This window comes from Stegodyphus dumicola, chromosome 6 (genome assembly GCF_044657685.1).
Source record: "Stegodyphus dumicola isolate Sdum_Otavi_A_Nest chromosome 6, ASM4465768v1".
NCBI lineage: Eukaryota > Metazoa > Arthropoda > Arachnida > Araneae > Eresidae > Stegodyphus > Stegodyphus dumicola.
In genome coordinates, this window is record NC_140773.1 from 194,015,340 (window position 1) to 194,245,211 (window position 229,872).

A 229,872-nucleotide genomic window follows, 5' to 3' on the forward strand; every position below is an offset into this window, starting at 1 on the left:
GCACGGCAATTTTTAAATGATATATTAATTCAATTCAGGCTTGAAATTATATTATATACATATAATTTTTAACTGTAATTGTGCATTGCATGCATGTTCAACGATGCATTACATACATTAGTATACATTATCTCTTACACATTATTACAGATCTAAAAATAGTTCTTTTATCCATTTGCTTAAATTTCATTGTAGGCATATCCATCTAAAATCATCTTTCTTTTGTCATGTTTAGATCGTAAAATGTTTACTCCTTCGTTGTTTTGATTTAGCATAAGGGTGAAAAAATTTCAAAAAATCTGCTGAAACGATGACGTGTAATAACGTTTCTTGTTTAGCAACAACATGCATTTCTTAATTATCAATGGTGCATTACGTATGTGCTAAGGGAACGTTTCACTGTAGTTTAATTTGTTATGTATTTTTGCCATTGATGTTTTTTAGTAAAGGGTTCAAAAAAAAAAAAAAGAATGTGTACATTTAACGAAGACCTGCAGAAGGAATATCCATTTATCGAAAAAACTATAATCAATTCCGATGTATGGTGCAATGCATTTTCTTCAAAATTTTCATTAAGCCATGGGAGATGTATAGATATTAAACTTCTTATACATAGTAATAAACACAAAATGTCAAACTCTACTGCTACATCTAGCTCTTCATTAAATAGTTTCTTCAAACAGAAGAAAATGGGTGATAAGAAAGAAGAATTAGCTACAGTAAAAGGTACTTTGGTATAACATACTACATTGAATGAAGGATAGACATGGTTATGTAAATTTTGTAGCGCTGGGCCGCACTTATGCTCACGCGAGGCTGTTGTGGTAACTGCATGTATAGCTAGTACTATGATTGCTGTTAATCAGTTGTTTCAATTACCAGTACAAGTAAAACTTCTGATTTAGACAGCTTATATCGCAGACAGATAGTAGGCTCTCGACGCATGGGCCATTCAATTTCCGAAATCGTCAGAGGGTTAGGAATTTCAAGTTCGAGAATGTCTAAAGTACACTAAGAATACACGGATGGTGGAAAAAAAAAACTAGAGATGGGGCAGATTGTAAAGAACAATTGGCTTCGAATGAGTGGAGTATGAGAAGGCTCAGCCTATTGTACCCAGTCACCGAAGCCAAACATTAGCTAAAATTACCACTCAGCTGCATCAGGGCAACAGTCGTATAGTCAGTAAACGGATCATGCAAAACTCGCTTCACCATAAGGGCTTCAGAAACCGTAGGCCCACGAAAGTACCCCTGCTGAATGCATTCCATCGAGCTTCACTTCTTGCCTGGGTAAAGAGAATAGACTCCAGAGGATTGGAAACGAGTAGCATGGAGTGATGAGGCTTGATTCCGAGTAGTTAATACCGATGTCAGGCTGAGAACATGGCGTCAGGCTAATGAAGCCATAGATCCTGCATGCCAGGTTGGAACTGTAAAGACCATGGCGGCTCAGTCATGGTCTAAAGTGTTTTCTCTTGGCAGTATTTGGAATCTTTGATACTTGTACCAACCTCAATATGATACAGTACATAGAGTTGCTGAGCGTTATCTCCATCCATTTATGCTTTCCCTCCATTCACATGGAAAAGAGAATCCCAGCAAGATAACTGCACCTTTCACAGGTCCCATTGTCTGCTGCTTGGTTGGATGAGCATTCTTTTGATTTCTCGGTCATAAATTGACTATCTAGAAGCCCTGACTTAAATTCTATTGAGCACCTTTTTGATGTTTTGGAGAAAGGTGTGAAACCACATCACACAACACTGCCAACACTTTCTAAATTATGGACAGCTCTATCCGATGTTTGGCAAGCCATTTCCGTAGAATACTTCCACAAACTAACTGTATCTTTGCCTCTTCGTGTGCCAACCATTGTCAAGAAGGAGACACAACTCGTTATTAACTAGTTATTCCTAATTCAATTGCACTTCACTGTATTTGCCACAACCATAGCTTTAGGTCAATAGTCTATGGATTGGACGTTCAAGTGGCATTTGAGCCTAAATTTGCATGTATGCGAATTAAAAGCCAAGCAATAGTGCTAAATGTTTTCATGCCTTACGCTTTATGAGCTTTACTCAGGTTTTTGTGAAAATGTTCATTTCTTTCAGTCTTAACTGATGCGTCCAAACGCAAGGAAATAAAACTTCTTCCAATATCTATTAGATTTATAGATTGGAGTTACGGAGTTAGAATAAAACTTTTAGAATTTAAATCCTTACCTGGTTGAAACAACCGATATTGTCAGCAGTTATTAACTACCTGTTTTCAGTAAAATAATTTAAAAGGAAAGGTTATTGGCCGAATTCTATCTTTGCAGGAATATATAGACGTGGAGAAAGTAATGTTTTGTTGAATTGAAACGAAACCTTAACCATGGTTTAATTGGAGTCTGATGTGCAGGCATATTATCCATAATACTATAAGGTTAGGTTAGGTTATTCAATTGCAGCAAAGCCTCGAGGGCTATCTGTCTAAAGGGGGGATGCCTTCATGGAGGACTTTCTAAGGGAAAGTGGCTCATATACACGTTACACATGGGGAAAACCACGAAAACACCCATAGAGCCAGCCCGTTCGCAGGATTCGAACCTCGGACCGAACTACCAGTGTTCAGCGACTTTACCGCTCGGCCGCTAGTGGGCCAATACTATAAGGACATCAGCTGATGTTTTGTCAGTTGATGTAGAAACGATTATGCCTAAGATATACTTTAAATCTTATACTATTAGAGTGGAAACAGTTAAAAATTTCTGCAACTTCGTAGAAACCGATTTTTTAATACTAGGGTATTCACAAACAAGATGGTTAGCATTACTTCTTGCCTTTGAATAGGTACTCCAGTCGTTTTTACCACTTAAGGTTTATTTTCAATCTCAAGAAAAGTAGGCCATGCTTATTTTAAAATTCTTTGAAAATCCAGTGGACGATGCTTGGCTACATTCAATTAACACTCAGGCTTCAATATTTCATAAAGTTATTACAATAATTAAAAATCAAACTGCATCTGTATTTGATGTAATTCCTTTAATGGATACTCTGAAAGCTCCAGTATTGAGCAAGATAGAGACCAAAAAGTATTTCAGGAAATGGAAATGTACAGGTGGATCATATTAAATAAAATCATTTCTTGCAGTCAAGTTGAAATAGCCTTTTTGTTAATTAATAAAAGGAAACAAAATCATAAATTATTGGAAATTGATATATATGAGAAATATGTTTACTTTTAAACAATATATTACGGAAAAAAATATTGGAATACTAAAAATAAAATTAGATGCACCCAATTCAGAGATGGATAGATATATAACTGCATACTTTAATAAGAACCAGGTTCCTTGTCAAATATTTTTAAATTGCCAGAGTTTCTCTTTGTTCTTCCTGGCACTAATGCTGCAATGGAGCGAGTATTTAGCATTATGAACAATTTTTCTACTAGCGATAAGATACAGCTTAAATGGACACGTATCACCAAAATTAATTTCGATGAAAATGGCACGTACTTTTATAAGAAGATCAAAAAAGAAAAATAGTTATGCTTCAGAGAAATATCAGGATACTTTCATCAAAATAATTTAGAAGGGTTACAAATTTACTTTTTTTATTTAAAAAGGAATACTGCATTTTGATTTATTCTTTATTTATTAAAAATAGAATAAATCGCTATTAAAAACTAAAAAATTTTTTGATTAGTATATATTTATATTTTGACCTATGTACCACCTCCAACACACTAAGAAAAATAATCAAATGACTTAGTTGTAAAAAAAAAATATATTTAAAAAATTAGGTACTATTCCGTTTTGAGGACCATAAAAATCGGCAAACTATTGTTGATGACAGTGCTGCCAAAACTAATTCCGGTCACCCTAACGCAAGAAAGGAAGTATAATAGTAAATAACTATCTAAGATTATTGTTTTAAGGGTATCATTCATTATAGAAAATTATGTTTGAACAACCAACGAGATGAAATTATGCTTTGGTGATAACTCGATAGCGAATTAGCAATGCAGGAATCCATTCAGTTATGTTTAGCCTTTTTTTTATATATAAATTATAATAATGATCTGAAATAGTTATTTACTCTTATGCTTCCATTTAGTTATGTTTAACCTTCTTTTATATAAATTATAATATTACAAAAGTATTACATGAAATTAACCTTTCATCTAACTTTTCTTTGAAAAATTCTATTGCAGACTTTTCGTCATGAACAATTCCCAAATTGTTAAATCCATAGGATATCAAAAAAGGATTTAACAGTTAAACTAGTATTTCAATGGCGTCTTAAGAAATATAGAAATATCTAAACTTACGCAATTTGAAATCAGCGCGTATGCTAGATTTGGCACGCTGTTAAGTGGGTGCGTTTGCTAGATTTGGCGCTTTTGCGCATACAATTTTGCTGCAATTTTTTTACGGTCCTCAACACGGAATAGTACCAAAAATTATATATATATAGTGTCCCGAATTTTGAACTTCGGAATCTGGTCACCAATAAACAAAATTTGTACAAATTGCAGTAAGATGAAAAGTTTCCAAGGAAAGATGTCACTCTGATAAACCAGCAGCAAGCTATAGTATAAGAATTTTTAATGAGAATGCCATGTCTCACTTTAGAAACATTTCAAAATGTATTTAACAACAAATCACATTGGAAAAATTTTAAGTGAAACAAAGATTCGCTGTTTCTGAAGCAGAGTTGAATGGCGCTTAGATACAAAGAAAAGAAAAACGAAGATAGCCTCTAAAAATTATGTGATGATTTTTTAGAAAGGGGCAACCATCACATCTTCCTCGTCAGTTCCTAATTACGCCATTCACTATTCTTCGTACGGATACAATAAAATTAAATGAAGTTTTTGTCTATTTTTGTCTGCTTGATATTATGTTCATCTTTCTACTTCCTTGTACGAAGTAAAAAGGAAGTATTGTAATCGCGAAGAGTTTCAGGCAGCATATTTCAAGGAAAATATCCATTTTGACCGCTATCGAATGCAATTTAACGATGTTGCTGCTTGATTTCTGTACATAGGGACAGAATAAAATACTCTTTTTCTTCAAAAAATTTATAAAACTGCTTTAAAATGAATTTTGAAGAGAATTTTTCGTGGCGTCTGTACGAACGTATGTACGTACGTATCTCGCATAACTCAGAAACGAGTAGCCTCAGAACGTTGAAATTTTGTATATAGGACTGCTATAACATGTAGATGTGCACCTCGTATTTTGGTTGCAATCGGCCGCACCGAACGTATATAAATATATTTATATATATATCCACTCTGTTACCCAGCTGAGTAATCTCAGTTTCTTTACTCTTATATGTTCGTAAATTGTACATTTTTTGCTTTAAAAATGATTGAATTATGTAGACTGCCTCATGATATACGAATTTAATGATGATAAAGTCAGCAACCTTGGTACCGGGCAAAGTCCATAATAAGATGAAAATGATGATAAAGATGAAACAAAATTTAGATTAAATAGTTGAAAATAATAAAATAATGAATTCAGCTTTTACGTGGATCACGTGCACAGATGCATAACGTCTTTGTATTCTTTTCTGTTTTATAAAAAGTTGCTTTTAAAAATTTATAGAACAAGAAATGGGATGAAAAGTAAATGTCGTCTTTTTAAAAAGTGTCTTCTCAGGTTTATGGACTGGTAATATTTTCTTAAGCAAGACCGTCTTTTTTAGATTAAGAAATGAAGCTACAGAGGATTTTCCTTTTTATGCATAAAGTCAATTAATAAACCCTCTGCGTTTGTTCATAACTCCGTGGTCCGAAGCTTTGTCGCAGCTGCGTTTGTTCATCTAAGGGAAGAATTAACTAACTAAATTTTAACTCGCGAGGATGCATGCTTACTTTACGAGCATGAAGATGTACTAAGCGAACATACATTTCTAATCCAACTTAAAACTCCTACGCAAGTTTGTAAATATGAGAACTTGAAGTATGAAAGATTTCTTAATAGGTTATTACCTAATTAAGAAATCTTTCATATTATGGAAAGACATTCCATTATTATGGAAATTATTATGTTTCATTATTATGGAAAGACCAACTATGCAACATCGGTAATAAATAAGAACTAACCATATTCGGCCTTTCATTGCCATCTAATTATTTAAACTCAGGTTAAGGTTATTTTACTCTTTTTATTAATCCTATTCTGGAATTAATCTTTTAATGAATGCGATAACATAAATATTTCAAATTCTTAATCTTAGTATGAAAGTTGCTCTTTGAACACCCTTTAACAGAAATGTCCAGCACTATTTTCAAGATGTTGCCCTTCGTTTTTTTTGGGGGGGGCAGATGTCGTCACATATCCCAATGGATTACATAGATACTGCAGTATAAGATTACTGCTTCTAAAGAAATAAATAAATAAAGGCTCCTGTCCAGAAATAAAAACTGTTTATTAGAGTAGTTTTTGAAATAAGGCATCTAGTGACAAGCCGTATTCTATTTTCCCGTGATGATACCCTATGCGAAGAAGAGTCACGAGGAGGAAAATTTCTTCATTCTGCGCATGCGTTAGCGGCGTTGTTGTTGTTGGTTTTCATCGTCTGCATCGCTTCTTCAACTTTTGATAAGCATTGCTGAAGTGAGCATCGCTCTGTGTGAATGAAGTACCGAAGACAAGCGTTTTGTTTGAGTTATGACGTTTTGTATTTTTAAGATGAGGATGTACAGTTTTCTATTTTTTATTTTATGAGGATTTTGGATTAATATCTTACCCTATCTGTGAGAAAAATATATATTCATTCAAAATGATGAAACAATTTCTTCGCGTGAAGCAGATTGCTGATCAAAAATTTCAACGGTAAGTGTTATTTTATGCTTTGATGATTGGAGCTCAATAATTTTACTTTAATGCCCATTTAGCTGACTACTAGCTTATGATTGTATTGTAGACTACTTGCTTATGGCTGTAAATATTTCGTTAAAGAATACACTATTCCAGGGAGGAAATAATATACCGTGCATTATTATATATATATGAGTATTTTAAATCTCCTCTAAATTGTGGGAGATTTGAATCAGTCAGATTTATTTCAGAATCTAAATTCAGTCGGAATGTGTGTAGATTTTTGATATTTTTAAATACTTGTTTGATATAGTATAGTTTTGAAAGGTATAATAGTTGATGCTAATAATCTTTTACGAATAATTACATTCTGTGAATAAAATTTAAATGCTTTACTTTAAATATTGTCAGTTTGAATACTTGAAACTTATCACTGTAAATATTAGCATTTATTAATTTTGTAAGTTTGTTTTTCAAAATTTATGTTTCGTAGAAAAAGGAAATTTCTGCAATCGATTTTATAAATATGATTCACAGCAGTAAGCTGTATTGACACACAGTATGTGTATTTAGAAATCAGCGAAATATTGCATGTTTTAAATTTCAGTATTTTGCGTGTTAAATACATTTATGCCATAGTGTATTTTAGAAACTTAATAAGCTTTCAAGCGCTTTTCATGTTGATAAAGAAATTTAAATCACTTGCAGTATATTGCTTGTATTTTGAGCTGATAAGACATTTTAAATGTACAACATTATTTTCTTTTTGAGTAAAATAAAGTGCATGAACTTGCATTTTGTAATCTTTCACAGTCGATGGAAAAATACATTTAAGTTTCGAGAAATTTTATGATATGCTTACTTTCGTACATAGTGGTGAAAATTCTTATCGGTTTATTTTTAATAGCCAGGTACAGATTTAGAATATTTTTTTTTCTGCTTTTCAGATTTAATTTTAAAATTCCATAGTGTGTGTTCCCGAATCGCGATACTTTTAATTTCTTAAAGCCCTAAATTTCTTAAATTATATAAGTTTTATCATTAATTTTACATGATTAAATTACTTAAACATAAATATTTTCTTTTACTTTCATATGTAAACTGTAGGGAAAAACATATCGTTTAGCGTAATCATTAATTTTCTTGCCATTTCGTATTATTCACCGACAGTTTTCTTTTTTAAGTATTGCTTTTACCAATATACTATATTGGTAAAAGCAATACTTAAAAAAGATAAAATAATATATTGGAGAGAGAATTACTATATTGGTAAAAGCAATACTTAAAAAAGATAAAATAATATATTGGAGAGAGAATTAATTTAAGTTTAAACGGTATCGTCATAATATATTTATATGCAACCAGCGCGTAATTATTCTCAATAAAAAATGCATGCCGATAGTAGATTTATAGATTTAGCATGATTTCTGCGAGAAGAATCAGTATAAATTGCGTATTTTATAAATAAAAATGATGTTCTTTCGCTCCCGATAAAACGAGAACTTGTTATACGGTTGCAGTGGGAATTTGTTCTGCAATTTTGGTTTGGATATCATTTATTTTGCTTCGTTTCCTATTGCATATGTTTTGCCATTTTAACAGAAACTGCACCAAGAATAAATATATTTTGCTATAACGAAATTTCGTTAAAGAATATATATATTAAAAAAAAACCTAAACAATTTCTGATTTTATATTACGCCTAAAAGGATGTTTTTTTATAACGTTTTGAGTGTTACCTTTATTGATTAAATATCATGTTCTTCCACCTTAAAATACATAAAATCACAAATATTTTAATACGGCAATATCACAAAATATTTAAAAACAACAATCAGCATATCTCTAGAATTTAGAATACACAGTGTTGGGGCGCGACGGAGATAAAAATGTTTTTTCCAGTGTTGCCACTGCTCGCTTTGAAATCGCTGAGTTTGTTAATAAAAATTCGTTAAAAGTTTTACCGAATTTTAAATAGATAAAACAAATTCAAAATTCTAGCTTCCAAGTGCCCATGTTCGTTTGGAGGACTAGTAATTGAAAATTTGATGGCACCTTTGTTTCTTCACAATACGAGAAACATGCAGATTCTTCATTTAGTTTTTTTTTTTTTTTTAAATATAATAAATACATGGCAATAATATTTGGTGGCAAAAGTTTGAAAAGTGAAACGACGCAAAATGCCGTTTTGAAATCAATAGCCCTTCTGGACTAACGCCCTTTGAGTTTATAAATCTCGGAAGACAATCTTGTGACTTTTTTTTCGGGGGGGGGGCATCGGATAGACATGTCACGAAACATTTTAGATACGGATATTTTCGGTGTAAGCTGCCCGACGCATGGATTCTAGTAAATCTAACATAATTATTATATCAGTTTTATTTAAAAAAATATTGCAAGCAGTTAAATTATTAGATTAACACGTGACAGTGCAAGATAAGGCAAATTGCTAAACATGCGCATTTGGGTCAAAATTTCAAATTTGGAATATCTTATTATTTGTTGAACTAATTATTGTTATTATTTTAAACGTAACTTATTTCTTTATTCTGTGAGTCAGAAATAAATTTAATAAACTAATTAAATAAACTTGTCTTAAATTCAGTGGATATTACTTTTTAGCACTGGGGAGGGTAATGTTTAAATAAATAAACATCTGCGTGTTCGTTTATAACGTCCATAGATTATATTTATTGTTCTTTTAAATATTGGGCATTTTTAATAAGAATGCATACTTGATTATGGTTTCTTAGTTTGGGGGAAAGCGAAGGGGGCACTTGTATTTCGCCTATAAATATTGTGGAATTTATTATTAATATTGTAAATGCCCATCTACTAAATGCCTATAAAATTACTGACGTGTTTCATCTATAGAAAAGATGCTTATCGTGTTATTATTTTCTACGTATATTAATCGAATTTCATCATAAGTTAAATGTTTCATTTGTGTTACACTGAAGACTTTTTTTTTTTTTTTTTTTACTTTTAAATTCTGATTCAAAGAATATTGAAAATTTTCATCGGGAATTATTATTTTAAAAAATATTTTTATGTCCATTTATTAATGTATTTTAATGCAAGAGTGTACGTTAAGGTTTATCTAAATTATTTTATTGCAAATTTGCTGCCACTCACTCAATTGCATTGACAAAAAATTTGACAGCCTTTATCCTTTAAAACGTATTTTGGAGAATCTTATGGTAAGAAAGAAAGAGTTCACATTTGCTCAAGCCGGGTGGGGCGAGATATGCCGTTTTATTTGTATTGGAATATAATTTTTCTTTAAACTACTGAATGAGCAACATTTTCTTTTAAAGGATCCTTGCAGAAGACATCTAAATTTCTGTCAATAGAATTTTCAGTACTCTTCTGTTATCGGGACCAGATTCAGAAATGTGTGTATGTATGTGTGTATGTTTATGTACACACAAACATACATACATACATACATGAACACATACATCTTTACATATATTCATTTTTGAATCTGGTCCCGATAACAGAAGAGTACCGAATTTTGGTAAAGCTGCTGTTTGAAAACTTCGAATATATTTTAACCCCAAAACGAGAGTTTTCTCTTGTATAATAAATATTTAAATTGCTTTTTACATCGCCTTTTCAGATCAATCGTTGTATTACAGGTTAAAATATCTGACGACATTTTTATAGCAATTCTGGAATATATAAAATTAGGATTTAATTCAAACATATGAATCATCTATAAGAACCAATGAAAATTAAATTACTTTTTTTTCGGCCGTTATTGACGTTATTAAATAATCTAAAATTAAACTTCTTGCAGTTTGTTTACATTCCCCTTGCATTACTGCCAGAAGAGTTCTGGGTCACCCTACCCGTCTTTTGTATTCCTGTTACTCATCGTTACTTGATGATTGCGATTCCAGTTAATCCAGCAAAAATCGTTAAAACCCATAAGCGCACTTTTCCTGTTATTTTAAATCGAAAGAATAGATTCAGTGCTCTGTGAAGATGCGCAACAAAGCCGCAGGGTCTCGAAATGTTTACACTCCGGAAATCTGACAATAATGCATGTTTTCGACGAGAGGAAGTTCAGTTATGCACTAATGGCAACAGCAGCACCCGATACTGTTACCTTGCTGCCCCCCCCCACATTCTTTGAACACTTTTTTTATAGACGGCATTTTTATTTTGCTCTTAACTTTTCCGCTCCAGGCACTATTTATATTTTATCATTTAGGGGGAGGAACAAACAGCTTCCCAAATGGGTACTATGTTATTACTTTTGTTGCTGTGTTGACAAATACGTAATTCAGAGGTTGTTATTAAAATTATAAACTTATAATAATTTCCTCACGAAGAGGTTATTTCAACATCTTCCCAAATGGTTAATATTTGATTTTAAAATTTCTTATTTCTGTTGCTTTTATGCAGACAAATACGCAATCGCGGGTGTTTATTGAATATAAAAATTTCATTATAATTAAGTCAAATAAATTATAAAAATGATAATAATTCTTAACATTCACTATCGGAATTCTTCATTATTATCCGAAGAGGTAATTATTTAAACTGTCCGTGAAATCTTTCGAAAAGTGACTCAAATATTTCTGTTATTTTAAAATACGGAACAGTTTTATTGAGTTGAACAATGCAAATACTAAACAACCTAAGCGACTCTTTACGGTAACAACAGAAAAAGAGGGAAAAGAAGTCTTAAATTTGAATTGTAATTATATTTATATTTAAATTTCGTGTTTATAAATGATGCTATATTGACAAACAGTGTATAAGATATAGTCAGCTCGGAAAGGAGGAATCATAATAAAAGCTTATTATAATATTATGATTAATAATTTTAGGCTTTAAAACAATAGGCATTATAAGCATTTAATAACGTTAAATAGTATCAGTCAAACTGTAATTATGTGCTTCTGAATCCCAAAACCGAGATGGTTAGGAAAATCTGCATGAAATTTCAGAGCAATTTTTTTTTTTTCGATTCATCGCTTAAAAAAATATATATGTTTTAGCCTTGTACCAAATAAGAATTAAATCATTAAAGCTTGTGCGGGAGAAGGACAAAACAACATGAAAAGCGAAACACTCTGAAAGCTTTCAGATTTTATATTACGTCCAAAAGACCGTTATTTTCACAGGGGATCCAAAACGGGATTTGAAAAGTGATTGACATTCGAAGGTCAATGAAAGTGAACACATTCAAAGTCTTTCGACGCAAAATACCGTTAGACATTGTAACGTCTTTGGGTTACCAACATAATACCGGTAAGAAAATGTAAAGAAACTTATGACATAAAATATCCATGCTTGAAGATGCACGCAAAGTTAATGTTAATGGAACGCTTTAAAATCGTTGAGTTTGTTAATAAAAAATTCGTTAAAGTTTTACAAAATATGAAATAGATAATAAAACAAATTCCAAATTTGAGCTTCCAGATGCCTATATTCGAGTGGAGAACTACGATATTCAAAATTTGACGTGTCTATGTACCGTTGTTTTTCACAGTGCAAGAAACATACATACATTCATGCAGATTCTTCATTATTTAATTTCTTTAAATATAATGCAGGACTGTAATATTTGGTGGCAACAGTTTAAAAAGTGATTCAGACGTTTATAGTGAACCAAGGCAAAATGTCAAAATGAACTTAATAGCCCTTCTGGGCTAACGCCCATTTGGGCTAAAAAACAAAAACTTGTATATAACAATTATACCCTACCACTTTCCGATGTTGCCGCTTATGTAGTATTCGAACTGTATCCTATCCTCGAAAATTTAAGGTGGTGGTTTTATTTTGCAAAATATACCTTTTCTCACCAGGAGTTACCTATAACAAAATATTATCAAGTCATCACCTTGAAATGGCAGATCAGTGTACTTCATTTCCTGGATTTTTCAAATCTTTCGTAGAAATCGATTTTTTTCCCTGTTTAACATTTGTTAAATAGGGAAATTAAACATTTGTTAAAATTTAATTTGGGAAATGTTAACATTTGTTTAACATCCTATAACATTTGTGACTGTTATATTTCGATCATCATACGGCTTTTTAGAAATTTTAATTTAAAATATTTATTTGGGTAATATTTCAAAGAATCAAATTTGATCTTTTGGTACTTTTCCGTTTCGCCGGCGCAAATCTCGCCAAGCAGACTTTGTTGGTGACAACATACAGTATAAACAGAAAAAATGTTAACAAATGTTAGTTCTAATAATTTTTGATTTTGAAGGCATAAAAATTTTAATATGGTTTCATCATTTAAATTGATCTCATCTCGCGTAAACTACGCTACAAAAATCTAATTCTCTCAGTAATTATTTACATTAATTTCAAGTTAAATCTTAATTTGGAATAAAAGTTTATATGCAAGAATTATTTCAATTCGTACTAATAGCTTACTCAGAAATTATATAAAACCGTAGTGCTTTACTTCGCTAGTGCATTCTCATTAGAATGAATGAATTTAACTCTTGATTTTGTTTCTATATTTTCGCCTTCGGTTGAGCGATGTGATTGCATCCAATTGACTTAATTACCGCGAATTGTCTTAGGTCATAAAATTTAATTATCTTTGTAAATATTCTCTGTAATTGTATGCCAGTATTGAAAAGAGCAATCAATCTGGTACGAAATGGGTATTTGTGTTTTAAAAAGGAGGCGTAAAAGGTTACCAGCGAAGATATTCCGTTTGACATCAGTTGTACCATTATTGGCGACTTTATCGTTTGCGCCGGCAAAACGGAAAAGTACCGATCTTTTAACTGCAAATATATGAGTTTATGAGACATTTTTAATGGATGTCATTTGTCCTCAACCTTTCTGTTCCGACTATCATATGCATGGTAAATCGATTGCACGGCGGTCATACTCTTTCCTAGGAATAAATTTACTCTTCCGTTTAGTAAATACATTGGAAATTAACTGAAAGTTAGCACTCAATAGCGGACGAGCGGTAAAATCGCTGAATACTGGTAGTTCGGTCCTTGGTTCGAATCCTGCGGTTGCATGAGCCTTTTCGTGGTTTTCCCTGTGTGTAACGTGTATACGAGCCAGTTCCTTTAGAAAGTCCTCCACGAAGGCATCCCTTCCCTTAGGCGAGCTAGCCCTCGAGGCTTTACCGCAATCACATAAACCAAACCGAGAGGTAACAGGAATTAATTTCACAAAAAAAGAAGGATTTGTCAGTTTTATTTTTTACTCTGTGTTTCAACAGGACATCATAATTTGAGATACAGGATAATGTTTTCTGCTTGCAAACTTGAACTGTAATTCAAGATCTGTGCTTTGATTTTAAAAAGCTTACTGGTAAAAATAATGTTTACACAAATAGGTTGAATTAATAATAATAATAATAATATTTTGTACTTTTTAAGACTTTTTTTTAATAATTTTTTCGGGGGAGGGGAAGAGGATCAACCGAATTTCAGATTTTTATCTGTTATGTTTTAAAAACAATAACATTCTGCATGACATGCGCAAAAAATGTCGGCGGACTTCGAGTTTAAGGCAGTCCTTACTTCGAGTTAAGGACTTCGAGTTTAAGGCAGGCTTTTGTAACTGAAGCAGATTACTACTTCGAACGCATGTGTGGGTAAAATTGTGATAAATCAATAACTATGCAATCCGGTCAAGATATCAACTAAAATTAAATCTCCTTGTGAGAACTACTTTCTCTCAAGACTCAATTAACCCTTTGCGTCACCTATAAATTTCCTTTTGTACGCACAGAAAAATTGAATGAAATAAGATTTATGGGTTACTCTGAACCTTCTTTATTTATAGCAGATGGCAGTTCAACACAAACCGGTCCATATATTTTAGCCATGTTTAGTTTTTTAAGACCCTCATTTTTCAAAGAAATCTTCCAGATTTTTTTTAGAGTATTGTTTAAAATGAAATTTCTATGGTTTTTTTTTTTTTTTTTTTTTTTTTTTTTTTTTTTTTTTTGCTAATCTCCTTATTCTATATTAGTTTTAAATTTTTACCTTGAAATCTTGCCTAAAATCAAACGGCGAACCCTAGGTGTGCCCAGACAGAGCTCACCGATAATCGAGGACAACTGAGAGTCTGTATTCTTTGTTTCTCCTCATCTCATCAGTCAGTTCATTGACAACAATGCTCGTTTCAGCACTCTTTTCGAAGCTCTATTCAATCAGTGTGCCGCTTTGGGCACACCTGCAGAATTAAAAAGATAAGTGCTATCTTCACAAAATTTTACTTGTGTACTCCTCTAGGCCTAATTAGATTGCCTACTTTTTTTATTTTTTATTTATTATTATTTATTTATTTTTTTTTTTTTTAATTTTAAATCAAAACTCCGACTTTAAAAGGTAGCGTGCCGGAAAGGGTTAAGCCTGCTGCAGGAACAACGTTCCTTCAGAGGCCCAGTATTTCTTTATACTTTTTTTTTTTTTTTTTTTTCATGTGAGGAATTATTCGATAATTTTACAGCACTCTTAAATTCTATGGGCCTTGGTAGTATTTAGGCCTTTTGTATTTCTGTGTATACATGAGATACATATTTACTTATATTATTAGGGTAAAGAAGTAATTTTGCTATCTTAAACGTATAGCAGAAGTTTATTTTAAAAAGTGTTTTATGACATCCGGATACACGCTGTGTTTAACTGGCCACCTGCGGTCTTGACTCCTGAAAGATCTCTTTATCTGTTTTATATGACAGCATTAATTTAATTCTTTCATTTAAATGTTTTAAAGTTGTACCTGTTCTTTGGAACTTTATTTTAAAATGTATTTAAAAAGAGGGCTTGCAGATTAGAGCAACTGTTTAGTAGGTCAATAAGGCTATATTTATACCCTGAAGCTAGACTAAGTCTGTGCTTTTTGCTTCTGCCAGCGGAAATCTGTATGCGAGCAGTTTAGTAATTCTAATTCTAGAGGTTGTTCATAAAAGTTTCACGACCTTGTGTTTTAACAGTGAGCCTTTACTTTTTCTGCCGGCTTTTTTCCGACAACCTGATTTGTTTTCCCATGTTTCCTGCATAAAGAAAAGTTTTCCTCACCACAGCTAACTGTGCCTGGACATTAAGCCTGATAATGTGTTTTTGCGTGTTTTTTTTTTCCTATTACTTATAGTCGCAGTGCTGTGTCCTTGTTCATAAAAGTGATTTTCCAAGTTAAATAAAAAATAACCGAGATTTAACTTTTCTTATTATTACGGTATCTGTTACCTTTATTATATTATGATTTCAAAAATCATCATTTCATTAGCAATAAGAAATAATTAGTTGTTATTCAGCTGAGTTGATTCTTTAGCATCTTATATAATTTTTCTTTGTGTGAAAGTTGTGTATGTTATTCGTCAGTGTTTCTTATACTTAATTAAAGGGACTTTAAAATGCAGGAAAAAAACAAATCTTCGGCATTTTATTAGTGATATATATATGTTTTACTCATTCCTAAATTACGAACTAATTTATCTTCCTCCACCACTTCTTCCTTTTACTTAAACGCTTGCCTATCATCTAGTTGTGTTATATTACGGAATTATTCGGAATTTATTTAAAAATTGTGATAGTATTTAACATCGGAGGCCATTGTGTTTTCAAACCGTGAATTTTAGTTTTGATTGATTAACGAATTTATTTAGGATAAACTTTAAAGAAATTCTGTCATTTTGCTCTCTGACAGGCCGAAAATAAAGGCTATTGCTGCTTTTTAGATGGGCGGAGATCACCATTTTCTTACAGCTAGCTTATCTGAAATGTACACCTTGCACACACACACACACACACACACACACACTTAAAAAAAAAAAAAAAAAAAAAAAAAAAAAAAAAAAAAAATGTGGGGGCCAGTTGTATATTTCCTATTTTACTGGTCCAATTGACGAAATTTAACTTGCATTTTTCATGTCTCGAAAGCGCGACTTAGGATATATATTGCATTAATATCTACCATTGTTCTAACGTAGGTATTCTGACACAAAATCGGACTTTATGTCCAGCAGTGTCAAATATCGCACCAACATTTAATTTGTTATGCAGTAGGAAACGAGCACATCTGTCTCGTTAGAATTTTCTTTAATTTTTGTTTGCTTAAAATAAATCCTAAAATACTTCTTTTTTATATGTGTATTGTTTACCAAAGTAGTAAATCATTTACGGAAGGATATTTATTTTTATATCTATATTTTATTTTTAATATTTGGAGTCGCGAAAAAAATCGCAGTGATAAAAAAAGGTTATGACTTAAAAAAGTTTAAAGCGTTTTTCTTCCTTCAACCCCTTTCAAAAGAATGGTTTTCTTCATCGACCTTGTATACTTCTCGATAATATAAAGCCTACAACATTCGTAATGGCGGGAGGAAACAGCAGATAACTTATAATGTTCTGATCAAATGCATAAAAGGTACGCTAATATACTGACGACGTAATTGCCATTTGAGCATAATTTCTGTTAAGTTTCAGCCTTTGGTATTTGGGTGAAAGAATAGCTGCGTATTTTGCAGTGGTTCATTAGTTTTGCTTTCTTTATACTTTTTTATTACGTTTTCTTGTGTTCCTGAATTTTGCTCTTTTCTACTGCACTTAAAGCATAAAAAATTCCTATGTTTAAGAAAATATGATTGATTTTTAAAATATGTTAATTTTGGTATGTTTTTTCAGTATGCTTTCTTCCATACTTTATGATATACCTTTACACAAGTAAGCAATTGTTTATCAGTTTTATTACTAAATATTTATAATGAATGAGATCTTGATTATCTCGATCAGTGGTCAATACATGTTCGGCTGTCTATCTTTAAGTCATCATCGACACCGTTGGGAACCCCTGCTTTAAAAGTATGCTTTCGTTACTTAAGATTGTTTTTTGATTTATCAGTTCGTCGAGCATGAATTTTAGTATAACATCAGCTACTTACAAATTAGTTTTCACAACAAAGTGCTTCAGTATCGCGTTTTATTAGCTACTGGTAACGCTAATATTGTATCTGAGAATTATACAACTTCATTATCTGAAAAATGTATACGAAATTTTATTTTCTGACACACCAGTGGCGAACTTATAAAGACATATATGGAACAGACTGATTTTGTTTTTTACCGATAATTCGGTAACGTAAGGCTAATTTACCGGTAAAAGTTAATTATTTTTCACTGTTTACTGGAAACAGAAATCTGTAAACTAGTTATTACGATCCGTAGTGTTAACATGAGAACGAATGCCCAGTCATTTTGAAAACAATAATAATAACCCCTAGTAACACTCTTATATTTTTGTATGTTTCTACACTTGACAAATATCTTCGTATTATTTATTTTAAAAATCAGCTGAAGAACTGTAGCGGAGAAAATCATATGTCTTTATCTGCTTCTTTTGAAACTACAGAGCAGCATTTAAGTAAGCATTCCTAGTATTCATTTGCGATAACAATACACAGATCATGTGTTCTAATGATAAGTCTTTTATCAAGCTTTGTTGTGGAGCAATAATGATTGCTTATCTGAAGTTATTCTCCCTGTCTGCCGCTATGGTGCTGTTTCGATATTTCAATAAAAAATAAGTAACTGCTTTCGAAATTGCATAATATTTTTCCGAAGGCAGTTAATGTTTGATAGTTTCTGTTGATGCAAAATAACATTCATACCAGTGAGAGAAGTTACCTGTGACTTGATAATTAATGAAATAGTTATTACTGTAAGTATATAGACTGAATGAACGAGTGCAAAAACAATTTCCTTTCCAATTTAATTTTTTTTTTTTTTTTTTTTTTGAATTCATTTTATTTCATTTTTTCTCTGTTTAAAGGTAAGTATTAATTTATAATAGAACTAAGTATCTCTCTCTCTTTTTTAATTGTATGCCGAAATAATGAGAAAACTGTTCATGTTCCGGAGACATTAATTGATCGATTAAAACTTCCTTGTGGGAAAAGTTTGTCTTGAAGGAAAAACGGGAGCATTTTCATGAAAACTTTCCTAAATTGTTTAAAAAGTTTTTAAATCTTTCCTCTGCATTTCATGCAAATTTTTACCTTTCCATAGGGAAATTAATGTATAGTCTGTATCCTGATTATATGATAGTATACTAGAATAAGATTTTCAAAACTGAAAACGTGGTTAATTAAGAGAGCTTTTTAAATATTTTATCTCTCATTTTCACAAGTTTCATTTCTTCGTAAATACTTATGTGTTTAAACTAAAGTTGTAAGGACTTTTCTCCATACTTACCACGCGCCTTCGTGATGTAATTGGAAGCTTTCTTTTCTTTCTTTTTTTATTTTTTTTAATACTGATTAAAAGGGATGTTCGGAGTTTGAATCCCGATGACAGTACTGATTATTTTTCACATTTCCTGCTTCATAATCCTAATGACTCTACAACTGGCTCTGGATAAGTGAAATGTGGTGAATGATAATTCGTCACCAGGTAGATCTCACATTGGATCTGTGTTCCCCAGTCGCAATTTAAGTTTCGGAGAATGTTAAGATTTTTCTCCTTCCTTACCACGTGCCTTCATGGTGTAATTTGAAGCACGTGTTTGAAAGGAGGAAGGGACCTCTAACAGAGGGAAAGTATAAGGAATTTTCTTCTTACCGCGTACCTTCGTGGTGTAATTGGAAAGTACGTCCCGTTAACATCGGAATGTACGGAGTTCGTATCCCAGCGATGGTATCATAGTTTTTTCATGTTTCCTGTTTTGAAAGACCTAAGGGTTTTATCTACTAGTTTGTATTATATATTTTTGTCGCTTCTACCATAAGATACTTGCTGCCAAGTTAGAATACAGTAAACTACCGATTAACGTGGTTGTGGATCAACTAGACTGTGTCAAAAATACAATCAAGTTTGTCTATCGGAATGATGGGAAAATTACTATCAGGAACCATCACTGGGAGGGGGAAGGGAACTGTCTACGGAAAATATAAGGAGAAGAAAGAGAAAATTGTTCTTTAATGCTGTTTATAACTTAGTTTCTTCATTTCTAATGATATTTATTCTTCGTATTTCAATTTTGTTTTCAATGGTTTGAATACCTATATAGTTTACGTAACCAAATGAAATTATTCCACAGATTAATACAGGTAAATTATCATATTTTTCTGTTAATTAAAATATGAGTTATTAATCTTCCCTGTGTTTTTTTTCATAACCGCTGTCGGAGTAGTCGGGATTAAGAGTTGACCTTGGTCATCGTCTCCGGTATTACGCTGGTAAATATTAATTAACATATATATCAAATTTTAAGGAAACTAGAGATAAGTATTGCTTCGTTCATGTAAATTAAGTGAAAATAAAAAGTTGGAAAACCTCCTTCCTCTGACTAATTTTATTCTAGCTAAGCACATTTAACAGGATTAATCCGAAAGCGATGGATTTGTTTTGCGTCAGTTTCAATTTTATGCGTCAACCGCTGTTAAATCTCCCCGTTTCCAATTATTACAAATCTTCATCGAATCGTGTGTTATCAGATAACTCTCTAGTCTGCGTCCTCTTTGTACTTCCTGTAGACAATGTTTTTCAACGTGTTAACGTGATCTATTTTAAATTATTTATCATCTATTCCATAGATGATATGCCTGCTTTTTCCATTTCGCCAAATACGAAATGCTGTATGAATAGAATTTCAAAACTTCTTTTCACAGCATTCTTCACATGGACTGCGTGATTTATGTAAATACATGCTTCGAGAGTTCATGTTTATATGATTTGGACACAACAAACCACATAAAATATTTTTGAACTTTGTGGGATATTTAATTGTGGCGCACTAAAGCTGTCTGTCTAATTAGACATGTCTTTATTGCGGCGGTACGTCGGTCAAAAATATGTCAAGGAGTACTCGGAGTTTTAATATTTACTAACCGCCAAATTATAACCTGTATTATCATTAACTATTATCGCGTCTGATGAAATTTCATCAAAATTTATTTATCTTGAAAAAAATATGGCCGTGATATTTTTAACATTAACATCAAGTGTGATTTTTTTAAAACTGTTGTGTTAATTACATATAATATAATATACGTGGTATTAATTCTTAAGTGTGTACTTAAATATTCATCTGAAATTTTCGTTATTTTATTCTTGTGCCTTTCGCGTTGGGAAAAACAATAGAGACAAATGTACAAGTTTTCAATAAGAGACTTATGAGTAGGACTTTTCAAGAAACGATAGAGGTTTTCAAACCGGTAAAACTTATTTGAAGCGTACTTAAATTTTCTTTACGTTGCGTATCTGATATTAGCAAATGTATCGAAATGCAACTGTAGTTATCTGAAATTTTTTCTCAAAAGTCTTTTATTAAAATGGCAGTTGATGTATATTTTTTTTACCCCTGTGTATGTTATTTTCTCCAGACAGAGTTCTCAGAGTAAATTAAATTTTTGTCGTTGATGTAAGGCAATTTTAATTTAATCTTTATTGTTGTTATTTGATACCTTATTTATTAATTATTTTTCCCCTTAAAGATGCAAGTGTATTTCTTTAGAATAAACAGTCATAATTACTGAAAGACATTTAATCAGTTGTCATTTTTAAACTCAATTTCACTTACAGGGTGGGAGTCGGATAAACGGACTCTGAGATCCACGGATTGGGTAACCTGATGTTACAGGCTAGTACGTCGTGTCTGGTTGCTATGAGTCTGGCGTAGAATTTTTTTTTTTAACTAGTTATGATTGTTATTTTCTATGAGGAAGCAATAATAAATTTATCATCTTTGTTTTTCTTTCAGCTTGCGATCCATAAAGCGTGCTTTGAGAATATGTTGTAACATTTTAAAGATTTGTTCGTCTTTTTTTTTTTAAACATATTAATTTAAACAGATAGTTTGTTATCGATTAAATAGAAAATAATTTACTAAGATTTTTTTCCATGAATATGCACAAGAAAACTAGCTTTTATCATTTTAGAAAAAATGTAGAGGAATTATTTACAAGTTGCAGTCTAGAAATATTAACAATTATTAGAGTTTGATATATATCAGAAATGCAGCTGCTTTTGATAATAACATTTGCAGGATTTCCCTTAGTTCAATTAACCAATTATTTAAACTTTTATTACCTTTTCTGAACTCCTCAACTTCTTGTCGCATTTCCTCGCCAGGATGGATGCAAATTTAAAGTTGAGTGAAGTGAGTATTTAAACGGATGAATCTTGTAGTTTATTAAGAGCATGACTTCGCTAGCCAGCGCACGTTATTAGTTTGTACTTGCTGTTACGCGGAGTTTCTGATACGCCTTTTGGCCATTTAATAAGTACATGGCTGGATAGTTTGCTCAGTCAGTCTCGTTAGTCTTAAATTAAATTGTTAGTCTCGCACTCTTCTTTATCTGAATTTATTGTGAACTATTCTGAAGTTTCACCGCAAGTCGTCGGTGTTTTTGTAAGCACGAAGTACGTGCATTTTATGTTAAGAGTTTAACGAATAATAAAGGGTTATCGTATACTTCTTCTGTGCTGGTATACGCCTGTGTGAGAAGTCGCCAGGTTATCTCGTAAGATCATTTTAACTTTATGATAGCTAAGAAGGTACGTACACACTTTAAACGATTTGATTAGTTGACGATGTCAAAGCACTCAATTACCCGCATTAGGCGAGATGCCTTCATGTAAGAGTTTTCTTAGGCTACCTGGTATGCATTCGTGATGTACATGAAGAAAATCACAAAAGCACCGTGTAGCCAGTCCGTTCAGTTAGAGTTCAATGTCATTTGAACTGCCAATATTCTTATCGACTCGCTCGGTCGTTACCGAAGAAAGTGTGTTGGATATGGTGGAGAGTAATCCAAGGACCAGCATACGTGCCACTGCCTCTCAATTAAGAATATCTCGTACCAGTGTCCAGCGTGCCTTCAACGCCGAGTCTTGCCACGTCTTTCGCCTCCAAAGGGTTCAGTTACTGCTCCGCGATGACCATCTTGAACGTGTGCGTTTCGCGCACAGGTTTCCGTGGTATAGATTTCCCAGCTTTTGTGTTACTCACGAATAAGGCCACATTTAACAGGGATGGCGTATTCAATCAGCATTTGTGGGCTCAAGAAAAGCCCCACGGTGTGCGGCACAACAACACTTCAAAGTTAATGTGTGGGCGGCTTTGGTCGGCGCCTGCTTAGTCGGGCCGTACCTTTTACCATCCAGGTTGAATGCCGCGATTTATCTGATCTTTCTGGAGCAGATTCTTCCCGGCTTGCTTAACGATGTTCCACCAAATACGAGACGCAACATGTGGTTTCAACATGATGGAACGCTTGCTCATTTTGGATTGGATGTTCGTAGCCATTTTGTCGGATCATTTCGGCACATCGATGGATTCGGCGGGGTGGATCGGTTCTTTGGTTTCCTCGCGCTCACCGGTTTATCGAGCCTTGATCTTTTTTGTGTGTGTGTGCGTGGTGTGTGTGTATGGAACCATCAAAAGTGTCATGTATCACGATCCTGTTGTGTCTGAAATGGATCTCGTTGCAAGACTTGCCAGCGCAGCTGCTACTATCAAAGAAATTCCCGGTGTGTTTGAACATGTCCAGCAATTAATGGTCCATCTGTGTCAGGCATGTTTGGCGTCTGATGGTGTAAACTTCGAGCAGCATCTGTTGTAACATTCAAGCTGTCGTACACCATTTTGTATTCATGTGCAATAAGGGTTTCAAATTAATCACTATCTTGTTGCCTTTTCCATCTTCTACCTCTGCTACCACTTACCCCTGATATTTCCGGGGACTATACCATTCTTAATCCTTATGATGTGTCCTACCTCCCTCAGAAGTTTGTCGCAACATTTACGGACACCCTGTATACTGACGGTAAATTTTATTAGGGTATTCGGCCTTAAATTTTGGCCGTCGTGAAAGTGAGTCGTTGTAAGTCAAGGACTACCTATAAATTAGTATTTAAAGACATAAAAGCTAGGACCTTTTCCGAATGCTTTAATGAGTAATGGAAATATGTGCATTCAATACATCTTTAATGCTTTAATTTCTGATTTCTTTTTTTAATTCCTTATTTTTATTTCTCTCTCTTTTAAAAAGGTATCAGCTTCTCGTACAATTTTTGCCCAACTGTCGAATTATTATTACGTAAATATACGTAAGCTCATAAGAAGGTTTCGTGTTTAGAAAACTTACAGAAAAGATTTTAAAAGTGTCTGTATTCTACTTTTGTTAAGTGGCTTTTTATTTTGAATATTTTAACCAGAAACTAAGAAGAAATATCGTAATTGATTTTCATTTTTCTCCCAGGCTAAAAAAGTTAAAAATTTTTACTGATTAAATTTCGCTGTGTTTTATAATATGAATGTGTTTGTTCATGAAACATTCATGTATGAGAATGTTTTCCTTACTGAATGGGGCCCACCAGCGGCCGAGCGGTAAAGTCGCTGAACACTGGTAGTTCGGTCCGAGGTTCGAATCCCGCGAACGGGCTGGCTGCATGGGCGTTTTCGTGGTTTTCCCCATGTGTAACGTGTATACGAGCCAGTTTCCCTTAGAAAGTCCTCCACGAAAGGCATCCCTCCCCTTAGGCAGATAGCCCTTGTGTGCTTTGCCATAATTAAATACACCAATCCTTACTGAATGATAGATAATGAAAATTCACGATTTTTTGCATGTTACGCTTTTATCGCTTTCGAGGCATCAGAGGTTATGTATGCAATATAAATAACAGAGAGTTTAGTTACTGGAACGGAAAACCTGAACATAAATTTTGATTTATTCGTGGCCAAAATTGATGGCTTCGCGCGGATTGCTTCGAGCTTATTTTCCTTCCTTGTTCGATATTCTATCTTTTCTCGATCTAGTAATCCTCTTTATAGCTTGTTCAAGCATTGCTGTTGTCAGGTGTTATCACATGATGATGAAATATCTTCGTAAATATAGTACTTTGAAATACATTATTGTCTAAGCAGTTGAATTAGGTATAAATAAATGCAATTAATCTGCACATTTCAAGACTTCTGAAATGCTTTGGGAAATCTTTAATAAAAAGACATTGAAAACTGATTAATTGTATGCTTAAATTTAACATTCCGCTAATAATAATAAAAAATTATAAACAAAAATTTTCTGAAAACTTTCAGATTTTATATTACACCCATAGGGATGTTTTTTCAATTACACACACATACACGTTTCGAGAGCATTTGAGCTTTGGTCTAAAAATATTTAAAAACAGCATATCTGTAGAATTTTCAAAAGACAGTCGCGCGCTGGAGGTAAAAACGTTTTATTCCGTACAATGTTGCCAGTGCTTCCTTTGAAATCGTTGAATTCTTTAATAAAACATTTGGTAAAGTTTTACAAAATATGAAATAGACAATTAAGCAAATTCGAAATTCAAAATTCGGCCTCCCAGGTGCCCATATTCGAGTGGAGGACTACGCCATTCAAAACTGAATGGCTCCAGGCACCGTTATTTTTTTACAGTGCGAGAAACGTGCATACATCCATGCAGATTCATCATTATTTAAATACAGTTTAGGGTGACAATATTTATTTATAACAATTTGAAAAGTTATTCAACGCTTTTAGCGATTCGACCCAAAATGCCGTTTCGAGACTAATATCCGTTCTGAGCTATCGCCCCTTTGGGCTAAATAAGTTTTTTGGACTGAGTGTATATAAATGTTTTCGCAATGAATTAACAAAAATTAAGGTTACTTAATAATTTATTTTCATGTCTTTTTTTATTGTAAATTAAAATTTGAAATTTTTGTCGTAAAATTCTCTTTCAGCATTTGATCATAGAGGCAGTTTAATAATGAAATGAATATTCGTGATTATGATAACGCAGTTGAATAATAAAGACTGACATAACTTTCCGAACATGTGAGTTTTTATGTTTGTCGCATTGTTTCTAATAATCCAACTTTCGTTGATATTTGGTTTATTTAAGGAATCTGATTTCATTTCAGATAGCTCATATTTTAGCAGTATAAACGAAATAGCGAATCTTATTTATTAACCGATCGTTATAATAATGCAAATACAATGTTAATTTACCATGTAGTTAATTATAGTATTTTAAACTGAGAGAGAGATGTTATTTACATTCAGAAATTGATTTAAACTTCGTATCCCCCCCCCTCTTTTTCAACATTGTTTTCGTGGTGTTTTAAAACATGTATTGAAGTAGTTGAACATTTGTACGTAATCACCTACGGAATTCTACATTTAGATCTCTTAAAAGGGAAAATCTATTTATTTACTGTCTAAAATCTGCCAAATACGAAAATTTATATCAAATGTAAGCTTCTTTTTTTTTTAAAAGAAAATTTAGTATTGAAATTTTGAAATTCTTTTCATGTGTTTCCTAGAGATGATCATTATATCGGTTCTCTGTAATTAGTGTTACCGTTAGAATTATATTATTCTTTCAGTTAATTTTCATGGCATTTCAAAAGATTTAAGTTTAAACAAAATAATAAAATAGCTAAACGTAAAATACCTTTTTATATAAAATATTTTTAAAAAATATGTTGTGATTGAAAGTTTGATGGAAAAATTTTAACATATAAAGCTATTCAAAATTGTCAACCTGATTTTAAAAGGATCTGTTTTTTAAACTTTCAAAATACAGGGGGGACAAATAGTATATGACATGAAAAACAAACTGAAAAAGTTTTAATGATAAGATAATAAGGTTTCCGCCTTCTTATCATGCTTTCGTAGTGTAGTGGTCAGCACTTTCGGCGCGTATTAAGCGCTCGGTCGCCCTTTAAAAATTAACTTTTCATGCTTTCGTGTTGTAGTGGTCAGCATGCTCGCCGCGTATTCGAAAGGTCCGTGGTTCGAGTCCCGGCGAAGGCATTGATAATTTTACATCTCTCCTGTTAAAAAAAAAAAAATCCTAATGTGTCTACAAGTTTTATACATGATTTCCATGGTCACATAACAACTTCAAAGCAATAAGGCAAATTCTTAATAATTTGCATAACTTCTTGCGTTTTTTTTTTTTTTTTTTTTTACTTTACATTTCCGCCGCTAACAAGATAGCAAGTCTACATATGCGCAAGCTTTTTGCAGTTTGCACTACTTGCAGAATAGCGAATCTATAAATGTGCATGTTCTCTCTCTCTCTCTCTCTCTCTTTTTTTTTTTTTTTTACGGAGCGCTACAGTACGTCACTGGGAGGGCAGCAACCTATATAGTGCTTTCAGCTTTTATGATGTGGCAGCAGAAAAAAGGTCTATAGTTTGCCTGACCACAGGCAAAAGCTAGGATAGCAGGTCAAGTGGCAGAGTATGTACGTAAAAGTTCTACATCAGCGGGTTTTGAAATCATTTAGGTTTGGAAGCATATACACTGAAGTGACAAAAGCCATGGGATATCTCCTAATATTTTGTCGGTCCTCCTTTTGCCCGGCGAAGTGCAGCAACTCGACGTGGCATGGACTCAACAAGTCGTTGGAAGTCCCCTGCAGGAATATTGAGGCATGCTGCCTCTATAGACATCCATAATTGTGAAAGTGTTGACGGTGCAGGGTTTTGGGCACGAACTGGCCTCTCGATGATGTCCCATAAATGTTCGATGGGATTCATGTCGGGCGATCTAGGTGGCCAGATCATTCGCTGGAATTGTCCAGAATGTACTTCTAACCAATCGCGAACAATTGTGGCCCGGTGACATGGCGCATTGTCATCCATAAAAATCCCATCGTTGTTTGAGTACGTGAAGTCCATGAATGGCTGTAAGTGATCTCCAAGTAGCTGAAGGTATCCATTTCCAGTCAATGATCGATTCAGTTGCACCAGAAGACCGAGTCCATGCCATGTAAAAACAGCCCAGACCATTATGGAACCACCACCAGCTTGAACAGTGCCTTGTTGACAACTTGGGTCCATGGCTTCGTGGTGTCTGCGCCACACTCGAACCCTACCATCAGCTCTTACCAACTGAAATCGTGACTCATCTGACCAAGCCACGGTTTTCCATTCGTTTAGGGACCAACCGATATGCTCACGAGCCCACGAGAGTCGCTGCAGGCGATGTCGTGCTGTCAGTAAAGACACTCGAGTCGGTCTTCTGCTGGCATAGCCCAAGGAAGACAAATTTCGCCGCACTGTCCTATCGGACACGTCCCTCGTACGTCCCACACTGATTTCTGCGGTTATTTGACGCAGTGTTGCTTGTCTGTGAACGTTGACAACTCTACGCAGGCGTCGCTGGTCTCGGTCGTTAAATGCAGGTGGTCGGCCACTGCGCTGTCCATGGTGGGATGTTATGCCTGAAATTAGATACTCTCGGCACACTCTTGACACTGTGGATCTCGGAATGTTGAATTCCCTAACGATATCCGAAGTGGAATGACATGTGTCTAGCTCCAACTACCATTCCGCGTTCAAAGTCTGTTAATTCTCGTCATGCGGCCATAATCACGTCAAAGCCTCTTCACATGAATAACTTGAACACAAATGAAAGCCCTGCCAAAGCACTTCGCATTTATACATTTTCTACGCGATACTACTGCCATCTGTACATTTGCATATTGCTATCCCATGACTTTTGTCACTTCAGTGTACACCACCAATGCTTCCTCTTCAATTTACTGCTGAATAAATATATTAGATGAATCCTGCAATAACAATATCTACAGCAAGTCGTGGAACAAATATATGGATGATTCCACCGAGACTAATGCAATGTGAATGAAGTATTTTTTTTTTTTTTTTTTTTGTGTGTGTTTGTGTGTGTGTGTGTGTGTAAAGAAAGTAAGGCATTCTGCATCAGCACTTTGATGATATTCAAAAATCTGGAGATTTCCCCTTCATCTGATGCATGTTGAATCATATCGTGGCAGTAGGTTAATAATACAGTACCGTAGCAGTAGGTACCGAGTTATGCTCGTATGAGATCAGATCGACCATTTTGAATAACTCTATACACAAAACTACTTTCAGGTGCTTTTCTAAGGAATCTGTCGAATGATTTGAAAATTGCATTGTGTCAAATAAAGCATCTGAATAATAGGTCAAATCCTGTTTGATTTTTAGGTAATTTTATCCCACTTCCATGAATATTTGTAACTGCCTCATCTTCTCGTTTCGTGATTAAAAGCTGGCGATTACGGAAGGTGGAGTCCTGTGAAGAAAAACCTAAACAAGCCTTTGCTATTCTTTCATGTTGATAAGATTATCAACGTGAACATCTTTTTCTGTATGTAATTCTTTCGCGATTTCTGTTTCATTGAATCGAAACAATTTCAGATGAGAAAGCGCTTCGCTTCACCGCTTCTCTATCTTTCGTACGAAAAAAAACAAACATATTCTGATGTTTGACTGACTGCTGAGGTTAGAAGTAAATCACCGCGGCCTTAAAAGTACAATAGCTTTTCACCGTATCGTCTAGTGCTGTTCGGCGAACCGTAATACTTTGTAATAAAATTGCGTCTCTACCAGTATTGGGGCTTGTCGATGTGTGAACAGATCTGGGATCATCTGCTCCGATTTTCTCTGCATCGTTGTTTTACTTAACTCGAAGCGACGTAACTAACTGTACAAAGAGGAAACAGAGCGGTGTGCCATCCGTTTCTTAGTGTTCGAATCATGACTGAGGGTATTAGTAATTTGAGAAGTCTAAAATGGAACTCGTGCGCATTACTTGAAAAGTTTCCAACTGTGGCAACACTGCTGGTACATTTGCAATGATTTGTTAGATACTGTTTGTTTGGAATGAATAAAATACTGGTTATGTCACTACTGTGATTTCGACTTTGGATTGAAGATACGCAATCCCGTATTTTTGGGATAACGTTTGAATTAGTGCTTTAAATTATATGATTAGCATCAATTCGAGTTTGAAACGAACTATAATTTATTTTCTAATACTCGATTTTATAGTTTATCGGTTTACAGCTGATTATAAAAATTATTTCTAACATTTTCTAGAATAGGGAGCCCTGATGGGAAAGTGGTTAGCGACTCTGACTACTGTACCGAAGGGTCCGGCTCCGAATGCCGGAGAAGGGCAGGGATGTAAATTGTCTCTTCCTTCATAGAATGCAGTGGGGGTTCACCTGTTAGGTGCCTCCATAGTAATGTGATCACCGCTTCCGGCCTTAGTAGTAGCCAATGCCTATAATGTCTAGTGCCCGCCATTGAAAATAGCTTATAGAATAGTGCGGGAACTCTCAAGTCTTTTGACGTTTGCATTCATATTTATGCAAAGGAAGTCCACATATGCGCAAGATTTTTTACAATTTGCGTTGGGATATTACCTGCTTAGAAATATCATAAGAATATTATATAGAGTATTTGCTTCTTAAAAAGGCTCTGTTAGTTATGAATTTCCATGATTAGATACTTCTTGTAAGTGGAGAGGGAATATTTTAAGGTTAATTAGAGTTAACTGATGGAAGGCTATTGCGCTGAATGGGGTCAGGTAGAGGAAACTTGGAGAGCCAGCCTTGGCCTGTAAAAGGCTGTGGAGCTTATGAAGAAGAAGAAGAAGGAAAGGGAATATAAATGTTATGAAAGGAATTTATATATATACTAGAGGTTATGATGCTGACAATATTTTGTTAATGAAGTAAAATATACTAGAGGTTTTCAAACTAGAGGTAGCGAAAACGTTTTTGGGGGATCACAAGATTGTTGAAAAATGCATAACAATAGGTCCAAACATGTAGCAAAATATTTCTGAGAATTTGGGGTCTCAATACGACCGGAACTTCTAAAATGAGTCGCGATTCTAAAACGTTTAGGAATCACTGATGCAAAGAGAAAATCAAAATTTTCTGTTTTATACTAAATATTTAGAACCTCCCTTAACTTCTTGATTGACTTAAGAACAAACCAAGATTGTGAAACTCGACCATCTCGAAGGTTATGTAAAAAATTTTATAACAAATTTTTCTTACAAAGAAATCATTTGAAGCTGTCTTAAGTCATCCAGTATTTTGAAAGTATCTCAAAAATATTTCAGTTATATGTAATGCTATTTTAAACTGCATTAAAAAAACTGTATAATTTGATAGATACTCCCATATTTAAAATTTCTTGCCAAGGCCTTTTTAGGATAGTTCAGTTTGAAATGTAAAAGATTATTGTCCAGTTACATTTGAAGTAAGTGCACATGACTGGACGTCGTGTTTTTTTTTAATTATCTGATAATACTGAGGCATACAACCATCTTGAGAGAACAACGGGGACTAAGAAATCTGGCCGATTTTATTGAATACATGGTGCTCGGATGCGATCGTACTTATTTTCAAAATTATTTATTTGCATACAATGCGATCTGTACACGATGCTTGACACAAGTAATTACAGAGCATTTTGTTAAATGTAATTCTTTAACGGGCTTTTCCGGTCGTGAACTTAATCAGTCATAAATCATTTAAAAATAAATTGCAAAATTTTCTAAAAACACTCATGTACACTGAAGATTTTAAACTGTTTTGAAAAATAAAATGCGGCCATTTTATATGGTTACCTTAAAAAGGAAAACACAGTTGTATTGTTAGTAAAATACTTAAAAATTCCTGCCTGTACTTTCATTGTAGAAATATCTAAGAGCAAATAAATTTGAATAGAACATGTTAATTATTTCTTTTATCGACTTAGTTCAAGCCGTTTTTGGAACGCATTGAAAACAAAGTTGCTGTTTTGAGCTACTGAGGGAATCTACGCGAATTTTTCATGTAAAACTAAAGAGCATTTTTATGTTTTATGTAGTGAAGCCTATCCTTCCTATAGGATCAATAAATACATTAATGCTTTATTTCGATGTGACAGATGACATCTTGCCTTTTTAGATTACTATTCTTTCCATTTCATACATTTTTAAAGCATCCAGTTTTCGTCACTGATGGTTATTAGATTGAAAAATTGTTCATTTTCTAACCTGGAGAGATAAAAATTGGGAGTTTACATATATTAGTTCACATTCATGTCCAACAGTTCATGCGATACACATCGACCCAGTTTAAAAACTTTTCTTATAGCTTTTAAATGCCAGCGGACCATTGAATGAATTGATCGGAGCTTCTCTGGTATTTCTTCTATCTTTGAATGCGATTTTGTTCTATCTGTGTGTGTAAGCGGGAAGGGAGAGGGGGGAACAAAAATTAAACTATATTATATTGGGTACGTAATGTATAGTGTGTATTATATCAATTCAGTAATGTTATGTCAGTAGTCTGTAAAGTTAATTCAGTAAAAGATAATAGTTTTCGTCACCATCTGAGATTGCAACTTTATCAAAAGAAAAGAATTCGTTAGAAAATTTAATTAAGAAATCAAAGCATGTCTTTTGCCTAAGAAAACTTTTTGGAAAGAAGGAAAAGTCTACAAGTTCATGGCGATCTTTTCAATAACTACGCCAGATAAAGCGGGAAGAAATTGACATTTATTGCTGCAAAATAAACACGAATAAATACACTCTTAGACGACGCACCGAGAAGATATAAAGCAAATTGGACACAAATTGATATGCATACAGGTGAACCATGGCTGCACACGGCGTGAAGAAGGAAGCGGTAGGCCTAGAGAAACGACAGAACGTGAAGACCGAGCAATTGTCAGAGCGGCCCTCACAGCCCCAAATGCATCATTATCATCGATTGTACGTACAACTAGTGCTTCAGTGACCGCAAGGACCATTCATAGACAGCTGACAGAAAGGGGGCTGAGGTCACGGCGCCCCTTGCGCCGACTACCATTAACCTCTGTACAACGTCAAGCCCTTTTGCAATGGTGTCGGGCTCATTCGCACTGGAATGTCACTGACTGGAGTAGAATAGTCTTCATTGATGAGTCCCGCTTTGAATTGAGCCTCGATGACCAGCGAAGGCGAGTCTGGAGACGCCCCAGACAGCGGCGTGATACCAACCTGACTATCTTCCGGCAGACAGGCCGACAACCAGGAGTGATGGCCTGGGGTGCCATTTTATTTCATAGTAGGACGCCTTTGGTTGTCATCCGTCACAACCTTACAGCACAGCGGTACGTCGATGAAGTTCTAAGGCCCGTTGTATTGCCCTTCATGTCACGCCACCCTGGGCTTACATTTCAGCAAGATAATGCCCACCCCCACACTGCACATGTTTCTACTGCTTGCCGAACATTACCTTGGCCAGCAAGGTCGCCTGATATCTCTCCTATTGAGCACGTTTGGAGCAGCCATCTAACCAGCTCGGGATGTTGACGATCTAACGCGCCAGTTGGACAGAATTTGGCACGATATCCCTCAGGAGGACATCCGCAACCTCTATCAATCGATGCCAAGCCGAATAACTGCTTGCATAAGGGCCAGAGGTAGACAAATGCGTTACTGACTTTTTCATTTTGTGAAGCTCTGTCACTTCAATAAATCATCCAGTGTTTCTTAAACTGTAATCATTTGTTTTTCTGTACATGTACATCACTTCTACCGATTTTCGTCCCATTCGGATAACCCCTTCTTGGTGCGTCTTTTTTTTTTTTTTTTGGTCTAAGAGTGTAGTTGAAGGAGAATGCAAGAGGTAAGGCGGATTCTCCTTAAAAAACAAGAAATGTCACAACAAATATCCAACAAGGAGTATCGTAGATTAGTGAGTGCTCACAGAGTAAACTCTATTTCTCAAAATTACTGAAAGGCTTATGAGAGCTGGATACGGTTACAGGTTACAGAGAGGGATCAATTAGAGTTATTCAATCCGAGTACCAACCAAAATGGCGCCAAGTTTGATGACTTTTGGTTACAAAAATTAGTTTCCAAAACCATCGCCAGCTTGTCGATGGCTCGCCGATAGCGAGATAACCATTTACACAGTGAAGGATTTACGTACAAGCTACACAAGTTATAGCTTAGGCCCCCTGATTTCTTGGAGGCCCCCCCCAAACTCTCTAGGTATCCGAAAATCATATTTGCCTCTGACATATAATAAACTTGTAAAGGACCCCATATCTCAAATAACTTAGGGCCTTATCAAGTCTAATTCCGGCTCTGCATAATGTTAAATAGACATGTCAATATAATCTTATTTTCCAGTGAAGCTTCGGCCTCTTCAGAACTTTCATGCTACATTATTCGAAAGATACTACAATTTAAACATAACTTCACTAAAAATTTTACATATCTCCTAAATTCATTACACTTTTTGTTATAATCTTAGAGTCAAGAATTTATTCACAAAATCAATATTTACATACACAATACGTAACCACAAATACCATTAAACAAAACTATACGCTACAGGAAGTGAGTGCAATAAATAAAAATAATACAAAACATTATAACGGTACATAATAACTAAAATAAAATAAACTCAGATATTTACAAAACTATGGAAATAGAGAGTCAATAAAAACAAGGTCATGCATTGAAAATTAAGATAGCTTTACAACCATTCGTTTATTCGCTAATATTTATTATTAAAATTCGTTTATTCGCTAATAATTCGAGATAGTTTATTCGCTAATAATTATTCCATCAAATGCGAAAACAAAAAATATTTTATACGGTAGTAACATGGATGATATTTCAGAACTGCCATCAAATTTTCTGCAGTTATACCACATCGCATTCCGAGATCAAATATTAAGCTGTTCCGGCATGTAAATTTAAGTACCGTAGCATTCTAGTGTACACTTTTCGTGCCCGTTCCTTAATTCTTTCACAGTCGTTTCACTTCATCGCTTTTCGCGTTGAGCTGAAATTGTTTCTAGTAGAATCACTCTTTCTTCCCAGAAAAAACTTCTCTTCGACGTTAAGTGTCGCCTTCCGCTATTCGTGCGGCCTTTTCAGATCACACGCTCGAGCTGATTCACTTCACCTTCACTTTAGGTTTTTCTGATTATCTTCGCACCATATCTACACTTCCCATTTCGTGTGCTCTACGCTGATGGATTTCTGTGAGAGTTTTTATCTTAACAGTTATCTTCAATTGCTTATTTTTCAGCGCGTTTCCTAAGGACACTGATGGAGTAAATATTATGGTTCAAGTTTGTGAAAAACAAGCCTTTGTTCTTTTGTTATTATTGCGGATGATGTGACCAAGTTCTTTTTTATAATTCAGAAACAGTTTTGTTCTGGAAAAAAAGCAAAAAGTTAATTGTAATTTGAAAGCTAAGGTACTGTTTTTCATCCGTGCTTTTACAAAATTGTAGAATTCCGTGAGCGGTCGTGGTTTGTAGTAAATAAGTAAATAAAATAAATTCTGTTGGACCTATTTCAGGGCGAAAATTTTGTATTCCGTATCAATCTTAATCACTTATGTGTAAAAGAATTTCCCTCCTTTTTCTTTTTGGCCCACCAGCGGCCGAGCGGTAAAGTCGCTGAACACTGGTAGTTCGGTCCGAGGTTCGAATCCCGCGAACGAGCTGGCTGCATGGGTGTTTTCGTGGTTTTCCCCATGTGTAACGTGTATACGAGCCAGTTTCCCTTAGAAAGTCCTCCACGAAAGGCATCCCTCCTCTTAGGCAGATAGCCCTAGTGTGCTTTGCCATAATTAAATACACCAAACACCTTTTTCTTTTTGAGTTCTTTAAAATGTTTTAATCAGCAGATCGTTTTACTTAGGAAAGTAAATTGCGCTTCATTTTTGTTCTGAAAAGTGTTATCTAGAAAGTTATTTTTAATTTTAAATAGGGAAAAAAAGTCGCTTTTGCATATTCCATAGCTGGGTAATGCGTTGTTGATGCAGTATAATACGATGCCTTACATTATAAGATTTTCACATTATACGCTTAATTGATTATTGAACTAAAAGTAATCTTAACTTGTTTAATCTTTAATCTTTCACTGATTCAAAAAAATTCTTGTCTTTTACTTATTTAGGGAACTAAACTCCACAGGCAAAAAGTAAAACTGACCTAAAATGTTTATTAAAAGCTATGTCTTCTAAATTAAATTTAACGAAAGCTAGCCACTGGAATACGCGAGGTTTCAGTATTTAATCAAATATTTAAATACGTACAACACAGCAGGTAACTTTTCAAACATCTAACCATCTTATCTGCAGCTACCACAGCTTCTAGCCTTACGCGCTAACAATTATAAAACTCATTTACCAAATTTAGATCAATATGTCTTACGGTTTCAAAAACAGTTTCTGTCGAGCTCTTTATCTTTGAACTACAAATTCGCTCTCTATTTAAACTCCATCGAATTCACATTCGAACGATAGCTGATGATAGAAATAGAAAGTACAGGAAAGAATTAAGATAAAAATAACGTGTTAGCTAAACCGAAACTTTTTAGAGCAACTTAATAATAAAACCAAATGTGATGAATTGTATAATGCAGATTAAATCATGTTTACAAAGAGACACGCTTATTTGAAATTTTATTTTATGCGATGTCTGTTGGTAGCGAGTAGTAGTAAAGTTTTTCGTTACAGGCGATGAAACTGCGCAACAAATTTGAAGGCCATGAAGCCTTAATAGGGTAAAATGGCTTTCGTTTGTATGAGTTGCTTTCTGGTGGGTAATCATTTAGTGATCTTCATTGTTTGACAGGAAGAGTAATTCGCAAGAAATTTGATGTGAAGATCAACAGAAACTCTATGATCTGCAAAGAAATATGAACATTGGTAAAGTCACTGAACACTGATAGTTCGGCCGGGGATCAAGCCCCGGCGATCGGGTTGACGGCATGGAAGTTTTTCTGGTGTATGTTCCGTCGTTTAGTAATAGTGGACTGTAAATTGACTTGATATTCCCTCAGTGTAGAACTCAAGAAATTGAAGAGACATCATGTCGATCGAACTTCTTTATTGACCTTCAAACATTAAGTTGGCGGAGGAACGGCGGAGAACACATTGAAACCTCTGATTTGTGCCGCGGATCTCAAAAGCAACTCAGAAGAACCTCTGCCTAGTTGAAATTCCTGTAAATTCACAGCAATCTAAAAGCTCTAAACGCGAGCTTTAAAATCCTAACAAATTTGCGTCTGCGCCGCTCCTCGGTGCAAAGAAAGAAATACAATTTGCATAACATCGAACATAGGCTTCCTCATGCATAATGTGGATACGAGCCAACATAAACATTTCCCCAAATAAGCCCTTCCTGAAGACGTTCTTTTCCACAGGTAGCTTAACCTAATCAGTCGAAGGCTTATGGCTATCTTTCAATTACCTGTTATTTTGCAAACCATACTTACTCGCCTTATGTAACTTTCTAATAATTTTTAAATAGTTCAAGCATGTTCATTATTTTATATTTAAAATTAGAGTAGATCAGTAGTAGTCAGCATTGTCGTCCTATGTCCATAATTGGAAATAGTTGGGGGGGGGGAAAAACATCTGTTATGGAGACCCTTATCTAACTTTTCTAGCATTGTTGATATCATCGATGCTTATTATTAAAATTAAAGTACAATTCATATGAAGTATCTTGGGAAATATATTTGTAATCCAATATTTTTCTTTTTAGTCGTTTTAAAAGAAAATCTCTTGTTTTAGAACATTTTTTGTTTTCATAATTTCAATTTAGCATGTGTTATAAAAAAGTATAAACCTACACATTTTAAGTAATTCGTATATATTTTACTACAAGCTTTATAACTTAAAGATGTAACGAAATTAATGTAATTAAATGTCATTCAATAATGAAGCATATAAATAAAATATGTAATTAAAAATTTCACTTTTTACTTCCTTGTACGAAGTAAAAAATAAGTATTGTAATCGCGAAAATTTTCAGGCAACATATTTCAACGAAAATATCCATTTTGACCGCTATCGAATGCAATTTAACGATGTTTTTGCGTGATATCTGTACGTAAGAACAGAATAAAAGACTCCTTTCCTCCAAAAAAATGATAAAACTGCTTTAAAATTAATTCTGAAGAGAATTTCTGTGGCGTCTGTACGAACGTATGTACGTACGTACGTATCTCGCATAACTCAAAAACGAGTAGCCTCAGAACGTTGAAATTTTGTATATAGGACTGCTATAACATGTAGATGTGCACCTCGTATTTTGGTTGCAATCGGCCGCACCAAACGTATATAAATATATTTATATATATATATATCCACTCTGTTACCCGGCTCAGTGATCTCAGTTTCTTTACTCTTATATGTTTGTAAATTGTACATTTTTTTGCTTTAAAAATGATTGAATTATGTTGTTTTTATCTTCCGGTTAAGGCTTTTATGCCTTTCGTAATTCTGGAAGCAATATTTGTACAATTATCAACAATTTAAAAGCTGTTTAAATGCGGTTAAGTTTTAAATAACATGGCGGACATATTTGTTTACATTTGAAGCAGCAGAATTGTAGATTTGTTGCCAATCTAGAGAGACTAAGCTTCGCAGCACAAAAATAACGCGTTCATTTATTATTGCGAATTAAATCATGCTTAATCCTTTCTGGAATTTTTTCGAGGAAATAAGTGTTTAAGATTTACTTCGTAATTTTTAATGCAGATATTTTGAGTTTTTATGTATTTTTGCCTTGTCGCGAAGTGAGAACTGAATTAATTGAATGAGAAATACTAAATCGTCCGTGAAAAACTGTTTCTTTTCTGTTTTGTTTGCTTAATTTCTTTCATACATTGTTTTAGCTTTATTATAGTATTTGAATAGAACATGTGGCAACGATAATTCTTCAAATGATATAAATTTTGTGCATTCAGAGTGTCGTTATAGTAAACAAATGTAGTGAATTTTAAAGAGTGCATTTATTCTATTTAATGTGGTTTAATGTGGTATTTAATGTGGTTTATGCGTTGACAACGAAGTAGATTTAATTCAATCCAATCAATTTAAATGAAATTTAAAAAAATGCGTATAATTTAAAATTCTGTACAAGGAAGTCATGTGGTGTACACATCAGATTTTTTTAAAAGGTGAAAGAAATCATTTCTTCTGATAAATCAATCACTCTGTCATATTTAGATCTTGAGTAATTTAAAAATTAATTTTGGAATTAAAAAATTTGTCATCTCTCTCATCGTAAATCATACTTTAATAATAGAAAATTTTAAATGAAAAAGATTGTAATTATTTTTTATGGGTTATTCTAAATAATTTCAAAGGCTAGGTGTCTGACTTTTAAAGAAAACTATGAAAAACTATAATACGAAGTTTAACATACATATACAGCGTGTATATAGACAGAGATTTCTTGGGAAACAAAACGCTCATGCTATTCATTTTATTGTGATATTCCCTTTACTTCTGTGGCTTGAAATTCAACCGTGTTATACTGAGATTTATAGGGGATATGTAGGTAAAAACTTGATCAACTAACTAATAGATTTCCTTTGATGATCGTGTTTGATAATGCGACATCTTCAAGCAATTTAATGCTGCTCTTAACCGTAACTGCTCTTAATCATTACTCTTGCTCATCAGATTTAGCTATTTCTGTTCTTTAAGTGAACTATCACTTCAAAGTTCCTATTTTAAAAGTATTTTAGAAGTGCAGAGAAACTTTGATGAACTCAGAAGTTGATTTCTACTAAGTATTACTACTACATGTATTCAGAAGCTGTATGAATAGAACATGAAAATAGGTATATGTAATTGTAGAAGAAATAAATTTATACAGATTCCTAAGTATTTTAATTGTTCAGAATTCAGTTTTTCCCTTTAGAGAATTCACTACTAAATCTTTATTTATCTATCTCTCTTTCTATATATATTGTCTATAGTCTGCACAAAAATAAAGCTAAAATCATTAAGTACTTCGTAGTCTTTTATCGCTATCTTAATTAATCAGATTAAAGATTTCCTTTGAAACTTTATACGTAATAATTCAGATAAAATGTTTCAATGTCTGTTAAAATTTTTTAAAAATCAAGCATCAACATAATCAAAGCTACATTGCCCTAAATTTAAATATCAGTTTTATTTCTGCTTTCCAAAAATAATAGTGAATATTTAGTGCTATATTAGTGCACTTCCCAGTTTGGATTATTACGTTACTGGATGATTACAGTTCATGTTCTTATCATTCCTTTTTTGAATAGAATGGAGCAAATGGATAAGTGGCATTCATGAGCAATATCCAGTTTGCTAAGCTACTTATTGTTTGCGTATCATTCTCATTTTATTAAATTAATTTTATTATTTGAATTCTTTAATAACAGCTTTGCTTGCATGCTTCCAGCAAAGAAAACGAGGAACAAAAATCGCAAGTAGATGAAATTAGCTTTCGAAAGAATTCCAGAGTACCTTTAGGAGAGGAAGCCGGCGCCGTTAGAACCATAGTTTTAGAGGGAGTTTTACCATAGTTTTATCATTTGAACTTTGGCGATTCACAAGCAATTTATCATAAGTGGTTTCTTCGAAATCTTTCGAGGCTGACGCTCAGCATTGGCCGAAACTTGCCATGTCACTATTTAAGATCAGAATTCATTTCTGAGAAAACGAGCTCTTTAACCAAAGAATATGAATAGGGAACCCTTCATCTTATTTGCTTTAACAATGCTTTTCTTTGCAAGCAATTTCTTTGCTGTTTGTTCAGTCCTTCTTATACTAGCGAGACAGCCTTTTCTGCTGCGAGGAATTCATTTAATTCGCATCTAGAAATCAACTAATTGATACGACGTCGTCAACTATTCTAAAGATTAGAACATCAGAAGTGAACGTAAATGAAAGTGGACTTCTGTAATTTTTACAAACTCTACTGTTCGCATCAAAGAAATATATCAAATTTTGATGATTTTATTACAGACTATAAATATGTGTGTATATTCATGGACAGGTTGGGTTAAGTTATTTGAATATGGCAAAGCAACATAGGCTATTTGACAAGGAGAGAGATGCTTTCGTGGATGACTTTCTGAGGAAATTGACTCGTATTTACCTTACACATAAGAAAAACCACAGGAACGAACCATGTAGCTAGCCCATTCGCCTAGAATCGAACCCAAACTAAGTCGAACTATTAGTATTCATCGGTCTTAACCACTCAACCACTAGCCGAGCCAATTCATCAGCTCTTTAAAAAAAATAGTACTGCAGGTTTCTTGTTTTTGAGATTAAGGTTATAATCTACTGATAATGATTGTATTCTTCGTATTAATTTATTAATTCTGAAAACTAATTAAAAAATTGTATCCTAGCCTTTTAATAAACTTTATTAAAAATCTTTATCATTTCTAATTAGTTATAAATTGGTGTAAATGAAAGACTGTTTGTTCCTTAACTTTTGAAGTACTCTGTAGTTGACAACTGTTCTTGAGAAAAAGGATTTTTTTTGGGGGGGAAAGGGTATTGCTTCATATTTCAAGAGGTTGTAACCGAGATACAGTGACTTCTGATTAACCAAGGGTGAATTAACGGGTTGCTGATTAACCGGTTCCTATTTCAGAAATAACAGTTATTTATTGCGGAATGGTGGCAAACTGATCATAAACGATCAGTGTAAAATGAAACTGTCTACGGAAAACACAAAAACTTAAAGACAAATTCGTGGGATAACAGCAGTAATAGCAAATGATCTCATAGTATTTTGGTTGTTGATTTTATCCACAATATTATATAATATATTAACATTGTACAATAAAAACAAAGCGCTCCAGTCAACTTTTTATGTGAGTCTGATGTCCGACATTGTTCAAGCTGTGTTGTAAATACTGTTTGTTAATACTATTTATAACTTAATTTCTTCATTTCTAATAATGTTCATTCAGTGTGTTCTTTTTTAATACTGATTTCTGATTTAATCTGCGTATCTGATAAGGTTATTTTATTGATTAAAATGCTTAAAAATGCTGGTAAATTGCTAATAATATTTTTCTGGGAATTATAATTCGTCCTCTTTCGTGTGCTTTTTTAACTGCCCCCCCCCCGATTAACCACGATTTTGAGCTAGTCGTGGACCCACTGTATTTCCTCAGTACATCGGGAATTGACTATAATATTCTATAAAGAAAACATTATCTTTTTAGGAAAAATATTTAACAAATTAGTTAAAAGATGATACTATACTTCCAATCGTAAAATTTTCATATCCAGATTTATAACACTGGGAAAAAGCAATTTCATTGTCTTAGATCTGCCCCATGTTTTTAACTAACTTTTGGTCTCTGAATCCAAAAACAGCCTCAATTTTTGTTTATCACGTCAACTTTTTAAACTACAGAAACCCTCTCTTGAAAATCATACAAAATATGCATATAAAGGAAACAAAAAACGAAAATTTACCAAATATGTTATTCACAAAAAATAGCTTTATTTATACAAAGGTTATATATAGTTACTGCAAGTTAAATTTTGTTCATTCAAATAATTGTTTTTTTACCAAACGATAAACGTACATATCAAAGTAAAAATTTTCGCTTATGGCTTTTTCTGAAGTGTTTAATCCGTTGTCATTCTTGCTTGATACTCCAACAATAGCCAGCCATAATATGTGAGTCCCATCCAATCTACTATCATGCTTCCCATTGCACCAAGCATTTTAAAGCTCTCCGAAAGCTGCTGGACAATTTCGCTGTAATTCTGTGTTCATGCATTTCCAAAAGTATTTGACAATGTTTTTAAGTGCCTATCACGTCTTCTTTTGAAGTTCTGTCATTGTTCCGATGAAATGTTCATCTTTAAGAAGCTGCGGAGACCATCGAGCACATTGGCCTTTACCTTTTCAAATGACAGGCTAGGCAATGCCTAAATGAGATCTTGAAACTATCTCTTTCAATTTCAAAGTTTTCGCAAATTGCTTCATGAGACCCAGTTTTATATGCAGAGGTGGAAATCTAATGTTCTCTCTCACGACAACTTCCGTCTGTCGTTTTTCTGGCTGTTCTTTCTGTGACAATGTTTGGATCATCAGGTTGCAGGTCATATCTTGTCGGCCAGTTCGACTGCACCCAATGCTTCTCACGAGCTATGCTATCCCACATGCACATAAAACAGGGATACTTGGTACATCCGCGTTGCTGGCCTGGGACGAAGAACACCGCTTTAAGGGTCGGCACAAATGTTCCATTGGTGCATGTGATATTGCAATAAATCAGTGACTCTTTATGTCTTCATATTCTTCATACAAACAAACTGAATGGCATATTGGGATTGCACTAAATAAATTTCCATTTTGAAGGAGGACATACTTTAAGCTCGGCTTTGAGCTATCGATGAACAGTCGCCATTGAGTTGCATCATTAAACCATGTACGTTATGGCAACACACAAATCCATCATCACTTCTAAAGTATTGTGGAAGCATACTATCTCTTGCGAACTTCTCTTTAGAAAGCAATATGATCCACACTCGATGCAGCGAATAGTGGTCACATTCACATGAGGTATAGAGAAAAACTTGACGCGGTGAAAGAAAACTTAACTCCAGTTTTGAAAATAAGCATGCCTGTTTCAGTTTTGGAAATCAGCATGCATTTAACAGCTCAAAAATCGAACTCAACAGAAATTGTGTTATATAATAAATTGTTCCCGTGTGTAATTCTTTTTTATACGTATTTATATATAAATATATATATTGTTTTATATTTATATAAATATCTATATACATTTATTTATTAATATATATATATATATATGCAGTGGTGGCCAAAATTGTGGACACTTTTGGAAATGTTTATGTTTTTGAACTTTGTATGCTTATAGAAAACGTTACGTTTCACAAAATGCAAACTTGTATATATCATTTTAAAGAGAATTTATTACTGAATTCAATACAAAACACAAAATTCAATTATTTGCTATACAAAAAAAAGTTAAAAACGATAATAGTTATCGATATACATTAGATAGTGATGATTGCAGTGAGTTATCGGTACTTAATAGGGTACCTTTTATTTTTGATTACAGCTTCACATCGACGTTTCATTGAGCTGACAAGAGTTTTAAGCTCTTCTTTCGTTATTACGTGATGCCAGGAAACAATTCTAGCCTCAATTAGTTCCTTTTTATTTGATGGGCGCCTCATTCGGACAAGAGTTTTCAAACGGTGCCGCAAATTTTCGATAGGATTGAGGTCAGGACTGGCCATGACAACAATTTAATGCTCTTTGTACGAAACCACTCTTTCGATATTTTGGCCGTGTGGCAAGGAGCAGAATCCTGCTGAAAAATAAACGAAGCATTGTTGGGAAAGAGATCTCTGATGGAAGGAAGAAGTTTTGGTTCTAGAATAGTGTCAATGTATTTTCTGGCATTCAGTGTCCCATCGATGACATGAAGGCGACCAATACCATCTGCTGACATGCATGACCAAATCATAACACTAACTGGGTTCTTCACAGGTGCTTAAATGCAGTCAGGATGTAGCTCCTTCTCCTATTCTACTATTTTCGCCCATCACTACCAAATAACGATATCTTAGTTTCATCTCTCCATATAACTTGTGATCATCTGTCCAATTAATGTGTTGCTTTGCCCACTGTAGTCTTTTTTTCGTTGCTGAAAATTAAGGTAAGGCTTTTTTCGCGGAATTCTACCTCTCAGTCCAACATCTGTTAATCTTCTCCTGATTGTTCTTGAACTGACAGAAACACCAGTATCATTCAGATCACTTCTGATGGCCGCTGATGACATTTTTCTATCTTGGAGACATAGTCTTTTTATTCTTCTGTCATCAATAGATGTGGTGCACCTTTTTCGGCCTTTTCCTTCCCTTTTTTTTTTTTTTATTGAATTTGTCTCCTGATATCGTAAACAAAACTTTCGGACTCCAGATGTAGTCACTGAACCACCCACCTGTCTTGCAATTTGAGCATAGGAAAGACCACTTTCTCGTAACACAATAATATTACATCTCTTTCTAGGTGTCCAATCTACTCTTTTATTTGATGTCATTGCTTCTTCACTAAATATTAGAAATTTTTACAAAACTTCCTACTTGTAATTGCAGTGTATGAGAAACAGGGCTCCTTCTACAGAACAAAGCAAAATAATGAATTGTTTCAAGTGTAAACATGATGTCAGCTTCTGCTGGCAGTTACTAACATTTGATTGGTTCTCAGAACAAGAACAGTGATTGGTCAGGAAAGCTAGACATTACAAACCACTTCATAACTGTGTTTTTTATTTATATAACATTTTTTGTATTGCAAATAATTGAATTTTGTGTTTTGTATTGAATTCAGTAATAAATTCTCTTTAAAATGATACATACAAGTTTGCATTTTGCGAAACATAACTTTTTCTATAAGCTTACAAAGTTCAAAAACATAAAAATTTCCAAAAGTGTCCACAATTTTGGCCACCACTGTATATATACATGTAATATATATATTATGTATATGTAAGATATGAAAAAATACGATAGCTGCTTTAAAAATAAAAATAATGGGCGACCTCAAAATCAATATTCTAGATTTGGTGCTCTTCCCCAAAATTCATCTATTCCCCCAAATTCGAGATCCTTCCATGATTATATAGCAACCTCAAATTAACTAGTACTTTTTGCATGTACTTAGTGTAAATACCGCTCGCAAATAAACTGCGCCAACTTCTCCTAGCTTCCACCGCGCCAAGATCCACGCTTCTTTGCTTGTCCATCTAAAATGATATCGCCCCGTTAATCTGTGTATATAAAAAAATATTAGAATTGTTTATGATTAAAAAATATATTGTCTAAGAATGTGCTAATGTGCCTGAAAATTATCTGAGCTTGGTTTGGTATCAACATCTTCGTCTCGTCTTGTCGCCCTGCTATAATGACTTCGCGTATTATCTGCTACTGTTTCCATATTTCTAAACAGGCAGAGAACCGAAAAGTATTTGCTAAAAAAACATCTTGAATTGAAACATGATACAAATAAAATAAAACGAAAAATAATTCACAGCCTTGATCTGTAATGAGGCCACCACGATGCTATCAATTTTCTTTCCTCTCAGCCAGCATCGTAGCAATCTTCTTCTTCCCTCCTCTCCTTCTTAACGGAAGCTATGGATTTTTTAATTATTTCTTTCAAGATTAATGTCATGTAATGAAAATTAGATCACTGCATGAAATGTGTATTTATCTCATTGTTAGGGTTTTATTTTTAAATGGTAGGAATTATTCTTTCGTTTAAGTTGGTTGTGAAACAGTAATTTTAATTATTTTTGATAATTCTATTAATTTTGCTAAGTATTTAAGATTTGAGTAACATCTAGAAATTTGCAAATAATTTCACAAAATTATATTCGGTTTTAACCATCTGGTGGCAATGGGGCAGAAGCTGTTTGTGTCGAAATTTGCTCCAGTTTCGAATTTCAAGACAGAAGAAGTTGGTTAAATGGAAATTTTGTGAGTGTCTTCGCACATAAGTTCAAACAATTTTTTTTTTATTTTTAAATTTGCTGAGCACCGGGTATATATTGAGCATGTTTCTGGAGGCCCCGAAATCCGTGTTCAGCGGAAAATCAAGCAAATCAAAAAATTAATGTAATAAGAATTTGCAGAATTTTTTACTGGTTGATTATTCTAACCCCATAATTTCATTTTTAATTCGCACTGCAGACAATATATCCGGAAACACTTGATAAAAAGCAGTAAGACGAATATGTGTTCTTTTTTATTAAAAAGTATGTTTATTCTAATTTAACAAAATTCTAGGACCTTTTGTGGTAACTTGTGATCGCCCCGTTAATCTGTGTATATAAAAAATTATTATAATTGTTTATGATTACAAAATATATTGTCTAAGAAGAAGTATTCTAATGCGCCTGAAAATTATCTGAGCTTGGTTTGGTATCAACATCTTCATCCCGTCTTGTCGCCCTGCTATCATGACTACACTTAGGTTATCCCATTTATTAGGTTATCTCGATGCTGGAACGTGAAAAACATGCAAAGCCCTCGCCAGGATTCAAATTCTAGACCTGGCGAATACGCCTCAAATTTGCTTCCAGTTACACCACAAAGGCATGCGGAAAAGAGGGAGAAAATACCTTATAAATTAAACTAGAATTTTCTGTCCTACTGTCCTTAAAATGATACGGCTTTTAAACTGTTTTAAAGAATATAGGCTAGTGTCCGCCAGTCCCCCCTTCCCCGGAAAAATTTCTGTGGAGCATATGTATGTATTTTTATGCGTTCTTACTATAAAGATTTCTTAAAATCATCTGTCAACTCATAAAAGTAAACTATTCTATACTGAGATATATGGCGCTAAAAATCTCTTTTATAAATTAAAATATTCATAAAAATTATCAGTTGGATATAATATAAATTAAATGGGTTTTAAGTTATGTTGTCTTGATGTCACCCATGTCTTGATAATGTTGTCGTATCTGTATCAAAATGTTTAAGTTATGTTGCTATTTACAAAGCAACATAACTTAAACATTTATGTTATGTTTATTATCTTCATATTTCAGATAAATAGATTACTGAAACATGCTGTTATTGCTAAGTAGTTATTAATTAAAACTGAAAATAAATTAAAGATCTAACGTTTTGCCGAATGACAGTATTTTGAGAACTGGATGTTTGCGATTCCGCATGGAAGATAAATGAAAGGTCTTATGTTTTGCATTACAGCAACTTGTGCTAAGTTGCGTGTTTGATAAATGTATGTTAGCATAATGTAACGTAACAGTCCAAAAATTATGGAACGATTACGTTAAAATCGTTTCTATCTTCCAAAATCTCACCCATGAGTTGATGATGACGCTGTTGTTGTATTTGGATTAAAATGTTTAAGTTATTTTGCTATTTACAAAGCACATATCTTCATATTTTGTGCTTAAATTTAAATATATATAAACTCTTCCAGAAAGGTCTAAAATAATTTTGAAGTACCTGAAATATATTTAGAATACGTGAAATATAATTTATTAAAAAAGTACGTGAAATATACTTAGAATATGCTAAGTGTATCTGGTAGAATTCTGTATCCGGAACACTGATTTGTCTGATTTGTAAGTAATATGCCATCGATCATGCTTAGAATGTCCTGTTAGTGTTGCATAAAAAACATACTATTTATTATACGTAAATTAATACTATTTATTATACGGAAATGGAGCTATTTATAAAGTAACTCTTCACGACTTACTGTTTTTTACATCTTTTCATTCATTATTCATGTATTTTCAATTAATATATATTAATTAATACATGAACTTTTCGATTGAGAGCAGGAAGAGAATATGAGTGTGTAGTCATTTGTGATGAATTAAAATCATATATTAAATGGCAGATTTATGAAGGTGGGAAACCTCTCATTTGAATTTATGGGAGCCTCATCCTCTTACGATATAAATTATTTTTCTTTTTATAAAATGACTTAATGGTTTGGGGGTGCCTTTAAATGCGAGGTTTCTAGAGATTGCGACATACCCGATCCAATAATCTGCCTCTGCATGTGCATAAACTACAAATATTTAATCGAGAAAATAAAAAGATGATATTAAAAATTAAATGTTATGTTTGGCAATTTATTATGAAAAGAAATGCAGTAAAATCTCCCTAAAACGAAAAAAAAAAAAAAAAAAAAAAAATCATATTTCCAGTTCATTTTAAGTTTTATAAAAATGCTTGTCTTAGAGAAGATAATTATAGATAATGAATATTATTGATTGCTGAAAAGTACAGTAGTAAGCGTTGTAATATGTGGGAAAATTACGAATTAAGTACAGAAGTAAATAACGAATGTTTTGCAGTAAACTGGAATTTTGGAAGGGAACAACCTTTTTTTAGTTCAGACGCCACTGCAGAGACACAGGATTTTTGATGCTGAGAGACGTGAAAAATGAGCAATGCTTTCGCCGGGACTCGAATCTCGGACCTCTCGAATACTCCATTATACCAATGGCTTGCTAAGAAGACGGGAGAAATACCTTATATTGTAAGTCGATTGTTCTTTAAAACACGAAAAGCAAATCTTATTCGTTAAGGAAAAGAATCTGTAATTTTTTTTTTACTACCTTCATAAAAATCTACTACTTACTATAATATTCATCTAGTAAAATCATGCATCGGTGCATTACCAGTTGAACCATACCAGTTTCACTGGGTTCCAGGCTAGCTTTTATGACTGTTTTCATTTGTTCACTTCATGTGTAACGTGAATAGAAGTCAATTTCTTATATGCAGTTCATAACGAAGGTATTCTTTTCCTTAGGGAGATAAGCCATTGCATATTTGACATCATTCACGAAACAAAATAAGCATCCGAAGAAATTCATCCTACTTGGATTTCTTTTCATTTAAGGTTTCTTTATCTAAAAGTTGAATGGCCTTCACCAGTGGTTGAGCTATTAATACTGGTTGTTCGCCTTGGGTCTGAACCTATGAGAACGGGCGGTCTGTATAGTTGGTTTTTGTAATTTTCCCGTGTCTTACGTGCTAGAAGTCAGTTTCCTTAAAATGTTCTCCACGAAGGCATCCCTCTTCTTTGACAAATAGCTTTGTGTGCTTTGCCGCATTCAAACAACCTAATCTAATCTAATTTAAAGTTGAATTTCCTGAAATGAGTGAAGATTCTGATTAACTATCAGATTACTGTCTAATTATTTTAGCTTGTTTGCAGAAATTAGATCATCTGTTAAAAGGAAAGTTATGGTATCTGTTAATATCTGTTATGATATCTGTTATGATCCTGTTAAAAGGAAAGTTATGATACCTTTACCTTCTTTCTTCTGTTTCTTAGAAACTAGACCAGGGGTTCTCAACCGGTGGTACGCAAGATAAAAATGGGTGGTACGCAAAGAAAAAGTATTTTTAACTATTAAATTCAAAATTCTTGTGAAGAAAAAGAAAAATTGATAGAAATTTCCTGTGATCGAACTCGAACAGAAGATTTCAAAAATAATACACTTGTTAACTTTTGTCTGAACCGAAAAATAACTTTAAAGGCATTTCAAATAAAGCAATTACATTTTTATTGCCTTTTTGCACAATCGATTAGTGTGAACAAGGATTTTCTTGGACTTTCTTGGAACAATGTTATGCTTAAAAATTAAATTCAGAACAAAATTAAAAGTGGATCCTAATTTCCTGTTAAAACTAAGTGAAATAAGACCAGACACAAGGAAATTTGTCTCACGTAAACAGGCCCAAATTTCGCACTAAATTTTAGAATTAAAGTATTATAACTTAAACTTTGATAATAAAAATGGTAACCCATTTTTAATATAAAATATTTTTATGTATGCATATTCAATACAAATAGCCAATCGGTCGTCTGCTTATGTAATACAATGATTAATGACTCTTATAATTGCTACTGAGTTTACTCATGTCTACGATCGCGCCTTCGGGTGTGGTGTATTTAATCTATACACCTCTTATTTAGAAATATTTTATTAATGGCCTGCAGCGGTTCTCATCCTTTTGATTAACGCGTACCATAGCAAAAATTGAAAACCTTTAGTACCACCACTACAAATTACTAGCACCACCACCACCACCACTCTTGAACAAAGCTTCAGATCGCATAAAATTACGAGTGTTAGAGAAAAAGCTCAATCAGGATGTTGGGGTTTTAATTTTTGAATTTAATATTTAAAAATGCTTTGCTTCTTTGCGTACCACCGGTTGAGAACCCCTGGCCTATGAATTATGATTAACTTACTGGTAAAAACTCTTAGTAGTTGAAGTCAGACGCATGGATAAGATCCAAGATAGCAAATAGATTGTGCAAATGGCAAAATATATTTTTAATATTTCTATTGAGAAATTGAAACATAATCGTTGTAAAATGTAGCGGTACTTCAGTTTTTATTTAGATGGTACGCGTTAGTCGAAAGGTCGCATTAGCAGGCATTTTGCTCTTAGTTGGTCTTTAATCTGTATACATATGTTAAACTGACAACGAAAAAATAAATACGATCGAGTTCATTTTGCTGCCAGGTTGAAAAATTCATTTTGATATGCTACCAGCTGCACAGAGAGGAAATTGATGAAAAAAATTATTATAAGCAGTTCAGAATGTAATAAATGAATTTAAACGTTGTGTATTATAACCACCAAATAAATTACTTATGTAATCACTGCACCGTGTTGAGGGAGGAGAAAATTATAGTTTAGAAGTAGTTTTGAGTGAAGATATTTTTGCTGTATAGTAAGACTTGCCATTGCAAATGTAATTTTTAGATTTAATTCATAGCATATTTTAGTTTGATAGCGAAACTGGACGTATTTGTGATTATTTTTATACCTGTGCATATTTGATTGTCTAGTTAGAGTTAGGAAATGCTCATCTGAGAGAATAATATTGTAAGATCAATACCGATGACCACTTTCTGTGGTGATCGCCGTGACAGGATTGATTTATTGTCATTTATAACGATCATGATACTAATTTTGCCATTAAGAATTGCAGCTTAGTTCAGTAAGTAATTTTGTAGGTTAATTCTGGCTGTACCATAGTCCCTCAGTAAAATGACCCTGAACCAAATATGCTGAAAATATTTCTGTTCTGGTTCGTAATAAAACCTGATAGGTTTACATTGGCGTCTTTAACTCAGCAGAAAGAATAGCATTCATTTAGATGCATCACTAGCATGTTATATAAAACTGAAAATGTGTTTACTATTTTATCTAGAAAAACTCGAAGGTGTGACTTTTTACAAGTTCTGAATTTTGTGGAAGATAATTATTTTGCTTAAGAACTAGTTATATACAAGTATTTTTTAGTCTGTATGTGAAGAAATCTACTAATTTAACACTGGTTATAAATAGTGTTACGTGTCAACTAACTGAAGCGGTATGCGGTATGCCTCGAAAATTATTAATAAGTTATCAAAATGAATTTTTCGATGGGATTGTAATCCTCCATTGTACTTTTATACTGCAACCTACTGTAGAATTTACATATTGATGGAAGAATTGTTTTTGATTGTATAATAACTCAATTTTAATACAAGACTGCAGTAGTATACTATAATCTGCTGTAAAGGAAATAAATTGGGAGAGGAGAATTATGGAATAATCGACATGTATATGAATGGGAAGTAGAAAATAAACAGCTGAAAAAACAAATTTATGTTATGATGTTTTAAATGGGGTAAATTAGAGTGTGATGATGGAGCTGGTGCATAAGTATATAGCCGGTTGGATATTTCTTTATTCTAGATAAAACAAACTTGATTATAAAAAAGGCTCGGTATATTTCAACTGGCAGGGGCTGCCTATCTGGTATAGTGGTTAGTGACGCTGACTGTAGTACCGATTGACTCGGGCTAGCATCCTGGAAAAAGCATGGATGTTGCATAGTATACAGTATATAGTGTCTTTGCGGCAAGGGGACACTCAAAATATGCAGCAAGCTGAAAGACCTCTCGAGAAGTTGGTTGTAAGAGAAGAGGGTAGTGAGGAGACCCTCGAAACGACCCCCGGAATGTTCTCCCTCAAAATTGGTGCTGAGCTGTACATTTAGTGCGGCGGGATTACATAGGTCTTTCAGCCATTGCCTTGTTGTGGTGGCTGCTTGTTGTTTTTTCCACTGATCAGGCATCATTCCGTTTGGTTATACCTTAGGTCGGAAGCCTGGTCAGTGGCGCATAACCATAATCTGTGTACTGCCGAAGTAAAATTCTCATGTAGTGTTAAGCTAGCATAAAACGCACACCCGTTCTTTAGGAATTACATTCTTCCTTTTCATAACTTTATAACAATATTGTTACTTGCGTTCGAGTTACCAAGTATAGTTATATAGGGACTAGACAAAAGTGTCGCCAAATAGTCGCTAAGTTTGGCGATTTCTCGCCAAAAAAATGTCTTGCTAATTTACCGAGATAACCTTTTGCCTCTGTAATCTTATTTTTCTGTCAGAGCTTCGTCTATTCAGACTTTTCATATTACATTATACAAGAGATACTACAATTTCACATATAATTTCACTCAAATTATTTAAATATGTACAAAATTCGATACGATATATTTAAAGTATGAAAGAGAAACGGCAGACTTCAGGTTACAGAACAGAGAATACATAGATTACAATATGGCTGTTAGGTGAAGAATAGAATTACGTTGATTCTATTAGTTAATTAAGGTTTTGATTTGCAAAAACCTTTTGCCGTTACGTGAATATGCATCATGAGCGTTGTAAAAAGAATTCGTGCTGCAGAGATTAATTTTGAAATAAGTTTGCAGTTAAGAAAGATTTACTGTTATTACCATTTTACTATTTTTTGGATTGAAAGAAGAAACAACCAAATTTTAAAAAATGAGGCATTATAAATTAAATTTATAATTTTACCTTATATATATATTTCTCCCAAAATTCTAAGTATGGAAAGTGTTTCCAAAAGGTGTTTTGGTGTGTCTTTCGGTGTGTATGTCATAAGTATGTTATAATGCATTTAGTGCTTGAAAACGTTTGTAACTTTTTAACCAGTGGCAGAACAATTTTTTGTTGCGAAGTGCGAAGTCGTATGTATGTAAACAATCAACAGGTTCTAGAAAAATTGCAATTGTTAACTTTTGAAATTTTATAACAATGTAAAATTGTACTTTGGTGATGATTTATCACAGCTATATTGCATTATTCTTGTGTGATTTTATGATCTTTCCCCATTCGTTTTAATATTTGGTTGGATATATTGGCTGATAATTCAAAAAAGACTAGCTGACATATTTATGAGTTCCAAATGTATATTATCAGTTGCTTTTTAACATTATGGGCGCATTAGAATTTATTAAATTTATTATACATATTTCTAAATGCTAAGAAAGGGGGATGGGGAAAAAATTATTTTTAATGTAGAAAGAAAGCGGAAAATTGCTTCTATCTTTATGATAGCATCTAGCGAAATAGCCGAGCACTCTGATTCTCTCACCATTTGAAGTGATTATGTTGTTACCCTGATATGATAGAAGTTAATTCATCTTTCGAGGTTACGTCTGTAGCTAATATCCATTGTGAAAGGCCTAAACCTTAACCCCGAAAATGCCGCTTATACGTTCAGCTTTTCCAGTGTTAAGAATCCACTTTATGTCTAAAAATAATTCTCAACTGCATACTTTTCTTATCGAGCCGCTCAAGAGTTAAGCTTCTCAATTCTCTAGAACTTAGTTGGTGGCGGTGTTAAGCACACACAGCTTTGTACATACTGCGTTTGATAATATTGACTCTTGGATGAATTTTTTGGCATTCACTAAACGAAAGAAGGTTTTTCTTCCATTTTATTGTTTTATTTAGTGTCTTTAATTTTTTAAGGACAAAAACAAAGTATTGGGTCTGAGTTTAAATTTAGCTAATAATTAAGATGCATATTTAGATGCTAAAAATAAAAATAAAATTTAAAGAAAGTACAATTGCTAATTCATTGTTTGTTTTAGGTTTTATTGTAAATAGGAATGTAGTTTAAATTCTTTATGCATTATCTAAGAAAATATGCAGTAAATTAATCCCCAATTTAAACTTTTAACAAAAATCTTTTGAATGGTCTTTTTAAAATTTGATTTGTAAATTTTTATTAGTATATCTGTATTTTCTCAGTCTTTAAGCCTTGAAGTTGTTTCAGATGTTATAAGGAAGTAATGATCTAGCTGTCATTTTCATGATCAAATCTACATACGTGATAAAATTGATTATTTGCCTATATACAAATCATTATCATCATGTGAACTATCGTGTTTCTTCATATGCAGATCATGATTATAATGGGATCGTGTGATGTATGGATGTCATGTGAACCATCATATGATGTGTGGTATAATGTGAACCGTTATGTGATGTGTGGTTCATCATGGGAACCATCATCAGAATCATCATGAACGATGTTTTTAAATTAGTCTGAAAATTATTAAAGAAAGCGTTGTAAGCTGAGTATCTGATATCGTCTTTTTTTGGAAAGGGGCAGAGGAATCAATGTATAGGATGCAAACAAGTGGGGGTTTTGGAACGACTTAAAAGCATTTTTTAACGTCAACTCCAAAATACGTCATTATTTCCCTACAAAAGTAAAAAGAGTTTGGCTTTAAAAAAATTTCTTTTTTGTTCGTGTAGGAAGTTCTTTCCATATAGAAAGTATTTGAGATTTTAATGAGCAAAAATAATTAAGTGAAGAAAATGTAATTACCTAACGTTCTTGTCGATGAAAAAAATATTTGAGATGTTTTCTTGCTTGAATTATTTGTTGCGTTCAGTGTGATAAACCTAAACATTAGATAATTGTATTTCAGTTTTGATTTTAATAATAATGATAACAACAAATCACAACAAAAACCTGATACTTGACACATTAATGTATAAATTAATTAATAAATTACTGGTTCGTTTCAAAGTAAGCCGATCATTCCGATATTACTTATAGCATCATCACTTAGCAAAAGCGGCATTTTGCTGTCTTTCACACAAAGAAAAATTTTAATGTTTTTGATGGGCATCCAACTACTTATTATTACACTTGACTCTCGCTACCTGCAAGAGTAGATGGGGCTACTTCCCGGAACTTCAGAATCTCCGCGAGGGTCCAACGGGCAGGATTACCTTTGTCACGAGTTTTTGAGGTTCTAGTGAACAGGTTCATCTTAGTCATGAATGTTATGAGCAATGTATTCATCTTCTGAAGAGATGTATATCAGAAGCAGTTATTTATGTTGAGGGATGGGGGGATTTATATTAAACAGGCTTCTGAACCTCTCCATATATATGGTGGAAATATGTATGATGGCTGATTTTTGCTATGAAATAAGTTAGGAAAATGATAATTATACACAAAATACATAATTTTCTATACTATATCGTGCATTTAGAAATCGTGAAACTTTCTGGAACGTAACTCTTTAGTGAGTTGACTGCTTTTATATATGTCGGCAGCGAAATACATATTCATATTCAAATTAACGTTTCCAGGATATCTTCACAATAATTAGCAATGTTATTTAAATGAAACATTTACAGGAAGTGCACTCTTCCTTTGCAGCGTCATGTCCTACTGTGCTTTTATTGTAAGTTAATTATTGCGGATATGGAAAACTACTAAAATGGTAGCAAAATGAATACATTTCCGATGACGCAAATGTGAGCGATGTTTTTGTACCGTTGCTAATCTGAAACCGTGACATTCAGTGGGAGTTTCCATTTACTTTTGTATAAGATTAAAAAAATCGCTTCTTGTTGATGAAACAACCATTGAAGGTTCTTTCACGTGATTTACAATTTTTTTTTAATCTTTTGCTTTCAGTAATTCAGGCTATAGAAGTGGTGTTTCTTTTAAGCTCAAGTTACTTTTAATACGTGTAAACAATTGTGATTAATGTGCTATAGCTAAACTGAGTTTCATAAATTATCCCTTCTAGCATGCTTATTGAAAACCTCTCTTCTTAATTTTCTGCTTTCATTTTGTGTAAGGGTACTAATTCAGTCTTGGGTTGCAGAGGATGTTACTATGGTAGTATTATCGCAATATATTTAGTACAATTTGGATTAAAAAGATCAGTATTCGTAGTTTTCTGGAACATTTCATGCAGTATCACAATCGGTATCGGCGATCAGTATTTCGTATTAGAAATTAGATGGCATTTCAATATGAAATGTAATTTGAGAATCATTTTACTTAAATGAACACAGCCATTGCATATCATGTAACTTTCTATCCTAGTATATATTTAAACATTATTTCATCATTAAGTATTATTTGAAACAGTTTAAGGAAACTTTTCTCTCCTATGTCCGCTTCAAAATTTTATCACATGTAGTAAGGCGGGCACACAAACATCATTATTAAAACAGATGAATCTCATTTACACACGCGATCAAAGCGTGTTTGTTAAAATTTCCATGTAGAAGCTTATAAGCATATCATAGCATACCTTCGTGGTGTAGTGGTCAGCACACTTGGCGCATATTCGAGAGGTCCGTGGTTCGAGTCTCGGCGAAGGTGTTGCTGATTTTTCATGTATCCTGCTTCGAAATAACCTAATGATTCTACAGTGGCACCCGAACTAAAAATGGAGGTGGATGCTGATTCTCCACAACCAGGTTTGGCGAGTGGGTCTCCTAATCCCCAGTCGCCCTTTAAAAGGGGGAGTATATAAGGTATTTCTCCCACCTTCTTAGCATGCCTTCGTGGTGTAGTGGTCAGCACACTCGGCGCGTATTCGAGAGATCCGTAGTTCGAGTCCTGGTGAAGGCGTAGCTAATTTTTCATGTCTCCTGCTTCCAAATAACCTAATGTCTCTACAAGATCAACAATATTCATTAACGTTCTTGCTGTACAAGTAACAAATAAAAATAAATGTGTAGGAAATGCATCATATATCAATTATTGTTAAGTAATGCATAGAACTGGGCCTTGCTCTTTCGAAAATGTGTAAAATTTGTTTTCCTTTATTAGTGAATAAATTCTATTGTATGAAAAATCTTATCTTAATTCTCTCAAAATGTAGAGAAAATGTGAATTTTCCTCTAATGGTTGAGAGAGCCCACCAGCGGCCGAGCGGTAAAGTCGCTGAACACTGGTAGTTCGGTCCGAGGTTCGAATCCCGCGAACGGGCTGGCTGCATGGGTGTTTTCGTGGTTTTCCCCATGTGTAACGTGTATACGAGCCAGTTTCCCTTAGAAAGTCCTCCACGAAAGGCATCCCTCCTCTTAGGCAGATAGCCCTAGTGTGCTTTGCCATAATTAAATACACCAACTCTAATGGTTGAGACATTAAAGTAACTTTCGAAATAATACTTAACTTAGAACGATGGGAAAATAGCAGCATTTTAGCTGACAGGAAGCTCATACTTTTTAACGCTGCACGGTTACGCTATTAAAATAAAGTACCAACAAATTACTCAGTAACCGTAAAAGACTATTGGGCGAATATTCGTACCGTCTAATTTCTTAAGTAGATTTATCACAACTAAAATAAGATAAATTATTTATTAACACATCAGTCTGTCTTTTCAGTCACTTCTGACTGATTTTTAAGTATGTCCTCAGAAATGTATGCCATTCTCAAAGGCGATCTCTCTTTAGGGAGATAATTGCCACGAGAGAATTTGTATAGTGCATTAGAAATTTTTTCCGCAATGTCTTTCATCAGATTTTAACTCCGAATCTTCCAATTGCGAGCAGCATGTACTTTCCGATTATACTTCGAAGGCACTTGATAAAGAGGGATAAATTTCTCCCACTTAAAGGACGACTGAAAAAGGAGAGAATCCAATCGCCAAATCCTGGATGGGGACGAATTCCCCCCCCCTCCCCCAGTTCATATTTTAGTTTGGGTCCTACTTGTAAAATCCATTAGAGCTATTTTTCGAAGCCAGGAAACCAAAAATCCGCGGGACTTTTGCGGGGATTTGAACTAAAGATTTCCCAACTGCTAGCCGCGATATGCTGTCCAATTACACCACGAAGGCATGTGATAAAAGGGGATAAAATACCTTTTAAATTTATTGCATTAATTGTGAATATTTTGGAGAAGTTTCCTCCTTGGCGTTATTTCACATTACTTAGCATCAAATTTTGTTACTAAGGTCGACGAGTTACAAGAATGTAATACCTATGTTTCTGTTAAAGTTGTTGAAAGCGGTAACATCCACATTATTTTCTGTTTATCAATACGGCAGAGTAGTAATAAACATGAAATAAATATTTATATAAATTTATAGCATTACATATTGTGTTAAACGCGAATTAAAATATGACATTAAAGAAAATGTAGCCTAATACAAGCATGTCCAATAATTAGTTTGTATTCAATTGTTTTAAATGGTGGTTGATTTGGAAAAGATCATACTTATGTAGGGGTAGTGCTAAATCTTTAAATAATTCGAAGAAAAGAATGCCTTTGGAGCTTAAGTTAAAGAAAATTTAGAATTAAGTGAAGTAGTTGACCTGTTTTCTTTTCAATACAATTGTAGCTAGTGTTTGAGAAGTGCAGTTTAAGTCGAATTTATCTCTGCGGATATTTAAAACTCTGATATTGAACCCATTGTAAGAGAATGAGATAAAGAATTTATCTGATCTTTTTAAGATATCTTGTTTTATTTGAAGTGGATTGAGTAGGTATTCATTATCCGTTTGCTTTCGTTGTATAGAGTTTCTAGGGAGATTTATTTGTCTAGGATGTAACAGACGTACGAATATAATGTATTTCTTCAATTTTAAGGTGCATTATCTTCCTTTGATAAAACTTCCCCAAAATGGAGTGCCTTTTTAGAATATATTTCATTTTATGTTCATAATATATGGTCGTAAGCAATAGCTGATGAAAAAATTAAAAACTACTGTTTTATAGAAACGACGTCTTGTGAATTTTCGTAAACAGCCTGCATGTTAATAGTTAATCCATTTCTTGAGCATATATCCAAATATAAAATCCAAATAAAATTTCGTGGATTGATTAGTGACATTGTAATCAACAAATTGCTTGAGTAGTACATTAGAAAGGGTGATGAATCCTGGCCTTTTTCTGACATTCCTTTTCAGTCGCTCTAAATAATTAAAGAAACCTCTTGCATCAAAAATTGGCAGAATAATTGTCAACAATTTTGAAGCTAATCCAAAAAGAACAGTACCCTGGGGCATAGAAAACAGTACATTATGGAATAATGAGGCTAAATATCAATTACAAGAGTCTATTTCTAAATGTGGAGTGGACTCCGATTTTGATTAAAATGCAAATAATCGACAACTCAGAAATTCAGAATTCCGATTTTAGATAAAAAAAAGTGATGAATGAACAAACTGACACGTGAACTGTACTGTTTTCGTTCGATTCTAAAACGACGTCTATTTTAAGGTGGACTTCTGAATTTTAGTACACGTGCAGGGGGAGATGAAATATTCAAAGGGAAAGGGGGAAAAGCAGTGTAAAATAATTAAAAACTTAACTAATTAAAGTAGGAAAAAGATTTCTATCTCAAAAAAATATTAGAAAATTTGTATTGATATGAAATATAAAATGCCTGTCGCATATTTCGTGAATATGGTAATTAAACATTTTTGGAACAATAAAATACTTAAATTAACAGGTTACAGTGAATGTGTTTAAAAATACGTGAACATTTTGAAAGGCTGTAATTGAATTATATTTTGGATATTTTTCTCAATTAAATTTAGAGGGTTCTTACTTTAAGATTGCAAATAGAGAGTGATTTTTCAGCGCCCCTAATAATATGCTAACACTATTAAAAAATGTCTGCAATATTATTGTTAAAACGTAGTAATACAACTTGCTTCCCTGTAGTTATCGATTCTGATGCATTCTGCCAAAGATTTAGTGGAAGAATAGAATAGTCTATTGTTTTATGTAGATACTGTTTCTAGCTAAATTTTTCAGTTTCTTTTTTTTTTTTTTTTTTTTTTTTTTTTGAGAGAGAGAGAGAGGGAGACTAGGCTGTGACAAAAAATTCGATGAAATTTGATCAACATAAAAATATTTCATCGTGATAAAACAATGCAGTGTAGAGATGGAGATGAATAAATAAAAATTAATCTTATTTTTATTAATGATATGTACTGTATATTGTTCACTTATTTTAATTAAACCGTCATGTTCTTTAATATATCTGCCACTATTACTGGAATCCTTCAAATAATGATTCTTTTCGCTTCAAATACTTCATTCTTGTCATGGACACAAGAATTATTCCGTGTTTATTGATCAAGATATTTCATATCGAACAGGAAACTGAAAATTCCAAATGTCAAGGAATAATCTCTCTCACTTGTTTGGCTTACAGCCAGGAAATCTAAAGAACTGACATGCAGCCAGCTGTTTCTCTTATTTTCAACCTTCTATGGTCAGTTTCAAATGTCACGTAGTGCATTTTAAATGTTTGTCGATTTTTTAATAGATTGCTTAATTGATATTTACATTCAGATTTAACATTCAGGGCTCTTGCATATATGGATATTTATAATAAAAATTTAAAGGTATCAGAACATAGCATTTTTATGCACTTGACCCTGAATTATGTAGGAGTTTGGAGTAAAAATCCCGCGCAATTGTAAGTATGTGTAATTTTTTTGCTTTCCTGTTAACTTTTAATAGCCTACTATTGATTTAGAAGTCAAACGACAAAAATCAGCGTTATATTTGCAAATTTTCACATTTCCACTTTAGCAGCTGAGGATGATGGTTCGGTAAAACCATCGAACCTAGTCCTGTGAAAATGTGCAAATTTAACGCTGATTTTTGTTGTTTGACTTCTAAATTAATATTGGTTCGGCCTGCTATTTTACTACTATTGATCTATTGATCAAGCCTACTATTGATCAGAAAGTAAACTGATAACATAAAAATTAGGTTAACAATTATTTTGTGTAGTGAATCTCCAAATATCCGAATTAACTGCAACCACGAATTATCTGGATGATTAAAAAACTCTCTTAGTTTGATTCCCCTCTGTGCATAATGGCTACAATGAATGTGAGAAAATTTGACTTTTCTTTTTTATGTATTTTATTTCAAAGCTTACATAAGAAACTTCTCCGATATATAAACCCCTAGTGACCTATCTTCTCAACCATTTGAAATGAAATTTCAGATATTATTATTTGAAGGTATGCGCTCGAGATTTAGATAATTTAAAACAATAGAGCCCTCACGGTTATGGTTACAGTGAAAGAATTTTGAAATTTTCGAATGGCAACACTCACTTTTTTTTTTTTTTTTTTTTTTTCCTGCGCAAATCGATCATTGCATTCGAAAACTATGAATGGCGTTGGAACGATACACGTATGACGAAGATAGCTGGAGTAAAACATTTGCAAAGAAGAGCATTGTAAGCAACCAGTGACAACACAAAAAAGGAGGGAGCGAGGAAAATTTTTTTGTTGGAATTACAAGTTTTCAACGTGCCCATAGTCGCAGACAATAACACATTAAATGCGGGGATTGTTGACAATGACGAACGTAAAATCGCAGGAAGAATCTGTATAACTTCGCGTTTTATGGCATCTTTCAGTTCTGACAAATTTCGTGTATTTGACGTGTATACCCTAGATTTCATACAAGAAGTCTATTGGAGTAAGATCCAGGGGATAGCGGTGGCCACGAAACTGCAAAGTTATTCAAGATGACTTTATCTCCAAAATGCTGTTGCAACATCTGCCGAACACATGTGGCGACGTGTGGAGGACCATCATCTTGCATGCATATGATTTCATTAACATATCTGCTGTACTTCTGGAATTTCGTAATTCTGCAGCATTGTTGTATACCGAACACCTGAGATGGAGCACGTTTACATACCTATGAAAGTCACCTCTTCGAAGATGTACTTGTAAATTCCAGTAAAAGTTTTTTCCCTTTCCTCTCACGTAGTCATTGGTCCTTTTCAATGCTCTTGTTTTACCTCGGCTGTTTTCGTCATACGTGTATCGTTTATCGCTTTTCAGTGCGCTGATCAGTTTGCGCAAGAAAAAATGTGGGTACTGCCATTCGAAAATTTCAAAAATTTTTTAACTGTAACAGTAGCGTGAGAACTCTATTGTATAAAATTATTATATTCTCGAGCATATACCTTCAAATAACAATTTCGATTGGTTGATCGGATAGGCCGCTAAGGGTTCATATGTCGGAGAAATTTTTATACAACCATCTTGTATCTAGCAGTAAGCAGAGCCAGATTGAGAATTTAACAGACCTTAAATACTTAAAATATTTTGATAACTCTCTCCCCCCCCCAAAAAAAAAACATATGTTTACTCCAGTTTTTTCTTCATTCCTTCTCTGTCGATTTGGTTTAAATGCATCGTATATTCCATTGTAAAAACCAACAATAGGAAACTTTTTGATGACCCCTTTCCTCAATATAAGAACTTTTTGTGGTGCCCCCATTCTGTGATGTCCTAAGCACGTGCTTATAATTCCTTAATGGTTAATGCAGTTCTGGTTATAAGCCAGGAAGAAAATTAAAGAGTGAAATTACTTTGCATTTGTGTTAGCATTCAGCCCATTCTGCTTCAGTTAAAATTTAAAACAGAATTTCTTAAACCTTTTGGTGTGAGGCCCCCCTAATATTAACGAAAATTTTGTGAGACCCCATAAGCATTACGCAAATCCGACACACGCATGGGTGAAACTATCAGTTTCTTCACTTGTACTGTAATATACTATTCCAGTTTTAGGTCGTCGACTTTAATTTTTAAAGCAAAATGAGCCTTTCCATTATTAAACACACACACACACACACACACACAAAACAACAACAACAACAACAACAAAAAAAAAAAAAAATTCAACTTCGAAATTCTCTCTCTCTCTCTCTTTTTTTTTCCCTCTGTATTGTCTTTTCTTTATATATTTTCATATATATTATGTAAAAATATTCGGTAATTATAAACTTATTATAATAAGTTAAAGAAATATCAAAATTGCGAAATTTTTGGCGTCCCCCTACTGCAACTCCCGCGACCCACAGTTTAAGAAACTCTGATTTAAAAAAAGTAAATAAAATGTATTCATTCCGTAGGCCTTAAAACTGAGCCCATAATTTTGTTTTTATTTTTGCTATACTGAAAAGTAAGCAACAGTGATTTTTCATAAATGTATACTAGGCTAATATATTTTTGGAGTGTTTGTGTAACAATCTTCATGTCTTACACATTTACCTAAATTAGCAATAATAAGATGTGAAAAAAAATCGTGTGTTCGTGATCATCGTGTGTTTCTTAGAAGTCTTGGAAGAATGCTATCCCAAATTTGTGTAATGGCTCAAGGCGTAGAGCGGTCGCTGAATTCCGCCTTGCCACCAGACATGACTGTCTACAATATCACCTTCATAGATTCAAAATTTTTCCTTCTCCGACATGCACTCTATGCAGCTCTAGAGAGGTGTTGGATGCCGCACATCTACCCCACTGTCCTGCTCTGCGCGTCTTTTCTCGCCAAGCGTTACTGGGAGGCAAGAGATATGTTAGATTAATGGACTGTGTTACAGCTTTTTTATTTTTATTTTTTTTTTCATTGTGTTGCTGTATTCTAAGTTCTTTGTTCTTGTTTTTCGCTGTAACTGTTCATAATCTACCATTGGGGGGGGGGGAAGATATAAAAAAATTTATAGCATGCTGCATTATCCCTTCGTATTATATGAGCTGAACGAAAAAATTAAAACTCGTAAGCAAATTCACAATTACGTGGCCTAGGAAGAAATAAGTGGTTCACATAATCGGACTTCTGCTGTGTAATGCAATCTTTATATGTATTATTTTATATGTATGAATTTATATGTATATACGCTTGTCCGAGTTTTTGCAACAAAATTCACACCTCGATTTACTTCATTTTTTCCCCCCTCAATTCCCTTTCTCTTCTTATTTTGGGGTTCTACTCAGGATCAATTAATCCCAGCTGCACTTGTCTATTATTTGCGGTGCACAAGAAAATAATTATCGTATAATTTAATGAAAAGATTTTTCTTACAATTTTTTAACAATTTTAGTGTCAGTTTGTGTCTTTTTGTTCTTTCGAAATCTAGCTCCAAATCCTGTACAGAATGTTTGAAGCCTAATGCGGCTGAAAAAAATTAAGAAATAATTCGAGGAACTTTCTTTTCTTTCGGGGTTATTATTTTTTTTTGAGGGACTTTGAAAGCATTAAAAGTCACACGTGTCTGGCTTCAGAGTAAAGTATGAAGAGTCCCAGGTAAGCAACTCGCCCTATATTATATTTAAAGAAATTAAATAATAAAGAATCTGCATAAATATATGTTTCTCGCATTGTGATAAAACAACGGTACCTATAGCCATCAAATTTTGAATAACGTAATCCTGCACCCGAATATGGGCATCTGGAAGTCCAAATTTGTAATTTGTTTTATTGTCTGCTTCATATTTTGTAAAACTTTAATAAATTTGTGTTTAACATACTCAACGATTTCAAAGCCAACAATGACAACACTGTACGGAAAAAAAAAAAAAAAAATTCTTTTTATATAGAGTGCGTGAGACAGTGTATCGGAAATTCTAAAGATGTGCTCTTTTTAAATTATTTTGTGATATTGCTGTTGAATTTAATTTTATGGTATAAGTGCGAAGAACAAGATATTTAATTAATAAAGATAACTCACAAAACGTTAAAAAAAGCCCCTTTAAGCGTAATATAAAATCTGAAAACATACAGTTTTTTTTGTTGTTTTGTTTTAAAATAAATATCATTCATTCTAATACACAGATAGTTGCTTTGTTGCGTAAGTTTGAATGCGAGGTAAATGTTTTAAATTTTAAGTATAGCCATCTGAAGCTTAATTTGGACTGAAGAAGTTAGAAGATTTATCGCTTTAAAGAGTTACTTAAAATCCTACGAAAAGACCATACGTATTGTTTCCGTTTAGTCATATGTTTTCTGCACTCATGGACCTTATAAGAAATAGACTAACCCAAACGGGTTTTCTCCCTTGTCTGAGGAGTTGCCGGCTGTCACCTTGATCACATCCGGAGGAGTAGGGACGACTTGCAGAAATTTAACATTGGTTGCCTATTGCAGCGCGTATAATTGTCAAGAAAAAGCTGGTTGTAGGGCCTCATTTCACAAATTAGAATTTCTCCATATTTTTATTTTTGAAATTGAGATCGATTTTTAAAAATGTAGCATTATTTATCAAGCATAATTAACTTTCCAAATAATTATAAAGCTATTGCATACTTTCAAGACTGGATTTTTTTTTAGCTTTTCCTATGCTGTAAGGAAATTTGTAACTACTTCTTTTATAAAATAATATTTCAATCTGAACTAATAGAAAATTTCAAACAAGCAATTTTCTCTTGCAATTTTTATGCTTTTTATTGGTGTAAATAAGTTAAAAATACTGAAATATTTAAAAACGAATTTTTGAAAGTTTTGTTTAAAATTCTAAATTGTGCTGCTTTTTTAAAATTATAGATGAGAATTATAGCAATATTTCTATAAAGGAATTTTATTTCAATTATATTTCATAATACATCATAGTGATAAAGACTTTTGACTCCTTAAAAATTTTTATACATTTAATTCTAATATTAAAATTGTGTTTAACCGTAATAATTAATTTTGCTTGTATTTAATAGTGATTATTTTTTTAAATTTATTTTTAGTTCTGTATAAGATTTTTTTTATTTACTGTTAATTTAATTCATTAGCCCAAAGGGGCAGTAGCCTAGAAAGGCTGTTAGTTTCGAAGCGGCATTTTGCGCTGTTTTACTATAAATGTCCGTGTCTCCTTGCAAATTGATGTTACCAAATATTATCGCCCTGTATTATATGTAAAGAAATTAAATAATGAAGAATCTGCATGAATACTTGTATGTTTCTCGCACTGTGACAAAAACGACAGTATCTAGAGCCATCAAATTTTGAATAATGTAATCCTCCACCCGAACATAGGCATCTGGACGGCCGAATTTCGAATTTGTTTTAATCTATTTCATATTTTGTAACTGAGTTTGTTAATAAAAAATTTTAACGAATTTTTTATTAAGAAACTCAGCGAGTTCAGAGCGAGCACTGTACGGAAAATAACAGTTTTATCTCCAGTGCAGAAATTCTAAAGATATGCTGTTTTCAAATGTATGTGGTTTACTGGCGAAGAACATGATATTCAATAAATATAGGTAACACACAAAACTTAAAAAATAAGAGTGCTTCTAGATTTTATTTTATCTTTTTTTTTTCCTTTTTTTTCATTACTCTCAGAAAATTTTATGCTCCGAATTTTATGAATTATTAAAATAAGTAATCCACTTTAATGTTAATAATTTAATGATCATATAATCAAATAAATATGATCGTTTTGTAATGTTATTATGGTTTAGAAAATCACTGCCTGAAAATGTTCATTAAATTAAAAAAAAAAAAAAAATTATCAGATCTTGTTTCATTTTACCTTATTTGTTTCAAAGCATCGCGTACTATCAACCTTATTTAGTTTTACTTTATTTTTACGCAAAATTAAGTTCCTAAATTTTGTGCTTAAAGTTTCTACCGTTTTACCAAAGTAAAGATATTTTTACAAGAATTATGCGTGAAAAAAAAAAAAAAAAAAAAAAATACGCGAAATGCAGTAAAATGTGCTTTAATGAGATATATTAAATCCTATTTGGAAAAAACTGTGGCTTTCATAATCTCATCACTATACAACGTATCACATTTAATAATTAAAAAGGGTTATGTGATGCAAACGCCATAGGTTTCAGTGTTAAAGAAAACCAGATCGTCCCTACTCTTTCTTGCCGACATGTCGGTGACGCGCGCCCCGCCCACTGGGTTAGTCTATTTCTTATAAGGTCCATGTCTGCACTACGTTTGTTACTCTAACCTTGGATTTTGTAACAGTAAATGGATATTCTTCCAGACAGCAAAATAGTTTCTTCTGCAGTTATTAGCATGCATACTCCCGCATTTGCCTAAGACTTGCAGCTGTTTAAATTAAAGATTTCTCGGCGCAGTGCATGTTCAGCTTGCACGCATTGTTTGCGAGTTTTACATCGCCTGCAGGTCGGTTTCTGTTACGTCTCTGTTGCCTGAGCCGACCTTCACAATCGGGTCGAGGTTCATAACCCAAATACACTCACCTGCTATTACAATATATCAGCTTCTATATCCCATCTACCACTTGACAGGTGTTAGGATATCGCGAGAAAAGGAGATTTTCAGGTGAATGGATATGCAGAGTTCGTGATGATTAACGGTAAATTTTCTGTCTAAAAAAAGATGAATGGTTAGTTTATCTAGTTCAGCGTATATTTTAGATACCCTCCACCTCCCCTTCCATTTAAAAATACAGTGTAGTTTGTTTTTTGATCATGTTGAACTAGATCTTTAAAACATGAATGAATTAGAGTACTAAAATTGCATTTCCTCAGGGTTATTTTGGTTTATTTTTTCCTACCTGCTATTTTCTTTTCTTTATTTAATCTTACTGAAAAGGGACTGCATATAAAATAGTATGTAGTTTTCATTAATTAACATCGGAGTCTTTCATAAGAAATTCGGATGTATGTAATTTTTGGTTGTAAGATCAAAAAATTAAATTCCGGTTGAAACAGTGTTAAAATACAGATCCATTTTTTACATTTATAATTCAAATTTCGTATAAAAGCAAGTCAAAACTTGTCCATCGAAATATATTCGTACATGCATTCATATAGTGGATTCTGTCGTGGCGACCATATCCTTAAAACGACCACCTGTGAAAATTACTACTATTTTTGAAAACTTAAATAAACGCTGTTATTAAATGTCACCTTTTTAAGGCGACTACCTCCACTAAAGACGAAAATTGTCTGGAACAAATGGTGGTCCTCTTAAAGAGGGCTCACTCTGTACTTGTGTATGAACTAGAGTTAGAAGTGGTTAAAAGCAACTAACATTAACATATAACTGTTTTACATTCAACATATAACTGAAAATATCGAATAAATAATTATCAAAAAAAAGTATACCTAATTCTGTTTTTTTTTTTTTTTTTTTTTTCCCTTCCCTGTAGTTTTAGATAATTTGATTTAACACAGTTTAGAGCAAAAAATACGATTATATCTTTAGGTATGAATAATTTATTTTAATGAAGCATGAGATGACGCATTTAGAAAACAATTAAATTTAATTCTAGAAAAAATATTTCTACTCGAGAATTTTTTTTAAACTTTTACATTTATAATAAAGATTTCTGTTATGGTTGTGTTTTTCAAATTAGTTTTGACCTTTAAAAATAGAATCCCTAAAATAAATCTAGTACACATAAATACGCCATTAACAGATTTTCTATATTTTATACTTCAAATTAGCTAGAATTTTTCGTTTCCTTTATTAAACTCTTGCTATAACATGTTAGAACTATGAAAATTTAGAAAAGTAAATTCATGACTTATGAATGATTATGTTTTACGAAAATAAATGTGTATGGAAACATAATACAAAAGCAGCTTCATTCGTGATATAATACTCATTTATTGATAATTTCTTTTAGTGTCATTTCCAATATGTTAGCAGTAGATTTCCTATCTAATTTCCTACTTCTAAAGAGCTATGTATACCTTCGAAACTGAGAAACATGAAAAGTCAGCTGTAACGTCACTATTTTCGAACACTGCTAGCTAGAAATTTTAACCGGTAATACTGTGGAAACACGGGCCAATGTGACAATTATTTAGAGTCTCTCCCCCCCCTTCCTTACTTAAAGGTCTACTATGAAGGACAGGAGACCCAGGCGATAAAATCTAGATGTTAGCGATTTACTATCCTCAACATTTACTGCGAAAGCTGCTGTAGCGGATTAAACTACATTATTTAATTATGGCATAACGCATCGGGATCGGATGCCTAAGGGGGGATTTCTTCGTGGAGTATTTTCCACAGAAAAATGGCTAGTATTCACTTCACACATGGAGAAATTCTAGAAAGACTATTAAGCTATTTGTAAAGACTATTAGGCTATCGGAGACGAGAAACGGGAACTCTTCGAGATCCCAACCACGTATTTTTCCATTTTCTAGCTAGATGCGCTAAAAACTTACACTACGAAAGCACGTATGGGAGAATGCGATAATTCCTTAGAAAATTCTTTAGATGTTTAAAAACGTAAAGTTTAATGAATAAATTAATAATTAAATAAAATTATTAAAAACAGGGCTTTAATTTTTTAATTCTGATATAATTTGGTTGGAAACTTCTTATTTCTACTCCTTTAATTTTGGGTTTGGAACCAATAGTATTTTTAATGCGATTTTTTTTTTTTTTCCAAACCCTATTTATCGCTCGAACAGGAAACTAGGTTTCTTTAAAATATTTCATTTAAAAAACTATTTCTGAAAATACTAGGAAGTTATGACACCCTTTCTGCAATAGTTGTTACACCCTGTAGTCTTATCGCTTCCTCGAAGTGCTGTTATATGATTAACATTTTATTCCGTTATTGAAATTAGTATCGTTTGAAGTTACTTATTTTTAAAAGGACCAAATGTAGCTTCTATTAATATTAATTGTTTTTGCGTTTTCAGAACTCTTCAACATTATTTAGAACAGCAGAACATTGACATGGATTTTGAGAGCTGAGAAACCTTCCAAAAAATAGCAGAAAGAACTCTAGATATTGTGTAATTCACTCACATGTAATTTCCCTGACGTTGGAATGTCGATTCGCCTGTCATTAGAGGTTGATGCGTCGTAGCCTTATTGTGGTAAATGAAGTGACAGTGTTATCCATTTATATAAAAGACAGTTAGAATTATACTTGCTCATAAACTCTTAAACAATCATGGCGTGAAGCATCGGCAGTTTCTGCCTAATTGACTGGAAAGCTGCCCTAATAGAGTTTCAAGGATGAATAAATTTTGAGATGAGTCAAGGAAGATTAGATCTGTCAAAGACCTTTGCAGTCTTGTGGGCGTGATATATTGTATTCAGCAATGGGCGTCATGTGACTCTTTTGTTCTGTAGATTGGTATCTCTTAATTTCATGAATGTAGACATCTGGTTTTCTTGTTTACGATTACCTTTTTTCATGTCCTGCCTTAGCTGAGCTGCTGTCCATCAAAAATGCACGCATTTGTACAAATAGAAATTTGTTCACTTTCTGGTTGCAGAATCTGTATTCTGTATAGAATCTGCCGGTTTGCTATTTCTTCATGAATGATGGATGATGTTTTTTTAAATTTTGTTTTCATGTTGCTGTCAAAACTGTAATCGTTTCGAGTTTTATATACAGTAAAATCCGTAATAGTATCCACCTTTGAAAAGGACCAATATATTTTAAAATATGAACAAAAATTGAAATTGAACTTCATTTTTTAAGGTGACAACTTCCAGTGAAGACCAAAATCGTTACCATGATAGCCTTAAGAAGGTATCCTATGATTTCTTTGTATTCTTTGCGAGATTTAACTGACATTTTAAGAATTACTGGAATTCTGGAAAGGGCTTCATATAAGGAAGCGCCTCAATTGCGGCGCTTAACTCAAAGCAATTATTGTCATTATATCTTCAGTTGAAATACTAATTAATGCCCAGTCTCTCCTTTTGTGAGAATATTTGAGGAAAGGTTTTCGTTTGAAATATACTTAATCCTCTCAAGGCGACTGTTTCTCGCAGAAGACTTCTTCTGAAAGCTACCAGTACTTTTGAGAACTTAAATAAATATCTATAAAGTATCAAATCTATAAGACAGCCACTTCACAGAAGACCCAAATCATCTACAGCATACATTTTGTTGTGGAGTCATTATTATTATTATTTTAATGCAGGAGGCGTAAAAAATGTGCAGTGCTCTCGCCGGGATTCAAACTCCGAACCTCCCGAATACGTGTTGAACGTGCCTCTAGTTACAAATTTCGAATTTTAATCTTATCGAGTTAGCAGTATGTGGTACAATTTAATACGTGAAGTGCTTATAGACAAGAATACTGACAGTCAGATTAAAAAAAAAAAAATGCTTGTTTGTCAATTATAATTCTTATATCTTGATTATCTTCTTCAAAGATCTTCCCACTTACACTCATGTTAAATGTCAATGTCTTGCCAAATGAGAGACAAATGAATGACTTTTTTACTTACAACATCCATATCAACTGGCAATTAACTTGAGTTCAATGCTTGAGACGGTTTCTATGCTTAATTTATATTTTGGCTGTATATGTCAACGATGATTATCCGTACAGCCAATTCAGTCTGTTGAATGAATGAAATTAAATATTTAATCCTTTATTATAAAACCGGGTTTGCTTTCGATGATTCTGTCCGATTCTAAAGTGATGGAAGTTTACCATGTATTCTGTATATTTAAATTACACTAAGTGTTATCTTAACTTTCACAGCCTTTTTGTTATATTAGTATTACTTTTATGTAGATTTTATTTTAAACTGAAATAGTATGGGAATATTATAGTACTTTATACCAGCAATTTTTTGCCAAGAAGTAATAATTCTTAAATGAATCGATCATTTTTAGTGTAATTAGTTATTAGTTAATGAAATATTATATTAATTAAATGCTATAAGTAACATTAATTAAATTGCATACTTAAGCAAAGGGTAAGAAACATTGTAAAAATAATTCAAATAATAATGGATGCCTAAAAATTATTTGAGTCACACTTATTCAGATTATTACATCCTTTCTTACTGGATGCTTTAATCTTTCTGTATATCGAATGTTGAAGTGTTTCCTTAAATTTTTCATCTTTAAATTTTATTTTCCTGCCTATGAAATTTTGCGTCTAACCTAACACATTTGAAAAATAATCATGGATGAATTTATAGAATTTAATTAAATGTTAACTGTTTTCAAGCCATTAATGTAATACTTTACCAGCAAGAGACATTAGTTCCTTTGCTGCTCACGGGTTCAACTTTTGTACCAGCTTGACAAAACTGTGTCGAGCAAATAGCAGGCCTTGTTGTTTTCAAGCCGGTAACAGCCTGGTTCGAATAATAAAAATGACACTTTTCACTTGCAGAGCCTGAAGGGACAACTAAATACTGTTTATTTTCCCTCAACTTATGCCTGCTCTGTCACGGTACGTAAGGATTTGATACGGCTATAGTTTGAGAAATGTTGAGTGAGAAGCCACTTTTGCTGAAGAATGATTTCTATAGAAATTAAGCTACACTTTATATTCTTTGAAGGATTTTCTGTAGGAAAAAAGGCTACTCTTGCATCAAATTGAGGACATCCTATCCTCGGAAGTATTCATGTTCTTGTGATAAGTATCCTGAGTCATACTGTTTTCAAATAAATTCTGTATTTAGCTCTTTTCTTCCTTATTCGCACACAATAAAAAAGCTACTTATCATACAAGCGGTGCATATACATTTGGCTCCTTTATACTGATTACATCACAAGTTCAAGGAAGTTTTCGTCGGCAACCTTGAGTGGAGTTCCGTGTTTCTTTGACGAAGAATCATAAATCCCAGATTCGCATTCACTTCAACGCGTGATCCTGTTTTCATATAAAACGACCTTTAAGAAGAAAATAAATCGGTTTTTTTCTCTCGGCATCATTCGCCGGAATGTAACCGAGTGACCAAAATGACCCAAAAGCAAAATTTCCACTGGGTTCGACCTCGGCCTCGTGAGGACGTCTGACGAGCTAGTGTGAGTGATCCCTGGAGCAAACAGAGACTACTTTTTTTAAGCAGCTTTTGTAAAACGTTTCAATTCTATTCTGTCTCAATTAAATAAAGTGTTTCAACGTCAGGCCGTCATTGCCTGTAATAGTACTACTAATAAACTGAGAAAACTTATTTACATGTAGATGACGGCAATTTTTTTTATTATTATTTATTAGAAACAGAAAATAGTATTTTCAAAATTATTAAATTTAATTAATTAAATGTAAAGAAATCAATGTAATGATAGCAATTTAATACTTAATATGCAAACATTTTGCATATTAATGTTACCTTATTATATTGATATTTTGATGCATTTTGGACCCAATTAAGGATCTGCAATTATTATATTCGTGCCCATAGTGCCGTATTTGAGTAAGGTTTAGAGGGGCGTCATACTCTTGATTATTTTTTTTACTTCAGTTTTCGTTTCATAGCCTAGGGATTATTTATATATTAATATTAGTTAAAAATTATAAATAATTTTCATTTTGTGACATGGTGTATCATCATTTCCCAGCCCAAGAATATCACTCATATCCGGTTATGTATAAATGTGGTAACTACCCATTAATACTTTCTTTTCTAATGTTGATTTAGTAATTATATAATGCTGTATAATTTTATAATTGACTATTTTCCTCTGTCTCGCAAATTTTCTGTCTGCAAAGTTAGGCTCTGCCAGGAAACTTCTCTCTGCAAAGTTTGGTTATTCCTCCGATTTTCCTGTAGAAGGTATTACATTTTTTTTTTTTTTTTTTTTTTATGCAATCGAACATGTTTGCAACTAGAGGTAGACCTAATGCGTTATTCCTTTCCATCCTGTGTATAAAAATGTCATTAAAAATCGTAATTAGACGGTCGTTTTCATGTTATATTTAGTCACTGAATAATGTAGCTCCCTTCATTTATATGTTTAGTAGCATAATAGAAAATTTGATATTTAACATCTATAGCATAGCGCATTCAAAATAATGAATGCGCAGCAACCGAACGTTTTTCTTGGTTGAATGTGAAATACTTTTATGTTGAAAAGTACGTTTTTCGAGAAGAAAGGCAAATACTCTTTATAAACCCTTTCTTATTGCATAAATACACTCGTGTGCAAATTAAGATAATTTGTAAATTATGTCTATTTTTACGAGCGAAGAAGAGTATTGAGTATTTCAGAAGAGTATTGAACCGAAGGTATTAATTATGTCGCCGGAGAATTATGCAGATATTCTGAGTCGAAATATGTTTAGCGTACACGTTGGTGTCTAGGGAGTTGTGATTGTGGACGGGAATATAAGTAGCACGAAGGGATTTCGGAGATTTGTGTGCTCGCACTCCTTCACGACATTCGCAGAGATTTTTGCAAGATTTGAATAAATTTTATAAGGTGTCAGATGAAATTAGTAGACACGAACGTACGGATGATGGAAAAAAAATCGAAAATTGTCTGTAGAATGGAAGCAGTTTAATCACAATTGCATTTGGTTTCAAAGCTCAGTGAAATACCCTGTGCCGTCTGCAGTTTGTGGAAAAAGTTTCAGGAGATGGACCCATAGTGATAAGACGTAGGCGAGGTCGATCAAAATCCACAACGACGAATGAGGATCGTTGTTTAGCACTTTCAGGGGCGTGGTGAGACAGAACTGCTACAGCTTTGCAGCTCCCACGTGAGCTTTATGCTGCCATTGGGAACCGAGTTTCACGATCTACAGTTGTTCAAAAGCTATATGAGACAGGGCTGTATGCTAGAAGACCCGCTGTTTGCGTCCTTCTCATGCAGCACACAAGAGAGCACGTTTAGCATGGTGCAGACAACATGCGTCTTGAACCAGACCAGACTTCCTACATTCAGCCTGGAGCACCTTGCTTTTTACTGATAAGTCGAGATTCAGCCTGAACACTGGTTCTCGGCGTACCTATAATCTGAAGAGAACCTGGAATACTATATCATTACTCCCTCATCAAGAACAATAATCATTATGGTGGTGGAGGTATAATGGTTTGGACAAGCATTGTGTTAGACGGCCGCACCCCATGCATGTGTTTGACAAAGGCTTCTTGACTGCTATTAGATATAGAGAGGCGATCTTAGAGCCCTATGTTGACTTTTCAAAGCGCAGTTTGCTCTGATTTAAGTGCCTGTTCTAGAACTTTTTTACTTTTGAAGACGAAGGAAAGCAGCGACTAGCTAGAAAGAGAAGCAGAGATGAAATCTAAATTCAGATGGCGTTAGTTTTGGTTCAGATGTTTATTGATTATTTAATTTTAAACGTCTAAAACTATTATTGTCTGAAGATCTTTGTAAGTATCTGCATCGTTACAGTTATGTAAGAATCATATGACATACATTAATTTTGAAGCGGTTTTGTTATAAGCAGTTACTATTTTTAAGACAAAAAGGGAAACTACCCGAATTAAAGACGTGTTAAGGACTATTCTAAATTAAAGTTACTATTTGGATTGACATACTTTTTATCCTAGTTTAGTAACTTTGTATAATTTATATCTTTAGTTTTGTTAAGGACTATTCTAAATTAAAGTTACTATTTGGATTGACATACTTTTTATCCTAGTTTAGTAACTTTGTATAATTTATATCTTTAGTTTTCAAGTAAAACGTATGAGTAGAATTTTTTTTTTTTAATAAATGAATCCAAACAAATACTATTTTGTGAAAAACGTCTGCTGGAATGACGTTACCTGAAATTATTTCTAGCCTAAGAAGGAAAAATCAATTACAGTCTTAGCGCATAGTTTCCTGTTTTTGAATAAGTAGTTCGGTAGTATTTACTTATATAACACGTCAGTGAAATACAGATTTTAGGTTATTAGTATAAAGCCAGTTTAGTAAGTAGACTGTATAGTAAACGTAACCTGTTTCAAATAATAGCAGGTGCAAACTTACCTATAGTTATGATTAATTTTTAATAGGAGAAAAAGAATATAAATACTTTTTTCTCTCTTCCCACTCCGTAGAATTATTAATTTTAATTCACCGAATCGTAAGTTTCCGCATAGGACTATTTATAAAACTCTGGGCTATACCAAATTTTTGGCGTTAGGATCATTTTACATCAATTATATTGTAAACGTGCGTACTAGGTCCTTTTTTTTTTTTTTTTTTTTTTTTTTTATGTGTCTAGGCGTTTTTCTTGTGAAATAGGTCGAGTGGGTAAGACCACTGGTGATGGCTAAATTAGATTCCTAGCGAAGACTGCGTAAGGCTTTTATGGATTCTCCATGTGTAGTCTAATAACAAGCCCATTTCTTTTAGATAGTCTTCCACGAAAGCATGAACACGAATTAGTTTCTGCAAGAGTGCTCATCCCTTATGCAGAGGCAAAATAGCTTTGGTGTTCTTTCCTTAATCAATTCCAGTCCATCAACTTCTATAGGAACATCTTTGTTAAAACAGAAAACCCTCGCGATATCAACCAGTTTTGTCTAGTGAGTGCAGAAGAAGACCTTAGTTTGTGTGATTCGTCTAATTTTTCTTTGGTTTATCATTCAAAAAGTTTATGATAATCTTCTTAAGCTTTTTAGAAATTGTGATTCTAATTTCTTCACTATATTTTTCTTTCGTATCAGAATTCGTTTATAATTATGGGGTATTAAAGTTTTTATTCACTGCCTTTTTTTTGGGGGGGGTGGAACTCATTTTGATCATAAAAACGTTTTTAACAAAGTCGTTCCAAAATTTTTGGGCCATTATTTTACGTTACTATTTACAAATTACCCTTTGCCCTTGCCACTGTGCAAAAACTAAAGGTATTTCAATTTATTTTACATGCGGGCTCCATCATAGTTCTTAAGGCTACCATTTAGTGAAACATATGATTTTTTAAATTTATTATTCAAATTTCATCAGCCTGTATCTGCCTAAAAAACGGTGCGATTTAAAAACAATGAAAGCATCTTTTAATAACGGTAATATTACTTTTCTAATTTTTTAATTATTTAATTAATGTTATATTTTTCTGAATATTTTTTTGATTTTGAATTCATTTAATATAGTTTATATCCAACAGATAATTTTTATGAACATCTGAACTATATATTATTTTAATTCAAAATGGTATTCTAATGCCATTACACACCTGGTATAAAACCGTTTAAATTTTTTTTAAGTAAATATAATTGTGCAGAATATAATGATATAATATATATATCTGAATTATACATATGCTGATAAATTTTGAGATGAATAAACTAATAAACTTTTTAGATGAAAAAAATAAATAGATAAACTTTTATTTATTTATTTTTTTTTTACAGTGTTTTGACCAGCATAGTAATAATATTGTTTAATTATTCGAGTCATTAGTTCTATGAACTTGAAAGAATAAGGAGCTGTTTTCAAGGTTGCAACTCGATTTTAGAATCCGTGCTTAGCATCGCAATCTAACTATGCTATGTTGAGTTTGTTTAATTTTTTTCCAACGCACGTATTTTTGTGGATTCTCTTATCTAAAGCATCCGGTTTCTGTCTTGTTTGTTTAGAACCCACTGGCATTCTCGTTTCTGATAATCATAATGTACATTGTCCTCAATATTAGGTACTCAGTAGTGTTATTGTTATTCAGGATAATAACCTGATGAGTATGGTAAGTTATTTTGTACCTAAAGGGAAGTAGAAAGAAAGAAAAAAAAAAAAAAAAAAAAAAAAACTTGTTTAAAATTATTTTATTGATAAATGTAAGTTAAAATGTAAGTTTCTGTAAAGTTTAAATTCGAGTAAAATTTTCGCTAAATTTGTTTAATTAGCTTCAAAAGGAAGTAGTTATTTACATAAGTTAAACAATGACAAAAATACAGAATTTTCTGAATGCTGAGCAGTTCTTGTCCGGGTATAATAAACTCATTGCACAAGGCGTTTGCAACGTAAGTCCACGAATGCAACTGAATAGCTAAATCCGCTAGACACTGGTATTTTGTTCCGGGCTTCGATTGCGCCCTAATGAAGTGAATCGACAGGTTGCAAGGGTTTTCGTGGATATCCTAAGCCATTTTAAGTTAGGCCTGGGATAGCTACGAGATGGAATTTCTAAGCGCTGACCCATAGTTTATGAATCAGTTTTTTCTTAGAAATCTCTTCATGGAGGCATGCCTTTCCATATGTAGATAGCGGAATGTTTTGTTGTAATTCATTATCGAATCTACCAATCAAATTTCTCTTGCAAAACTATCACTTTAGTTTGTTACTTTAAAATGGGCACTTCAAGGCTGTTTTCCCGCCTCCTATTTGCAACTGTTACTCGTGTCGTCATCGCTGCACACCATTTATTTTCTCCACGTCATTTGAGGGTGTAGTTCATGTCAGGCATCATTCGCATGTTTTGTCATATTTCTTCGTGTGCAGTAATTTAAAAAATTGCTGATTTAAAAATCTATAAAATTGTTATAAACATTTATTAACATATAAAATCTCAATTTTCTTATTTATTTTCTTTCGGCTTATTTTCTTTATCTTTCCTTTTATATATTAACTAATAAATGTTTTTATATACGGAAAAGAATAAGATTGTGGGTTAATCTTTTTCTTGGAGAATCATCTGATGATGATGCCTTGAACTTAGTTTTAGTTACCAAATAATTCAGCATTCTACTGCGTGATTTTGATTTAATGCAGAATTTAAAGGTGCTAAACGAAAATGGAGTCGTTAAAAAAAATTAAGCCGCTCAACCTTTTTTCCGCAGTTGTTGCTCCCATGGTTACGAGTCAAATCGGGAATCGTAAAATAACCTCGAAGTTCCTATTTTAAAGCAACAGACTGCAATAGGAAAGCGATTAAAGTTCCTTAATACTAGTTCCATGGATTCTGAATTTCGGGTAAGACATGCACGTCTGTGACTGTAGTGTCGTTGTAGAATTTCGGTGCGTATCATTCACTAGAACGTCCTCTGGGGAAGTTACTGATAATGAAGTTAAATCAGGCATTAGGATTCGATTTCCTAAGGTGCTACCAGTCAAGATTGGAATGAAGTTTAGCCTTGCCGTAGTAGAATAACTCGATCCACCCAAGGCAGATGCCGCAGCTAATTGATCCACTCCAATTCTGTAGTCAAGCATTTCTTACGCGATCTACGTTTCCGCACATTTTCTGTATATGAATTAATAATGAAATGTAAAGCCGAGAAATACACCATGGAACAAAAAAAATCGACGCACGAAGAAGGAATCATCCGATTGCTTTGAAATTTCGTATGCATAAATGTTTTGACCAGATATGTAAATGGTTAAAATTTGGTGTCTAATAAATGAATAGTGCGATCTCCAACGCATCGGAACTGCGCATCCATCAGATGTATATAAGAAGCTCTCTTTGAACTGTTGTTAAAAATTTCTGTTGCATTGCGATTTAGGATACCTTTCAAAGACTGAAAAAATGTCTCGCTGCTGGATTCGAGCTTATTACGAACAACTGTCAGAGTTTGAAAGAGGTCGTATTGAATTGAAAAAGGCAGGTTGAGCAAATCGGTCGTCATATGAGTCAAATGAGTCAAAGCGATGCGGCGATTAGAAGATGCTGGCAAGAATGGGTGGATAAGGGCAGATTTCAGCGTCATGATGGTAGCGATCAACTTAGGGCCACAACAGATCGGGAGGACAGAGTGATTGTCAGATCAGTTGTCAGAGCACCTGATTCATCGCTATCAACCACCAGACATGCGACCCGCACACGAGTGTCCACCATGGCCATTCACAGACGGCTGATAGAGCAAAATCTACTCTCGTACCGATCGTTACGCCACCTGCCACTCATGCCTGCACACTGTCGAGCAAGATTATAATGGTGCTTGACTCGATCAGGTTCGAATGATGCTGACTGAGGACGTATACTCTTTAGCGACGAATCCCGCTTCCAACTGTGCCGTGACGATCATCGAAGACATGTCTGGAGACGCCTAGAGCAGCGTGCTTTCAGTAATGCAGGAGTTATGGTCTAGGGTGCCATTTCCCTTGATAGCCGGACTCCTTTGGTCGTCATTAGGGGCACACTTACAGCACAGCGGTACGTCGACGATATTCTGAGACCTATTATGCTACCATTTTTTTTTGCAGTACCCTGGCCTTATTTTTCAGCAAGATAATGCCAGACCACATACGGCACGTGTTGCTATGAACTGTCGTACAGCTTGTCAAGCCAGATCTCTCTCTCCCATTGAGCATATCTAATACATGATGGGAAGGTTACTGTATCTACCAGGGAACGTTGATGACCTAGCACGACAACTGGGGCAAATTTGGCAAGAAATACCGCAGGAGACCACCTGGGAGCTTTATCAGTCTATGTCATGCCGTGTGGCAGCTTGTATCCAGGCTAGAGGTGGGTCACCCCCTTATTGAGCTCGTTAATTTGTAACTATGTAACTCTGAAATAAATCATTCAATCTCTCTGAAATTTTAATAATTTTCTATTCTCTACATAATCTTCGTATCCACCAATTTTCGTCACCATCCCACAACCACCTTCTTGGTGAGTCGATTTTTTTTTATTTATTTATTATTATTATTATTTTATATATATATATAGAGTGTAGTTAAACCGCGTTTCTTGGTTACAGAGAAAATATTTCAAATTCTATTGTTAACTCTTCCAACAGAACTGTTTTTTTTTTTTTTTTTTTTGTGGTAATTATTAATATTTTACAACACTAGATATGAAAGGAATTACGTTTCATGTCACATATAACCGATTGATATCCGTGTTAACTGGTAGGGAATGTTTAGTTTTGGGGGAAATAAAGCATGGAAAATCATCCGTTCCATTTGACCGGATCATTTGAACCATGAATCTTTCAACTACTAGCTAAATGTATTAACCCACTACGAACACTGTCGGGAGAATAAAGTAATTTCTTTACAAGCTTAAAATAACTGCTCAGAAAAAACTAAAATTTAAATTTTGAAATTAAAATGTAAATTCAACTTTCCAAACTTTTTTTGTGGAACTTTCCCAGCTTTTATTAAACTGACGTATAGATGCTAAATATTATGTGTATACTGACGTATAGATGCTAAATATTATGTATATACTGAAGTATAGATGCTTATTGAGCTTATATTTTGTTTTCTATTACTAATGGAAAACTTTAGATTTAAATAAGCCAACGTTGGTTATTTGAAAGAAAAAGGATTTTTTGGAAGAAGGAAGATCCAGGCTATACAACCAAAAGATTTTTGTTAAATAAATGCATTTCCGTTTTCTTCATTTTACATATCGCTGATTTTATGATTCAATACATCCTTATTGCTTATATTTTAATTCTATGTAAATAGGATCACTGATTTCTTTTGTATAGTGTAATAAAGCGATATGCTAAGTTACAATATGTGAGTGGTGGGTGATTTACAGAAATTTAAGTTCTCTGGTTTGCGAGTTCGTTTATAATGAGATGTTCTGAGATGTAACAATTGTTTGACAATCGTAATGACTTCGTTTTCTCTGGCTTTTGAATTTTATTATTGTATGAGAGGTAATTTCGCATTTTTATTTCGTTTTGAATAAATTGTGTATACCTTAAAACATCTCTTAATATTTTGAAAGGTCAGTTAAAATTGTTGCAATATTTTCAGCTATTTTGATATTGACGTAATGAATTATAAAATGATAATACTTAAACTGTGAGGTATTTAATTAAAATATTAAAACTGAAGAAAATGTGTAAAACTTTGATACTGAAGTAAGTGTAACTTGCTCTCTATTTCTAAGGGATTCGTCCTAATATGCCACTCTACAATTTACATATTGAATTTATATTCGTTAGTTGTGATAACATATAAGGCATTTTCTCCCTCCTTTCTGCATACCTTCGTGGTGTAAGGTAGCACACTCGGCACGTTCTCGAGAAGTCCGGGTTCGAGTCCCGACGAGGGTATTGCTCATTTTTCATGTCTCCAGCGTCAAAATAACCTAATAGCTCTACGAACATACGAGCAAAAGTGATGTATCATTTGATGTCAAGTATAATGTTGGCATGTGATTAAAAGTAATCACTGAATATTGTCCTCATTTAAAGGAAAACTAAATTTTTATATCTTCAGCGTCAGAATGAATATTTCTAATGTTTTTGTTATCATTTTGCTAAGAAAAATCCCATCACGAAAAAAATAGGAGGCTGTTGCCAACATACGCACATAATATTTTTAATTTATAGTAGTGCTTTGCTTATCTTTATAACAAACTAGCCGCTACGCGGCCAGCCTTCGTCTGGCTTTTAAATGTACCAGAAAAATGCCTGAAGGGAACTCCAAACATTAAATTTAAAAACTGCTGGTTTCTGCCAGGAAGATAACACACTGTGAGGCTAAGGCCAGGTCAGTGGTCTTCCTTGGTGGCACTCACTCACTCACTCACTCTGCAGAGTATTATATACGAGGGCTATCCAGAAAGTAGATTACGTTTTGGAATAAAAAAATAAACAAAGTATAGGAAACAAATTTTATTATATACAGATGAAAGCCACACTCAAATACTACTTTTCTACATAGTCACCATACAAATTAAGGCATTTATCGTAGCGATGTACGAGCTTGGAAATTCCTTCGTCGAAAAATTCGGCCGCCTGCGCCTTCAACCACTTCGTTACCTCTTCTTGCAGCTGTGCGTCGTCATCAAAACGCTGCATAGCCAGCCACTTCTTCATTGCTGGGAATAGGTGGAAGTCGCTCGGTGCCAGGTCGGGACTGTACGGCGGATGAGGAAACAACTCCCACTTAAAAGATTCAAGAACTTTACGAGTGACATTTGCCGTGTGGGGCCGGGCGTTGTCGTGAATCAACAAGATCTTAGAGCTCAACATTCCTCTGCGCTTGTTTTGAATTGCTCTTCTGAGTTTTTGGAGAGTTTGGCAATACCTTTGAGAGTTTATTGTAGTGCCTCTTTCCAGGAAGTCCACCAAAATTACACCTTTTCTGTCCCAAAAAACAGTCGCCATCATCTTCCTTGCCGACATTGTTTGCATGCATTTCTTGGGTTTTTGGGGAGAACTTGTGTGCCCCCACTGCATTGATTGCAATTTCGTTTCACAGTTCACATGTTTCACCCATGTTTCGTCACCAGTAACGATGCGATCGAGTAAAGAGTCACCATCCTTATGGTAAGCGTCCAAAAAGTTCAACGCTGCAGCCATTCGCTGATTTTTGTGGTCCTCTGTCAAGATTTTTGGAATCCATCTTGCACAAAACTTGTGGTAACCAAGCTTTTCGCTGATGATTTCATGCAACAAACTTCGCGAAATTTGTGGAAAACTCAAAGAAAGTTCCGTTATTGTGAAATTTCGATTTTCACGGACTTTAGCATCGACTTTTTCGAGAAATTCGGCGGTCACTATGCTGGGTCTCCCACTTCGATCTTCGTCGTGAACATTGGTTCGGCCATTTTGAAATCTTATGACCCACTGACGCACTCCACCTTCAGTGATAATGTTGTCCCCATACACTTCACGAAGCTGCCGATAGATTTCTATCGGTTTACAGTTTTTTGCAGTCAGAAACCTTATTACTGAGCGCACCTCGCAGCTCGCGGGATTTTCAATTAACGCAGACATTTCAAACCGTCACAGTATCTGAACGGAGCACAGCACGAACCTCTCACTAGCACGGCTAGATGCAGACTGAGCTGCGCAACGCTCTGACCCCAAGATGGCCGCGCTAGCCCCGCCCCTAGCGGACACAGACGGAAACGTAATCTACTTCCTGGATGGCCCTCGTATATATATATATATAAATGACAATGAAATATGCCAATCTCTTAAAAACAGTGACATAAGAAACACGATGAAAAATTGTTGCCAAACCCATATTTCTAAAAGAATGAAACTATTCAAAATGGTGCTATTTCATCAAAAATCTATCAACAACAATAAGAAAGGAAAATTGTTGCCAAAATGACATTTTTAAAGATGTGAGAAGTGTACTCGGAAGCTTCATTTAAATTTTTTTTTAAAAAATACAAAATATTATCATTTTTTCCTAAATTCTTTTTGTAAAAGCAGTCACAAGGATAAAAGTTTAACGTGTCCAAAAATCAATGAAAATAAATGTGCATTTTTAAAAATAAACTTTTTAATCCCGTTGAAAAGGTGTTAAGTTCACTTTGTAAAATTAATTTGTATTTAATCGATTTATTGAAACACGAAATTTATTTTAAGTTCGTAAAATAGCTAAGTGCCTACGTTTCATGACGATGTGAAAATGGAGTGCGTAGAGTAAAATCTCGCTTTCCTATAGCCCATTATGTCTCAAAATGACGCGATTTCGTCACAAAACATAAAATAAAAAAAATTCGAATTTCGAAAAAATCGCGTCGAGGTGGCTCTTGTCTAGATGCACATATATACCAAATTTCGCAGCCGTGAGTCTATTAGCTTACGCGCAGCGCGAACGAAAGACACACACACAGACAGACTCTTTCTTTTATTATATGTATAAGATAAGCTGTTTAAAAGCAAAGTGTACTGTGTGCTATTTAGTAATATTTTCATGCTTTTGCAGGAGTAGGAAGTTTTATTAATATTTATATCGCTAGCATTATTAGTGCAAAATGTTTTGAATATCTTGGCTGCAGAATTTCAGTTTGTATCTACCATATATTCATATTCATAAAACTGTATCGATTATATGATAAAAGTTTGGTTTGCTTAGATGACAACAGTTTATGTTATTTTTATCTAAAGAGATATAGAAAAATGTTTGCGTAATTTTTTTTGCTGGTTTTTATTCAGTAAAAGTCGGTTTATTATATTTAGACAGCATTAAAAATATTATTTCGTGTACAGCCAGTTTCCGATTAACTGGGAGCAGATATTTTGGTCGTGTCCAAAATAAAAATAAAAATAATTATTAAAATAAAAAATAAGAAAGAAAATACAAAATAGAAATAAAGGTTAAATTTGTTTATTGTGGAACGATAAACAAATTTAACTTTGTTATCAAACATGGGAAGATTGCTTTCACAAAACAAAACACGAAATATTTTAACTGATTTTAATTAAAATTTTTTTACGCTGTTTTGAATTGGATGACATTGTTTTTAACTTCTCTTGTGTAATAATAAATGTTCTTTAAAGCCATTTGTAATTTAGTTTCTTTCTTTGCACTAATGGGCATTCTTTTGTTATTTACAGTTTTTTTATTGATTTACTTTATGTTATCGACTGAATTTATTTAAGTTAAACTGCTTAAAATAACAGGTAAATTGTTAGCAATTTTGTTTTTCCAGTCTATTCTAATCTGGGTTAACCTTTCTGTTGCATCTTTTTAACTGTCTTCGAATTAACTGTGATTATGAATTTACAGTGGCTGTCGTCTCCGGTTAATCGAGGATTACCTGTATATATCATGAACATATAAGAGTATGTATTTATGTCGGTTAGAAAAAGAAGTTCTATTTATTTTTTTATTTACATATCATATTCAATAAGAAGCAGTCAACGATGCAAGAAGTATTGACCAGGTATGGAGTTTCAAAACACTTTTCCCCTTGACAATTATTATGTGTCTCCAAACACGGCAGATCAGTCTTACAATTTTACTTTTTTAATTTTTAGGTTTTGCACTTAAGATCAGTATAAGTCTTTGTATCTTAGATTTTTTACCTTGATTTTTTCATGTATTACAAAACTTGGTGAAATTCATGTTTCTTGCTGATGAGTTGGATACACACCTAACTTTTATACTTTGATATTCAATAACATATACTATTAGAATTTGAAAAGTAATTAATTGACATATAGATATTTTAACGCATTGGTATATCTCATATTGCAAAAATTATAAACCAGTATTCCAGCTCGAAAATGCACAGGACCAAATTATTTTTTTACTTAAGATCAACAGTGAAAGTTCTGATTTTATTGGGATCATATGTGTAAAAGAAAAAAGTGTAAAAACAAAAGTGATCAGTAATTTTTACACTAAAAATAGGCCTGGCTAAATTAAATTTGACTTAACGAGGAGTAAAGTAAGATTAAAATTTAGAATGTAAACATTTTTCCCCTGTCAAATTTAGATGATTTTTAAAGTTTCTTTTTATAAACACGGCGCTTTTCGTGTGAGAACGGATACGTCATTTCCTAGCTAATAGTTTACGCATTTTATATTAATTAGATGTGCAAGTCATGAGGTCAGTGCTTCTGTTTAATGGTAGAACCAATAAACTTTGCAGTTGTTATCTAATATATTGCAGTTATCTTAAACAGATGTATCTTAAACACATTTACACAGAGAAAACTATCTCTTTAAGATAAACTGCTATTAAACGAAAAGAAAAGCACAGAAATTGAAAGCATACATTTTCAGAACTTCCTTTGTACATTAATTGTTTGAAACAACAAGGAAGTAGCTCTTTTAGCAGGTGTTTCATTTCGTGAACTGAAGTAATGAATTTTAGCAGACATTTTATGACATAGAAAAAAAAATTATTTTCGAGTTCCCGGTTTTCGTACACAAGCAAAGATTAGGCAGACGTATAATGCCTGTATATAATTTTTTTTTAAGTCTAAAGCTGACACAATCTCGGCTTGTTGAGCCCATTCCGAGTAGCTCGATTATTCTTTGATACTGGACGTTTTCCCACCAATACACAGATTGAAAAAGTAAATAAATTAACTCTATTTACAAAAAGGCCTAGGTATAAACCTTCCCATGACATACAGTGCCCACCTATGCTCAAGTGGCTGAGGCCACTGGACACTGGTAGTTCGGCGATTTATTATCATTTTTGGATTTTTCGCCTACGGGTGCGGTGTTAATATTAATACATTTCTTATCTTACTACCGTGAAAGGTCTTTGGTAACCGATTTGATCCAACTAGTCAAGACTCTTAGAAGTCGATACTAGTCGCCGATGAAGTCGACACACAGTCAAATCTGGGTAAAAAGACTGGTTGCATGGACGTTTTCGTGATTTTTGTTATATATGTTGTTGTGACTTAATCTCGCTTATTTTACAGGAATACAGGATTGCATCTCTCGCTGGCATGGACCTTAAGCACTTTATACAGTACGATTTTACCCAGTTCTGTCTCATTTTGAAGAAGAATCCTCTGAAAACGAGTTCAAGACTCTCCCGCCCCTCATTCCTTTCCACCAAGTAGTTCGAGTTGAAGACTTTTGACTCGCTGTATGCTTAAAGTGTCCCCATGTCGCAAAGACGTATATACTTACAAATGTTTTAATCGTCTCCGGTATTCGAACTGTAATCCATCAATGCGGCAATCAACATGTACTGATTGCAGTATCAAGACAGCTTTCCATGTGTAACGTGACTATGAACCAGTTTCCTTTCAAAATTCCTCCTCTGGGTCATCCTTTCGTTAAGATAGATCACCTTCATATTGCTTTACCTTAATTTATTAACCAATAAATCAAGTGTATGTAATAAAAGGTCAACAAATATTGTCTCCAATCCACTAAACTCGATATCTTCTGAATGAGTGGGCCATAAACCTGAATTATAGTTCTTGATCTCGAATTCGACTTCTGGTTTCTGAACGTGCTAGTGGCACAAATGTTTGTGTTTTTTTAAAGTTTTAACATAGAAATTTTATTTAGAAGAAATTTTATTTAGAATTAATTTTTATTATTTATTATTAAAGTCCTACATGAAAGTTCAGAGCCCAGGACAGGAATAAGCATAACGGGACACTAGGACTTTATGTTGATACAGGTACTGTCCCGTGATGCTGCTAATCAAGTAAAGCATCCTCCAGAGGCACCGTGCTAACTTTCCAAAACATCTTCATGAATTTATTATGTAAAATTGTATCCCCCTTAAAATAAAGACTGTTATGTAACAATTATTGCTTACAAATATCTTGGCGTTGTTCCGAAAGGTATTTGAAGGTATAATTGATTTTGTGTTGAAATTTTAGATTATTTAGAATATAGCTTCGCCGTAATATGCTTGTGTTAGTGGGCATGAGAAAATGTATAGCTCTAGTGATCCTTTTTCCCGCAAGCATAATTGTCTGAGGAGCAAATATTTCTCTCTTAGTAACAAGTAGGGAAGCCGCTGTGTCTAAATATGAATTGATTTAAACGGAGGTTATTGAGACATCTTCTTCATTACTTTGATTAGTTAGTAGCGTATTCTTCTACCTTGGGAGAAGACAACCACAACATTCAAAGGCGGGACCAAAATATTGAAAAGTTGGATGTGCAGTCTACATCTGTATGAAAAAAAACTTAAACAATTGTATAAAATCGCAAAGATATCTAAAAAAACAATAATAGCTTTCATTAGGCATTCGATAGGCAGTACATTCAGCAATAAGGGCAGCACTGAAATAACCAAAGACCATAGAATCTCCCATATTCTAATTAAATTAGACATCAGCCGGCAATATTATCACTCCGTAACCAATCAACAAGTCTAAAATTGCGTTCGAAATTAATCAATACTAAAAAACATAAAATACAAAAATTACACTTATGTGGATAAAACCTATAGTGGGAATTCACGTAATGACGCTGCAGATGTACTTGCAGAGAAGGCAGCACAGAAGAATATAGAAAAAATCTGATCTGTACACCACATGACTTCCTTGTACGGAATATTAAATTATACGCATTTTTTCTTGCATTTCATTTAAACTTATTGGATTGAATTAAATCTACTTTGCCGACAGCGAATAAACCACAATAAAATAAATGCATTCTTTAAAATCCGCTCTAGTATTTGTTTACCATAGCGACACTCTAGCGCTAGATTCACTTAACAGTATTATATTTCGTTCATATTATAAACCATAATGCACAAAATTTATGATGTATAAAAGAAATTAAGCAAACAAAACAAAAAAGAAACAGTTTTTCACAGACGATTGAGTATTTCTCATTCAATTAATTCAGTTCTCACTTCGAGAGAAGGTAAAAATACATAAAAACTCAAAATATCTATATTAAAAATTACGAAGTAAATTTTAATATAGATATTTATAAATTTTAATCTGGATAATCCAGAAAGGATTAAGCATGATTTAGATGGAAATAATAAATGAAGGCGTTATCTTTGTTGTTGCGAAGCTAAGTTTCTCTAGATTGGCAACAAATCCACTAGTCTGCTGTTTCAAATGTAAACAAACAATGGCCGCCATCAAGAAAAGGATTAGGCTTAGCGGCACTTAAACAACTTTAAAATTGTTGGTAATTCTGAAAATATTGCACACAGATTTACTAAAGGCATAAAAACCTTAACCGGAAGATAAAAACAACATAATTCAATCATTTTTAAAGCGAAAAAATGTACAATTTACAAACATATAAAACTAAAGAAACTGAGATCACTGAGCCGGGTAACAGAGTGGATATATATATAAATATATTTATATACGTTTGGTGCGGCCGATTGCAATCAAAATAAGTGCACATCTACATGTTATAGCAGTCCTATATACAAAATTTCAACGTTCTAAGGCTACTCGTTTTACGTATGTACGTACATACGTTCGTACAGACGCCACGAAAAATTCTCTTCAGAATTAATTTTAAAGCAGTTTTATAATTTTTTGGGAGGAAACGAGTCTTTTATTCTGTCCTTACGTACAGATATCACGCAAAAACATCGTTAATTTGCATTCGATATCGGTCAAAATGGATATTTTCGTTGAAATATGCTGCCTGAAACTTTTCGCGATTACAATACTTCCTTTTTACTTCGTGCAAGGAAGTAAAAATCCTTGATGTGCCATTTAACGAAACCGATCTAAGCAGTGTACTAAATATGCACACACAAAAGATCTGGCGACAAGAGTAGGACGAAGCGACAATGAGTCGTCGCACACACGAATTCTTCCCAAAAGTGGACTGCAGTACCAAAAGTGCACAAGGTTGCCTAGCGCCATATTTGTCGGACCATGGCCTATTCCCGAATTACTTCTGCAAGAGGACCCTGGCAAATACATCATATGCTCATGCGGAGCATATGCTTCATCTGGTTGATGAAGATTATTACGTTTTCAAATGTCCGCTCACTAGATATTTCCTCTTGAAAGGACTCTCCAAAAATTACATATCATTTAGACGTCTAATAATAACATAACACATCCTGCCGAAACTCGGGAAAAAAATGTGAAAAAATTAAGCCATTACGGACTTGAAATCTGCCAGGTAGAATAACTCAAGACAAGCTGAATGTAATTAGCATCCACAATGTACTGAATAAAACAATAGGCTGTACGATCAATAAAACACAAATTGTCCAGATGAACATGTACTACAGAACACATAGTATGGCAAGTACCAACTTTGTTATACCTTACTTTTCAATTGTATTTTTAAGTGCATGTAACTTTACTTATTGCTGTCATATTGTCGTAGTAATATTTTTTAAAATTATATCTTTGAGTGTCACACTTATGGACTCCTGAACTCTCCGGCAATACTGGTGTTTACTTTTTTGTACGGAATACTCCCCACTGCCTCACATCTTCGTCTTACGTCGTTCAACCACGGTCGTAGTTGCTTGTCAGTTTCTCGGTCACACTTTATTTTGTACCATCAACTTTTTCGTTCAACAGTGTTTGAATTATTTAATAATATAGATGATATGCCAAAATCACTTTAGAAACGACATGCATTTGAAAATCGTCCACAGTTCGACAAGGGTAAGCGCTTCGCGCGCGGGAACCTTTCTACAAACGCATATTTGCCTGAACCGAAGTAACAGAGTCTCATCCCCAACAATAGCCCACCATTTCTTCCATTCAAACTCAGCAATGTGTGGGGATTAATTCTAAAGATAAGATAGTTCAGAGTGCTGGGGCGTTAGCTGTGCGATCTATGGTAAAGTCTGTGGTGCTCCACTCACTTTTAATACCTACCTACCTCGGGGAAAAAATTTCATTCGTTCTGCCAAGTTTGATTTATATTTTTGTGTGTTTCCTTTTTTAGATATGACTTTCGGCATTTTGAATTCATATCTTCGGATTCAGGAGTAGTAGCTGCATCTTTAGCAAGGAAATCTGCGTCTTTGTTCTCTTCATTCCCTAAATTCACATGACTGAGCAAGGAACGACTGTGTATCCATTTATAGAGCTTATAAGAAATATTTACAAAAATCTTCCTTTCGTATATATTTCGACTAAAGAATTTTTCTAAGGCTTTCACCTTTTACTATGCATATGCATGTTATTCCAGTTAAAGAATATGAGATGTAATTTTTTACAGAATTTTTCATTGATATATTATGCTTAGAAAATGCAAGCTGAATAGTTTATTTTAATATAAGAAACTTATTATTCGAAGTAAGGCAAAAACATAATCAGATTAGTAAAATTAAAAAAATTAATTAATACGGTTTATAATTGTTTATTTATATGATATATGATTTATATGTGTATACATCAGAATTTGAAGGGAAACTAAGTAATTAACCATGCATGCTAGTTCCAAATTTAAATAAAATGAGTTGTTTCTCATTGGAATGGTAAAATTTTGCACCCTCATTTTACTTCTTGTAAATTCTATTCATATTTGTTGCATTTCATTTCTCTTACTCAAAACTTTTTTAATAAGATATTAGGATAGCTAATTAAACTCAGCAGAATAATAAGACCTTTTTAAATAAGGTATTTTCCCTCTCCTTTGGGGGGGGGGTTGTTATTTTTCGATATTTTTGAATACAACTTTAAATTTTAACTATTGTTTATAAATTGTTTCGCTTGCTCTATTTAACAACCAGAATCGATAGGAGTTTTCGAGTATTAGTGAGTTTAAGTATGATAGTATGTAATTTCTGATGTATGTTTTTTTTTTTAAGTCAAACTAGAAGTATTATTAACGAGTCTTTCCTGCCAATTGCTTAGTGAAAAGGCACCGTTGCATAAACATTGTTTAAATTATACATCTTGGATGAAATGAAGCTCGATTCGGGAGTAATGTACACAGAGACCTTTCAATAGATCAGAGAGAGTTGAAGGTCACGTGGCCTTTGACCACCCTGGGAATACAACTGGTAGAACAAAGCATTGTCCTCAGTGAAATAATGCACGTGTGGTAGTTTTGAGTACAACCACTTTCTATTTGGTATGCAAGTCGTATTAATTATATTACTTCCTCTGACTCATTCTGTGGATGATTTTCTAATCTGATAAGACTGTTTCTGCACGAAAATGAACTCAAATCAATATCCATCCTTTTAATTTGCATAATCGAATAACGGGATTCACATTTTCAGTCTAGAGAGGTAACCAAAAAAATCTGCATGAACAATATATTATTAAATTAATTACCACAAAATTGCTGTTTTTTCGGGATAATTTAAGACTCTTGAATTTGAATAAAGTTTTTCATTTCGTAAATATATGTAGCTTACCTCGTATTCGTTTCGCCTTAGAAAAAAATCAATGATATTAATGATTTTGGAGCTATTACCTATGTAGCATTAGGTCTTTGAATAATGATATGTATGTACGGTGAAACGAAATATTGTCAGCTAATTGCTTTTTTAAAACAAGAGGAAGCGTTTAGCAAAAAAGTAATTTCAGAGATATATAAATACTTTATAATGTAAGCAACACTGGGACTAGTCTTTAATGTACAAAGATCATTAGATAAGAATTTGGTATTAATTAATTATTAGATAATGATTGTTATTTGTTAGCATGTTTCAGATTTCAAAAGACAGACATGTCATAGGCACTACATTCAGTAGCCACAGCTCATTTATGAGTACTGATAGTTAACTTGCAAATTTTGTTTTAAAAAACAAAAGGGAACCTTCAGATGACCACCTCTATAAGATGACAAGATGAGCTTTCATCCAAAAATCATTCAGAAACTTTATTGCTCGTATTAGGTTTACGGTACTTATAATCCATTTTATTATTTCATATCAAGAGCAAAGTTCTGAAATATATTTTAATTTGCTGGTTACACCCACCCACACACATGCACACAAAAAGGTGAATTAAAATAGAGTTGGGAAAGGTTAGATTATTTTATTTTGATTTTAACAAAGAGAGCAAGCGCTGTTTTCACTTCGGAAAATATACTTTGGTAGACAGAGGCCAAAAGTGACTTACTAGTGATACCAGTAAGGCTGAAAAATACTTGCTATTCAGTCCCGAGCTCTGTTACCAGCGGCTAAACATGTTGGCCATATATAATTTTCATGATTTCCTTTATGTGTACTTGAATATAAGCCAATGTTAACAAGTTCTTCGCAGAAGCATCCTTTTTTAGGCAGATAACATTTAAAAAGTACTCTGCCATTGTAATCTATATGTTTTTTTTTTTTTTTTTTTTTTTTTTTTATTTTTTTATTTTTATTTTTTTATTTTTTTTTAGACAGATAATCCTTATATGCTTTCCCAAAATCGATTGAACAGACAGCGAAAAGCAAATAATTTATCTAAATTTGCTTTTTTGGACATTTTCCTAAAATAAAGTGGTTAGTTGGGAAGAGTACTGGCGACCAACCATTTCTTCTGACTGTTATCGGATCTGGCATGCATCCCTAATAATTTTTTTGCCTGCGGCAGATGGCCCAGTCTTAGAGAATGGACTGGCTGCTTGTATTCTTTCGGGGCTTTCCCATGTAATAACATGAATACAAGTCTCAGCTTTCCTAAGAAAATACTCCTTGAATGTATCCTTAGTCGTAGGCAGATAGCCTCATTCGCTTTGTTGTATTCAAATAAACATTGGTGCTCCAATAAGCATGGGTGTTTCAAAGGTGTAAAAACAAAAATGGGTAAAAATGTTGAATAAAAATTGCTTACATGCGTGTGAATATATGCTTCTTAATATACACTGCCAGAAAGGGTAAAATGGAAAGTAACTAAACTGCTATATTTATACAGATGGTGGGCTCTAAAAATAAATGTGCGGCATGATGTTTGGACAAAGAAGATAATGTAATATTATATTCATGCATATAATGCACTTTGAGTAATGCACTTTTGTATTTTTGTTTCTATTTCACTGTTCAATGGGTGAAATTTGTGTTCATAAATTAAAAATAATAATAATAATTTCGAGTGAAACAACGAATGGCTCTTAAAAAGGGGTAATTAAATTGCTAATACGATTGCCTTCAGCGAATGGTTTGCATCTTTCATACATTAAATTTCTAATTTAATCTTGATTCATTGTATACAGTTAAAGAGGTTGAATATGCGTTTGCAACTGATAACAGTATTCACTATGCTGGGTAACAAAACCTAACAAAATATGGCGGTCATCTGACCTTCGCTTTAATAAGCGGGTTACAGATTAAGCCTTCGTCAAAATAGGGCAGCTCGATTATCAAAAATAATGTCACCATCTTATTGTTTATTATTTAAGGACCTTGTAAAAGGGTGAATGGATGCGAATAATTTAAATAAAGGATTTAAAATCAGTGCCCCCAAACTGCACAAATGACTTCAAGCTAGACATGTAAGATCACGTGGATGTTCTGTTCCGTACTGTGAAGCAGTAAGAGCATTTTTTTTTTTTTTTTTCTTTTTAATCCATTTTAAGGTTATTATATCGTTCTGTATGGATCAGAAGGTCACAAATATATGCAGTGAAATTTAGAACATTTTGCCATTAGTGTTAATGTTTGTAATCCGAAGGATTTAACTTTATTGCTGATTATTTTGTTCTTCAAGTGACTGCTTTTGTCTGTAAGGGAATTTCGAAGTTGCATTTTATTATTTTAAAAGCATTTTTTGGAAACATAATGTAATTATAATTCATTGCGCTTTATTTTTATTTCTTTTAATTTTAAAGATTTTATTTCTTGAAATAGTTTTATTGTCTTATGAAACAGTATGCATGACACCTGCAACAAGGCAGAAGTGCTCATGTCTGAGATAGCCTTTCAACTTTTATAAATAACATCAAAAACAAACTATATCTCGCTCCTTTTTAATAAAACATTTGTTTTAAAATATGCAAAGTTAATTAATTAATTAATTAATGAAAAATAACTAATAAAGGAAGTAAAAAAAGTACCTGTTGTTTCTGTTGTATTAGATCAGCGTTTGGTAAGAAATATTATACTGATACGAAGCGAATATGAATCGAGTTCAAAATGCCGAGTTAACTTCTATAATTGATTTGGTAGCAAACTTGCGTTATGCATATTACGAAGTATTTTTATTTATACCTCTGTTTTTGTGTTTTACAATGGCAAATTATTATGTTATTGCTATTTAACATTAAATACATTATATATTTTTTGTTTATAAAACAAGATTTCGAGAGAGAGACTAAGGCATTTATTTAAATACTGTTTGGACATTCTAAAATATAGTGTAGTGAAAAAAAAACTTACAACATTAAAGAATATTCATTCTTGAGGTTTTTTACTGATAATACTTAACAAATAACAAAAATTTCACAGTACTTTAGTATAAATTTGGAGAGACATTAGGATTTTTGATCTTGAGAGACGTGAAAAATGAGCAATGCCCTCACCGGGACTCGAACCTCGGACCTCTAGAATACGCGCCGCGTGTGCTGGCCATTACACCACAAAGTTAGACTAAGAAGGCGGGAGACATATCTTATATACTCCCCCTTTTAAAGGATGACTGAGGATTAGGGAACCCAATCGCCAAATCTTGGTGGAGAATCATCATCCACCATCTGTTTTAGTTCGGGCCCCACTGTAGAGACATTAGGATTTTTTGGATACGGGAGACGTGAAAAATGTGCAGTGCCCTCGCCGGGATTCGAACGTCGGACCTCTCGAATTCGCTCCGCGTGTGCTGCCATTACACCACGAAGGCATGCTAAGAAGGCGGGAGAAATACTTTATAAAGTTTATTTTCGAAAGGGAAGGTAGAGGAGTTTTGCAATTTTTAATAATTAGTTTTAATTTTCTTCTATTAATATCAGTGTACAATTCCGATTAAATACGTCTAATTAAAAATTATTCCTTTCATTTAGAATCTGAACTGAACAAAGATTCCAAGCGCAGTTGTCTTTCTAGTGGTAGCTGAACACTGGTAGTTCGACTCGGGGTCAGATCTTCCTTTTTAACGGCTATGTAGAGTTGGTTGTAGGGGCGTTTTCTTGATTTTTCCAAGGTAATGCGAAGCAGTTTTCCTTAAAAGCCATCCACGAAGGCTTATCTTTTCTCGGGAAGATAGCATTCGCTGGATTTGCCTTAGTCAATCAGTCAAGTACGCAAGTTCAGTTTCATATCATAAATGAGAAATCTGGGGCAAAGATCTGGTTGTGTTATTCATTAGATCTTTTTTTAAACAATCCTAAATTATAAATGAAGTATTGACATTTAACATGATGTTAACTTATAATATTAATTAAATGAATAAAATTAAGAACTGTTAAGATAAGGCAGTGAATGGGGAGAGAAGGATAGTCTCTTTAATTCAGCCGTAAGCCGAGTTTCTTTCCAACTGTAATAATAATAAAAAAAAAAAGTTGGGATTCATCGAGGTCGAATATCAGAGTGAATCCCCAGTCCGAGTACTTGAACTTCAAAAACGTTTTATATTGTATAAGCAATGGAAAGTTAATATCTTCATTCTGCAAGTAAAATTCTGCTTTCTGTGAAGGGCAGTGCATTAATTTTTTCTTTAGTGCTTTCATGCTTCTAATTAAGAGTTCTTATTAGCATTTCTGTAAACTAAATAATAGTTCTAATTCGAATTGTAAACAAATCATTGTAAATTTTGCATTAATATCATATTGAGGTAATTAAGTAATTACGCAAAGTCTGTTGTAATAATGTCAGGATTATCTGATCGGAGGGCTACTGAGTTGAGTTCGGATAATTGATGCAATTGAATCCATATCATTTTTTTAAAAAGTAAAAAATAGTTCTGTTACTTAAACCATTTAGCTAAATATAAATTTACTTTTAAGCGTTAAATATTATATTTTTCAGTAACATGAACATATATACTCACCCCCCCCCAAAAAAAAAGACGGTGTAATGCAGGTAACAAATAGTAATTGTTGATTTCTCGCTGCTTTATAATCTGATCTCGCAGCTTTATAATATAGTTTTAAAAAGCTTGCTGTTACACGCCATTTTTTAATAACCGGTGGTTCTTCATTAAACTTTAACCCACATATTTTGTGTTTAGATGCCATAATTAAAAGTAAAACATTCGCAAAATAAATTTTTTTACTGAGCGATTAGAATTGTAATAGAGAAAAAGATATTTTAACGTATTATGTGTTTAGATGCCGTAATTAAAACATTCGCAAAATAAATTTCTTTATTAAAGACTGGGATCGAAACAGATTGAATACAATAAGTTGAAACAGTAAGCTGACTTTGGGCAGAATCAATGAAGTAGAAGTAAAAATTACAAAAAATCGTACAGAGATTCAAGAACTAAAATATTGGGCTGTAAGGGCGCAATTCTCACATATGTACCTTATTTCATATTTTTCGAGAAATCTTCGCTGACGTCTTGACTCGCAAATTTTAACCAGTTCGGATAATTGATCGTTTAGATAATCGATGCTTCTTTGTATTTACTTTTGCACAAACTAATTGCGTATTAAGGCATACTATTAATATATTTCTATGCTCTTTTTTATGTTAATAACTCTATCTGCAGTCTCGTACATTTCAGAATTCTCTGTTCGACCTTGCCACAGATTTCCTTTAATTACTTATTTTATTGTTAACTGAGTGCTTTTATGACACAATAGATGTAATTACATGGTTATAAGACTTTGCATGGCTGTATTTATCTCATTATGAAGTAGCCACAAATAATTAACTGTTCTGCTTTCCTTATATCGTATTGAAAAATATTATTTTCTTGCGTTTTGATTTCGAAATTATGAATGGCGTGCGTATATATTGTAAGCTTACCATAAGTATGATGTTATCGGCCGAGGAGTGGGGAGGGGTGGGGTAAGTGTTATTTTGTAAACTTTTCTCAGTCGAGTGATCTTTTCATTTTACTCGTTATATGTTTATATGAAAGGGTCGCCCACTTTACACGTGCCTGTGTCTAACTACGCTCAGTCGCACGGAACGTGCTCGATTTTTTATTTCCTTTTATCGTATGGCTGATATCTTTTATTGGACATGCTCTTCTTGATGTTGATTGAAATGAACAGTTTTCCTTTGAAGTTATTCTTTTATAAAAATTACAGAGAACTAGTTTCGTGAGCTGATCATTACTTTTTCCGTTCTAAAAGAACTGTTTAGAATTTCCTTTTTGTTCTGGAAGAAAATGAACCAAATAGAAAAGGAGTGGAAACTAAAACAAATTACAAAGCTGCAAATGATAGACTATTGATATTTAAATTATTATGAGTAAAAAAATATTTCGTGTAATTGCAACCGTCTGTCTTATAATTAAGTGGATGAGTTTCACAAAATAGCGAAAAGCAAGCTTCAAAGACTGTTTTAGATAACAGCAAAGCATTCGAGTGTTAGCTTTCTAAACGGATGAATGCTTTCGTGGACGACCTTTTTAAGGATAATTGTCTTGTATACATGTTACACATGGGGAAAACAGCAAAAACGCCTATGCAAGTCCTTTACATGACTTCATGAAGGCCTGCACTCCTTCTTTTAGGCAGAGAACCCCCGTGAGCTTTTCATAATCAAACTAAACAAAAGCATGCAGTTGATATGTTTTATTTAAGCTAGAAATCATTAAAGGAAATGTTGTTACAGCTTTTAATTTTTTTATGATATTTTAGTTATAGCTATCTTTGCTTTAATGAGATATGTATAAAAAACTAACCCGAACAACCATTTATGCAACTGTGAAATTTCCTTTTGTAGAGCGACCTTTGGAATTTTAAATTAAAATCAGGTTGAGTCAAATTTTTTTAGGGGGGGCCTACAAATAAGTATTAGAGTGTGAATAAACACACAGAATCAGTCAGTTGATTAAACCGAAGTATGTATGCAATGAAATTTTTGATTTGGATGACCGTCGGTCATGATTTAGTTGATGCATGAAGACGTATTTGCAAGTTTGTAGCTGATTAAACACTTCTGTATTCTTGAAAAAAACGTTCTTGACAAACTCAGCTAAACTGGCGCAATCTTTGCTCTCGTTCTTGAGTAATTACATTTGTACTTTTCACATTTTCATAATCTAGTTGAATCATTAAAGATAAGCAATGAATCCCACAGAAAAAAAAAAAAAAAAAAAAAAAAAAAAAAAAATGCATAGATTACAATAAGAAAGTTAGGCTAAAAATAATACAGTTATGGTTTTGTTTTATTTCCATTGATTAATTAAAGTTTTGGTTTTGCAAACTTTATTAAGCATATTACTGGTTGAAAGTTTTTTTGAATTATGTATATTGCAAGCATCATGAGCTTTATATAAGAACCACATAAGGCAAATTAATATTGAAATGACACAATTCAAAGTGATAGAATTACCATTTTTAGAACAGAAAGAGGAAATAATCAAATTAAACAAGAGACTTAAGTGTCTATTACAAAATCACTTGATCAAACCGACTTAATTTTAATGTTTTAAAGTAAATGATTATATTAGTCTGTTGTCTTCCTACAAGTCTTTGTTACAAGTCTAAAAAAAGGGGGGGCGAATTTGAGTTAAATAGATGGATAGATCTCAAGACCTTAATAATTGAATAAAATGTTGAGTATGGAGAATTATTTCAATGATGCCATTTTTTATGTAAAATGTATTTGTTTCCAGGCTATTTGTTAAATATAATGTATTTATGAAATCAGAATTGTCGGAAGGAAGGTTATCTGGAAAGTCTAACAAAAAGAAATAAATTAAAATTAAATAAAGTGTATGGAGATAACTAAAAATTAATAAACTTAATTCAACGAATGATAAATAATTAAACACTAAATTAAAATATCGAAATTTATCTTATTTGGTCATTAGTAAGGCTTATTAGTTACTTACATTATTAATCTAGCTGCTTTGTAAACTTTGCAATAAAAATAAAATCAGTTAATTAATTGAAATTAAATAAAATGTACGGAAATAGTAAAAAAATTTAATTAATAACAAACAATTAAATGGTAAATTAAAATATCAAAACTCATCTTATGTAGGGCTCCAGATGGAATTGAAATTTCTCTCAAAAACTGAGAAGTACTGAAGTTATGCTCCATTGGACTCTAGCTTAATTTAAGTCCTGTTTGTTTCTATTAATTGTTAGACACTAGTTAGATTCTTATTTATTCCACACATGTTAAGGATTCTTATTCTTGTTTGTATATATGGTATTATAATATTCTGTTGCCTCCCTCACAAAACGCTTGCGAGATATTCGTAAGTTTCTAATATTCAAATCATCTTCACGACAATTTGTTTTCAGATTCGTCCGTTAATGTATATCAGAGCCTATACCGTAATATCTATTTGGGAACAAATGTTGTCTGAATAAATGCTTCCTGTATGCAAGACGAGAGCCAATAGGGGGCTAAAGATATTTTTCACATTCCGCATATTTGCTCTTTCCTTCCGACGTGTTAGCAAAAATAGCTGTCGTTTCTAGAATGAACTTCGCAGTCTCGACGCCTCAGGAAGGGCATTTCCATCACAGTTGCTGAACTCGCGCTTTACTGGCAAAAAAAGAATTTATTGGCAATATAGCAAAATTGCGTTTCGTCAAATGACGTCACTCTCACGTATTCGCCATAATAACGGCTTTCAAGGAGGAATCAAACAAATGTGCAAATTTTATTCTCAAGAAAACCCATGATAAAAGTACAGAGCATGTGAATAACAAAAGATTGGTTACAGACGAGAAAACGTGCTCGAAATAATAAATTGTTTCGAATAAATCACATCCGAATCATTAATTATATTTTTTACGGTTTCCCCCCCTCTTAACTTTATCGTATTTTTGATTTACATATCTTTACAAAATAATTATCTGTACTTCGAAACCGGAATTTTGAATTTCGATTTTTTTTAATTGTTGCAAATATTTTGCAGCTTTAAGGAACTTTTGATTAAAAATTCAGCGATTTTAATTTTGTCATTCTGCAAAGCGTAAGATATTTATTTCAAACTTAATGGGAAAATTCAGCGATATTTAAAAAAAAAAAAAAAAAAAAAAAAAAAAAAAGTGTGTTGCTATTCGTCAAAATACAAAATAGTTAGTTGTCTTTCGAATTTAATCATCATATCAAAACTCCGAGATTTTAAAAGAAATGTGTTATCGTAAGATATTATTTAATTTTTTCTTTGAAATTTATTCTTTTATTAATTAGCAGATTAAGCAATTTAAAATCAATAAACGCAGATTCATTTCACTTACTATTAATTACTAGTAGAACCCCAAAATTACATTAGCTGGATTGATTAAAACTCTTATATATATATATATATATTTCTTACAATAACCATTTTAGGGGGCTGACAGCATAAGCATGACTATTTAAAGGCATTGAAATTCCGTGGCATTAAAAAAAAATTTTCTCACTAAATGAAAATTTCGTTGGGAAGTTTTTAATCGATACGAAAACAGTTCGAAATCTGATGATATTACAAATAAAGCTTCGAAATATGATGATTGAAAAATAAAGATGACATTATTTCATTTTACATTCTAAACTTTATTCCGTTGTGTTATTTGGATACTATATTCATCTCTAAACTTTTTATTATTACTGCAAAGATATTTTTCTAAGACACGGACGTCTTTTTTTTTTTTTTTTTTTTTTTTTTTTTTGACGGTTTCTTTTTGCTTTTTGCATGCAGAAACTGCGTAACAAATTTTTTACTATTATTTTTTCCTCACAAGCGATCCCACTAATTTCCTACGGGAGCAAATATATGAATAGAACCTCCCGACCGAAATAACCACCGGCACTTCTATAGATAGATAGTACGCGAATGAGAGAGAGGTGTGTTTACCATGGGAAAAAACACCTAGATGAAATCTGCCGTTGACCCTTCTTTCACCTTTCAAGGACAGTCCCATAACCCCTTCCAACCACACTGAACCCTTCCACAGTAATTCGCTTGCAAAGAGTGAGCAAGAGATTTCAACTTGTTACCTAAGAAGCGGTAATGCTTTCCACTTCTGTAAAGTTGTTAAAAGTATCTGCAGTAGAATCTATAGATTATTCGAAATAAACGAGGCCAGGATTAGTTTGAGATTTTTGTATTAAAAAAATTCTATTTCATGGTACACTTGAACGTTATATGATTTAATTTACTAATAGAAATTAATTTTCAGATATTAAACTTTTGATTTCAACATTAAATTATATATTTCAAGCAAATAAAAGATCTCCCTCCTTTCATTCTTTTTTCCTGCAGTAGTTGCTGGTATAAAATTATTCAGTAAAGTGTTGAAATACAGGTATTAAAAATGTACGAAATATAATTTTAAAAGCATACAAAATTTTAAACAAATATTTTGATACAAAAAAAAAAAAAAGTAATAACACACTTTAAAAACATCCAACTAAAATTAGAAGCAGTTCAAAATTATCAACTAGCCTGTTAAAGGGTTGAAATTATCTCATTGTCTTGATAGTACCTATCAAAAGTGTTTCGCACTAACATGAAAAAAAAAGGAGGTATATTCTTAATTCTTGAATTTTCTGCGTTATGATACAGGGTTTACTCATTTGCTGTTTCGGCCTTTTTTAAAAAATATATACCTGCCGAGATGTCTCTAATAAAAATACTGTTCTTTTGCGTTTCGACAAAATAGAATTTTTCGTCCGGGCTGAAGATTGAGGTGGACTGATTAAAGAAACAAATCTGGAGCAATTAACGAATAAAGGCGGTCAGAAGATTTTGTTCATCACATTCTATCTTATTTCGCTGTTTTCTGGAAATCAACATCTACTCTGGAAATCAACATCTTCTACGACATCCATCGAAATAAATATTCACGAGTTCATGTAAACAAAACTGTATCGAAACAAATAATCCCTTTTCTTTTGAAAGAGTTCTGCACTATTGGCGCACTCTTTCAGTGCTACAAAATGTCGCCGTACAGAAGTTAATTAAGAGTTTAATTTAAAACTTCCAAAAATGTTATACGAAGTAGGTCGCTTCTGCGTTCCATCATTATTTAATCGAGATGAATTCAATGAAATAAATTGCTCTGGTGATTTAGAACGTAATTTGCTGCTCCAGAAGCAAAGGGAAAAAATAAATGGATAAATTGTCTTCGTGAACTTTTATATGATTCTTCGTTAAAACGTAAATGGTTGGTGCCATAATTTAACCACGCGTTAGAAATGAAGGCTTCTGCAATTTTATAGAAACTGAATGTATAGCGTGATTAAAAAATATCTGGCAGAATTGTAAAGGCAGATAGTGACCAAAATAAACTGATTTTGTAATGAAATTGCTAAAACAGAGCAGATACTCAAAGTAGGTACAGTGAACTATTCCAGATTATTTCTTTTCAGCAGTCGACAGTTTATGATAATCAAGAATACAAGAACTTATAATCTGTGTAGGAATACATTAACGGAATATTCGAAACCACGTCATATCGAGGAATACCATAATATGGAAAATATTTTATAGCCATATTTACAGAGGTATTGTCTAAACTCACATTTTACCTTTCTGGTAAAATAATATTTCTTCAAAATCTAGATGGAGTAAAATATTTTTTACATTGAATTGAAAGGCAATTAATCAAATGAAGTTTCTGTAGTTTGTGTTTTTATATGAATTTGCATATTTCATACAAAGTAGCAAAACTTAGATGCAAGTTTCAGCAAAACTTAGCTATTGTATGTTTTATTTCTTTCTTTCTCTTCACTCTTAAGGATTAAACCTGAGGCGTACTAAAAAGGGAAATTCTAATTGATAAATCGATATAAACCCTGAATATGGTTCAAATATTTTGAATTTAGAAAATTATCGATTGTTTTCTACTAAATTATAAATTTCCTTATTAAAAAAGGTACTTTACAGCTTATTTGCTAAAAAATTCTGCCCAGTGATTTCCTTCATTAAGAGAAATATGGGAACTTTTCTTTTTACAAAGTTTGAAAAATATTTCGAAAGATTTAAGAATCAACGAGCTGTTAATAGCATCAAAAATGCTTTCTGTTGTATATAATCTGCCCTATATATCATTCGTTCCGTGTTGTTGTGTATAGTCAACTGCAAAGGCTTTGTCAAAAGAAAGTGGAATTCTCTTATTCTTTTTAAGTAAATCATGAAAGTCATTGACCTTGGATGTCTCACGCTTTTTTTTTTTTTTTTTTTTTTAAATCCCGACAGCTCATCTAGTGCTTTCGCCTACTGCTATTGTCACTGGTTGCGCCGACGTGAATTTAGCCTTTTTTTTAGAAATAAAAATTTCTTTCGCGGAAGTAAAGAGTTATTTTCACTTTCGAAGAATTTTGCGCTTATAAAGATATCTTCTTTATTTGTTCTTTTCTCATTTCAGCTTTTATCGCCTGTTTGACTGTTCTCATTTATATCAACTAATCGATGATTTTGGATTCTGTCCTTTCTTTGTCTTTCTCCATCTTGTTATAATTGTGTTCTGTTGGTATGGTACATATTTGAAATGGGCTCCATAAATTTTGACTGAAAGCTTTATCTTCCGATTTTTCTTTTTAATTTATTATTTTAGAGAAAAGTTTTTTAACCATTTGTCACATTCTTCATGAATTCCAGAACGTATATAAATTTTAATGTTAGACATTAAAAAGATATGCATATTTCTGGCGTTTTAGTTGTGAACATCTTAACTGTTTAATCCCTGAAGCGCCGTTATTAACTTTATTTCCTTTGTTCTTCAGAGGCCAATTCTGCATGACTCATCCTGATTTCTTTATCTCCCAAAGGGATTTTAATAAGAATTGGTACGAATTCTAAATTTTCTCGAATCCTTCATATAATAATAAAAAGAATATTTATTTAACTTTTTTTTTCTTGACGAAATGGCTGGATACTTGCAAGTTAATGCATTTGTAGAAATGGCCAAATGGTTGATCGTTGAGCGTCTCACTTCCGATAGTATTATCCAGGGTGCACCAGAAGGGGTAGACCGTTATTACACTCGCAATAAGGGAGAGGTCACATACAACGTAGACAACTAAGCCTTACACGAGATTCGAATCCATAGCTTGGAATTCGGACTATTGCTGTTGGTTGATGTATGACTTTTGTTTTACGTGCTCCGCCCTTAGACACTACACGGAAGGGAGGAATGCCTTCGGGGAGGACTTTTGAAGGCAAACTGCCTCGTATACATGTTACGCATGGCGAAAACCACGGAAACGCCCATGCAGTTCGGTACGAGGTTCGATTCGCGGGAATCGAACCTCGTACTGAACTACCAGTGTTCAGCAACTTTACCGCTCAGTCGCTGGTGGGCCTGATGTATGACTCGACTTTCTTCCGCAGCGCCGTTATCACAGTTACCAGGCAAGCCACCTGATCTGGGAGAAAATGACCTGGAAATGCCTATTCTAAAGCAGCAGATTATCATAACTGATCATTGTTTAGAATGATCATGTCGGCTATGAGTCTGGAGGATACGATTTTAATGCGGTATATTTTCCTTCGACTACGGAAAAATTGAAAAAAAAAAAAAAAAGACTGCTTTGGCTGGAAGTATACAGAAAAGAAAATCTTCTTTAAGGACTCGAGTAGCACTGATGCATTAGATATCGGTAAGGCTTGGAGTCGAGCAATTCTAAGCTATGAAGTAAATCTGGTTCCCTTTTTTCCTCCTTTTAGTTTAAAGAATTGACTTTCTAATGATACTATGATACTATCTCATTTCCCATTGCTATAATAATGACACCATAAAATGTGATCTAACATATAGCCATATTTCTGGCTTGATTTTTGTTGTTTGGTTCAATTTCTGTTCCCCGCAGATGGACTTACTGAGAGGGTTTTCTTTGTCTTTCCGTGTGCATAACTTTAAGTGCGAGGTATTATTTCTTAATAAGTCCTCTACAAAGTCATCTTTTCTCAAGAAGAAAGTGGTTATACCAAATTATAGTATTGAAGTCGGTAGAAGAATTATTTTATACAAAAATGGTGGATATAAAAGTCGGTTCTAACCACCATAAGTATTTACTACCCTATTCAACCGTTAGCGATCAATGAATAAAATCGATGAACGTGTTAGTTGTGTATTTAATTACATAAATGACGTTGATGTAGCCCATATCTATATGTTGTGGCAAACAATTAATATATATAAAACTAAGCTATTTACTTTCTGCATTTGTGCGAATATGCCTATTCCTATTCTACCGAATGTTCAAAATAGCTTTGTTTTTGTTCTGAAGGAAATCTAATTCCATACGTATGTTCTGAAAACTGAATAAGGTATCCGCAAATTTTCTCAGTTCAGTCAGCTCTCAATCCTCTTTTCCGATTCGACCATTTAAAGAAGAAAATGAGATAACTTCCAACGACTTGAGTATGCCTTACCAGGCAAATGAAATTCCGTCATCTTGTATTCAATGATGAGTTCCTGTTTTGTGTAGCTGCATCATATACAGAAAAAATGTGGGCTGTATCTAGAGAGAATGTTTTTCAGCCAGTAGTATACCAGTTTTTGGGTTATTTCGTAGGTGATGCTTGATAATGGAATAAAAACACTGGTTTTTACTTAGTATTTGTTAAACTGGAATGCAGTTTAAGGCATGGATAATTTTAGCAATTTGGAGTCTACAATTTTAAGTAACATTCTAGTCATTAAAGAAGAACGACAATTGGTTCTGAAAGTGATAGTTACAGTATGTTAAATAAATACTGGGGAGGAGAGTAGAGTCTCAAGGCTTTAAAAGAAAATGAATGCTTTTATGCTTAAGTAGAAATCTGAAAGCTTAATTATAAATTAATGTCATGCTCCTGTTTTAAAAATCTTATTATAAAAATCGTGTTATGCGAGACTCGTATTTCTTAAAATAGCTGTCTATGTTTCAAGATCGATAATTAAACTATAAGGTTATATTTACCTTTTGACGTAATGTAAAATCTAAAAGCTTTCAGTTTTTTTTTTTTTTTTTTTTTTTTTAAACAGGCCTGCCTAGTCTACTTTTGGCTAATCGGGAATTAACTATATCATAAAGATCAAACAGAAATCCTGCTATTGGCAAGTTACCGGAGGTCAATTTCTTACTAGCAATTTTACAAAACAAAGAAGCAGTATCAAAATTAGATAATGAATTTATGAAAAAAATTATTATATTGAAATCGTTTTGTGAAGATATCCTATTATATGAGGACCTTCTATATCCATATTAAACTATTTTTTACATCACTTTGTTCTGCGCAACTTATTTCTGTTCCATTCTCTTCTGACGTGATAATTGTGAAAGAACGCCTACCGCTATGAACGCTTAACGTGCGTTATTACCTTCGTCACGATTCAGCTTTTATGTCAGAAGCGAAACATATCTACCAAATCAACGAGGAGAAGCAGGCATCCACAATTAAGGAAAATCCGGGATGAATCTTTGAAGGAAACCTGGCACATTAGTGACGGATGGTCAACTGGCTTTCGTATCTTGTCGGAAATCCTAACCAGCATTCGCGCTTTTTTTAATGTCTTCGTTCCGGAACCTGCAAAAAAGCGAAAATACTTACTTGTCTAATCGGAAATGCTACTTAAGTTTTAGAAATTTTGAAGACAGTTTGAAGGGTACTCATTTTCTAGGCGTGAAAGTTTCTTTTTTGCAGTGTTCGTTTGATTTTTTCTTAAATCCCAAAAGAGGCTGTTAGCCTCGAAATGTGATTTTACGTTGGTTCACTATAAACCGCGTATCACTTTTCAAATTGTTGCCACTATTATATATCGTATTATTATAATATATGAGTTTTTAAGAAATTAAATAATGAAGAATCTGTATGTATCTATGCTTGTTCCGCACTTTGTGAAAAAAAGACTGTACCTAGAGCCATCAAATTTTGAATAACGTAGTACTCCATTGAAACTTGTGCACCTGGTAGCTCGAATTTTGAATTTCGAAGTTGTTTTATTTCTTATATCATATTTTATAACACTTTAAGGGATTTCTGATGAACAAACAGAATGATTTGAAAGAAAGCAGTGGCGACGCTGTTCGAAATAAAACATTTTTATCTTCTGCGTGCGAGATTGTATATCGGAAGTTTTAAACAAACGCTGATTTTAAATATTTTGGGATTTTGCTACTGAATTGAATTTTATGCCGCGTAAGTGCGAAGAACGTGATATTTAATAAATAAAGTTTACATTTAAAAAGTTAGTAATAAAAAGGCAAAAAAGTTTCTTGTTAGCTCATCTTACTAAGAAAACTGAATATTATTGATATGAACTGAGAAAAGACTGGAATAAATAATTATGAAACTGTATGCCAACATTTAACAATTCATCGGAAATTCTAAACGTATGCTGTGCAATTTTTAAAAACTTTGTGATTTTGTTGTTGATGTGTATGTAGCGTAAGTGCGAAGGGAACGATGCTGAGTAATATATGGGGGAGGAGGGAGTTATGTTACCAGGAGTGAGTGCAAAAGAAGACTGGTAGACTGCGAGCTGAGCAAGAGTATTAAAAAAAAAAAAAAAAAAAAAAAAAACTAACATCTCATTTTTTTGGGGGGGAAGACCATTAAAATCTAAAATTTTTCATATTCCCCCCCTCCCTGATTTCGGCGGTTATGCTTTGGCTAAAAGTAAATTTGCATTCTGGTGTAGAATACGCAAAGAAGAAGCTATAGTAAGGAATACGTTATAATAGGAAAAGGAATACGGAAAGGAGAAATCATAAAGTTACAAACGAAATAGTGCAGAATACGGGAGATAGCATATAAAATATAAATACAGGAGACTGGACCCGGATTTGTGTATGAATATACGAAACAATATTTTTTATAAAATTATTTTTTAAGAAATATTTCTGAAATTTTCACTTTCTTTAAGTCATACATCATGACATAAAATCTGATTTTTCTATGTATGTAATAACTTTAAAAAGTATTGTGGCATAGGAAACTTTCAAACAATAACTATTATTCAAAAAGTCGCCCAGACATGAAAGGGGTTAGTGAACTGTCACTGACGTACCGAAGGGCCCGGGTTCGAATCCTGCAGAAGACATGGCTGTAATTTGTCCGTTCCCAGCACAGGAGACAATGTTGATCCACCTATTATGTGCCTCCATTTAAAGTGATCACCATAGTGATCATCCATTTAAAGTGATATAGTGGCCAACGCCTATAAACGGCTAGAGCCCACCATTAGGGGGAGGAACTATAGTTCAAAAATTAAAAATTTTGCATAATTTGCTTTGTCTTATTTTATACTAGATCTATTATGATGAATAGTATTAAATAAAACTAGTAAATAAGCGAGTTATTTTAAATAGCTCTTTATACAAAATTAAGATTAAAAAAGAATTCAGGCAATGAAGCAGCAAGCAAGTTAAAATGGCTATTCCGGGAAATTTTTTTTTGTCTGAAAGAAGGAAAACAATTTTTTATCAGACTTTGAGAAAATCTGAGAAAAAAAAGTCGGTGACATACTGAATGCAAGCATATCATAATATACCATATTTACTTGTGTAATAGTCGCACTATTTTTGCCGATTTTTCATTATAAAAGTCTAGATATGACTGGAAATCTACTACACAAATTTTGTATACTTTTGACGATTTTTTCCTGCTTCAAAATGAGGTGCGATTATTACGCGAGTAAATACGGTAATTTCGAAATACCGTAAATCATAGCGTTTCAAAGAACGCGAAGAAAGAAGCATCATTACGAAATGCTGTTAAAAGTCCTAAAACCAGAGCAATCAAATTACCTTTGGAAACTCAACTAAAGCTTAGCAGTAAACTGTGTTGATTAAGAAACTCTAAGGAAATATAACTTTCGCGGTCGAATAGCTAGAAGAAAATAAATGTCTTTGCAAAGCGAATGGGAGGACACGATTGCAATTCTGTAAGACCCGTATTAAAAAGGCTCAGATTTGAGGAATTCGATTATATCTCTAAATTTAGTAGTTTTTGGGAGTAATGGAAAGCAAATGCTGTATCGAAAAGCTAGTACTAAACTTCAAATAAAGCATCTTACTACTATAATACTCGTAAAACTAATACAACATGCTGGAAGAAGCCAGATAGACGGTCTAAGTTGAATGAATGCATACGGCATTGGAAATCTACATTTTCTTGATGACAAAATGGATAAATTTGTGTAATTAAGTATTTTAACCAGAACATGGAACAAAGCTCTAAAAAATGGACATATTATCGCATAACGAACTTTATCAGGATAATGATCCTTTACATAATGCTCATATTATAGAACAGTGAGCTTTATTTATCTGCCCACATTTAATTAAAATGCCTATCCAGAGTCCGAAATAGTCTTTTTCAGCTTAATTAAGATCATTTTTGCAAGGCAGAATTAATAAATTAGAAAATGAGTATCGAGAAAAATTCACCGCACAGTGAAAAAAAGCAAAAGCAAATCTGTGTCGGAAGTCTTGTGAAATCAATGCCTGTAAGTCATAAAATGAAAATGAGGCCCAACATTATTACATTATTAACAACGCTATTAAAAGCACTTTTTTAGATTTAGAAAAAAAAAATGTGTTTGCATGTTCAGTATTTTTCTGATCATTACTTTCTCTCTTGTTTAACATTATTTTTGATTAATTTTGAGATTTTTCGATTTTATTTAGCTTAAAATGGGGCATATAAGGAAAGTATTTCGTTTTATTTACTTATTTTTTTCAAAAATGTTTGAAAACTGGTTGTACCCAATACTTCTTTAACTCACTGTATGCATTTCAAATCGCATTTTGCACTTCGCTTTTTTTTGGGGGGGGGAGGTTAATTAGTTTGGTCATCTGAATGTCGGAACGTGCACGAAGGTTGTGCCAAAGAAAAGAATGATTTCCTGGAAGAATTTTTAAAGACTTTTTATTAATTTCATTAAGGCAAATGCAAGAGCTATCTGCCTGTTGGTGAGATACTTCCTGAACAACTTTCTAGAAGGTTACGTAAGGTTCGGTTATTTCAGTACACCAAAACATACGGGAATTATCTGCCTTCGTGAAGAACTTTCTAAGGAAACAAGCTTGTATTTCCTTTACAGATGGATCGTGGTTTTCCCCATGTGTAACGTGTATACGAGCCAGTTCCCCTTAGAAAGTCCTCCACGAAGGCATCCCTCCCCTTAGGCAGATAGCTCTAGTGTGCTTTTCCGTAATCTCAATAAACCAAACCAATTCCTTTACGGATGGAGGATAACATGAAAAATCCCATAATAGCCCAGACCATTCGCGGTGTCTCGAACCCATGTCGAACTACCAGTGTCTAACGGTTTTTACCATTCGCTGCTGGTGGGCGATTTTCGAAGAGTAACTGACTTAAACAAGTCATATAATAATGATGCTTTTTGCCTTTGAAAATGAAGTCAGCAATAATCGAGGTTCTTATAAGTGATAAAATTGTTTAAAAAAAGGTATGCTTTAAAATACCTTCTTAAAATTCTATTAAAAACCTGTGTTCTGTGGGAATATTAAAACTGTTAATGGAACTAGTTGCGAAAAAAACAGTAAATCATGAAGTCAGGACTGAGTCACTGTTTTGTACGAGTGGTTGAAATTCAAATCGTGGAATTTGTTTAACTTATTTTCTTTGGCCACCCTTCAAAGGAAATATTTGACTCGCTTGCCGAAATTTCGTTTGACCGTTGTTAGAACCTTGAATCTAAGAATAATTACTGTAAGTATAGAAACCTCTTTAACCGAATTCAATTTCCCGTTACTTTTATGTGTTTGTGGCTTTTCCTTTTTGTAGCAGAAATACCCGCCTTTTTAGTCCAAAGGGGCAATTTGCCCAGAAGGACTATTAATTTCGTTTTGGCATTTTGCGTTGGTTCACTATAAATGTCGGTTCATTTTTCAAATTGTTGCCACCAAATATTAGAGCTCTGTATTATATTTAAAGAAATTAAATAATGAAGAATCTGCATAAATGTATGTATGTTTCTCACATTGTGATAAAACAACGGTACCTAGAGCCATCAAATTTTGAATAAGTTATGTTTCCACCCGAACATGGGCATCTCGAAACCCAAATTTTGAATTTTGGATTTGTTTTATTATCTGTTTCATATTTTGTAAAACTTTAACGAATTTTTGATTAACAAACTCAATGATTTTAAAGTGAGCAACGGCAACACTGTACGGGGGGGGGGGGGGGATATCTCCAACGCGCGAGACATTGGAAATCCTAAAGGTTTGCTAATTTTAAAATTATTTTGTTGAACTGAATTTTGTGGCTCTCTGAAGCTCCTTTTAAAAGATTTATTAATTATAAATATTTATATTTAAAATTGCAAAGAGAATAGCATATATGTATTTGCAATTACGAGAATACGTATTTCTTATGTATAATAGGGCTTGAAAATATATTTAAATAGGATACTTAAATATTTTTTCTTCAAATAAATATTAGAATTTACTAACTACTAGCTTCTCATCGACTGACGATATCTATTCTCATCAACAAATAACATTCTGGGTACATGCGTACATACGTCTACATACACACGCATACATGTAACACACACATTTATTCATAAGATCCGAATTAAAGCTAATTAAATGTTTACATGGCATTAGAAAACCAGAAAGCAACCAAACGCAATGTGTTTGTAATTTTGAAAAAAAGGTCCTGAGACATGAAAAAGGTGGGAAGCCATTTTAGTAAAGACTATTTCTCAGATATTTAGATGCTTCGTATTCATATAACATGGCATTTCGAAGTACAAAATTTAATATTTACGATCATATTCATTGATATAACAAATATGTGTCTTTCTACCACTGTGCCTTTAAAATAGATTTATTTGAGTGATAGTTATCATTTAATAATCCATTTTCATAGTATAAAAATGCATACAAATTACAAATACATACAAAAAAATTACAAACAAAATTACATTCAAAGAATTCAGTTTTTCTATATTTTCCTGTCTGTAAAACCGAATGCACAGAAGTTAAGTGTTTAACCCTCCCCCCACATTTTTGCATAGCTCCGATCCGGCAGACCCCTCTGTTTCTAGCACCTCGTGTTTTCCTTTCTTTGTAATTTACGACTTGAATGCAAATGATCAGCATTCGTTTCTGCATATATAACGAGACAGTTTCTCTTAAACAGCCTTCCACGAAAGTACTCCGCGTCCAAGGCGGACAAATGCCTTTTTCTTTGCTCTTTGCTGTAATCCAGTCCTCTGCGAAAGCAGAGCAGCTATTCTAAAACAAAGAGACAAACAATCTGTATGTGTCCTTAAATTATTTAATGATAAAACTCAGTTTTGACATTAATATGAGAAATCCATAGAAACTGTAATATTCTGCTCAATTTGAGGGATAGCAGCACGAATTTCTTTTCGTCAGAATAAATTATTAGTTGCAAATACTTAAACAACTTCAACCCCTTAAACATAGCGCAAAAGAAATACACTTAAGTTTGTTTCTTGGATGCATAGCTGTTTTCATCTTTTTCCTTCTTCTTAATATGAGCTAGTTTCTCTAAAATAAATCATTCACGAAGATAAATCTTCTTTTGGGCAGATAGCACTCATATGTTTTGACATTACTGATTAAATAAATACATTTTGGAATGAAGACAACGAGCACAGTGGGAAGCTGAGAGGTTGTGGGGATAGGGGAGACTTGCGTATAGAAGGCAAAGGAAGATCATTATCTAATTAACATTCTTAACGTCATTTGAATCCATCGAGACAAAGTTTCATTAAGGTCTACGACTCCTGATCTGTCTGTCTAGATTGTAATGTCATGGTTTATTGTCTGCTGTAGAAGGCTTGAAATATGACAATAAGTTTGATTGCTTAGACTCATGCATATTTATGTCATGCACTCTATTCCAGGTACTTCGAACATCCTGCAAGTTTGCCCTAATTTTATTTTTTTATTCTCCCTTTCCCGTTTTATAAAACTACTTTAAACACAGTTTCGAATTTTCGCTTTATTGCGTTTCTCCCCCCCCCAAAAAAAACTCGATTAGCTAAAACAGGTGCTTAGGGAAGCGAGGTGGCTTGAAGCCAACTTTCCCAAAGCAGAGGTAATACAAAGTGAGGCTATTAATTTCCAGTACTGCTCTAATAACACCAGAACAGATGATGTGAAAAACGTAACCTTTTAATATGTTTCGAAGTAATCGCCATCTGCCGTAATACATTTCTATGCTCGGCTGTATAAGTTGTGAAAACAACTTTTAAAGTCATCTTTCGGAAGGCTCTTCAATGTTGACGTCACGTTCTTCTTGATGTCTTCAACATCCACAAAGCGTGTTCCTACGAAAAGTCTGCGGGCCAAGTCAGGAGAGTATGGCGGATGATCCAGTTCCACGATCTCATGCTTGGCCAAAAACCTCTTCACTGGAAACGCAATGTGGGGACGGACGTTGTCATGCAACGTATTTTAAAAACTTCTGGTGCGATTTTTGCAAAACTTGGCACTGTGGCATAATTTTAGTCGTAGAATCGAAATGTAGAAAACCAAATCTATATGTCATTTGAGAAAAAAGTCCAGTTTTGTGTCAGAATACCTATGTTAGAACAGTGCTTTATATTAATGCAATATATATCCTAAATCGCATTTTCGAGACATGAAAAGCACAAAAATTTTGTCAATAAGCCTAGCAGAACAGGTGATATAGAACTGTCTCTCCCCCCCCCATTTGTGTGTGTGTGCGCGCGCGCCACTGCCTTTTAATTCCCATGTATAGTTTATCCAATCAAAAAGCCTGTTAACTTTTATAAATGATAAAATATATCTAATCAATAAGGTTGTAAACATTTTTAATTCCTAAATTATATTCAATCAATAAGCCTGTAAACTATAAATGTAAAAATGATGTGGTTAAAATTTTTAGTTTTACTTCAGTTACTAATTGAGCAGCTTCTAAATTCTTAACTGAAAGCAAAGTTTCGAAATTTCAATTAGTGTGCACAGTTGACAGGAATCTACATTGATAAGCTGTTACTAAAAAATAAAAGAGAATTGTAAATCGTCACTTCTGTATACGAGAGAAGTTAGGTGGCTTTGCCAATGAAAGAGCGCCAAAGGAAATATTTAAGTTACTATTTCTTCTAAAGGAAAAGAACCTTAAACACGAAATTCGAAGAATTAGTAAATTGTTGTCATTGTGTGAATAGCAGTGTTATCAGATTCGAAGTTCATTGAGTAGATCTTCGAAATTCATGTATTTCTCAGCTCTTTTTATTTCCTTCGCTTAAAATAGAAGTACGGGGGAGGCAGTGAAGTTTCGCATGTGGCATTTGCCCGAAACAAACCCGTTGGTTATCCTGTATCCCATTAGACCAGTTTTACAATATGTATGTGTTCTGCATTTTATGTTGGTCAACTCCTTAGCTGCGTATAAAAATAGCAATTGAATTTTAATACGGTATTATGCTCCATCATACTTTGCTTAATACTCATAAAAATAGATAAGGGTGAAATTCCTTAGGTTCGGGCCTATGTGGGCGCTTATTTTTTACATTTCATTTCAGTACCTTGTATCGGTGATGAAGCTGGACACTAGTAGTGCGATTGGGTTCGATTCCAGGCGAACGGGTTGGCTGCATGGTCGTTTTCGTGTGAGTTTTGCCATAATCAAATAAACCAAGATATACTGATAATCTCTTCTTAATTGTAAATTTATTTTTTATAGCGTGGTTGGAATTAGTCACCGCAAGTAATGGTCCCCGATTTCATCTCCTGAAGATAAACAAATGCTTATATATATGATTATCGGAAAAGCTGGACCTGGCTTTAAATCACTATCTTTTGCATTATCCTAAATAAATGTTCTCAGTTCTAATTCCAAAATAATTAGAAATTGTTCAAGATTTCACTGTATACAGGTGACTGTAGGACGAGATACTGGATATATAGACTGTGGGACCTTGATATGCACAGAAACTTTGTCAGTAGCAATGATGTGGCCTGCCAGCTGCCGAGTGCTAAAGCCGCTGAACACTGACGGTTCGGTCCGGAGTTCGAATCCCAGCGAACGGATTGGCTGCTTGGGCGTTTTCGCAGTTTTCTCCTTGTGTAATGGGGATACGAGCCAGTCTCCCATGATAGTCCTCTACTGGGATTCATTCCTTCGACGGATACCATTTTATGTGCCTCGCCACAATTTAAAAAAAAAAAAAAAAAAAAAAAAAAAGCAAGCTCTTAGATTTTATATTACGTCCAAAAGGGGCGTTTTTTTAACGTTTTGTATGTTATCTTTATTTACCAACTATCATGTTCTTCGCACTTAAACCATAAAATTCAGTTCAACAGCAATATCACAAAATACTGAAAAAGAGCACAACTTTAGAATTTCCGAGACATAGTCTCGCGCGCTTTGGTGGCTTCCAAGTGAATGGATTATGGAGAAGAAGATCTAATTTAGAACTCTATAAAATTTACAAACAACCTAATATTTTAAAATTCGTCAAATTACAGACTTAAATGGGTTGGCCATCTGGCTAGAATGAATGAAGATCGTTGCTGCAAGAAAATCTTTCTGTCAGAGCCCATGGGAAGCAGACTTCGGGGCAGAACCCCGCTCTATGGATTGATTGTGTCGAAAAAGATCTTAATATTTTAAAGGTTAAAAAATGGAAACAGTTGCCAAAAGTAGAGATGCCTAGAGAAAACTTCTGGAGAAGGCCAGGGCCCAACCAGGGCTGTCGAGCCATTGAAGAAGTCTCGCGTACTGGAGGTAATTAATTTTTTTTTTCCCGTACAGTTCCGCCATTGCTCACTTTGAAATCGTTGAGTTTGTTAATCAAAAATTCGGTAAGTTTTACAAAATATGCAATAGATAATAAAACAAACTCAAAATTTCAAATTTCGGCTTCCAGATGCCCATATTCGAGTGGAGGACTACGTTATTGAAAATTTGATGTCTTTAGGTACCGTCGTTTTTTCCCATTGCGAGAAACATGCATTCATGCAGATTCTTGATTATTTAATTTCTTTAAATATAATGCAGGGCTCTAATATTTGATGGCAACAATTTGAAAGGTGAAATGCCGTTTTATAGTGGACGACGCAAAAAATTAATAGCTGTTCTGGCCAAATTGCCCCTTTGGGCTAAAAAGAGTGGTTTTGGTTTTATTAGATTACGGCAAAGCACTCGAGTGCTATCTGCCTTAAGGGAGGGATGCCTTCGTGGAGGACTTTCTAAGGAAAACTGGCTCGTATACACGTTACACATCTAAAAAGAGTAAGAGAAAGAAAAGGAGAAAAAATGCAATGATACTACCATCTTTCAATCAACCCGTTCGCATGAAGATATTGATTATGCTACTAAGTACGCAGTACGAGTTGCAGTAAGCAATGTTCCATTACAATTGTTACGAGTTGCAGTTACAATTGTTCAAACCAAGTTTTTGATCATAGCTACTTGTTACAAATGTAATGGATCACAGTTATTTGTTACTTACATGTGATCATTTGTATCACACTAGACATGATCAAGCATACGTCAATGGAAAGAAAAATGCCATTTCTATATTTGTACAGCGACTAATAAAACTTCTGCTCAAATTTATTAATTATAGGGTAAAAAATTGGAACTTTATTTTGCAATATGAATTGTTAACATATCTCAAATAGTTTTTCTAATAAAACTGCTAAAAGCTACTTCCATTCTCTTCGATGACCTTGTATATTAAATTACGTTTGTAAGTAAACATCCAAATACATGTATACGGTGCTTTTTCATAACCCGAAAAATGTTGAATCATCATTAATAATGATATCTTTCACTTGATAGCATATTTCTTACCGATGATCCTCGACTTGTGATGAGGTCACATTTCCTGAAACAATCAAGAACTAAAAATTAAGTCTAAATTGCTTTGCGTATTTTAAATATCTTCGGAAAACCTAAGTTAGCGTGTGGAAATTTGAGTAAAATCATTTAATGTGAAGGCATTCCCCCACGAAGGCATTTCCCTTAAAATAACTAACCATGGCATTCTTTGCCATATCATTCAACCAATCAATAATATCATTTAACTAGGCTTGCAAAAGATTAAGATTTAAAAATTCGACGTGCTGTTTCTACTAAATGCGTAGCTTACTTCCTCGAATTTAATTAGAGATGTATTTCTAATTCAGTCAATTCAGTTCTCGCTTCGCGGCAAGACGAAAGTACACCAAAAACTCAATCTTCATTAAAAATTATAAAATACAGAAAAACCTAAAACACCAGATACTGTTAAAAACAGTTAAAAAAACAATTTTTACAATTAAAATTAGTCTCTACGCCAAAAGAAGTATTTCGGCCAATGGTTAGAAAGACAATATTTTCGGTGCTCACAAGTTTAAAGTTCTGGTCTCGCAAGGCAAAAAAGCTCTGAATGTGGTGCACTGAATAGACTGAATAGACTTAATTCACTATACTATTAAGAGCTTCAAATGTTATCAAATAGCAGCCTAGCGCCACTTACACTTTTTAATTGTTGATAATTCTACAATTATTGCATGCAGATTAACTGAAGGCATAAATAGCTTAACTGGAATATAAGAACAAAATATTCGGTTATTTTTAAAGTAAAATTTGCACAATTTACCAACATTAAAAAAAAAAAAAAAAAAAAAAAAAAAAACACCGAACCGTGTAAGAGGTTGAGTGTGTGTGTATATATTCCTAATAGATTATTTAGTATATTATTCTCTTTAACACAAGTAGTTAGAGTTCTATTGTAATTAAGTAACTCATTAGCATATTTAAAAATTGAATCTTGAATAAATATGCAACAAAAAGGGAGTTGCGCATACAACTAGATGCAGTCCCATTTATAAAATTTTAACGTTTTACGGCTAATCGTTTTTGAGTTTTGCGAGATACATACATTCGAACGTACATTTGTACAGATGTTACGAAAAATTCCTTCTTGAAACCATCTTAAATCCATTTTACATCAGCCTAAAAGGAGGGCTGCCTTCATGGACGACGTTTTAAGGGAAAGTGGTTCGTATTCACTTGAGAAAAATCATGAACACTCGTATGCTGCTAGCCCATTCGCAGGAATACAAAATCGGGCCGATCTTTCAGTGTTCAGCCATTTTAGTGCTCGACCGTTAGTGGGCCATCCTTAAAGGCAGATGATCCTTGTGTATTTTTTCGTATTTAAAAAGAAATAAATAATTGTGTTCATGTATATGCTTACAATTCATGCAAACATTTATTTAGTTAATACACTTGTAACATAAATATTCATTATTAATAAAAATTATTAAGAAACTCTTTTTTTTCCCCAAGATTTTCAGCTGTTGTTTGGTCATTATATATTTTCTATATATATATTTTTTTTATTTTTATTTTTTTTTTATCCTGGAAAATTATACAGTAGTTGTTTTCAACCTTTTTTTGCCCCAGGCACCCTTTTCATCGTTGCTACCCAATCATTTCTCTCCTCCTTCCCCAAATTTGAAAAAATACATGTACTTTTATTTAAATTTAGATTCTTTTTTAATGTGTTTCGTAAAATTGATAACTACCAAAACTTGAGTAAAAATAGTTTTTTCTTTTCTTTTTTTTTTGTTTTGTTATATATATATATATATATGTATTCATAAACTAAAATTACAGGTAAATATAGAAGACTGATTCCGCCTCCATGAAAAATCCAATTCTTCTTAGGTTGAGAATTACTGTTGTACAGCGAGTAGCGTTGTTCTAGGGAAGAACTGTACATTTTTTTTTTTTTTTTTTCCTGAAACTGTACAGAGCATGTAAAGCGTTATTATTATTATTTATATGCGTTTGAAATTGCATCACAAATGCTCTTTTCTATTAAAAAAGGAATTCACCTTTTCTGGATTTGTGGGAATGCTGTTATCATTCATCGCTTATATGTGGAACATTCACTCTTCCGTGCCATTTTAATATGAAAATTATTGATATGAAATCAACAAGTTATATTCACCAATTTCCGTTTTTTCGGGCCTGCAATGATCAAGTCTATACAGAACAGTTTCTTTCCTTTCCCACACGCTAAGCTAGCAGTGACATCATTTCATATTTGCGTAAAAACAATATAACAAATACCAAACCCTCTTTGTATTCAACTATAGGCCTTCCCACCTCTTTAATAACACAACACCGCTATTGCTCAGTGGTATGGAAAATAACCGTATCCGTCTGTCTCTTGAATATATATCCAATTAGATTGTGGAGTCGTATTTTGTCATCCTTGGCATGCATAGTGTTCCCTGTTACAGACGTCGCTCATCCGAGGACCAAGTTGAAGTCATACGGCCAAATTTTTCGGTGCAGTTATATTCCTCATTCTTGTGTAAGACGGTCAGTGACTCCCAGAAATGCTTGCGCTACTTTAACAATTTTATGCTTTTCGGTTATGATTTTCTGCGTATTTAGAATTCTAGTGTGTCTTCAAATTACAAATTACGAAGGAAATTTCGAGAATTTCTGAAATTTGGTCATTGTGTCGTGTTTGTTCTTAAGAACTGTGCTGAATTTGATATGAACTAAAACCGTGTATTTAGCTGTTTATGTAAGGTTTTTGAAAATTCCCAGTACCGTATCTGTGTATTATATGCTTTTAATATGATGTGTACTGTTTGTTTACGTTATGGCAATAATTCGATTATGGTTCGAACAATGCACAAAAGTTGCTACTTGTTTTTGATTTCTATTTCCGTTATTTATCTTTCTGCAAATCCAGCTTGAAACGTTTCGTTTTTCAAGATTTTGACAATAATAATTCCTTTTTAATTCCTTCTACGAAGTAAAAGAAGTATTGTAATCGCGAAAATTTTCGAGCATCATGTTTCAACGAAAATATCCATTCTGACCGCTGTCGAATGCAATTTAACGATATTTTTGCGTGATATCTGTACTTAAGGACAGAATAAAAGACTCTTTCGCTCCAAAAAAATTATAAAACTGCTTTAAAATGAATTCTGAAGAAATTTTTTCTTGACGTCTGTATGTACGTATGTATGTATCTCGTATAACTCAAAAACGAGTAGTCTCAGAACGTTGAAATTTCGTAAGTAGAACTGCTATAACATGTAGTTGTGCACCTCTCTTTTGGGTTGCAATCGGTGGCGCCGAAAGTACATATATATATATATATATATATCCACTCTGTTACTCGGCTCCGTGAGTTCAGTTTTTTTAGTCTTATATGTTGGTAAATTGTGCATTTTTTGCACATATATTGTGCAGATGAGAATTCGCTATGAGCAAAAATGGTATGGGCAATACCATTTTGCGATGATATGGTGGCCCCTGTACTTGTTCCTATCCTAGGTATTTTGTGCTTTAAAAATGATAGAATTATGTTGTTCTTATCTTCCGGTTAAGGTTTTTATGCCTTTAAGTAATCTACATATAATAGTTGTAGAATTATCAACAATTTAAAAGCTGTGGCAAGTGCGGCTAAGCCTAATTTTTTTTTTTTTTTTTTTTTTTTTTTCTATAGCAGCCATATTTGTTTACATTTGAAACTTAGCAGAATAGTGAAGTAAGTCCCTTTTTGCACCTTCAGTTTCTTTTTGCCAAGTGGGGACAAAAATAAATTTTCAGTTTTATACACCGAAAAATTTGCCTCCTTGTTCGCTGGCTTAATTGCTTGTTTTTGAAGTAGAAACTCTAATTTTAATAGTAAAAATTGTTTTAACTGTATTTGATTTTATCATTTTACTATATTTTTCAATTTTTAACGACGATATTTTGAGGTTTTATGTATATTTGCCTTGCCGCGAAGTGAGAACTGAATTAACTGAATGAGAAATATATCTAATGAAATTCGAGGAAATAAGTTAAATGAAATGCTGCAGAAACATGCGTTTACAGATATTCCACACAAAGGAATCATGTGGTGTCCACATTAGATTTTTTTCATGATGAAAAACATCATCGATATGTTTTGAGATAGAATGAATGGATAGGATTTAAGCACTAGCTGTATCTAATTTTTCTAACAGATAACATTTTTCAACCGAGTACATTTAATGTACGTGAATATTATAAAAATATGTTTTGATTCAAATTCGGTACAAAAAAGTATAACATCAGTTCTGTTAAAATAGCTTCTGATGTCTTATAACATTTTATAATATCTGGTTTTCTCTTCCCTGGGTTTCTTTTACTGCGTTATCTGAATCAGTTTTCCACGCTTTAGCTTTTTTTTAAGTTAAAAAATTTGCGTCTTTACCCTCTCGGTCTTTTAACCAAAACTTAATTGTATTTGCCATGTTTTACAGAGCTTTTAATCGTGCCATTTTACTACAATTTGCAGCACTTCGCATTGTTGTTTCAAAAATAAAATATTTCTAAAAGCTATTCATGTTAAAATATCCTGATTTTAGAAGTACATTATTTTTGTAATTTAATATAAAGATGATTAGTAAAAGATGTTTTTAAACAAGAAATTATTTCATAATATTAATGAAAATACATTTTCTTTAATTTTTTTTCTTCCCAATTCCACAGTGACTGATGAATCTTTCGCATCTTAAACCGTACGAATTCGAGAGAAAGTAGTAAATTACTGAGACAACAGAACAAAATAAATCAGCATATATTTCCTTTTTTCTCATCCGATATGCAGATGTTTTTGGTCATCTTGCGCTTTATCAGAACTAATGTAATTTTTAATAACTTTAGGAAAATAGGTCCAGCTGTAACATAATCTTCCAGCAACTGAAAGACCATGAATAATTCTAAATTTTTACTTGAATCTTTTAAAGTTCAGGTATGTTTTTGTTTTGTTTTGCATGCTTATTGACTTCTGAATCTTGATATTCTGGTAGTAGTAAATATAAATATTCCCGAGACTGGTTGCATTATGCATGGTATTTGGCATTAAAATGTAATTAGAATATCTCATACCAACATTTAAAATTAGAGCTCAAACAATCTTATATTCTTTTAAAACTTGGATATTTAAAAACGTCTTTGAAACTAGATATCGTGGCGTAAAAAGAACTAGAAATATACCCGTGCGAAGAACTTTGTTTTTCCTTCAATTCATTTTCTTGCGAAAATTGTTAGGAAATTTCATAAATATATTGAGGGAAAATGTTATAATGAAAAATAGTAAAAATTTACGTAAAATAATTTACGTTGAAAAATTCAATAAATACTTTTATAACTTATAGCAATATCTTTCATTATATGTCATTATAAGGTTTTATTCCCCCACCTCTCCACGTACCATGGTGGTGTAACTGGATGCACTCCCGACGCGTATTCGGGATGTCCGGAGTTCGACTCTCGGCGAGGGTACTGCGGATTTTTTCAGTTTCCCGACATCGAAAAATTTTAAAAGACTCTCACTACAAGTGGCATCCGAACTAAAAGGTGGTGGACGACAATTCGTCACCACCAGGATTTGTCGATTGGTCCCCTAATCTCCAGACACCCCTTAAAGGGAGCAGTATGCTAAGTATTTTCTACCTCTCTTCTGCATGCCTTCGTGGTGTAACTGGAAGCATGCTCGACGCGTAATCGGGAGTTCGAATCCCGGCGAAAGGATTTCTTCAATTCTATCATGCTGCAAAGTTCTAAAAATAAATCTACATGATTAAAAATGAAATCTTAGAGCTTCTTGATCATTTTGTTATATTTCAAGTTCCAATGGCTTACGTGATATTTTTTGTTTTCAGTTCAATTTTAAAATATTCGTTTTGGGGATTTTCGTGCATTGAAATAAACTGTATAAAGAATAGCATTCAAATCAAGTTTATAGCATTTTGAAATATGTGTTTACTTACTTTGGATTCATTGAAAGCTTTCAACTTGAACTTACTTCGGGCATTTTTCCCGACTGTATTGAATTTTTCACCTTGTCAACCGATTCACTAATCCTATATCGTTGATAGATGGTATTTCTTTTATTTATACGTTTCAAATTTGTTTCTGCTGTAACATAATGTTTCTGCTGTCTTCTTTCCAGTGAAGCATGAAATTCCAGGAGTTTAAACTGTCATTAACTTTACTTTATGGTTTGATTGTTCCACGTTTTAAAAACGCGTTCATTTTTTAGATATAAGAACTTTAAACGTATATTTATATACTTTTTAGTATCCTACAGAGAAACCTACTTAAAATAACCACACACGGGTCCAAGGGTTTTGATCTTTTTTGGAAACTTTTCTTTTAAAGATTTATGAACATTGGTGATCTCCAGTGTTATAATTTAGTTACATTCTCAGTTACATTACTCGTCAAATTCATAGGTGCCCATCTTAATAAGAAAGAGATTACAATGTATCTGAAACTACATGTGCTTCCAGCTTCAGTTTTTCAAAAATAACGTTTTTCTATTACAATATGTCTAGTAGTGATTTTGTAATTCCTCGAAATAAATATGCATATTAAATTTGTACCTTGTTACAAAACGAACCACTTTCGAAAAGTATGGATTTGAAATTTCTGCACCAGTAGCATCAAAATCATGCATTTCATTATAGGAGAAAGGCCCAATATATTTCATTGTTATATTTTAATCTAGAACCCATTCTCAATCTAATACGATGTTTTCATTCAGGGAAAAACTTAGGATAATAATATTTTAGCGACGTGCATTAAACTAAAAACTTAGGGCATGCTTTTTTGAGCTGAAGGTTTTGGTTTGTTTGATTATGAAAAAGCATGCAACGGCTATCTACTTTTAAGATCAGGGATTTTTTTTATTGCCTTGAGGCCTTTCTAAAGGAAGCTGGCTTGTATCCACAATACGCATGAGGAAAACCACGGAAATAGCCATGCAGCTAGCCCATTTGCCTGGAATTGAACTCAAATTAAACTACCAGTGTTCAGCGACTTTACTGCTTGGCTACTAATGGGCTTCAAGCAGAAGGAAAGCATTAACTTTTGAAGAAGCATTTATTTGAATTCTATACATGATTTAGAAACTGTTCGGAAGCTTTTGTTCAAAATTTTTAGATTAAATGTTGTTATTTTTATACTAAGTTGCGTCGATAGAGTCAAAAACTAACCTTAACATTACAGTAAATAGTAGGAAGAAGTGTGCTATATATTAAATCCTACAGCTTTCGGTATTATATATGCATAATCTTGTCGGCCTTTGGATGTATGATTTCAGCAATCTACGTCCAAAATAACTTCCCTCTTGGAAGCATGTAGGAAAAGAAGTGCGCACGTTATATTCGTTTTTGGATGTGTTGAAGTTGAGAAAGCAGCATACATTTATCGGAAGATGAAGAGGCAATGTTGAGGATGTCTACTTATTGCTTCAGTACGGTTTTAAGTGCATACTAAAGATGGGACTCGATAGCAAAAGGTTTAATAAATGACAATGCAAGGCTAATTTCTAAAGTCAGAATGCTGGAGCCTTATGGGAAATTATCTGGGCGGGAAAAGAAATAAATAAATAAAATAATATTATTAAATAATTACAAATTATTTATGTTAAAAACATAAATAATTTGTAATTATAATTAACTAAGATGTAAAAAGATAGTGATAATATTTATAAATTAACATAAATTGCTGAAAATTAAAGGAATAATAAATTAAATTAAGCTAATGCATTCTAACAATGAAATTAATTTCAAAAGCAATGAAAAATTTAACAAATTATTTATAAAAAGACATGGTACACTGAGGATAAAAGTATTTTTCGTGGTAAGGTTCCTTTCATATTTTGGCTTCCAGTTCATTTAAAGTCTTGATTGAATGGATGGAATCATCCTGAAGGACTTCGAAATATAGCTTTGTTCCACAGATGATGAAGTTTGTATCGTATTTTGCTCTTCCCAGAAAAAACTAGGCATGATTCAGTATCAGCCACCAGTATGAGTTTTACTAACTACTAAGAGAAATATTGCATTGGTAACACAATTTTCCGCTTTTATTATAATTCATTTACACTACAGGGCTTCGGAAGTTATCTTATTTGTTGTTCTGGAACTCTCCGGCTGAAATTACGATTTTGCTGAATTTAAGTCCTGAAACAATGAGATAAAAAAAGTCCTGCTTCATTAATTGCGCAATCAATGCAGAAAATTTTCCATTTCTTTTGCCTTGGGGGTTAAATTTAGCCGAAGCTAAAAATTCAGGTAAGATTGATAAGATCGCATTGGAAGACTGAGTTATAAAAGGAAGAAATGCTTTCCAGTCCTTTTTCTGTATATTCAATTAATAAAATATATCATACTTAATTTTCCGAATATTCCTCATATATTCAGAATCGGCACTTAATCTAAGTTTAATCCTCTATTTTCAAATATGTAATCCTGAAGAGTAAAGTGGTATTACTATATTGTTCATTTTGTGACTCTTAATTATTTGAAGTTATTGTATTAGTAAAAGAGAATTAGGATTATGTCGAACAATTAATTTATACTTAACTGAGACAGGAAATGTTTTTTATCGTGTTAATATTAATGTATTTCCATAGAAAATGCTCTAATATTGCATCCCTTCCCTTAGATAGACAGCCGTCGTATGTTTTACTGTATTCAATTAAAAAACAAAAGAAAAAATAAACAATTTTTGGAGTTCTTTTTAATATATATTCTTATGAAGAATTTGCCTATTTTACCCTTTCTCTGAGTTTACTTGCTTTATCTCTTTATCAATAATTAATTCTAAATGTATTATTTTATTATGCATTTCTGGCAGTTGTTTGAAATTAGAATCATTTTTGGTTTTGCAGGAGTGATAAGAACGGAGTTCTAACAGAAGAACTAAATGCAGCTGAAAGACGAGTAGATTTGATCAAAGAAAGTTGTTATGCTAGTGGGAAAAAGCTTTCAACATGCATGCAGAGGCTCGTGCAAGATTCCTCCGATCGGAAGTTTTCGGTTAGTATTTATTTAGTTTAAAGTATTTTTATTTATTTATTATGTGACTGAATGTTGACAATACTGTATAAACCTTGTGTTGGAAAGTGGAATTTTATTCGTTTTTTATATATAAAAAAAGTAAATCTGTGGATTTGGCCTTCAGTTCTACCAATGTGAAACACGCGGAGTTCCAAGTGTAAACGTCCTACTTCTGTTCCTCTCCCGCAAGTATATCCTTTGTCAGAAAGGTTCCAGGACAAAGGTCGTAAAAAATGGAAAATTGCATTTACCGAGTAATGATTCTAGCTGCTACCAAAGTAGTTCCCTGAGCTATCTATACGCAACTGCTAACATTTCTGGAGGTCTTGAGAAATCTTCAAATGCGATGCTTGAAAAGCTTATTTTTCACAGCCCGTTGGATGTCTGCAATAATATTGATGAAGTTTTTCTTTCTGTCACCTTTTCACTCACAGAAATAAGAAAAAATCACAATAATCTTTGACACATATGTGGGATCAAGTCTTGCTTAGTCGAATGGTTTAGCAGATATTATACGTCTTTCCTCTTTCTGTTCATCTGTTAGCGAGTGAAAGACGATTTTTGCATTAAGTTTCCGTTTCTCAAAATCTTCGCGTAAAATCTTATGACACCCGTCACGATTCAAATACATGCGCACAGTTACACGACGGTCTTCTTGCAATAACTGTCTTATACGGTCCACGTTTGCATCGGTATGTGCCTATAGATGGGTGACCGATCAGCTCTGAGTTCGTTTTGCCCTGAATCTCTGCTTTCACGAAACCTTTTGTGCCACTTCGAAACACTTCTTGAAAGTGCCTGCATATGCTTCTTAATCATGTTCCACGTTTCACTAGGGGTTTTCCCGAGTTTAACGCAGAACTTAGCTCACAATCTGCACCCATTGTATCACCTTAACGAATATGACAGTTTCTAAGCATAGCTCTACCACCTAGTAAGTTTGCGTGGAAACGTAGGCAAGGTCATGTCAAGTAAGAATACATACCATGTAACATAAAAACAACATTTGTTCCTTTTTAGTACTGCAAACTCAGAAATAAAAATTAAAAAAAAAAAAAAAATGGCATGGATCTTTTTTGACAAAGGTATGTTAGAATTCAATATCAGTTATGCATGCGGAATCTTTTTATACTAAGACAAATAGCAGAAGATTTCTCGCATTGTTTCCAAAATGCATTCTTTGGTATTGAAAATCTCTCAGACGTTAATTTGTTTTCTATATTAGTGAATGTCAGACTCTAAAGTGGTTGATTAATTATAGTAAAAGGGATCTTTGCAACTAGTTGTCTGCTGCTAGGACAGAGACTTTTCATCGCTGTTTTTCTAACAGGAACTGCTTCGCATTTTAATAGCAAACAATTTAATTTTGGAAGCCCTACTAAGCAGTACGTTTTAGTGTGTTGTAGCAAAACAATGGTAAAAATATTAAACGTACAGAATTCGTTCAAGGTTCGATTCCAGACTCCTAAAAGGGTTGATTATTTAAGGCTTTCGTGGTTTTTACCATCATAGTCTCAGTTTTTATGCTATTTGAAATGTAGTTAGATTTTACAAATGAAGAACTATTCCCGATTATATTAAAAAAGATATATATGTGTATCATATACGATACATACATATGTGATATCATATATGTAGTACATGTGCTTAAACCGTCATTGGCATTCAAGTTGATCTGACGCAACATCATAGTCTACCAAAAGAAACATAGATTCATTGCTAAAGATGTTATGGTTTCATTCTGCACTAAACCAGATTTCTCATTCACGATGCCGTTGCAGACGAAGATAATGGATACTAGATTTCAATAAGACACATAACAGGCGCCGTGGCACCAAAATCCTTTCGCTTAGAGCTTGGAAAGGGTTTGGTCTAAGATATGTTTGTTGTTACCGATCTCACTTGTCTGACAGGATCAGCACAAGCCCATGTTATTCATCGTGGCATAGAGTCATGCGCTTGTCTTTGGCAAGAGCCTTGAGTATCATTATTAGTAATAGCCCGACTTAACCAGTTAAATGTGATTGACGAGTGTACTCATCATGGAGAAGCGGCACGATTTTGTGTATTGACGAGTATATTCATCATGCGTATAATAAAATGGAAAGATAAGAGGGAAGTTTATTTAGTAAGTACTGTACATTATGACAACATAAAAGAAACAGAGAAAAGAAAAATAATAACGAAGAAACCGCAGCTAGTGATTAATTATAATAAAAAAATGGGTGGACTGGATATGAGCGATAGAATTATCATAGCGTATTCCACAGCAAGAAAACGACTCAAGTACTACAAAAAGATATTTCTCCATTTCTTACACATTATGTGTTTGAATGCATTCATATTATATAAAAAAAAAAAATAATGGAACATTATCGCGTATCAACGTTTTGCTCAAATTAATTGAAGACACTTTTGCGACGTATCCAATTGAAAGAAATAAATCGAACCAAACTCGGCCATTTAGACCTAATATAAGCCAATTAGGCGGGAATCATGTTCCGGATTATATACCCGGAACATCGGGGAGGAGGGAAAAAAAAAAAAAAAACCCTACGCGAAGGTGTTTGCGTTGCTACTAACGTAAGATCAGAAAGTAATCGCGTTACTGGTGTTCGATTTGCAAAGTCCCATTGTGTATAGTAAGTACCCTGTTTCGCTGAATATTACGCCACAGCAGGAATTTAATTTATTGCATTTTTAGTTTAATATGTATGTAATATATGCTTATGTTAGCCAAATAAGTAAATATTAGTAATAAAATTTTCAATTTTATAAAATAAACCCATCTTATTCATCAAATATCTTATCAGCGCAACTTACTCTGTGATTGACGAATATACTCGTCATGGCTGGATTTTGGCGACACAAAACGGTGCGCACTCTTAAACGAGGGCGCCACAGTTAACTGGTTAAGCTCATTTCCGCCTCCGATTGTGAGAGAGAGCATCCCGGGAGACGGGTCCGAGCGTCTTCTACCTCTCTTCTTCTACCACCATCTATGGCTTACAAACATCCATGGCTTCTCCGGGATTCGAACCCAGGCAGTCAGAGTCCATTTCAGTTTGGCAGTCAGAGTCGCTAACCTCTATCCCATTTCGGTGGCGGTTTAAGATAGGTTTCTATAATAAGATTGTCACCTTTCTGTGGATAGTGAGCAGCTAATAAACTGTTGGAGTTGCTCATGCTTGTGTGCTGTGCAAAAGATTCTTTCTGCTGATGGTCTGTTTAAATCAGCTGAAGCTTGTTCGCTGTTAGTCCATGCCTACATGTAATCACTTCTCGGAATTCTAACAGCTAATCAGAACAAACTAGACGGCAGCCTTCAAAATATTTGTCCCAGTTCTCTTAGTCCAGTGTCTCAATGTCGTTCCTCTCCCTTCTCATAACTGTTTATTGGGGAATATGTTGTCGATTGCTTTGCAGATGGCTAACTCTGATGTACAGTCTTACCATAATTATAGAAAATATATATATGGCCTAAGACAGAATTTATCTCACGTTTTTCTAAGTACTTTTTTTACCTACCTTGTCGTTCAGAGATTGTATTTATTACAACTGAGTCTTTATTTTTTTAAAGAATCGGAATGAATGAAATCTGCTATTTAAATAGAACTGACAAATAAAAAACAGCATTTTATTGCATATCTTTCACCAAAAAAGATAAGCGTAATTACTGCACACTGGAAGCTGTAAGGAATTTTATCATTTTATGCCTTTAATATTCAAATTATTTCTCTAGAAAATGTGGATAGTCTTGAACAGTTGCTGAGTGCATTATAGAGAAGGTTATAACTGTTTAAGAAGTGGCATACTAACTAATTAAATATCTCTGCCAACCCTGAATGAGTTGGAATGAGCTTTACTTAGAGCTCACGACTGAGCCTCAACCTCAAGAGATATCTTTATTGTAATAGCGAATCATTGCCTTGTGTTAAAGCGACTGTGGAAACAAGAGATACACAAATTGTAAAATATTGCCTTTATTTACTGACTGCTGGTAAGTGAACTGACTGAGGCATACAGCAGTTTAACCATAGAATTTGAATTGGGTTCATTCCCCTTCATATTCTTTGATTTAATGGACTATAACATTAGTGTTTCTTCTCGACGTTACAAATAACAGCTTGGTTGGTCAACGGCAACTTTAACAAAACTCATATTTACCAATTCATTTACCATTTACTCATATTTTTCTTGTGTTTACTAACGGCGACATTCACTAGGCAACGTAGACTGCGGCGGCAGCAGTCAAATTTCTTCTACAAGTATACTGGTCTTAATTCTTCCTTTTAATTTAAACTAAGCTGCTTGCTCTAAAATCTGTATAAACCTCTGGGCTTAGCAAATACGCGATGAAACTAGGCATAAAGGCTCAAAAAATCTTAACTTAAACTAAATGTCACGCAATAGCTAAATTGTAATGGATATTAGTGAAAATAAAATTTTTTATGTAAAATTTGATTATCTACTTTGCAAAAACAGTGAATAATAAACTTTAGTACATGATCGGTTTTTGCGACATGTCGGATAAAGCAAAAAGTGAGACTCCCTTATATTTCAGTGTGATCTTCTGCTGTTTTCTACGGACACGATGTATCTCGAAAGCATGTCAGATTAGAAAGAATTTCATGATCTGTATACGATTGTAGATGCTAACAGACTGTGTAAATAAGTTGTATAATAGATCTCCAGCATATGTAAAATGGTCACAAGCTTTATGACTATTGAATAAGAATTTTATGAGGTTTTAATACATGTTCTCATCCGCGACATTCACACTAATTAACTATTGATAGTTATGTTATTTAATTCTTCCATTCCAAGATTAATGTCCTTTATTTATTTTCTCTTCTCTTGCAGAAAAAAATACCGGAAGCTGCTCTTGCTCAATGCATGGAGGAATGGGGTCTTTCGCTGGGTGAAAATTCCATTTTAGGGTAAAAATATATTTATTCATGTTAAATTTTAAAATAAACGTATTAGCATTTTTAATGGTTTATATAGTTATAGCGAATTATTTAGTTTTTCCTCTTTCTCTCTTTTTCTCATTAGAATGACTCTAGTTGATTATGCTCGAGTTCAAGAAGCATTAGCTAATGATCTGCTCACCTACAAAGTGCAAGTTGAAGAAAATGTTGTAGAACCTCTTCAGAATATACTTAACGTAACTTTCAAATTTATTGATTTTATTCATTTATTTATTTTTTATGTGGTTTTAATTAGCCTAGTTTCTCTGCTTTATTCCGGTCAAATCTTGAAGTTAGTTATGTTGTCTAATCTTTTTCATCCACCCAAGGTTCTTGAAATTTTCCACTTATATGCTTTTGCGATTACAATAAAACATTACAGGAACATTTTGTAATCAATGAAAAAATATTTCTATTGCCATATGTTATGTAACTAAAATAAAATCATCAGCCCCCATTCCCCATTTAAAAAACGTTTAATGGTAAATTAAAAAAAAATAATAAGAGTAATTTTTAATGTTCACTTTTAATAGTTATTAGCTGTAAAGTAAAGGTCTTCAGATTACAATTTTCTTGTTTAATGTGTTTTAATTGTTGAGCTATTAGGTATTTACTATGGAACAAAGAACGTAAAAAATGAGTTATCCCTTTGCTGGGATTCGAACTCTGGATATTCCGATTTCTAACCAAATGTAGTACCAATTAAAGACACAAGACACAAGAGCATGCAATGGAGAAGGAAAAAATACTTTATATAATGTTTAATCAGAACTCTTTCCTGAAATCTTAGATTGGTATCCAGTTTTTTTTTGGGGGGGGGAGGGGGGTACCTTATATATTCTTCATTAAGGATCAAATAAATCATCGCAGAATTTCGATCTTTGTACCGACAGATAACTTGAAAAGTAAAGCTTATAAATGTTTCCCTTGCTGAATCTGTATGTAATTTTATCGGTTTTCAAAAATCACTCCATTCTTTTAATTATTGGGCAGCTGCTAACAATAACGGTCTTCAAAATCAATATTTAATCCATCACCGATGACAACCATATGATTTTAAGTGACGATTAAATCGAATCGTTACAGCAGCCGCTATTATCCAATATAAGTGACACCCAGTGATAGCCGGATAATAGGAAATGTTGGATAACATAGAAATACTGAAACTGCGTTACTCATTTCTGACTAAAATTTACTAAGTAACAAGTTATTTCAAATTTTGGGTGATACAAGACGGACATGATTAGAATGCACTGATAGCAATACGTAATTTTAATATTTAATTTTAATCCCCTTCCAGTTTAAATTTATATAGAAATTTTAATTAACCTTTTAACCAGTTCAGAATAATTTAACTCTCCAATTATTACTAAATCTTATTTTGACAAGATACATTCCAGCTTTTGGAAAAAATATGAACTTGAAAAAAGTAGAAAAAATAATAAGTTGTCTGAAGCTAACTAACTTGTTTCTGAATTTTAGTTTCTTGGTCATTTTATAATCATTGTTTCTTATATAGATTGATATAAACAAGGTAATGAAGTACCGGAAACAACTTTTTAAACTCACTTCGGACATGGAATCAGCCAAAATGAGGTAAGTTTTCAAATATAAAATTCCATCATTTGCATATACTTCTTTGAACTATCATCCCCCTGTGTTAAACAAATTCGCAGAAAAGTCGCACCACATATGTGAAATTTACCGTAATTGAATTTGGCAATTCAATTACAGCAAGTCTATACTTGCCAAATTCAATTACGGTGCCAAATTCAATACGGTAGTAACACTATTGTTACTATACTCTTTGAGGAAAAAATTAAATAATATCATCTGAGATAATGTATTTCGTGTTGTAGTGCAAACAAAATTAGAGCATCTTTTGACCAATTTTAGAAGCATCCGATTTACTGAACTTTTAGAAACAGATGTTACTTCAGTGGATGGTTAAGATTTTTTTCATTGAACCATACTTCTGCCTTTTATTTTAATTCTCGCTTTTAAGCAGAAAAAAATTTTGAACATTAAAAACATATTTTGTACTGGAAAAGGCTTCAAGTTTTTAAATTTTTTTAATTAGAGGCCTGTTATGAATCTGTCTCAGTTAAATTTAACATGTGATAATAATTATAATCTTTCATTTCGATCTGCATTTCTAAATATAATGCCTAATGTAAATCTAATTTATTCTTTGTATGTGCAATCTCCAAGAACTCTGCAAACCACTGGGCCATCAGTACAATGATGAATTGGTTTTATCTCTTGTGTACTTCTTGCAGAATTTTCATTTTCTTTTAAGTTGTTTCAAAGTTTTTTTCATATAACCTATTTTTTATTAACTCATTCTGTATTCATTGCAGTAATTATTTTACATTGCAGTGACTTCTTTTGTAATTTTTGTTATTTCTGAAAGTTGTAATACAGTCAAAAGTCGTTAATTCGGACACCCATAATCCGGAATGATCTATAATCCGGACCTAAAACCTAAAAACTTTCTGCGCATGCGCCGCGTTGGGACATGCGCACAAGCGTTTTACGCGTGCGCGTAAGATCTTCACTACTGCGCATATGCGTGTGCGCAAGTGCAGAATACGTTTTCGCCTGTGCGTTTAATGTATAACGGACGGTGTCAGCTAAAATTATCTAATTATCTATTTCAGTTAATGTTCATGATTGCGTTATTCCTTAATCTTCGAATTGGATCCCGCTTATTATTTTTTGCAGACTGTAAGAGCAATTTTATAAAAGTAAACTTGAACTTTCCATTATGTCAAATAGAATTTCCGATGCTGGAACTTCCAAAGGATCTACAAAACGAAAGTATGTTTCGATGTTCAACAAACAAAAAGTGGAATTGCTGCAAAAAATGGATAAAGGCATGAAGAATGTGACAGAGAGGTTAGTGAAAACGAAAAAATTTCGATTGACAAGTTAGTCGGTATTCTCGGCACAGCAATTAACGGGACTTGAACAGCGGAACTTTGTAATCGAACAAGAAATTATGTCTGTTTATAGAATTAAAGAGAAAGTATTATCACATAAAACGAAGCAACTTAAACAACTTGCATTGAAAGAAAGGGTTTTCATCCGCAGAGAACTCGTTGGCGCCGTTGCATTTTTACTCGCCAAGCTCGCGGTTCATCGACGATGAGCCGAGCCGTAAACGTGATTTTTATTGCATGTAAGTTGAAATTAGCAGGCAAAACAATATATTAAGCATATGGTAGTAAAAATTCACAGATAATAAGCATGTAGATGTAAAACTAACCGGTTAAACGTGATATACGAAAATAAATTTGTATTAAATTCAAGTTACCACAGAAAAGAATATATTAAGCGTTTATAACGGAAATAAAAATTCATTTAAAAAATATAAATTAGTATTAATATACTGAAATTAACCGGTTAAACGTGATATACAAAAAAAAAAATTGTCTTAAATTCCAGTTAACACAGAAAACAACAATTTTGATGCATCAAACTATTCTGTCATCTTAGGTAATCAATAATATTTTTTATTTCAATTTAATCATGTATTTATCTCACACCTGCCATCCTCTGAAAGGTTATTGTTAGAAAAGCATTAACAATATATAATCTTGTTAAAATTTTAAGCCATAAAAATTGATTTATGCTCATAATTTTAGATGACAATGACCAATAATAAAAATAAAAGCATTACTTAATTATTTAAAATGCACATTTTGACTTATTTTAGAGGTTGGAAACCTCATGTTTCTTAGCGCTGTTAATAATTAAGAACACAACGTAAACAGCTGTGTTACAAATTAGCATTCACCCCTCCCGCCGTATTTTCTTCCTTTCATCCCGAACTGAGAACCGGCATCTAACTACGAAAATATTTCTATCTATTCGTTGTTAAAAAATTCAGAAAAAATAATAATAAATAACAGAAGAATAATGTAAATCTGCAAATGCGAACAGGGACAGTAATAATTCAACAAAACACAAGAAGAATGGTTGCAAACTTCGAACAAGCGAATAGGATAAATCCGATGGGTTACCAGGTTTGAACTATTATCGCCAAAGTTGGCGATGTTTACATTTACCGGGTTCTCTGCGGAAGTGCTTCCGAAAGAAATGTTTAATAAAGTAAATAAATAAATATTAAGCTTTTTTTTTTGTAAATTTTGATACCCTTTAGATCATAATTGTTCTTTATTTCATAAATTACGGTTTCATATTTTTAATTTTAGAATTTCTGCATGCCATCTTACGAGATTTAAACTGATGATCTATAATCCGGAAAAATCGATAATCCGGAATCGCCGAAGTCCCGACGAGTCCGGATTAACGACTTTTGACTGTACACTCTCTTACAGCCAATGATTTTTGAAATAGTATAAATAAAGATGCACATGTTCTATGAGAATAAATATTACTATAGTAAATATTTAAATTTGAATATCTTTTCATATGGGTTTGTATAATATAATGAAAAGATTTGAAATTGTCATTGCTAAACCTGTTTTTCAAATATTAGAATATTAATAAAAGAATTTAGATATAAAACTGGATATAAATTATCTCTGGTATAATAGCCAAAAAAGATTGGTTTTAGTCCACTTTTGACTTTAACATGTGTTTCTTCCAAATAGTTTATTTTAAACATCATGATATGCTTATTTAGCCAGCTATCAGATTATTAAAATTAACAGTATTCTCTTGTACCAAAATAAACAAGTTGTTGTTGTTTAACCAATCTCACTTGCTTGACAATGGTCAGTCCACAACACTCATTGTGGCAAGAAGTCAAATACACTTGTTGTTGGCATGAGTCTTCAGCACCATATAGGTGACTGCCTGACTTTAGCTCACTTCCACCCCCAATTTTGAGGGAAAGCACCCAAGGGTCTCCCATCTATTTTTTTCTCTACCACCATACCCTCACGAAGACTTTCAGCTCACCACATATTTAAAGTATTGCCATGCTGCACAGGCACTATACATTTACAAACATCCATGCTTTCTCCAGGATTCAAATCGGGCCCTTCAAGTACAGCGGTCAGAGTCTTTAACCACTATTTCGGTTGGGCAGCAAGAAACAAGTACTACTTACTGCTGCAGAAGAGTAAAACGATTGCTAGACAAAATCTGACTTCACTGACATCACTGAAGTCGGATTTTTGGTAGAATTGTTTTACTATTCTATAGCAGTGAGAACTTGCTACAAGCCAGACTCATATTGGATTAGTTTTTCTTACAAATTCAGTTACTTAAGTTATTAGTTGTCTGTCTACTATTAAAAACTGTTTGTAATAATAATTCAAATAGTGAAGTGGCAAATCTTACATTCTGAGATCTATGAGTAATATTCAGTCACAGCTTATTTCATTATACTTCTTTTGAAGTAATACATTGTTTGCTCAAAATTAAACATTAGAGCATTGACGCCATTAAGTTTTAATTTTCAGTGATTAATGAGGCATAATAAGTATTAGTATTATTAATTATGTACATAATAATACAAAAATAAAATGTGTAATTTATTAATTCATTATTAATTAATTTACATGCACATCATTTGCTTTTCATAGTTTCAACAAAAGCTGCATACTTTTTTTTAAGGTACCAAAGTGCTTTACGAAGCAGCCAGCAAGCAACAGGTAATGGAGCAGCTGCTGCTGCAGCTAAAGTTCAATTTCTTAAAGAAGAAGCTGAAGATATAACAAGTAGAGCTGACCAGTGCCGGGTATGTTTCTTATTAAATATAGTATATTTTTCAAAGATTTTCTGTTATATACATAATTTTCCTTATCCCAACTTAAAAGGAATTTTCCACTTTCTTTTTAATTTCCTTTCAAGTGAAAAATATTCAAACTTTTGCAATACTTACAATTTATTAAACATGTTTGAAAAATATTGTCTTTAAGAAAAATTTAAATGCAGAATGCTAGCAAATTTCTTAAACAGTGTTTTTGGATATTTTGTTTTCATATTAAATTCTTTTGCATATTCTATTCTTATGCATAGTTTTTAATAATTTAATCTGGATGTGAGGTTTAAGAAGATATTTTTTGATATTATGAATGATTTTTTCCCATAAGCTGAAAGCAGTGAATCTAGTCCCCCTCTACTGATCCCATTACATTTATGATTACAAATTCCTATTAAAGAAAACACTATAACCTCTTTACTTCCTTGAAGTGAAAGGAATATTGTAATCACAAAAAATTTCAGATTTTGATGGAAATGTCCATTTTGACTATTTTTGTTGGGTGATGTCTGTATGTACAGACAGAATAAAGAATTCTTTATTCCAAAAGAGATAAATGGATTTTCTTTGCGACTTTTGTATGTACCTATGTATGTATCTCATTTAATTGAAATATGATTAGCTGTGGAACATTGAAATTGTGTATGTGAGAATGCTATAATATGCTATTGTATAACTTATAAGGTATTTCTCCCACCTTCTTGATGTGCCTTCGTGGTGTGGTAGTCTGGTGGCACCCAAACTAAAAGGGTAGTGGATGATGACTCTCCACACCCAGGATTTGGCGATTATGTTCCCTAGAAACCCCGGTTGCCCTTTAAAAGGGGCAGTATATAAGGTACTTCTCCCACTTTCTTGGCGTGCCTTCGTGGTGTGGTGTTCTGCACACTGGGCGCTTATTCCAGAGGTCCGTGGTTCGATTCCCAGGGATGGCCTTGCATATTTTTCATCTTTCCTGCTTCCAAAAAATCCTAATGGCTCTACAACCTCTCTTTTTTTTTTATTGCAATCAGCAGTACCAAAAGTATGTGATACTGTAATATATATATATATACACACACACACACACACTTTACCTGTCTTAAAAGTTTGTTATGTTTGTAATCGTTGGTCATAGAGGTATCCTTATGTATGGGAAAGTTTTATACTCATTTATGAAAAAACAAAAATTTAAAAAACTTGATTCCTGTATACTAAAAATAGACCAGGCTATTTAATTTCATAATTTGCAATTTTTGGTGTCATGTTAAATTTTCCTTGAGAAATTGGTTAATTGGATAGAATAATTCAAGAAAAAAAAAGTATGCTCAATTTAATGAGCATACAAGGAAATGGTGTAGTGTCCACATCAGAGTTTTTTCTGCTTGAGGTAGCATAAGTATAGTAAACTTTCATTTATTAAAAGTAAGTAATTTTTCAGTAAATTTGCAGTATTAATAAAATAGTTATGACTTTTTCATGTAATTATTTGGTCTCTTAAAATGTATTAAATAAAATTATCTTAACCTTTTAAAAATTAGTTTGTACTTGAAAACATTGCAACAAAGTCTGTAATCCAGACGTCCATAATTTGGACCTCAATGCTGCAAACTTTATGCGCATGCGTAAACGCATAATGCATTTACGCATGCGCGTTTAATGTATTATTTTTTGCAGACTGTTAGAACAATTTTATAATAATTAAGCTTGACCTTTCAATTATGTCAAAAATAGTTTCCAATTCTGGAGCTGCCAAGGGATCTACAAAGCAAAAGCATGTTTCTATGTCCATTAAACAAAAAGTGGAATTGCTGCAAAAAATGGATAAAGGCCTATCCGTCTCAAAATTATGCGAGAAGTATGGCATTGGAAAGTCCACTATATATGTCACAAGAAAAAGGAACTTTTTGAATTTTTTGTGAAAGTATCTTAAACAACTTACATTGAAAGAAATGTTTAATAAAGTAAACAAATAAATATTCAGCTTTTTTTTGTAAATTTTGATATCCTTTAGATCATAATTGTTCTTTATTTCATAAATTATGATTTCATATTTTTAATTGTATAATTTCTGCATGCCATATTACCAGATTTAAATTGATGATCTATAATCCGGAAAAACCCCTAATCCGGAATGGCCGAAGTCCCGATGAGTCCGGATTACTAATTTTGTACTGTACTGTTCTATCCAAAACGACAATTGTAATATGTTGTCAAATAATTGGTACACTTCAATTTAGTATTAATATTTAATACTAAATTACTATTTAATACTAAATCAGATTTGCCAATTATTAAATTGGCAAATGTATGCATCTATTTTGGGTTTGTGATTATGTCTATTTATATGTAAAAAATCATTTGAAAATAATTTAGTAGATAATAATGCATGCAAAAAATGGTATTTCTTGTTTAAAAAAATGCATACTGCATAATTTTATTTTGTATGACTAATATTAATTTTTCTGATGCTGATATATTGATATTTGCAGGATTCTCTGACTGCAGAAATGTTTAATCTAATCAGTCGTGAGCCAGAAATGTCACAGTTGTTTGTTAAATTATGTCAGTTACAACTTGAATACCACAAAAAAGCATTTTATATGCTTGAATCTGCATTGCCTGAATTAAAAGCTCAGATAAGTGAGTTTTAATCTTCTATTTTTTCTTAAAATTATATCTTAATTACATGCTCATGAATAATTTTTTCTCATGTTATTTCCAAGTGTGTCAAAGAAATTTACGTGAAATAATTGACAATCAAATCTATGGCATTTAAAAATAGTATGCTTATATTACCTTTATTTAATTACGAAGCTGAGAACAGTTTGTTACTTTTTAATATTATGTAATTTTTAATGTTAAATATTTTCTAACTTTAAAAATAAAAAAAGGATTATTTATTGACTTCTTTGTTTTAGTTCCATTTAATTCCTCTTTGCTTATATCTGGTATCTACCCATGTTTAAATTGATAGTTTTAAAATATGTACTCATCTATGCAAACATGTTTCGAGATATCAGAACTAGATCACACATTTGATAAAAGTGTGAGAAACACACTATCTGGCCAAAACTATCCAGACCCCCCCCCCTAAAAAGTGGATCTAGCAACTGACATAATTTGATGCATAGCCGAAACCTGTAAAAGTGTCATGTGATATTATTTGTTTGTGAGACAATGAGTATGTCATTATCTCACAAACAAAGTCAAAGAGCTTACTGACTTTGATCATGGCAGTACAGTGGGTATGCCACCTTTGTGGGAAATCAGTTTATGAGATTTCAGACATTCTATAGAAGCTAAAATCCACCACGAATGATCTTATTGTGAAGTGGAAATGTCAAAGCAGTAAAACTTAAAAAAAAAAAAAAAAAAAAAAAAAAAATTAGTGAACATAGCCATAGAGCTCTGAAAAGGGTAGTAAGACAAAATCCCAAGTCCTTGTCAGTTGAAATCTCTCAGGAGCTCCAAAGTTCATCAGACATTAGTGCTAGCAGCAGGACTGGTCTTCAAGAGTTAAAAAAACCTAGGATTCCATGGTTTTGCAGCCACTCACTAACCGAACGTGATCCCTCTGAATGCAAAGTATCATTTGCAGTGGGGAAAAGTGTCCTTTGGAGTGTTGAATATCGCTTTACAATCTGGCAATCTGATGGACGTGTCTGGGTTTGGCAGATGCCCAGCGAGCGCTTCTTAAGTGACTGCATTATTCCAACTGTAAAGTTTGGTGGTGGCATTAATATGGTGTGGGCTTCATATTGTGTGGTTTTTCATATGGTTTCATTATGGTGTGGGCTTGCCCGAGTCCTTTAGTTCCTGTAGTTGGAAACATGAACTCTGAAATGTATCTGAACAATCAGAGTCGAAGCTAGGGTTTTCAGCGCCCAGTGACAACTGAAGATTTTGCACCCCCTACTGCTTGCCAAGGATGGAAAACATTTAATTCTAAAATGTCTCAACATCAGTTTGGTACCCCTTGGATTCTGCACCCGGGGACAGATGCCCCCTTGCCCCCACCTCTAGCTACGCCCCTGTGAACACTTTGGACAGTGCTGCTCTTCCAACTCTAAGCCAATATTTCAGAGAAGGCCCATTTCTCTTCTAGTACCAACTACTCCATTCACACATCAAGAATTTTGCAGCCATGGTTTAACAAAATGGGTGTTCAAAAACTGGCCTGACCCTTCTCAGAGCTGCAATCTAAATCCCATAGAACACCTTTGAGATGAACTGGAGTGTAGATTGCATAGCCAGCAAAATAGACCATCAGCTGTTTCTGGAATTCATATCCTATGGCTACCCATCAAAAACTGATGGAAAGTCTCCCAGACATGTGCTGGCTGTCATTAATGCAAAAGGAGGACCAACATCATATTAATATATGCCTTAGGTCTTTCCGAGTCTGTACCACTAGTTGTCTAGATTCTGTTGGCCTGATAGTGTATCAGTATACTGTGTATTATAAAAGCAAGTTGTGCAAGAAAATTTTAAACTTTTAAGACAGTATATAATGCTGAAATTTGATGCCTTCTATCAATTCAGAGGTTTTCATTTGAGAGGGAAACACTTGAGAAATGATTAGAAAGAAACTACAAAAAAGAGTCATATTGTGTGGTTTTTCAGATGGTTTCATTATGGTGTGGGCTTGCCTACAAATCTTGAGACACTACAAAAATGATTCTCTTTGGAAATTTCATCAAATACTTATAGAATCATTACGATAAAAAGGAACTACTAATAAATTAGGTATTTTGATATTTGTTACAGATAGAAACTTTTCTATTCTGAGATTTTTTTAAATTTATTATTATTTTTTTTTCACGTCTTTCTGCAGAAAATGTGTATAATAACTCATGTTGCATTTAGAAGTCAGGGAGCTTACATCTTAATTGTGATGGTTTTAATTATAAAAAATATATGCAGATAGTATTGTTAGTTCATTTTGTATTCTTTTTATATTTCTTCAATACTCATATTAAGAGTATAATTAAGAAATTTAAGCACTTTCCTGAAAAGCTATGATCTGAAATTGCTATTCTATAGTTGATAGTTTTAGTGTGTATTTTTTATTTGTTTTGATGTATTTACACATTGCCTATTAATTATTTGATTGATTTGTGAATTTTAGTTATGCTGTTATTGTGCAATAATAAAGAATTACATTATTTTTAAGATGTAGAGAGAGAGAGAAAAAGAATTAAGAATTATAAGAATTAGGTGATAAATAATATAATCTGGGAATATATCTATATTTCTTTTTAAAATGCCATTATTTCATGCAGTAGCAGTCATAAAAAATGTTAAGTTGTTAAAACTGTAATTAAAAGGGAGAAGAAAAATTATTGCATGGTTTGTTTTAATTTTATGAATGTAAATTATTTATTTACTTAAAATTTTTATTTTTGATCTGATTAAAAAAAAAAAAAAGGACTGAATTCTTTCTACCAAAAAAAGAAAATCTGTTATTTGGCATTTTCATATGTACATACACAAGGTGCCAAAGAATAAAGTTGTCGAGTTTCAACAGTGCATTTAATAGCCTGAAGATAAATAAAATGTATCATGTGAATACATATGGGCACATAGTTAATAAGTTAAAAGACACTGACCATCAGTAACTAGTGAATTTATATAAAATAGCTCAGTATACAGAATATTTCAAAATAAAGCTAAACTGGGAACAGATATTCAGAGGCTGAATTTAAGTAAAAAAATCTCCTATAAATATACAACAGCAAATACGTAATTTGTGAGATTCCAGATGTTCAGTATCATGACAGATGGATGCAAAGGCTAACTGTCGAGATCATGCATGATGCTGCAGATCCATTGGACAATATCCTCAGGTAGCTGCCAGAATTAGGTAAAAACAATATTGTAATTTTTCGTTGCATACTTGGTAAAAACAAGATTCAAAAACAGCTAGTCTCCGAATGCTTTTACTACTGATTTTTAACTTTTTCTTTACTGTCAGTCTTAGAAGGTACTCCTACCATTTCGTAATTTTATTCTGGAACTCCCTGAATACGATAATTTGATATTTATAATTCTAACATAACTCAAGAAATTGAAAAAATGAGGTAGACATCAAAAGATTAGTTTTTGTAAATATTTATTTTACATGTGTCGTAGAATATATGGAAGATTATTGTTAGCTTTCAGGATCATAAAAAGATCATTTCCAATTAAAATTAACTAAACTAAACTCAGTGGCATAACAGCCCTGGGCCAAGGCCAATGGCATAATGGGCCAAGGCCTGCAGTGCCCGAAATCTGCTTTCTTGACCATGGGCCCTGAGGTGCGTAAGCATATGCTCTGAACAAGTGGTCAGCTTTTATCAGGACCCCCAGTGTTTAGTCCCCAAGCAAACTTGGTGCTCATTTTATCAACCCAAGTGATGGAAATCAAGGGATAAAAGTCTGAGTCGACCTTGCCGAGCTCGGGAATCGAACCCAGGACCTGTGGTGCTGCTGCGCAATGCGCTAGCCACTGCACCACTGGTCCTCAGTATTAAAATTACAACTTTATCTTATTATAACCTCTTGAATTATATGTATAGTAAAACAGAAAGATTCAGAAATATTTAAATAAATTGGCATTTACTCAGTTTGCTTTTGCTTTTTTCTTTATAGGCTCATGTCCTTACCAGCCTGTGTTTGGTGTCTCTCTAAAAGAACATTTGAAAGTAACTAAAAGAGAAATAGCTACTGTAATTGAGACATGTGTTTGCTGGCTCCTTGAAACAGCAATGGAAGAAGAGGTGCTAACTTAGAAACATTTCATCTGATTTTTCTTAAATAATATTACAGTTTTTAATAGAATATTTTTTCCTCGTGTTATATGCTTAACTTTGCCTTCATCTAAGTGCACTTATTGTAAATTTTTATATGACAACAAATATTTTATTCTTTATTCATGAATATTTGTACATAAAAACATTATTCTGCCTTTTTATTAAAAATTTATACTTTCCTTTTTCTAGGGCTTATTTAGAATTGGGGGAAGTATGATAAAAATTAAGAAAATGAAGGTGTGTAATTCACATAATTTGGTATTTTATTAATATAAATTTTTTCCGATTTTTAGGTTTGATATTAAATTATTATTGAACTAATATATTCTTACTGCTTTCAGAGTGCTTTCGATGCTGGGTTTCAACATTTGATTGAAGAAGATAGAGATCCTCATAATGTGGCAGGTACATTAAAATTGCATAGGGTATTTTTGCATCTTATTTCTGTAGCAGATTAACATTAGCCTCACTGCATTAATAAAATAAGGTATATTAATAATTAAAATAAGAGAATTCTTTTCATAACTATTTCTTGTTATATATTATAATGCAAAAATTGAAAGTTTTCAGACAGAAATTGTATGTTTCAAATCTTAATTCATATTGCAATTTTATTATTATATTTTTATTGTTGAAATTACTCAATGTGACTACTTTATTATGGCTTCTGACAGTTTTAAGCAAATTAGCTATAGTGTCATACTGTTGCTGCTAAAAGGTCTAGTGTAAAGGAAGAAATTTTAGTTTCTGAGACAATAATATAAGTGAATTGTGTGCAATTATATGATGAAAAAACACGATTTTATGAACTTTGAACATAGGATAATTGTAGCAGCTCAAATCCACGAAGTGAGTATCAAAGAAACTGCTGCATTTTCAAAGTGTTGAAGAGTATAAGTCTGGACTGGCCTGTCAAACAAACTGGGTTTCAATGTGAATTTGTGATTATCACCAAAACAAAGAGTTTCTAAATTTGTAAAAGATAACAGAATGGTAACAGTGCAATAAATTGCAGCTGATTGTAATCAAGCATCATCTTACAGAATCTCCAGACAAACTGTTTTCTCTGCAGCTAACAAGATAGAATGTCCCAAATTCCTTCAGGAGCACAGGGATTGAATAGTGTATAATTAGAAGATGTTATATGGTTTCATGAATAACATTTTCAGTTACACCATGCAGATGGGAGACTGAGAATTTTGAGAAAACAGCATGAAGGAATGGACACTAAGTAAATTGTTATAACCGTTCAAGCTGAAGGTTTTTAGTAATAGTTTGGTTAATGTTTTCTTGGCATGCTCTAGACCAAGGATGTCAAACTCACGGCCCATGGGCCGCATGCGGCCCACAACAAATATTTTTGCGGCCCGGTCAATATATCGGCAATAATATATAATAATAAAATGACATCGACGAATTAAAAAATGAAATGTTTACTGCTAAGTAATTAACAATAATTTATTCAGTGTTGTTAGATTACTCACAGCGAGCTGACACACACACTACTTAAATTACAAATGCGTGTGAGTAGCTTGTGTTCAGCTACCTTCGGCTTTTGGGGGACACGTGCACTCAGAACTTGTACGCATCCCCCGATAGCCGAATGTGGCCGAACTCATGGTCTCAGTTTTCCAATCATAGTTTTGTACGATATATTGATGCATGCATGTGCATGCACTTTGTTTTATTATTAATTATTACTTAATTCATATTGTTACGGATTTCATAGTTATTTATTTAGTTAGTTTTTTTTTTATTTAGAATTGTAATTAGATCATGTTGCCTTAGCAACGCAGACGATTTTTGAAAAGACAGCTGCGTTGGAAGGTTAAAAATAGAACAGCGCGTGCATTTAATACCTAAGAAATAAATATCTTGTAATGGCTGTTGCCATCCACAAAAATCCAGATATTTATAGATGTTTCCAGTATATTCGAGAAATTAATTATAAAGCTTATAAAAGCCGAGAACAAACAACTCATCTCAGTAGTAGCTGTAGTTCTAGCGAACTGTTTGTTTACTTAATGCTGTGATTGATTTGTAGTGATTTCGCTGTGAGATAGAATTAGTTTCTCTGTTTTGAATTGATTTTTGCTAAATGTTTGACATTTTTTGATATTGTTAGAATATTTTTGAAGAAATATTTCAGCATTTTGATTTATCTCTTGTGGAAAGAATAAATTTTTGTTAACTTTTTAATGTTAACCGTGTTTATTCCAGCCCTTTGTATTCAGTATTTGTCTATATCAAAACCAAGTGGTAGTAAAATTAAACGAAACATCGCTGAGGAATATAGAATATTCCAAGTAAAATGGGAATTAGAATATTTTTGCTGTGAAATAAAAGATAAAATGATCTGCTTGATATGTAATAATACTATTAATGTACCAAAGTTATATAATATTAAACGTCATTACGAACAACACAGATCGAAATATAACAATTACGAAGGATTAATAAGAGAAGAAAAGTTGAAAGAGCTCAAGTTAGGAGTGAAAAAGCAACAGTCCATGTTTAGTAAAGTATTGCAAGAAAGTGAAACGGCGGTACATGCAAGCTACGTCTTGTCTGAGTTGATAGCTAAACAATCAAAGCCTTTTACTGACGGTGATTTCATCAAGGAATGCCTAATAAAAGCTGGAGAAATTGTTTGTCCTGGAAATGTGAAGGCTTTTCAATCAATTTCAGTGTTTCGAAATACAGTTGCGGAAAGAGTTACTGATTTAGCCGCGAATTTAAGTGATCAGATCAAAGCAAAATCATCTAGTTTCGAAAGTTTCTCCATTGCCTGTGACGAGAGCACGGACATTAGTGGCAAAGCTCAATTAGCAGTGTTTCTTCGTTCTTGTGACAAGAATTTTAACATTTTTGAGGAACTACTGGAACTAATACCGATGCCTGGTACTACCACAGGAGAAGATATATTTACTTGTGTTTTTGGATTTCTGCAGAAATACAATCTACCTTTGGCAAAATTAAATTCTGTAGCTACAGATGGCGCTCCATCAATGACCGGGAAAAACAAGGGCTTCATAGCATTACTAAGAAAAAAACTTAGTGAAATTCACGGTTCAAACATTCATCATATGCATTGTATTATACATCAAGAAGTTCTATGCACGAAAGTAATAAATATGGAGAATGTTTTGTCATATATAAAAAAAGCTATAAATTCTATAAGATCTCGAGGTTTAAAGCATCGTCAATTCACTGCTTTCGTAAGTGAGTTAGATAGTGAATATTCGGGTTTGTCCTACTATACCGAGGTACGTTGGTTATCTTGCTCCAAGATTCTCAAACAATTCTGGGATTTGAAAGAAGAAATATGTCAGTTTTTAAAAACAAAAAATCAAGACATGAGTTTGTTTTACGATCCAATATGGATACAAGATTTATCTTTCTTGGTTGATATAACCAAACACTTAACTGATTTAAATTTATCATTACAAGGAAAAGATCATATCATTACGAACATGTTTGACATAATTAAAGCATTCAAATGTCAACTAGTTCTTTGGAAAAAACAACTTAAAAATGAAGATTTGATGCACTTCCCGACGTGCAGCATGAACAAATCAAGTTTAGATGATACTTGTTCGTATCAAAAATACGCAGAAAAAAATTGCAAATTTAACAACTGAATTTGAAACGAGGTTTAATGATTTTAGTTCCCTCGAAGACAAATTTTTTTTTTTTTTTTTTGTTTTCTTCGATTTTCTCAATAAGTATTGACTAGAGGTGATCGAGATTCAATGCAACTCAAATTTGAAAGCAAAATTCATTGAAGTGGGCGTGCCTGAATTTTACAAATATTTACCAGCCAGGTTTGAAAATACTCGAAAATTTGCATATGAAATTATTTCCATGTTTGGTAGCACTTATGGGTGCGAGCAGTTATTTTCAGTCATGAAAGGTAATAAGTCTCTTATTAGAAACCATATTAATGATGCTCACCTTGGGTCAGCGTTGAAAGTTATCACTGCAAACAAAATTTCTCTCGAAATAGGAAAGATAATAGCAGAGAAGAGATGTCAAGTATCAGGACGTAAACATTAAATTTTTCTTGTTCTTTTCTATATAAATATATATGTATGTTTATTATTGTATTATTCGAAATAAATCTACGTTTCTATGAATATTGATTTTTTTTTTTTTTTTTTTTTTTTTGCGGCCCGCCTAAAGTTAAACCTTGTTTGTTTGGCCCAAGTGTACCTATGAGTTTGACATCCCTGCTTTAGACCATTTAATTCCTGTTGATAAACCTTGGAATAGCACATATATCTAAACATAGTTACTGACTAAATTCATCCTGTTATGCTTTATGGATTATCCCAGCAGCAATGGCTACTTTCAATAAGATAATGCTTCCTACCATAGTACAGAATTGGTTTGAAAAGCATTAATGTACAGGATTGGTTTAAGGAGCACGAAGGGGAGTTAACTTTGCATAGTTGTCCTCTCACAATCGCCAGATCGCAATTTCATTGAGCATTTGGGGGTTGAGGTTAAAAGAGCCATCAGTTATCTAGTTACACAACAGTCCAGTCTCTCACTATTAGAAAGTGTTGTTCATTAAGGATGGTCTTATATTTCACATACGACCTATCAGCATCTCGTAGAATCCATGCGAAGAAAAATTAATGCTGTATTAAGGGCAAAATGTGGCCCAATGGAAATATTGATGAGATGGTTATAAAAAAGTGGTGAAGCAGTGTAAAATAATGACATCAAACACAAAGTTTGTGTCGGATGTCGTTATTTTAATGAGCATCTAAAGGTTCTTGTTATAATTTTTGATTCTGAAAAGTATTAAAACAGGTGTTATATTTTTAATTGTGCCCTCTGAAGCGGTTTATTTCCCAATTAATTCATTCTTTTTTATATAAATCAAACATTTCTGTTAAGTTTTTCTTTTTTTAAAAAGTGTTCTTGGTAGATTTTTTAGATATTTTTTCATAATGACTTACTAGATATGTACTTTTTTTGTGCTTCGAATTTTTATTGCCAATTCAATTTACATAGAGTTTTCAATATCTCTAAATTTCACAATTGAAAATCTCATTTTAGTGACGTAAAAAAAGAATTTTTTATAAGAATACAAGCATAAATATTTTATGTCTTCTAAAAGATTCTCATACTTAGCCACAAGGCCATTCTTGACCTGGCAGCTGTGCAGCGAATGCAGGCAGCAAAATTTAGGCGTGCTGAATTCACTGTATCCTCTAAAGTGGAAGTTTCCTGTGTGAGAGCAAATACATTATCCAATGACTTCCCTCCCCAAAAGGCTGTAAAAAAGTCCCCTCCAGAGGCCAAAATAAATGAGTAAATTATATATTTATAATTACATAAAGGTGCAGGGAAAAAAAAAAAAAAAAAACATGCACACAGGCGCTGAAACCTCCGACTCCGGGAGATATATAGTTAGGCAGGAATGGTCCTGCCTAACTATATATCTCCCATTCAATAAACATTAATGTGTAGACATCACAAATAAATGTGGAATTTTAAATTTGTAGGTTTCTCTTTTTAGCCAAATAAAAATGCTGTTACTTGAAGAAAATATTTATTGCAAGCCACATATGTAAGCAATCCATTGAAATAAATGCATAACTACTTCTAGAATAATTCAATCTCCTCTGTATTAAATAAATGCATAAGTGTCCACATGGCATCAATTTACAGTAAAACACAAATCATAGCAAATTTTTACTTGTTATTTAATTTTGTTATTTTTAACAGCTCATTTTAAATTTAAGATTTTATATTAAATAATCTCTAGGTGGCTAACTTATAAATTCATAAGCCTATCTTAATTGTTAATTTAAAATTATTTCAGGTGTTAAAGTGAAATCTGCATTCTACGATTAAATTGCAGTTTCTTTTTAATGCCATATTTTTTTTTATATTTAATTTTTTTTTTTTTTTTTTTTTTTTGCGGTATACAACTGTAAATTGTAGTTTAAAAGAGTACAGCTTTTTAACCTGCTTTCTTCTTGGTACATCAAAATCAGTTTTCATTAATCCTGTTATGAATTCAGTTTATTATTCAAGTTTCAGGTGATTAATGATAAAAAGTTTTTCTATTTTAGGTGTTTTAAAGTTATATCTGAGATCTTTACCAGAACCTCTTCTGACATTTGAATTATATGATCAATGGATGAATGCTGCTGTGTAATGAAATTTATATATATATATATAATTTTCCTTTTTTTAATCTGACTAATGCAATGAAAATTTGTTATTATTTTATTTATAAAAATTTCTTTTTTCCTTAGTATGTATCATTTAAAAATGTACATTTGCATATAATTGGAAAAAGTATGAATTAATTGAAATTATTATTGTACATTCAACTTATAATTAATTACACATAATTATTACACATTCAACTTGCAACGGAAGGAATATGAAAACTTTGGAATAATATGTTAATCCAATTTTTAATAATGCATTTTTGTTTAAGAATTAAAAAGTGATCCAAATAGAGTAATATTTATCTGTACACATTAGACACAAAAGAAAAAAAAAGTGATGTATACCTGTATTTATAGTGGAGGGTTATTTTAGAACCTTCAGAATTTAAAAATAATGTTATATTTTGCAGTGAATAGTTATATATTTTTTTGATTTCACTTAATTGCATGTAAAATTTCAGATTCCAGTTTTGTTATCATAAAATGCTTAATAAAAGTAAATTTGTAAAATAATTTAAGTAATTTTTGTAATTTAATGTTAGTATTACTTCAATTAAATGAAAAGTTTATCAGTTAATAATTAAGTATTTTAGTTAGTTCAGAATGTGAATTTATGTTCTAATTTGTGTATTAAGTATTTCAAAGTGAAATCGTAATTTATTTGATAAATTTATTGTTAATATTTTAAATGACAACTTAAACATTTTTTAAAGTTCTTTCATGTAGTTGTAAATGCTTCAATATTGCTTTCTTATTATTGCTTTTATGTATGTTTTGTGCGTATCTTTGCGTTATGGACTTTATTCTAATATAAATGAAATTTTATTTTTAAGTTTTTGTCCGTTGTTTATTAAAAACACAAACTGAAGTAAGAACATTAATTTTCTTTCTTAGCTTTCTTAAAGTGTTCATAGCTTTCTTAAAGTAGATTTTAATATGCACTTTGAAGATTTTCTTATTTAAATAGAATTCTATTGTATAACTAATTATTCGAGTAATTAATATAATTCCAAGTTAAATGGAACAATCTGTAATTTTGTACGGGTCGTTTTTTATTGTTCTTGTTCTTTTAGACCGTAAACATTTAATTTTGAAATTGTTTTAGGTGATTGATTTTTATGTTTTCTTTCCTAAAGAGAGGCCGACCATGACACAAGGTTGAGGGCACTGTGGAGTGTAGTTAATTCACTTCCTGAAGCTCATTTGAAAAATCTCAGGTAAATGTGTGCATATAATGGTTAGAAATTACTTTATTCATTACTTTTCATATCATAGTAATTTCATACATATTATTTTCTGCTTTTGATTTAGGTATCTCATAAAGTTTCTAGCTAAACTGTGTAAAAATAGTGATGTAAACAAAATGTCAGTTCAAAATATCTCTATTGTGATTGGTCCAAATTTATTGTGGCCACCTGTAGAAGAATGTGCTTTGGGGTAAGTTTATAGCTGCAAAAGTTCATCTAAATGTAAACTTTAAATAAACTGGATTAGCAAAAATAATTTTATTAATAAATTAAATAATTAATCATTTGTTGATAATTCTTTTCAATTGCAATGTATATCTGAATGTGAAAAATACCATTGTCAAAATCATCAGTTAGTTTCATTATTGCTGAATTTAGAATAAACATTACAAGAGGACTATTTTGTGTAATTTACTGCTGTAAGTTTAATGGGTAATGGATTACCATTGAGTGATATAATAACTCATATGTAGATCACTCTGAAGATTCTGAGATATGCACAGACAATAAGTGGCAGGAAAAAATTAACGGTTATATTTGAAAACTTGAACTGTTTTAGCCTAGCAAATGATTTTTTATTGGGCAATTGCAATTAGTTTGTCATAGAATAAATTTTAGCTGTAAGGAAAAATGGAGCTGATGTGAGAACATTATTGCATTATGGTTTTCTATGATTTTAAAGTGGGATTAAATCAAGAAGAATGCCTTCACATTCAATGTCTACAGTTAACATTTAGAAGTGAAGGTTCACTTCATGCTACTGTATTTAGATGTTTTACAGAATTTCACAGAGATTGCAGCGCTTTTCCAGTTGAAGAGCACATGAGAAGGCTGTTGTCAGCAGTAATGCGTCTGGCGTATGTAAAATGCTAATCAATGATAATTGCTGCACCTACCAAATGATACAGAAAGAACTTCACATTGGATCCGCCACCATGTGTAAAATTATTTATGAAGAATTGCATATGAAAAAACTAGTTTGCTGTTGGGTTCCCTATAATCTAACAGAGTACCAAAAAAAGAAATGTGTCAGAATCCATAAAGAAACCCTTAAGCTACTTAAAGATGGTGGCCACCACATTATTTTTAAAATTTGCCTACAGAATTGCATTGATTGCTTTCCTGGCAAAATATGTATAATTCTCACAAATAATTTCATTGTAACACCTGATATAGTAAATAAAACAAGTGTTTTGCTGAAAAAGTTAATTGCCTTTTCCTGCCCCTCAAAAAGTTAACCCATTGATTCTGAATTGATCTGTCAAAAAATTAGCAGTCTTTTGTGGTAAAGTGTCTATATAAATATTACACTCACTCTTTTAACTACCTGTTTGCTAAATTGATTATATCAATATTAGCTAAATGTTTTTCATATCATATATATATTTTTATGAAATGTATAAAGTGAGCCCTTTCTTTCTTACATTGCTCAGTTTTGAAGCATCTGTATTGAAGAATCTCTACTGAGTATGTTGAATGAATTAGATTCTAAATTCTGTCATTATTAAAGCTACTGCTTTAATAATGACAGAATTGTGTTAAAATTGGTTTCTTTTAATTTCTTAGTAGTTTCTATATGGCATCTTTATAGTGAATTTTTTTAAGTAAAAGTTTTTCATTGTTTGAATTTTATTGATGTTATTTAATAGTTATTCTAATTAAAAATTAATGAAAGTAAAAGAAATCATAAATTTCTAAGTTCTGAAATTTTAGTTTATTTTCTTAAAATTAATTTACTTGGTTTGAACTATAACAAAAATATAATGCTCATTCTTAAACAATATACTTATTGAGAAAGCAAGGCAAAGCTAACTGAACTCTTAATTAAAAAATTTAATGTGTACTATATAGAAAACTCATTATTAAATGAAGCAAAACTAATTGAAATCTTCATCAAAACATATGTTACTATACAGAAAAACTCATGACTAAATAATTCTGCATATTTTGTAATTTAGTTTTTTTTATTAGAAGTTAAGTAAATCTTTTAAACATTGTATAGGTGAGTTTACTAACTGTGATCATCTTAGATTATTTTTTCAAATTTTAATATAAAATGTTAATGGTTTAATATTTTTAGGATGAATATGACAGCTACTAATCTTCATAGTTCTATTGTGGACACTTTGATAACATATGTTGACTGGTTTTTCCCTGGAGGTTAGTATGAATTAAAATTATATGTTTCTGAATATAATTTCTTCTTATTACATATTATAATATGCAGGTATATATAATGCAAATCAATGCTGATATTGTACATTCTGTGTGAATTTTACATGCTTGGTTCATAATACTACTAGTATTAAAATGGTTAGTAAGTCTGCTCTATTCTTGGGTATCTCCATTTTAATTAATATTGTAAAATAATTAACAATTAGAATTTTTTAAAAATTCTATGACGAGGCAAGGAGTAAGTGACATTAGATTATTTCTAATTTCAAATTTTATTAAACATTAATTAAAAGATTAAACATTTAAAAAAAATCAAAGGCATGAGTAATAAATAGTTCTGAATCCGAATTATTATCTGGTGAAAAAATAAATTATAATGCACTGTTTCTAAGATGACCACTCACAATCATATCTATTTTCATCTACTGTAAAGGTGTTTGTCCCAGATAGCTGAGGCTCATTATTGATGTTTGTTTCAGCTTTTGGATTATTGATTTAATAGTAAAACAAAAAATAAATTTTTATGTGATAAATGGTTTTATGTGTCTGTAGATTCCATGTCTTGCGTCCCCCCCTCCCATCATGCGTATACATTTACAAGGTGTAAAACTGTAACATTGGTTTTTAGTTTTCTTTTATGATAGGTGTAAATGACTTGTATTTTTCATTTTTAGCAAAGAAATGATTGAGTTCGAGTTCTTTACGATAAAATCTTACCAAGTCAAGAACTTGGCAAGTTTGTATATCATAGAACGTATAATCTACTTGTAATAAAGTAATGTTATGAAAATCATTTCTGTATGCTGATAATTAAAGTGTTGTTGTTGGAACAGCTGTTATTGTAGCATCTAATAAAAAATCACAGTTGTTATCATTTAAAATTATATTTGAAGTTTTATATTAGTAAAATAAAATGTTTTACATTTTGTTGCCATAATAAAATAAAATATTATACTATGGCTTAGTAATGGCAGTGTGTTTAAGAAACATATGAGCAAATGTATTGATACAGAAGTTATTGCAGTAATTTTCATACAATGTAATCTGTAAATTTCATTATACTTTTTCACATCTATTACAATTTATTTTACTATGTAACTCTTGCTTTCTCTTGAATTAACTTTTTCTGATTATCTGCATCTTTTTTGACAATTCCAACTGTGTTTTCATGAGATCAAAGAGCCTTTTTAATGATTCTCCATTTCTGGAATCTTCTCTTGCATACACATGGAAATCATCTCCTACATATGCTGCTTCCATATATGTTCTTTATCATTAAGAATATTTTGCTCCATTATAGACTGATTGTTATCTTTAGAAGCAGTACTATTTATTCTTTTTATCGCTTATTAAAGTAAAAATTGTTTCAGCATCAGTAATATTATTTACTTTTCGTGTAATGGCAATGCAAATAGTACCAGTATCTTGAAATAATGGTACAGATTTAAAAGTCCAGTATTTAATAACAAAATAATACACAAACTTGATTATTACTGAAACAAATTCAGTATTATTTTTTTGTCAGATGAGTTATAAAGTAAAGATGTAATTTTCAGATTCTAAATACTAGTTTGCAAAGTTCAGACAAGTGTGGTTTTAACATGTTTTATGTCAAATTTTTAAGCTCAATGAATAAGATTAATTAGAAAAATACTCAATGCCTGAAAATCATGGTTGTTTTTCATAATAAATTTGAATTCAATATATTTTCAAGATATTTTTGTTTCTATTATGTTTCTATTATTTGTGTTATACTATTTACTGTTGTATGATATACTTTTAAACTTATACATACAACCTATAACTATTTAAAGTCTATTAATGAAACCAGTAATATTTTATTCTCAAATAATTTTTAGTCATTATTAATAATCGTTAATATTCATTTCCTGCTTTGCTGCATTAGTATGCTATTGCAGTAATTAAAATTGCTACACCATGATGGTGGCATACAATAAATATCAAATTTTGCATAAAGAGTTATACATACTGAGAAATGCAAATGATTACCATTCCAGTGCCTGCACACAAAGCAGATGTGAGTAACACCATCTGCATTGTGTACGAATGGGAAGCTTGCACAGCAAGATTCTCATTTGGAAATCATATATGAAGTAATAATCAAGGCAATTTTTGTGTAAAAGTTATATAATGCCTCTTGTAAGAAGGAGAAATTCCTACTAGCATGTGTCCGAATTCGACTGTGGCCTATCAGGACTTTTTTTTTTTTTTTTTTTGTTCTGTGACATTGCTACTCATGTTGGTCACGGCTGTCAAGCAAATAAGCATTCAGAGTTGGTTGAAGAAATTTCGAGGTTTCTTGCAAATCAGGAGATGAAGGCCCTTTAACAGGGTTCCTTTTGAAAATTATCCCTTATAAAGCATGGTCAAACTGTTACATAATTTATCATCACTAACCCTTTTATTTCGATTTTAGTGCACGCAAGCTTAAAAAGGTTTAGAGTACAAAAGTATTGCTTCAATGAGGAGTTCATGTTATTGTTATTAATATTTATGCATGATGCTCCAGCTGTAGTCCCCCACAACTGTGGACTCTGTAGAGCCCCTATACTGGCCCTATATGAAAATGATTGGTGGAAGAAGGCCATAGGGGTCATGCAAAATCTCACTGACTACAGGTCATTAACGCCTAAGAATACAGACATGTTATTCGCTCAGCCTTTTGGTATTATACAGTCAAAAGTCGTTAATTCAGACACCCATAATCCGGAATGATCTATAATCCGGACCTCAAAGCTACAAACTTTCTGCGCCTGCGTCGCGTTGACGCTTGCGCGTAAGACCTTTACGGCTGTGCGTGTGCGCATAATATGTTTACGCATACGCGTTTAATGTATAACGGACGGTATAAGCTAAAATTATCTAATTATCTATTTCAGTTAATGTTGCAGATTGCGTTGTTCCTTAATCTTCGAATTGGATCCGGCTTATTATTTTTTGCAGACTGTTAGAGCAATTTTATAAAAGTAAGCTTGAACTTTCGATTATGTCAAATAGAATTTCCGATGCTGGAACTCCCAAAGGATTCACAAAGCGAAAGTATGTTTCGATGTCCATCAAACAAAAAGTGGAATTGCTGCAAAAAAATGGATAAAGGCATATCCTTTGTTTCTCTAACCATTCCGAAATCTGTTTATCAATTTCACACTGCTCTGTGGCTGGGAGGGGGGGAAACGCCGGGGCGCGCAATGAATTGGAAGTTGATCCGTCAGCACTATCCTTATCTTCAGCAGGGCAGATGTTTTCATTTTATTTGGCTTATAATTCCCTACTAAATGTACGAGGGCTATCCAGAAAGTAGATTACGTTTTGGAATAAAAAAATAAACAAAGTATAGGAAACAAATTTTATTATATACAGATGAAAGCCACACTCAAATACTACTTTTCTACATAGTCACCATACAAATTAAGGCATTTATCGTAGCGATGTACGAGCTTGGAAATTCCTTCGTCGAAAAATTCGGCCGCCTGCGCCTTCAACCACTTCGTTACCTCTTCTTGCAGCTGTGCGTCGTCATCAAAACGCTGCATAGCCAGCCACTTCTTCATTGCTGGGAATAGGTGGAAGTCGCTCGGTGCCAGGTCGGGACTGTACGGCGGATGAGGAAACAACTCCCACTTAAAAGATTCAAGAACTTTACGAGTGACATTTGCCGTGTGGGGCCGGGCGTTGTCGTGAATCAACAAGATCTTAGAGCTCAACATTCCTCTGCGCTTGTTTTGAATTGCTCTTCTGAGTTTTTGGAGAGTTTGGCAATACCTTTGAGAGTTTATTGTAGTGCCTCTTTCCAGGAAGTCCACCAAAATTACACCTTTTCTGTCCCAAAAAACAGTCGCCATCATCTTCCTTGCCGACATTGTTTGCATGCATTTCTTGGGTTTTTGGGGAGAACTTGTGTGCCCCCACTGCATTGATTGCAATTTCGTTTCACAGTTCACATGTTTCACCCATGTTTCGTCACCAGTAACGATGCGATCGAGTAAAGAGTCACCATCCTTATGGTAAGCGTCCAAAAAGTTCAACGCTGCAGCCATTCGCTGATTTTTGTGGTCCTCTGTCAAGATTTTTGGAATCCATCTTGCACAAAACTTGTGGTAACCAAGCTTTTCGCTGATGATTTCGTGCAACAAACTTCGCGAAATTTGTGGAAAACTCAAAGAAAGTTTCGTTATTGTGAAATTTCGATTTTCACGGACTTTAGCATCGACTTTTTCGAGAAGTTCGGCGGTCACTATGCTGGGTCTCCCACTTCGATCTTCGTCGTGAACATTGGTTCGGCCATTTTGAAATCTTATGACCCACTGACGCACTCCACCTTCAGTGATAATGTTGTCCCCATACACTTCACGAAGCTGCCGATAGATTTCTATCGGTTTACAGTTTTTTGCAGTCAGAAACCTTATTACTGAGCGCACCTCGCAGCTCGCGGGATTTTCAATTAACGCAGACATTTCAAACCGTCACAGTATCTGAACGGAGCACAGCACGAACCTCTCACTAGCACGGCTAGATGCAGACTGAGCTGCGCAACGCTCTGACCCCAAGATGGCCGCGCTAGCCCCGCCCCTAGCGGACACAGACGGAAACGTAATCTACTTCCTGGATGGCCCTCGTAGTATTTCATTTCGATGTACTCCGTCTTTGATATGATTTAAATCATATTCCTCATCATTATAATTCGCTTCAGATAGTGAAGAAAGTGACACAGAGGTTATTGAAAGCGAAAAAATTTCGTTTGACAAATTAGTCGGTATTCTCGACACAGCAATTATAGGACTTGAACAGCGGAACTTTGTAACTGAACAAGAAATTATGTCTGTTTATAGAATTAAAGAGAAAGTATTATCACATAAAACAAAGCAACTTAAACAACTTACATTGAAAAAAATGTTTAATAAAGTAAACAAGTAAATATTAAGCTTTTTTTTTTTTTTTTTTTTTTTTTTTTTTTTTTTTTTTTTGTAAATTTTGATACCCTTTAGATCATAATTGGGCTTTATTTCATAAATTACGGTTTCATATTTTTAATTTTATAATTTCTGCATGCCATCTTACCAGACTTAAACTGATGATCTATAATCCGGAAAAATCGATAATCCGGAATCGCCGAAGTCCCGACGAGTCCGGATTAACAACTTTTGACTGTATCTCATTATGCAACCTGAATCACGAACTTGACTCATGTGCAGGACAAGTGTCCAAGGATAGTGTAATGCCATCAGCAACACCACAGACTTTTCAGCATGGTAACTATTGCTGCAGCTTTCTTTGATGCTGCAGTAGAGACAATTGTGCCTGCAGTGTTGCAGCAAACAATGACATTGGATACAGGATCAACACAAAATTATCTTTTAAGTCAAATTCCGGTTCTGCTGTAAGCAGAACCATGGATAATTCATGTGTGGAGGCATTGAGAAGAGCAAGCATTGCCAGCTTGCATTCATTCATATCATATGGGCTCAACACCTGGTGTGCCAGTATAGAGTGCCATTGAATACACTTTCTGGTCAACTCTTGTTCACATAGGGTGAATATGGACAGCCACCTTTAAATTTCTCATGTGTTAAGGCTCGTGGCATGCTCCATTTTCAGAGCTCGTGTGATGCCATCTTTCAACAAAATAATGTACGACTGCATGTTGCACATTCTGACTTGACCTTCCTTGATACAAAGAGCAATTGACAGTTGATTTGCCCAGCATATTCTCCAGAGCTTTAGCCATTGAGAACATCTGATCATGGCTTGCTGGTATTTCTGAACATCTGATCATAGCTTGCTGAGAGACTGGCATGTCACCATTCACCAGCCGCTATGACTAATGAATTCTAGCATAAAGTTGAAGCAGCATTGAATAAAAGACACCATATCTGTCATCTAAGCCCAGTTTGACTCAATGCCCAGCCAGATTACAGCCATTGTTGCTGCCAGAGATGGCAGTTCTCTGTACTGAATTCTGCATGTTATGTACCCCAAACTACCTGCAAATTTAATCATGTCTTTCTTCCATAATGTTCTGTATGTACAATAAATAAAATTCTGTTATTTGCTTTCCTTTCTGGTGTAGCAATTTTAATCGCCAACAGCATATACAGTATTTTAACATAAGTTCTAATTGCATAAAATATACATATTAAATTCACTGAGTAATTTTTTTCAGACTGCGAATTTTATATGAGTACACCAACATCACCAAGGCATATTGAAGGTTTTCCACCACCTTCTTTATCTAGCTCTCAGCTAAGTCTATCTACTGCAAAGCTTTCTAATGGTGATTCAGCTGTAGATTCCATGTCCAGTAGTCCTACAAACAGGTAAAAATATTTTTGAGAGTTGTTCAAGTTTTGTGAATACAACTAGGAAACAATAATAATAAAATATAAAAAATAAAGTATATTAAATTTTTATTATAGATAAAAATATAAATGATGAAAAACTTTTTATCTTATAACATTATAAAAATTTCTATGTAAATCGCAATTTTTAGTCGTAAGATTTTAGGTCACGTGCTATTGTTTTTTAAGGAATTAGAGACTGAAGGTTTTGCAATGAGTTATTCTTATCATATTGTTAGCTATGGAAAGATTGCGAATTTCTTTGCACTTTATGAACTTTCTGGTATGTGGTCGAGACATGTTTCTTGTAGTATAAATTTTACATATTCTAGCAAGGAGATCTGTTGTAGTCTAGTAATAAATGATAATGATGACTGTAAGGTTACCGTTAATGTTTGGATATAATTGAAACTTGTGTTTGTAAAAGTCTACAGAACTATTTTATCTTTAATTTCAGATTCTATGTGTAATATTATATTTGCCTGGGCTGACTATGAAATTTTTTGCCCCCTGGGGGGACAATCTCTGTTGCTCTTAAATTCTGCTGCTCATTGTCTACAGAATTTTATCACACAATGTTACTGCACCATCGCTAGCAGTGGCCATGACATTTGCTAGTGAATAATATTAACAGCTTCTTAAGTACATCCTGAAGATAGTGATAACATTAAAAATGCTTAAAGTTCACTTAAATTAATATTTTTAATGATACTTCTGTAAATGTTTTCATCGAATATAACTGAATTTTATACTGAGTTATCATTTAGGTAACATTAAAAATGCTGTTAAGTATACTCCTTAATACTTAAGTAGGAAATGACATGGCAAATTATGGTTAAAACATTACTGATGAAAAGTATAAAAAATATATTAAGTAGACTTTTCATTAAAATTCTTTAAAAGTAAGGCAAAGTTAGATATTTACAGAAACAGTTAAGTAAAATTGAGCTGCTGAAAATATGAATTCAGGAATATACTATATACTTATCCATATAGTTATTAAATCACATAAGTTATAAAATTCATTGTTAATATTTTATGAATTTCTAAAAATTCAAAACACTTTACAGCTAATTAGATCTGATGCTTTTAAAATGTTATGGATTTTTTAAAAAAGAAAAAGGAATCTGAATTTGAGATTCAACTTCCTAACACATAAATCATCTTTATATGTTACGGAGTTATAATCTCAAATTTGAAATGTGAAACAATCCTGCAGTCCGTGATTGTGTAGGATGGGAAATAATGTGAAAAATTTGATACATTATAGCTTTTATTTGTAATAAAATATGTAATAAATGATGTGATGTTACTGCACACCATGAATGCTCTTACTTTAACAAATAAAGGTAATGCTGAGGTACAGATATGTAATGTGTCAGTAACAGTAGTAGAAATGAGTCATTGGACAGAAATCCAGTACAGTACAAAGTCCATAATCCGGACTCGTTGGGACTTCAGCGATTCCGGATTAGGGGTTTTTCCGGATTATAGATCATCAATTTAAATCTGGTCAGATGGCATGCAGAAATTGTACAATTAAAAATATGAAACCGTAATTTATGAAATAAAGAGCAATTATGATCTAAAGGGTATCAAAATTTACAAAAAAAGCTTAATATTTGTTTACTTTATTAAACATTTCTTTCAATGTAAGTTGTTTAAGTTGCTTCGTTTTTTGTGCTAATACTCTCATTTTAATTGTATAAAGAGACATAATTTCTTGTTCAGTTACAATGTTCCACTGTTCAAGTCCTGTAATTGCTGTGTCGAGAATACCGACTAACTTGTCAATAGAAATTTTTTTCCTTTTCAATAAACTCTCTGTCACTTTCTATTGGAAGCGTGCATGCGCTTTAAAACATTTGGAATTTTTAGTGACATTAAAACACTTTTATGTTAAATCTTGTGATTCATTATTTTCATAATATTCCATCTCTTTTCATTGTTATTCTAGCTAGGACCTTTCACCATTTATATTCATACAAAAAAATATCTTTTTTTATTGTACGGAAAAAAAATACTGTAAAAATATATATGCTAAATAAATATTCATTTTTACTTGTTTTAGTATTTACTTCTTATCATTTAGTATGCATTGTTTTATGATTAGTAAATACCAGTAGTTACTAGTAGTAATAAGTATTTTATGTATCATAGTAAAGTTGTAATATTCCTGCCTTTAAGTTAAAGCTGAAAATGAGAAACCTTATGAACTGGTAGGCGAATAATCGCTTAGTTCAGTGAACAGAGAGCAGAACTCAAGAAGGGTTAAATACCCTTTATTATTCAAAAATAAATTTAACAGACAACTCCTTCTTGGAGTTTACAATAAAGCCTCCACTTTGGCTCTAACTTGGGAATACTAAGAAGTAAAACTTAACTAAAAATATATAGCCGAAGCTATTAAGATTGTAGCGGAGTTAGCCCCTTAATGCTAACTAACAACAAAGCTGTCAAGGTCCTAAAGTACGGCTGAGCATAATAATAGCTTCAGAGAGAGAGAGTAGCCTAAAAGGCGAACATGCACTGCTCAGAATATCTGGATCTGTAACGACGTCAGTAGAATTTCAAAGTTAAATACTTCTCCTCATTTGCATTTGACCGCAATTCTGAAAATACGTTCTGGCCGGAAGTTGTAAGCTGAAATTAAGAATGGATAGGAAAGTAACTTAAACTAAAAATTAACTGTTAGATAACGTAGGATAAACCTTACAAAGTATTCTATGATTAGTAAATGCAATGCAAAGCTAAAACTAATTGATATTTTAGAATTGTGTGAAGTGATTAAAGATTATGTCTTTTAATATCTTCCTAGCAGTCCAAAATCACCAAGTCCACGGGTGCCCATTCGCCCGAGAAAGAAAGCTGCTCCAAAAGCTCCTTCATCACAGTCTACGAAAAGCATGATTACTCGTTCCCTGTCTTGTGGAGGCTTTCAAGCTAATGTTTTAGCTAGAGCAAACACAGTGCATAATAACAACAAACTTTATCAACATAGTGTTTCTCACGAAGATCTATTGAAGGCTAATTACAATGAAATACCATTTTCTGATAAAATTGCTAAAGGTTTGTAGAATTTTAAAAAGTATTATAAAATAAATCCAATTGATATTTCCAATAACTTTTAGTTTGTGTAATATGCTTAGTTTTTGACTGAATTATATTTTTTATATGGAGCAGTGAATGCTGCTTGATAAAAATAAATTGGTAAAAATTAACAGTGAGAGTTAGTGAAAGATATATGAAGAAGTTGTGTCATACATAGAAGGGGGAAAAGGGGTATAATATAAATATTAATAAGAGGAAAACATAATTAAAAAGAAATGAATTAATTTTATTTTTAATTAAATTTATGCTGCATAAGCATTTATAATATTTATACATAGTTATAAATATTAGGAAACTTTTCAAACCAAATTGTTAAGCACATCATACAAGCATTTGTGTAACTAGATATCTCCAGGTATGTAAAGGCAAAATTAAATTTGCGTAAATGTTTAAAATATGAATGAAAACATAAAATTTAACTACTGGCAAATGCTTAAATTTTCAAATACTATTGAACACATGCTGTATGAAACAGTATCCTGTTTTTGCATTTAAATTATTCAGATTTGTGTTGCATAAATATCGGAGATAAATTTCAACATAATCTTAGCATTCAAACATAAGTTTAAAGAACATAATACAAATAAATTTGATTGAATGTATTATGAACATAGCTGCAGATGAATTATTCATATTATATTATTCCTACTTAAATATTTAGCTTGTAGTAAATTTTACAGAACATTTTTATAGAAATTTAATTAAATTTTATAGAAGTCTGTGTTCTGAGCATTAGCAGTAAAAGCTATTAACAAGAAAAGGTCTAACTTTTTATATTATCATATATATCATTGATGTTACTAAATAGCTCTTAACATTTAAAAATGACCATTTTTACATTAAGAGATTTCTCCATTAATTAGAAAAGATAATGGCTCAGCAATGGCCATTTAGATATTACTTCTGCACTTTGGTATTTTGATCTGGATTCAGATTACGAATCAGCTGTGTAGGCATTTTAATGATTTTCCTATGTGTAACATGAATATGAGCAAGTTTCACTTAGATAGATCAAGCAAGTTTCGTGAGGCAGAAAGCTCTATGCTTTCTTGTAATCAAATAATTCAGCATTAAAGTGATATCATCCACATATGGCCTATTGCAAATATTGCATATGATAGAAAGTATGAGTTGAATTATTATCTTACATGTAGATATAAATTTCACAAATGTGTACTCATTTTTTTACATTCTGAATTTTTATCTATTTAAAAAAATTATTTTATTTTATTTTATTTATTTTTTAACATGTAACAGCAACATGTTTCTTCTGTGTTTCAAATATATTATTTGACATTCTTTAATTTTTTTTAAATTTCTGATCTTAATTTTAATATTAATTTTATACTTTTAATTTTTTGTTCTTGATATTATTTGAAATTTGTAATATCTTAGTTTTTGGTAAATCTTAATAAATAAATCATAAATAAGCATTATCATAAATAATTTGTCATGCAAAATTGCAGTAAGGTAGCAAAGTATGTCCACTGCATTCAAGTTTAGAATAATTTTTAAAATCATTATTCTATGATATAAGAATATTGTAAAGAATAAGACAACACTTTCTAGAGGAGAAGCATCTGTTAAAGCATCATTTCTCTTTTTTAATAGGGACCATTTTTATATATTAGAATGCTCAGATTATTTTATTATTAGTGTATTATATTTTGAAAGCACTTTTTGTACCATATGTTTCTAACAGTATACTTATATTTTAAAATAAAATTAATTAAAATTAATTTTATTTTATATTGGTACTAAGCAAAAGTGATTAAAAAGTAAGTTAATAGAAGTTATATTTCAAGGCTATTAGTGGTTAAAGATTTGCAGGAACTAACCATTCTCCTTTATCCTAATAAACTTAAGATAAAATAATTTTACATCTAATATTCAAAAGCGTAATGTTTATTTTCAAAATCTGTAGCACAACAATAAGCTTGAACAAAGATCAGAAGGTTGCCACTATGAATGAAAGATAACAACTGAGGCTTGGTTCTAACAATACTTCCACCTATTGATTGATGACATACACTTAATCAATCAAAACAAATATAAAAAATACTGTCCACACAAATATCAAGACTAAACATTAAACAAAAAGAAAAATTAGGATCTTAAATTTCTACATTAAAATGACCCAAATAGTATTCAGGTAAGAAATCTAGATGAGATTTTAATTTGTTGTCCACTTCTAGTCTCGGCAGTCTTAATGTCCTTTGATAAATCTGGAGAAAATTATTCTTTGGTAATTTTGAAACTAAACTGTTTTCAGCTTGTATCTCAGTTTCATTTTCTTCATCTGACTCGATGAAGGTATTTGATTGATGATGAAGGTATTTCGAGAAGGAATATTCTCTGGATTGGTCGAACTAATTCTCCAGACATGGTTTTGATTCGAACTACTTGAATGTTGCTGTCTTTTCAGTTCAATCACTTTTGCTAGAGGCCACAGCACCTTGCGTTTGTCATCCCGTTCGATGAGAACTATGTCGCCGATTTTTATCTGTTAAGAAATTGGCACTGTAGATGGAAATTGCACTAACAGGTTGAGATATTCACTTCTAAATCTCTTTCTGAAGAGCTGTCATAAATTCTGTAGATGTCTGAGTCTCTAGCTGAGATTTTATCAAGGTGATCCAAGTTAAGTACTTCAAAGACTTGAATTTAACCTAAAAACAAGGACAGTGTCAAAGGATGAGATCATCAGAGTCCTCTGACACATGACACATAAGTTAGTGATCTGGCATTCACAGTTGCGCAGCACACTCATCAGTTCTTCATAATTCAAACATGGCTGGCCTAGGACTCGACACAAAAGCTTTGTAATCATTTGAACAAGTCGTTTCTTAAAAACCACCCCACCAATGTGCTGTGGGTGGCTGAATTTCCAGTCAATCTTGTTTCTGCCAGCTTCTATCTCAATGGTATTCCAATCAATTGACCTCAAGAGATTATTGGATCCGACAAAATCGCCTCCCTTATCGTTATAAATTATCGATGGCCTCTCTGTACAGACAATAAATCTTCTTAGGCCAAGTAAAAAAATCCTTCAATTGAACAAAAGACAAAAAAATCAGTTATAAAATGAACTGCGGAGAAAACAGCACAGGTGAAAAATAAAATACAAGCTTTTCTTTTATCTTTCAAAATTAATGGGCCAGCTAAATCAACTACGACAATTTTGAAAACACAAGCATCTTTAACTCTGTTTTCTGGTAGAGTAGCAGGTACAGTCTATTCATTTACTTCCATGCCTTTTGCACCTGACACATGCACATTTTCAAATCATAATTCTGCTTTTCAGGATCCCAAAAGTCTGTCTAAGTTTTGAGAGCAATACCTGAATTCCTGCATGAGGCATCGATAGATGTTTATCAGTTATCACTTTCTCTACAGTTTTATGATTCTTCAGAAGTAACGTCAGATAAATAAAATTTTCAGTCTTTATTTTCAGTCAACCTAGACTTGATACATAGAATGCCTTCGTCATCTTTGAATACACTAATTGACTTCAGCTTCTTAATATCATCTGATGAAAAGGAATCATGTTGAATAATTTTCACAGTACATTTCTCGGCTCTTGTCAATTCTTAAACTTTTAACCCTCCAGCTTCTCTTTCTTCTCGCCTCTTTTGGGTATTTCCTATGAATCTGTGTATCCACCTGATCGTTCTTAGTATTTTTGTGTACTTTGAAGAATAGCCGAAGAATGATAAAGACATATATCGCTCACATATTTTAAGGAAACTATAAGGGTTTTATGTTCATAATTTTCGGCAGTTGCAGGGAAGCTGTTCACAATATCATGGGATTTCATACCAGGTACCGTCATTAAAATGAAAAAATCCATCTTGTCCTCGTTTTTAATTTCCTTATCTTCATATATATTCGCCAAAATTGTCTTCTAAACAGTAAACAATCTTTAATATCACCACGGAATTGTTTTAATTCTATTTCAGGTAATTTCAGTTTCCGTTTATTCAAATTTGGTGGCACACTACCAATGGATTGTGCCATGTGGTGATTAAAAAATAATTCCTTTTCCACTCATATTAAATCTAACTTTTCTTTGTATTCTTCAACTTTTGCCCATTCATTTTCAAACTGGTCATTTGAAGAAAATTCTGAATTTAATATCTGAGTATGAAATGTTCAACAGATAAATGCACTAAAATCTGTGAAAGTTCACAGATTTTTCATCAGGAATTTCCTTTTCTAATTTCTGCAAAATTGCATTAATTGTTTTTGTAAAATATGCTCTGAAAAGTTTTCATTTCTTAATTAAAGATTCCATTTTAATAAAAAAAATTAATAAAATAAAATACTGACCTTGACTTCTTTTACCGATAATGTCCGTTGTCAGCAATTCTTCGAGATTTGCAAGAGCTAACAATTCTTCTTTCTCCTATTAAACTTAAAATAAAATAATTATACATCTAATATTCAAAAGCATCATGTTATTTTCAAAAATTAGAGTCCAAATAATCTTTAATCTTTATCTCATTACTTAAAAATTAAATAAATATTGTGCTCGCATTAGTCCATGAATGTGCCTGCCAATTCTAACCTAGCTGTTACATTTTTGGATCTATCCTGATAAGTCTGAGATACACACATGCACTATGTTGATTTCAATACTTTGTTTCTATTCGAGTTAGTAATCGTACAAAGATATGCAAAAAAAAAAAAAAGAAAAAGAAAAAGAAAAAAAAAAAAGAAAAAGAAAAGAAAAGAACTGAATTATAATTTTAAAGCGTTATTGTACAGTTTGCTATATTTCATTTTCACTGAAGTCCAGAAATTAACCATATCTTCTTCATGGAATTCCATTTTAAATCTGATATCATTAGAGAGTTTAATTACTATTCTTTATTTAGTGACAGCTTGCTATTTTCAAAATCACAATGGAAGAGATTGAGAACACATGAAATTCATTATATTTTCCAGTTGAAAAGTAAGTTTCAAATTATGACCTGAGAAATTTGAGATGTAAATATATGTCTTTCAAAATTCTTTTCAGTGACGATATAATTTTCTATTAAAAATGTTTTTAAAGTTGAAAATGGTGAAAAATTCTTTGTTTCTCACAACAGAGCTGCAATCCCAAGTTTCTTCTCAAAACTTTAGTTTCTCATAGGCAATGATAACCATCAAAGAAGTACATTGTGGACAGAGATTTAGTTCGTTTAGTTTTGAAAACTAAATGATGACATTTAGTTCATTTACATTACTACTACAATACATTTAGTTCATTTAGTTTTGAGAAAGATAGCAAGAAATTATGTTAAATCTTGTTAATTTCATTTATAAATACCAAGGTATTTTTGCAGAGCTACTAGAACCACAAGGACAGGCTTCAATGACCATAATTTTGAGAAATTCTGCTTAAAAGCTATCAAATACACCACGAATATTAGAATCATAAAATTTTGTTCTTGCTTGATCAATTTGTTGGTAGAAGAAATAATTGTGAAACTTGTTCATATGATTTTCGATTGTTTAATAATTACCTTTTCAGTCATTATTAGAATCAGTTGAAAGCTTGTCGTTTTTCTTTTTATAATAGTTTTGTTTCTGACTTTTTGTAATAGGCTCAGATGAAACAGCTACAGTGGAAACAAATCCACCAGTTTCAGTAAATAATCGTCCAAAATCTAGGCCTAAACCTCCCAGGCACCATAGGAATGGTTTACCTCCTGTAGCTGAGAGAACCCACAAAGTTATTGAGAGACCATCAGTGCCACCTCCAGAAAGGCCAGATTCTTATGCTAAAAGTGATTCTGTCAGTTCTGAAGATGTTTTTATAGATAATGATAAAGCTTTAGATTTAGATGACATCAGTATTTCCCTCAACAGCTCTGGTAGTGAAACATATAATGAGTGCCAAATGTCTTTCATGGATGAATCAGATAATGAAGAAAGGTTCTCAAAATCAGCCACAAAGAATGAAAGAAATTCAATCACGAATGAAGATCATAGAGAGCTAAATAATAACAAAAGTGAAGTTTTTGAAAGTCTTAATGGCCACAGTAAAAGAACAATCAGTTCCAACAATAAAAATCTAACCATTAATGGAACATCCAGCTCTGAATTTGTAAATGGAATTTCAAATTCTAAAAAGGTTCCAGTAAGTGTTGTAAATAACACTGATTATGAAGTAAATGATAGTAATGTCCAGGTTAATGAAAAGAACTCGAATTCTTTCAGTGTAGATAGCAATGTTGCAAATGGATGCCATTTTACAGGTGGAACACCAACATGGTTTGAACATTATGGGGATGATAAGCGTCAATCTACATTATGGTTTAGCAATCAGGAAACAGATGAAATGACGTACTATAACAAAGCAGAACTTGAAGAAATTGATAGATTTGAATACAATGAAGATGCTAGTCAGTGTGAAAATTTCCGTACAATAATAGAAGTAGGGAGCACTAGTGAAATCTTCTCTTCTTCAAAGAATGCTTTATATCAATCCACAGTATCTGGAACTGCCATAAAATTAAGAGTCAATAGTGAAACTCAAGATACAAGGCTGTGATTATTTTTTTTTAATGTATGCAGTTTTTGATTACTGTTTTCTTAGTGTTTATTGAAATTTTGTTTATTGGATTGAAGATTTGTTAAATGTGATACCTAGTCAAATACTGAAATTATGAATGCTGTATTTACTCCTATGATAATATACAACTACTTTTTATGACTATATTTGCAACAAACTGAGTTTGAAGTAAATACCTTTTTAATTGCTGTTTTTAAAATTCACATAAAACTAATGACATTCCATGATATTTTAACTAATAAATTAGATTTCAGTATGGGGAATATAATAAAATTTCATGTTTTTAATCTGAATCACTGAATCTATATCAGTACTGCAGTTTTTATTGATGTACAAGGTGCTGCTGCAATTTATTTAAAAAATATACTTGTTGTTAAATTTATTTTTTAAAATTTAAATAAAAACTTAAATTTTTTAACATTTAAAAATACTTTTCCTAGTCACATCCTTAAAAAATATATATTTGATATGAATATAAAGAGATTTTGAAAGAAGCTGTTCAACTAATTTTCGATTGAAGAGATGTTATTTTCTGATGCAGTGTTCTAAACAGAAAGCTTTGTATTTCAATTTGTAAATAAAATAAAACTTTATATATATTATCATCTGGAGTTTTTTTTTTTTTTCTTCTTCTTTCTTCATACATATTTCTTTCAAGAAAATTTTGTTAAAAACCGATACAGCATAATTTAGAACTAAATATTTTTAATATATGAAGTAAATTAATATCATCTAAATGAATTATAAAAATTAGTCTAACAAATGTAATGTAGGTTTTGTTTATAAAGCTTTTAAATGTAACCGTAAAGATGTTTTAATGTAATAGTAATATAGGTTAAAAATTATTTGTCTTTTGTTTTAATTATGTTTTATGAGTGAAAATATCTTATTTTAAATAAATATTCATCATTTTTATGACTTATTTAATTATGATATATTTTGCCACAATCAGAAGTATGAATATTAGAGGTGCTGTGTATCCTAATGTGTACATTATATATTGTAAATGAGAAGACTTGACTTTGAATTCTTTGTTGAAATTAATGCTTAAAATAAGTAATATAAATATTTAATTGTACGAACAGGTATATTAAATTTTAGTTTGTAGTCTTTTAAATATAAAATTAAAATTTGTTTTATGAACTTTATAGTATGATATATAAACATACCAAACAATATATTTTAAGCAAGGAATTGAACTGGTATTTTCAACTATAAATGACATTTTTAATATAATTTAAACACATCTGTTTTTAGTACAACCTAAACATATATATGCAGAGTAAGTTGCAGGTAGACATTTGTCATGGACTTCTCAAAAAAATTATATATATATATCCCAAAGGAAAAAAAATTGAGAAACATTATAAATCAGAATCTGAAGCAGAGAAGAAGATCATAAGTAGAAAGAAACAGTGATATAATAAATTGAAATAATGGATTCAACATCAAGATGCCAGCTGATATAAGGTATTTCAATATCTGTTTCTTCCATAATGTATACAATATAAAATTTTAAATTCATACAAATCATCATGAGATCTCATTAGTTTTAAAGAAAAACTGTTTTTTTGAAGTATCTGTTATTCTTAACTGCAGCAGGATAATTTTGTTTCTTGAAGGTTAGGTATATCACAACCCACTCTTCCTCCAAATGCACCTAGTTTTTCTATAACACCATTATGAGTCTAAGATTAACTTTCATAACTTTTAGCTAATTTTAAATCCTATAAAAATTTTTCCCCACTGTATGAACCTCATATTGATAAAAAAATTAGAGATATGAAATAAGGGAAATTGCACTTGGTTATTTTGAATACAGAGTTCACAACTTGTCATTTCCAATAATATATTCCACCATTTTTTTAAGGAACAAAATTGTGAAAAATTACATTGAAACTTTAATAGACTCTCACCCTTCCATACCGAAAACCTTTTTAATAACATAATTTTAGTTTTTTATACGAAAGCTAAAGTTTATAAACATTATTTTCAAGGTATGTTGTCAATTTATGCTTGAATATAAACACCATTGTTCTAAACTAACTGCCCCCGGCCAATTCTTGATATTATTTTATCAAGTGCGTATAAGTATCAAGTATCTCTTAACGAGTACTAATGAACGTATAATAATTTAAAAATTTTAGTCTATTTGTTTTCAGATTTCGAATATCACAAGTCTTCAGGAAAATTCGAAATTCAGTGCTCAAGTCTTCGATCCCTCTTTTCTATTATTTGAGTTATCCGAATCCTAAGTTTAAAAAAGCATTTAGTGTTTTATCTCTAAACTTTGGAAAATTAATTTTATTGGCTCCCAATAGAAGCATTAATTAAAAAGAAAGCAGATGTTGCAATTCAGCTGGATTTACCAGCATTACCTCATGTGTCGCATATTTAATTTTTCTGCTGGTAATTTAGAATTCCATATTTAAAATATGTCTGTGCTTATCTCTTCGAATGTTCTTTCCTGTACTTTTGTTTTAATATAAAAAATATTATTAATTTTTTTGTTAAATTATATATTTCATTAACTAATTTTATTTGTAACTTTTTAATATGTAATATATACGTATTTTTAAATTACATTCTTTTTTTTTTTTCGTTAAATGCAGATTTCAAAACTTTTTTTATATGAAATAAAAGTTTTCTTTCCTCTTTCTTTCTTTTTATTCTTAAATGGAGGATTCAAATTCAAGAAGGTTTAGAATTCATCCACCCCTAGTTTTAACCTGAGATAAATACTTCTCTTGCGCTTTCCTTAACATGGCTTTTATTACATCGTTTTACACCTTTTAGTTTAAAGATATATATGCCAGGAAAAGCCATAATACAAATACATTCATTTTGTGAATTTTTATATTGTCAGATGCAGAAAATTTTACTTTTCTAATAAATGCATTATTTTTTGCGAGGCTGTGTGATTAAATTGATATGTTTTAGTCCATTTTTAATTCTGAAGTTATATAAAAGTTTTGACAGCAGGAAATTGTTTGTTTTCTAATTATAAATATTGCAAAGTCATTTGCTAAGATCTATAAAAATGGCCAAGTGATGGCCTACATGTCGCATGATAATCTCAAGTTTCTCTTTTTCGTGACTGGCATCAAGGTTGATCAAATTTATTTTACGGATGCCTATATATACACTCATGTCCATAAATTAAGGCTAATGCAAAATCAGGCAAAAGAAGAGTTAGAAGCAAAACAAATTTGACTTATTTGTAAAGCTTATTTATTAAACAAAAGGTAAAGAGCAAAAAAAGATGCTATATGTTTGATATTATTAAAAAAATTAGCGATTTTTTCTCTCTGGAGCAAATTACAACAAAAAAAAAAAAAAAAAACCTATTTTAAAAAAAAAAACAATATTACATGGTTGGTATGATTGTTAATGCACCGTATGTCTCCCAGACGATGCAATACAGTGCGTACAACGCCTAGGCATGCTGAGTATCAAATTACCGATCTTATCTTGGGGGATATTACACCACTGAAAAAGAAATGCTCTCCGAAGTTCCGTTAGACATGTAGGAGGAGGCTGACGGGCTGCAACTCGTCGGCCAAGCATGTCCCACACGTGCTCTACTGGGTTCAAGTCCGGTGAGAATGCTGGCCAGTCCATACGAGTGATATCCTCCGATTGAAGGCATTCGCTTACGATGTTTGCACGGTGAGGACGGGCGTTGTCATCCATAAACACAAATTGTGCGCTCATGGCGCCCCGAAACAAACGTACATGTTGTTCCAGAATGATGTCCCGATAGATTTGGATTGTCATGGTTCCAATTTGAACATGCAGGTCAGTAATTCCACGCCAAACGAGAACTCCTGCACCACCGTAACGGTGTCGTTCAACGATGTTTTCTTGGTGGTAACGGGTACCTGGAGCTCTCCATATGAAAGTCCGGCGAGAATCAGACTGCAAGCTAAACCTAGACTCGTCGGAAAACATCACACAAGCCCATTGTTGCGGTGTCCACAATACATGCTCTCTACTCTAACTCTAACTCTAGGCTAACCGCAGGCGACAGTGAGTTGCAGTAAGTGGAACGCATCTGACAGGTCTACGAGCATATAGACCAATCTGCCCTAAGCGCCTGTACATGGTCTGCCTTGAAATTGTCGTACCAGTGGCTGAAGAGAGCGACGAGACAGGTCTAAGGCTGTGCTCCGCCTGTTTCTTTTGGCAGTAACTGCCAAATACCGGTCCTCATTCGGGGTTGTAACTCTGGGGCGACCTGTGCTGTAACGTCTACTCACATTACCATCATCTTGGAATCGTTGCCAAAGCCTGGAGATGACACTCTGGGCAATTCCAAGTTCGTCTGATACTTCCAGTTGGGTACGCTCACATTCCAGACGGCCGATAATTCTACCACGTAAAAAATCATCCAAATGCGTCCTTTGTGTCATAACTATTCGGTTATTGCACTGAAATGCTTATAAAACGCCTGCGAACAATTTTACTTCTTTGCCTGTATTCCTTATACGAGTATATCACTCTCTTACACTCTCGTCATTGTGACGTACCATCGGTGTCATCTGGTTACTTCCTGAAATTTGCATATGATTCTTGAAGATGTGTGTAGTGATTTTACAGGTGATATATTTATTTCAGAGTTCGATTTCCGCGTGACTCCGAATTATCCTTAATTCATGGACATGAGTGTATATAATTTCAGATTTTTCCTCTCTGTTAACAATCGCTTTCAGGACCTCCTAAATTTCAATATTACTAAAGAAAACCAATGAGCTTATTTCTTCTCACGAATTCTCAGTAATTCAGTTAGCTTGTGTTATGTGCTTAGCCTTAAAATATATCGATATAAATACTTTATTGGGGAAATATATAAATGCGATTTTAAGTGTTTCTTATATTTCGTCTTGGTGTGTTTTATACGCAGCGCTAGAATTCAGATAATTTGAAATACAATGACATCTAGGATGATCACCGCCCAATCAAAGAGTTATATGTATATGTTACGGTGAAACACCGAAATCTGGGGAATGTCGACTTCAGCGGTGAATGTCAACATTCACATAGTCTCTTGGTGTATGTCCGAAATATTTTCCAAATACTCTTATTTCTGACTTAACCGGTCAATGTCGACATTCACCATGTACTAATGGTGGATGTTGAACATATAACAATATTTATATTTTCTTCTCCGTAATTCAGTCGGGAATAAACGCACTTGAGACTTGAAATAAGAACATGAGAACCTAAAACACACAATACATTCAAAATGAGAAAGGAAAATAATAGAAGTTGAAAACTTACTTAATTATACAGTACGTTCTAAATGAGAAAATAAAATAACAGTAATAAAAAACTTACTAAATTATGTGATTCAAATCTTTATTGCAACAACTTAAACTATTATGGCACTTTATGATCTCTCTTTTCGACTTTCACCAGAGCATATCTGTGATTGTCGACATACACCGGTGAGGGTTCGAACATACAAGAATGTAGTGAAATATTCGGTCTTTCACCGACGTATTTGGTGAATGTTGATATTCTCCGGTGAAAGTCGACATTCTCCAATTTCGGTCTTTCACGGTACCATATATATGCGTATGATGAAAATAATTTAGTAATTTTGATGGCATGAAACGTAGATCCATATTGAAGAGGAAACTTGGCAGCCGAGTAAGATTAAATATTCATCTTTATTTCAATCGACATTTGCAACCGCTATTTACTTGGTACTCTAATCGTACCTATTCAAGAAGAGAGCAGAGCAAAATACTCTTCACAGGCACAGAGGTAAAAGAAGCTTAATTCCCATATATCAGCTTAACCGATTATTTTATCCGACCATTTAGTTTTGAATCACATTAATTAGCAAGAAAGAAACCAGATCCTTTCGATGTAATGAATTTGTTTCAAATTGGATTCTTTATTGTTTTTATGCGTTGGGAATTCCTTTATTAAATTGCTTATTCAAGCAGTTTAATAAAGAAATTTCCAGCGCATTCAATGTACATGAGATAAAAAATGTAAGTTAAGTAGATATAAAAATCTGAGAAATAGCATAATCTAAGCGTACGTAAATAGATTTGATGCCAGACAGTCAAAGGATTGTTGTTAGGTTATCTGAATATCGCAAAATGCACGCAAGCTCTCTTCCTAAGGGAAGGGATGCCTTCGTGGAACTTTCTAAGGGAACTGACTCGTACTCTTTTTACCCTATGGGGAAAACCAATCATGCACCCAGCCGTCACCATCGAGGTATCTCGATGGTGACGACCCAGTCCGTTCGCCTGGGTTCAAACTGACAGTATTCAGCATTCTTTAACCGCTCGGCCATTGATGTAGCCGAACAATCTTAGAAAATTTTAAGAGAAATTTCTTTAAATAAAATTTAGGCGTACTTAAATTTGTTTCAAATGTGAAACGAATTTCGTTGCTTTTTGTTATTTAATCTATTTGTGTTTGTAAGTCATCTAAAATTAACTCCAGAAATCAATTAATAAAAGATCTTTATTGGTGTTAAAATGATTTCGAAAAGAACAAACTGTGAAAATTGTTATAGAATTGCCGAGATTTATTTGTATCTAAATGTAATTTCACTAACTAATCTTATTTTAAAATTTATAATTGTTTAATTATAGGAAAATTCTATTGCTTTATTCTGGAAATATTAATTGTTTATATATTCAAGATAGTAAAATTAATTCACATATCGAATATTACTATATCGATATATGTTACATTCACATATCGCCATATGTTATTTTACGTTTATTAACCGATAATAGTTCTTTAAATCAATGTTCTGTACTTTCATTTGCAGTCTTAAGGCAGATTAATAAATTTTCTTATTAAATAATAACTTGATGATATCTTTAGCCTGTAAATTAAAATATGACCCTCAAAGCGTTTAAAATTTTGATAATTTTCTTTGTAAATAGCTCAAACAAAATATAAATTTCCAAGAAAACGGAACTAATATTATATTTAAAATACTTCGGTTTTATTTTAAATTCATACTAAATGTAACAATCTACTCCTGCCAGTATCCTTCGAATTTAACTTTTCAATTACAAGAAGGGAAAATTATATTCTCCTTCAGGATTCGATATTTGTTTATTTTCACATATCTAAAACTAATGTCGCTGATAAGATAATGTTTATTCTTGAAACTTTGTCTCTAATCTGTTGATCATACTGTATCGCAAGCAAATAATATAGAAGTAAATGTTCATATCTTAAGATAAGCCTTTATCAACGAATGAAGATATACTATATTCATTTCTGAGTATCTATACTATTTAAAAACTATATATCAAAGCTGTACTTTTTAAATAATTGCACTTATGAAAAACTTTTGCTCCCCATTAGTAAACTAACAAAGAATTATTATTTGCTAACTTAATATTCGTTTAAATGTTCATATTAAATTACTGTGAAATTACAATTTACTGCTTAAAGTATTTAAAAGTATTTTTCTATGGTAATTTAAGAAAACAGCGCTATTGTATGTCATATATTTAAGCAGCATTTTCCTTCTTTTCTTCTAAGTTCGCAGACAAAAATTTTGAGAGGTATATTCCAAACGAAAATTTTGCATTAAAAGTAGTTAGTGCTTATAATAATAACTGTAACAATTTTTTAAATTGTAAAAGTTGCTAATCAGTGACATAAATCCATATTATGTGTATCATTAAATGCAATATCTTTTAAAGACTTTTCTAATAAATCTAATTTCTAATCTTTCTGCTTAAAAATCTGCTTTTTAATTTATTGAGCAATGTTTCATTTTCAATTATACTTTACTTAAGTGATTGTGTTCCACATAATTCATCAAAATTGTGCTATATTTCTGTTTCTGTACTATAATAAGCAATAATAATCCTTTAAATTTGTTTTACTCTTTATACAGAATGTTTCAATATAATCTTTTAACAGGTTTATTTATCGTATATGATTTCTAAAACTGGTATGTGAATATGAAAATTTCAGGGCTTTATTGTAAATGTGATAAAACTTCATCACTGATTAATTTCTACAGTTGTGACAATGTGCTGGATAAATAACACCCAAATGCATAGGTATTTTACGAAATATTTTATTATTTGTTATAAATATTTTAAAGAAATAGTTTCTGAAGCATGCGTGATTTTATAAAACATTTTACAAATGAAATTTGGCCTAACTCAGAAAAATGGCATTTGCTTACATAGTTGATTATTATTTTCAAATACCGATAGCAAATTATCTTTAGAATTTTTTTATGTTTTTTGAAGTCATTGCCAATGTTATCTATCAATATACTCTGAAACAATACACAAATGAATTAATTCCTGCATCATTCATTCTGCTTCTGCTTTATCTGTGAAAGGCAGTGAATAAAGACATCCAACATCAGATATCCTTTAACCATTGTCTTCGTATCACAGGAAGTATCTTTTTCCTAAAGTAAATACGATCGATTGGAAATAAAAGGCGTACTCTTCGTTATTAGTTACGCTTAATAAACTTTATTGTACAGCAATAAAAGGACAATGAATGTTCTCGTAAAGACAGCAGGAAAACACTTAGCAGTTTTTGAATTTGATATATGCTGATAACTACCCCCGTCGGCGTTTAGAAGCACTTGCGGTGGACAATAGATGGTCCAGACTCGTCGTACTCTTGTTTTGAGATCCACATCTGTTGGAAGGTGGACAGAGAGGCCAAGATGGAACCACCGATCCAGACAGAGTATTTCCTCTCTGGGGGAGCAATGATCTTGATCTTCATGGTGCTGGGAGCCAAGGAGGTGATTTCCTTTTGCATACGGTCAGCAATACCTGGGTACATGGTGGTGCCACCTGAGAAAAGTTAAAAAATTTATTAATATAAAGAATATAGTAGCAAAATGCACAACAATCAGTAATTTTAGAAACATGTGACTACTTAAGGGGCAAATTTATGTTTAAAGTTTTAAAAAGATTATAATTTTATTTTTAGGTAATTAGAAATAGTACAGATCATTACTTTTCAGAAAGTTAAATTATTATTATTATTGGGCTAGTTTGACTATTATTTGCTTTTCAATAATTTTATATATTAGTGAAGTAAATGAAGTATAGATTTCGTAATATTGTAAGTTATATTAATAGAAAAGAATACTTACCAGACAGTACAGTGTTGGCATAGAGATCCTTACGGATATCAATGTCGCACTTCATGATGGAATTGAAGGTGGTCTCATGGATACCGCAAGATTCCATTCCCAAGAAGGATGGCTGGAAGAGAGCTTCAGGGCATCGGAATCTCTCGTTACCAATGGTGATTACCTGACCATCAGGCAACTCGTAGGACTTTTCAAGGGAAGATGTGGAAGCGGCGGTGGCCATTTCCTGTTCGAAGTCCAAGGCGACATAGCAAAGTTTTTCCTTGATGTCACGGACAATTTCTCTTTCAGCTGTAAATTTGATATATATGTATTAGGAATATATGAAAAAAAATGCAAAACATATTTTCCTCACAGAACGTACGGGCATACGTTCCCCTTAAAACAAACGCACTTTTTTCACAAAACGGACAGACGTACGTCCCTCACAAAACATACAGACATATATCCCTCACAAGCGTATGGACATACGTTCGGTACGAAATATATAAACATTGTTCCTCCTCGAACGTATGGGCAAGTATTTCCTGAAAAACGTATGAGCATATGTTTATTCTCTGACAAACATATACATGTACGTCCTTCTCAAAACCTATAAATGTTCATTGGTTATGGAAAAACATGAATGTAGATTTCTATTAAAATAAGTGTATTTTCTAGAGATTCATTATCCTACGATCTCAAGAACTGGTGCGTAAAAACTATGTTTTTAAAAGAATGCCATTTCCTGGCAGTTTGCTCTTTCTGAATTAAAACGTATTTCCTCTTTCGAGTTTATTAATTTCTAGCTCAAAGTTTTACAGGAAATGAAAATTATTTTTTCAAAAATTATAAACTTCTAAATTACAAACAAAATTTTAGAATGCGCATTTTTTAAGCTTAATTTTCTTGTTCTAATGAATATGTACTTCTTGAATAATTAAGAGTTTTGTGTAAAGCTATATAATAAACATAATTACCCGTGGTGACGAAGGAATAACCACGTTCAGTGAGGATTTTCATGAGGTAATCTGTGAGATCTCGTCCAGCCAAGTCCAAACGCAAGATAGCGTGAGGCAAGGCGTAACCTTCATAGATGGGAACTGTGTGGGAGACACCATCACCAGAGTCGAGCACAATACCGGTGGTCCTACCAGATGCGTATAAGGACAGCACAGCCTGTAAAGAAAAGCAAACAAATCTTCGTTAAACCTAGGGCGAAGGACATCGTTCAGATGGATATCATTTTCACCTAGACTTTTAGTCAGTTTTGGAGTATACAATTTGTTTTTTGGCAAGTTACTATAGCGTGTCTTTTTGAGAATTTTGTAATGAAACATTATGATGTTATAAGAAATCAATAGTTAAATTATAATTTGGTAGATTTTGTAAATTTGAAATTTTTACTGTTTAACAGAAAGATAAGCATTTTAAGAGTCAGGCGTCTAAACATTTTGTAAAGAAATAATTGGCGATTTTCACTAATCATAATTTTAGAGGTTTTTTTTTTTTTTTTTTTTTTTTTTTTTTTTTTTTTATAATTGGTAGGTGTTGTATGATGTCTTGCCGATGAGTGAAATATAGAAATGTGTGATGTTAAACTTACCTGGATGGCAACATACATAGCGGGTGTGTTGAAGGTCTCAAACATGATCTGTGTCATCTTTTCCCTGTTAGCCTTGGGGTTGAGGGGAGCTTCAGTGAGCAAGACTGGGTGTTCTTCTGGGGCAACACGGAGTTCATTGTAGAAGGTGTGATGCCAGATTTTCTCCATGTCATCCCAGTTTGTGATGATACCGTGTTCAATGGGGTATTTCAAAGTGAGGATACCTCTCTTGCTCTGGGCCTCATCACCTACGTAGCTGTCCTTTTGACCCATACCCACCATGACACCCTAGGAGAATGAAATCCGTAGTCAATCATCAAGCGACAAGGATAATTAATTACAAACCACAACATAACGTAAAAAAAAAAAAGGGTAGCAATCATCATGAGAATCATTAAAACTGCGATTTACGGGAAGGAAAAATTGTTATTGAATCTCTAATTCAGATAAAAATGTAATTAAGTCATGCTTAAGAATGCATGCTAAGCTCAAAGAACATAAAAACCAGTCGACAAAATGGGTATCAATTGTCAAGTTCATTAAAATTAAATTGAGTCTCAAGAACTCATTTTAGCAACAGAAAATCTTTATTTACTTATATAGATTTTTGTTTTATATAATTATCTGCTACTGCGATTTTTTTAATGCATAGAACAATATTCAAAAGTAAGCCAAACGTTCTACACCAGTTAATCAACAATTTTAGAAAAAATTTAATTAAAGAATTGATGAGAAGATAAAAGCTATTTTAATGCTTGTATTAGGGCTAGTGACTACAGTGTGTATAATGAATATGAACGATGTTGCAAGCTTATTAATATACCCTCAAATAATTTTTACTGTCTTGCTATTGACTAGCTAAAATATGTTTTATTTTTAGCGTAAAATTTAATATTAATTTTTCTCTAAGTTCTTATCACCTATTTTCAAGCGCTAATAGCTCAGATATACGAAATTTAGTTATGATCCTTTTATTCAAATATGTGGGCGCTCAATTACCAGTACTAATTTTCATTTGGATTAATCACTTTGTTTAATGCTATATAATATTTCAATTTATTTTTTTCTTTATTATGTCTCGCTTTATACGTTGCAAGTGAAAACGGACTTTTTTCATCGCTAGTGACTACAGTGTGTACAATTACACACTGTAGTCATTTTTTCATCAATATCATCAATATTTTATTTCGACTTAAATATACTTCAAATATAACTTCAAATTAATAGTTCTTTGAATTTTCTACACTGCTTTTAATTTACTTTATCGTCTCAAATCTTAACTATCACTTAATAAACCTAGGTAGCATAGTTATAAATGCTATGTTCTTTTATATTTGATCGCATAGCTGAAAAATCTAAAGGATAAAATTTTGAATTGAAAATGATATTAAAATTTTAAATCCAGCTGAAAATTCTATTTAATATAAATTGTTATCTCTAAAATCTAGTTAACTAGCTTCTAAATCTTACGACATCACAAATTCGAAATCTCCGGCAAATAATGTCGAGGTAATTAATTCTAGTCATTTAACATTCAACAAGATTTATACAATGCTCTTACTACAAACTCTTATTTATTTTTTTTAACAACTATAATAAAAAGAACACGAAGAAGAAGAAATGTATCTGTTATATCGTATGTATCACAAATGTATCGGTTGCTATATCAACTAGCGTATTATCGTTTGGGGAGAATAATCCACATGCTAAGCCTATTTTAAGAAATAATTATGTTGCTTTAAGTTCTTTAATATAATTGAGATTTAAAGTATTGTTTTTTAGAATTAAAAATTTAATTTCAAACAGCTTTAAACAATGGAATGCTGGCATAATATTTAGCAGTAAAAAAAGCAATTTTTAAAATATTATTTACTTGATGTCTGGGCCTTCCTACAATGGAGGGGAAGACAGCCCTGGGGGCATCATCTCCGGCAAATCCAGCTTTGCACATACCGGATCCATTATCGACAACAAGGGCGGCAACTTCGTCGTCACACATGGTGGTTGATCTGAAAAGGGAAAAGTATTCGGTCAATCAGCACTTAAATCATCTTATAATTTACTTTCTAAGCTTACCACTAAATTTCTAAGCAGAAAATTCAGCGTGAAATATTTCACTTACTAAAGTAACTAGACCAAATTTGTTAAAAATATAACATTTTGCAAACAAAAGACGTCTAATATTGAAAACTTGATTTTTAAATAAAATTCCTGATAGTTATATATATATTAACAATAATATAGTTCAGTTAAAATTTCTAATGTTATTGAAAAGTTTAAGAGATATTCTTATATCCATTCTAAAAAAGTAAGAAAATTGAATATATTTAATATAATTTCGAGTAACGAGAAGAATTAAAAAAAAAACTCTTATGTATCCAAAAAATTATTTTACAAAATACTTCTAATGATATATTAATTTTTAAATAGTCAGAAATAACTAAAAGTCAAAGATAACTGATAAATTCTTTTGTAAAAGTTAGATTAACTTTGAATTTAAATAGTTATTTTCTAAAATATATGAAGATTTAGAACATTCTGAAATCCTGTATGAAAACGAAATTTTTATAACGCGGATATTCTTTAAAAATCTATTCCATTTAATTTTTCATATTTAACTATTGAAATATGCAAAAGAAGAACTTCCAACTTCTAAAAATATAAGCTAAAAAATTAAAATTACTCAGTAAGATAAATTTCGCTATTAACTCCAGTACAATTCTTTATGCCTTTAAAGTTTCTTAAATCCTAACGGAAATAAGCATACATTCATTAAGTAAATAAATGTTATTAAAACATCTCATCTCAATATGCTAAAGGTTTTTAGCTAGTCTTTAACAAGCTTTCAAATTTGAAGGGGACACCGCTATAGCGGTTTGGAGATAAAAAGATCTGCTCTAAAAAGAAATCTAATTTGCTAAAATATTAAATCAAATTAAAAATTTCTAATTAAAGGTAGACGCAGCATTATTAAAAGTTATTCACTTAGATTTAAAATTACTTGCTAGATAAGTAGGCTTAAAGTTGAATGTCTCAAGAATTATGTGCTTCAGCATAGGATGAGTCCTCAAAAGAATTGATCTGAATCGCAAAAAGAGGAAAGATCCTCAAAGGAAATGGTCTTAATATGATAAAGCTGTCTTATCCACTAGACTAAGCAAGCTATCCAATAATATCCGAAGCAGTAATGCAGTGTTGCATTTCAGAAACTTCAAACGAACTTGCCAGCAGCAGTTTGAACGAAGTGATTAGTCACCGGTTTTTATCCAAAGGGCCTAACACTTTTATAATTAATCCAAAATGCAAATGCAGATAAATACCTAATCAAATAAACGATAAATGCCTACAATTATGAATAATAATTGCTATAAAACGTTCCGTTTCACTAGTCCGATTTCATTCGCAAAATTCTTTGAAGGAAGAAGAAGTTAAAATCCAAAAGCAGACGATTACCGTGAGCTCTAGGGTCCGACTCGAGAGAACAAGCTGCGAGCTGTCGAGCTGCGAGAACAGGAGTTTACGAGTGAAAAGTTCAGGGGAGCGGATGGCTTTAAAAATCAGCGCGAGAAGCCAAACGCGGGCTGAGCCATATACGGATAAGCCGTTGGCACCATCAGCGCTATTTCGGGTACACACCGAACCAAATATGAAATCTACTGAAGGGAATTGTTGGTAAAGAACGCGGCGTGGGAGAGAGAGCGCCTCCCTAAAAGAAAGGGACGACGATGAGTTCTATTTTTGGGAGGCGCTCCACGCGAGAGACTCTCCGTGCCATCACCTACTTTAGGCACCCCGAAATATTCACGTGCGGGAGGAGAAATACCGAGCGGATTTCGGTTATGCTAAATGGAAGGACAAAGTGTGAGGGAGCGAATTCGTCACAAAAAAGAATCGCGGACAATTTTTGCTCTATTTTCAAATCAACCGTCCTTCGCCCCACTGTAAACACACCAACAAACAGAAATAATATAAACTGAACTACTTGTTTTACTGTAATATCGATTAGGATGTATCGAATTAAACAGAAAAGATTTTTTTTATTATTATTTAATAGGCATTCTAACGATACGGAATATTTAGTTAAAAATTTTAAATTTTCCTACTATGTTTGTACTTTCGCATTTAATTGAGTTTTAAATTATCCTCACAAATATGTAGCAAATCTTTAGCTAAGCTTCGAGCAAATGGTTATTCCATAATTATGCACATAATAAATGATGTTAGAAATGTTTTTGTTTATTACGTTAAAGGTGTAAGTGCTGTAAAATTTTCAATTAGATACATTATAAATTTTATACATAATTTTTAAAAAAATACTCAGAAACCAGGTATATTAGGTATACTACTTTTAAATCTAACCAGTTTCTTTACCTTATGCAATGCAGTGTTACAATTTGAAAAAAAAAAAAAAAAAAAAAAAATTCCCTGGCAAGATTGACTGCATAATTTAGCAGTTCCGCTTCCTTAGTTAGTTCTATGATAATGTAAAATAATCAAAAATTGCAAAGAACATAGATATGTAAAGAAAATGCAAAGAATACGTTTCTAATCTCAAAAATACTTATTTAAAGCTATGAAGTTCTAAGAAACTTTTGAAATGTAAATCTTTTTCCAAGAACTTAGAAAGAAAATCATGTTACTCAAACAAAATTATATAAATAATACTTACACTTTCTAATATTCTCTTAAAATTAATCTCTATTAGAAATTCCTTTCATAATAAGTGCAATATTTTATTGCAGATAATATGCAGTCTCCTAAGTTATGAGAGATGTTACAAACGAAAACTATTTAACGTTTATTAATATTATGTTATGCACAATTTTTATTTAATGCTAAACATATTTAAGGCGCATATTCTTTTATAAAAAGAGTAACCGTAATATTTCACATTATTTTAAAGCATTATACTACTAAATTATAAGCCATTTAAACTATTTTAAACCACGAGTAATACAATGTTATGCATTATTTTAAAACATTACGTTAGATATTAAAAAAACAAAGATTTCAACCTTTATCCTATATTAAACTCCCCGTCCCCATCTACTTTTTTAACCTTTGAAATTTTTTTCCCCCTTTGAGAACATACAGACTCCCCGTGCACCACATATGTACAACACGGGGCTTACAGAAGTAAGTTAACTAAAACATTAAAAGTTACATAAGCCCTAAAATACCCCTCATATTTGAAATTGATGAAAATGTTGAATTGTTTCAAAAGCAATAATACATTATGGCATGTAAATAATGTCAGAGCTTCAAGAATATTGCTCGGGATTAAAAATGATTACAATAGTGTATCATTTTATATAAACACTTATAAAATTAATCATTATCGGGTATTAAATGGGAAATAATCGCAAAGCTATTGCAACAGTATAACTTCTTATTACATATGCGTATGATAAGTGAGCATCAAAATGCTGAACTTCGTTAGTAGTTTTAACGGTTAACAAAGTAATTACAGAGGGTGTGTTTACTTATTTTTGTTACGATCTTTATTTTCTCCATGAATTTAAATATTTATTTTAAAACACAAACATGACTGGCATCAAACTGGAATAAAGTTTAATTATCGTCTGCAGCATTAAAAATATTCTTTTCTCAAAACTGTCGCTGAAAAACAAACAATGGATCAAAGCCTGTATTTTTGCGCAGTCCTAAGAGAAATACTTTTATTCAATTATTAAAAAAAAAAAGTTGTGAAAAGCATGGTTTTAATATTTCTACACTTAAAATAAGTGACATAATTAATATGGAATGAAAGAAACGTCAAAGTTTGCCTCTGACTGTGAAAAGGGCAAAAAATGCAAACCCAACAGAGGTACGTACAGCTCTTATTAAATCCAAAGTCGCATCTCATGTTTTAAAGGAAAATCCAGCCACCCCCCTTCAAATATCTGTTGAAAACAAAATAAGCATGATGTTCATTGCCTAACGCCGAAACATGTTTCTCAGTGTAAAAGTATGTGCAGATTGCTAATGAAAATTTTTTGTCGAGTGAAAAATGGAAATATATAGTTAAAATTGAGGAGGCTTGGATATACTTATCTGATTGCAATAGAAAAAGATCGATTTACTACCGAAAAAGAGAAGAAAAAGACTTAATATTGTTGGTTCACAAGAAAACAAGGAAAGTTTTTCTAAAAGTTTTATGGTTATTACTGAATTTTCTTATAACGGAAAACTTAAAATAAGGAAAGTAGAAATAATGTCAAAATTAATTCGGATTACTATCAGAAATATGTTTTAACACCTATTTTTAAAAAAGAAATTCCACCTGTTTATTCAAACAATCTTCACTGCGTTAAGTTCCCTCAGGATAAGGCTCCCAGCCTTACCTCTAAATCTACTGCTCTATTTTTTGAAAGAATGAGAAATGAAATCGGAATTGAAGTTATTCCCTTTAAATGCATCCCACCCAAGTTTCCTAATTTGCGGTCTATGGATTACTGTGCATTTGGACTATTAAAACAAGCTGTTTATAAGCAGCATCCAAAACATTGAATGGACTCTGGAAGATTGTGAAAAAGGAGTGAAATAAAATCAACCTTGATGTTTTAAGAAAAAACTTTTATCTCGGAAATCAAGATGTAATACGATAGTTCAACAAAAGGGCTATCAAACTGAACATATTAGAAATTAAAATTTAAGATTTGTTTATATATAAATCTTTGCAAAATGCATACAAAAATGTCTGAATACGCTCACAATTCAGAATTTCAGTTGCTTTCGAATCCGCTAATTGTTTAAGAAAGATAAAAACATGAAAAGAAAATATTTCAATTAAGAAATTATCTAAAACATCACGTCCATATTCATTAGCATTGATTACATATGAATACATTTTTTATTTAAAAAGCAAAATTTCTAATTGAAAAAATTGAAAGACGTAATACGAATTACTGCGTTATATTCTTCCTATTCTTGAAGCAACACAAATGCAGAGACAAAAATTACTATTACACTTTTTTTCCAGACTCAATAAAAAATGATTACATGACATTTTATTTAATAATGGGATGATTTTTAATTTGCCACACTATGACCTGATCTACCAAATCTATAAATACCTCAACAGTGTTTATATTTTGGTGTAGTTTTAAGCATTTCATTTAAACGTTTTCCTCAAATTTCATTACAGATATATTTCTCATTCAATTAATTCAGTTCTCATTTCGCGGTAAGACAAAAATACAATAAAATGAAAGCATCTTCATTAAAACTTACGCAATATAGAAAAAACATAAAACACCTAATACAGTCAAAAACTGTTTTTTACAGTTCAAATTAGAGTTTGCACGCAAAAACAAGCAATTCGGTCAACTTACTTTTGATCCCACTCGGCAAAAAGACACAGAAGTTGGTGCACAAATTGACTTAATTCACTATTCCACTAAGAGTTTCAAATGTAAACAACGTTTGGTCCGGCCGATTGCAGGTTAAAAGAGAAGTGCACAAGTACATGTTATAGTAGTCCCGTATCACAAAAATTTAACATCCTACAGCAACTCGTTTTTCAGTTATGTGAGATACATATGTACAAATGTCATGAAAAAAAAATCATTTCTGAAATCTATTTTACAATCCATTTTGGAGGAAAAGTCTTTCATTTTGTTCGTAACGCACAGATGTCACGCAAAAACATCGTGCAAATGGATTCGAGAGCGGTCAAAATGGATTTTTCGTTAAAATATGACACCCAAAATGTTTCGCGATTACAATACTTTCTTTACTTATTCGTACAAGGAACTAAAAATAGTAAACATGCCTTGGATATTAAGATGAAGGGCATTCAAAGTTCAGGTAAAATAATAGGACTCACATTTCATAAATAAGCTGCTGCGTTATTCGAGAAGTTTTAAGTCTCTAAAATGGATCTCTATCTTTTTGCTGTTCACACTCTATTTTATCCTATTGATGATAATATTCTCACCTGTTAATACCTATTGATAATGTTTCCTGTGCTATTCTGTCTGGAAATTTACTTGTAACTTTTAATAAGCCACGTCAGCACACTCGAAGCGTATTCGAGAGGTCCGAGGTTCGAGTCCCGGCGAGGGCATTGCTCATTTTTCATGACTCCTGCTTCCCCCCCCCCTAAAAAAAACTAATGAATCTACAGTGGCGCTTGGACTAAAAAATGCGGTGGATGATGATTCTCCACCCCTAGGATTCGGCGAATCGGTCCCCTAATCCCCAATCGCCCTTTAAAAGGAGAGTATATAAGGTATTTCTCCCGTCTTCTAGCATGCCTTCGTGGTGTGGTGGTCTGTTTTAACTTTACACTTGTCACATCGATTGGTATTTACTGTATCTTTTGCCGTTACTAGTTTCCAAAGATTAGTATTTTACTGTGTTTAATTTAACGTGTAGCATATTTTTCACCCTTCAATGTTTTTTAAAAAATGTGTTGAACTTTTCTTGGAGCCACAGCTCCTGGTAACTTTTTGGCGAGCTTTCTACAATTTCTCTTATCTTTAATTTTGCAGCATATTGCGCAAAAACATTATTTAGACCAAATTGGTCTTACGTTATTGTACTAACTACCTTGCTTGTTAATTTATATACAGATATACCGTATATTCCGGTGTATAACGCGCACCTATAATTTCAAACTGCTTTTTTTTTTTTTTTTTTTTTTTTTACTTTTTGGGCATATTCGCCGTATAACGTGCATCCTTTCTTTATGAAGAAACCTGAAAGATACATATGCGACGCTCTTATCTTTTGAAGTCATTCGTTCGAAGATCTTTTCCAGGCTTTCGAACAAATGTTCCAAACGAGCCAAATGAAACAAACACAGTGCTGGTTTCAGTTTGCGAAAGAAAATAAAAATCGTGCTGCAGTAGGGGAGTTAGTGTTGGTGAAAACTCCACATATGAGTGGAAGAAAAATGAAATCATAATAATTAATGTGTCGCGGAATAAATGGGCTTTCCATAAAGAATATCCTATCTTAAAAAAATATGTTGGGAACTGGGTCCCAGAAAATCGCGGGAATGGATTCATTGTAACAAGAAACAAGGTATGTTTATTTGCCTTCGTCAACAAAAAAAGATTACAAATGAAAGTGAAAACTTTAAAGCAATTTTGAGTTGGTGTAGTCGATTTATGGCACGGAATAATTGAGTTCTACAAGAAAAAATAAAAGTTTCGCAAAGGCTTACAAAAGATTTAAATAACAAATTACTAAGTTTTCAGAAGTATTCGTAATATTCCAGCAAGTATTCCAGTAATATTCATGTATTCATTCATTCAAATCTTTTGTGTAAAAAAGGTATCACGAAAAATAATGTAATGTATGATTCCTGGTGAATGTACCATAATTTGAGAAATCCTGAACTAGATGATTTGTATTAGTTTTTCATTAAATATTAAGATATTTCAGTTGGAAAGCATTGGTAATAATTTAAACATAAAAGATTTCAACAGAATTTTAAACTTTTTAGTACTGAGTGCAGTTATCTTCTAATAGCTAAAAAGAAAAAGTCATTCTTTAATGCATCAGCTATTTCTTAGAAAATGTTGGAGAAGAAGCAAAAAAACAATTTGTGATTTCCTGGGTTTGTGTTGCCAAAACATTTTATGTTTCGAAAAAATGATGGAAAATTCACAGACTTGTTGTGAATATGTTTAAACAGTATGTTTTTCATTTTACATTTTTGGGTATTTCCGATTTACGAAAACAAATGAAAAATTCATGGTAGAGTTAAGAACATTTAAAAATATATATTTTCGTCCAACCTTTGTTAATTTTTCACTTGTAGCATAAACAAAAAGAATATCCTGGCCAAAAAAATCTTCCAAGAAAGACAAACGAAAACTACGTTACTTAAAATTTGATGGCTCTAGGCACCGTCGTTTTTTCACAATGCGAGGAACATATATACATACATGTAGATTTTTCATTATTTAATTTCTTTAAAAAATTATGCAGGTCGATAATATTTGGTGGCAACAAGCAGAAAAGTGATACGCCGTTTATAGTGAATCGACATCATTTCTAGACTAATAATCCCCTTTGGGGTAAAAAAGTAATTTGAGTGTGATGAGTGAGATCTATGTTAACTTTTCAGAGACAGATAAGATCTTTTCAGAGATCCTTTCAGAGACACATATATTCGTACCTAAATTCTGAAAGGAAATTCAGTGGCATCTATGGTTTCTGATATAAGCTGAAGTCATAGTTCGTATGTTTCAATATAATACATTAAATGAGCTGTTCTGTGAGATGTACAAAATTAAATTTGAAGCTTTTAGATCCTGAGATCGTTAGAAACCATGATGTATTAGCAAATTGAATAGTGTTCTACAATTCTTGCAACTTATTAAGAGTAACAAGTAAATTTTCCGACAGAATAAGTATAATTAAACACAAGAAACATAATGGTATTAACAGGTGAGAAAGTTATCATCATTAGGATAAAATATTTAGAACATGAACAAGTAAAAAATAGAGACTCGATTTAGAGACTTAAATCTTCTTGGAATAATGCAGCAGCTTATTTATGAAATGAGAGTCCTATTTTACCTAAACCTTTGAAGGGCTTTCATCTTAAGATAGGGGGATGTTCACTATTTTTACTTCCTTGTACGAAGTAAAGAAAGTATTGTTCCCGAAAAATTTCTGGTATCGTATTTCAAAGAAAATATCCATTTTGATCGCTCTCGAATCTATCTGAACGTTGTTTTTGTGTTATATCTGTATGTACGGGCAGAAAAAAGGACTCTTTTTTCCAAAATGGATTTTAAATGAATTCCGAAGAGATTTTTTTCATGACATTTGCACATACGTACGTAGGTATGTATCTCGCATAACTCAAAAACAAGTAGCCCTAGGACGTTGAAATTTTGTATATGGGACTTTTATAACATGTAGTTGTGCACCTCTCGTTTTGGTTGTTATCGGTCACACAGATGTATACAAACATATATATATATTCCCACTCTATTACCTGGCTCGTTGAGCTTAGTTTTTTTTATTCTTATACGATAGTAAATTGTGCATTTTTTGCTTTAAAGTGATTGAATTATGTTGTTCGTTTTTCGATTAAGCGTTTTGGGCCTTTAGTTAATCTGCATGCAATAGTTGTAGAATTATCAACAATTTAGCAGTGGCGTTTTAAGCCTAACTAGGCCGGCATTTGTTTACATTTGGTAAACTCTTTGTAGTTTTATCTTAGTAGAATAAGGAATTAAGTGGGTTAATGCAACAAATTCAGTGTCTTTTGTGCCCAAAGGGACCACAAACTAACTTTCAATTGTGGGCACCGAAAAATCTGTCTTTCTGCCCGCTAGCTGAATTCCTTGTTTTTGCTTAAGAAGTCAAAATTAAATTGTAAAACTTGTTATTTTAACTGTATTTGGCGTTTCATTTTTTTTTTTTTTTTTCTGTATTTTGCAGTTTTTAATGAAGACCAGCGGGCAAAGCTATAGCCAAATCAATATTTATAAGTTCTATGCACTGAAAATAAAATTAATTGTTAATCTAATGCACTGTATACGACGTTGCTAGTTGCGACCAAAGCAAAATTTATGAATTCTATGTACACCTGAAAAGAAAGTGCATAAAAAAATTTCAGTATGAATGAAATTAGTGCCTTCTTTCCAAGGAACAAACAATTCGTATATATATATATACGAGGGCCATCCAGGAAGTAGATTACGTTTCCGTCTGTGTCCGCTAGGGGCGGGGCTAGCGCGGCCATCTTGGGGTCAGAGCGTTGCGCAGCTCAGTCTGCATCTAGCCGTGCTAGTGAGAGGTTCGTGCTGTGCTCCGTTCAGATACTGTGACGGTTTGAAATGTCTGCGTTAATTGAAAATCCCGCGAGCTGCGAGGTGCGCTCAGTAATAAGGTTTCTGACTGCAAAAAACTGTAAACCGATAGAAATCTATCGGCAGCTTCGTGAAGTGTATGGGGACAACATTATCACTGAAGGTGGAGTGCGTCAGTGGGTCATAAGATTTCAAAATGGCCGAACCAATGTTCACGACGAAGATCGAAGTGGGAGACCCAGCATAGTGACCGCCGAACTTCTCGAAAAAGTCGATGCTAAAGTCCGTGAAAATCGAAATTTCACAATAACGGAACTTTCTTTGAGTTTTCCACAAATTTCGCGAAGTTTGTTGCACGAAATCATCAGCGAAAAGCTTGGTTACCACAAGTTTTGTGCAAGATGGAAGGCAAGAAGAGGTAACGAAGTGGTTGAAGGCGCAGGCGGCCGAATTTTTCGACGAAGGAATTTCCAAGCTCGTACATCGCTACGATAAATGCCTTAATTTGTATGGTGACTATGTAGAAAAGTAGTATTTGAGTGTGGCTTTCATCTGTATATAATAAAATTTGTTTCCTATACTTTGTTTATTTTTTTATTCCAAAACGTAATCTACTTTCTGGATAGCCCTCGTATATATATATATATATATATATTTTTTTTTTTTTTTTTTTTTTTTTTTTTTTTTTTTTTTTGCCAAGTCAGGAAACAGCAACTTTTGACACTTCAGGTTAATATGTGTATGTATGACGTCATGATTTATATTTAATGTAATATAACAGTGTTTTATCAGTATCAAATAAAAGATTTAACGTGGCAATAGTATATCGTGTCAGTTATCCTAACCTAAAACAAAAAAAAGTTGCTAACAACAGCTATTCATTTAAAATGATAACATTAACGAAACATTTTCGATATACAATGACGTCACATGCGATCGCATGCTTTCCTCAACGTTAGAATATTACCTTTTATAATAATAATAATATATTTAAAGTTTGGCAATACTATTTTTATTTCATATTTTGTAAAACTTACAGTTTTTTTATTAAGAAACTCTACGATTTAAAAGAGAGCAGTGGCAACACTTCTCGAAATAAAGCGGATTTTTAACTCCAGGGTACAAGACTGTTGCTTTTCGGAAAAATGAGAGCGAAAATTAGCATTTTAAGAGTTTTTAATTAATATTTTTACGACTCGAAGCTCAACTCCCCGCCATTCCAGAGGAGATAATGCCACAAACGAACAGACAGACGTGCACAGATTTTAATACTAGTATAGATGTTTCGAATTTTCATGTACTTTTGCCTTTCTTCAAAAAAAAAAAAAAAAAAATGAGAGCTTAATTAGTCGAATGAGAAATATATCTCTAATGAAATTCGAGAAAGCAAGTTTAAATGAAATGTAGCAAAAGGCCGCAGAAGGAAGTCATGTGGTGTCCTCATCACATATTTCTTTACGGCAGAAATTTAATTATTTACTCCAACTATCGGAACTGTGCAGTTATACAAATGTTCTAGTTTCGAAAATCAAAGCGCAAATTAGAACATAATATGATAAAATTTCTGTTGAGGCGATCAAACTAAACAACGTGTGTATGAATATCAGGATTACGAATTGGGTCATGTCTAATCAGAATTAAAAATGTTAATTAAAAGGGAAAACGAAAGTGATTATATTGCGATTCAAATATTTTTTCATATCAGATTTTAAAAAATACCAAGACCACACAATCTAGTCAAAACAAAGAAAAAGAAAATGGTTTGTACTGTAAAATCTAGGTTTATCACATATATTTTATTGATTGGATAAAAAATATGAAAAGAATGACATGTTAGAATGTTTAGCTAGGTTTCATGCCTGAAAACAATTCATCATGTGACAGCATATAAACGAATATCTCCAAAAAATAAAGAGGAATTTGAAGTCTCGTTTAAAATTAAGAAATATCGGTAATGAAAGTACCATTTTTCCTAAAAAAAAAAAAAAAAAAAAAAAAAAGAAAGAAAAAAATGTTAAGTATCTAAAGTTGAACTATATTAAATGTCGTCAAATCCAGAGTGAGCGTGAGATCGTTTGGTTCGATCTAAAACTAATTTTACATCGTCTGTCTAATTGCAAGAATTAAACATTACAAACAAATAGCAAGGGATAAGGTTACGTTACGTTATACGAATTTGGCGAATCCGCGCGAAGGCTATCTGCCTAAGACAACGGATGCCTTCTTCTTCTTTAAGACAACGGATGCTTTCCCTTTTAAGGGAAATGGCTCGTATTCACATGACACTTGGATAAAACCACGAAACCACCATGCAGCCAGCCTGTTTGCCTGGTATCAAACCCATGCTAGATCGAACTACCAGTATTCACCGGTTTTAACCAGTCGACCACTGATAGGGCTAATAAAGGAAATATTCTTAAAGGGTTCTTCTGTATTTTGACGCATAAAATATATCTCAAAATAATTTTAAAATGAGCATATCTTTAGAATTTCCAATACACAGTCTCGCGCACTGGAGATGAAATTTTTTTTTCGTGCAGTGTTGCCATTGCGCGCTTTGAAATCGTTGAGTTTATTAATCAAAAATTCGTTAAAGTTTTATAAAATATGAAATAGATAATTAAAAAATCCCAATTCCAAATTTGGGCTTCCAGATGCCCATCTTCGGGTGGAAACGTTACGTTATGCAAAATTGGATGGCTCTAGGTACCGTTGTTTTATCACAGTGCTAGAAGCATACATACTTGCAGATTCTTCAATATTTAATTTCTTTAAATATAATACAAGGCTCTAATATTTGGTGGCAACAATTTGAAAAGTGAAGCGACATTTAAAGTGAATCAACGCAAAATGCCAAAACGAAATTAGTAGTCCTTCTGGGCAAACTGCCCCTTTGGACTAAAAAGCTTTAAAATGGTATTTTAATTTTTAATTTATTAATGAGACATTTTAAATTGATATACTTTATAAACGGTAGTTCCATTCTTTAAAAGGGAAACTATTTTTTTAGTACTTCATACCTTCTGAATCTGAAATGTCAGCTGTGTTCTATTTTATTCAGGTTTTTAGTTATTTGAGGTATCATTGGTTGATATTAACTTAGATAATAGGAACTGCCTAATTATTTTATTGAAGTACTAAATAAATGTTTATAAATTGAAATTACTATCCAGAAAATAATTCAATATTTTTAATAAATCGAAATAAGTTTCACGAACTAATATGCGCTTGTTTATTAAATATTCGATCTGTTTAACATGAAGCAAAAATCTTGAAAGTATGCTATAGGTAATATTGATATCGAAATATTTATGTTACGTTTTTTTATGTGTATATATTATGTCTTTCTTTTATATATATGTGTGTGTACTAATATTAAATGACAAGATTAACAGACAGACGACTCCAATATTACAATTAGACAAACTTAAAATAACAGACGACTCTAATATATTTTTATATACAACTTATCAAAATTTCTAAATTTTACTCGCTTTTGAAATGCTAAAAATAAATTCTGGATATCAACGTTTGTAAAAATTTTGCTTCGTAACACCGTATCCCCTTCGTGCCAACAATGAAAATGAAGAAATATTCTAATAAAAATGATTAAAAAACTGAAAAGATTTATTTGAAGGTTCTGAAAGCGCAGTAAAATAAAAAGAATTTTCTCAGAATGCAAGCTGTAAAATGAAAGCTTATGCACAAAAGGCCGCTTTCGGGAACATGAATTGCTAAACTCGAGTTCCGTCGGAAGTTTTGTGGTTTATTGAACCATTCGTTTTACAAGAAGAGAAAAACAAAATAAACTAGAAACTACGCGACGATCGAGTCATATCCTTTACAATGATTTTAATGCAAAAAAATTCTAGTCAACTGTTTTGATTCACGTGGTATTAAAAAAAAAAGCAAAATTTCATCTTTTCTATAAGGCTGACTTTATTCTTCCTTCTGTTTCTGTGACAAGCGGAATCATAAACGCGCAAATACCTTATTTTAGGCAAATGAATCAAATTTTTTAAATTTTGACATTATTGAACTTTGTAATAAAAAGAATAACTTCAAAAGATTGGAGTGTTGTCGTTAGTGCTAATATGAGTTGGAACTAAAACACGTTATACAAAGAGATATTCTGCGAATATTTTCTCTAGATATTGTTTTTTTTTTTTTTTTTTTTTTTTTTTTTTTTTGCGTTACTGCTCGCTCATCCAAGCATAACACACACACACAAAATATCCTCTTAAAAAGAATTCTAGTTCACAATAATTATAATTTATGCTTTCTAACAATGTAGCGAATTTGTACGTATACCTTTATTGATCTAATTTTTTCTTCCGACATAAAAGATTTCCTTTAAGAATCTTTTATTTTATATTGCAAGAAGATATAAAAAATAATAAAATTTCATTTCTTATCATCTGCCTTCGCGACAATTGCCAATAATAGCAAATTAGTTGCAAGTCAGAATGTTCCAAATATGGCTAGCTCTTATCTAGTATTTACTGCAATTTTCTTTCTTAAAAATTCAAATACATAGAAGTAACCAACATAGAAGTTTATGGATAAAATGAAGATTCTGGAGATTATGGATAAAATGAAGTAGGAGTGCGTTTGTGATGGAAGTTGTGTTCGTCCTCTCTTTCGTCCTCAACCAATGATGCTTTGTATAAATTGATCAATATTATTTCTGAGAAAAAAAAGAGATTATCATGTAACTGTTGTCTCATTTGATATTTCAAAGGCCTTTGATTCCATTATATGGTCATCGCTGCTCTGCACCCTCGTGAATTTTGGGATTCCTTGCAATATATTAAAAATTTTTTGTAGCTACTTTCACAATAGGAAGGTTGTTTATTCATATGGTGGGGATTCTGAAGTGGTTAAATCAGTTTATAAAGGTTGCCCACAGGGATCCTCGAGTGCTCCGCTGCTCTGGGGTGCAGTAATTTACAACTTGCTGAATACGAGTCTTCCCGAGAGCGTTGAAATCATCTGTTATGCAGATGACATACTTTGTGTGGTTTACGATGTGTCTCTTGAAAAATTAGAAAAAAGATTTACATTGGTGTGTGATGTCCTTGAGAGATGGGCTATAACAGAAAGACTCATTTTCAACTTACAAAAGACATCTTTTTTGTTTTTCCCAAATGGAGGAAAGAAGACTAGACCTCCCGATTACGATTCCAGGGAACATTATTAAAAAGAGTCGAACAACTCAAATACTTGGGAGTCATTATAGATGATAAACTGAATTTCGAGTCACACTTCAAGGAAATTCAAAGGAGAACAGATTCAATACTCTTATTTTATAAGAGAAATTTTCCAGCGGAAGTCATCGACTTTAAGAGAGATATTATTAGAACTATTTGTAGAGTAGTTGTTGTTCCTATTGTGTTATACAGAATTGGTTGTTGGGGCTCCAGAGCGGCGGAGTTGTTGAGAATCAGGAATAAGTTATTGACGATTCAGCGGCCCTGGCTGCTGTCACTGGCTAGGTGTTTTAGGACAACTCCAACTGAACCTGCCTGTGTATTGGCCGGCACGCCGCCCCTCTCGATTTTTTATAAGTTCTTTTATGATAAATTTTTGTTATCTACATGTAAGATAGATTTTATGTATTATGGTGATTATTTAGCTTGTCGTACTGCATTTTATAATGTTAATCCTTACTGCATACACCCAGCCAAGAGAATGAGCATTAATTATGAAATGAATTTTGATTGTTTTGGTGAACTTGATATTTTCACTGATGGTTCTAGGTTTGGGGAAAGTGTTGGCCTATCTTTTGTTGTTTACTATTATGGTATAGAAATTGATTATTCAAAGATAAAGTTAGAAAAATTTAATTCTGTGTTTCAGGCTGAACTTGCTGCTATTTATTTTGCTATGAAATGGATTAAGAAAAACCTATCTAAGAGTTATAGTATTGTAGTTTATAGTGATTGTTTATCTGGATTACAGGCTTTGAAAAGCTACGATTGTAATAACTCTTTAGTTATGGATATTAAGTGTTTATATAAAGAAATTGAAGGTTTGCATGATATTAAATTTAGATGGGTTAAGTCCCATGTGGGTATTGAAGGTAACGAGAGGGCCGACGTGTTGGCCAAAGAGGCGACTTTGGATGTTTCCGGGGAGTGTTCCGTTGCCCAGCCTTCAAGAAAAATGGTTATTTCTAGAATCAAACAGTATTATATTGATTTGTGCTATGATAATTGGAATAATTTGAATAGAAGAAAAGAATATGCCTATTATTTAAAACCTATGTTTAATAAAAGTATTTCTTGTCATTTGAATTTTAATCAAATTGTTACTGTACATGGGCGCTTCCCGGTGTATCTTAAAAGATTTGGCATACAAGAGAATGAATATTGTCATAATTGTGGAGTTGTCGGATCGGTAAGGCACTATGTGGAAGAATGTACACTTACTTATGACATACGAAAAAATATAATTTTATTAAGATTTTTACAGGTGCTGAAAAAGAATTTAAATTTGCAAGGGAACTTATGTGTTTTCTAAATAATAATCGCTCTGATGTTGGTATTTTTATTTGATAAAAGTTTGTTTTTAAACTTTGTGTTACAATAATTTAAATTGAGATATTGGTGTTTATATGGAATCTTAACATAATTTTATTCAGTGCGTTATGTGGTGTATTTTATGCTTTTATATAATTATGTTTTTATATGTATTTCATGTAATATGTAATTTCATGTATAATTATGTATTTTATATGTTTTTTTTTTTTTTTTTTTTTTTTTTTTTGCTTGGCGCTGCGCCCTATTTGTACATAGAAGTAACCATTACATTAAAAAAAATTCAAAAAGCTTTCAGATTTTATATTTCCCAAGGGGGCGTTTTTTCCTTTACATACACGTTTCGAGAGCGTTTGGGTTAATGCGCCTGGGAGCTAAAAATATTTAAAAACAGCCTATCTTTGAAATTTCAAATAGACAGTCTGGCGCGCTGGAGATAACATTTTTTTCCATACAGTTTTGCCATTCCTCGCTTTGAAATCATTGAGTTTCTTATTCAAAAATTCGTTGAAGTGTTACAAAATCTGAAATCGATAATAAACAAATTTCAAATTCAAATTAGGGCTTCCACATGCCCATTACGTTATTCAAATTTTATTGGAAGATTACGTTATTCAAATTTTGTTGACTATAGGTACCGTTGTTTTTTCACAATGAGAAAAACATGCATACATTCATGCAAATTCTTCATTATTTAATTTCTTTAATACAGGGCAGTAATATTCAGTGGCAACAATCTGAAAAGTGATTCAGACTTTTATAGTGATTCAAAGCAAAATCACGTTTAGTTAAAAAAAAAAAAAAAAAAAAAAAAAAAAGTGTCCTATTAAAAAAAAAAAATTCTGCTTTAAAATTTTTTTTAAATAAAATTTCTTCAATCTCCCTGCATTTTCATTTAAAATAGCAGACAATGCATAAAAACGCTTTTAAAAACATACTGTATATAAAATTTGTTTTGCTGACATTTATTTTTATTGGTTCATTTCAGCTGTCTTTTTCAACAACTTGTCACTCAGTTTACTATTTAAAACTCATAAAGTATTCTGAAAACTCGCTTGTAATCTCTAAACTGACATAAAGAAACGGAAGAATGCTAGTAATCGAAAGCATCGAATAGACTTCGGTGCTTACACCTAAAAACATCCACCCTCCGTTTCCCGCGTTCTATTTTATCGTTTCACAACTAGAAAAGGAGAAGCCTCCAAATCCTGAGACAGATGACAAAGCTGCTGACACTCGTCATCGTGGATCGTATACATATTGCGCTTCGAGTGTGACAATGATTTTAACAGATACTTAAACATAAATGTAAAAAATATTCAGTGATGCATTTTTTTTAAATTGAAAAACTGCATATAAAAAATGGTAATGAATAAAATTTCTAATCTATTTTTCAATATATTGAATCGTCTGGCTAGTTTTATATTCTTTTAAAAATCATTATTTACCATATCATAATTTTCTTCGCTTTGTATTCTTTCAAAAACTGCTTTAAATTATTTGAAAAGTTTCTTAATTTTATATTATTTTAAAATTTATTATCCGTCATTTCATAATCCCTGGATTTTTTTAATTCCTGGAGTTCATAATTCCTGCATTTCTTTTAAAAATTGCTTGTCTTCATTTGATAATATTCTTGTTACAGCTAGTATGAATTAAAGCTTTTAAAACAGAGTATGCAGCAAAATTTTGCCAATAGATAGAATGATATTAATAAATAAAATACAGGGGATGTAAATTTTAGACTTTTCATAATGACCTGTAGTTCGTTTCTCTTGAAAGTAAATCTCAAAAGCCCCATTATGTTTATGGAACAATAGCTCAACCGCTGTTTATTTATTTTAAGTGCATCTGTTCTTCAATAAACACAAACGCTGGATAGTTCTAAAAGTATTTATTAAAAAAGCACAAAAACCATGAAGGTAAGAATAAAAGGGGGGCCAATCCCACACTAAGAGTGAAGCACTTCTCCGAGGCTTCGATCTCCAGATTGGGTTATTTTTGTTTCCATCCAGAGCTTCCTTCACAATATAATATTTCTACACACGACAGTTCCATACAAATCGAAAACGGGACACTTCCGCATAAAAGAAAGATTCATTGTGGATGAAATAATAGAACTTTGTATAGTTTAATGGCATTTACGCAAAAATCACATCTTAGTTATTTTTCAACAACTAGCAACAGCGATTTTGCAGTACCTTTAAAAATTGTATACGTCTTTCAATATCCTTGATAGAGTATTCGCTACGTTTATTTTCTGTTCCAAACACCAAAATGTTTTAAATAAAATACATGTTTTGTCATCCCCATATTATCCTTTTATCTTTATATAACTGAAAAATAATCACTTTGGGTTAATTATGAAAAGTAATATTCTATCTCTTTTTTTTAAAATTTTATTCAGCAGCATGTTTAATTGATTATTAAATGTAATACAAAATTAGGAATGAAAAATATTTGTTATTATTCACTAGAGTAGCGGTCTGCTATTTTTGAAAGTTTCAAGACATGAAAAAAAGTATCATCGATATTATTAATCGGTATATCAAATATATTTTGCATATTGTTACCTTCTGGATTACCTCGCAGTATGATAATGTCAGGTATTTGTGAATTTATATCAGTTTGTTGTTTTAATTGTTTTAACAAATTAAGCAATATTATGCAGAGTAAGGGAACCAATATTGCGATCTGATGACAGTGAGGTTAATGTTTAAATGTGAAATGGATAGTTATTATTTATTATATTATCAGATAATTATTAAACCGGGTAAAATCGCTAAAAGAGGTATTGAGTGCTCTGCCAAAATATATTTACTAGAAGATTTGAATTTGATAGTGAATGTATCCGGAAACGTGTTTTAAGTCAAAAGTTTGAAACTTGATAGCTAAATGTAAATACAAAATTATGCATGTTAAAATATTTGTAATTAGGCACATAGGTCAGGTTAAGTTTTTATTAAATAGAGTAAGACATGTAAGGGCTGTCTGCATAAAGGGAGAGACGCCATCGTGGAGGAATTTCGAAGAAAGACTGACCTTTGAGTGGGTATAAAAAGTAAGGCATGTAATTTTCATTCAGGTTACATTTATATCTATTATGTAAAGATTTCTGGTATATGCTAAATTACTATAAATTACTTTACTCGAAAAATATAGCGAATGCACAGAAATTAAAGATTTGCACATGCCTAAAATGAAAAATATGAAAGATACATGGGTATTTATGTATATGCTTTCTGCCTTTAACAAAATACGGAAGTATTTATTAAATTATTTATAAATGTACTTGAAAATGAAGGATTTATTCATTCATAAACTCTTGTGAAAATTACTGTGAAGAAATATAATTATTAAATGTATCTAAATTTATAATGATTATAAATATTATTTAATTATATAATAACCATAACATTCAGTTGTAAACATAAATTGAAATACTGTTGATAAATACGTTTATAAAACTATTTAATCAAGAATTGTTCGTGCTGGAAAGCAATCTGTTAAAAGGTATTGGAAAGCAAATTCTATGAGATGCGTACTTAACGAAGTAATAAAGAAGAGTTTGAGAATATGCACGTTGCTTCAATTAAATGTTAAAAAAATCTGATAACTATAATTAAAAGAATTATTCTCTTACATTTTATAATAACTCAGTTACAAGTTTTATATAATATTAAAAAAAATCTTTTAATTATTCCTTTCAGAAATATTCAGAGAAAGTTAAGTACATGGAAATGAGCACCAATATTTAACGTATTTCACTATTAAAATAAAAGGTGATCTAATTTGAAATGGAACGAATAGAGCATGAATTACAAATTGACTTAGATTTTTTCTATTTAAATGCTGCTTCAGGAGCTAAAAAATCATCTCATATTTGAGAAAGTATTTTAGGAAGAAGCTCTGTAAATAGAAAAGTAATAATGCGTAATTTTAATATTAATAATACAATAAATTTTTATCTTAATTTTTTGTAATCCTTAACCGAATGAAATCGAATTACCTTATTTTTTTCCTAATGCAAGCAAAAACCCATTGATCTTAATGGTAAGTCACTAAATGTTTTGATCTCCACGAAGGGATCGCCACTGCTTCAAAGCAGTGAATGGGAAAAACTAGTTAGGGCCTCTTCTCTTACTTCCTACCTCCATGAGAGAAACAATTACAAACAGAATATACACCAAGACAGAACATAACCAAAACGGAACACCTAGCTTCTAGTCGTGGTCCGAACTACGACGTCGTTCAGCCTGTTTAGGATTGTGAAAGGAATAAGTCAATGTGATCTTATCACCATCTCAAGGTGACTGCAATTTAGGAGAGAGTATTTTCCTATGAATCGGCATTCTTCAACCACACCTTGTCACCTCTGTTGAATTGATATCCTGTAGGTATCATGTGTCGGGTCTTCATCTTCTACGTCGCCAAGATGCCTCGCTCTCTTGCGAAATTGTGCATCGCTTCAAACCGCCCCTGGAGATCTTGGATGTACTCCTCAGACAATGAAGGCGCATTTTTAGGGCGGTCAAACAAGAGATCACAAGGCAGAAGAATGTCACGACCAAAGAGCATCTGGGATGGGAAATAGCCGGTATTCTCGTGAAAAGCACTGTGACAGGCTACTAAAAACAGAGCCAACGTCTTGTCCCAAGTTTTGGGTGGTTTCTGAAAACCACCAACAAGAGTTTATTAAGGATCCTTCAATTAAACCTCTCTATTCTGATTAGGAATGTAAAGGCATCGTTTGGGTTTTGTCAATGCCGAGTAGCTTGTAGAGTTCTTTGGTTATAGCTGAGGTAAAATTTCTTCCTTGATCGGAATGTAACTAAAGAGGCACTCCGAGCTTGGAAATCCAATGCTATATCATTACCTTTGCTACCGTGATAGTCTCTTAATCAGGAATAGGATACGCTTCACGCCACTTAGTGAGGTAATCAATGTATTTGTTGCCATCAGCAGTTCGTGGCAGAGGTCACAAGATATCAAAGGCGATTCGTTCAAAAGGTACTCCTACATTATAACGTTGCAGTTCCCTGGGCTTTTTTGATCCGTAACCATATTTAGAAGGATTTAATCACAAGGAAGTAATACGTTGCATATATAAAAAAAAAAAAAAAAAAAAAAAAAAAAAAATTTTAACGATATTCGCCAACGAAACAATGTATTGAGAATCGTTTTCAAGAGTTTTATATGCATGGTTGTTATTATACACACGTTATAAAGCCTTATATTGCAGAAAATTAAAAGCAAATGCTTATGCCACTCAAACAAAAATCATTCCCTCCTTGCAGTTTATTTTCGTAGAAACATTATTCTGTTATACTGATTTTGCCTCATGCTTATGAATTTTTGAATTCTATGCTGACTATATACATTTTAGTAATTTAATAAGTTTATTAGATAAAAATATATTAAAGTGAATAAAAAATAAAGATTTAATTAAACCTTTTTAACGATTCGTTTCGAAATTTCTGACTGGGTTTTCAACGTCTGGAAACAATTTTCTATTTCTTCATCTGTAGCTTTAGGTTTTTCAGGGCGGATTTTTTTGCTGGATTTTTTTTCGGAAGCCAATCTACCATGTAAAAATAGATTTGAGTGTAACAGTTTTTTTTCTTCTACGAGCACGGCACAGAAGTCAAGATACTGGAGGGGGGGGGAGGAATCTCAGAATGGAAGGACTTTTTCCAGATAAAAAAAAAAAAAAAAAAAAAAAAAAACATTCTAGTTTACGGTTGCTTAGTAGCGAAAAATATTTTTTTTAAATCTGAAAGCCTTCGAATTTTTTTAATAGTCATAGAAAACATTTTAGTTTGTAGAGGTTACTTTAAGTTTCTAACACTTATTTTAAGTTTAAACATGCTTTACTGTCTATTCTCGTTTCCCGTCTACTATTTCCTACCAGAATGAGTTTTTAGTATCGCGTTTTATTCAAATGAGTTAGACGGAGTATTTAAGGGAAGTTGCTTCGAGAGAGAGTGCTTAGGAATCCTTATTGCGTGCTTGCCTTCTGGCTACTTCATTCTTGAATCTACTACTCTCGGCCGTATTGCACGTGGCTGTTGTAGCACGTCGGGTAGGTTAATTTAAGGGCCAGCTACGTTAGGTATTTGTATCTAGTTTCGGCTCTGTTTAGTTTAGTATTAGGTTAGTTTTTATTTTCTGATCCTGATTTAAAAGCGCAAGTGGAGGCTTTCCTGTAAGCCCGCGAAGGAGCCATCTGTTATTATTTCATTGGGGGAATACAAGGGTATTTTAACCCTTCTCGAGACTCTGTAATAACTACTTGAACTCAGCGATAATTCGTTACTTAGTTCATTAGGTTCCTCAACATTTTATCATAAATAAAGGATTGAGGAACATTACAAGTTTCTTTTCCTAGTGCTAATTCTTTCGTTTCTTGGTGCTAATTTTATAATAAGTTCCAAATTTCATTTTCTAAAAATTATACAATATCATTTAAAGAAATGTTAAAATATGGTTGGTTAATAATGTACTTTACGGTTACATACCTAAGGGCAGTGGTCTCAAAATGGAGGCTACATAAGGCCGCTGAAGCAATTTTAAGAGGCCTGAGAATGCATCAAGGGTTTGAAGAAAGATCTAAAAAAAATCTGAAAGTTTTCAGGTTTTTAAATTAAGCCCAAAGGGGGTTTTTCTTAACGTTTTGTGTTTTACATTTATTTATTAAATATCATGTTCTTCGCACTTAAACTATAAAGTTCAATTCAACAGCAGTATCACAAAATAATTTTAAAGGAGCATGTATGTAAAATTTCCGATACACAGTCTCGCGCGCCGGAGATAATTTTTTTTTCCGTATTGTGTTGCAATGGCTATTTTTGAAATCGTTGAACATAGCTTGAGTAAGCTCCCTGTTCCTATTCAGGACACGTAATGTTTCCGAAGCAGATAAAAAAGACATACAAGCCCTGTTAGTGTCGTCGTTATTCACTCCAAATCCACACGAGCCCCGTACGAACGTCAATTAAAGGCAGAAAATAACGTAACAGTATTTTGAAGTATAACTACTGATTGTGCTGTGTGATGCTGAGAATTGCTATACGGGTATTTTTGTGGCAATTTCCGGGACTTTGGTTCTGTGCATTCAATCCATTGCTCACCTGTTTACTCGCAACAATATTATAAGCGAAATAATTAAAAACAAATTTTTAAATTTTCTTCCATCTTAATATATATTAACTAAATTTCTTAACATTAGTATCTGAATCAGAACTTTCAAGCAAATCTCAAATTCTTTTCTTCTAAAGGCAAGTCAGAGTGAACACATTTGACTTTTATTTCTTCATTAACATCATTATGATTCGTTTCATAGATACTATTATCTACAGTTCCGTCCGTAATATTGCTCAGCCAATGTAGTACTTTTTAAATTTTATTAATCAAAGATACCCAGAGAGAAGATCATCTTTTTTGCAAGATAAAAAGCAAATACCCCTTTTTGTCTGGTGTCTGGACGTCTGGGTTTTGTCTGGGTGTCTGGGTTCTTAATTAAGTATCGAAACATACTGAAGGAGAAATTGATTTGAAGATGTAAAATTAGCATGAAATGCACACATCAGAGTCAACAGCATGCTGATTATATTACTGTTGTGTCTAGAATTCAAAACTATTAGCAACCACACCGCGTTTTCTGTGTGAGTATCGTGCAGCTGTAGTGAAGTGCTTATTTAAAAACAATTGAGCTACAACAACGTAAACTTCTGCGAGGTTGGAATTTACGAGAGTCGACCTCACGCCATTGAAGAGTTAAAAGAATCCATTACCATTACAGTTCTTCAAATTCCATCGGAAATGCTGATGAACGCAAAAGATTCTCCCTGGAGACCTGCGAATAATTGTTTATAGAACAATGGAACTCGTTTGATTGATGTTAGCATTAAGAAGCTAATTATCGCAGGCCATGGGTTTTAAGGAACTGTAAATATTTATTATATTAACAGTAAATAAATTATATATTTCATAAATGTAAAACGTCTAATGTATTTTCTCGCACTGTATATACATACTAAGTTTTTATTCAAAAATTCTTTAGTAAAAGATATCTTGGGGTCATCGATTTGTATTTGTACTTTTCCTTCCTTTCTTCCTCCTTTTTCTTAACTTTATTAAAATCACAAAGACTTGATTTTATTAGATAGTTACTCTAAGTATTATATTTTTTTTAATCTTAGTTATATAGAGGGTTTATATACAGCATTAAAACGTCTTTATACTAATAGTATATAAATGATTATTTGAAAACTGTTTCAGAATTCTTATATGAGACGGAATGGCAACAATTTGCAGAAGTGATAGTTTACCAGACCGCGTGAAAAGTTAAATAGTTCGATAAACATTTGGCGTCATAAGGTAACAGAAATTGATAAATCGCGGAAGCTTAAGCATTGATAACACAATTTTTTATCCAATGATGAGCACTAGCCGTTTATAGGCGTTGGCCACTGCTACGGCTGGAGGCAATGATCTCTCTATTATGGAGGTACACTGCGGAAAAAAGAATAAAAAAAGGGGTGATAGTTCTATATTTCTCTTTCTACTGGGCCGATTGACAAAATTCAAATTGCGTTTTTCGTGTCTCGAAAACGCGACTCAGGATATATATTAGATATATATATAACATCATTCTAACATATGTATTTTGACACAAAATCGGACTTTTTCTGCATGCACGTTTTTGTATGGATTTCAGCTTCCTTATTTGTTTCAAGAATTAGACCAATTCACTATTAAATATTTTCCATTAGTGATAATTTTGAGGTAAAAATTGCTTTAAATATATATTTTTCAGACTCTTCAGATCATTTCATTTAAAAACGGTTTATAATTTATTTCAGTTTAGGAGATTAATATTTAGCTTGGTAAACGTTAACTTATGGACATTTAATACTTTCCAATAATACCATTTTTAAAGGTTTTTTTTTTTTTTTTTTTTTTTTTTTTTTTAGAAATTAGCATTAAGCCATTTCAAAGTTTTTGATGTTTAAAATATGTGATAGCCAAACGATAAAACAATGCAAAATTTTACTAGTCATTCCCCAGAGAAAGTAAAGAAAGAATGTAGATAGACAAGGGATTTAAGGACACGAAAAAGTTCGGAAAAAACTCGCTTTAAGTTTAATGTTGTTTTTTCAAACAAATTATTTATTTAATTATTGATGTTAGAAACGTCGTTAGTGAAGTCTTCCCACAAGTTGTAGATTCCATGTATTTACATTATATTTTGCTAACTATGGATATAGCACACATTCATAAGATTGCATCTTCGCCCTTAGGCACTACACAGAAAGGGAAGGATGCTCCGTGGAGGTCTTTTAAAGGGAAACTGGCTCGTATCCACGTTACATATGAGGAAAACCGCGAAAACGCCCATGCAGCCAGCCCGTTCGCCGGGAATCGAACCCCGGACCGAACCACAGTGTTCAGCGGCTTTTATTGCACGGCCGCTGGTTGGCCCTAAGGTAATATTTGGTCTGATTCTTGAACTTCAGATCTACAACTCTACTAGATAATTAGCAAGTATCGCTAAATAACTATCTACTAGATAAGCAGCAAGTATAGACTGTCTAAAATAGTGTGACAAAGACTTGAGAAGGTTTGCGCAAACTTTTTGTTTAACCGAACTTTTAGTATAATGGATACGACTCCTGCTACAGATAAATCTGATACTGCTACAGATAAATCTTTACTTGAGCGATGTACGTTAAACAGATAAATATCACATATTTAAATTTAAACGTTGATTAAGTAACCTAAGACTACACAGTCCGATAACTAAGCTACAGGCTGGCTCAAACAATTTACCGGCGAGTGAATTTAAAGTATTGGCTGCGAGAAAATGAAAAGCCGCGATAATTACTTTTAACAGAGCAGGCAAAATCTAACAGAATAGCCGTGACTGCAAGAAACTCTCTAAGATCTTGATTCTTCATCATCACTTTGTAAGTGGTCTACGACCTTAGAGCTATTGTCGCTATATTTTCTCATTTCCTCTAAGCCCGTTCGCAAACTTAAGATAAAGCATTCGTGAAATCCACCATTTGGAAAACATATGCACTTAAATGCTGCATTTCAAAGATGGCTTTGGGCTTACCGTAGATCTTAGCATTTCTTTGTGCAGTTATATAGCAGTAGTAGGAGCTTATTTTCCATGACGAAAACGATAGCAATACGTATAGAAATATTTGTAAACCTATTTCATATGATTATACATTAGCAATACACGTATATTCGAAATAGTTATTGAATAAAATAAATATGTACAATTCCCACGAACTGTCAAACACTATTATCGCACTGGCGCTGACCGATCAATCATGAGTCAGCACTATGCACATATTAAAACACAGTCAAAGTCTATACCCGCTTTGACGGGTGAAAGCACAGTTCTGTTTTGTCAGGATTAAATAATGAGTAAAATAAAGGTAAGTAAAAAAGAAGTGAAATAAATACAATATATACAGTATTCAAAGGATTACCATTTGAGCATTATGATGAATCGACCCTAGTCAGAGTTTTCGTATTTTTCATAATGTTAGACGTATGATTTTCACACTGCTGAAAGAACTTGAGATGGAATTTAAGAACTTCACAGTCAATAGGCTTAATTTTGATGTTTTGATAAATTATGGAGTTTCGTACAAGCCATGTGGAGTCATGATTCTGAGTGGTTTGTTTTGTTGGCGCTGTAACATTAATCTATTTGATCATGTTGAAGCAGCCCATCCTGTGGCGGCGTATAATAAAATCAGCCTTATATATTGTAAATAGGGCAATCTTTTTGTGCTTAAATTTAATTTAGAATTTCTTTCAAGCAGAGCGATAAGAGGTGAGAAACACGGAAAGAAGAAGTTAAAGTAAAGATCAAAATTATTAATAAATGGTTAGTTTAACACGAGAACTTTACACCGTAGCTTCACACAGCAAGTCTTACCAATGAGCAAAGAGGAACGTGTTTAATTTCTCCCTGGTATCCCTGCGCTTCAGGCACAACAAATTCCCAGATTGCCATTACACAAAATATAAGATTTTCAATTTATCTTTCGAATTTAACCAATCTGCACTTTTTTTAACAAATTGAGCTATTTGAAACAATAAACACATTTCTTAACAGTTTAAAATTTTTCTTATATATTAAAATAAAGTATATCTAATTAATACAAATAAAAATATATTTATTGTAACTAATAAAAGATGCTTCTTATCTCACATAATAAGCATCTTGTACAGAATTGTTTAGTTTTTAGAAAGGCATGATTTATTCTATTAAATCTATTCATTGAGTTTTAACTTAATTATACATATAAGCTAATTTTTTTCCTCTTTATTTAAGAAAAATCTCAAAGAACAACAAAAGACAGAGTTGCATGAAAATTTTTAAATTCTCTTCATTCTTTGACGCGCTCATTAAACAATTTTTGAATCAAGAGCGCTATTTTTTACTTCTTTATTTAACTTTTTGTCTGAAAATTCCTAGATCTTAAAATCTTTTTTTTTTAATCTCTCGAAATTCATCATTCCAGTTGAAGAGTTAGGTGAGTGAACGTGTCCTTGTGATTTTGGAATTTCTCCATACCCTTCGAGGGCTCGCACAGCAGTCTACACTTTAAATGCGCATGTTTACTGCTGTTTTCTTATTGAAAATTGGAAACAATACAAGGTCAGATAAAATTCAGCCTACCATTCCAAAATCTTAATAACAAAACAGCTGATAACAATTTGCTTCTTTGTTTGCATAACCTCAGCTTCTATTTGACGAGTTTACAAAGCTTTTATTTTCCCCTACCTTTGTTGCTTCAAATTCCGTCTAGCTTCTTTTGCGTTTAAGGTTTACTGTAGTTATACAGTAAAATTCTGATTTTAAGCTTCTTTCAATTTAATCAGTTTTTTTTTTTTTTTTTTTTTTTTTTTTTTACAGCCAGATTATCTCTGTTTTTTTTTAAATAAAATATTTAGACCTTTTTGATGTGAGATTGAATTATGACTTGAAGAAACCAAAAACTTTTCCGTAGGCTCATTATGTATGGTGCTATAAGTATCTTTTATTAACCATAATAATATATTTTAATATATTCTAATTTGTGCTACATGATTTTCACGGATCATATTCTCAAAACGGCGCGAAGATTATCGCCAAGAACGCATACAGTTTGTAGCTGCCGTTTTTCGGCGAGTTCTTTTATGGCGTCAAAAGGCTTATCTGTTCAAAGAACTGCCGACATATGAATTCAGAAAGATATGACTCTAGATGATGTCGAGCCGTATCCCTCATGGAGGTAAGAAGTAACATTCATACCTCCAATGGTATCCCTTTGCTTTTTGTTTCGCCTTTTCACAAAATCCCACAGTCTTTCCCCATTTTAGGTGTGAGCACCCGTTGTTGAAGCAATAAAATTAAACTTGTCACTTATAGTTAAATGACTGTAGTCAGCCTTTTCAAGCTTGTCCGTTTTATAGGCTTGCCAACAATTTCAATATGTTGTCGATTCTTCCACAAACTCTCGTCAGTTTCGACTATTTTTCTACGGCCATCTATTCATCCTTTAGATTGTCGAAATAAATCTAGCAAACAAACCTCTCATAAAATTGTTCCAGTTAATCGTGGTATTTTGAAAAGTGTTCAGCTGTTTATCACGCCACTTAAGCGACGTTAGTTTCTCTGCCCAACAGTAGATGAAACGTTAAGAATAGTATTCTAAGAACCACTAAACCTATTGTCAGATCGAATAGTCTTGTTTTGCTTACATTTTACATTGCATCTCTAATACTTTCGTTTAATTTCGTGTCCCTTTACGCATAATTGATTGCGAGGTAATATTTCTTTTCCAGGGAAAAGGGAAAACAATACGGCATCTTCTTCACACCTCGGTTTAAAAAAAAAAAAAAAAAATTGTCGCCATTTTTTACAATGTTTTAAATCAGGAGAAGACTATTACGATAACGTAGTTCATCAAAAACGTGAAAGTACCGTTTTTTTACTTCTTTGTACGAAGTAAAGGAAGTATTGTAATCACGAAAAATTCGGGTACCATATTTCAACGAAAATATCCATTTTCGCCGCTATCGAATGCAACTTGACGATGTTTTTGCGTGACATATGTATGTAAGGACAGAATAAAGGACTCTTTTTCCCTAAACGAATTATAAAACTAATTTAAAATGGATTCAGAAGAGATTTTTTCATAGCGTCTGTACATGCATATATATGCATCTCTCATAATTAAAAAGAGTAGCCTCATAAAGTTGAAATTTTTTATATAGGACTGGTAAAATATGTAGTTGTGCACCTCCCTTTTGGTTTTAATCGGCCTCACCAAAAGTATTATAAATATATATATATATATTGCATATATCCACTTTGTTACTCAGCTCAGTGAGCTCATTTTTTTTTAATTCTTATATGTTGGTAAATTGCGCACTTTATGCTTTAAAAATAGTTGAATTATGTTCCTATCTTCCGGTTAAGGTTAATCTGCATGCAATAGCTGTAGAATTATCAACAATTTAAAAGTTGTTTATTGGTGTGGATAAGCCTAATTTTTGTTTTTTGTTTACATTTGAAACTCAGCAGAGTTGTGAATTCAATTTCTGCACCTCAGTGTCTTTTTGCCGAGTAGGACCAAAATTAAACTTTCATTTTTGTTCACCGAAAGATCTGCATTCTTGCCCGCTGGCAGAATTGCTTGTTTTTGCTTAGAAACTTCGACTGTAATTGTAAAATTTGTTTTTTAATTGTATTTTTTTTTATGCTTTTCTGTATTTTACAATTTTTAATGAAATTTTGAAGACTTATGCATTTTTGCCTTGCCGCGAACTGAGAACAGAATTAATTGCATGGAAATATATCTCTAATGAAATTCAAGAAAATTAATTTAAATGAAATGCAGCAAAAAGTGCGTATAATTTAATATTCCATACAAGGAAGTAATATGGTGTACACATCAGAATTTTTTTAACATAATTGGCGGTTTAGCACAGGTGCCGTGAAAATCAAATAATACATTTTAATTTATATTACTTAAACAGATTATTTAAAACAAATAAGAATTTAAATATTAAGAAATGTGTTTATTAGTTTTAAATCCATCAGTTTGTTAAGCAATTATAGATTGATTGAATTTGAAAGAAAAACTAAATATCTTACTTTCTCCCGAAAAGCAGCATTCTCAGAAACGGTTAAATAAGATTAAGCTTCAGCGTTTCTATAGTGAAAGGAATAAAAGTAGCAAAAATAAATCCTGTAGGAAACATCCCATTATACCATATTATTTTGAATGGCCCATCTATTAAGTGAGCCTTAGTACAAAATGTTTTGTTTCAAAAGAGGTTTCCCTCTTCTTCACCGTGATATTTTGTAATAGAAATCTCGCATAAATTTCTTCTACGGTGTTCAGAAATTATTTACGGCAATGTTTTTATGAGTTAATAAAATTAAAAAAATGAAGTACCATACTTGTGTATTTAGTTCTAACAAAAGGGACTTTTATAATTAAAACTGTATCTTAATATTACCAAACAACATAAAAATATTAAAAGTTTTTTTTAGTATTTGTACAGTTAAAGCTCTTTTTTAATGACCACCACGTTCTAAAGAAAAAGAATGTTATTTTGAATGACTGTTATAAAGAAACTGGATTTAATACTCTTTTATTAAAGACTTTTTTAGGCCGATTGTTGTTATGGAATGAAAAAAAAATACATTTTCAAATTGGAAACTTTAGATTAAAGTTTTAACAACGAGAAGACTTGAGTGGACAATCAAAATTTTTAAGCAAGAAAAGCAATAAAAAAAATAATAATAAAAGATAAATAAACGGAATGAATGAATGAATAAATAAAAAGGTTATTAAAAGAGGGCATAAGCCTGATTTCTTTTCTCTTTTTAATAAAGATAATTAATGTTGCCAGTTCCTAAAATAAATCTTTACAGTTTACAAACATTAAAACCTAATTCAAGCAGGACATTAGTTTTGAGACCCAGGCGGATCTGCGTTATTTGTATACGGTTTTAAGCGACGCCTGCCTAATAAACGTGAACCGCAGTCTGAGTTTTACAACCATCGCATATAAAACATTGTTTCTAATCGAGGATGCATTAAAATCTTTATTTTCGCTGTTACAAGGCTTAACCGTTGACCGAATTTATAAGGCCACATGAACACTAATATTATTAGAGAAAAAACAGTTAATCATTTATAAACTTATTTTACACAGACTTTTAAAGAACGTTTTGCAACGAGTGTTATTGTACACCATGAATAAAATAGGTCTCTAACATAATATAATGCATCAGTTTCAAACGTTTTACGTCTACGTTTTGTACACGCTACCGTATACATTAAAAATGGAATCGGATATCTACGATACAATTTTATAGTAATATACACATTACAAGATTCTTTCCATATAAATTTAATTCTAGTTCTAATTTTTTTCTAGTTGTAAATTACATTTTTTAAACTTAGATATTTTTGTTTTAGAAATTAAAAAAAAAAAAAAAAAAGAAATTCATAAATAAAATCGCAGCTTTTAAAATTGAAATTCTGTTTGAGTTTTGAAGTTAGTTAATGCCTTCTCGCCTTCAGGGACTTTCTCAATAATGAGATAGCTAAATAATAGATGGGTATTTACCATTCATGTGGAATGCATTAAGTTCCATTAAGTATCCGGCCATTTGAAACAATGTCATGCTAGTCAGTATTAAAATTGCTAGTCAGTATCAATATGTAAAGATTTAGTTTTATAAGTGGGAACAGTAAAATAAACGCCTAAGCTTTTAAAACTGAAATTCTTTTTGAACTGAGGTTTAATGTTAGTAAAGGCAAAGGATTTAATTTATAAGTTGGCAGCATGTTACCTATACTATTAAAATCTGCTCGCGTCTGTCTCTTTGTTTGAGACATCATCTCCTTCAGAATGGCGGGGAGTTGAGTTTCGAGAGAGGTAAATCCGGATTCCAAAAATTCGTGAAAGCCATTCCGACCATTCTCATCTTCGTAAGATTAGCGTTTTCAGAGTTCTTAGATAATATAATATCTTGGCAGATTAAAAACTCTGAAAACGCTAGTTTTCGCCCTCATTTATCCGAGTGGCAACAGTCTCTCGCGCTGGAGATAAATATCTGCCTCATTTCGAAAAGTGTTGCCACTGCTCGCTTTCAAATCGTAGAGTTTATTAATCAGAAATTTGTAAGCTTTACAAAATATGAAATAAAATTAGGATTGCCAAACATTAAACATACAGGGTGTTTCATAGATCATGGGACAAAGTTGGAGGGTTTCATTTGTTGTGGTGGAGCGTACTAAAATACGCATTTTTTATAGGAATACAGGGTCTAAAGCGACGGGTTAAGGCAGAAACGCTAAAAAACGACACGAGATGAAAATGTGTTTAGGTACAAAATCAACGCAAAGTGCTTCTTACAGTATTCCCAATAAATGTTCAAAATTGCAACCACTAGCAGTAATACATGCTTGGTAACGTCGCAGAAGGGATTGACGAACATTTTGAAAAACGACAGGCATTTCGCGCACGCTCGCAGCAGCAATAGATAGTCGTGCAACGAGGTCCTCCAATGAATCAACGGGAGTCCCGTAAATGATGCTCTTCAGATGGCCCCATAAAAAAATTTCAAGCTGGATAAATCTGGTGAACGGGGTGGCCATTGAACGGGTCTACCACGGCCAATGATCGGTCCTAAAATTCCCCCTCCAAGTAATTGCCGACCCACACGTGGTTATGGTGCATCATCATGCTGGAACCACATGCTATCACGAACGACAGCCGGAACAACCTGAAGCAATTCCGGTAGCACCTCCTGCACAAAAATATGATAACATAAGCCATTTGTACATGCAGGTAAGAGGTATGGGCCTATGAGGCATTCGTTAACAATACCCGCCCACACAGTCACGGAAAAGCGGGTTTGGAATGCATGTGGACGTATGCCGTGTGGATTATGAGTTGCCCACACGTGCATGTTGTGGCTATTGAAGATGCCGTCCTGTGAGAAAGTTGCCTCGTCCGTGAATAGCACATCCGATGGGAAATCCGCCTGCACCGCACACTGCTGCAAGAACAAATGACAGAAATGAACTCGAAGAGGGTAAGCTGTCTCTTGCAAGGCTTGAATCCCTGCAAATGGTATGGCAACAAACCATTTTCATGCAATACTCTCCAAACGGTGGAATGACTCAGCTGCAGACGACGTGCTCTTGTACTTGTCTGAGGTGATTCATGCACAATGTTCAAGATGGATTCTTCAATGCGAGGTTGTCGTGCACTTCTTCTTCCACTCCTAGTGTCAGAGGTGGCTTCGAATGACACATTTTCACACAGAGACCGATGCAACCTCTCGAACATTGTGTGCTTCGGCATACGCCTGTTCGGAAACAATTCCTGGAACAACCGTAGCGCAGCTCTGCCGTTCCCATTAGCAACACCATACATGAGATGCATGTCAGCTTTTTCCCTGTGCGTAAATTCACCCATCACGCTCGACGTCAGAGTTGCGAATGATCCTCTGATGCATCGGATCGTGGTTTGTCCGGCTCACTACCGCCGCATTGCCAGCCTATTAGTTCAGCTGTAGTTCCTATTACTGTTAGTGTTCCCTTTTTTGAACATTTATTGTGAATATTGTATTTATGGTATGAATATTGTGTTTATGTACAAAATCAACGCAAAGAAGCACTTTGCGTTGATTTTGTACATAAACACATTTTCCTCTCGTGTCGTTTTTTTTTTTTTTTTTTTTTTTGCTTTCCTGCCTTAACCCGTCACTTTAGACCCTACATTCCTATACAAAAAATGCATGTTTTAGTACGCTCCACCACCCCTCCAAGTTTGTCCCATGATCTATGAATCACCCTGTATTATTACTATAAAAGGTCTTATTCTGACGCTGAAAAAAGCTCGCGATCGCATTGATTGTGTGTCGAAATTTTTCGCTATTGTCAGATTTAAAAAGCTGCTGTTGAGAACTATTTTTTTTTCTCAGGTTAGGATAATTGACACGAAATGTTATTGCCATGTTAATTCTTTGATTGATATTGATAAAAAGTTGTTATATATTTTTTTCCAATGGCAGATTGTGAACAATTACAAATGTAACCCAGTCCATTAATCTATACATTTACTAAGGCCAGATGTGGTGGTCTCAGATGGTGGCACCTAATAGGTGGGCCACTATCGCCTTTCCTATGAAGGGACGGACAGTTACAACCATGCCCTCTCCGGGATTCGAACCTAGGCCCTTGGGCATCGCAGTCAGCTTCCCTGACCACTATATCGACTGGGCGGCTAAAGTTTTTACATTACATTAATTTAAATCATGACGCCGTAAGTATATATATTAACCCGAAGTTTCAAAAATTTTTGTTTCCTGGTTTGGCAACAAAAAATTATTTTTGAATTGGCTGTTCTTGGAAAGAATGAACTGATTTCATTCATTATTAAGATACAATAACACGCCGAACAAATTGAACGAATTTGCGTTTTTGCAGCTGAGGATGATGGTTCAGTAAAACCATCGAAACTAGTCCTGTGAAAGTTTGGAAATATAACGCTGATTTTTGTTGTTTGACTTCTAAATTGATTTCATTCATATTGAGATGTTTTTATACATTTTCTTTTCAGATGTATATAGAACTTCTAAATTCTACTTTAGCTGCAGCCCGCTCGTTTTTATTTAAAAACAGAAAAGAAGTACTTCTATGTACTTTTCCAGTTTATAATTTTTAACGATAACTCTTCTGCGAGATTTTATACTATAATCTAAAATTTTTACATTGCTGTCCCTCCCCCTTTTGCTAATTTTTTTATGCCACTGCTGTGATATTTTTAAAACTAAAAAAGAACAGAGATAAAGACGGAGGGAAGCGGGAAAAAAAAAAAAAAAAAAAAAAGATATCTGAGAGAAACAGATTCATTAATATTCGTTTCCGATGAACTTAGGAATTAAGTTTAATATTATTTCAGCAGACAATTTTGAATACTTTAGTGCCTCGTAGCACCGAAATTCCCCTTCCCATGCGATTTCCATTCTTCCTTTTCCGTTCAGCTTCTTTAATTTCTATATTCCATTGACCCAATTCGTCGTCTCAGCTTCCGCTCTCACACATACTACTCCACCTCCACAGCGAGTTAAAAATAATATTCTCTTGCCCGCCCTCTACTTGGCTCTGTAAAGCTCTTTCAGAGTCTTTGTATCTTCCCTAATTTATATCAGCGACTTCTGTTTCAAAGGAATCTTTTTATTCCTGTTTCGCGCTCAAGATTACGCAAGAAAATGAACCAAATACTCGAAAAAAAATTTCAATAAATGTAAAAGAAATCAGTATTTGAGAAATGTTTAAATGGTAGCTGACTCGTTTAAAAGATGGGGGAAACAATCTCTTTTTTTTTTTTAATTTCTCAATATAAAAAATTAAATGTGGTTTGTTCTCATTTATTATTACTATCATTCACCTTACTTATGCCCGTAGATTAGTACCATCGTACATTAAGAAGCTGAACAAAATAATAAAAAACTAAAAAAGGTAGAATGGGCTAAATCAGCTGTAAATGCTTTACTAAGGAGCTAAATTAACAATGAACTAAATTGCAGATAATTTAATTTTTTTTTTTTTTTTTTTCAATCTGAAAGTTTTAGGAATTTTACATTACGCCTAAAGGGGTTTTTCTTAACGTTTTGTGATTTACCTTTATTTATTAAATATCATGTTCTTCGCACATAAACCATAAAATTCAATTCAACAGCAATATCACAAAATAATTTTAAAAGAGCATGTCTTTAGATTTTCTGATTCACAATCTTGCGGACTGGAGATTTTTTTTTCCCGTACAATGTTTCTATTGCTGGCTTTGAAATCGTTGAGTTTGTTAATCAAAAATTCGTTAAAGTGTTGCAAAATATGAAATAGACAATGAAACAAATTCCAAATTTGGGCTTCTAGATGCTCATATTCGGGTGGAAACGCACGTTATTCAAAATGTGATGGCTCTAAGTACCATCATTTTATCACAATGAGAGAAACAGACATTTATGCAGAGTCTTCATTATTGAATTTCCTTAAATATAATACAGGTCTGTAATATTTGGTGGCAACAGTTTGAAAAGTGAACCGACATTTAAAGTTTTCAACGTAAAATGCCAAAACGAAATTAATACACTAGTGGACTAACACTCTTCCGGCTAGTAAAAATCTGAAAGCTTTCAGATTTTACATTACGCCCAAAGCTGCGTTTTTTAAACTTTTTGTGTGTTACCTTTATTTATTAAATATGTTCTTCGCACTTAAACCATAAAATTCAGCTCAACAACAATATCGCAAAAGGATTTCAAATGAGCATATCTTTAGAATTTCCGGTACACTGAAATCGTTGAGTTTGTTAATCACAAATTTGTTAAAATTTTACAAAATATGAAATAGATAATAAAAAATCCAAATTAGGGCTTCCAAATGCCCATATTAGGTGGAGGGTTACGTTATTCAAAATTTGATGGCTCTAGTTTCCTCTGTTTCATCACAATGTGAGAAACATACATACATTTATGCAGATTCTTCATTATTTAAAATCTTTAAATATAACACAGGGCAGTAATATTTGGTGGCAACAATTTTAAAAGTGAAACGGCTATTTAAAGTTTTCAACGCAAAATGCGAAAACGAAATCAATAGCCTTTCTAGGGTAACGCCCTTTGGTCTAAAAATTTATATAGAACTATTAGCTTAAATTGTCTTCGAATCCTTTTCCATTATGAAAGAAAGAAACAAAATAAATAATTAAAGCATCTGCACTCGAAATCAATGAATTATTGCGGGCCATGACGCGTTTGTTGCATAGCTTTCAAATTATACCAGTAATATATATAGTTTATCAGAGCAACAGAACAAGCTATTTTGACACTTATATCTGAAGTTTAGTTAATGATCACCATATTGTAATCATATAAATGCCGATATTGTTATTCTTTATTATCCTTAAACACACTTGCATAAAAATAAAAGAGAGAAAGGAAATTAGAATTAAAATAATAAAGAAATTAAATAGGCCATTGTAAGCCAAGAGGGGTTATGAATGTTCCCTAGTTTACTTATAAAACGTTTGTAAAATATATTAAAATAATTCTAATTTTATTCAAACAAAAGCAAGATCAATCAAAATGAATATATATTTAACAAAATTAATTTTTATCAAAAGTGATTTGTGTACGCATTTTGCTTAAAAATGGATTACCTATTTTTTAAATTCCTACTATTATCCATATTATCTCAATTATTATTATCACGCTTTCCCTATATCTTGTTCAAATTTTCAATCGTTAATAAAATACGTTGTATTCATCCCCTCAATTTCAAATACATTTTTTAAACACATAGTGGATGACACTTCCTGTTAATACAGTTTTTTCACATATTAATTTTTTTATAATTTTTAATTGAAAAAACCTTTTGTGTAACTATTTGGGGGGGTATTTAAAATTTTTGTTTTGTATTTTAATTTTTTTTTCTTTGTTGATGGAAGTAGGAATTGACTTTAAATTTTTTTATATTACTTGTTTAATGTAAACACATCAAAAGAAAACCCTTTGAAAAGTTTGCTGTTTATAATTCGCGGGTTTTTCCGAGCCAAAATAGAAAGTATTGTCACTTAATGGAAATATTTGTTGCAAGTATCGTGTGCGAGCAATCCAATGAAATAAATACACAGCTACGTGTTAATAATTAAATATTTTCTTTATTAAATAATAGACTAAGTATTTGAGCGGTGATAGTTTAAGATGAAATAGTCTCACATTTTTTTTTTCTGCCATTTCAGGTTTTGCCATTTTCAAGAGCTCATTTTAAATGTATAATTTTCTGTTTTATATATATCATTTCTGGAGGATGATTACTCAACTGTCATAAATTTATTCTTAAACTATCGTAAGTAGTTAGCTTAAAAATTATTTCAAGTGTTAAACTCAAATCTGCATATCAAGATCAGATCGCAACATTCATTCTGCTCCCTTCCCAAGAATGCAGGAATGGCACCAGGAAGTCCAATGGAAGGCTTCTAGTTCCTCCTAGACACTATGCGAGCTTCGATGAAACCAGCCATTATAGTCGATGGTAGAATTCGACAGTGACCTTTTTCGAACATCTAGAGACGCATTTTTTACTATAGCAGGTTGCAGGATTGCAGGTCAATACAAAAACCTTCACGCTTCGACAACAGGCACTGAGCTGATAAAAAGACATCGATAATTTTTTGTCGGGTGAACCATGCAGTGTAGTTCCAAGTATTTAAAATCGCCCTTGTGAAAGCATCCTCCGTGGCAAAATTAGAATCGGGACTGTTTCGTTGGTATCAAACTTAGGTCTAAGAGTTAACCGAGTTTACACAAACATTGAAAAAAATACAAGTTATGAACTTATTGTAAGGTAAAAATCCCGACGAGTAGGTTACCCAAATTATATTGTCTAGGTTGTTGCGTTAGAATCAGAATTTTGTTGAATTATGAAACCTAACTACTCCAGTTATTTTAGCTAGCGGTAAAGTTCAAAGTAGGTGAGTATTAATGAGTACTCGCATAGAGGGATATGAGAAGATGTCGAGTAGATATTTTCTCAGATCTGTACCAGAAAGAAGCCCAGAGTCTGACATCGGTAGATGTTTCAACAACCAAGGATGAAATTTTCACTCGCTAAAGGCGATCAGCAAAATAAATCGCAGAAGAGAAAAGTGAGGGAAGATACTAAGATTTTAAACTAAATAAGGGCACAGAAATACAAAAGATACAGTCACCGCGAAGAGGAAAAAAAAACCCTTCTTTTCAATTAAATATGGTATTGACAAAAAAGATTGTCCCTTCCAGTGATTCAAATTTTGTTAAATAACGTACCAACAGATGCATTTTCTAGACTCATTAAAATCGTTATATCTGGAATGATTACCCTCGAGGCTTGCGACAATATTTCATGTAAGTGAAGTGGCAACAATTCCTTTTTTGTCAAGGCATTCGTGACTAAATACACATTCGCATAATGATAATTAAAGCAGCTTCATTCCAAGTATTGAAAAATGAGAACTACTGAACTACTGATTATTACTGAATGAACCAGTCCGAATGGAGGCACAACACACGTATGTAGCTCATAAGGAACGCACATAGCTGTGACGTTTTAGAATCTTCAAAATTCAGTATGTTAAAGAAACGTTTTTTGAATTCTGTACCTGCAGTTGTTCGGCGCTTTTATGGGGTCAATAGTTTTTTTTTTTTTTTTTTCCGTTTCGGGGAGGGGGGACCACTCCTATCTTATAAATCGTCAGTAATGATTTAATACTGGATTTAAAATAAATAATATTTTCACTCCTAAAGAAGATGAGCGTAAAAAGAAACTGCTGTCCGTCAAGAACAAGAACTGAAGCACGCAGGACCCATGTAACAAAAATCCTACGGCTAATCTGAAAAGAGAAAGTGGATCTCCGAACGGGCCGAAAATGACGATCAGTGTATCATAACCTCAGTAAACAGTTGAACGAGGAAAATGCTAAAAAGGGCAAGTGTGGATCATCTCAGCAACTACTTTTTCTTGATTCGGAAGACATTGGCTGTGAATGAATAGAATATTGACTAAAGAGCAAAGGTTTTTCGTTGCTGGCAGATGTTGATATTCAAGTATTTGCCTTGAATATCAGCAATGTTATTATGTTGTGTATGAATATCTTTGCAAAATCTTCTGGGAATATATCCATATTAGACTTTTCCAGCAGAGCTCAGAGCATCACAACTCTCGATAGAAGGCTTCTTCAGCGATATGAACTGTCTATAAAGATATCGACAACAGTGATAGTCGGATGGTGCAAAAATTACTAAACTGCACTTCCGTTCGAGTCTTTTGTTGATGGTATCAGCTTTTGTCAGTTTGTGTTCCATCTACTTGTTACAAAAGTGCACGTTTTACCTGTATTTTAGCAATTCGTTTAGATGAAAAAAAAGCCCTGCCTCTACTCGTTACTAAGGGCAAAAAGGGAAGACTAAACTTATTTCAAACATCCTCAAAACCAAAAATATTTGGTGCCCACAAGCAGTACAAGTTAATCTACTTACTGTTGCGCTGCGATGTGGACAAAGAGGTCTGCTACAGTCTACTTTAAAGAAAATGCCGCTTAATTTGACTCATGGATGGGAACAATAGCTGTTATCATGGAAACAATAGCTGAGGAAAAAAGGTCGAGTCACCTAGTCCTTTTCCTCCACTTAATTTCCGTTTAGCATGTTTCGCTTCATGAAACGCATGCTGTTGAAGGCTGACTTGAGCTACAGTCTCAGAAAATGTGGAAGAAATAAATGCTGCGCGATATTGACGACGCGAGTTACGATGAAAAATGGGGCCGCTGGAAATGTCATTGAAGTGCCTATTTTAAAGTGTAACAGCCTGTCTAAAATATATTTTTAAATTATTAGGCTATAGTCAGAAATCCAACCGATACAAATCGCACTAAGGATAAGAGATCAAATAATGATTCTTCAGAAATGACTACCTATCTCCAGACTCTTAATATTGCAACAAACAAGCCATTCAAAGACCATTTGGATATACAAATCAATGACTAACAAGAAGATAAGGTCTACATTGGAAATAAAATGGAAAGATCAGTATGAGAACTTTGGGAAGGTTAGCCTGAAAAAGCTTGTAACTGAAGTAAATTCACGGTAAATAATGGCAGATAACTGTGTTGCCAACGAATTTCGAGCATACTACATAAATAAGTACTTATTTAAGGAGTTAATGTTAGACACGAAAGATTAGGACCAAATTTTCTACTGGAACTGAACTCATAAAACCTTCAAGCCGGAATTCGGAGTTTAGAGCTTTACTACAGTTCCAGAAGAAGATGGCACGACTGTACTTGAATAAATGTAAATTTTTGTACATCCTTGAATGAAAGAATATAGAGCAGTAGTTAGTTCTCATGTATGAATATCTGAGTAAATATAGATTGTTGCAAATGGGTATGTATTATTTGTTGTGCAAGAAAAATAAGAAAATATAGCCTAACGTACATTTTTAATCGGTATAAGACCTCTCCTATTTTCGTGAAAATACGGTAGTATATGTCACAGGGATCACAGTAAAACTACTTAGTAAATTAATAAAAACTTACTAAAGACATAAACTATTGTATAGGGAGAACCATCTAACGTTTGGACTTTGAATCGACTATTAAAAAAACTAATATTTTTTTCAAAATTATGAGTTTATTAGAAAGATTGGACATTTTCATTTAACAGTGGAACACGTGGGATATGATATCTTTTTTCAAGTTCTTCCGATACATCCAAAGGCATTAATTTACATTCCATTGGTTAAAATTCTTGTTTGATTTTAAAATCTTATCTTAACTTCTTTTAAATCTCAAAACTGCTATGAATAACGAATTAACGTTAGTGCTTTAGCTAAAAAAAATATCAATAATTTTGAAAATTTACAAGATTTTAGTAAATTATGTTACAGATTCCGAAAAATCGTCAATTGGAAAATTTATTTTCGATCTGTCCGACCACATAAAGATCGAAATTCTGCCCACGATGATCGTTTAATCTTTAAGCAAGGATGTGTGGAAAAAAATAAGCCATAAATAAAAAAGCATTTATATTGAGTTTTGAAAATATTCCAGTGGAATTTTTGCCATTGCCATTGTCATTCCAGATTTATTGTAATTGCATGTACGTACGAAAAATTCAAATAAAAAAAAATGATCCGATAGGTAGAGTCGTTTTGTTTGAATTCTCTTGTTTGATTCACGAAAAAAAAAAAACTAACATATTAACGAGCAGTCAAACAAGCAATTAAAAATGGCCCCATAGATATGGCCATTTTGTTCGAATCCTCTTCGTTTGATTGACGCAGACAAACGAATGTATTAACGAGCAGTCAAACAAACAAAAAGGTAAGTCAAATAAAACCGTGTTATAATTATTTGTTTATATAAATAGCGCATTTTTTTATCGGGAGTGAAATGAAATTTAAAAGAAAAAACTAACCCAATAAATTGATTCTGTGTTTTGTGAGTTTAAATAAACGTAAAAATGATCTTTTCGGGGGGACCTTATTTAGCTTATTTAGCCGTTTATTATTTAGCCGTTTAGAATCCCAATTAGTCTGTATCATCATCATCATCAAGTTATTATGCAAAAGGGTTTGAAAATTATCGGCGGATTAGGAATCAAAGCAGTTTTGTCTCCAAAAAAATTGTCTCAGAATGAGGAAAGGTTTATGTTCTCATCCGTTAAGGAAAAAGTTAACGAAATATCAATTTTCGGAATCTATTTTGAGCTCCTTCTTCTCCCTTAAATGTACATCGTTGTGGGAGCCCAGCCCGCTCTCCTAAAAGAGGGAACTTACTTCAGCAAAACTGGCGAGTTTTGTTCACGTCGACGAGGGGAGGGGGGACTTCTTCATTGCATAATGATGCGTTGTTTCAAAACGGGAGTTTTACGAGATTTCTAAAGGACGATTACCCACAAAAGTTTATTTTGATATTTTTGGCTTCGTTGAACTTTTGCCTTTGGGATTTTTAAAGGCATAAGAAAACATAACGGAATGCTTTCATAAAGCTTTATATATCGACGATTAGTTGCTTTTGTGTCGTAGCTGAAATTCTGAATTTCGCAATAAATATGTTTTAATATATAAAGCCTGCTACATATGCATATAAGTACGCGTATATAGGATAGTTTATTTCATACTTTCATGTCTGCAAAATGTGGATGAGTGATAAAAAAAAAGAAAATTCCTATCCCTGAATAATGCAGAAAATTATTCTTTCTAATCTGCCGTAAGATTACATTCAGTTCATTAGAAATGAAAGTTCTTCATTTAAAACCATTTGGCCAGCTAATAATGAAGAATTAAATACTTTCATCCACAATTGTTAGAATTTGCACAATAGTCAAATTGTATTTTTGAAAAACGTGAGAATTACGTTAGAAATTCCGAAAAACCTTTATTTAGATTACTTTTCGATCTATCCTATTACGTAAAGAGAAAAAAATAACTTTATAAGACATTAAAAAATTCCCTGTGGAATATAATTTCATCGCCAATACATATATTTGAAAATTTCCAAGAAAAGAAGCAGAAAAGAGTCAATTATTTTTTTCAAAATAGTCCAAAACAATACCAACAAAATCTTCCATACTAGTTTACGCAAGAAAAAGGCACTTGATCTGAATATATATACATAATTTATACTTTCTTTTTTTTTCTTCTCTCTCTTTAGGGCATTTTACTACATTAATATCTTATTATCATAGAAGAATTTAACGTAAAACTTTTAAATTAACGTATGTGCGGAACATATGAAAACAAAAGTATCAAAGCTCCCTTTACTGTAATTATTTATGAATTACACATTTAGGTTTTAGTTATTTAATGTGCAGTTGACATATACTCCTACACACAAACACACACACACATGGTAAAAAATGGAAGATTTTTTATCAATATTTTTAGTAGATTTGTTAAATTATTAACGCTCAAACAACAGTCAAATCTTTGACTGACGAATTTTTAGCCCAAAAAGCATTAGCCTAGAAGGGCTATTAATTTTGTTTGAGCATTTTGCGTTGATTCACTTTAAATGTCCGTTTCATTTTTCAAATTGTTGCCACCAAATATTATCGCCCTGTGTTATATTTAAAGAAATTAAATAATGAAGAATCTGCATAAATGTATGTAAGTTTCTCACATTGTGATAAAACAGCGGTACCCAGAGCCATCGAATTTTGAATAACGTACGTCTCCACCTGAGTATTGGCATGTGGAAGCCCAAATTTAGAATTTGGAGTTTGTTTTATTATCTATTTCATATTCTGTAAAACAATTATGAGTTTTTGATTAAGAAACTCAAAGATTTCAAAGCAAGCAATGGCAACACTGTACGGAAAAAGACATTTTTATCTCCAGCGCGCGAAACTGTGTATTGGAAATTCTAAAGATATGCTCATTTTAAAATTATTTTGCGATATTGCTGTTGAATTGAATTTGTTGGCTTAAGTACGAAGAACATGATATTTAATAAATAAAGGTAACACACAAAAAATTAAAAAGGTCCCTTTGGGCGTAATATAAAATCTGAAAGCTTTCAGATTTTTTATTTATTTATTTATTTTTTACTATTTTGTTTTTTCTTGGTTGGTGGGGGATTATGAGAATAGTGCCTAGAGTAAGAATTTAATGTTCACTCAGTTTTTTTCTAGAACTTTAATTCTCTGTACTGCTACCGCATTTGGATGTCGCGCAATATACGTTTGTAAATATTTGTAAAGTCTGTAAAGTATTGTCTTTGTAAAGTGCGTTTGTAATGTGTACTATTTTAAGCGTATGTTCTGGTGTAAAGTAATTTGAGTATCTGAAACAATATGATAATTATGTAAATTATCTAAACATATCCTGCCCTACAACGGTAATAATATCTTACAGTTTTACTTGATGTATCCCCTAATGCTATATAGGCGAGGACGTAAGACAATAACACACGTGAGACAATAATTTAGGCTTTCCGTGCTTCGAACACTGGTTAGAGCGTGGCTAATTTCTCTTGTTTCTCGGTCAAAAAAATTCGATATTTTTATACTGTAGCGCCCGAATTAAAACTTGGTATATGATAATTCGTCATCATCTGGGTTTAGTTGACTGGGTCTCGTAGGTCCCTCTAGCAGACCTTTAAATGGGGAAAAGTATAAGGAATTATCGCATTCTCTCGTGTAAATGATTGCTTGTCTAGCTGGTATTGAAAGATTCGTGGCATGAATTACAGAAAAGGCCTGTCTGATTTTTTATGTTTCCTTCGCCGCCAAAAACCTAATCTCTCTAAATGTTACGTTTAATTTACCAAAAACGATTATGCTGCGAAGAAATTATTATTTATATTATATTATTATTATTATTATATGCGCACGCTTTATTTTCAGAAAGTAATGTTTTGCATGTTCTTTAATTTTCGCACTTTTAAACTTATTTTGCTGATACCTTTTAATATATTGTTAGCGTAACTGTTTCTACGTTGCAGATTGAATAACAAGGGAGTTTCAGCGTTTTATATTTATGCAAAATTCAACTTGATTGATACTTTTTTATAGGAAAATTGTATGGATTTTCAAGGAGACAGAACACAGGATCCTTGTTTTTCGGCCAGCAAACTATATTTACCTGAGTCACTGTAGTCTGTTTCGAAATGCACAGTTAATTGGGGCTCATTTTTAACTTAATTTAAATCTGAAATGAGCGTTCTGTCTTTCTACAGACCATACTAACAGATTTTACTGTTAAGATTTTATCTGATAAATTATATTATTAAGTATTAATATAGGCAACATAAAACTTCAATTAGGAAAAGGAAAAAATATTTTTTCAGATGGAAAATTCAAACTTGAAATTAATACTGCGATTATCTTGCGTTTGTTTAATTGTAACGATTTCGAATTCATTTGAGACTAGAAGTTGTAACCTCCTCTCAATGCAGACATGTGCTTTATCGTCAAGCTTCCGTAATTATAAACATTCCGATTATTTCTGATTTTATGTAACAGAAAGTCATCAATTTGTTGTCACTAAACGGAGGAGAAAAACTTGGAAAACTTGATTTCAAAAGTCTAGAAAAAGTTTCAATAAATAGTTTATGATCATTGCTGATTTTTCATGCAACAGTAAACTAAAACTAGAAATAAATGTAACAATAAACACTACCTGTTATAAATAAATATAACGACTACCTGTTATTATTCTACAGTAATATCTGATAATAAATGAAAATAATATTAAAAAAATTATGAAAGGTTTCATATTTTAACGGTCGCCCAAAAGGAGGCTTTTTACGCTCTCGCTATGCTCGCAATCTACCAATCTCCTGCTACACTCACTCCTACTAAATAAAATTTAATTCAACAGCAAAATCGCTAACTATTTAAAAACAGCTTCGAATTTCCTATAGTCTCGCGCGCTGGACATAAAAATGTTTTATTCCGCTCAGTGTTGTCATTGCTCACTTCACTTAAACACTTCACTTGTTAATAAAAAGTTCGTTGAGTTTGTTGATCAAAAATTCGTTAGAGTTTTACAAAGTATGAAATAGATAATAAAACAAATTCGAAATATTCAAAATTCCGGCTTCTAGGTGTCTATGTTCGGGTGGAGGGCTATGTTATTCAACTATTATTCTTCTAGGTACTTTTGTTTTTTCACAGTGCGAGAAACATTCAGGCATTCCTTGCAGTTTCTTCATTATTTAATTTCTTTAAATATAAATACAGTGCTATAATATTTGGTGGCAACAGTTTGAAAGTGATAGAATGCATTTAAGTGTTCCCACGCAAAATGCCGTTTCGAAATTAATATGTTGTTCGTGTCTAACGTCCCTTTTGGGCTAGGCTAATAAAACATTTTTATGCTTAGGCGCTTGGTTTGTCACTGCTCAAGGAACTATCGCATTCTCCCATACCTTTTTCTCGAGGTATAAGTGCTAGCTTACCACGATTATTTTGTCTAGCTGGCTCTGGTACATCATACATGGTTCGAAGCCTGGTAACAGCACTACTAACAGTTCTAGTAGTTTGCTTTCAAAATCCTAATAGCTTCCAATGTGGAGCTTGAATTCAAATGTAATAAATTATGACTCGTCATCACGTGGACGTGGTCGCCTGGGTCTCGTACCTCTCTTTAAAACCCTTCTCATTGAAAAAGAGAATCGCATTCCCTCACACGTAGTGTAGTGGTGTAAATGGTTAATATATTCAGCTGGCAATTGAAAGAGACACGATTTGATTGTCGACGAAAAAAGAGCTGTTTTTTCCTTTTCTCGTTTGGAAAAATCCAATTTTCTCTATAAATGAGTTAGAAAATTTATAGATTTATTTCGGAGCAGAAAGCGTGAAAAGTTAATGGTGTCCTCGCTGAGATTTGAACTCTGATTACTAGCCTGACAGACTTTCAATTACATGACAAAAGTACGCGGGAAGGAAGGAGAAACACATTGCAAAATTACTATTCAAATTAATTCTGAGAAAGTACTTCTTAAAACGTATTTCAAAAATCCATCCTTGGCATCAATAGACGGCTGTGTTTCTTTTATATATTTCAATTCCAAGCTCTGTTTTCAAATAACCTATTATCATGCATTGAAAAATATTAGACAGACAATACCTGAGCAACCAAAAATGGTATGAATATATCTTAACTACAAAGATTTGGTCTTGTAGTATCAAATATACTTCGAAAACGATTGTGTTAGTATCAAATATACTTCGAAAACTCTACGAATATCTAAGCAAATAAAAAATAACGTCTATTAGTTAATTGCAATGAC

At 32.7% G+C, this 229,872-nt stretch overlaps 2 protein-coding genes across 3 annotated transcripts; one reads left to right on the top strand and one right to left on the bottom strand.

Annotated features, from left to right (window-relative positions):
- The first annotated feature begins 6,593 nt into the window (after window positions 1–6,593).
- LOC118182578 (rho GTPase-activating protein 44-like) lies at window positions 6,594–170,066 on the top strand. Of its 2 annotated transcripts, none has more exons than XM_085819303.1 (17): window positions 6,594–6,837; window positions 126,165–126,312; window positions 131,197–131,273; window positions 131,389–131,500; window positions 132,823–132,899; window positions 136,893–137,016; window positions 139,512–139,662; window positions 143,656–143,783; window positions 144,006–144,053; window positions 144,158–144,221; window positions 149,906–149,987; window positions 151,147–151,227; window positions 151,322–151,447; window positions 153,338–153,417; window positions 159,614–159,767; window positions 162,607–162,857; window positions 168,491–170,066. In XM_085819303.1, the coding sequence occupies exons 1-17, from the start codon at window positions 6,785–6,787 to the stop codon at window positions 169,438–169,440; spliced, it is 2,706 nt and encodes a 901-aa protein (XP_085675429.1). In that variant the 5' UTR covers window positions 6,594–6,784; the 3' UTR covers window positions 169,441–170,066. The 2 variants fall into 2 exon arrangements, with proteins under 2 accessions (XP_085675429.1, XP_085675430.1); XM_085819304.1 differs by having other exon boundaries at window positions 162,610–162,857.
- Window positions 170,067–177,924: 7,858 nt separating this feature from the next.
- On the bottom strand, window positions 177,925–183,781 carry LOC146996923 (actin 403-like). The gene is made up of 6 exons (XM_085819305.1): window positions 183,624–183,781; window positions 182,044–182,179; window positions 180,171–180,458; window positions 179,545–179,743; window positions 178,586–178,876; window positions 177,925–178,280 (listed from the first exon to the last, which is right to left on the bottom strand). Exons 2-6 carry the CDS (start codon window positions 182,167–182,169, stop codon window positions 178,054–178,056), a joined length of 1,131 nt encoding a protein of 376 aa, XP_085675431.1. The 5' UTR covers window positions 182,170–182,179; window positions 183,624–183,781; the 3' UTR covers window positions 177,925–178,053.
- Between the last annotated feature and the right edge of the window lie 46,091 nt (window positions 183,782–229,872).

Excerpts from the sequence above, each read along its gene's own strand:
- LOC146996923 (XM_085819305.1), bottom strand. The coding sequence starts at position 182,169 with ATGTGTGACGACGAAGTTGCCGCCCTTGTTGTCGATAATGGATCCGGT. Across the intron at positions 180,459-182,043 it reads TAGGAAGGCCCAGACATCAA|GGTGTCATGGTGGGTATGGG; the intron begins GTAAATAATATT and ends TCATTCTCCTAG. Across the intron at positions 178,877-179,544 it reads TTATTCCTTCGTCACCACGG|CTGAAAGAGAAATTGTCCGT; the intron begins GTAATTATGTTT and ends TCAAATTTACAG.
- LOC118182578 (XM_085819303.1), top strand. The coding sequence starts at position 6,785 with ATGATGAAACAATTTCTTCGCGTGAAGCAGATTGCTGATCAAAAATTT. Across the intron at positions 131,274-131,388 it reads GGTGAAAATTCCATTTTAGG|AATGACTCTAGTTGATTATG; the intron begins GTAAAAATATAT and ends TTTTCTCATTAG. Across the intron at positions 144,054-144,157 it reads TAAAAATTAAGAAAATGAAG|AGTGCTTTCGATGCTGGGTT; the intron begins GTGTGTAATTCA and ends TACTGCTTTCAG.